The following is a 249,412-nucleotide window of genomic DNA, read 5'->3' as shown; positions in this document are numbered from 1 at the left end:
GTGTATTTTCTATGACTCCGAAGCGGAACATCAGCTACGGAGTACAGCTCCAAATGTGAGGTGACACGAATGCATGTCAACGTCAAGCGATTGAGTAACTCGGCGAAGTTTCGAATTTCAGTGAAATCAATGGTCCGAACGGATTCGATGGCCGAGCTGCAAATTGCTCGGCCACCACCTCGTTCATTACGAATCGGAAATGACCTGTAGACGCCGCATTTAATGAATCTCCTGCGTCAGAGAGCTCTCAATTTTCGTGACACTTTCAATTAATTTCAGCTGTTATCGGTGGTTTGCCTCCACCGGAAAAAGAAGTCTCGTTTTTTCGTGATTTTTTGAAAAATATTCTGCGGAGGGTCCAAATTGCCTGTCACGATACTGAACCTCGTCTCGTTATGAGTCTGCAATAAATATCGCATCCCGCGGTCTCTTTCGTTGAGTTTCTCATTCGCAGACTCACAAAAAATCGTACCAATAATGTTTAATGCAAAAATGAAGTGCAGCGAGCACAAACTGACACGTGTACCGTAATCCTATGACTTACGATACCATGTCGTATAACGTTTTATGTTTTTTTTATGCGAACCCTGCGCGCGCGCACACACACACACACACGCACACGCACACTCAAACAGGAAAGCCACTTAAACTAAGCCACTCTTTTGCATATTCACTTTTCAGTAAGCTGCATGAACATCACTATGCTCGTGATGGGAGGATGCAAGGACGCTTTCCATAACGTTGTAACGATTAATCCTAGCGAACGGAGGGTGCAACTCATCCGCAAAATTGAATCGCTACTTTCGAAGATAGAATATAGGCCGGCGGCATCAGCCAGTCACTGATCAACCTGATGTAAAACTTGGGTCGACGGAAGAGTCAGAGAGCGAGAGAGAGAGAGAGGGAGAGAGAACTGTGGATTTCCAAACAACTGCTTTCCCGAAGGGCAGCCCTTTAAGGGTGAAAACACATCGAGCCTTGTACGTTACACCGCTGGCTGATCGTGACCTAAATTTTTCATCACAAGTATCACAAATAGAAAACGAGCAGAAATTTTTGGGACAAAAAGTGAGACTTGAACTCAAAAAAAAAGAGAAACAATAACATTTCCTGCAATTAATTTGCGGAGAGCGACTTATTTATTATTTATTAGAATAAAGCCAATGCTAGAGAACACAGTCTACGAAAGTTCTATTGAAAATAAATACTTCAATTTTCCACTTCATTAATGTCGAGAGGAACGACAATGTATCGAGAAAAAAGAGAGATAAAATGTGTGCCTTATGGTCTGAGTGCTTCGACGTCCTAGCAAGCAATTGACGCTCCTTCAGCTCCGAGAATCTAGTGAACGAAATAAAGGATGAAAGAAAATACATCACCGTAAGGAATCGAGATTCAATTACTAGTTGATAATGCAACATCCTTTCAGCTAAAATAGAACTTGCCACCCAATCGTTTACCACGTGAATCAAAAAATTCGACAGAATACACCAACAAATTTTCGAGCAACGTTCAATATGTCAGCAACATATATGGTGCACCGACGTATCCACAAAAGCATCGATCGAAAAATGACTATTCAAAAAATTTCAAAATTTATCGATGCAACGGAAAAAAACACTCATGAGTCGTTAACGTGGCAAATATCCCTGGAAATTATCATCCCGCAGCGCCCTGCAGAAGGTGCGATAAAAGCCTTCCTCATTATTCATACTTTTTCTAGACATTTCCGAAGAAAAATCTCCTGCACCGCACAAGCCTCAGAAACATTGAAATGAAAATAAAACGCCTGCATAATTTTTATGTGAAACTTTATTAACAAACACTTCTCCTCCCTGGCCCACCTCCTCGGCAAAAATATCAAAGACACATAGCCAGGTAAAAAGACAAGAGGACGAGAAGAGGGGGCAGGGCGTTAGAGAGCGAGAAGCATTTTGTAATGCAGGCGAGAGCCGACCAACCGTAGTATTAAAAGTGACTAACGTGGTTACCAGCTCACTTCGCCAGCCTTAATGACCCTTTTCTCAACGATAAGTAAATGCCACGAACGAAAAGAGCACTGAAGAATAACCGTAGCTGCTTTTCCTCTGGAGCTGTTCTTCCTTTACGAAAATACCGGATGAAAAAGACACTAGAGAAAAGCCCGAGGAGATGTTCTATATACGTATATATTGTGTTAGGTCTCGTTATGGCGTTCTTGGACTGTATTTTCAGTGTCTGCAAAGTTTCTGTCTCAACTTCCTGGCTGCTTCGGGGCAAGGTAACCATCAGCGGTGGACCGTGCCGAAGAGGCTCTAATCAATGGAGCGAATTCATTTAATCTCGTATCTTATTATTATTATTATTATTACTATTATTATTATTATTTTATCGTAGCTCTTATCCCGAGCTATAAGCGAGTGTTTATCCTTGTTTGGAAAGGATTGATAAGCCAGAAGCAGGCACGGGGAAATTCCGAATCAACTTAGAGTCGAGTTTTGCTGATTTTTTATCAAATTTTTCCAACTTCCATGTCGCATGGTACGCACTCGAACTTCTCTACTCCCGTAAAACCCGGTCTGTCGATCTTTTCCTAAACCTATTATTGCAGCAGCTTAAAATAAGCAGATCACCCGAGATACCGACAAAAAGAATGTCGCCGTACCCTCGATAAATACGAATCAATACGAGCGAGCGTATCTTTATTGTCGAACGAAGGGCTCTGCACAACAACAACCAGGTCGGTAAGTTCGGGCTTATCGACTTTCAAAAGTGGCGCTTCTGAACGGAAAATTGCGAGTATAGGGAAACCCGCAACTATAACCGCACATCCTTATCAATCGAGGAGCGAGGATATATCGCTCGTTCCCGCGAGCGCATATACATAGAGCGCGTGGGAATAGCGACCAATAAGAGCAACGGGGGTATCCCGTTCATGACGAAAACATCACTCGATATTTCGATCCTGGAACGCATTGTGCGAGTTTTTACCTCAAAAAGTCTTCACTCTAAATTCTCTCATCCCCCCCCCCCCCACTCGTTATCGAACGAGGCACAACTATTTTTCGACCTCTCCTAATTCATTCGCCATAACTCAAATCCTAATTTAATCAAAAACCTAAATTAGCCACACTCGATGATACAAATATGAGAGAATTCGTCAAATACGCGACGTCGAGAGCTCTCGAACCGTGAAACGCTTTCGTTGACGCAACAATAACACACTGTTCGAATTCCAACCCCCCCCCCCCCCCCCCTCCCCTCCCTCTCCTCTCCCATTCATTATTGTCTCGCATCTCGACGATTTTTTCCGCTTCCATTGTGAGGCCATTGCGCGCCTCATTACAGAAAAAAAACCTTCACGATATTTTTTGCTCTGCGGTTTTTATGATCCGTTCGAGCTAACGATTGTTCGGTAATTTTCGTATACCAAAATAAAACGGAGCTTTTCACGGCTATATATCTGATGACTGATACTTTTAAAGCTCCATTTTTATACCGCATGAAAAGGTATGACCAACCACCCTTTCGGATTATCCCGGTTGTCATCAAATATTCGTTCTCACAATCATTTCCTCTGGCCCTTGAGAGCCCATTTTCAGGGCTTTCTCGCGCAACGTTGCAATTCATTTGAAACCCGGGAAGCTACATTTACGGACGCGAATGAAACTTAATTATTATAATTATTATTACTACCATCGTTCCAGCCCCTCCAAGCGCTACTATCATTAGCATCGTTACAGTGATTAGATAACTGAGAAAATTCAGTCTAACGACGTAAAAAATAATGAAAATTTTTACGAGGAAGCTTGAAAGATTAAGACAATGACGATAAATTCGGAGATCGTGCGCGCTTTCGCACAGTTACAAAATAGTTATTAGCAAAGCCGAGCATTAAGAAAACCGGACGGAGCGAGGTGAGAAAGTTTTACGGTGAGAGTATCGAAGCGGCGTCTCGTTGGCGTAATTAATCGGTGACCTCGTCCTGAATTCGTGATACCTGTAAACCACGGTATTAACGGCTTCGGTATTAACGACGAAATATTATCGTGATTACACTCCGAAGGAAAAAGAGTCACGAGCTAGACATCGTTCGTTATCCGCATTAATATGAAAGTGTCGTACTCGTCCGAAAGCAAAATCTCGTCGTGTGCGTCATCGAACGACTCTAATCGTTGGATTACGTCGTACTTTAATGCAGAGTTTCGAAAAATTATTTTCCCTACACGCGAAACTAAACTCGCTAGAAAATTTCAATTTGTATTCTTTACGTAAAGCGAATTTAGATTAACCACGAGAATTTTCGTATAAATGTTTCAGTATCAGATCCCCCGGAATATATTCCGGTTTCTCTGTAAAATATAGTCCGGACAAAAACGCTCGAAAGCAAACTAGTTCCTAGCACACGCGCTCGGGGGAAATAAACTGTTCATCTTCTCGAGTTCGCTCGGTCGATTGCGGTTTTTGTCATCTAACGTAATATTTTGACCGAGTTTCCGTACCGCGAAATCGCATCCGATTATCGTACAGTACAAATTTGTAGCTCTACTGACGCATTCGAGTAAACACATGTATGATGATACTAACCCCCGTACTGGGAGTATTGGAATAGGAAAATTTTGAGCGTCGCTCTGGCAAAGAGTAAGAGAAAGAGTGAAACGTCGCTTAATAGCCCTCCGCGCCGCCTCACATTGTTTCATTCGATTGCAAGGAGGGCTTTGGAGCAGAGCCAAAATAAAGCGCGCTGGCTCTTGCTGGTAATCAATTCTTGGGAGAATTCAAAACTTCGCGGTTGCGGGGCGTGGAGAGAGGAGGGGGGTGGATGGAGGACGATTGTGGGGAAGAGAGAAAATTTCTAGTACGAGATAAAATCTTCGGTTTGGAGATTTGCCAGATTTTTGGTTCTCCCCTAATATCGTTAATTCGTCCGGCAAATACTAACGCCGATCATTTTTCTCGGGTTTATTTGTACGACAAAGTTTGCCAAATTGTTGATTGTTTCCGTCGTGAATTTCATGAGCAATGAAGAGCGCCAAATGTGTGCCGCGCATCAAAGATCATTTAATGTGACGCTCAGACACGAAAAAAATCGCTGAAAAAATAATGGACTGTTTTTTTAGATATCGAATGGCTCAAACGATTTGCAAGTAAAATGAAGTGAACTATCGAAACATCGGTATACGAGTCGAAATCTCTTTATCTCCGAATAAAAATACTTTCTTCCGTCTGGATGTACAAAAGGTGGATATCGCTATCACGAATTTTTATAGCACTCCACAAGTTTTTACGGCTTGCGGCGTTTCTCGGTTCCATTTCATTTCAATCGTGTGCCATCTGGAATACACACAGCTTATGCTTCAAAACACCATTATCGTTATTCGTGCTTAAAATAATAAAAATAGAAGAGAGAGAGAGAGAGAGAGAGAGAGAGAAAAAACGAAAACGATGACGCATATTTCCCCTCCCACGTTTTATAAAACGCTATAAAAGACAACGAAATTTCAATAGAAACTCAACAATCGTAGAACCAACTGATGCAGTCTTTTCCCCTTCGATCTATTGCGTTTGCACTTTTTTCGTCCATTTACCAAAGTCTGTATCTCCCTCCACTAAAACCCCCACTGAAACGCGAGCTTAAAACCAGCGCCATTCTTCGAATACCTAACAGAACCCTCCAGCTCGATTTCTATTCGTGCATGTGTCGAGGCATCCTAAAATTCTGTAGTTTCTAAAGTTTCGGTAACAGCATCCAAAGGATTCTCGAAGGAAGGGAAATTCTTGCTCGACTTGTAATAAAAGTTTTTTCTGATTTATATTCTTCGCGCGGGTTTCCTCAAACCTCAAAAATTCTGTTTTATACTCGTAATTGCCTCCCATCGGACTAATGAAAAACCAACAACACAAATTTTCTGTGGTTGGAAAAATCCATTCGATTTTCTTCTCCGATATGTAATCGCGCACGAACAAACTTTTCATTCTCTGCCGATGACAGCATATAAATAAGTAAGAGAAATGCAACGTCCCATAAAATAGAGGAAGAGAGGAAAAGGGAAAACTGATCGAAGAATATATCACATTTTGAAAAAAGCCTCCTGCCATAACGATTACAATAAAATATCAATGGAAAAAACCGTCATGTCCTCGATACAAAGATATAAATCTGCAGAACAAAAAAAATAGAGATTTTTAGATAGTAATACTGGCAAAATGTACACAAAAAACGGGAAGTGTATTAACCTGAATTCAGAGTCAGCAAATCGGGTTTAAAATGTGTGCTACACGGCGTGTCTATCGTTAAATATCTTTTTCCTACCATCAGCTTTTCTCAGCTTCGAGTAAAAAGGGGCATTTTAAGCTCTCGTCATCGCGACACTTGTTCTCCTTTTGTTTAACATAATGGGATAAGCCCCCTCGAAGCGCATCTCCGTTAAAGGGGATCTTCGCTCTGGTATTACATAAATAGTGAGAAAAACGCCGTTGATTGATGCGCTCGTTGAATGTGACGAGGATTTCATTAGGTATGCATAATAGAGGCTGCTCGTAAGCGCTGTGTCGTAGAAACTGAGAGTTCCCTTCATTCTAATTGGGAGAGGCTATAAAAAAAAGCTACAGAAGGCTTGCCAGAAAAACTCTCAGGAGAGGCTCTCCACGCAGCATTAATGGAATGATATTTTTTCGCCTCGCCTTCCGCAGCGCGAAATCTTTTTCATTCTCAAACGTCTGAGCCAGTGGTTGAATCAACGCTGATGTTGGACGCGCCTAACTGATGACATCAGACTAAATTTGAAGGGAACAAAACTTGAGGATTCATAAACGTGTCCAAATGTAATAAATAATCGTTTAGAGGAATTTATATGTTTGTCTATTAATTAATTACACGATGGCGTGGTGTTTCTGGACAGAAAAGCCGTGATTACAGCTTGCGAAATGTCGCACACTTCGATTTTCATTAGCTGACACACGTCGTACGTGTCTTCCGTGATTAATCATCGCGGCTTCCTCCACCTCTGAAATGTCAGAAAATGTATAAAGGACGTTTTTTCTCGTCTCATGACAATTCAACTAACCTGGTGATAGAATTAAACACCTTCTTTTTCGGCAGAGGAAAAATGACAATTCTCCACACCTTCGAGACTGCGACGCGCTCATAATAACAAAATCCTGCTCCTCCGGTCTGTGTACGTTTCGACAAAGTTTCACGGGACCCTGGGGAAACTCAGGTTGTTAACATGGACCTGAGGATGTTCGTGGCAAGATAAATACATACTCCTGTCCACAGACACGCGCACACACGCGAAGAATGAAGATGGATTGTCCTAACATACACCCTAATCACTGCGTAACAAGTCCCTCCATACTACTCTACGCCGCAGAATAAAACGTGCCTTTTTAAAACGTCTGAACACGAATGAATCGTCACTTTCAAAATACGTGACGATACTGCGATTTTATATTCGAAACCACTGAAAAATTCATCATTGCAAGTACACGTTACAGAAACAACAACAATTTGACCAGTGATTTTTTGTTTTAATCAGTCGCTGAAATTGAAATAATAAATTAAAATGAATAAATGAGAGAAACATTGAGATTGATACTTCAAATTTGAATCGCTGGAAAATAATCCAGAGTTACTATCATCGTGCAAACACACGGCCGTGGTTTCCGAACAAATAGGCAACATGAGCCCGCTTCGCATCCTTCATTCAAAATTAAATTCAGCTTTTTTCGACCATTTAATTAATTTCGCAGGTTATTTCGTTTTACAAACAAGCACCCACCATAAATATGAAGTATCACAGGTATTTTGGATTCCGGTTTGTGGATTACGAATATCCAAATATCCACACACGCCTCTGAAAAATGCGAGGGCAAAATTTTCATAAAACTCATATCTCCATAGTACGAAATCGAATTACCGCACACGTCAGTTTCTGCAGTTTTCCGAGGGATCCGCGCACTTCCACGCTCTGACAGAATACTCGTTGCTCGTTGGTGCTCGGGTGTACAACGACGTGTAACAGTACCGTCGGTATGTCTATGTTGAATGTTGTTTGATTAAAAGTTTTTATGCATGTGGATATGGCCGATGATTTCTAACTTTTATAAGCGAGTCTGACGTGGCTGGAAGTGGAGTGCTTTTCTCACTGACGCGCACTCGAATCCTTTCTTTCCTTCTTATCCTTCTTCTATCGAATCTCATAAATTGTTTCGAATTGGAGCAAAAAATATCTGTCAAACCTCGAAAAACGACGTTTATTATTCTGGGGCTACAAATTTGTTTAGTGAATCCGAAATCATGGAAGTCTCCGCAATCTCAATTCCAATGATTTCTTTCGAGCGCATAATCGATTCATCAATTCTAAGATATATTCGATTTCGTGAGACTGCGTTCCGCGGGACGAAACCTCGACTATTACCCGGCTTTCGTTTCATCCCATTTCGCTGGCCCTGAAGCAGATTCTGTTTTCGTATTACCAAGAATGCACCTTAGTCATCATTGCTTATACCCCTCCCAGCTCGATCCTGGGCACGGTCGATACGACGTTCAATATATACGCGAAGAAGAAGGATGCAGAAAACTCTACAATCTTCAAAAGTTCGCTAAACCCAGTGTATTTTTCATATCGATGCTGACGTGTATACGAAGACGAGAACACGCCGGAGCGAGGGGATGCAAGGGCCGAAGGAGACTGGGGGAATGAGTTTTCGTTTGGGATTTAAAAGTTGGCTTTGTCGGAGAAGCGGACGCCCTGGAACAAATGGAGTGCATCAGCTGTGCTCGGTACGTGTGTTCGTCTCGTCGTCAAATTGGTCCAAGCGCGGATGCATCGAATATTTCTTGTTCGCGACTTGCATCCAGATGAGAATACCTCGACACCGCAGTTATGTGTGGCATGAGTCGTGTCGCCGGTACAAGCCACACAACACGAGGCCGCGTATATATCAACACGGAGAAATCGATCTTCTCGTTGTGCCAAAGAGTTTTCATCGTCTGTACTAAGTGGATCCTCCACAGCTTCAGAAGCAATAATTTTAGTGCGAGTGTTCGCGTCTGTCGAGCTTCGCGTACAGATTCATCGGTTTAAAAAACATTTTAGCGACGGTTCGTGGTCAGATTCGAAATTTTTTCTCCCGCTGATTTCCAATTTCCCTGAGTGTGAGTGAAGCGACCCACGAAACGAGTACTTACGTAGAAAGGAGTCGCGACAATTTTGTCGTAAAATGGTGCAACGAGTGCAGTACAAGCTTTCATGAAAACGACGCGCTTTAATGATTGTCACGATCAGACCGTTGGCACATGAAATATTTAAGTTACGTGATGAAATTTAGTTTTTATTTCGATTTTATTTGCATCAGTAGATCGCGGCTCCAGCCGCACGGCGAGAGCTTCGAAGCAAATTTTTCCGTTTATCGGTTGTACGTGATGTAAATATAAGAGAATTGAATGTCCGATATGTCGAAGATGGGTATGGCTCGCAACGAGGAACACGGAGACGCTGTGTATAAAAGAGAGTCCTTTCACAGCTCAGGACTCTCGTGAACCACGCGAAAACGCGCATGTACAAGTACACTCTTCGGTTCTCCGTTGAGTGGAGCCAGCCCCGGCTTACTGCAATATCCACTCGATACTTTACGTTACGAAGAAAAAAAGTACATTAAGCGAGTGAGCTTCGCCGCATGGCGTCGAGATACAAAAACGTATATATCGATTCAGTCGCTTCGATTTACATTTTATCTCACGTCTCTCAGGTCCGTACGAAGTCTCCCGCCATCCCCAAGCCCGCGCGGGGCGTCGCTTGAGCGAGAAAAACTTTCGAATCATTTTCTCATGGTTATACGTGATCAACATATTTTCTCTTCGTGGGAGCAATATCAACTGGCTTTTCTTTCGTTCTGTAAACTTCTCCGTTTCCAGTGCTGACAAAAATATTCTATTCATAGCATATTCGGGGGCCAATAAATAATTGAAAAATGCAAAAAACACGCTTCGTTTCCAATAGAAACCTCTGGCATGCGAAAAAGTTTGACGACAAAAGAGATAACAGTACGAATAGTCCTGTCCATATTTCGTAATTGTTCGATTTAATGAAATATTGAAAAACTCTCTTAAAATAAGATCGAAAAAAACTAATTTCAAGCGACGCTAACTTTTTAATAAATATTTAGGACGGTACACAAAAGTCAATCAATATTGCATCAAAAGTCTCGAAACGTGATCAATCTATTCCTTTGAAATTCATCGACGCAAACTATTTCATCACGAGATTGGATTCTCTCTGCTGCTGTGTATTTTCCCTGTACGCGAGGAACCCTCCCGTCGCGTCTTCTCTCACTTCCCTATTTCACGACGTGACAGTTAATTCGTTGTAGTCATACACCGGAAACTCAAAGACATCACTAACGGTCAATCGTTTTTTCCCTATTTCCATTTTTTCAATCCGAAATTCGAAGGAAAATGGATTGTCAGTTCGATTAAAAGTTCCCGGATATTCTGTTGCTCCGGCAAATATTGAACAATCGGAGTTAATGAATTACCGGGACTAATTTGGTTCGTGGAAACTCGAGTATCTAGAAAAACCCATGAAATTAAAAGTCCTTCGTTCTTTATGGGCCTTCGCTGTTTAATTTTGTTCAGTCGAAAACAGCGGATTGGAAGAAGCGTTTTAACGAAAGGAGAACATTCATGGAATTATGAAAAATAAATGACAACATTTCTCATTTGTAGAGTCTTAATTTTCAAGTGCAGAGGAACAAGGATCTCGTTTATAGTCCACTTGAAACTGAGTCGAGAGTGAGGACCTGTATCTTGAATTTACAATCAAATAATGAATGAGGAACAGAAGCGGAAGCGGAATACGACTCAGGCGCAGAGTCGTACATTATTACGACACCGTTTGGCCTGTTGAAGAAGATACGAGAAGATGTAAAACTGTAATCTGACGGGGTGTTGTGATGATAAACTGAGAAAACATTGCCTCAGGATGAACTGAAATCTCTCATTCTCTCGGGTGTTTTCTCCTTCCACCTTCAGCACTAATAACAATATTCGTTTTGGACTAAACCAATTTCCGATTACTACTGAAAATCATCTTATCGGAGAATTTCATTGAGACCTGAACGAGTCGAAGATGGAAGAGAATTGGCGAAAATCCAACAAGAAGTTCGTGCACAACTGGAGAATCCCTTCGTCCCAGGCTCCGGGAGCGATAACTCATACGTAATTTCGTATCAATTAGCATGTCATGTATATACATTGATACGAATGTAGATTTATGTATATTTATAGATGAAGCTGGTGTGCACAAGAGTTTACAAACTTTGATTTAGTGGCTCGTCTTAGAGGGACAAGTTTCTGGCCAATTTACGTATCCAAGTGTACAACAGAAAACAGAAGAGGGACTGTGAAGGCGGTATGAAATTACAACCACTTTCATCTTTCTATGTGTAGAAGCAGGAGCCTTAAGACTCGGAAAGATTAATGTTGTCGAAGAGAGTTAAACACGTTCACAGGTCTTGGCTTAACGTCAAGTGGAGAGAAAATATATCTTTGATATACACACACATACACACACACACACACACACACACACAAATTGGCCTGATTCTAACTCGGTAAAACGGTAAAGCCAGCAGAAGTTTTTCTCCTCGAATTTACAGGTAAGCCTGGATAAACAGAATTAAATCTGAGTTTGATGAAAGTTCGAATAATTTGTCTAATTAGCATTTTCATATGGCGAAGTTGAATAACGTGTTCAAAACCGAAGTTTATTCATTCACAATAAAATCTCAGTATTCGTCTATGGCATAAAAAAATAGAATAATCAATGGCTTAGAACGAAGATAAAGAAATGGACAATGCATGTACGTAAATACAAATAAAAGTATACGCTTTAAAATCGCATGGGAAAGTCGACAGGGTAGAAGGATTATGTGCCTCCAGGGACGAAACGAAGGTTTCGCATCAGTTGTGGAATTCAGAGCTGAGTGCTCCTTACGGTGTTCCAAAGTTTTTCGAAGGATTGTGGAAGCCAACGTTGAGTCGACTCTTATCCTCGTTTCTATAGGATTCCAGAAAACTTGACACTGTGTCTCCCTCTATCAGGACTTTTTCCTGCTTTTCTTATATTTTCAAGACCAGCCACGACCGGAAGGTTATTTTGTTGGGTAAAAAAAGCTCGGTATCCAATTATATAAATGTACTTCCCTCAAGAAGTGCATTAACCTAATCTTCGCTCACTATCGGAGAAAGTCGAGAGATTTGAAATTGGAACAAGCTTGAGAGACGTCGAGTGAAGCTCGCCCCACGCAGCTTTCTGTTTTAAAAACAAGCTTCGATTCTGCCTCATGCTTTTTCTCTGGTGAACGTCATTGTCAAATCAGGTTGACAATTCTGGGGTGAATTAAGCGAGAGAGCTCGATAGTGCTTCGAAAAGCGTAATGATCGTGTCACCTTTTTGTAAGTAAACGTTTTCGCGCGACGATTTTTTGTCGCTTCATCCCACATTCATCGGCTCTCGAATCTTTCATTCCTCGTATTCGAGTCGCGTGTTGTCTCAAGTTTTACGCGTCGTCTGACCTGCCCGCGACTGTACCACCGTTACGCAGGCCTCGTTTGTATTATTCATCAGGATCTTTCCCGCCAAATGTATACCAGACGCAGTTGAACGTGTCGTTTCCGAGGCGTTAAACTTATGTCGCCGGAGGCACATAAAAGTCGTGAGAATTTTCGTCGTGCCCGCGAAACAGGGCTAAAAACGACGAATTCTCTGGTGACTGCACGTTTATGGTAAACTTCCCTACCCGCCAAGGTAAGTTTTGTGTAAGCCCCGAACTCTTTGTCCCTGCTGTCTGGTCCTCGTATCGGAGCGAATCTCATTTCTTTCCTCCAATCTTATTTATATTTTATATCGTTGAATTCTTTTCGGTCATCTCGACGTCTGCCGTGGAGTCCCATCTGTGAAAAAAGCCGAAAAAATAAACACGAGAGTTCAACAAACCTGTCGAAAAAATTCTTCTTCGTTCTTTATCTCAAAGATCATTCGATGTTTTACAAAAAATTAAGAAATTCTTCAATGCGATTCCTGCATTTTCCATTTAAACAAACGTTTGTACGAAGATCGCTTTTCATCAAACTCGATCGATCTTTTTTCTATCTCTATCAACAGAACATTCGCAGCTCAAAACAATAAAACGAGGCAATGCTGCAAGCAATTTCAAAACTTCCGGACCCACGATCCACGTCAAATTTCATCATAACTCTCGGACAAACATTTAAGAAGAAAAGTTTTATCGTGCTAAGATGCAGAAAAATGTTTCTAGACGAAAGAATTTTTCGTCAAACGTGTATTATAGTACAGCGTAGGAAATGAAATCTTACTTTATAGCCGGTGAGTAAACACCTAACAACGAGACCCCATATATCTCTATGTGGATACACATAAGGGGGGAGGGGGGGGGGGGGCGATTCATGGAAATGTGAAGAAAAATATCTTTCGCATCAACTTTTCTCGCGTAATGACATTCTCAGTTTTACTCTCGACGTATGCCCTCAGTTTCGTTCCTTGCTGCAGGCAATATTTAATGTAAAGCATTTCAAGCTGAATTCTTGGGAGCGCCATTTCGACTCGGGGGTACTGTACTTCATTCTTTTTCAGCGTTTCTCGTGCAGTCATATAAAACGTCACTCGGGACTATGCACACTTCATGAATCCAAGGAATCTCAATAAACTGTTTTCATTTCGTCTCTATTTGGGATTAATTTCATGTTTATTTGTTTACGTTTCACGTACCCGATAAAGGGGGGTAGAAATTAAAAATTTTTTCTTTCGTGCATAAGAGGGGCGATCGATCGACGGTATTCGATTGTACATCAAACAATGAACGAAAGCAACGAGCGGTGTGTTGATCGTTCCCTCTTTCGCAGCGAATCTGCTATGCCAATAATTGCATGCACTTTCGTTTCCGCACTCTTGCTCGTTGAAAAACGATTATTCCCAGCATTGTTAATCTTCAACGGTATAATAAAGGGATGAAATAACGTTTGTACGTTTTTCCTTATTGGCTTTTTCAATGAAAGAGCCCCGGCGCAGCAGTTTCGAATGTCCTGAAAACGAATGAGATAAATAAACGGGCATTGTGAAGCATGCTGGGAATTAAATTCCGTAAAACTCCTCTTCAATGTGTTCTAATTGGTAGAAACAGGGCGAAAAAGTTCGACCGGAAGAGGAGGAGATCGAGGCGGAAGGAAAAGAGTTCGATAGTGTGGGTGCTATTTCTCGGTCCCCGCGAAAAATTCAGGAACAAAATATCCCAACTCCGGGGAGTGGAACATTCGTGATCTCACATATTTGTCGACCCACGCAATCTTTTCCATTCCGAGCATGAAATCGGGGAGCATTCTGCTGTATTAAAAGTAACGTATACGCAAAAAAAAATCTTCCGAAGGGGACTGAAATGTCGCATATGAATTCTCCGATGGTTAAACAAATGTTGAACAAAAAATTATCGCCCACGCGGACACTGGCGAGTCATTCCACCAAAGATCCCGTGCGCCACACCTGAGCCGCGCATTCAAACCGAAATTAACGCCAGGCTAAGCTTGCGAGATAATTTCGAGGGTGGGATTTGTCGAATATGTGGATTCAACGTCGTCGAATAGGACGTTAATCGAGCGCCACAAATTCTGACACGAAACGACGAACGACTGGTGCCGATTCGGTGACAACCTACGAAACGAATCTTTTTCATTTTATCCGGTTTCGATGACATCCTTATTCGCTAATTCCGGAGGACGAACGTTCGAAATTCATTCGAATTTCATACGCATTTGAGCGAATAAAATGAAGCAGCGTTACGTCTGACGGTGACAAGGAGAAAATTGGTCAATTTCGTCATACACCAGCAACATGACGATCATGTAATCGCCATTTTTCCAACGCTATACAGTGATCAGAGACCAGACGAAGAATACACACACAGCGTTTAATCGAGTGTAACTTTCCGGATATATAAGCGTTTATTGAAACAGCCTCTCGTGTAGGAAAACGTGAAGGGGCTGTGAAAGAGAAAGCAGCGGAGACAGAGAGAATAGAGGCGTCGATTTTATCGCAATATAACGAGCATCCTACCGTAAATATCAGCTTGTTTCGCGGTTCAGTTGCAAATTCAGTCGATACGGGGTGCCCAGCACATCAAATCAGCCCGGCCTTGATTCTTGCAAATATTATTTCTTGCGTTACATCGTTACAGGACGCAAAATCCACATTTTCAAAGTTACGAAAATCTCCATTAATCACAGTCCAAAAAATCGTTATTTGAGTGAGCGCGCGTTCCTGATGGACGAATCAACGCAAAAAGTATAAAAACGGTGTCGATATTTCCCATCACAATAACACGCGGGTACTTTTTATTTTCGTTTTCTTTTCGATAAAAACACTTTTTTCCCTTAGCCCCCATAAGCGATGCTCTCCGATGTTTAGTACCCTCGATGCCTATATATTCGTTCTTCCCGTCTTTTCCATTTCGTTGGAAGCATAAAGTTTAGTAAGTGTGAAATCCGCCACCGCGTGCGTACAGACGCGCACTCGTAGCATCAACAACGTGTATATACGCAAAGGGCCGTAATCGCACTTTTTTCGTGCGACGATGCCGAAAGCGAAACAAAAGAAAATAAGAGGATAAAATAGAAAAAAAAGAAAGGCGATGTCTGTTATGGATCGGGCGAACGAAGGGTTTCAACCCAAAATACCGACCGAGCCACGAGAGGGTTGAGCACACATTTACACGGGTTCCTCCATCCGAAATAAAACTTCAGCCGAACGTATGTTTCATCGTGAACCTTGAATCATCAACCACGAGGGACTGAAGTTGAAAAAGGTACGAAGAAAATTGTGCGTTGACGCGGAGCATAAAAAATAAAAATTCGTCATCCTACGAGGCTCAGCCATCCGGTTTCACTTCTCTTCGTAAATTACACTTTGAGCGATTAACGTGGAGAAAATGTTACTTGCTACACGAAAACTGTTATATTCGAGAGACTCATTTTTACAGTGAAATCTCTTCGTACGAGATATTTTATTGTAAAAGCACTGATTATGTTGCGTAAAAGATATTCCGGAGCTGCGAAGCAACCGGACAATGAGAGAAATCGTGGTAGCTCCGAATGCTCCGAGTTCGTATAAAATCACCCGTATCAATGGGTGTTCGTAGGTGAGGAAAGGAATGGGGCGAAGGTAACTATTATTCGTTCGCGTGTATACGCCCCAGCCAAGTCTACTGTAGCTGGGGAAGTGCTTGTCAAAAGAGATAAACAGCCTCGTATATTTCGCATACGACGCGGTGTTCACCAACCCGAGTATAACAGAGTACGTAACTCTTAAGGGTGCGAGAACCGAGAACGAGATAAAAAGCGAAAATGTGAGAGAGTAGGTGTGCGAGGGAGAGTGAGGGAGGGTGTAAGCGCGAGCTCAGAGCGAGGGCGACTTCGTGGTTTTATATTCGAAAGGGTTCATTCACTGTGGTTGTAACTGGGCGGTAGTGCGCGCCCGAGTGTTGCACAGGTCTTTGATTCAGCCGAAAAATCGAGAAATAGGAAAATCATGGCTGCTTCGTAAAAATCGGAGTGATAAATCGTCTCGATATAAATCCTGCTGGAAAAAACGGACTGATGCACTTTCTGTCGTCTTTGCCTCCTCGTCAATAACAATTTTTGCATGCGGAGTTGCCGATAGTAGAGTTTCGTCGGAGATGAAAATTTGCAGCTATCGCGGTACGCGCACTTTAAGATTTAATGTCATTGATAAACGACGCCGAACTTCGAGACGAGGAATGATGACCCAGGCATAAAGAGGAGCGATCGAAATAGATTGAGAGCTCGAGTTTGGAGGTCCATTCGATCTCTGAACGAGATTGCACCTTTTGACAAAGGTGAGAATATACAAAGAAGGACAGGGGATCGGTGATCGGAGCCGGAACAACGCAACGTAATATTCCAATATCGAGACTACAGTGCCGCAACACAGTGTTGCCTGGTAGTAGCTTTTAATATATAAAATGAGCAGGGTACGAGCGATCGATAATCATTTTCGAAATTGACTCCTCGGTGTGCACCGGGTTACCGTAATCACAGTCTCACCCCCGACCCCCTCCGCGTTCATCCCCGTGCGCTCCTCCCTCACTTATTCCCCGAGCCTCTCTCGCTTCGATCTTGCATTCTCTCTTGACGTCGAACATACTGAGTCAGCCACGATCAGCGTCTTGCGGTTAGGGTGAGATGTAATCCGGGTGTAGGTTCCTCGATTATACGTGTGGAGCAGAGTCCTATCGCCTTGTTGCGTGGCTTTTGTGTTTCCTCGTAAACCGATCAATCCATGATCTTGTATTGAGGATTGGCATGTGTCCTTTCATTTTAAGGGGTCTACCCTAATTAGACGGACAAAAAGACGACTGTTTTCACCAATTTGTTTTGGCGGTATAAATAATAAATATGGATATAAAAAGTGTTAGGTCTAAAAAATACACAAAACATTTTTTTTTTTTTTATATTTATTTTATTCACTTTTCGTACAGAAAAATGGAGGAGAAGACAAGTCCAAAAAAAAGATGAGTGTGCACTGTTGATAAAATCTCTGGAATGGATGATCGGAGAAAAAAATAAAAATGCTTTTAGATTCAATATTTTGATTTGATTTTTTCAATAATGACTGAATGGCGGCGATTTTTCCAAAAACTACGAAAAGCACGTTTTTTTCATCGTTTTTTGCAAAAAGAAAATAGCTCCACTCAAAATTTCAAAATTCGTATGATATGCGCTATAGCTACAGTCACGAAGAGCATGTGGGAAAATTTTGGTAACGATCCGTTGAATAGTCTTGGAGATTTTATCAACAAGCCGTCTAGAAACGTAATTTTGAGAAAAACGCGTTTTTAAACAGTGGCAGGTACGCGGTACCTCACTGGGCGGTGCATATTAGTGCGCTCGCAGACAGCCAAGTAAACGTCGTTCAAAAGTACACTCAGACTGCTCAGATCTAAATAAAATTTTACTATGATGCTTTTAAATACGTTTACTTTCGAAAAATACAATAAAAAAATCGATTTTTTGAAAATTCCAATTAGGGTAGACCCCTTAATCATATTGATTGAGTTTAAATGACAATCAGATATTTCCTTCGATCAAAATTCATGCTAGACAATCGCTTGTGCGATATAGAAATCGTTACAATGTGCAGCTGCGTAAGAAATAATGTAATTTTATGTAACATAATTCAATACCACAGTTATTGAAATATTGGATAAGAAGAAGTAACGTTTTTCACACATCGACAGCCATTATTCCAACCATAAATTCCAATTCAATTTTCTCGGCCGGTTTTCTTTTTCTTCGATTCTTTGCGACTGTTTTGGCATGAGAAAAACAGTAAGAAACGCGCAGGGGTTAAATGTTTGGGCGAGGTATGAAGAATCACCCGGATTCGTGATTCAATATAGGGCACGTAGCATGTGGAGTGAAAAGTCACGGATGACCATTCGAGGAGTACGTTTTTCGCTTTTCAACGCTCACGCTCCGTCCTGTGCTTTCTCTCTGGCTGCTTCTCCTTCGCACCAATTGAATAGCGGACAGAACCCTCGTAACCGAAAACTTAAGATAGAAGACGATTCTTTTAAGGTGGGTCAAGACGGGTCCGAGACTTTTCAACACGTAATTTTCAATTGGCTGCTTCTTGAGGGCAAAAGCTTCTGGCACCTTTTCTCTCTGCCCTTTTTTTATCGTGTGTACGAGGAATACATTTTTATTAGGAAATTCTTCACGAATATCGTAATTCAATCGAAATTTTTAATGTTACGTTTTTTACGGTCCACGAGTTTACGTTCATCGATTGTATTGATATAAAAAAAAAAAACATGAAATACTCGTGAGGTTTCAATTTTCATGCCAACAGGCCAGTGACTCATCATACTAACTACACGAAGAAAACGAGGCCAAAAATTCTGTAGAGGAAAGTACTAGGAATATAGTATCTCGGGGACAGTATATACGTACTGGATTGCAGCCTTAATTCGAAGAGTAGTAATAACAATTGTTCCATCAACCAGAGTAAAAAGACCAATACTCGTACCTTTTATTCAAAATATTCAAGAGTCTTTTTCTCTATAAGCATAGTAAATAGTATACTACAAGGCCAGAAAGTTTAACGCACAGTTCAGGGCTATCAAAATTCTGCCCGTGTGGTGTATACTATTTTTCTTCATAGCCGGTCGAAAGTACGTTTCTTCCGAAATACGCATCTATCGATAGAAGATGTTTTGATGCCTGCCCCGACAATTGCTGCACGAGCGAAGCGAGTGCTGCTGGTCGGGGGGGCAGGCATAAAAAAAACGAGATATTAGCAAAGATAATTAATATGAATATTTGCATTCCTATGAACCTGAAAATAGATCATTATTCCGAACGACTATATTCATTTCATCAGTCTGGTCACTTTATTTTGGCTTTCACATTGATTTTATCTGGAAGGATAAACGTATGTTATTCGTTCGGATTTGTACTGTTTTGATAATAGTGCTTGGAAATAATATGGCATTTCCATAACATATTTCCGAATGAATAACATAACCTTATTCGTACGATTTGCGGATGACTAAACACAACCTTTCAAAAACACGTAAGCAATATCGGTTCGAACGTCAAACGTCAAAAGTAAAAAAAATGATTTCGCAATCACTTCAAATGCTTACATTGTAAAGTATGCTCAGGGAACCCTGAAAAAAAACACTACATGTATGGTAAAATATCACACTCGTATTCGGTGTATATTCGCGTATTTATCATAGAATTTACTAAGCTGGCAGTAAAAATTTGTGATTTACGATGCATTTCCACTTATCAGTAAGTGCTAGTCTGACATGATGAATAACACTCGAAAACAAAACGAAATATAGTTCTCACGTGCATCACTTTTTGCTATCCGCAAAAGCTGTTTAGAATTCAAGGGACGAAAAATTGGAAAATCCAAAAAATACTATGCTGTTTGTAATTGATGCCTAAATACTTTGAAAATTCTTGAAAAATAATATATTCCTCATTATACTAAAACGAATTCGTTTTCTCCGTGCAGGAATTAATGGTTTCGAGTGCTCAGAAATGCTCGCGTTTTTCGGATTCCATAGTAATGGCAGCTGCACATTTTTTATGATCGATAAGTTTTTGGGGCCGAATAAAATGAGCCGGCAACTTGTCACATAACTGTGTGGAACATTTTTGATCTTCCATTAATTGACAATTTGTTTTTCTCACTTCCCAGCTTTCCCCCTGCTATCACCCCTATACCCGAACACGGTTACCTATTCATCTTTCATGAGCGACCGCCAAACTGACGTTTATCGCCTGTCCCTCGTCCCCCCTGGCTGCTACTCGACCCCAAGGTGGATAATACATTACACATTCTTGGAACCGCGTGTCTGACACTTCAGGTGTTTGCCGCTGTTCGAAGCTCGCCTACATTTTGTTTCAGCCTGAGAAAAGGCTCGTTTATTTGAGCCCAAATAAAAAATTTTTCGTTTCGACTCAACGGATGATTTCAGTAAGAGTTTCTACGACTAGAAGTCAATAAACGTTGAGTTTACGGAATCGTGTCGATTAGACATTCCTGCATAGAGATTTTTTCCATAAAGTAGTCAGACTATTAAGCCCCGGATTAGAGCGCTTACAAGGAAAAACTTTGCAAACATTTACAGAAGATTTAAAGCCGCAATCATTTCAACGAGCATACCCGAATTAACTTCGCAGAAATTAACGACTGTTTAAAAATTAGGATGAGCCCGTCAGTGGCCTGAGTGATGCAAATCGCGCTGTAACAACGTTAACCAGAAAATCTGATCAGGAGCTGGGTGTGTCAGTGCGCAATACGCAATGAGCGTATTCAAAACGCCAATTCAAAAGCTCCCTCGAAATTCAGAGTTCTCTGAATTCAACGAATAATGAAAAATTCATTACGAATTACTTGCTTGTCGGTGATGCTGTAATTTCAACATAAAGTGGCGATAAATTCAACGCTCCGCACGCAGACATTCAATAACAGTTTTTCCGCAAAATATTTTCTACTTTACGATTTGTCAAGATTATTCCGATAAACCGTTTGAATATATCGTACGGAAAAGGGACAATAAAAAACCAATCAACATCCGAAGAGGTGCAATGACTCGGGCTCGGCAATGGAGTTTTTAAATGTACTCTGCTCCTTGCGAGCGACTCCGCATACAGAGAGGAAAGAAATCCAGGATATTGCATGCTGCACAAAGCTCTCGAATTCTGGGGACTCCGAAGCTCTCAGTCATCTTTTGAACGCCATAACATTCGCCGATGCAAATATTTGTCGAGTCTTCAACCAAAGTGGACCGTTGGTGAAAACCGTGGTCGGAAACGTATACACGCGCGCATCGACCTCGCAACCGCAGCGACGATTTCACCAGTTGATGACTGCTGATGTATGTGCGGATCCTTATACCAGTACGAAGCGCGTTTGTGTGCAGTCACGCCAACAGCTACGACGGAGGCAAATCTTTCCAGCGATCAACGTCTCTCCATCGTGGTTCAACGTATCGCACAAACGTATGTATTACAGAGTGTGGAATCCTGACTGCATCGTAGTCGGGATTCAAAACTTTGTGAACCAATTTCGACCTCGGTCGGGATGCAATTTTTTTTTTCACGACCAAATCGATTTCACCAAAGTACCGATTGATTCATCAGCTTATCCGATTGTCGCGAGAGGTTTTTCAAGAGCAAATTACCGGAATTCAGAATGGCCTTTTGAAGAATATTTCAACGTTTTTGGACGCAAATTTTCATTGTGAATTTCAACTGGGCAAATTGTTGCAGACGATGCTCCACGAGATGAAAAGCCACAGCACAGAGCTAGAGAGGGAAACGATAGCGGCTTTTAACATCCATAGATCCCACGTTCCTGTGTGCACTTGCGAGCCCTTTTGATCCTGACCCACCGAAATCGATGGCTGAATAGTGTGCATGCTCTGTATTTACTACACACGAAGCGCATTCACGATGTATGAATGCATACAAGAGTCTATCTTCGTCATGACGCAGCACACGCCAGCTTAACATTTAGTAAGGGTCCAGGGTTAGGGATTGCTTCGTTAGGGTCTATGTACTAAATGTCTAACCAAGCACCAGACGTTCGCTCGCTGTCTTCCAGGCTTGAGTAAATATGCAAAGTACACGTCGTGTTCAATGTGAAATGGAATTATTCGGAAGCTCGGAAATTTCTGATAAGCTCTTGAACTAAAGTACAAAATGGAACATTCAAATGGGATATTAAAAGTAGCAAAAAAAGCCATGAAAAATGTGAAACAACTCCGGCGGAACACAAACCAACGCGCTCCGTAGGTAATAAAATGAATTGTTAATGAAACCTGAGTATGTGCTTTCCCATCAAAAGCTTCGTGTTTTTCGGGACGCACGTGCTCGCGGTTTTTTCGCTCTCATCGTACATTTGGATCAACAAAATGGAGTATAATGGTCAGCCTCCAGCGGGCTTTCGTATTTGATTCGTATGTGGATTTCTCTGATCAAATGGGACTGAGTGAGAACGAATTTTTTGCCGTACTTAGAGGGGACAATGAATATTAACGACCTTCGCTTGTTGCCAAAGAAATATTCCACAAGCCCGGCTTTAAGGCTAGCCTGAGGTAACGCCTTTAGAAAAGCACTTTTTCATGATCAGAACATACGTCGATTGCATTTGGTATATTAAGAAGACGATGGTCAAGTAAAAATGACCCGCCCCGAGCATTAACAAAAGCGAGCCAAGGCAAGCGTCACAGTCCTGGATGGTTAACAAGGCCAAGAAACGTCGTGCACGTCCACACGAGCCTGAAAAAAGCCTGCTTCCATTCCCTTTATTTGCTGTCGACTTCTTTGGCTTGATTTAAAAAGCCCAATTGACCCCGAGAATAAGAAATAAGAAGCAGGGAAAGATACACGGAACTTCGTCCACGTAGCAGAGGGAACTGGACGCTACAATCGTACACAGGCACACACGCACAGTCGCACCCGAGCACGCACGGACGCTCACGAATGTGTAGATCCTTTCAAGATTCACCCGGAAGAACGTCTCACACGTCGGTCTCAGCGACGTGACTTGTTAAAGGGGGAAATAACTCTACTTACTAGACCCGTTACTGATATAACCAACATGGAAGATCGAGTGGGAATAGCAACGGAAAGAAGACCCTAAAATCAGGAATTACCTGATGAGAAAAAAGTATCCTCTGTACCAAAAATGGCCGCTGGCAAGAAAACCATGGAAATAACTTCTCAGTTCAGAGTACAAAAACTCGATTTTGTGTTTTACAAACCACAAGGCTCGGTTAAACTCCCGAATAATGGAAACTCGATAAGTGAGAAGAAAACTTCTACGTAGAACAATCACGCTCGGGGAGTCTGCCCGAAACGAATAATTGATTAATCCAAACGTGAGGAAAGTTTGACGGCGTGGATGAAGCTCCGCAAATGGACCAAATTGGCAGTGGCTTCGGATTTGCACAGGCAGTTTAAATACGATACACCAGACCAAAATGGGTCTGTACGCAGTGAAACATGCCGCAGAGAGAGGGCTGGATAGACGAGGAGTTACGACATCGAGAGGCTGAAAGGTACAGAGGGCTGGTAAAGAGACGTGGAAATTGCGAGAGAGGCTTGTCGATGCGAGGCGATTGTGCTGTCTCCGCGTTTAGCCCTTCCCGCCCTTCCTTCCAGGCTGCGAGGCACGTGCGCATGGAGTAGGTATCGTTGATGTGGCAAAAGTACCCACGTACTTGAGCGGGCATCGCGATGTTCGTAGGCACTGAAAGGGACCGGTACACTCTGGACGTGGGTACTTGGTGGTATCGACGGTACAGAGAAAATCCATGGAAATGCTCGAGTCTCCGTATCGTCTGGTTAGAGTGTGCGATGGACGCGTATTTGGATACACGCCGGGTGCTCTTTTCCTGTGTAATTTCATAGACGAAGGAAAAGCGTGTGTCTCGGCGTGCTGCGAAGTACAGTTTGCATAGTCTCCGTTCATACAGGAACCTGCGAACCCCCAGGGGGGCTCGCAGGGCACACGTGACTCAACTCCGGAAGGTGGGGTTAAAGGGAAGTTGGGACGCGAGCGTGAGTTGGCTCGGTGGGCCATAAAACTAGTTGGACCAAGGGTTCCACCGACTCGACGACTCCCCATAACACATTTTCGCTCTCTCTTACTTATTCTCTGCTCTCCTCCCAGGAGCCTCTTTTTCACGCACCGGGGGTAAACCTCCCTCACTCCGATACTCCCGTTCTCTCTTCCCCTCAAAACTCCTCGTTCCTTTTTCTCTCTTCCTCTTCATCCTGCAACTCGCGCCGTGCGTGTACGGTCTCGGTGTGTGTGCGTGGCCGTATTTTGTCAGCAGCTCTCTTTCGCGCGTTCGCTTGTGCATGTGTTGGTATCCCTGTTCTCGTTTTCTGTCTGCGTAAGGTTGTGCTTCTCTCGGCTGGCCAAAGCGTTTTCGTAAAGCCACCGGGATACGCCTGCGCACAGTTGGATATGAGCGAGGTTTCACCTCAGTTCTCTGCGATACACCGTGAAACGCGCGACCCGTCGTGCTTTCATATTTCACTCTATCAATCGGTCGATCACACGCTTACTCTCTTTCTCTTCCCTCGATATATGCGGCATCACACACTGACAGCTCATCTTGTTTTACCTCAGTTCACTTTATGTGTGCGCGTAGACACATCAAATTACACTTATTACCATGTACGTTCGAGCACCTTTGTAATCGTACTTTTTTCCATTCGCCCTCGCATTCGTTCAACTCTTTATTTTTATTTTCCCGCTGAAAATTGGAAGATCGCGAGCACGCGTCACCGACAGTGAACTCGGTCAACGGTGAAAACATCTCATGAAGAAATAACGCAACTCCGACGGACGCATCGCGACGCAACAAAGGCACTTGTGCGAATCCACGCTGCCGGAAGCACATTAACTCGTGTTTCGCGTGCTCTCAGCTTTGAACTATACCAATGCGCGATTCTCGACAGCTACCGGCGTCTCGCTAAAATCATACGTGAATAGATGCCAAGATCGTCGGATAAGTTTGAGGCAAATGATAAAATCAATCGTAGCTTCGTTCGAGTGCAGATAAACTTGATGAACTGTATCGTCGACCAATTTGACGTGAATTGCTCTTTCGTTCGTCTCGATTTATCGCCCCACTGTTTCAGTTATTGACATCGAATAATGCCCTCGTAAATCTTCGTTCGTCCGAGCTTCAAATCACATAATAGCAATCGTTATCGCGAAAAAACTGTGAACACTTCGCGACGTCGATTATTTTATTTAGCCACAAACTTGGTTAAAGTTTTATTCCATTTTAATTTAACTACGAAAACCATGCTGAAATCCACGTGATAAAAACGAGTGGCGGAGTAACCGCGATCAACGAGTAAAAACGAGTGAGCTGCTGATCTTCCTTGGCGGGATCAACGAGCGAGGAGGTCACGTTTTTGTCGTTCAGTTTTTCTCTCCGTGGGCACGAGTCACGTCGAAAATAAAGAGGAACATTTTCTCCGAATTCATCTGGTATAGAATACGAAGGGTTTTTACGAGCGCGATACAAGACAGAAGAGGGTATAATGTCAAACGGAAGAATGGAGGATTGAATCCTCGAGAGAAGAACGTCTCGGCAGCGAGAGGGGCACTTCACGTGCTTATCTCCAAAACAGGTTGGTTTTAAATCCATTGCCTCTTTTCTATCAAAAGCAAATCCCTATTTTATTCAAATATTGAATATACGCTAAATGTGAGACTCTTGATAAACTTTATCATCTGTATACACATTCATGTTGTTTGGCATGCGTCAATGATTTAGAAAAAATGGAATTCGACGCAAGGCTTCAGTACGAATGTCAGTGCAATTTGGATCGGTGAAGCAGCACTAAATAACCATCGAATAGTATCGTCGATTTCGCCAATTACAGAATGAATCATTGCTGATTATAATTTGATAGAGAAGCACCGCATTCACCAACCAACGCTCCGCGAATACGCCTCGAAATGTACGAGTGCATTACTATTATTTATTAGTTTACTCCTACCGTATCTGGCTCGCCATATAATTGCATATATTTGTATATCGATGTATATAAATTTGCATACATATGGCGGTGACGCACTCGCAGCTAGGGGCAAGGAGACTAGCACCCCTTGGGGACGAATTCCCCTTGAACATGTTGGTCGGATCATGCCCGCCAACTCGACGACAACTTCCCTCCTTCTCATCCTTCCTGCTTGTTTTTTTTTTTTTTCTTTTTTTTTCACACTTTCACGACTACGATGAATAACCGTTTTCGTATGAAAGTGAACATTCGAATGAATATGTAAATTTACACAGGCAAGAGTACATCAATAAATTTCAATAAAAGTGAATAACTCGAGTTCCGCTTTCAGGAAAAAAAAACATTCTGTCTTTATGGTCGTTGACGGGGCACGATGACAAAAGAAATATTTCAGCGTGTCTTACTTCTTTTATTTCAACAGACGGGAGAGAAGAAACGCTCTCTTGTGTCTCGAGAAATTTAATAGAATGAGTTTTGGGAGCAGGAAATCTCGGGAACAGCTCGTATCAGCAGCAAGGCAAATGTGCTAAAAACTTATGAAGAAACTACTCGCCCTCGTCTGGAAGAATTTACTGCTGGGAAAAAGGGAAAGAAAGTCTATTGAATATTGGAACTTGGGCGACATCGAATTCTTGAGATTTTATCAAACTCGTTGAAAATTTGAACAATTTTTAGATGAAAGTTTCTATCTCGTGGCAAAGAATTTCATACCGTTACCGCGAAATTCCAATGTTTTTATTTCGCGTTTGTATATCAAGCCTCATGAAAGCGTGATAAAATTTTCTCCTCCCTATGAACGTTTTCAGACAGAAAGAGTAGAAATAGGAAAACTTGGCCGCTCATTTCCACGCTCCACCCCGCATCAGTTCAATATTCAGCGTCAACTCCCGCTGAGAATGAACCCTGTAATTACGGCGATCGCGTGTACACACGGAAGTGCCTCGATCCTAACTCTATCAAGGGAAACTTGAAGTCTAACAAGCAACAGATTTAGTAACCGGTATATTCGAGCATGAAAAACGTTATAGGTCTGTAACAGTTAAGCTCACTTACTTTTGTACATGCGGGTCGGGAGTAGTGCGAGGGGGAAGAGGCGGAAGGAGCACGAGGCAAGAAAACATTGTCTATATCCTCTTTCTTTATGCGAGTTCACGTTCAACGTTTTCGCGACGACGTCGTTAAGATGCTTTCCATTTATTTTGCTTCCCTTGACGAGGGAGGTACTTTCGTAAAGGGATTGCACCCCAGCAGCTCACGAGCAATATCACGTCACACGACGAGCGCGAGAGATTGGTAGACGTACGGAGAGAAGGAGAGTGTCGGCGGGGGGGCGAAAGCCTGAAAAAAGCTCGTAACGAATCCGAACCGGTACGCGCTTCCAGATAATTGAAAGAGAATAGACTCAACTGATGTAAAGATGAAATAAAAGTGCCGAGCCACCCACGAATTCATTATCCCGAGCGTAAATCATGAACTTGTCACAGAACTACCGTAAAAAATGAATAATTGAAAAAAGATAATTTGTCTCGCGGCGTCTTCTCTTTATTTTCTTTTATTGCCCCAATTGTAGTCCTCGACCCACATATCTTCGTATTCCAAAGGCACAATGGGCGTCATCTGCTGATGGTATATGCGAGATTCTCGAGTTACACTGATTATATAGATACGTAGTTTGATTATACGTCCGTCTGTACATAGAGATACACTAACACGCGTACGTTTGCATGTACACAGAGGCACTTCTAACGTTTCCCATCTGCAATCCGCACCGACGCTGCCAGCAGATGTCATCGAATTTGCTCGTCCTCGCTAATCCGATGACTTGCCTACGGATTTTACGTGCGTCGAGTACCAACATGTGTCAATAAACAAACTATTGGAGGCCGAAATGCATTAAGTCGAATTGTAAATGATCGTGTCGAAGGCACGATATGCCACGCTATCTCGAGCCAGGATCGTGTACCAGCGTGCACGTACTTCTGACGTCACACTGGCACATCTACATCCCTCTGGCTCGCAGCAAAAAAGAGGCCATTCTACCAGCGCCCTGGTCCGCTGCGTCCTCTTGATTGCAAACATTGAAATTTGCTTGCGTACGTTTCGAGACTGGGGCGCACAAAGCTGCTCGCAAATAGTGCACATCAAGTCGGAGACGACGCTTCGCGAGCGACGCTCCCGACTGCGAAAACCCACCTAGTTTATATACCTTCGTCCATTTATGGTTGGAAGTATACGAGAGAAAGGAAGGACAGAGCGGAAGAGAGAGAGAGAGAAGAAAGATTGGAAGCAAACCGCACAAGCTGATAGAGTACGAAATAGTGTAGCCACAGTGGGCGCATTCTGGTTAATGGTTTTCGTCGCTTCGTTCCGAGTCGAGAGAGCTGATCACTCAAGCGGTAGATTCTTACGCCGCAACACCACTTTATTCGCGGCAACGGGCGCGATGACAGCAGGTTTTTTGTCATCTTCTTTTCTCAATATCGTGTTACATTGGAATCTTTGAACTGTCAAGTTTACGGGATGATACAATCGATATTCGTCCTTTCGACACTCTCGTATCTATCGATCTTACATTTATTGAACTCCCGTAAACGATTGAGATGTTATTTGTTGCTCCATGCTTTCAATATTGAAGGCCCTGCATGTACATGCAAATTTTCCAAAAGGTCCAACAAAAGAGGCTCCGCGCTTTTTGCTTCCACCCTTCCCTCCTCTCTCTCTCTCGTTCTCTCCGGCCTCTTTCGCTCCTCCGTGTGATCTATACACCTATTTCCATCACTCGCCAAAGCCAGACACTTTTTGTTTCGGGCAGAGGGTGCCCCAAACCCTACCGCACTAAACGCAATCTGCTCTCGACCCTGTCGTTCTGCTTCTCGCTTTTTCTCCACTCGCCTCTCAACGCTAATGTACCCTGACAAAAGTATTGCAGGCCAAATGCGAGTATTGTTTTTCACCAAATCCAAATGTAAATATCACGGTCACAGCAACGTGCATCACAGCTATAGTATTTTCATCTGCTGGTTTATGAATATAGAATATTTTATAGACATTCCAGACACATCACTCGAATGAAAAATGTATACGAAAAAAATCCATCGATAAGCAATACCATCCATCCTCAGAGAAATTGAAGTGAAATTGCTCTCTTGAAGTTCGCTCATAATGCATCTTGATAAATCGTCGGTGTGCTCGGTAAACGCCAATATCGATTCATCATTGTCTCAAGCCTTTTCGTACTGCGACGCGGGAGAAAAAGATTGCGAAGCTTTTCCCTTCGACGTCATTAAAATAAGAAGAGATTTTAGTTTTATAATTCTTGTTGAAACGTCAGCATTTCTTGCTTATCACACAACACTTTATTCGCGAAAAGATTTCTCACGTCAATTTTAAGGGAATCAATGTTCATAGCCAACACTTTTAATAAAGTTTCTTCGTAGCCACTTTCTGCACCGCGATATGAAAGCGAAAAAATACGACGTACTTTGCGAACTATTTATCTCTATTTCAGAAGCCACGTTATCGTTAAGCTCTAATTATCCTCGGAGGTAATGTCTTCGGGGGTTATCCCGCAACGCACGCAACTGTTTTACTACTAAAAAGGAGTTTAAATATGTTCAATAAAATGCTGGCCGACAAGCGAGAAGCTTTTTTTCGTGCGTTACAACGAACACGCGTTCGCTACTCGTTGACGTTTTTATATCGTAGAAATTCGTTTTGAATAAATCTTTATTTTATCGTCAACAAAAACGCGTAAATTGATGTTCCATGAATCGTTGATGGCGTGAAAAGCGACAAAAAATAAAGGCTCTTTGCTTCTTTTTTTCAAGCAGTATTATCCTCGAACCCAAACCACCCCTCCGACTACCGTTCCGGACCCCTCGAACGCTGATATCCTCCACTGCGTTATTCAACCTCGCATACGCTCGAAGGACAAGTGAAAGTTGTCCGGGTACAGTCAGACGCTGCGAGAAAGTGTTGAACACGTGAGACTCGGATCGAATGATCCGGAGCTTAGACGTTGATTTCATAATGTAGGTTCATAATATAGCCCTCGGGTGGAAGGGAAACGTAGCATGAAAAAGCCTAATTGGCAGGTATCGATATCGATCCAATAAAGACGAAACTCCATTAAAACTTTTCCCATGATCAAAACATTACACGCCATAAAAAGCAATATGTTGATTTAACGAAACTCCTGTATCAGCGAATTTATTTTTCTTTCTACAAACATCGAATTTCATATTTTCGTTGGAAAATTAAATGAATAATGTATACAGAGAAAAAATAAATGGTTGAATCTCGAAAATAAAGTTGATTCAATGTCACTCTGACGATGCCATTTTCCTGGTCTTGTGATGGAGAGCTGCCCTCGAGATATCTGATAAAAAAAAATTATCAGAACCGGCTCAAATCATTTTCCAAATGAGCCCATCAATTTTATCGTGAAAACTTATGCCCGAAAATGCCGATTAATAAGGGAATGGCTTGGTGGCTTGTACAATTCGCTATTTATTTTAGCCGAGCCTATAAATTGAGGTTCGGAAAACAATTATTTAGAGATCACTTAATGGGTTGTTGGATGGGGCGAATAGTAGTAAAGAGAGATGAGGGAAAAGGCTCATATTTATCCGGGGCACAGTTCTCATACATGATATATGCATTGACCTACATTTTTACTGCGTTGGGCCTTCATTTCGGGAGGCTCGTCATACCCGCCGGAATACGAATAGAAAAGGTATAAAAAGGACAAAAGCACAATGTTTATGGTACAATGGAGTAGATTTTTGATTTTGAAATAAGCACACGAAAGACAGTTAACAAGAAAAATATGGAATATAACAAGTGAGGCCATCCGTAAGTCGCATCCGGAATACGTTTGTGCTCCGGTGTATATGCACCTCGGGAAAGCTTTATCATGCTTTTCCAAAGCTTCGTTTGTGCACCGGACGCGCAGCAGATGGAAAACTCTTACACAAGTAACCGCACCGTGTACCATGAGATTGAAAGCGATACGTCTCGTGGCCCCTGGTGCCTTTTGCGTGTTTGGACCATTGTAAGCCCCAAGGGTACCTCAATGGTTTTATGCGGCGACTCGACTCTGCCGGATCCCGTTATAGTTTACAGCACAATAATTCTAATATTGGTCAGATTTACTGATAAATTAGTTCGCTAAACCCATCAAAGCGAAAGTTAGAAAATTTAGTTTGGTAATAAGTAGATGAAAAAAAAATTTGTGAAAAAAATGTCAAATAAATGACAACTTTAGCTTGTAATTTTGGAAGCAGTGATACAAGTATAATTCGTACGTGTTCCGCTCACACTAAGAACATGAAAGAACGAGATTTTCTCGACATTTGCCTGATTGAGATGAGAAAAGTTTCGACAACGAAAAATGGCAAAAATGAGGCAGCGCTTTTGGACGCCGATCAGTCGAGTGTCGAAAAAAACCCGTTTGTTGTTGAAATTCATGGTCGTCACTCTCGCACTCTCATGGTCGTCCAGTCGCCATGACGCACCGCTTTGATATTCGGCGAAGAAGTTGGAGCACGTGATTTCTCTCGGCTGAGGAGTCATGATTCACGAGGTAGGAGGCATCGCGGATTCCGAGGCAGACACTCAAACAAAACTCGATGATAAATTACTAGGAGCACAATGAAATAGCGATTCCAAGGGGAGAGGATAAAAAATTATGGGAATGTGAGAGAAAAAAAACTCCATTAGCTGAGGTAGTTTTAATTAAATCTTTTTGAGTACACGTGAAGAAAATGAGTCAGAAAATGCCGTAGCCGATTACGAAGAAACATGTACAGCGCGCAAATTCTGACGGGGTTCGCGTGAAACCGCACTTACGCCACGTTCGTGGCCCAGAATACTCGTCCACTGGCCTTTTCAGCAGTATTTTACAAGCACACACGCGTGTAGTCAAAGCATGGTCCTGCACATGTGAACCTTTCAAACTATTTTTTTGTTTTTCCACGTTTTTTTTTAACCGTATGAGGAAATGAGAGAAAGGCACGAACGAGCCCGGGGTGTGGTACTCCGCAAAACGGGCATTGAGCAACCGCATTAAAAACCTTCAAACTACATTCAACCCCATAGAGGGCGTGCAGATTTCTCTTCCCTTTTTTCTCTATAAAAACATCCCTCGCGTTCGTATCTCGTCTTTATTTTGCATACAGCACTAGAGCCACGACCTACTTCCATTTGCACTTGTGTGCCCGTGCGATCGTACGAGAAATTCACAAATTCCTTTTTGTGATGCTACTTTAGTCTTTGCAAACTTTTCATGTTAAACCTTACATACAAGATAATGTGGGCGAAAGCCCTACGCGTATAATATCCTCTCTCTGTTAGCATGGGAGATTTCTCGGAGATTCCTTTAATCATGATGACGAAACTTGCCAACCCTATTCAACAAGGCGTTTATAATGAATCTGTTCGTTTGCATGTATCTCGCTGCTCCGACGTTGAATTTTCTTGGTTTAGCTGACGATTTAAGAAAACATTTAACGGAACGAGGGGGCCTCTGATTAAATTCTTGCTGTCTACGTCAGGCTCGTCATACCGAGAAGGCCGTTGATTTCTAAATGCACACTTTATCCACGTGAATGAATTCGTACGTACGAGATGTTTTGTTAATGGAAATCCTCTTCGTGAAATGGTTAGCTCGTGACTTTTTCGCAATCTCCGACGTCAAAGAAGGAAGTTTGGGTTTGCGGTATATTAAACGGAAAAACGGAAATCAGTCGAGCGGTGCGGTCCAAGTTGGATGGAATCGTGATAGCTGGCGAGGGTGCAGACGCGGTGCAACGTTCAATTGATTTATCAAAGTCGTGCAGAACATGCAAACATTTCTGCACTAATAACCTCAGAAAGGATCGAATCATCTCGTTTTATTTGGACAACTACGAGGGTGAGTCGCTTCTGCGTACCAAATTCAACTGTCAAAAGTGTGATTTACGATTAATTTGTCGCGCGTGAAGTTCGACGAACAAGAGGGAATTTACGCGGGGAGATATCGGCGGCGGTTGATTAAGTATTTCGCGAGAATTATATACTCTGTAGATTTGAAACGTAGCGAAGTTATTCAGAAAGTTATTTATCGGTAGATTTGCTCTCCATGAGAGTTGTTCCGAGGAAGCTTTTTCCTGCTCGGCTTGTCCCTCTGGAGAATTGTGGCGAAGAGAGTTGTAAACATGCCACGTGAACAAGCATGCTCGAGGCTTTTTTCCCTCCTCTCGTTCTCAACGGGACTTAACCGTCTCTTTTTCTCTCTTTCCTTTTGTCTCGGTAAATAACGAACATTCCGCTTTTCCTAGCCATCTTCTTACGGGCAATATTCGCATGCTGACGTAATAACTATCTGCTCACGCTAGCTCACGAAAGTGGAAATGCTTCGGGGGAAGTAAGTTTTCTTGTCATGTACTACGTAACCTAATATTCAACATAAAGCAGCGAGCTCCGCTATCAGCGAGATACGCACGACGGTTTGAAAGAGACACTCCGTGGAAAAGGAAATGCGCAGCACTGAGTTTAGCTCCGAGCTTAGTTTCAAATAAAAATTAAAGTTGAAAGACACAGCGAAAGCGAGTGTTATTCAGCCCTCAAAAAACGGAGTACGAACGTAGAGAAAGAGAGAGGAAAAATACATTAAAAAAGTACTTCACGTGAGAGGTGGCTTCGCACTCGCGTCGACCATTCTCTCATTTCGAGTCGTTGAAACAGAAAGACGTAAAATCGTATAAAAGTATCGTATTCGCTCGCAAAATGCTTTACCACACTGTCGCTGACGTTCCAGTTGAATGCTCCGCTTGATTCGATCCGCTTTTACGCTAAGAAGAACAAAGTGAATTGGATAAGATTGATGGGGGAAAAGATACACGAGATAACGCGTTATTCGAGGGTGACAAATTTGAGCGTGTCTTATGAAAACCCAAATTGCGAACACAATATGCCCATTCAAATTTATTCTCCTTCATCGAGAAGCTGTGAAAGGGATAAACGAAGGAAGGTAACCGTCACAGAAAATGTTTGCATGTATGATTTCCGTGTGTATTCATAGGTACAGAAAAGCACCATTGAGCGTTTAATATGATGATAAAATTCGGAGACTCCAAGATATTTAGTCGAAGCGACTTCGCTGTTATCCTACATCAGAGTCTTTTTTAGGAAATGAGGAAAAACGAATGAAGTAATTCGAAATAGAAGAGCGAATATTATTATGTAGAAAGCGGCCTGCGAACTTTTTTTTCTCTTTTGTATTCCTGAGAGATCTAACTCGATTTCATCCCTCTGTGTGTTGTCCTCGCTCCTCGAGGCTCCGAATTTAGCTATCGCGTTTCAGCGTCGTCATCAATAAGCGGAGGAACGCGCGTGATCCCGAAGATTCAAGAGGCCGAGAATGATGGCAAAGGAGCGCGCGCTGGATATTCTCCAAGGTTCATGGACAAGTCGAGGTCGCGTAGGGGCAAATCGGAAATTTATAAATCCCAGGTCTCTCACGATTTTTCGTTCCCACGTTATCTTCCACTTTTTTTCTCTTTCTGGGAACCGAGTCGCGCTTCCTTTCCTCGAACCGAGCTTGGCCGGCCGAGCGGCCGCGGCGTTTTTCGTTACTTTCCGAGCGATCTAAGATTATGATAAACTCGTTTTCGGTGGTACAGTTCCCTGCTCCTTACAACGAAAGTCATTTCGCCTTCCAGCGTCGGTGAAAACGGTTTGTGTTCCGTTCCATCCGGAACGGCGAACTCCGATTTTTATCGGAGCACCGAGGAATTTTTTTTTACAAGGCCACCTGCGAAGCTCTTGTACCGTCGTTCAGGATAATGAAAACACTTGTTCCGAGAGCTATGCGCTGAGCAATTTTACCATGCATCGTGTTTCTCCTTTCGACCTTTTCCCCCCAATTGCTTTTTTTTCTCCAAATAACGAGTAACAAGCTGGTTCGTGAAACTAGAGATTTTTTTCGCGCATGTAACCATTTATAAAATATTCATTGAATCTGGAGTACAACAGTGAGAGTTATCTCAAGTCGCTGCAAACTAGTAAACCATGAATAATATTCAGCCCCCGTCGACGGGAAAATAAAAGTGGCTGACTCGGCAAAATGAGACTGTGGATAAAAAGGGCTCAACGACGCTGCGGCTCGTCGTGAAAACTTCGCCGTTTCATCTCGCAGCTTTCGCATACGTACGAGACACTCTGCTAATTGTTTCACGCTCCGATGCACTCCGGACAAGAAACGTTATTAATCATGGATTCTTTTACGTACACTCGACACATGAGCTATACCTACGATATCCGGCCAATTATAATTCAGTTTCAAATGAAAAGGATTCGCATCGGTGGACAGATGACCATGTTACTTGGAGTAGCGAAGCTGATGAACAAACGCAAAAACGCGAACAGAAAAACGCAAAACAATCACTTTCCGGCTCATCTGTTGTTCACCAAAAACCGAGTCCGGTTTGCCGGTCAATTGTAACAAAAAAAATCAATTCTCACAGCCGCGACACCTCCGTAAACGCGGAGTATTCTTTGGCCATAAATCATTGCCTGGAATTCGTAACAGTGCAGAAAAAGATGGATTTAGCAGTGAAGGCATTTAACGAAATAAAAGGGGGTTTGTACAAAGAGCAACAATAACGAGTCACGCACTCGATATATCTTGGGGCACAGTGTGCTCCACGCTATTTTCGCGTTGTAATAGATACATGACTCGAGGCTTTCTCTACTGAATATTTGTGCTGGATCAAAATGTGATGAGGACAACTCCGATTCCGGGATATCGATATTTCCTTGCTTCCAATTTCCTTGTATTTCGCGTTTCGATTACTTTTTTTGTGTAAACAACTGCTGGAACGAGCTCGCATACTCGTATTGTTCTCGCAGGGTGTGAGTGATGAATGATTTTTCGATGAGAAACGAGTGTACATCTGGATTTTACTGAATCCTCTCCGATCGATGATATTTCATTTCTACCACGCGCACAGAGTCAGTCAAATATTCATACGCGGAGTGTGCAAAAGTATCGGATCAACACTCGACTGATATTTTGGGTGAAACATTGGCTGTTGGAATGTCACATGATCAATCGAGCACACGAACAGGATCGCCGGGAAAGTTCACGCTACCTTACGTCACAACAATCCAAGTTTTGTGTCACGCGCTCTTCCGTAAATGTGTTTTTCTATCCAGCTCCCATAAATGTCGGTACTCCTAAGTTTTATCTTTTCTGAGAGTTTTCATCGTAATGGAAATCCACGTTCGCACAGTTACGATCACTCTCGGAAGTTTAAAGCGTGTCTCTCGACTTGCCATTTGTATAAAAATTCAACGGAATTCTTCCCTGATTAGGGACCATTTCAAGAGATTTTTCGCACGGGATAATCAGGACTGCCAACTTCAGTTTTTAAAAAAACGTAAAATGTAAAAGCCCAGTGCTGTGCTCTCATCGAACTGTACTGTCTTATCGGTTAGTTATTACTAAACATGGAAAATACGTGCTCGTATGACCCACGAAAACAGGAGAAACAGTTTGAGCCAAAATGCAAGAGACGAGGTTCGTAGAACATTAAATTTTTTACGAATAAAGTTTGACGAAACTTTTTCGCTCTAAAGTCGTTGGGCTCTAAGAGCCGCTCAAGAAAATATCTTGCAACGCCTTACGGTCAAAAACTAGATTCGCTCAGAGTGTGCACTGGGTGTAGACTGAGCTACTCAAAGTAGAAAAGTGTCATCACTCATTTTTTATAGAGAATTTCATGCCTTTTAAAACTGATCTCATACACTATTGTTTGTTATCTAACCCATTTAGCAGCACCCGCTGTATTAACCCACTTTAATAATTGTCAGGATCACAGATGGAAATCTGATCGCGGAACGGTACCGGAATTCGACTCGGAACTCGGTCAGGTATTCGAGTTTGTAGCGTTAAGTATCCAGCCTGGGTCGGTCAACATACGATATAGCGAAGAGAAAATATTTACCCTTGAATCAAAGAATTCATGCTTCGTTATTGATCGAGCGACAAACCATGAAATATTCGTTCGAACAACATTTTTATCTTCGGAAAATAGGCAAATAGTTGGTGGGAAATGATAAAATAATGGAAACTGTGTTGCTAATAACGATGCAAAATCGATCAAATATTGAATTTCGAGAAAAGTGTTCCACGTCTGATAATGGCACGCAAAATAGTGATATATTAGACGACTGAAAATGGATTTAAAACGATAATTTATACACAAAATTTCATTATTTACGCTCCAAATATTTCGTTGTCGTTCGTCCTCCTCCGCAACTTGTCAAAACCGAGTTTGAGTGATCCCATTTATTGTAAAGGTCCATGTCTCAGAGCAGACAAACTAACTACACGCAGAGTTGAAATGATTCAGAGTCCAACAAGAAACGTGAGCTACCTTCGACGCCATAGAAAATCCTGCTCCGTGGAAATTTGAGAGGCTACTAACCTTTAGACAAGAGGACTAAATATCATTGAGATTTCGCTTCCCTTTCATACAGGCCATAGAAATAGCTTCGAGCAGATCCTCCGACACGGAGATATTTGCCAAGTTGTGTGTAATACACGAATTTAATATCCTTTTGAATTTCCGGATTATCAAAATTTCTCCCCTTCGCTTTTCACGCTCCCTCTCTCTTTGCTTCTGTCCCTTTTCAGTGGGCGAACAGCTCGGAGAGGACGAACATAATGGGACATAACATAACTGCATAACCGAAGAATAAAGCTCACCAACGGATATGCGACCTCGTTCTCGTTCACTTTGCCAGAGCAGCCCCGGAGACTCTTGCCATTGGTATCATCGGCCACAGAGTATAGCAAAGCGATTTTTCGAGTTCATTGAAAATTCGAGCGAGGCAGGTTTTCGCTTTGGAAACGAGAGAAAGGATTTTCTCCAAACCTTCAGTTTTTCAGTGCACGTGCTTCATTTCTTTATCATCCGAGCGTCGAGCGCGCACGCTTATAACGAAAAACCTTCGACGTGAAACGGTCGGTTTGACATCCGTAAATCGGATTTCACTACAGAGGAAACTTTTATCTATTCACGTAGTTCCGATCCGGTCAACCGAACTTGACGCGCGTTCTCTTGAAACCTTATATCTTTCCATTCGAAAGCTGATCTAAGCATAAAGTATTTTGTTATTCCAAAGATAATTCTTAGAGCGGTCAGTATATAGAAAAATAGATTGAGCAAATTCTGTCGCTGCGCTCAAAAATCATAGTTTATATAACGATAAGAAATCAGCGTTAATTTACCAATAAAAATCCTGATTCAATGAACTCGGTTAAGGTGATTCCCGAAATTATTCTCTCGAGGTGAAAAGAAAAAATTATGCGAAGCGAACGGGCTCGGTGAATATTCGTGACGATATGCGGAATCACGCTCGACCTGCTGGAGAACATTTTTTTCTCTCAAGGCGTTCGGAAAGGATTCTCTGTGAAGGTAAGAAAAGAATCTTCCAGGAGTATGGAGGAGAGGTTGAACAAGAAGAAAAAAAGAGTTAATCGTGAGATCACGTAGAAGACTCGGGGCAAGAGAACATTTGAAAAGCGATCGTGTTTTTTCAGGGTAAATTGAGCCAAGTTTTTGTTCGCGCAGGTGAAATATTTATCCTGCCACTTTTCGGGAGAATTGTCGAGAGCAAACATTAATTACAGAAGCGTAATATTCTCTCGTTTTTTTTCCATCTCGACTCCCGTCAACCTTTGGTCGTTCATTCTCAGAGTAATCTTGGACAAAGGTAAATACGTCTCGACGTGTAGAAATGCACTCGTTATTCAAATCACGCGCTCTTCGTTCTCTCAATGAGAGTAGCAGGGCTCTGTGTATCGCAAGTTCCGCTTTAATGCTCGAGTTCGAGGGCGCGGCTAGTGAAAAAGCGTAACCGTTTGAAGTTCTCTCGCGACATACGTGCCAGAGTTTCGTCTTGCACGTTCCCTCTTTTTGGTGAATTTCTCGCAATTGAATTTCGCATCGGAGGGTTATACTCGTAACGAAAAGTGCTGCGTCATGTTCGCAAGTAAATGGCTTTTCGAACACACCCTTATCCAAACCCATACGTGACGGTATGTGCGACAAGCTCCTCGCTGCGAGAAACCGCCTCTATTATTCTCCCATTTTCACTTATATTCGTTATTTCAAGACGTTTCATTCGGATGCGTGTCTCGTTTCATGGTACAAACGATTCTCGCGAGCGAGCTTGCGCCCGAACACCAACACGATCCGCGAAGATGACACACCCGTGCAAAAAGTATATCGTGAGCGAACCGCCCTGCAGACGACTAACCTTCCTATAAATCTCGCTGCGAATCCACGGGCAAAAAGAAGCACGGGAATGAGTGCGAGGGATAGAACATGTACCGAGAACTAAACTCACGAAAGTTTCAACTGCGAGAAGACATGCCACATGCCCGACTCTGAGCCCCGCCGTTGTCCCAGTTCTCGATGTCCCTACACGTCACGACATACATGCGATTGCCACTTACAGTCTGTACGTATCTTGTCAAATTAATTTGAGTTGTTTATTCGAACATAAATGTTCGTTACTGAGCTTGTAGGCGAGTCAGTTGAAAGCATTTCCTGAAGCTTTCATTATCGCTCGTCTCTATCGTTACGTGCTATTTCAAAGATCTCGGAAACCCAAGCATTATCGGGGAGAACCAACAATCCCCGATCGCCAAAGTGCTTTAAGGGACTCCCGCTTCAAAAAGTCCAACACTCCCCCTTAAGAAAACAAAAAAAAACGTTTCTGCAGCTATGGAAGTTCACGAATAGTCTCAGATTAACAGAACACTCGAGTGCGACCTTCGAAAACGTAGTTTTCACGATCCAAGAGATCGCCCCGCTTGGATATCGTTCCCACAAGCATCGATTATTGTTTCCCGAACCAGCCATTCTATTTTTTTTGTTGTTGTATTTTTTGGACGTATGTTTACTTTAGAGTTACGGTGATTTTGCCAGAAGACCGCAGCGACCCTTTTTTTATTCCATTTCATCCCTCTCCCTTCGATATAGTAGTAGCTACCGGTTCATTAGTCTCAAGGGAATGTCCGGTTACCAATCCGTCCGTTTTTCTATTGGTCAATGGTTCCCTGGTGTAGGAAAACGTTCCGACCCGTATTATGATATACACGTATATAATCCTCATCGCTTTTTCATCGAAACTTTTCATGCATGGCCTTTTTTGACCCCTCGTCTATACAGTTCTTTGTTATGCTCGGAAAAATCGATTCTTGTGTATATGGAGGTGCGTGGTTACAAAATAACGTTTAGCAGTACAGAAAAAATATTTACGAGTCGTAAATATAGGATTCTGGGAAAAATCTCCGTGAACGCGAATTTAGAAAAAAACATTCACTTTTTTTCAAACTATTTTCATTATTTTCGGCTTATGTGCGGTAAAGATGAGAAAAAAAATACAAAAACGCATTGACAAATCAGACACAATGGCTTTCGGTACTCAGCTCGAGAAAGCTCCTTGCCAAAAGTATTTCCGATTCGTGAAACGCTCTCATCCTCTTCGCTGATTTATTAAAATCCGTTATTCACGTTAGTACAATAGCGTACATAATGCGGAGAATGAAAATGAATCTAGGACGATATAAGTCCCTGTGAAAAGCGAAAGAAAAAAAGCGCGGAGGGAATTCCGATGGGGGGAAGAGACACGAAAAAAAAATATGAAAAATTATGCTGCATGATATAATGCATCAGGGAAATATGCTGAGAATACTTAAGCAAACAATTCATGGGCAGAAATACGGTCAACTTGCCATATATACCCGCATAATGGTGGACCGACTTGAGCCTCTTATGCAGTATCGTTTTTATTTGCAAACATGTATCAAGCGAGGAGTCTGTTCGTTGGCAGATAAGAAATGAAACGGGAAGAGGAGATGGAATAAAGTTTGACCGCGAAATAAATCCCGCGAGGAATCAGCGACTTCAGTCGTTGACGAATTAATAGACTCGATTCTCCAAGGGATACTGAAAAAAAAGAAGCGTGTGAGAGGCGCGAGCAGGAGGGGGGGGGGGGTGATGACGAAAATAAAAAGAATAAATCGGAGGTCGAGTGCGAATGCCAAAGTATATTTACGGTAATGACGGTCAAGTTTATCCACAGCCAGTTCCCTTGAGGTACATTCGGGCTCTGAGGAATTGGTAAACTGTTACACCTCGTATGTATATTCTCCGTGGCATATTGGAGGATCAGAGAAAAGATCCACGGCTTAGGAGATCAAGAAAGCAAAGAACTTGGATTTTTCGAGACTAATTTTCGGAAAAACGCTTCCAAGGGAGACTTTCCGTCAGAATTTCTTTTTGTCGAATCCATTTCACTCTTCGAGGCCTAATTCAACGTGTGCAATCGCAGTCGGTTTTTAAAAATAGTCGCCGCACTCCAATTTTATAAACAGGAAAAAGCCACCGAAATGACATTGACAGCAGTTTGTCGTAGCGATTTTTAATGTTCATTTGGGAGTGAAGCTCGGATATGAGCACCAAAACCTCAGGAAACGACGTCCAGTTCACCGATCGATACGCGCCTCCGAGCGAGACCGGCTAAGCGGTCACTCATCCAAGTAACGAACGCAAGTAATTCTGCTTAACGTGAGAGACCACGGAACCACCCCCGCCCACCTTCCCCTATTTTAATATTGTAATGGACATCGTTAATTCAAATCGAAAAGACTTTGACTTCACTTGTGTATAGCACAATTATCAATTCATGGATTTATTAGTCAGCTAGAAATTCAACTGGAATATTTCCCGTTGGGAAACGCTACTTTTATTAGTCCCGCTTTCGTATCTGCTTTTTCCCTTCATTAAGGTATCCTCTCAGCACGTCACGAGTGGCCACGCAACGTCACTGTTAATGACTTTGGTTTTTCAGTCGAGTCTGCGAATACGAGAAGTTTAAACGATACGACGAAACCTTTGCGAGGTCCTGTGCGAACGGGGCAGCCGCAACGTGACATACTGACGAAGTAATGAGAGAACGCATTGTGGAAAGCCTCATAAGAAAAAAGACAAAGGGGGAGGATGAAGGAGAGAGGAACCGTACTTTTTAACTGCTCTTAAATCAACGAGCCACGACGTTTAAATATGCTCGAGGTTGAAACGCAAGATGCGAAATGTGTCGCTGCATCGAAGCGTGGAAGATAAAGAAACAAGTAATTTATGTATTTCCGATACAAAATCCCACGTCGGTTTGATGCACGCTGCAGGTAACACCGGGTGCAGAAGCAGCGGAGTGCAGGCCGTATTGAAAGCAAAAACCTTTTAATCTAACAAGAGCTCGAGCTGTATATCCAGCTGGTTAACGATCCTCGCGTTTACTGACATTTACTCTCTACGCTTTTATAAAAGATCTGTGGTTGGCATAAGCACAAGAATTTGAGATATAAAATGAACAAAATGGTAAAAGCCAGTCCTTCTTCATTAATTCGAGATATAAATGTTCTGCAAAATGGTGCCAATCCATTGTGAAACTGAATGAAAATATTCTCTTCGCTCCCGCGCTCAACAATCTCGAATTCGAATAACTCCGCCGCAGACTAAAAGCTCTTATTTACAAGCCAATTATATATAAACGAGTGAAGCAGTTTGATGTAAATATATGCTCTTCGTTGAATCTTGCTTTTTCTTCTTTCGCAAAATCTCCCCTCGAGTATCTGTCACATTCATTGAAGCAAATTGAACAGCGATAAGCGACACAAGACAACGAAGTTGTAATAGGTGAGTTAAAGCGCCGTAACTAAATAACAATAAGACGGCACGCTGACACAAGCCGTGCATTCGCCCATGGCACAAAGGATTACATACACGTTCTATACTTGCAACTTATATACACCCTGCTGTTATCGTGTGCCTTCTCCACGTGCCTGTTGCTTCACTATCTCGGTTATTCTCTGATATGCGCGTCTATCCGTGCACAGTACAGTTATACCGAACAGCGACAATCAACGCGATGCGAGCGGTGCGCAGTACCGAGTTGTTAGATTAAACCGGCAGTGACGTCATTCCCGTGCATGAAGCGTTGTTCTGTACCACTATAATGGAGTTAACCGGCCAGCACTATTTTATTGCTAATAGACTTTTCTAGAACGTTTGTGAGATTGCTTTCTAGTTATCATCGGAGTGAAAAAATCACTGCGAACAATTACGCTGATGACTGGCAGGACGAAAGTTCCACGTCAAATTGTTTGGAGTTTTTTTTAACGAAATTTCTCATCTTACAGTTACGATAGTATAGAAAATAAAACTTTGAGCTGAACGTACGTGGGGTGAGAATTCTGACGTGCTGATTCGTCAGAAAGTGTTTGGGTTTATTAAAATTGCATGTTTTTATGCGAAATTTCCTGGTCGGGCGAATTTGTTTTTTACCCTTGATTTCGATGCTCGCAGAAAACGTTCGAATAACTCGAAAGAGGATTTTAATATCTTCAGTAGAATTCCACGTTAAGGCAGATGGGACTCGACTAATGTACCGCAGAAGCCGCAACGTATCGCTCCGGTGTAACGTCCTATATTCCTTGATGTTCATTACAGCGTACTCGCCAGGAGTGACGACAAAGCTGAGAACGCGTCGAGTGATATGTTGGCTTCGAAGAGCGTTGACAGGGAGCCCCCTTATAACTTCCATCGTCGCACCACAATGAGGGTTGACTGAGCAGAGAATTGTTGAATTTAACAGTGAGCTGAACCGACGTCGTGAGACCTTGGGTGTTCGTCGATGTGTAGGTGACGTACGTAGATTAACGCAGGTCGAGCTCAACGGCCGGGATGGCTAATTGTTAGAGAAAGTTTGACTCGTCACCCGCAGCCCGAACGAGGTTTCTCGCTTTGTCGAAGAGTTCATTGTCCAAATACTGGGGCAAAAGGATCTCGCCAGGCACGCTGTGACGACTAGGTAAAGCCCGGAAAGAACTAAAGCAGTTGCATCGAGGCTCGAACCTATCGAACTCTTCATTCGATGTCCAAACGTCCCTTTGGTCAGGAAATTGTTGCATTTAAAATGAAACCTTCGTAGAAAGCTGCCGCTCTTCTTCTCGTTGATTAATATCCTCAATGTGGACGGAATTTATGTCGCGCGTATATAAATTTACGTTGAGCTCAGGCCAGTTTCAATGCACCAGTAGATTTACGCTCACCTGTCAGTGTTATAGGATGCTCGTTAGATCTCGTCGCATTAGAGAACGCTCGTGGACAAAATCCATCCGAGAGAACGTCGTTTGTCACCGATACATAGAGTTTCTGCGATCATATATTATATTTATATTATGCACACAAGGCGACGTATGTACTCAGACATGGAGGGCATGTACGCGGGCGTACAATCTGCAGGTCGATACACATAGAGGGGATAGGGAATGGCCGAGGTAACTGGAACTTCCATGTGATCCGAACGTACGATGAACAGTCCGGAAATGAAAAAGATCGCGTTACTTATTGGATTTTACCGACGAAATATTATTCGCAATGGTTTTTTGTTCTTTAGGAAAATGAGTCTTCTCGCGCATATTCCGTTGTGTTGAAATACACGCCAACGTCACCGAAATCTTCCTCGCGGATGATGTCCGCGAGAAGAGCGACGCCGATAAAGCTGGACGCGCAAAAGCACATCGCTTATTCCGAGCGCACTGTGAATCCGATACCGAGAGTTGGGGTCACGGTGTTTGTACGCGTACGCGATCACTCTCGCACAGCGATCGGTCTGAGCGTACGGAGGGCGCGACTGAACGAACGAACCATTCTAAACTGGAAAGGAGACAGAATAAGGCGAAGGAGGAGTGAGAATAAAGCGAAAGAGAAAAAGGGAGGGAAAGAGCTTTGTTCGATCATCAAAGCCCATGGATCGAGTGAAGTGCAGTGTTATTACTATGCCACAATAGCTGTTGAAACGCTTCAAGCAGCAAGAGCATTTTGAAAAATGAGAGAATAACGACGACGTTATATATAGACATGGGGATATTGAAATAAGCCGACACAGCCGCACTCGAGAGGCGCGCCTCGATACCGCCGTGGATCAAGAGGATATGAAACTCTCTTCCGTCGATCGATTTCATCGGTATTAACCATAACTTTGTGCTGACCGTTGTGGCATTTTGTTTATCGCGTGTGAACTATAGGAAACTGGGTAAAGGGACGACGGGATACAAGGGAACGGAGAAATAAATTCAGCGCTTCGCTCACCACGTTCAATATTCTCGTACGATCTAAATCACAAACGCGTTTGCCGGGTAAGATGTGCTTTTCAAAATTAATGACGCCGACTACTTTTCAGACAATTTATTCTCTCCTGTCTACAACTCCGCACGCTCACACGTCACCAGTCCTATGAAAGCTCGAGGGAGCTACCCCGTACGATGGTTCCAATGGGCTCGCAACGTCTAGTGAAGACACCCTACGAACGGGAAGACTCCACGGAAATTTGATCCGCACTGTGCACATATTAGCTCGACGTTCCTGCGGTTAACTGACAAGCGACCGGAATGCAATAGATATTGGCCTGCTGGTATATGTACAGCCATAATAATTTGTGCCGTATCAAAGGCCAAGGTTATTCGAATTATGCAAGCCAAATAAACGTAAGATATGCGAGCAGCTGCAAGGCTTGATGAAGAAACGCGAGCACGTTCAAAACATGCGACACTCTTCAGATTGTTTTGGTAATCAAAAAATGAGAATGATCGGTAGGATTGAACTTCGATTTGCGGAATAAATGAGATTTTTTGAAAATATTGAAAATTAACGTAGCTCCGTACTCATGCGTACGAACCAAAAGTTTCAGCCGCGGCGTACAATGAAATCCAATGCTTATACGGGGCTGCTGGCTACACGGTTTTGTCAAAGCTTGTACACTCTGCCTGTCCTACACAATCACGTTTCATGCACGAATAGGGCTTGTAGAGAGCGGCGCTGTAATCGTGGCGACAAGGCCATTCTCCAGTATTACTATAGCATGGGGCGTCAAAATGTCAGTGTTTTCGGAAATCTTATTTATTCGTCACGAAAGAAGTTGAAAAGTGTTCAAATGGCGAATTCAATCGAGAAAGGTGGTCGAACATTTGAGAGAAAAGCTTTCATATTGTTTTGCATTACGTCTATCGGTTAATATTAATTCCACAATAGTACTGAGTACACGACTGGTTTTACTTTTTAAAGTCGCAAGATATCCGTTCAGCATCGGTGATAAAAAATGTAAAGAAAGTGCTATCCAGTGGCGTGTTGAGTATAGACATCGCGTACGCGAATTGACCCATTTTTAATCGCGCGAATATCTCGAAAACTGGATGGTCAATCGATTGGAAATTTTGACAGTCAGTTCACGAAGGCTATCTTTACACCCATTTCATTTAAATTTCAGCCAATTGTTAAGATTTCAACAAAAGTACAGAACTACCTTAACGAAAAATATTTAATCGCAGTGCACACAGAAGATACCTGCCGATTTGTGATATCCATCAAACGTGTGGAAGCGAGGAGAGTGCCAGAGAAAGGGGTGGCCGGTTGACGCGATAGGGCAGTCGAAGGCGATTGATATAGGAATCCTGCAGACATGCGATAGCGGTCAATGTCGTAGAGCGAGATCTCTATGCGAGCTCACCTCTAACCTTATAAACCTGAACTTTTCGTTCAACGCAACCGCGCGGTCTCAATTTCAACTTCATTCCTATACATCTCGAGGGCTTTCCAAGGATTCTAATGCATTATTCAATTTTGCCGATAATGACGTTCCGTTCGCGAGCCTTATAAGCGAGCATGTATTTGGCACCGAACCACCATTCCCTTTATCTTCCGCGCGGCGCCTCTTCGTTGGGTATTAGAAGGGCGCAGTAGCCTTGCACGTTGACAGGTACATACAATCGTGTGTCGAGGCCTTTTCTTTGGGAGCAGTAAACACAGCTATTTCCGCGCCCTCGCCAACCTTCACGCCTGTGATGGCAATCACTGCGATATCGAATTTCCAATCTCGACTTGTGTCTCGCTCCATAGTCAATCGATTGAACGCGATCATTCGCGTTGGTATAGCCCTATAGAGAAGACCCATCCGTTTTATATACGGAATATAATATGCTGCTGATTCCTCTCAAGGCTGGCTCCATATTCCTGCTTCATGGTAGATGCGATTTTTTATTCATTTTTCGCTTACTGATCACTTTTTGATTTCCTGTCATTTTCTCCATGCGCGGCAATCACGATGTTTTCTTGAGTGTGGCCTAAAATCATACAAAATATCGTCTTGGACTGCTGTGACGTAGTCGGCGCAAACAGATTTTCGCTATGATTTTACGTCGCACAAAAGACGAAGCGGTCCTGGCACACCGTACATTTTGCTGGATCTACAAAACATCGGGATTCTCGAATACTTCAATCTTTCATCTCCAATCACATTTTATTTATTCACGTGGATAGCCCGAATCGCTGCCAAATCATGATCGGCTCCTTTTCCAAGAAATCAGCTGTGCAACTCCGACCTCGTCCCATGCGCCTTTATCGACTCCAGATTTATCGACGATCTCGCGTCGCAACGGCTTATGAAGCCCGGAGGGACATTTCAACTAAACGATCTATACATACATAGGAGGCAGGCAACGAGGGTAGCTTTGAACGAAAAGGGCTGAATGGAATATCGAATAGGATTCAGTAAGACGTTTCCCACCCCGGAACCAGCGGGTCCTTTTTTGCGGTCAACTGTCCTTTGCGTGAGATCAACGCTTCCTTGAAATAACTGATTGTGAGCTTCAGCAACGAGGCACTTTCGAATAAACATTTTTATGAGTTCCCTGCATTGTCACACTTTTAAATGCTGTTCCATTTTTCCAGTGGCTACTGTTCATAATGTTCGATGTGCCAGTGCCAACGACTCCTTCCTCGCATCGCGCATATACGCGGCGTATGAAAACGAGAATCGGAGCATTGGCGAGCACGTGAAATACTGGAGTCTGACGATCTAGCTAAAACGACAAAGAAATATGGGATTGAAACAAACATCGAGGAGAAAAAAAGCCATAGACCCTTTCCCAGTCCTCGCAAAACCCCTTAGAAAACTCAAGCTACGAGCTGCTGTTCCTAAAACCTTACGTCTGCGCTTTATTTCTCTCCTTCAGTTAGCCGCACGTATGCTATACATGCCTGAGATATTTTTCCATTTAACGTTTTCTCTCACGGCCCCCGTACGGTCGACGAAACAATACTTTATTTTTTCGCGCGCGCTTCGCTGAGTCTACCCTCCCGCCGTTGTAACTTCTCGAATGCTGAAATGGACGCGGTTATTTCTAAGGTTAGCGTGCACGTTTGTGTATAATATTATGATTCCCATTTTCGGCATTTTCACCAGCACCAGAAATGAATTGATATTTCTGTTCGCGAATCAACTGCGTCACCACCCCCTGGAATTTTCTCTTAAATTTTAATTTTCAAAGGGGAATCAAGGGAAATTATATCAACGACACTTCCAATCCAATCTTCCAAGTATGACGGATCGTATTGCACGTGTCCGTACGAGAGACACATACGAAATAGGAAGAGTCCCGTTCGGCTATTTTCCACGTTTGACGTAGCCACGTGGATTAAAGTGATCGGTCATTTGCACCCTACGCACCGTATACTTCAATCCGTCATGAAAAAGCTTTGGCATCTTATCATCTGTTACTTTTCCTCCTCATTTGTATGTATAACATCGACTCCTCTCAAAAAGTTATAAGATAGACTCCTTTGAAAGAGCAATCAAATAGCGTCACATCGCACTGAACAATCATGACGCAAACCTCACGAAAAAGTGGATTGAGAATTGACAAAAAGTTGTTGATTAAATTGGACTCCATGCTGGTGTACACCATCGAGTACAAAAGTCTTTATTATGTTCTGTGAATATTTGAATAACATCGAATGTTGGTTGAAAAAAACAATCGATTGAAAAATATAACGGTTTGACAATACAGTTTATGTACACGAATGGAACAATAGTGAAGAATCAACATGAAAAACTCCGGTTAAAAATGTACTGAAAAAGGCTCAAAAGAATTTTTTCTGTCAACCTGATTTTTAATCTGATTTCTCGGGATCTACTTTCGAATTGAGCCTTATTCATGCTGATTTCTCATCACTCATCTGGTTCTATACTGAATTCAGATGATAAAATTGCTCTTAGCTCTTTAATACTTGCATTGGTTTATTATTTTGGGCAGCAGTTTTTAAAAAATAGGTGTATAATTCAGAGGATGTTGTTCCCAAGAATACTCGCCAAGCAACGTAAGCAATAGCAGTTGGTATCTGCCGGTAGTAATTTTCTGGAACGTTGAAAAAAATGATGAGCATATTAGTAAAAAATAGACAACGAACGGACGCTCGTGTCAAGGAAATTTGCTAGTTATCATTATGAGAAAATTATTATTTTATTACAACAAAATAATAAAATATGGCAAGATGAAAACATGATTTTTTTCGAATGATATAAAATTTTCGAACAAGCTCTCACCTTCAGATCATCAGCCAAATGACTTTTAAAGATGTCATGATAAGTTGATTTAATATTACCAAGGTCAACTTCGGACCTCCCGATAACGATTCGGTTAATCGTGCCGAAATAAGGTTCCTTCTTAGTAATTGCTTTATTCAATTTTTTTGCGAAGTATACGTGCGGGTCCCGGATGAATTCCACTTTTGAAAACATTTATTAAATTCGTTGCTGAAGTCTTATGGACTAACGGATAAGTGTCCCAAAATCTGTTATTGTGAAATACTCACTTGTGTTTCTGTATACATGGTATAGTCCAATTGATTTTGCCCTCAGTGCAGCTTTCATTGTCCGATTCGTCAAGGTGAAAAATTCACGATCGATTGCTCGTACTTCATCATTACTCATTGTCAACAAGATGGAATTTAATGCTGTCAAATTAACTTTTTTGGAGCCTTCTAAAATCGTTACCTGTCAAGGTAAAATGAGTTTTGAAATTCATGGAACTATCGTGTGGCAGATTCACTGAATACCGTTATTGATTGATGGAATCGTGGCCAATTTATGATCAAATTCACTCAAATTAAATGATTCAATTTCAAATTCAATTATCGGTTCGCAATTTTCCAAAGTTTATAGTGATATTCTGATAGCATGTGAATGATCCGGAAATGAATTATGAATTATTCGACTCACCAATCTTTCGGCGGTTTTGCATGGTTCTTCTATGTTTACGACAGAACCTCCACTCGTCGCATCCTTAACACGAATATTGAAGAGAAATTTTAAATGTCAGGAGTCTGAGGAACTTATTTATTTTTACATAAAAGTATGTAGAAACTCGATACTTACATTGCAAAGAGTGTGCACAATTGCCCTCACATATTCAGAAGTATTAAATTTTTTGAAATCATCCAAAAATTCTACGTCATAATCTGTAATTTGATGACGAAAAAAAAAGTAATATTTCACCTCGATTACACTCATACTTGATTGTTCCAAACGTTAACAACAGAAATTACATTTAGGTTCATATCACTATTAGAAAAATTAGTAAGCTTTTGATTTTATAATTCCAGCATGGAAACTCACTGAATTTATACTCTTCGAGAGTCTCATTGCGATCATGTTTGTTCAAGGAGAGTAGAACTTCAATAATCATATTGGCGTTCTCGTCGCTACAACCTCTTTCCAATTCGGATGAATAAATTCTCTTTGCTGGCCCAAATAACAGTACGTCAACTCCAAAGTTACCGCGCTTCCAAGCCGACACAACCGAATTATATGCATTATCGTTGTACCAATATTCTATTTCGGTTAATATCTCTTCACGCTGACTTCCTGTTCGGTTTCCCATAACCAACATAAATGTCCTTAGGAAACGATCGAGATCATTATGCTCTAATTCTTCATATAGTAAATTAGCATCGTCGGTGAGATCGAGTTTTTCAGGAACAATGATAGTTGAACGGAGAGGTATCTGAACAAAGACAATCAATTGCAAAACGATTGACGCATCATGCACTAATTCATGGTCCATCAAAGAAATCTTCTCACCATCTTTACGTTCCGAGCAGTCTTGTCATTGCTTGGAGTTGTCTCGGCAACACTTGGATTTGCTTCACCAGGGTTTAAAGTTGTCTTGGCATCACTCAGAGTTGCTTTTCCATCGCTTGAAGTTATCTCAGCATTGCTCGAAGCTGCTCCACCGCCGCTCGAAATTTCCGGATTATCCTTCGGAATTATCTGGTCGGCATTATGCCCTGCCTCTTTTATTATTTGATAATCAGTGGCCGGTAAGGACACATTTCCAAGAAGAACCATGGTAGGACGGGATAGTGGCTAGATACAAACAATCATTCATAATACGATTAACTCGTATTTATTTCGTGCTTCTTTAAGGAAGTTGTCTCGCTAGAGCGTTGTTCTGTATTTTGTTTCCAATCCAAAGAGCATATTTGGGACACGACTGTTTGGACAGCCGCTTATAACTTTGGATAGTTCCATCATTCCGGTTTCACGATCATTCCATTCAAAATTCATTTGTACGTGCGTCTCTTTTCGAGAGCATAAAAAAAATCGACATTCCCTAGCCTGAGCTTGAAATTTCACTATAATTGTTTTTTTTTCGTAACAATATTGAAATCTTCATCATTAAAAATCTTGATATCAAAGATTTACTAATAATGAGGGATTACCGTTGGATACTCACATCTGATGAGCTGGGCTTATCAGTGGTTGGAAGTGCTAAAAAAATTGTTTTTATACAAAGTTTAAATTCTGACTGATATTTTTCGTTTTTATTTTTTTGCTGATTCGTTCAATTTTTTTTTTTTAACGCTCACCACTGACTGTGAAAAGTAGTCCGAACATCAATGACCATCGAATTATTGGCGAGGCCATTTTCGCTCTTTTGAACGTTTTTATAATTTGAGGAAAAGCTAGCGAAACTATAAATCAGTAGACGGCCCAGCTATCAATATAGTACTTGTCACGGGTCTCTTGGTACGACTCTACCTTTTTATACCCTGAGTGTAAGTTCACCGTGCGCGTTTTATTTGCCGAGTTGAGACATGATGTGTACATTCATTGACGTCTATCGGAAAGCAAACTCGAGTGTAAATTTATTGAAAAGTTGGGACAATGACACCCGATGTCTGGCCAATTGAGGCTATAGGCCGGGAAAATATGAACTTCTCCCGTCGAGCCGAGACCGATCGATATTCAGCGTACTGCGCGAGAAATGTTGTAAATCAGGGTTCGAATTGCTCTTTGAAGCGAGTAGAAATTTGTAGGAAATATCAAAGATTGAGATTTAATATGATTCGAGCTAGAATTAAAAAAAAAAAAAAAAAAAAAAAAAACAGCGAATAAAACCTGCAAGTTGGAAAAAATTAATGAGAATTCTTCAGTTCCCTTCAGTTAATTTTTCTGTACAATCATCATGCATCGCTTCATCAAAATTCACTCGCAAATTATGCAAAAATTTATATGAAGAAACGAACAAAGGTAGTCCTCATCAGTGCTATTCGTAATGACTAAAAGCGATTATGAAATGTCAAACGAAGGTAGGAAAATTGATGTATCGTAATTGATATCGTATAATGAAATTAAATTAATGTATGTAAAATAATTTCACAAGTAAAAAACATCGTTATCTTGCCAGCGCGATGAAAGCACACGTGGCTCCAAAGCTCTCTAAGGCCCGTAGCTCTAAAGCATAATTAGAAGTTAAGCGTATACGATAGCCGAGCAAATATTTGCTAACTCAATAAAAATGAAAAGCTAATATAAGCCCAAGTTAATAAAACGGGATCGAATGACGTCAGTAACACAAGTACACGTGATAATAAAAACCGGGCCCGCATATCTTCCAATTCGACAAAAATACTCTTGTTTGTGAAGAAATACCACTTGAATTTCTGACCAATTGAACGGTGAAAATTACCTTAAAAAACCATTTAATCATCGAAAAAGAAATCTGCTTAAAAAATACTCGTGCTCCCGACTGCAAAAGTGCCCACTAAAACAATTAAAAAAACTAAATAAAAGGAAGTAGAATGGAAAACAACAGGGCCAAATTAACTCATCTTTTGTGATCCCTCCAGTCCCTTGGTCTTGGATTCTGATTCCTGAATGATGAAGATGATATATGCGAACAGTAGGTATCGTTGCAATGACGAATCGAGTTCCGGAGAACGATGCAACGAACCCGAAGTCACCACACAAGTTCGTTTTTTACCTTCCAATGAAATGACTCGATTCGAAAAATAGCTTTTTATCAACTTGAAAACGAGCACAACAATTTCAGAAAACAAAGTACGTTACCGTATTAGCATTCGACCGAAATTAAGTAAACGCCATTTTACAAATGTTCAAGCAGCCTATGATTATAGTAACATTTTTGTGTAAAAACACATCAAATTTCCCATAAAAAAATAGTCCAATTTATGAAAGACATCGTAATCCACACAGACGTGATAAGCGTGGTTTGAAACTTCCTCGAAGCTGTTTCGAGGCTGAACGATTTAAATCCAACATTGAAGCAGCCAATAAAATTTTATGGATCTGCACAAATTTTTATATGTGAAAGTTCTTCGGGCTAACCTCATTTCGTCCAACATCTTCTTCTCATAAAAAATTTGGCTCCTTCGCAAATTTTAATCTCGCTATTTCCTTGCAATTCGTAAAACCTTCTGCATTATTCTGACGTATGTAGAAAGGTGAGATTGGGGGCATGTGGTTCGTGGAATTCGGCGGTGAATGATTGATGGAACGGTAGAGGCAAAGCATCAAGTGGCTTAAAGTTGCCTCTCGTAGCTGACTCCACACCAATTCCGATTTTCAACGGAATTAATTAAATAGCTAAATATTCTTCGACGAGAAAGCAAACGATTAAGAAAACGACTGCTAGCAATATAAAAGCCAGAGTTGCGAAAAGCCGGCTTTTCGCAACTCTTTCAAATCACTCTCGCAGACGAATCGTTTGCGAGCGAAGAATTTAAATATCGTGTTTACTTGTATACAATTGATTGGAAGTTCACATGTCTCAGTGCATTTGACGACTTCTCAAGTTTTCATTCATCTAATGACTTCTTGAAGTCTCTACTCGATCGATCTCGACTAATTTACCATTTGATTATCAACTTTCTGTATAAACTTAAAAAAAATGAAAAATTTTCAATAGTGAGGGTTGAAAACTAAAAAAAACGTGAATCCTCACCATCGCTCAAAGAACTGTAATTTATCAAAGAGCCGAGACAATTTTTGAAAACTCTTCGAAACGGTACTTTTTGCTGTAAAGATTCTGCTAGCAACCTGCTGCTCGTCTCTACCGTTCTAAATAACATTTGCCGGTCGACTACCGACAAACAGCCCTCGGCCCTTGGAAAGTTCGAACCGAGGAAAAGCGCAACACCAAACAAATTCAACCCTATCAACTCACCCTTCCAAATAGTACTCTCTGTATTAACGCTTCGAGTTTTCAGTGGCCTCTTTTCTTTCATTGGTTGAAAATGAGATATGCATATGCAGTTTTGATAATTTCTTCTTAGGAAAAATGTACAAAACCTACTCAGGGAGCTGTAATAGGAGTTTCTCAGAAGCACCTTAAGTATGATGTTTCGCGAAAAGAATTTTTAAGTGCGTTTTATGCAGAAGGTACTCGGTGAAAGTAGTACCGTAATGCACACGGGGAGAGTAGAAAATGTTTATTCATGAATGATGGCCATATTTGATAGGATTCTGAATGATAATTCGAGCTTCATAATTAAAAATTTCTGTCGAAATTATGCAGTTTCTCTCAGTTTATTAGTACCGAGAGAAACTAAAATAAAATGAAGATCACAGTTTTTTTCGATAAGATTAACTGTGAAAGCTCCAAATATTCGGCATTCACGATGGACTTTGTCAAAAATGGATCACGATCGATCGAGGTGTGGCATTGGAATGAATGGGAAGTCTCATGAAACCAGGTTTTAAGACGCAAAATTTCCTACGATTGGGTCGTCGGCAGCGTTTTCTATCTTTTTTCATGTAGCACCGAGAATAATATCTTAAAAAGGGCGTAGGAACGCCCACTTTCATAAACCAATGTAATTAAAATGAATAACGCATTAAAAGAGGGTCCGATAATAAAACCAGGATTAAATATTTCCGAAGCCCGAACCAATGATTAATCGTAGCCTGCGTATTCAATGGACATTTCAATGGACTCATCTCGAGAATTTTGTATTCTCCCTTCACGCGGGGGTGGAAGTCGAAAACATGATTAACAATTTTTCCGTACGCTCCTTTACTCTAGTCACCTTCCATCACTTTCGGTACACGATTCAAAGCAGCGTGTACAACTAAAAGATTATTAAATATTCCGATGATAAGAAAATCAACAGGAATATCGTATTCAATAGAGCTCCTATAAGAAAGCAATTTTCTCACTCTCATATCTGCGAACGGGTAGAACAATATTTTCTTATTACTTTTATGAATAAGACGACGTTTGGCGCCAGGGACGCTGCCCAAGAAGATTGCAAGGCAGTGTACACCCCGGCGAATTTTTCATTTACCCTCTCGTACTGTTGCCGCGCGTTCGAGTCTTCTCCATTCCAAGAAAATGTATCGTTTTCGTATCTCGAAGCTTCGAGCTTGACGTTTAATCGGTTGAAAGTGGCGCACGCAACCTACTCGACTCCCACATATCGTTCAGTTGCTTTGCACCCTCGTGCCTCGATCTCCCCCCAAGGCTCCGTACCATCTTCGTCCCCCTCTCTCATAAGCTTATTCTATCTCTTTCTCCATTTATTTCTTTGTCTCCACCCTTCGATGCCTGTCTACCTGTCTCTTCTTGACACATATCTTACGGACCCCTCCTCGGGGGTGAAATTCTCGCGCCTGTTCGTTTACTTTCAAACTATTTATTCACGCGGCCGCAGCACTCCCGAGCTCGGATCGTACGTCTTGTCGGTAGAGATGAGCTTGCGAGTAACCCTCGAAATCCTCGAGCCTCATTCTTGTACCATTCACTTACACCAGAAACCTCTTTATCTTTCCACCACTCGACTTTATCCACTGCGTATATGCCATAGATGTGCTACACCCTCGGAGAATATAGCATTCCAGCCCTAGCCTTGATATACTTAAGAAATAAGACAGACTTGGAATGGCGTCGTTGTCCTTTCGCAGCATCCTCCAGAATTCTCGCGCTCGTTTTCAAAACGCTTTTTTATACTCGTCAACTCATTCGAAACCCTCACAATCCCTGCCGGTCGTTGTTTTCTAGATTATCGTATTTTCGTGGTCAATTTAGAGAACCTATCGAAGCCAAAAGCGTCTTTCGAAAGAGCTATTCTTCCAGAGGCTGCGAATGAGCATTGACGATGTTGCAGAAACTCTCGCTGCCTCTGGGAAAAGATCTTGGACACTTGTTGAATTCTGAGCCGTATTTCCATCGGAAACAGCTAAAAATATGTGCTTCGAACGATGAATCAGCTCGAAGCCTTCGTTGATAAAGGTCGATGGACCTAAAAGGGTTCAAAGGATTATAAAATGTTTGAATATTGAATCATTCGGGCCAAGACTTTGTAATTTTCAACAAGAAGTTTTCTTTATTTATTTTATAATAAACGAGTAGGTATTTGTGCATTTGTGACCTGACTATTTCTTTATTTGGGACTATTGAATGTTTCGACTCTTTGATACAATTTATTCAGGACGCCGTATTTCGACGTGGACAGTAGAGTAAAATCACTAGAGTTAACATCACAATGCGACGGCATTTTAATCAAATATAGTTGCCAGTAAATGGAATTCCGCACCAGACGAGAGAAAATAAACAAAAAAAAGGAATGCGGACGTAATGAAAGTATAAATGTATGTACGTCGTAAAATTTCAAAAATAATGAATACATATATTTTGACAACGATGCAATCTTTCAATAAACTTCTGAAATCGCTCCAAAACTGGTTCTTTCTCGATCGCGATGTCAAAAAATGATATTTAGTTACTCTTTTTTTTATTTACGGGAACAAATTACGGCGTACGATTCTACAGATTTGGCTAGTTTGACGATCAGTCCGGGCGGGGCGAGCACTGATTTTGCGGGCAATAAATTCAGATATCGAGAGAGAGAGAGGTTCCCCTTCTCTTTACACACACTCCCTCTCAAAACTCGGCATCGATCGAACATATCGATAAACGAATTCGATCTTTACAACTTTTAGAACGATTTTCATTTTTCTGATGTAATTTTGACATGTAAGAGCAGCACTCGGATACAGGAAGCCATTGTATCGAAAGTGGTTCCTCAACACATACCCGACGTTTAATTACATTAATATCGGAATATTCTGGATGAGCGACATAATAGAATTCTCCTCCTAAAGTGAAAGTCATTTAATTACAACCGTACCGTAGACAGCTGATTTCTACGAGTTGGAATAGAAAATTGAGTTTCATCAATCTATTATGTTTGTGACAAGCCTCGAAACTTATAGTAATTTGGTTTACCTCACGTTTTTTTTTTCATCTTTTTCAATTCCGAAGTGAACGACGAGACTCTTTCCTCTTTGGCCCTTCCAATATCACAAAAATCCAATATTTCACTCCCTTCGGCAATAGTTATTTGTTTCAAGATCGAATCCACAGATTCGAGCTCCCCTTTCGTGTAGTATGAAATTCGACGACGATCCTCTCATTATTCCCTGATAGAAAAAACTCTCTCACGTTAGCAAATTGCAAAACTCCGTACGCGCATAATTGAGAAATTTACTCATCCAGAAAATACGATATTCCGGTCAACCACAGCAAAATTTAGAATTCGACGAAATTCGATCAAATTCTTTAAGTTAGTCTTGAGATGGTGAAAGTTTACTCTATAAAAGTTTCAATGTAATGAGAGAAGACAGCAGGAATAACGATTATTGTAGCCATTCATCCAACTTTATTAAGTGCGATTTGCATTTTTAAACTGTTCCAGTTATTCCTGAAACGGTGATCGAAGTCGTTCCACAATATCAATTCGTGGATGAGCTATGAGAGTACAGAACGACGATTCGCAACGAAGATGCTCCAGATAGGATCACCGCACGAGATTTTTGATACGAGGAGCGTTTGGAAAAACGATGACGCCGTTCCGCCATGAGATCGGAGATGAAAGGGTTTGAATCGAACTGGGTACGTCAATTATTCGTTCTAACATTTGATCATTGTCACAGGAATAAATTGCTCTTCTGCCGGTGTCATTAGGACTCGTGTCATGCTGCAGTTATTCTTCGCGTCTAATCGTAAAATCCAGTAAAACTTAAATCAAAATAAGATTACATTCCTCTTGGCCTACATCAATCAACGATTTTCCACCTGGAAAATTGAACTTTCTTAAGAAACTTTAGGAAAGATGATGTACATGTCCACAGATATAACTTTCTAAATCTCGCTCGAGCCAAGTTCTCAACTCTAGAAAATTTCCGACCTATCTTTCACTTACGTTTCCCACCGGTTGTTCGATTAATCGTAGGAAATTCAACAGGATGAGAGAATAATTGAAGAAACGAAAGCGCTCCTTCAACGGCTCGTTTCAATTGGGGAAACTTTTATACTTTTCTCGTTCCAAGCCGTCCTTTCCCTTAAATTCTATTTAGTGATGCCATATATATTGACGGTAGCAACAAATAAGGACGGTAGATAAAGAAAATGGATAAATTGTTGACCAGCTTCTCTCGACCTGTACGAGGGACTCGAAATATTCAGAGTCCTTTCCTAATATCTTCTTTGTTCCCCGTCTCAAGCATTGATACAAAAGATGAAATTTGGATTTTAATAATAGAAAGGATGAGAAATTTTCATAAGAACTTTGCCACCACGAAAAAGTGGCGTAAAAGTTTGTCGAGAGAATTCTGTTATAACGTGCGAATGGTCAATCAAAATTTCAGTCAAGTTCGCATCATTACGCTCCAGACATTGCGAAGGAAACGACTGACGTTAGAAGAAAATGTCCAATCACAGAGAAGAAAGCAAAAAACACCGGCAGAAGGTGATGTAGAAAAAAGTTGTGGAAATTACCAAGTTTCTTGCCAGATGCTTCTTACATCCGGTGCTACAAATGCCTCAGGGCTGTTACCCTCGCGATTGCGACTTTTCTTACATCCGCTCTATCTCCTATTCGCTTCCGGTTCTCCCAACGAGATTCGACACGGTTTCGAGCTTCCAGTCAGCAGGAGGAAACCTTCGCCGTTGTCAGATTAGCCCTCTGGGTTCTCCGATGAGTGCCTTCTTTTCTTCCTTTTTCTTGACCCCTCCACCGCCGCCTCTTTCTCTTGTGTGGAAGAAACTTTTCTTCCTTTCTGCCCCAGTTCGCATGCATGTAGCGAGGATGATAAGTATATCATCAATGGAAATGGAGATAACGGTGCGGTGCAGTTATTCAGGTGCACCGCGAAACTTTGCTGCAAGGCACTTTGGTAATGGCACGATCCTATAATTAGGAATCTTTATGACGATTGCATTACAAATTTTCTGAATTCATGAACCAAAAATCCGACTGAATGCTCTGAAAAATCGCGTTCAGTCGATTTTATACACAAAATGCTTGAGTGCGGGCTTTGACCCGTAGACATGACACTAGTGCAAATTTGCACCCACGAAAATTTCAAGTGTCTAGAACTTCAAAATTCTTCAGTTTGGCCATATTTCTGTAATAAAACTTGATTTTTCAATTTTTTAAATTATTTTAATCGATTACTAAGGAATTGTTACCCCCAAAAAGTTTCGTGGCAAGATTAATTCCATACATTCATGGATGAAATAAAAAGTTTTGACAAGTCGAAGTGCAGTTGCATCATTCACCAATGAACTGTCATTACAACGTAGAACAATTTTGTTTTTTTTCAACTCGTTTCATGCTCGCTGGACCGAAAGTGATGGGCGGTGAGCGATTATGGTGGATATGGGGAATGGCCGGAAGAGGAACGGTGCCGAATACGAGTCTTCTCGTGGACTCGGATGGGGATGGCGTCGTAGGCGTCGGCGACGGTCCTTGGAATATGACAGAGCAAGAGTCGTTCAATGGAACGTCCGGTAATAGCACCAGTGGAAACTTCAGCTCGTGGCCATCGGACGACAATTTTTTTGCGGCTAATCACGATCTCATTGTCGCCATCGTCACTGCGAGTATTCTCAGTCTTGTGATACTCTTTACAATCGTAGGTAAGCTCTGATGATAAAAATCAATGTTTTTACAAATTTGTTGGATGCACACTCAAAACCCTTGCAATAATTCGTCGAGGCCGTTTCATTGATATTAATTTTAAAAAACAGCTGCCCCTGACAGTTTTCCATAGGGAACTATGGAAAGTGATTCCTCGACAGAAAAAACGGCATGAAATAATCTTACAAAAATTCACTTCCCACGTCTCATCTCAAACGCCGCATTATCCTCGAAAGAGGTCATTTCGAGTATCATTTACCCCGGTACCGTGATGTTCGTGTACCCGGAATAAAAAAACGTGTCGTGTATCTTTTCATCGATGAAAGAAGCCCGGACAGAAAAAGCGTCGAAAAAAGTGACAAGCACAAGCATATTCCCTTATCACTGTACCGTCAGTTCCTTCCATTTCAATTTATCTTTTGCCAATTCACCCTACGGACATCTGCCTTCGACACGTATCCAACGTCACAGTCAACCTATTCGAACCACGAGGATCGCCTTTTCGAATATAACCATTTCCCTCCTGCGTTACCTTCGAGAGCCTCTTAAACGCAATTTTATGCTGATACCTCACTTTATCCGAAACATGTGAGAAGACATATAGAGGGCGACGTTCGAACGCGGATGATATTGGAAAACTGGTGAAGATTGGCATTTGTGACGTTTCACACTTCTGATCCTTCGAGCTCCGTACACCGCGGTGGTAATCTTTGTTCGTCCTGGTGTCTGCACCCTGGGGAATATATTCACGAGTCATCGCTGAGATTCGTGTGCGTGAGCCAAGTGCGAATGAGGCGAAGGAGGATATTCGTAGAGCAAGCATTTGCAGAATCGTTTTTAACGGAAACACCAATTTTAAACGAGACGCGCGATGCCGTGTCGACATCCAAGTGCGTCCTTAACACCATCGCGCACTCTTTAATATGTACGATTTCCAGCGACCCTACAAATTCAAAATTGAATGATCGTTGCGACGTCTGAGCTTAGAAGAAACAATGCTTTATACAGGTTTTGTTTTTTGCCAATTTGATGAAGAGCCAGTAGGAATCCTCTCGAGGGAGACAAGAATTCTGCGCCTTTGACTCGACCATGGACAAAGTTTGTAGGTATACAGCTCTCGTTGTCCGTGCGTGCTTGCAGAAGTAAAAAAGTCATGATCGATACCGCTGGAGAAAGAAAGTCCCCAAACAGTCGTCATCATGAGCCGTCTCATTCAACTTGTATCACTTTTTCCTGAGTTCCGGTGCAAGTGGGGCGACGTACAAGCGTTTTTCTCCTCCCATCAACCCTCTTAACCAGCCCCAAGCATCGAAAAATTCCCGCTTCTTGCGTTGAGCAAACTTTACCGAGGGAAAACTTTTACGCTTCTTGCTCGTTGTTGCCGAGTTCCGGTAAGAATTTTTGCCCCCCGCATGCATTCGCCTTTAGTGCAAACTATTTTCAACAAAGACGAGTAATTTCTTGTTGTTCTTCACCGAGCTACGGGGTTTCAGTGAAAAGGAAAATAGAACGATGACGAGAAAGGTCGAGACGCAGAAATGTGGAAGGGATCAATTTTCTACGTATTGTTCGCCAAACGCTGTGCCTAACTCTTGATCATGCTCTGGAACGGTATCCGTTCTCGAAACACGCCGCCTCATCGGAAATTCGTATCACATTTAAATTCACAACGGCTTATGAATCCTTTGACGTACGCGCAATGCCTCTTCCAAAATGTTTCACTCCTGGACGCTCGATCATCGAATTTCTTCTCGAATCTTTCGAAATTTTAACTGTGCGTGGTGTAAATTTCAAATCATTCGAAATTGTGTTAGAAAAAATAAGAAAAAAAAAGCTTCGCGTGTTCTAAGAGGACAGGACTGTCTCGGAAACTTTTTGTTTCAATACTCGGCATCGAGTCACTAATGGGCCCCTCGATGAAATTTTAAATTGAATGTCTACATAGGAAGAAGCTTATCGTTGTCTGCGTCGTTAATTCTTTCAAGGATATTTTAAATATTCGATCATCAAAAGCAGCGAACAGCTAAAGTTGCCTCGTAAAAGCTTCGACCTCCGGAGCAGTTAGGAATGCTAAAACCGAAAAAATTCAGGAAGAACAAACTTTGATTGGCAAATTGAGCGATGAGGTCACAAGTGTCAGATCCGGTGCGAAGTATCATTTGATATTGTTCATGATCAAAGTAAAATCGGGATTCTTCCACGTTCGTCCGAGCTGTGCATCGGAAATTTTGTCCCCTAGCAAAGAAATAAAAGCTGACGTGCCATTCGATAGAGGAAAAATAAACATCGACGTATTCGTAAAAAGGTGAGCTTCCAAATCGAAACACTCGAGTCATACGGTTACGGTGCTCCACGCGAAATAGTTATTCCGGATCATCGATTCTCTGCAGTAAACATTAAGGATCATTTCGACAAAAAAAAACAAGAGCGCTCTTCCGAATTCGTCTCACTATCAAACTTTCATTCCAATCGACAGTCAGACGGAAAATTCGAGTCGTTCATAGTCGAACGAACCTGTAAAATTTATCCTTAATGTATTCGTGCGAAATACTTCAAAAAATCGAAAATATGACGGAGCTGAGGGAGGAAAATCTTCGGATAAGAAAGCGAAGAAGAAAGAATCACTGGAGCATGTATATTATTTGCATTTTCAATGTCGTAGCACTCCAGCGAAACGACTGTGGGCGGATTTATTTTCAGATGCGAGAGTTTCACGTCGATAAATAATGCATCACCGATTGTTTGAAATATTATATCAGTCGCGCGATGCGCATCTCAATTACGCGGTGATTGAATTACCATCTGCTCATTCTACTCGATACAACGAACCGTTCATCGGCGATTTTGTACGTTGAAGGAAAAATATATGTTTCGATATCATTTCTCCCTAAGGCGGTGCATAAACAAATGTAGAATTCCATTGATGTGTCGCACATCGGAATCAAAGCACGTACGCATTTGCATTGACGGGACTGAATGGGTCAACGCGTGCAAATATTACGAATACCATGAAAAATCAATGAAACGAATGTCCCAAACGAACCATTGTGGACAGACTTAAGTACAGATTTTTCACACGCTTGGAGTGGACGAAATAACGTGATTTTATTGATTTTTTTTTCCGCGACAAGAAAATAAATGTTTATTGAAAAATTGTGAACGAGATTCATTGGTACATCTGTTCATGTGCTTGTACAATTGCTTTTGTCAAAAAATTTCTCAAAATGGCGCAACTCCGGCTGTTTTTCTGTAGCACCTTTTTTTGAGCATCAGTTCCGGTGGACATGATGACTAAAAAACTATTAATCCGATCTATACCAAATTTGTACCACTTATTTAATATAAAAATAGCTTGGGCCTGAACGAAGGACTTGTAAAAATTTTGATTTAAAAAAAATGGCGACAGTTTTAACAAACAATTCATTTTTTGAGGTACTAAATTTTCGGTTTTTTATAAATGTATAAATTTGGCATGGATCGGATTAATAGTTTTTTTAGAATATTCTTTATTTTTAATTATTTTTAGATTATTCTTCAGACATTGTACTTGAAGAATATCTAATAAAAAAAAAATTCGATTTTTCCACCCATCACAAGATAAGGCTTTAAGCCCAAATCCCTTGCAACGAGGTTATCGATTGCACAAGCGCAACGAAAATGGGGCGTTTCGCACGCTGTGCGAAAGGATGATTCGACTGCGTTTTCAAAGTTGTGAGTTAATGACTTTTGTACAGTCTCGAGCCATTACGTAGATTGAACGCCGATTACTGTCGCGAGATGACTCAACTTGCAATCCGTTTGGGACGGTTCACGAAATTCAATACAGTAAATTTCGTGGTCAGCATAGTTTGGACGAGGTCCAAGCGCTCCTGCAAACTTCACCGTATCTTTATGGAATTGAGATAGTTGAGGTTTTCTGTAACCCACGGAAAGGAAACGTCTTGTTCGCCACGATCTCCCTCCTCTTCCTCTTTTGCTACGTGCTTGAGAATCTTTCGCCTACCGCAAGCATCGCGATGGCGAATTCCTGATATACATGAAACATTCTAAATGTACTTGAATCGAGATTTAGCCATGACTTTACATGACATTTTAATGGAAAATTAGCTCTATACGATGAACTGAGATCGATAAAGGAGTGAAGAAAAAAGATTCAAGCAACAAATTACTTTCAACAAAGTGAGCAAAATATCAGAGAATAGAAACCGAGAGCCGAAATGCCGGTTTTTCGGTTTCTCATTTTCAAATTGGAACAATCCCCGCAATGATATGGGAAGTGGAAGTCAGAAATAGAACGATGAATGGTATAAATGTGGAGTTCCACTTTGTGTTTTAAGGTCGTCGCCCTAATAAGATTCATATTTCCGGTTCTTCATTTCCTTACCTTCATTTCATTCTCCATACCAAAAGGATATTTGGAAAGATTTATTTCATGAATAACCTGGAAGATTTTCTTCCCCATATCAGAGAACTCCTTCTATCGTAGAAAGACGGAAGAAAGCTTCACAAAAGTAAAAAATCAAAGATGAGTCGAAGTTTATATTCATAGCAGCAACAAAACCAGGGATGGATCTCGAGCGTATTTCTGCGTTGCACGCTCGTATACTTTTCACCTTCATTCTTCCGCGATTTTCAATCTTTTTCATTACTTTCCCGTGGTACGAGCTTTACGTTCTATTCCGTATATTTTTTTCAAGGTTTTCTCGTCCTCGGTTTCTTTTCAATATGACTTCATTGTTGACGTATTCTCGGGGTCTGGTGCACCCAACGGGATGGAGCATCGCCCAACGGAAACTGGTTTTTGTCCCTGTCGTTGGAATTTCTTCATTTTTTCCATCTCTCGAATATCCATAGTCATTGAGATGTATCGGAATTTCTGAGGTTTCCGCAAGCAGAGGCAATCGATATTTCGCCGAGCTAGCCACAGTTTCGTTTGATCAGTTCGACCATCCCGCAGAATTAATCACGTACTCATCATATTCTCAATACCAATAGATCGATATTGGAGATTCAGAATTTTAAAATGCTACCTATGCTAGTTGATAATGGAACCGAACACTAATGGCGCATCAAAATTAAGGGGGTTTGGACCGCGTTAATTTCGCCATAATCCTGTTTTAGCATTGATTGATTTACAGAGGCCTTATCTGCCTGCTGCAGTACCGTCCACTTTCCCTCCTTCTCTTTCGCTTCGTTTCTCTCTCCCATTTGCGTACAGGACACACTTTAAACTGACGTTTAACGCGTGAGATTATACACTCCAAATGGCGATAATTAGCCTCTTGTTCTCCGCCACTATCGACGATTCGTGGAGAGTCGCAATTGAAAATTCGAAACTCCAGAATCAAAATTAGCATATATTCCCAAGCGTGCGCGAGTCGATTGTAACGAATGAGATTCTTCAACGGTGGACGTAAACCCGAGCAAATTCTACACCACCGACGCTTCGATTCCTCAGATAAGATAATATTTCCGCAACGTTTTACGGCTCTATAGCCCGAACCAGCGGTGGAAGATTCTGTACAGAAGAGTTCCGCTTCCCCATGGACATGGATATACTACCGCGCACGTTCGTATAATCGCACGGGACGTGTCGAGGATTATATCTATATCGGGTTATCTATCAAGTAGCACAAAAGATTCGATCCTAGTATAATATGATGGAAAGATCAGAAAGCGGCATTCGCAGTTAGCAATGCTCGAATCTTCTAATGCATATATGTGTACATACGTATCTTATGTACGATATAACGCTCGAGCGAAAATAGATGAGACCGATAGATAGTTTATAATGTAGAGGATCGGAAAGATGTGTCAGCGAAATCGAAGAAAGTCTGCTTGAAAGAAGGAGAAAGCAATAGTTCCCTGTGGAATAACCAATAGCTGTCCTATTTCTTGGGCGAACGAGAGTGGAAATGGAATCCATGGTGAAAGATTCGTTCTGACGACATTTCCGACACTTCTTTCCTGATCCCTAGCTAGAAACTTTCTTTGACTCTGGTACATACGGGTACATAGCAGAGACACTCCGGTGTGAGCCGGTAACGCAAAATTGCCGAGAGGTGGAGTACGAGACGAACCCTTTCTCGTCAATTTCCTTCTTCATACTTTTCTTTCGTCGAGTAAGTAGCGAGTGTACGTAACTCTAGCTATACTTGTATGCAGAAGAAAATTGAATCACCCTTTCTCTAACGTCGGTAAGACCGTTTTTTCTTTTGCTTCTTCTTCTTCTTCTTCTTCTTCCTTTTATCACTTTTGATAACGGACGTGCTGTATACTCCGAACGCGCGCGGCGTTCCCACCCTCGGACAGAGCTGAGCGATAATTAATCCGGAAGGTTCCATAAAAAAGCTGATGAGCCGGTTAGTGCGAGCAATAGTTCCCGCCGCAATGAACTTGATGAAAAACTTTACCGGGGTATTGGCTATCAGACAACGTCAGGACGTTATTTAACCGGTTTAACGCCTTCGGTAACGTCGGTTCCGTCTTTATGCTCCTTGCTCATTAATATATTCATAACTCCCTCGCTCATGCTTATACATACAATGTATAAATTGCTTGTTGTATTTATAATCTCAGGAGAATTTTGCAAATGGCCACTCCGCGTCATATCCTGTAACGTTGCAAAGTTTTCTTGCGGTTGCCAGTGAAAATTCTTCGCTTCAATCAACACTATCTTTGCCCTTAGTAAGCAGACGTTTTTATATGATATTTTGTTGATCCCATTGCCACGGTGTTCGATGTAAAGTGCATGGATTTAGACGAGACTGACGGCTCCCCGTTCCGTACTAGGCTCTTCAACACTCGCGCCATTTTCACGTGCTAAAAAACGTGTTGAAACTGTTAAGAGACGAACGGAACAGGAGCCCAAGTTTTTCCGGACTTTGGCTCCCATTTACGTCGTCGCATAAGACGACACGAGCAGCTCCTCTCGCGAGACCAACGAATAAAACAGGCGAGAGATGGGCCAGAGCCGTTTTATCAGCCCGGGTCCATCAATTATAAAGTTCGGATTAAACGGTCTGCGGGAGAGCTTGTCTTCCAAATTGCAATGCGACGTGCGCGCTTTCTTCCTTTTCGTAGCTCCGTTTCGCTCATTCTCATCACAGACTTTACTACTTTTCGTAAGTATTTTATCACCAAATACAATAATCCTGTTTTCTCTCGTCCCTCGGATCCTCGTTGGGATGAGACACGTTACCGGCTGCAAGGTTCAAAACAATCACAGAATCTCTCGGATAACGTCAAATTTTCCGGCACTTTTCTCATTCTTCACTCTAAACCGCGAATAATGCAATTTTTTCGCTTCATTGCGAAAAATCCTTGGTTTTTTTATACCGATGATTTTTCCTGTCAAACAATCCTTAGTATTAAATTAATTGAGATGTTTGTGAGAATCTGAAAACTGTTTTTGATCTCTGAGAGGCTCTTTAGCTAAGTCGTTATTCAAAGCAGAGAATTAAACAACGAGATTAAATGAAATCGAAGTTTTCAGGAAACTCTGCTAATGCGGTAATTCATAGAAGGGAAATACGTCGTCTCAAAATTTCTGAAGCAAAACAGGAACTTCATCATATTTCCGATTTGATTTCGTAGCACATATTATAATTGAATATGAAGGGGATTATCTAGCGGATTATCGGAATCCTCTAAAATCCTCGAGCCCTGTGAACAACCAGAAAACTTTGAAAATTCGAATTAATGGAATTCCCGTGGCTCGTAAACGAATTTGTTTAATGAATTTTCGGGGGTCAAAATACGTTACTATCTCGCGATAAATTTGCTTCTTAAATGAGCCCTGATCTTTTTCGCTTTCATTCTCCAAACGCACAAGCACAATGAACGAAAATATGACGAACTGTAGATAAAGTTTTATGTATGATTTTGCGGTGGAGTCGCGATGTTTCCCGTCATTCCAAATTCAATAAAACTTCGTGCTTTAAATATTCATGCACAGGACTGCGAACGAAGAATAAAGCACGAGGATTTATCGACGCGCCGTTAACACGCAGCGATTCGTTTTTTTCTCCATCATGTTCTTTCACTCACCGCTCTATCACGTTCAGCAAGCAGTTCTTGAAACAAGATTAAAAACGTGTATATTCCACGAATGTGGCAAACGCCCTTCGACGATAACAAATTACCATAGAATGTGAGGTCTTCGAAAGTGCTTGAATTCTTTATAAATCATAAACAACAATTATTCGAATCGTGGCTAGATCTTCTCCCTTCGCGTTGAATATAACGTACCGCTAAAATTCCATGATATCAAACAAAATACCGAAATTCGTGCGACCCAAATTCTACTCGAAGCACGTATCCGCTCCGAGATTTCTCGTACATGAATTTTTCTCATAGCGGAATAAAATTTATCAATTTTCGAACAGTGACGCGGCAAGAGCGCAAAAAAAAAACCCCTCGAAGTTGAACGAGAATGTGGCAAACGTCAAGGCTTTTTTGTTGAAGAAACTAAATATTTTGCTACCTGAAAAACGTAATTGAATCGCGACATTAATTTCTCAGTCCAATTACAAAAAGTGTAATGATTATCCGCAACGAATTTTAGTCCGTATTGGGAATAATATAAAATGACAGAGAGATCTGGCGCACTCGCGCGTTCAAAAGGTAAGCCGCGATCTCGACTAACAGATACGTTTTTACAATTTCCCGACGTATTGCCGCGGATGAATGGCGGCACGCCACATTACTGAATGTCGGTTTTATGTAGACCTGTGTCGGCAGAATCGGCTATAGCTCACAGCGTGAAAGCTCGATGTTTGAAAGCTCCGATTTAAGAGCTAATCGATTTTTAAATGTATACAGATATAGAGGAGAATACATATCTATACGCGCGTAAAAGCTCTCGTGAAACGCGCGTTAATGGTACAACGAACCGAGTGTTATGGCAAACTAGAAGAGCTTTTTCCTTCGGGTTTCCCAGCAGCTTTAGTATTCTTGGTCGAATGAAAAATAACGATATTCGTGAAAATAAATTGTGCAATTGGATACGAAATGGGTGAGAAAAATTTGAACGGAAAGGGAGGAAATTTGGAAGGAGCTTCGTCGGAATTTTGAGACGTTCCTCCGCCGTATTCGAACATTCGCGAAAGCATTTCAGCGCCTTCGCTTTTATCTGTTACACGGATAAATAAAAAGGAGTGTTTAACCATTCGCTGCTCAGCTTTGAGCAATTACGCGCGGTCCTTTTGCTGTCTACCGCTGCGGCAAAGTGGTTACATGAGCAAACTGAAACGATGCTCGACTCTGTAACTCGCGCGCCCGCCCGCGCTTCTCGCAGTCTACCGCATGAAATTACGAGAATGCACGCTCAATGGAATCACCTCACTTCGAGCAAATACAGTACACACATCCATGGAGATACTCGTTGGATAATTAGCGAGACAAGGCGGTGGATCGTATGAGCCGGGGATGATACACAGAGCCAGCAAACTTTTCGGACCCCGGTCGTGTCACTCGCTCGTACGCCTTACATGTGCTCGTACTACTTGACAAGAAGCGTAACGAATAGTGTACTCGAAAAGTTCCATGCTCGAGGAGACTGCCAGCTACGAGAATTATCGTGGCGTGTGCTTCAAAGTTGCAAGCAACTTCGAACTTCTCGTTGGTACGAAGCAGCATTCATTTTTGTTGCTGTTTCTAAATTTTTTTTTATCATTTGAAACAACGAAAATGGGTCGCTTGGCGGTTTGACGATATTTTTTCGACATTCCATTATTTTCGTGATCGCGCGTTCCTTGAAGTGAAAAAATTGTAAATTAATGGAGAAAACGATTTTTTTTCAGCAGTTCCAGGACCAAAGCTTCGATACGGAACAGCTGCATAATTAATGAAAATTCCCAAGCGCAAGGCCATTCAGGTGTAACATTGATCAGCCTTCGTCATTCAGTATTTCTCTTCGTTCGAAATTACCACGTCGCTCAACCACATTACCAAGAATATCGCAATTTCGTATGTTATTGTGTAATCATCAACGCTCCGGTGCCAGGGACAATTGTATTGCTCAAAACCAAAATTACAGAGAGATCTTACGCTCCATATTTCCCTAGGTAGACATCATGTAGACGCGACTCTGCATGCAAATCAGTCAGGCAAAAAAATACCTTTGTTAGCAGGAATGCAATTAGACTTGAATGTCCTTTGAGCCGGGGCAACGTTTTTATTTGTGTTTTTTGTTTCTCTCTGAGCAATAAAAAAAAAAGTATTTTTACGAGTTTCTCAATGATTCGATAAGTACTTAAAAGTATTAAAATTCTCCATCGAATTCAACTGTGCATGTGCCATCGAAGAATCCAGCATTATTTTTACAATTTTTTCTCATTCAACAAATTGAAAAGTCCCGAATTTCGAGCAATTCTGAGAGTAAATATAATTTGTATTTTTCATTCAATTGAATTTACGATCAAACTGATTTCTACAAACCAATAGAACCATTTAAATCGGTGACAAGTGATCGAGAAATGGTCAACCTGAAAGTTGGTGGCAACCCTCAGCAAGTGGTGTCTGCCATAAAAAGGTGCATTTCTATGACCCGCTATTTCCAATAAACCGAAACTTGCTACTGTTGCTGGTAACTGAATAAACTTCATAGTTCCTGTGATGGCTCATTATGAGGCAAAATACAACCACCGTAGCTTCCAGTAACCCGGAGAACATTGGTGCTCGAACGAGAAGAGTTGCCATTGAACATTTAATTTCACTGGCTGACGAGAATGTTTTGGATTCATCATCAATTAGGATGATCAATGAAAACAGTTGGATTCAACGCTGAATACATAATTTAAGTGATCACTGCAATGCTATAACACATTATTTGCAATGCTGTAATTCTGTAACATGCAGCATTAGTGATAACGTTAATACGAATATCTGTTCGTAATGTGAATATATAATATTGGAAGGAGCCACGTACGAGATAGAACACGTGGAGAATCATCAGGATCTCGTGTTCATTATGCACACACAGTCTGTACACGGATATATAGACTCAGCTGAAATCACAGAGTATACAGGGTGTACTGCACACCAACGTCCATACGTAACCCTCCGGTGAATCTAAGATATTACGGAATACTAATTTAAGCACGTATTATGCAGATTATTTGGCCGACACGGTCCGCTAATGTTGGAGCAAACTGTGCTGGAAGTGATCATGAAAAATTCACGGAGTTAACAGCGTGGTGTGATAATTGTTCGCAGCGAAACGCGCTTCAATATTAAGTGGGCAGTTATTTTAAACGAGTTTTCAAAAGCTGATTAACTGGGAAAGATGAAGTTTTTTCTTGCCTGCTCCGCACATTCGAATGTGGTCAACCGGCAGGAATAAAGCTTTTATACTGGAATGCAATTTAAGCAAATCTTGTGCGAGTGTCCAATCCGATTCGAGAAGCCTCATGGATCTTTTAATCCTCAATGATGTGTGACTCGTGTGAATCTGAATGGTCGAATAGTGATCCTGTAACGAAATAGTTTAATCGATCGCACAATGTTTCGAGGCCGCGGGATAAGCTCGATGTGCCAGGTCTTAAGCTGGACGAAGACGAGATCGTACGGTTCGTAAAGTATACAAATTTACCATTAAACAGGGCAACTCGAATACTCAATCTATCATTTGGAAAGCAGGATCGTGGCGATTCGAGTATACTTGAAATTTGGTACTCATCCGATACAATAAATATTCTGCGGCAATAATGCGGGAGCGTCCAGCAACTATAACATTCGATCCATCATTTTGAAATGTTACTGGCCAAATTCCGATCGAGTGAAATTTTCTCGTTCGCATCTCGACTACGGTAGAAACACAGTATATCGATATTTGGAGTTTGCATTTGATTAATGAGGATGTGGGTAAGGGCAGGGAGAGGAGTGAGGTGAAACGATATTATTCCACGCGTCATCCACGCCAGGTATTTAATTGAAAAGTTCCAATCATGAAAGTGCTCTTAGCGATTATCGTGCGAGAGAGAAAAAAATGAGGAGAGCTTTCGAGATAATTCGAGTCTGCGGGCTTGATGCTCGCGTGGAAAAACCGACTGCAAAATTATCGCAATTATTCATAAATGAAAAATAGCTCGACTCCGTAGTGATTTCCTGTTTATTTAATCTCATCGAAATAATACATTTCCAATCCGTATCAAGAACTTGCTCTCACCTCGCCCATTATTCCTACCAGATTCTTCCATTACCCACCACCGCCTCTCATTCGAACGAATTTGAGATCGATACTTCTTTCCGGATAGGATAATCCTTGGCACTGTACGATGGCACGTACGGAAACGAATTTGCTGAGTCAGAGGCATCGAAGATCGTGCGGGGATGGTGAGCGGCGGGGTGGTGACGTGAAATAGTCGTTTCGCTATGCCCAACATCTCGTTGCTTTTGATAAATAGGTAGAACCAGAGCCCTATTTCTTCTTTCTCTCTTCATTTTCCAATTGTCCACAGTGTTCGACCTCTTTCCACTTTTCGCTTGGATTCCTTCATCCTCCGCAGGACCAATTTACGGTTTACGTATCAGTATAACCACTTGAAAATTCGAGATTATATACATCTGGATTACGAATGCTGGATCACAAATCATAATTAAATTCATATCATCCAGTAAGCTTTTCTGCTATTTATATTTCTCTCATTTGCTCGCTCGAGTGTATCTCTCGCGCATCAGGGATATATCGCTGAAATAATCATTTGTTTGCTCGCTCCAATTTGCCCACATACGAATGAAAACGTATCCATTCATGAAAGTTTATTTCAGAAACAGGCTTCTCTCTTTCGCGAGCACTTTCCCATGCACCGAAATCAAATTACGTTACGCTTTTTCGTTTTCCCCCAAGTACATATCTTGATTATACCCAGCACAGATTGCGAATTCCAATGTGCTGGGGGGGCTATTCGAGGAGAAAATTTGCGGGTGGAACAAGAAATGAATCCATAGCTGTAAGCGATATTGGAATACAAGCCAGTGTTACATTAGTCTATTACATAGACATAGGTAGAGCCAGGGATGTAGAGACAAACCAGTATGCTTAATGGTTAGATGCGCGTTTCAGAAATCAGAGCCAACGAGTTTCAAGTTTGAATCGCTCGAGGGTAAACAAGCTTCTGCACCTGAGAGGCACACCATCGCAATACACCGTGCGCGCACGAAATTCAGTATTCTCATTCTCTGGTTTCGCTCGTTTTTCTTTCATCACGATAACTCAACAAAAAGTAATTTTGCGACTGGAGGGGCAGGGGGAAAGGGAGGGCGGGAGAGAGTCAGTTCATTTGATTAAGCTACTATGTTTCACCGGAACGCATGTAGATATGGCTGATGTAGAGAAGAGCCGGAGCCCTCAGAACTCTGTTTAAAGCTCGCAGCTATGTACAATTACGTACATGCATTCACTCGCGTTTGTGTGTGCACCGGTACATACCACAAGGATGGATCCTCGTATACGTACATTCGGGAAAAAGTGGGGAGGGGGGCAACATGCGCCGATCTTGTAATAGGGAAACCAAGAACCCTTGTTCGTTGTTATCTAGTCGTTGCAACGTTGCACGTAATCTTCCTTCGTACTAGCTTTCTCAAGCTTGCTCGACTCCTTCGCCGCTCTTATGGCGTAAGTTTGCCCCAATTTGGAGCCCTCCGTACGACGATAGCGGATCCGTGTTCCGCTTGGAACCGTCGAGCTATACGCAGTCCTCCAAATAATTGTGACCTTTGTATAAACCGTGGATTAGCTGTGCCGGGTTATAAGGGACGTACCGAGTGCGCATTTAAGTTTCGGCAAATCCAATGATTGCTGCGGGAGCAACCGATCAGCAGACACGGAGGAAGTGCCAGAGCAAAACTTGGACGGATTAAATTAGGTTCAATTAGGGCTGCGAATGAGCGTATAATTGCTACAAATCGATAATCTCCCTCAACTCGCATAAACCCTCTCATTCTGGGCCGATATGAGCCCAATATAAGGGGATCAAGGAACTTGAGCGACAACGACAACTAATCGGGGATATCACCGTGCTTATAACTCACGAAGAAACTTCGATCGGCGAGGGTACGCATTGTGCTCTGCTGTAACGAACACAGAATCCGATGGACCAGGGTCATCCTCGTTCAGGCACGATTACATTTTTATAGGCGGATCCGTCAAATCTCTAGAGGGGCGAACGAGCGCAATAACGACTGATGGCCAGACACCTCTTTCGTCAACAAATTAATCCCTCTCCCGTTATCTCGGTTCGTTTCTTTCCATTCGACACAAAATCAATGCACACACAGAGCCAGATACCAAGCTCTCTGTTCGCTGGAACTCTAGCGCGAATAAAAGGCATGACGTCATCGCCAACCAACGAAATAATTATATAGAAAGTGGAGCGAGGGGCAATTGCGAGGAAAAGCCACAGAAAGTCCGAGGTTTTCACCGAGCAGAGTCTTAACGAGACACTATTATCTCCGGGCGGAACGTAATCTTTAAGAAATTGAGGAAAAGAGAAAATATAAACTGAGCGCAGATATCGCGTGGCTGCATTTAATCGGGCTCGAGGATCAATCGATTCTCAAACTTTGAGAAGCCTTCGATCGCAGAATACTCTGTGATAAGAGGGCGCATGGAATAACTTTGAGAAATATATTTCAAAAGATTGCGAGTCTATGCTGCCAATTAGCGGAGTTTTAATGATCAAGCGAGAAGCGCAAAATTACGTGAACGTCACCGCAAACGCGTTGATTATTTTTCACTCCGACCGAATGCTGCAATACGTTATACGCTCAGGACCGAAACTTTGGATGGAATAAATGAAGGAAGACGGTTGTAGGGATTGCACATTTAAAGCCAATACGTACGTAGACTGGAACACGTCAAGTTTTCCTAACGAACGATATAGTCGAAGCTGCTTGTAAGCTCGGTAGAGCGGGGTGAGCAGGGGCGAGTCAAAGTTAGCCAAAAGTCTTGCGATAGTCTCGCTCGTTGCTCATGGAAAGGGTTTACGTTGAATACTCCGCACCAACGCCAGCCCCCGGACCGCAAGTTTACCAAGGTACACTAGCTCCGGGGCCATTGCAGTGGCGCTTCCAGCTGGATGAAGGATTGGCAACGATTCAAGCCACGGCCCCCGCCCTTTGCTCCTTTCCTTGAAGAGTCACGATGTTTTATACAGTTTACAAGAGCGTATAGCAAACAAGAGATACTACTGAGCGAACACGGCCTTCTCCAGAATAACGGTGAGTTAACCTCCCGGCTTGAATCGCAGGATCTTCTTCATTCACCGGTTTTCCTTTCACCGAGACTTCTGCACTCGACACACAATACCTCCAATTTTCTCGGTAAACTCGCTATCGCACCCCCGTTTCAAAAACGTTTTACAATGCATTTGCGGTGTTTCGAAGCTGCTTCGGCGACCGCCGGTTCAATGAAATCTGTCCTAGCGTGACTCGCTCAATCTATAGAAATCAGGCGACAGATTTTCGCTACGTTGGATCTTCAAAAATCTTGATAAACTCCGTTTTACTGATATTGGGAGAAAAAATTCTTTACGCAGCTTGTTCTCATCGGTGCGGCGATCATTATCTTCCTCTGTCTCATCGATTACTGCTCTATCGTCGTTCTACACGGATAGCTCTTTGTAAAAGACATCCAAGTTTAGGGTAGCTTCGTTAGTAATAAAACGCTGCTATGGGCGGCTGGGCCATTCAAAGTAGTTTTCAGCTATCGTCACGAGGACGACTCGTTGATGCCTGTTTCAAAAGCTTTGTGTCGAGGCAATAAATGAGACATGGGTACTGCTTATCCCTTAAGACGGGAGGCTTTAATGTGGTGGAAATAAGCTTCCCTCGGAAGGTGGGTCTCTCAGTTTTGTTGCTATACTTTTTTTCATTCGCTTCGAACCCCCCGCGCAAATGCCTGTACAGTAAGTTCACGTGGTTGCGGGCTTTTAGTTCCAACATGAGATAAAAGCCATCGGGCCTCGTATACCGAGCGAGTAGGATAACTCAGTTTCATCATTTCCGCCAGCTTTTCCACAACCGACGAAGGGCGTTTTCAAACGTTGTCTTTTGCTTTCTTCTCTCTCTCTCTCTCTCTCTCTTTTGTATTTTGTTTCATTCCATTCCAACGATGGGGCCACGAATTGTCCAAATTCCTCACGATGAAGCCGCAACGAAATCAATGGTTTCTAGCAAAATGGAAAGAAAAAACGTGCTCTCCCCGTGGGACTTAATCCGCCAGGCTTTTGAAGCTACCTCCGCACTTCCACGAGGAACGCGGCAATGTAAACTTTTTGTTTCGAGAAAACTCGTTATCGAGAAGTGATGAAGTCGAGACTAGTTGCTGAAGTGAGAGAGGACGCTCCAACTATTTCCCGTACATACTACCAGAGATAAAAGAATAAATCGAAGAGAAAAAACGACTGTTAAGGGAGCGAAGAGCTTGCTCGACTCTTGGGCGTGTCATCGATTCCCTCATCTTCGAAAATTGACTCCGAGTCTCTGGAGGCTCCCCACCCCTTATGACTCGCGTTACCAAGGCTTGTTCTCGCTGACGGCTGCTGCACATTAATTCAAATAAAAATTCAAATAATTTTTCACAATCTCGTGTCATATCGAAGGCAATTTCATTTGTGCATGACGGAACGAGCGCGATGTTTTCATAGAGCAATATAAAAGTTCGGGCGCGAGTGCATCTCGTCCCAAGGATTCCACACGCTTTAACCTCCGCGGTGATCTTTCGCTCTGCTCTAAACTTTGGCCCGGGTTTGGTGAGTTCGAAGCAAAAAACGTAGCTACACCGAGCAAATTTCGATATTCCTGGTGTACCAGAGGACATGACTCCATATTTATATCCACAGGGACGATCCATAAATTTGCGCGCAGTTAGCGCATTCACGCGAAAACGAATAGTCCATATATATTTTCTCGCTCTGACAAATCCTGATGCATGTTTGCCGATTTATCTTATTTACAACGATTTTCCAACGAGCGAAGAGCTTATCGGAAAGGTGGCGTATCGATCGCTCATGTTTTATTCTGGAAAGTGGATTCGTTTCCGTATCATGAATTCCTACAGGGCATTAAGCTCCGTTGATTTTTACGTTCGAAATATAATTCAATATTAAACGAAGTAGCTGAAAAACGTTGAAATATTGTTCCTGCTAATTTTGACCTGAAATATTGCTGGTGAGGAGACTGGGATTGCAAAGGAGTGTGAGAGAAGCTCACCGATGTTGATCCAGTGGAATGTTTCGAAATTCAGAATGGACAGGCGAGCTCGGAGTAGCGCAGATTATGCAGTCTCTGTTTCTTAAATACGTTACCGCCTCTACGAGTCTATCGACTTGGGCGTTTCCGAACCTTTCAGGGCTCAATCGCTCCACGTTAAGAATTTGCATCGAGCTTGCGCTCGCCGATGTACCAGAATTTCTGGGAAAACGAGAAATTATTATTTTGTCTTGCGAGCCTTTTGATAACGTTCTTCAGTTAACCACAACGATTAGATGTTATCGAACTTGTGATATTGCTAAAGAGGGCATTACTGGAAGGCAGTTTTTTTAAGGTGCTCGGCCAAATGGAAATTCACAGGGCTCCCAATACCACAAGCTCTTCAGTTTAAAGCTCTCCCAGACTTTCACAAATTCGGGGCACTTCCAATTTAATCGTCGCGGTACATCTCATCCGAAGACATGTCCAGCGTCCCAATTTTCGTCATGATATATTATATTCCGGAGAGAATTCAATGAGGTCGTTTGGAGAATGCAGCTGCATCGCCGCAAGCGATTTCCTTTATTTCCTCCACGCTTTCACGCTCACGCGCCGATCCGTTTCCTCTAATTCCTCTGTATATATAGCTCGGTAGTTTAATTAAACGCTCTCATTTATTCTTCAGGACAATTTTCTCCCCATTTTCGTTGGGGCAGATTATCTCCAGCGGAGGTGTGGACTGTCTGTTGCGTGTAGCCTCGTTTTTGTCGACATCTCGTGAAGCTCCTCGAAATCGAATGTCGGTTTATGTGTAATTAAGGTTAAATGGATTTTGACGAAAACTCCGTCGCATTCCCATCGTCTTTCATCGCAAGTGCAATCGTTTTTAAAGATTTTTTATGAGGAGCCATTCCGATTGAATGCCAGAAAATTACTCGCCGCTCCTTTGAACCTGACTGAAACCCTCCTCAAGATTCACGCACGAAGCAGCATTTCAATTATAGCCACTGAAAATTGGTTATAAGATGGGGAAAATAAGGGCCGCGACGTAGGGAGCGAGCCACGAAAAGAAAAAAAATACCGGATCTGGATCGCTCCAGTATTTATAGAACGAAAAGTGCTTAAACGGATGTTGAAAATATAAACGCTGGCCTAATTAGCAGCCCAATAAGTTAACTGGATCGATGTAGGGACACTTTGCCAATAACTAAGAGGGTTGAAACTGCAATAAATGGAAATTCGTGACACATGCGAAGATAGTTTAATAATACGCTGTGATATTGCTCAGTATTTAAATCCAAAGAGGACACGTAAAATTTCTGGACTTCTCACGATCCACCGTAACGTTGCGATTCACGAATAGGGTGCAAGCACCCGAGCAATGCGCTGCAACTTTCTCGCTGAAACACGAGCTGTCATTTCGAGGGAATAGGGTGGAAAAAAAGCAGAGAATAAATGCAAAAAAAGAGAGGAAGGATGGGAAGGGGGAGGGAAAGAGAGAGAAGCAAAAACAGTCTGATCCTTCTACACAGAACGTGAGGCAGGTGAGTGACAGGATAATCCTCGAAAACACGAGTCCTCTTTGCAATGCTTTTACGGAAATTCACCTCTCTTTACGAACGTCACGACCGCTTCTCTCACTCTTCAACGAAAAGAAGCTTTTCATGGCTATATAATGTATGTATTTATTTATGTTTTGTATGTATTTATGCGAGTGTAATATCATGCGGTATTTGAAGGTATAAAGCAAGATTTTCCATGCATACTACCCCGCCGCCCACTGACGGGTACTTATTATATTTTCTATAAACATGCACATTCTAAACGCCCCGCTCGAAATTCCAGCAGCCAGCACCTTTGCATTCAAAGCTATTCCATCGCAGAGATCCAAAGAGAAGGCAATGGCTGTACGTGAAAGTATTTCAAGCCCAGACATAAACTCGATCTCACGAAGTCCCAGTTCACCTTTAAATCAGCCAATATTCCAACCGAATCCCCGAACAACGTCGAGCCAAATCCAGACCCTTTCGGGTTACAAAAAGTCGTAAAACGCTGCCAGTGGACAGGAATAATAACGTATTTGCAGATTCAGTGAACCACCGTCCAGCAGCACCGAGCACCGTCTCAAGCTTCCTGTGCGCTAGATTTTATTCGGGAAACTACGAGAAAATAATAAATGTCCAGCAGTCTCACCTGCGAAACATAGATAATGCGTAACCTCCCAGTAATCCTCTGCAGTGCTGCAGGAGATGCGGCCCCAAGGACCACGCCACGAAGCTCCCCTGAGACAGAAAGCACACGCGCAGTGATATACCGTTAAGCACTCGTTTGCATCAGCTTGGGGAGGAATGCTTTTGCGCAAAAGGATCGTGCCGGCCGCTAAAACTCGATGCGTTCGTGACTTGCTCCTGAGAGGATTAGTTTCATTGCACTAATTTCAGTGGACTTCCATTAGGAGTGCTGCACAACTTCATCATCGAAGGATCAACGCTCGGTGATAGCGGTCGAAGGCGAGTGAAATCTTCAAGCGGCGTACAGAGCTCCTGCCAATTGCACTTTGCTCCTGGCAAGTAAATACGCTCAGGTATTACGTCGAGAAAGTCTGTATGGGTACGATGGATTGATGATTATTAATGCGCCTTATTAATGCAGACAAAAAGGCATCAACTGCGAGCCTGAAGACTCGGAGTTACGACAAGCGCGCCGTTTCCGCTGCAAGCCAATTTGTACGGCCCGGAGATAGAGAGCATTTCTGACATGTTCAGAGAACTACGAAGGAATTATTAGCAGTTATATGTAAAACATGAAGGTACATCTGTGCATGCATGAGGAGAGGGCTTCGGGCGGGAGATATTGCAGGGTGCATACTTGTTTCAATAAATCTAAAGTTAGTTATAGCTTCTCATTATTCAAAGGATCTCTCGAGAGCGAAGCGATTATTGTGCACAAAACTCATGAATGCGCGCTCACTTAGCATTATGTAATTTTCTTTAGCCAGAGGTAGATCGTCAACGGTTGAAAGGCTCAGAAAGCACGAGCACCGTTATTGCTCAACAGTTTCCAACTCGATTGCCATAATAACGTCAAACGTTGCTAATAACCAGGTAATTATTTCGCTCCTGAAGCACACGAACGTTCTAACATGAGTTTAGAGAGATTAGGAGGGGAAATGCTTTTCCTAACGACCTTCTGACTGCGAAAAATGTTTTTGTCGTTAAGTAAAATCGAAGATTCGTCCGAGAAAATAATCCAACGAAATACACATTACGATTGTAAAAAAGTGTGGTAAAGATGCTCCAAGAGACGTTTGAATTTGATATACGAGTGTGGACGAACGGGATAAAGTATCGATCGTAAAGTCCACGAGGGAGCAGGAAAGATGACGAAGACAAGCCGAAGTTTATATGGGCCAGCAAAGATTAGCTTGTTCGACTGGATGCAGCGCGCCCGCAAGTATCGCAGTGGCATAAAAATTCTTCGTAAATTACCACCGTTACGGAGGACTATTTCACATTTTTATTCGTGAATGAACAATGATCCGATGCGAGTTTATGCTTTTGCGAGAGCGGAAGCTATACTTATGGGGGCTCACGGTCGCGGTGGTTTTTCAAGTAAAATAGCACTACGGCAGCAGCTGTCGCTGTCGTAGAAAATGTGCCCCGCCGGGATCTGGGAAACGCTTGACAAATCTTAGTGCTTGCGCCCGTAGGTAATCATTTTTTTTACTTCTCGTTTAATGTTTGTCTACGTGTTCCGGTTAAATTTTATGCATCCTAAGCTATAGCATTCCCGTGGCCTATTATAGCAGAGATGTTATGCGATGACGTAGGTAGTGGAAGCTCTGAGTGGGGGACGGTTTATACGACTAAGTACGCAAGGAGCCCTTGATTACAACCTTTTGTGTGTGAGCACAAATTAATATGAATAAATCCGGATTTCGATTCGAAGCGAGCAAGCCATTGTTTCACGTTGAGCACGCAGCCTGGTCTCTGGGCGTTGACCGGCTTCTCGCGTACTTTTCTTCGCGTGTGTACGCAACCCGTCACCGAACGGCATAGTGGCCACTATCGAGCACCGTTTTATACGCTCTAATTTATATGTTGATATAACGTGCCAACACCGCACACGACGTCTTGCTTCATCGAGTTTATTAACGCTACCGTTTCACTCACAATTATACTCCCTCGCGCTCGACAAATGGAAAATTCATTGGTGTTACGTTCGCTCTGAAAGTGCCAGCACCATTATTCACGATGGGAGCACACGATACGCGAGCTCTCTCACCTCGTTCCACGCTTTTCCTTCTATTCCAGCGCGCGTGGTCGTGAAAGCAATTTTTTTCATACAAATTTTTCGCATTTCACGCGAACGTCTATTTGGAGAGAAAAATTCGATAGGAAAAATCGTTTTATTTCAATATGACGAGAGCTTTCGCAATAAACACGATTTACGATGGCTCGTTTTTTCAAAGTATTATATCCAGATACTCATATTCATGAATGAATCGTTTCAAAAGATGCGATTCAATCTCATATTCCATCTTATTGCTAGCAAAGACAAATATAAATGAATTACAATAATGCAAGATTCGAGATTAATAACGTCAAAGAATATTGAAATTAGAAGTTTTTCTGCTCTGTCACAGCATCTGACAGTCTTCATTCGATGGAAATAAAAAATGATTAAACTCAATTTGCTAGGAGCGAGAGCGGCACAGGGCGAAGGCAAAAGAAAGAGGCGAAAGTTAAACTCGTTTGTGAGGAGAGAAAAAGCGGCATTTTTCTTTGCGAATCAAGAGTTGTGCTATACGGGATATGCAGATTTGCGGAGGAACCGTGAAAGCTCGAAAAAGAGCTGGGAAAAAAAACGTTGACTTTTTGCATCAAGACTATATCTCATGAAATATCGTCGGTATAATGGTTTTTCCGGTATTCTTATCGTTTGTTATGCGGGTGGCTCTCGTATCAATGAAAGGGATAGGACGCGAACGCGAAAGAAAAAGATAGAGAAAAAAGGCGAGGCAGCAGCATCTAGAGAGAATGAAAATTGCTGCGCATGAAAGGAAAAATGGCAAAGAATCTAGCGGAAACAAGAGCCTTTTTTTTGTGTTTCGCATCGTTGAGACGCTTTCCGCGTTTTATGTGCAACAGTGCCCACGTTTATATGCATAATGTACTTACGTTTCATTTTATTTTATATTTTTTTCCACCCATTCCGCCTCTTTCCTATTTCCAACATTTATTATTCCCTTCGATACAGCGAATATCCAACAATGAGGGCCGAACGTTTGCGAGAACTAGGAGAAACCTCGTGACTCGATTTCGGCAAATTATTCTTCCATCAACGGAGACCATGCTCAAAACTGTAATTCCATGCAATCATGTGCATATTCAAATAAATATTAACATACCAAATAACAGCTTTTCGGTCATATCGACCCGACGATGAAATAATGAGGAAGCTAAGCCGCCACATTGCGTTCACTCGAAACAGTCGACGTACGGTCCCGACGGTTCATCATAACTCTGACGGACGCCTGTAAAAAATGAAACATTTGAAAACGCTGCGTCGCTGTAACCGGAGGGATGCGTCCAATTTGAAAAAATACTGACACTCCTCCGAGCTTTATGCAGAAATGTCTGAATTGACTAACAACGTGAAAAAGCCAGGAATTAAATGTCCTTTATAACGTCAAGTAATCGAGCAAAAAAAATAGCGTGTGCAAGGAAATGAATATAAAAAAGCTTCTTTCGAAACAGCATATTTCACGAGTACGAAATTACATATTCATGCATAAAAATAACACTCTGATAAACGAAAAATAATCAAAAGCATGCATTTAATTAGGGGAAGCATTATTTCACGGCGCGTCAAAAAACGTCAAATAAAACATGAGCCCGGAATAATCCCCTTTTTCATTTCAAAGCCCACACATCCTCGCTCACCCGATCCATTAAAATTTTATAGTTGAATTTTAAAAAATGTATAATTACGGAGATTGATATGAAATTTACGAAGTTTAAGAGTCTTCTGCAACTGCTAGTACACGGTCTGGAAAACGTCGCCCAACGTCCTCTAAATTTTATATTCACAGTCATAATCATATTATAATAATACGCTGATAAATCTTTAAAGATGAGAGAAACAAAACCCTGAGGACACATTGCTGTTAAGAAAATTATTTTGTTCTTTGGTTTCATTCGACTTTTTCGTTGGTCGAGCATGGTTTTCGTCTCGATTCGTCGCTGTTCATTGTTCCTAGTTGAGCTGGTTTCCTTTTTCGATATTACCATTTGGCAATCAAGATTTTCTCTAGTTCTGCAACACATCATTTTGTCACATCTTCGTCAAGGCATTTGATGGTTGGAAAAAAAATGATTTCTTCAGATCTAACGAAGTTTGAGAATCATTGATGAATCCTAAATTCCGTTATGATTTGAACTCATTCATTCCTATCGCGAAAGTATATTTACTATCGAATATAAACTTATGGATTATGGAAAAAGTTGACAGCAGTGTTCTCGAAAATTGATTTTCAATTAGTTGGCACGGAGGTGGCGGTCTTTTGATTAAAACTCGAGGTCGAGCCGAGTTACAATGCCACAATCCCGCGGACGAGTATTCAATTTGGACAGGAGAAAACGATGCGGTGGAAAGTTTTAAATTACCATAACTTTGGAAGCTTCGTGGCAACGAGCCGAGAATTTTTTTGGATGTTCCACTTCGGACCTCAATATAGCAGTGAATAGAGCATTTAAATGACTTTGAAAGTCGACTGGATCCCAAGTGCAGTCGTGAACGGAGTGATCACTGCAAAGTAATTTGTTTCAATTCCGTTTCGAAGTTGAAGTTTAGTCACTAAGTTCATTATTAATTGGCAAGTATTGACGGAGCCACGTTTTCTCTCTTCCTGTTTCGAATACCGAGAACTAAATGGGTTTATGCTTTCTGCCCGGTGCAGACAAAACTACGGGGACGCGGAAGTACAAGAGCTCGTGCTGCACAGTGATGCCTCTCAGTGCCTCCCGAACGCTTTAATTCTTCACATTTTTTCCCATCCTATATCCGCCGCTCTCGTCTCATCTCGTTTTTATTTCGTCCCGATTTTTTCATTCCTTTTGCCTTAACGATCGCTCTTTTGTTCGACTCTCTTTCGCCGTTTTTTTCCTCCTTGCTCTTTCCTATCAGTTAGTACGTGCGAATAGGATTTTCAGTTAGTGCTTTTAATTTGATTCGATTCAAATTGAATGCCGAATTTCTATTGAATGATTTTCCCTGCCTACACGCTCATACAGCACTTAAAAACTACGTTATTCGATACGCGCTTTCGTAGGGAGATATTAAAATGGTTTTAATTAGAATAGCGATTGGGAAATGGCGAGAATATCACGGTCGGAGCAATTGGCTCGGCTAAATTGCTAGCCATTTTTATCGAGCTAACAAAAGGTCTGGAATTTCTTCACTATCGATAAACTACGATTCTAGGTGAGAAATGGATTCAACGGAGAACATTATAATTACAAGGGAAAATCGAACGAGCAGAGATAATTAGATTTGATTGAAAAAATGGGGGAAAAAGATAAGAAAACCATTCACAAAAATCAAGTTCAGTGTTAATCCAGTCTCCCGTCTAGCTTTTAACGAAAGACTGTCGTAAGAATTCCTCGCACCTGAGAACACGGGAACTCGGTTTTAATGACGTGTTACGTTGAGCACTATCTGCGGCAGCACGCACTCGTCCCAAAAAAGTCTCGCCTCTGATATTTGAAACTTGATTCCAGTGAGAAAACTCCGAGAGTAAAGCGCCCTCGTATAAATATCCCGAGTACTGATATACTGAAGCAAGATTTTAATGACAGTGTCAAGTAGTGCATCTGTTTCAAAAAGCCACGAGCATTCCGCTGTATCATATCTTAGAAAATAAAATTACCCAAGAAAAAGGAAGAAATGTAGGAGCGCCAATTATTTTCGCCCAAAATATTTCTCTAAGAATTAATAAGGAATTCAGTGAATCTAAATCTAATTGAAATACTCGAAGCTTCGAGAGTCGATCGTAAAAACGCAGAAGAAAGATTTATCCTTATAAATTGAATCCTAATATACATCTACTTGAAAAGATCGCGAGAACGAAGGGTAGTACAAATTGAAAAAATGTGGGACAATGTATTAGGGAGACATTACCATCGATTCGTCATTTATTCGTTCTCCACCAAGCCCGATTAGTCGATGTCAGATGAAGCGGATAAAAGCCAGAAGTATCGCTAGAATTGAAAAGGAGCGCAATATCAAACAAGCTTTATATATCATTATCGGCACATTCATTTCTCACTTTCTTACCCCTCCACCTTAAAATACGAGTATTCTCCGCAGGCCTGGATACCTGCTTCGCTGGTAACAGAGGAAAGATCTTTTCTATGGGAGCACGGAGACACGCAGACGCAGAAATATCTCGACACAAGGCTTTTAGGCAGCGATCTATAGTCTTCGAAATGAATATAAATGGTCTTGCGAAAACTCGAAGGAAAACTAAATGGTAGTCGTCGAGAGGCTTTCCCCATATATCCAGCTTTTATTCAATCCGCACGTATTTCCACGGCTGACAGATAAAAGGGCCCGATTTCCGTCACTCTTTGCCTTCGCTCGGTTCGATCGAGCCCTTTACTTCGCTAATAATCAACGAACGTATGAAAAAATACGGCATTTCGCTTCACTCCGAGTCGACCCTCATCGACGTGTTTTTTTTCTGTACCTCGGTCAAGTTGATCCGCGATCATTAATCGGCTGCTGGCCACATGACGTTGATCCTCGAAAGCGTTCGTCTGATTCGCTGTGTGCTACGGAGCGGACTGCGATCGAGCATCCCCGTGACTAATCTGATCCTCGTCTGCGAATGGGATCTTGAGTGCTCGACGAATTTGAATTTCCTCTCAAATCTCACCGAATTCATTTGTAAAGGCCGAATTAACTGAGCTGATAGTTATCGCGATAAGAAATGTCATTGGGAGATGAAGAGACGACACTTTTTCTTTCTACACGAGTAATGAAAGTTTTTGATCCGGGAGGTCTGCTGAAATTATTCGAAGGCGACGATTATACTGGTCCGAAAGAGCGCAGAGGGCGCGTCAACTTTCTGAGAACGATTGTACCTCACTTTTGTTCTTTCCGGTACAAAGGAATTCAAGTTTTATTGTGAATATTTGTAATGTCAATTCGCAATTGTGACATTCCAAGACAGAACAACTCTGAAGACATAATTCAACTTGAAATCCAAGCCAGGAAATGTGCTACGTGGAGTGTCATAGCTCGGGAAAGAAAACTGCGAAAAAGTGATGACGAGAGTGCAATTTCGCAGGTTACTCGAGAACTTTATCTAAAGGAGAGGATGTGAGAGGATTCATCGTCTGAAATTGACAATAACGATTCAAGAAAACGGTGAAACTGATGCAAGATAAGGAAGTCAGAAAATTGAGGGTTGGGAAGGTGCGAAAATACCTGTCGCGGTACTATCTTTGGATAGTCGAGAGTTATCCGAAATACGAGGAAGAAGGGAAGGAGCGGACAATCCTTCCGTACCGTTCGGGAGGTTTGAGGGTTCTCTTTTGTTGTCGCACAAGAGGAAGTCACGCACCGCTATATCCGGATAGTGCGAATAATATACAAGGGTCATACATGGACGTACGTATTTAAATGTACGTGAATAAACACGAAGAGAGGACAAAAGTGTGGCTGTGCAGACTCGACTGCAAACAAAGTGTCGTTACGGCGGCAACATATTGTCCTCCTCGGTGGTTTATGATGTTTCATGAAGCTTGCGAAATTCTGGCTTCTCGTGTTACTACAATGCGGAGTAAAAACGTGAAAGCACACGATTGCAGGAACACATGGATCTAAATTTAAAAGCAGGAGAATCCTCGCTGCCCTCTGGCACAAAAGCCTTCCTCTACGTACGTGAGTAAGCGGCCTCGATCCAACGACTTTGTATTTTCACTCTTGCGAAAATCTCTTTCAACGTGAACCTCCACCGCTCCGTTAAAAGCATGCTCGTTATATGTCTCACCCTCGAAAGTAAGACTTACGTTTCACTTCGACAGTATATAAATGTCATTGGGACTGCTACCGCGGCGTCTATGGAGCGAGCCACATTATTAGGCTCACTTTACCCCATAAACATTTAGCCATTATACAAATTCACTTTTAACAATCCAACTCCACTTGTGTCTGCTAAGATTTTTGAAGCTTCGTCGAAAAATAACGAGGGAAGATAAAAGCCTCTTTAGTCTTATTTTCCCATACGATTATTCTGTTCGCAGGCAATGTATTCGTCATAGCGGCTATATTACTAGAAAGAAACCTGCAGAGCGTCGCGAATTATCTCATCCTCTCATTGGCCGTTGCGGATTTACTGGTTGCCCTACTGGTAATGCCTCTTGGTAAGTAATTACAATTTGACATCGTTTGATACAGGCATCGATGAACAGAAGCAAAAATCTCGCGTAGCGTGATAAGCTGAAAACGAGGGGAGAGCTGCTCCTGTGAACTGGCAAGTTTTTCATTATACATGGAAAATGGAAGAGCCAAGACGCACAGAAAACGTGTATAACAAGCGCGCCCTCGAGCCCAGAAAACTGAGCTTCGTGCCAAAATTCGTGAAGTGACTTTCGGGTGGGCATCAAAGTAGACGAGCCCTCGAGATCCCTAGAAAGTACCGGGTGTATATAGAGCAACGTAACATTCGTTTATACATGTACCTATGACGAGATAATAATCTTGAATTGAAGATAACTCAGGGCTGCATTCTCTACAGCCGTATATAGACGAATTGTAAAGTGGAATTGACGAGATCTCCCTCGACTGTACGGTTGGGTGTAAGATTACCACGGCATGATAAGTTTCCCGGATTCACTAACTTCGGAGCAACTACCCTGCGCTGAGAATCTCAAAAGCATCTCTTGACGTGTCACCTCTCGAAAAGTTCACGATACGTGCAACGCATTTGAATAAGTCGTCTTAACAAGTTTCTTGGTTGTCCTAAGGACACGAGGAGTCTGCACGGTAGAAAATCAAGTCAATGATATTCGGTGGGATTGAGAGGGGGGAAGCAATCGCAGTGGAGTTCATTTTACATAATTTCGCAAGGGGTAAAACACAAATTCTCTTGAAATCCTCCGGTGAAGTGATTTTTCTTCGCCCAGGGGCACTTGGCTGATAAAATTGAAATGACGAAGGCAAAAAACGAACAGTCTTTTTGTTAGTGTGTAATTTTTGACAGGAGCCGTGTACGAGGTGTCCCATGAGTGGGCTCTCGGTCCGAAACTCTGCGACATGTGGACGAGCAGTGACGTACTCTGCTGCACAGCCTCGATATTACATCTGGTTGCTATCGCTCTGGACAGGTGAGTCACTACAAACATTTCCCTTCCAATGTTCTGCTTCAAAAATCAATGGATTCGAATGTTAAATCGTGTGAAGTTGAATTTTCCAATCCCACGTATCAAGTTTTGTGATAAACTTTTGTGCAACGAGGCCCAAATTGTTCAAATCGTAAAAAGAAAGGATAAATCTCCCGTCGATATCTTCAACGAGGAACATCTGACGTTAATGCTGGACTCTCCGTTCGCATGCTGAACACCTTCTCGAACGCAAACACTCCGGAAAAAGAGCCTCGTGGCTGATTCGAATGAAATAGTCCTCGGCGCACATGCACGTCTTTTTCCATGCAGAAGTTTTACGGAGCAAAGGAAAGAGTGTGCTTTTAAAAGTTCACAAGCAGCTTTCAGTACTAATGATGATTTGTATGTACGATATGTGGGCGTTTGCAAAGCAGCGAGGTCCACAGTGCCACGACCGAAAATATTTCACGAAAATGTCATAGAGCCAGCACTTTAAAGTGTACGCTCACGTGTTCACTGTCTCAGTAACTCAAACTGAACTCGTTTTTCACTGCTGCTTTTTTCCTCGTCTCTACACATTCGTACAGGGTGACTCGATAGCTCAGCGAGCTTGATTTCAAGATTACATCGCGATTCAAAACCCCCACCGTCCACGGTCGATCTCACAAAGCAGAAATGCGTATCAGCAACTTTGTGGCGCATAAAGATTCCTGGAAAACAGTAATTTGCTCGACTTTTTGTGTAAAAATTGGTTTCTGAGAATCACGCGTGCTTTTCAAAGGCTTCCGGGCTTCTTGGCCCATGAGGATTCAGGATCCAGGGCTCGACCAACGTAGATCCGAGAGCGTTGTGAATGGCTTTTTTATGGAGAGTTTTACGCTCTGCAAGATGGCTCGTTTACGTTATTGCTCTACCTCTGGTCGCTTCGACAATGCACACTCGATGGAAGTGCACTCCTTAATCAAGTTTAATAATTAATAGCTCGTCAGGAGAAAATCTCATGAAAGAACGATATCCGCAAGACCAGTGTGAGTTTCGCTCGTAAACTCAAGTGCAAAAGTGTGGATATCCGCAGAAGGCCACCCTGTATATTAGTTCAGCTTTGTATGAAACCTGCGAACATGCTCGGGTCGTCAAACGCTTCGAAATGAGCGAAAACCTTTTCGGGACTTTTGTCTGGTACCGTGAAAAGGCCTCATAAGATATGGACCAGCGCGGTTGTTGGTTGTACTTTCATCCACGCCGGACAACATTTCTTCCTTCTTTCCTTTTTTTTCTAGCTGCACAGAATATTCGTTTGCTTGCTCTCTCGATTTCCCTTTCATAAATCACCAGCTCGGAGTCGCGAGCACTCTTCGGCCTTCACTTTTTCTCTAATTTGTCGGATCGTTTGGAATTGAGCTTTTCCCAATCCCGAGATTAAAGTGGTACGAATTTTTTACCATAGAAGAGGAATTGCAGAGTACAGAACATTTGTTAAAACGAGCATGAAATAAAACAGAGAACGCGGTGATTTAACGCCCTTGAAATAAAATATATCCATGAGGTTTAAAACTGTTTGAATGGTGTGCATGAATTTCTACAGTTGTAATCAATACGGAATTCAATTTTTCACGTAATTATACGGGAAAGAAAACCCATTAGGATTATTCAAGCTGAAAAGATTTCAGTAATTCGATAAAAAGAGGGCCCCGGTTATCCGTGGGTACGGCTGGGGAGTATCTTTTCACTTCTGATTCACGCGGAGTAGAGAAATCACCGGAAATATATTTAACATCGAACGCGCGTGCACGCTGTGAAATAAGATTGCGAATACGAGACGTTCGTGAAGAAAGAGAGCGCGAAAAACAAGCCTTTCAGACGAATTGAATCTGATATCTCTCGTGAATTACTCGCGGATGTGCTCGCCAATTTATAAATGACCGAATGCGGCCAAGAGAATTCTCGAATGTGGAGCGTGATACACGGCAAAACAAAATTTAATGTCGCTGAGACTCAAAAAGGAGAAAGATTTTACAGAGTAGCTCGAAAAAAATGGCTTAAAAGAAGCAAGAAACGACATCACGACTCGCGTCGTGATCCAGCTTCTCCAATGTCAATCAAATCTTTTTCACTCCATCGATGCACGCAGATATGGCATGAGTGATGAGAAACTTCCGTGCTACAAAAATACGATTGTTGATTCAGTTTTGTCTGTAACTGGCCGGCCACTTAAAATTCGAGTCGCTAATGCATCACGCTCGAAAATAAATTGACCCTCGCATTAGGAGTATTAAAAAATGATTGAAACGAATTGAGAATTCCTCTCGCGATTGAGAAGTCGCTGGAGTGTTATCAGCCCGGTGTTATTTACAGTGGACCGCGTAACACAATTTTCTCCAGGGCGAAAGTGGACTTGAACTTCAATCCTCTTAAAACCCGTTACCGTTGGAGCACACTGCGAGCAACTTTTGCCTCTCGTCCCAGCAGATTGTAACCAGAGGATTTTTGGGAACCCTAACCTTCCGTTAACTCCAGTCCCCTTGAGGTTGGCTCAGCTAACCCTCTCGCGTCGACCATAAATCTAACCGGTGGTGCGCGATCACTTTTCGACCCTCAAAGACCCTCGCAACGAGAATACACGAATGGCTTCCATTAATGATTGGTGAGAATATCGTTACTTCGAGAATGAGAAGCAAATAGAAATTCGCATATTCGTATGGATATCTAAGGAAACGTTGAAATGATTCAAAACGATCTCCAAATCTTAAAATATTCCTTTCACGAGCCCGAATATTCCACAAATAACTGATTTTAAATAGCAGTAAAGTAAAAATTTCAGGTCAGGTTATCGAAAATTTGATGAAGAATTAAAACTTCAAAAAGGGTATAAAATTTATACGCAGAAGCTTGTGCGGAGATTCCATCATCACTACATTTCTATTCAATGTACTATAAATAATTCTAAATTCCCGACACAAACTGTCTCACAGATGGAAAATATGTAATGAATCCATAGCGACGATAAAAATAAAGGGTCACCGAATTCCTTAAAATAAATATTAACGATAACAGTTGGAAAAATGGCAGAAGCAGAAGAGCTTTTCCTACATAAACGCGACGTCTCAGAGGTTATGATTCAGTCGAAATTTCGAGTGCCCCAATTTGTGTCACCAAAAAATACGCTCATGCGAAATCAATACCTTAATTTTAATGAATTGCCAAAAAAGAAAGTGGAAAAAACGAAGCCAGCTGTTCGGATCTGTTGGAGAGAGTTTGAGTTACCCATTGAAAGGAAACGGAAGCGGGCAATCCATCGAGAGATGAAACTCGTCGATATGATAAGAATTTAAACGGTTTCGACGGAGCGCTCGTGCTTGGCGAATCCGAAGGGACGTTACTCCCTGAGCATAGAAGTTTACGCGTTAAATTTAAATCTCTTATACACGAGCACTCCGACGTCCGTGGACACGTGAAAAGTGGATTACGTGTTCGAGACTCTGTAACGAGCTGGTTAATGGACTGGACTTGACTCGGGCGGAAAGCATTTCGCGTATGGCGCGGAACAATCGCGAGGTGCCCGTATATACTTTGGGGAGATTGCATCGGGCATTAATATTGAGTCTCTTGGCCGGGCTGTTTATCGCGCGGCGGGGTGAGTTTAAAGTGACTTTGTAAGAGCGTACGGTGTCCGAGATCAGGCTAAAACCGATGTTACGATTAATTTAACGATCATAGAGGATCAAGATCGTTGCGAATTATGTGAGAGATAGGAAGAGCTTTGCGCCAGTTTCATTAGCTTCGTTGTGCGCCGTTAAGTTTTTCAATCCTCAAGTTTTCCTTATCATAAGCATTAAACATGTTCCCCATTCGGTAGGACAGCGCGTTCAACTATTCTTCATTATTTATAGAGGCGAGAAGAAAATAAAATAATGACTTTTGCCGAGCGAGCGAGCGCGTCGCGATTGGTACTCGTCCCTGGCGTATTGTGAGAGCTGTCGTCCCAGCGAGATGGAAAATTCAACGTTTCGAGAAACTAATTACAGAAGGACGAGCGAATGTGAAAGAGCCTCGGAGCCAGCAATGTATACCAACATGTCAAGAGCCGGTAACCGGAAAACTTTTTCCTACAGAAAATATATTCGAGAAGCGTGAAAAGCGAGTACTCAAAAGCCAGCCAAGGAAGAGCAAGGTGAGAGCAAACGACGGCGAGGGAGTAGTGCTGCCTTAGCTAATTAGTGCAAGTTATCTCCGAGTATATTCATAACGGTGAACGAACAAGACTCGACTTCCTGAGGTCAAAACTAAGACTCGCAAATATGATGAAGAGAAAAAATGTGTATTGCGAGGGGAGCAATTAGACGTTGGACGCCCTGACAAGTGGAATCATTAAAAACACCCTCCCCACTCGAGTCGGCTAAATGGACAGGTTTGGAGTTTCGACTTCCGTAGCCATGTTTTCTCCCATTTCACAGCATTTACATGCTCTTTGCAATTAAACTGTACAAGAACCCTCGGGAAGAGAGACTTCTTACAGCGATGTCATCTTTTCGTGCTACTTCCCAACGATTTACGGCTGTTGCAGAATTTCCTTGCCTCTGTAATATTGAGTGTGATGAAAAATTCATTTTTATTCTAGCACCGCTTCCGATCTTTTCGTCGAGAAGCCCCTTTCCCTCAGTGTCAACACGGTGCAAGAAATTCTTTCGTTGCTGTGAGAAAAATCGTCGATCGCAAGTGAAAGCTCATCGACGCATCTCGCCTGGACCTTTCGTAGGCAAAAAATCTAAAATATTGCCAACACGAATGAGATGCATCGGCGTATTGCATGCGTGTGTTTATAACACTGTAAATTGATCGCTCATTGTGAACTGCCACTCAATATTCTATCATGCGCACCATTACTCCTGCTGCCGTTGTCTTCCCCGCCTCAACTGTGTCTGTATCTACGATCCCTTATTCGATTAACTGAGCTTTCAAAGTCCAAGTACTGAACGAGCTAAATCGTGTGAGAGATTGCTGCTTTGAACCTGGCAGCCCTTCGTCAAGTGGTATTAAAGTACGCGAAGATCGATAGCTGAGAATTCACTTTACAGATAAAGCATAAATTTGTGATGTAAACACGAGTGAAGCAAGAAATATTGAGTCGTTTTCATATCCGGTCTCTCAGGGGTGAAGGAATTCCAATTTTACTTTATAGAAATAACTTGACTCGAGTTTTCCGCAACTGCGAGATGCACCGTAGCAGATCAAAGTAGATTTTGGGGTGGAAAACTTATTCTTCATTTAGTCGAGAATTTTTCTTGTACCATTGTTAAGAAAAAGGGTGGAAAACATAGCTAGCTTTATAATGAATTCATAAAGGTTCTGGCAAGAAAAGTTGGATTTCTGCGTTGCCTTGTGCATAACCGCGAGGGCGCAAAAAATACTCTTAAGGACGAAACTTTAACTCACGATCTGCACTTCAGTGGTGTCTTTTTTATTTTCACCTCGAACGCTCTCGTTCTCCCTCTTTCTTCTCTGTGGTACAGTGTTAAAGTTGGTTGCATAATCAACATAAATGTCTTGAGAGCCGAGAGTCTTGAGCACACTGAGGCTTCGTTTAAACTACCCGAGGGGCTTCACTGCTCGCTTCGAACTCCAAATTGTGCCCTGTACAAAGTTACTCCGGTGAAAAGAATTTTTATCGAACAATATGGACACGGCAATTCCACAATCTTCCCTCGACTGATCCAATAATCGATAGGACTTCGACACACATTTTCTATTTATTTAGACCCAAAAGTCTACCATCAAATCATTATCTCATCGAAATCAGCACAATAGTTTTCTTGGAATTGCGAGTGTTGTTCAGCAGTCGATGGAAGCTGGATTTATTGAGTAATTTTACAACAATCAGGAGAAAAACTTTGCTCAGAGCCGGTGCCCGAGTCCCAGCAAATCGTGACTGAAAAAACGTTTTTTCCTGCTCTATTATCGGCTCCTTTATATAGTCCGATGCGACGAAAGTGATCTCGTCAAGGTCATTTGATCATGTAATCCAAAAGAGGATTAACCGACTCTAAAAAATGGACCATTTATCAACCCAATCACGTTTAATTAATTGCTCGAGCGCCAGACTGATTCGTAGAGCTTGTTCATTATAAGCTTGTTAATCATGCGAAATCTGTGTTGCACCGCGAGTATACTCGGGTACATGCAATCTATTCGCGTTATACTCTTGATTACCCAAGATTAGAATTATAGTCCTCTCGTATCTGGAAGCGCTGAATTCCCCAAACAAACGTTTTGAATTAGCAGTGAATTACGACGTGACATGGCTCTCGGTACGATTCTGTGCTTACAGAGTACGACGGGTACAAATACGCGTAATTTCTGATGGTCTCGACGGGCGAGCCCGCCTATCTCGGTGTACTTCGAGTTCTCATTTACAAGGGTCCGAAGCTGTGGAACTTTTTCTTTACACGTACTATCAGACGCCAAACATAAGGGCGTAACTGACAAAAGTTGCTTAAATTATGACTGGTTGCATGCTTTTTCCTCCTGGTTGAGTCACCGTCTCGACCAGGCCACAAGAAGACCTCGCGCTATCTCTTCTCTCACCACTATAACCCCGCAGTTATATTGTCCCATATAACTTGGAGTTTCATTATTTCGAGTCTCAGGAAATGCCCAAGGACATCCATATGGATTACCTTCATAAAATATCATCCATTACCGTATGCATTTCCGCGATTCTGTCTCCCCGACAATGAATATCCCGGGGAAGGCTCAGACGGTGTAAGGACGAACCGAGAATAAATATTGGATCGCAGTAATCGGGTTGCGGGTGAGTTCCATTGAGGAGGAATGAGGAAAATATGAAACAGCCTCCGCAGACCGTTCGGTAGGATTTCTTTGAAATATTTATAAAATCTTGTGTTCCCAGCCATTTTCTTGTGAATCAGAATAAGATGATAACGTTCTGGAGAAAAGCTACTAAAGTTGGGACGAAAATACACGATTGGAACGATTCCACCGTTTTGGAATGGCGATTTCTTCGATTTATTCTTTCGAATATTTGTGCAGTATAAATACGGATGTGCTTTCGCAGACGCAATAGAGCTTCTCGTGATACGTGGATATAAATCGTTTGTCCGATCGACCATGATACACGAGCCTAATCAATCGAACGCAGCTTTTCCTATTTCAGGCAAAACCCAGCGGGATCACTGCCAAGATAAAGTGACACAAAAACAGAAAAGGAGATATAAAAGAGAGAGAGAGAGAGAAAGCAATAAATTTCGAGACTGTATCTATGTAGGTGGTGAATGATGGAGTGTTTTGAACGAATAGCAGCAGCGCTGCGAGCCATTTTCGATCGATATGAAATGCACCCATCGACGCGTTTGTAGATAATAGCGCTCACCCACCAATGTTTTTATTGCTGTTTATTATAAATGGAAAGCAAAATTGATTGCACGTAGGGCACCATGTTTCAGTATTTTTATCACACTTGTACGAAAAAAAAACAAACTCGAGTGAGACTTTTCTAGAAAATACGCTAAAAAACCTTGCGTCAAAAAATTTAAACCACTCGATGACTCGTACAAAAAAACGACTGGCGCTTATTGACAATTGCAGACTCAACGAATCTGTAAATCCGAACCCTCTGACCTGGAACATCTCCAAGTCCCTTGCATCATCACAAAGGGGTGAAGAAACAGCGATTTCGAACATCATTTCGTAATATACTCTCGCACACGTTTTCCTGATCACACGTTCCCTTTATAAATTCATTCCAATCGTACATAGAATCGAGGGATGATACGAAAATGGATCGTCAACGTAATATTCGCCCAATCAATTCGTTCGTCCGTTTGTCAATGCACGAGTTTTCGAGCACTTTTTATAGATTCTCCTTCGATTCTCCTTCTTTCATCCCCAGTCAAATTTCTCTGCACTTGCATCGAGGATTAATTGCTTTCTCTAATGAATGAGAGCCGGAAACAGATGCAGGGCGGCTCTGTCCGTACACGTTGATGAGAACAGACCGTGCACCAACATCTTAAAAGCTTCATATAAATGTATTTATGTATACGAATGTGAATCCAAGTTTGTATAGTCAAATGGAGGAAGTGCATACTCTTCGCTACGCTAGAATTTGTTTGACACTGATATCTTCGCGTAATACTAGCGGACTAAGCACACACGCGACTTAACATCGCACAGAGGAATTTGCCTTGAAGCCCGACTCCCTCCCTTTCCCTCCGTCTCTCAATTTCTCTCCGTCTTTCTCTTTCGCTTTTCTCATATACCATTCGATCTCCTGTGACCCGTGAGAGCTTGGAAGCGGAACTTTGGAGATGGAAAGCGGTTGAAGGGATATATTGCCGCTGGCACTCAAACATGAGAGATGCGGTTCGACGCTCCCGAGATAATTCGATGAACCTCAAAAAGGTCAAACTGCCCTGTACCCCGAGCCTCTCGCGTTAATAATTTTCCTCGAGCGTGCAACGTGTAAACTGTTATTCCCACGAGCTTCTCACGACCCCTAAAATCTTGCACTCGATTATTCTATTGACAACAGAACCCCGGAACATAATTCCGAAAGAAAATGAGGTTAAAGCGATATGATTGAGTAACGAAGGTGATTCAAATTTTCTGGAATGTTCAAACGAGATCGAGCATCATTGTGGAGCGGTAACGAGTCGATTTCTGGAGTTATTACGAGCCTGAAAGCTCCGAAAAAATCGAAATTAAGTTCATGCACGAAACGGTTTTCTTAAGGAAGTCTTGAAATTTATACAGAGTTTCAACTATACGTAAAAAATTGTTTTACTTTCCATATAACGAATGAACGCTTCTTACGAAGCTTATGAAAAAGTACGCAATATAACAATGAAATATGTAATGAATGTCTGGGAAAAAATTCGAGACGATTGTCTTACTAGTAAAAGATTGAACGCAATTGATAAAACGAGCACTCGTAACCTCACATGGGCTTATTTCAGCATTTTGTTTCTTCTTGGCTTGGCCCATTGACACTTTCTTCTTGATCCATTTCCCTTTGCGCTATCTAAAGCGACTTTTAACATAAAAACTATAGTATTTTAGTCAGGGACGAATGAAATTTCGGGTTCAGTCAGTGATGGATCCCCGTTCAATTAATGGCTCGTCATTTAATTCGCCAAAAACTAGGTTGAAAAAATGTATTTAAAATTTTGAATCAATAACTCCGACATTAATTTGGAGTGATAATATCTTTAATTAAGAAGTAAAAAATCGACTCAATTTAGACACCCATAAAATACGATCCTATACGAGCATGATCTACCTTAAAGCTCTTAATACCTTCGAAAAATCCTCGTTCAGTGGGACGAACAAATCGCTCGTTAATTGACAGCAATATGCTTCCGTTCGAATTTCCCAATGAAAACAAAAACTGATCCAAGCTCCGACGATTTACATTGCTGATGCAACACGTCCGCTCTACGAAAATAGTAACACAGCGGAGAATAAATTACGCTCAATATAACGTTGCTCTCTGTGCATAGTCGAGGCGCCTGCACTCATACATCGTGTGAAGTAAACAAAATTGACGGGGGAGGCGAGTGTTTTACCAACTCCCATAAACCCAAACGCCCCGCTATACTGCAATGTACATACGTTTACGTATTCATCAAGGTGCAATGATACTTCCGTACGGTCCAATATGTACGCGACTCTATTGCCCACATGTCGTCTTCCCATCATATGCATTCAAACATCGTTCAAAACTCCGCTCACATCATGCATCACGCTGTAAATGTTAGAATGTTGAAATAGGAAACTACATATTTTGGTAATCATATTATATATTGCACAATGTGCACATGCCCGTCTTGTTTATTGATCGTACCAGTGCGAGCATACAGCGTCCGGTATTTCCGTTCATTAAACCACCTTAAGAGAGCACAAAGCTCTGAACAAACCACAGCTATTTTATATGACCGACCACCTCGTTTCCCACGCTCTCATTTGCTGTGTCAACACTGCGGTTACGAGGTTTAAAAATTAAAAAAAAAAAAAAAAAAGAATGAAAAATTTTTTGTGCTCTTTTGTTAAAGAATTTCTGTTTGGTTTTCAAACGAAATTTCAAACTGTTTTTTTCAAAATAAAACATTTTTTTATTAGATATTCTTCAAGTGCAATGTCTGAAGAATATTCTCACCGAATTTCATAAAGATCGGAGCGTCAGATTCGTAGCTATGGGTATTTCAACCGACCGCTCGCTTGAATCTTCGAACGCGATTATCTCAGAATCGTCTTTCTTGAAAAATACCTTTGCGATGGTCACAATTAATAAAAAAACTATTAACCCGATCCGTACCAAATTTATACCACTTATTTATTATAATAATAGCTAGGGCCTGAACTTTTGATAATTTGTACATTCCACCGACGCGGAATTGTGTTTGGCCGTTGAAAGATGAAACAAGAAAGTGGCGGAAAGTGGAGAGACGTTGTTTCGAAGTGAAGCGAAGAGACACATCGAAGGGGTGGAGCTCAGAATCGGTCGTGGAAAACTAAAACTGCTCTAGAAACTTTCGAGAGCCAAATCAAATTTTATGTACGTTCAAAGAAAAGAGTCTACACGAAATGTACATTTGTATGTATACATGGGGCACAAACGAATCGTAGGTACAGTGGGAAAAGAGAATGTTACGGATACGCAATCGAATCTCAAGCATCAAAGCAAAGAATGGCCCGTGAAGCAGCAGTGATCACGGAAGAAATCGAAGGAGTAGCAAACGAAGTGAGCGAATGATCGGCCAAAAAGAGGATAAAAGGAAATTCGATGAGCTGCGGTTCAACCACCCTTGCGTATAGACATACCGAACCGCCTGTACGATCAGTTACTAGCGATCGAGAACTCTGATGGCCAACGAATTCGCAAGAATTCCTCCGAAACCTTTCTTCTTCGCAGTCCATGCAATTTGCAACATTTTCTTGTTCCTATCAGCCGATTCGAATCTTTAGCATTAATTGGAGAGAATTCCGATAGCTCAATTACGAACGACGAATATCTTTTCCATACTGTGCTCACTAGGCATTTGCTTCATCTATTCGGAATGGGTCGAGATAAATAATGGCTAATTTCTTCAACGTTTTGAACGTCGCCGTAGCGATTGTATCGATCGACTAATGCCCATTCCGAAACGGGCTCGTTGATCATTCCGATAATTTTTCTGTCTGCTCGTGATTAACTTTCGATCATTTGTGACGAAGCATCGGAATGAAGCGTGACGAGAAAATTATCTGGTCGACAGTTCCAATTGCTTGTATCCTGGCAGCCTCAAATGATTTCGCCCAAACCGATTTCAGCCTGCTCGGGTGCCAATCGCATGGACTCGAATTTCCGGCGTTACGAGATTGACAAAGCAAAATTGACGGTTGAGTCTGTCGGAAAATAGCCTCGCATTCCCTTACACTCGGTAAATAAACCGTTGGACAAATTTTCTCTGTATCAGAGGCTCTGCGGAGCCTCCCATCCGGTCTGACCGGGCAACGGAGTCTGTTCAGAACGAGTTGAAAGCATAAACGAAAGGGACGAAAACATATTGCGTGTCCAAATGAAGTGGAATGTCTTGCAGGAAATGAAAAACTCATTATAAAACTTGAAAGACTTTTACTTTTCAAAATGCTGGAATATTCATAGATTCGACGTCGCGAGGCTACTTCCGAATAAATTATTCTGGATTGATTAATCGAAAGTGCTCAATTCCACCGTCATGTCGAGTGTCGTTCGAAAAAAATATTTTTTCACCTTCCATTCAAAAAAGGAAATTCCAAAAAAGCTTGATGATGCGCAGACTCATGATCCAAATGACGAGAAAGATGTTTTATAGCTAAACTCGTGGTGTTTCCAAGGCAGTGGGGAGACCCAATTCATCAAGCGATCTCGCGGTATAAGACGGAGAACAGTTACCGCCGCAGGCAACGTCGAAAAAAGAGGATTGAGTGTACTCGCACGACAAGAAGATTTCGTCTCATTTGAATACCAGCTCTGACTATCTCGTTAGCTATTCAAATGACTCAGCTTTACATTCCCAAAGATGTTGGAACCGTTTGAGATATTTAATGATAGCTGCGACTCGGTCGATGGGCCTCCGAATATTCCGCAGTTTCTCACATTCTTTAACTTTTCCCATAGGAACAGTGTTTGACGAAGGACCTTCGCAAGCCCGTTTTACCGACCTCCAACTACAAGTGAAAACGTAAATTTTCAGGTATTGGGCAGTCACCAACGTCGACTACATTCACCAGAGAACGGCTCGTAGGATAGGCGTGATGATCTTCATCGTTTGGATGCTCGCAGTTTTCATCTGCATCGCGCCTCTTTTAGGCTGGAAAGACGTTGACTGGGAGAACAGAGTGGTGCACGAAAAAGTCTGTCTCGTGAGTCAAGACATCAGCTATCAGGTACCACGCCTTCGCCACTTTGGAAGCTTTCCGAGGCGCGCAAATGGTGCAGGGGAGAGTTGCTCGGTGAAGCCCGAAGAATGGCTGAAGCTTGGAACACTTTAGATTCTTAAAGAGTCTTATGGAGCAGCATGGAAGAGAGTGGCAGCGTGGCGTCGCTGGAAAAACGAACACCGAGCACTCCGTATTGCGCTGTGTCGCTTTTGCTGCTTATCGGAAAGCTTCCACTTTGTTTTTCCCTTATTTCGTCGACGTTGCACCAATTATTCAGCCCCACTTTAATTTAAAAAATTCTTTTTTCTGTATACTTTCATATTTTTTCATCCTACGGAAATCCATTCAACGCCAAATCCTCGTTAAAAGGGCATAACATAATTGAATTTCATATAGTACCAACGGTTAAATACGTTTTCGCGTTTTTCGTCCACGAGAAATTCTCATTATCGCAGTTATAACGAGCTACCGTTTTTTCCCTTCCCAATACATAATCAAAATACGAATGAATACATGCACAGCGACTGGCTCATTGTCGTTTTCTCGTTACACATCGCGCGACCACCGCTTCAACGCTGCATAAAAGAAGAGTAAAAAACAAAAAATCAGCAGAAATCTCCGTTACATCCACGACGCTATATGCTTTTAATACAATGTTTATTTTTACACGTCCTCGTGCATGCATGCGAAACGGGAAAGAATGCTGGAGCACCCTGCGCCTCGGGATGTGCTTTTCTCTTGAAATTTTTATTGCGAATAAAAAAGAGACCGCGGAAAAGATAAATGATGGATAAACCTGCACGGGGCATTTCATAATACGTGACCAGCTTCTCCGATTAAATATTTCATGATTAAATTCCATTTTTATACCGAAAATAAATATACTTTCATTGAGAAAGAACTCAAGTTTTTTGCAATTCAAAAAATGGTAGTACACGTTCCGGGGGGTCGGAAAAATCTCAATAATTCTTGGCGAATCCCCAGAACGTGGAGTTGTAATAAAAATGAAACTTGTATGCCGCTCAACCGTTCGAAAAGCACCTCGAACTCGGAGATCTCAAAACACACGTAAAAACTTCATTACTTTGAAAGTCCTCGAAATCTTGTTACATCGGGAGTAGTTGACAGTCGAGTGGAAAGATTGAAAAGAAATCAGGGAATCGAGACGAGTAGTCAAAAGTGGCTGAGGTTCGTGTCAAATGTCCCGTACACGGACTGTTGAGCTGTGACGGAAATTAGTCGCCCTGCGAAAAGTTTTGTCCCGCGGGCGCGGGGCTGCGAAAAACACGGAGCGAAGAGTGATGAGCGCTCGGGTTGGCGCTGCGGGAGCTTGGGAATGTAAACTCAGAACAGAATGTATATTTATATGGGAAATAAATATACATCTAGGTACAGGGGGACATACATTCCTGGTGAAATATTGAGAGTACGCGGAATGTCTAGTCTCGTAAAAGTGAGATAAAGGAGACTGGGGCAAAGATAAAGAGAAAGAGAGGGAGAGCAACGTTCATCCGAAGCAGGAAGCATCGGACGAGTCTGCTCATTTGCGTTCTTTAAATGACCCATGTGAGAAGATACTCTTGCCTCGTAAACAAAAGAGACTAATGATGAAATATTGCACAGGAGAGCACGAGCTTTCCACCGATGAAAAGCGAGTGAACAGCAGTTCTAGAACCCAATAACAAAAGCCATTCGCTCATCTACAGCAGTGACTATTCTCACGTAGCTAATGAAAGCAGCTTTCGAACGAGGGGAAAACAACAGCGAGCCGATAATATTTCAATTGTATACTTTACAGATATTCGCCACAGTGATGTCATTTTATCTTCCGCTGCTAGTGATCCTCATTCTTTACTGGAGGATCTTCCAAACTGCCCGTAAACGCATCCGGAGAAGAGGCGGACAACAAATCAATGCGCAAGGTAAATATTTCACTGTTTTTTTTTTTTTCTTTTTTTTTTTTTCACGTCACGCATACAGATCAATTCCTAAAATTCTTGGCCGAGAATCGAAGCAGAGTTTATATCCGAAGCTTTCGCTCATCTTTCGAAATGATGGAATCACTCGGAATTACTGCAATAATCGAAAATACGAGCAAACGCGAACGTTCATGGAAGATCGTACTGCGGAGCACTGAAAACCAAACATGATAACGGAAAAACATTATTTTTAGCTCGCAATACGCATGCAAATTGAAGACAAATTAATACGCGTCTTTGTAAAGGTCGAATGAAAATATCGTGGACTTTACTATACTCGATATCCTTCTCGTTCTCATCAGGCACTACAAAGACAATGGGCGGTCCTCCAAGACCAATAGGAAGCAGTCATGCAGTCGGAGGAGCTTTAGCTCAAGCTCAAGTTTCCGGTGGGATAGCAGCTGCTGTGGTGGCTGTTATAGGGCGACCTCTTCCCACGATATCCGGTGAGTAAAGGAGGAAAAATATTCTACTGGAATGAAAGCTAGACGATGAGGGAAGAAAAGATCGGATGAGAGAGTATCAAAAGGAGTTGAAGGAGGAAAAAGCGTCGCGGACCCCGAAAATATGAAGAAGGCTTGAATAATAATCTTTGGCTAAAAGTTTCGTTGAGAATTATCCATACTTGTGGATATAGGTGGAGAAAAAAAGGATTTTTCGAAAGTTGACGAAAGGTATAATTATGAAAAATTTGGCTGACGGATTTTCAAAGAATTCTCACGCAGTTTGTCGAGAGTTTTTTTACGTGCTTTTGATTAATGGGAAAAAAAGCAAAACTTGACTTTACAGCGAACAGGGAGTGAAAAAATGAAGAAAAACCAGTCTCTCGTCACTGTTCGTGAAGAATTTTTGTTTTACTTTTAGATGAGAGCGTATCGTTGAAGGAAAAAAGTAAATTTTTCGAACAAAACTGCTGCGCGGGAAGCACAATCGCTTTTTAAATGAGCAAAAAGTTGTTTCAAGATATGCACAAGCTCAATTTCATCGTACGAAACAGACTCAATGGCGCGTGCACCGCGAGCACAAAAATGAAATCTCTGATTCGAGTTTTTGATTCCTTCTACATCGCTCGTTCTTTTGTATTATTTGCTGCTTCCATGCTCTTTTTCATGCATACCAAATTTTCATGCATACGAAGCTGCCCACTTTTATTTCATCCAGTAACAGAGAGCATCGAGAGCCAGCGATAATAAACGATCCTTCGGAAGTGTATACATATATTGGGCCGAGCCGTGTAGAACGGGTCACCCCGAACAGAAGGGAGAGTCCGCGTACGAAGCTCCAAATCGAGAATCCGGTAGATCTCGAAATAAACTTCACTGCAAAAAATTGCGAAGCGTCTTCGGTTGGTAATCTCGGCGGAAGATGAACCGTAAATTAAACATTTTCCTCTTCTTGAAATTCTTTTTCACGCTTCACCGCTTTACGAAAGATTTATTTAAAAAATCTTAAAAAATGGAAAAAAAATTTCGAAAATACGAAAAAGATTGTAATTGTTGGAAAAACTGTTTTTTTTTTTTTTTTTTTTTCTCGTTCTTCGATTTGAACGTTGTCCCTCGTGGATATATTTGGTCGAGGTAGAGCAAACGATGAACTTATCCACGGAATACGATTCCGGTGGGAAAAAAGTCTCTCGCGTGTTTTCGGCTACATGTAAATAAAACATTTAAAATTGCATGCGCATCGCAAAGCGATTCGATACCCGAGGGATTAAGTACAGATCGAATAAACTATTTCCGGATACACTCTGTCTAAAAGTAATTTTTATTTTTTCCCCGCGTAACAAGCTCAGCGTTCGTTTTGATATTCTTCAAAAATGAGCGGAGCTCGACAAATTGCAGGGGACTGAAATCCAATAAAAATCGAGCAGTACGAACGAAAACAATTCCGTCGTTTTTTCATGAAGTAAAAATATGAATTGCTGAAACGTTTTTTAAAAGAAAAAAAAAGTAGTGAAATAGGAAACGCGAGGGAATTGAGAACAGACAAATGTTTCTGCGCTCGCGCGAAACGAGATCTCGATACTTGACTCCGCTTTAATACCATTTTAATTGCGAAAGTTATGTGTACTTCATTTTTCTACGTACTTATTTGACTCTCATTATATGAAGCAGTACTCGAGCGCTGTTTACGCTCGTGCTATTGTTGCATTGTTACAAATCCCCGTAACTTGACTTATTTGAAGAACTGACTTATTTTAAAGAAACAACGACACAATTCACGACGGTGAGTTCGCCAAACACCTCGCCAGAGAAAACGTCCTATCACAATGGTTTAGATCCCGACCCGCCGACCCTGGAGGCATCGCCGAAGCCCGTTGCATCGAGAAGAAAAAAAATCCCGGCCGAATCGAAGAAAGAAAGAAAAGCGGCTAAAACGTTGGCCATTATCACAGGAGCGTTCGTCCTCTGTTGGGCGCCATTTTTCGTCATTGCCATCCTGCTGCCGGTGTGTGAACGTTACGCCTCGTGCTCCGTCAACGAGTACGTCATAGCGTTCTTCCAGTGGCTCGGGTATGTTGATTACTTTTCGTTTTCCAGCCCTCGCAATATGTTTCTCTCCTTCCCAGCGACGTTTAATCACTACTCGCCCGTTCGCGATAAATTCTTTATTTCCCAGCAGCGGTTAAAATTACTGTCGAACATATCAATTTTCCTCTCGCTTCCCATTTTCCTGAATATTCCGGCGTATCTCCGCAGCCCCGACGGGACCCGCTTTTTTCCCTCTCAATCTCACATTTTCCATATGATTTTTCGGGCAACCAGCCAAACTCGACCAACAGTTTCTCCCTCCACACCCGACCCTCGCTTTTTTACGATACTCCCGTGCATGCTTTCCCTACACACGTCAATTCGCATGTTCCCATCAACCAAATACTAACGAGAGATGAAAAAATGAAATAGACAAAAAAAACAGGAACAACATATTCGAAATACACACTTTATTGCGATTGAGGGAAAAAAGTGTTGGCAGCTATCAACGACGCGTTTCGTTTCATTTTTGACGTAGGTGCTGCGAACCAAATGCAGAATTCAATGCACGCAATTACAGCCTCGCATAAACGCACTTTAGTCCCCCGCTAAGTGCGCTGACGAAACTGTCAAAATTTTCCGTACACCCGTGAGCCGATGAATCAATCTTTTTGACAGAAATTCGTCGTGGAATTTACTCAGAGGGCGTCACACGAGCAACTTTCTAGGGAAGAATTTTGACAAATTTGTTCAAACATTTTCATCGAGATTTTACACAACCCCGAAAAAGAACGAAAAGAATACCGAGACTCATCAGATTGGTAGATTCATTTGGATTCATGCTTTTCGAATTGTGGACAAAAAGTCAACGAAATGCTCAAATATCTCGAATTAAATACGATTTTTTACAGATCCAATGCTCAAAGTCGAAATCTCTTTGGCAAACTATTCAACAAAGTCTATTGATATTTTGTAGACAAAACATTTTTCGTGTTCATCGAAAATGATTTTTTTTCTTGATATATGAATGAACAATTGACAATTGGACCATTCACTGGTTTCTTGTACAACGAACAGAGAATCTTTAACGTGACAGAATAACAACCGTCCCCTTTACCGACTCCACTCAAAAACAACGCTACTCTCGAATTTTCAAAATCAATACAATGCAAAAATTAATCAAAATTCTTATGAAAACCTGAAAATGAGCATTATTATTATAACTATCCCAAAAGCAAACTTTATACGAAGCAAGAGTATTTTTTCGTCGTTTCAATGCACAATTAACCGGACGAATCGCACTTTAGAACATAGAATAAAAAATTTTTTGTAGACTCGTGTTACACATGAGTAGATGCAGAATTGTGATGAATTTCGTAGTAAAGAGAGGATCGTTATTATTCTGCCTCGAATGTAAGTCCATCGGATGAGTGAAATGGGATCGATGTAACGATTAATTGAAGCATTGCGATGCTTCTAAGAGGCATTAAGCGTGCGGGAGAAGGAGGATAGTGGTGAGCCTTGGGAATTAGATGTCACAAAGTCGATAGCACGATTGGTCCCTTCGTTCCCCTCTTGAGATATGTATACAATTGGATCCATAGCACGTTTCAGCTTCACGAGCGTAACCAATAGACTGGAGATAGAAGAGGGGGAGGTGTTAGGCCGAGTAATTTGCTTGCGGAGCGGTTCGTTCCATCTCGTAACTTGAGCCGCAAGGACGAGATAAAGAGGGGCGGTGCGGCGAGCGGGGGTCGAGCTTTCGGGTTGGACGCTCCAATTAATTATCGATTTTCTCGATCTCTATATTGTCGTGGGTACGCATAATTCCGATTGTCATTAATCATTCGAGCCGCGAGGACCGGAGTAAGTCGTGGAATTCGATTTTCTGCGATTTCTCAATCGAGAGCAGTTAATCAGGCAGCACCGTGTATGTGGACGCGATCTGCGGCGTAGCTCGCCAACGTTTGTGCTACATTTTACGAGCATAATTAAGCTCGTTCGAAAATTCCTCTCGTACAAGCGATTTTAATTGCCCTTAAATGAGCCCTCGTTGGTTTCCACGGGGAATAATCGCGCCACGGAATTACACAAAATCTACAGAAATATTTTTTATGTTACCACCAGATTTTTCTCGTCGTACATCGACCAATCAATCGATTTCCTGGCTTAACGATAAACGGAATTCCCAACCGGATTTCACTGTCGAAATTGAGGCAACTCGGGGCTTGAACTCGCACGAAAAATATACAATCCTAACAAGATTTGAATTTTCTTGACGAATAAGAGAAACGATCGTGTTTTTCAGGTACTTCAATTCGACCCTAAATCCGGCAATCTACACCGTATTTTCGCCGGAGTTCCGGAACGCCTTCAAGAAATTACTGTGCAGGAGACGAAGGACAGTTGCACGAAGGATGGCAGGTCGTCATTACATGTAGGAATGGGTTTAAGGGTGAAGAGGTTTTCATCTCACTTCCAGCAGCAGAAGCGTCACACCACAACCGCTGTAGAGCTCGATCAGCATTGCGGTACAACTTCAACCATAAAAAATAATATGTACGTGTATGTATATGAAGAAAAAGTGAGTCGAAATGGCCGGAGGGAAAGAGATTTTCTGGGTGCGCTGAAATGTTTTTTTCTCCCGTCACGAAATACGCCACGTTTTTTTAATCAATTCGAAATGTTTTCTCGGGTGAATATCGTGCCCCGCACCTGGCCCTCGTACCGGTTTTTTTTCATAAATATACACTCACATATTCTTGTACATGCTACCGCTCAAACCCGAAGAACGTAACAACCCAATTTCACCGGTGAAAACAAGTTTTAACAAATTACCATTCCAAAATGAAGGTTCTACGGCCGGGACTCAAGTCCGCAAAGTCAATTAGTTCAATTTTTCATCAACCGAACAGTTTCCGCTTGAAACTTATTCTCGCTCGGTGCAAACAATATTGCAGCATACCAGTCCCGTTATTAAGCCCTCCCCCACCTCGAGGGAACGTGCACATATGAAAATGAAACTATCGAACGAAAAACTGGTAACTTGCTGAGAAAATGATTTAATAAAGAACTTTTTGTGGGCTTGGATATAAAAAAAATAGTCTCTTTTCTCAAATGGGTCGCGACGGGAACTCTGCGAGAGAACTCATTCGAGTGCGTTCTCTATAGCTAAAGACTATTCGTTGTCTGGTAAAAAGCATGGAATGTCACACCGTTAAATCGATTCGTCAATTCAAGTGATTTTTCTTTAAATTCACAAAAAAAATGTGGAAAATCAAGTTGAAAAGAAACTTGCGCGTGAGCGACAACGGGTTTCAACGTTGCTCGGGCTTCGGTAGCACAAATACACGTACAACGAAATGTGCTAAAATCACGTGTCTCTCGTCGCAACCAAATGTCCTTCGACATCTGGTGGAACGATGAATCTCTCGGTATCACGATCCGATATATTTTCAACCTTATCTATCACGTACTCGTTTCCGGTTCTCGTTTTCTCAGCCAACTACCGAGATTCAGTCTCGCGAAATATATCCTCAATTTCTATTCCGATATTCCCATCTGTCGTCGTAGAAATGGAATGAAAAAGACACACGATCGGGAGGTATATACGTATAGAGAAAATTTCGTCACAAATTTATAAAGTCAAGCCCCGTGGATTTATGAAATCGAAAAATTCAAGATTTTCGACTGCACCACCGCCATTTCCTGTGCGTTAGATCGATCTTCAATATTTCGTGCTCGTGTGATTTTCAAGAGATTTCATATCCCATGACCCGCTTCGATATATCCCGCTGTATTTTATTAGCACTGACGTACCGCGACGAAATATGGACCGTTCGAGTTTGATAAAGTGTCTTGCACAGCCAAAAAGTGGAGATGCGCGAATGTCGTTAAACTTCCTCGTTATTCTTGCGGTGTACGATATATCGAGAAACTCGAGTGCACGGACAAGTTTTTCGGTGATGATTCGTTGGGAGGATTCGACACGAGGATCACGAGATTTTAATACAATTCTGTAAACGTATACGAAAGTTAGGTATGAAACGCTGCTGTTAAAACGTCACGTCAAAAGGCCCTTTTCACCCTTCCAACGAGCGTTTCGCGATGCTGTTACCAAAGTCATTTTAATTTAACTCGAGCCACACTTCATACGGCATAAAGCAAACGTAAATGATTCGGTCGGGGTTCGGTATCCCGGCGATTTGCCAAATTACTTCGACCTCGTCCGACAATTATCGGAGTTAGAAGTATGCAAGAGTAATATATTCCGGAGCACGACGCTGTTACGTCGGGGAGAGAAACCTCGTGCCGGACACGAGAATGATCGATGTTTTACGGCGAAACTTTCGGGGACGAAGCACATTTATCGATAATAATATTGCTAATGAAAGAATCTCACGAATGCATCCGCTGACGACGATGAATTATTTCGAAGCTCGTACTAACTCTCCTTCGTAGTATCGCTCTCCAGCATTCGCTTTGATATCTAAACCGATTAATAAATATCTCATTACGTTGATTTGGACTAATGAATTTTGCGACGTTATTTCATCCAAATAATCATGCAAGTTTTGCAAGTGCAATCAAGGAGAGAAATAAATTGGGTATTCGCTATCATTCGACCGGTTCGAACGTTCCCGTATAGTCACGTTTTTCACATAACTACATCGCTCGTTATCGGAGCTCTGACTAATTGCAGCGATCACTGCAATGCCCAAGTGGAACGAGCGATGTTTGTCGCAGAACTGAATTTAAAAAATTAAAGTTATCAAATAATCTGTAATCCTGAGGATCGCTCCGTCTCTCGATTCCCTCGTTGATATTTTTATTGAAATTCTTCGGAATTCGTGATTTTCCAAAATGACTAAACAGGTTCGAATCTATGGTGGAGAGTCCTCAACGACGAGCACGAAAATCGCATAAAAGTAACAAAATATCAGGACGAAGTTTGTTTCTCAATCTCCCTTCATGCGTTTCCATTCGATCCGGACACTTCGTCAAAGGAATTCCGCGCTCATTTTTTCGTCAAGTAAATCCCCGTGACTCGCCTTCGTTACGATTGTGGAAAAGTGGACCAAACCGAGTTTATTTTCATGCTTAACCAATCACCTTTCTCATGTCGTTGAACGCCTGAAAAATTAATCGTCCTAGCAAGCGAGGAAAAGGAACGAGAATAATATCGAAATGACAACGTGAATGAGCTACGATTGATATATCCTCAGGATTAAAAGAGAGAACACACGACTGAAGTAAACAACTCCAAAAAAGTAAAACGTGTAGACGAGTTCTTGTAAATAATATTAAGTCGGATCTATCACGTAGGAGAGACGTTATAATAATTTTTCTAATCTTCTATTAACATTAACTTTCGCTAACGAATCTTGTACATATGTCTGTATAATTGCACCGATGAATATTAAGAGGAAATGATAATATGAAAATAGGCATCTGCGTCTTTGCGATACAAAGACTGTTACGATCGAACTGAGACAATTTACAATGCTTTTACTCTCAAGCCCGGTCGTTCAACGAAACGAAGTTATTTTCTACTTCTCCGCTGGCGAAGAATGTGCTCACGCAAGAGAATGAGAAATTTCCGGTTTTTGGTCAGAATTTTATTCGGTAAATCATGAAAAAACGGTTGATCCGGAAAAGCGATGGGAAATCGATGGAGTTTAACATGGAAATTTTGCGTTTTGTAACCAAACATTGTTCCGTGACATCGATTTGTCGAAGACGAAAACTTTCAATTTTCCAAAGTGTGCGTGCGTGTCAAATGGGAAAGTCACTGCCTTTTCATTCGTCAGTATTGAACCGTGGAGCGCGAGCTTACATATTCGAGTGCGAGATGTAACGTGGGATTTCGAATCGAAGCCCCTTCCCGAGTGTCGAATTACACGTTCGATGCTCTTGACACTTTTCATACGTCAAATTTCGCGTGCATTTCGAGCGCGTCTATTTGCAATATTTCGAATGAGGACCGAACAATTTTACGAGTTTATGCGTTCAATATTTGAAGGGTTTCGGTGATGGAAGCGCGAAATATAATATTAATCGCTTTATTTTCGTATTCACTTTTTCGTCGATGTTTTTTCATGTGAGCTCAGAAACGCTGATCGATATAAAATTGAACTGGATCGAAATGTTCTCGAGCTCCGGAAATCGGAAAAAATCTGAATAAAAATAAACTCAACGAGCACAGATTTTGAGTTGTAATCATTCGAAAATTTTATCAACTATTCAGCCTAAAATATCTTCGACGAATTATAAAACGATTTTTCATTTTTATCGGATTGCTTGAAATTAACGAAAAACTGTGAAATTCATAATGAAAAATGGCGTGTCCTGAGAGTGATTCGTCGAAATATTTTTGACGAAGTTATCTCAAGTAGATAAACGATGACGACATCGAGGTCGAGTGAATTTTTATCGAATCGAAGGGAAATAAACAAAGAAGCAAAGGTCGTGATTCGGGGGGTGATAATATTGAGAAATGGAGCGGAAGAGCACAAGCGAGTGTGCCCTCCGCCAACTCGATTTACAGATTTTTCTTTTGTTTTTCGGATGAAAAAGAATAAATGAAATATTTCCAAGCTGCTGCTCTGCTGTTTACATGTCCGAGAAAACGAATAAAGCAAGCTATTGACGCGTGAAGAAAAATGGTTACCTCTCTGGCGATCGGTTGCTTCGGGTCTGAGGCTTCAAAAGTCTGAGAGAGAAACCGGCAGAAATGGGGCAGCCTGTAAATCTGCCAGAGCGAAAGAACCTCGTGCGTATACAAACGGAGTTGAAAATTTCCACGGAAAAATCGAATCTGCTTTCCAATCGATTGAAATTCGACGATGGTCACCGGGCTTGAGAGTGGACGCGAAAGTTGTCGGTATTAAGCTAATTTATATTGGATTAAAGATCGAGAAAATAAAACAAAAAGCAGCTCGTTGACGCACAGATAGGTGAGCAGATGATCCATTCATTTGGATCAATGTTGCCCTTAAATAAAGTTTCAAGCATTATTTACCCAGAAACCCCATCTCGATAAAAAGTGCTAAAGGCGTAGTGAAAAAGCTCCGGAGCTTTAGTACTTCTGATTTTCAGTGAGCTCGAAGCCGCTGTAAGCACTTCAAATTCTAAAGGAAAGTCCCCACGAGCGGTGATTCGGAGGCTCGTAATAATGTAAATAGACAAAATCTTTGACGAAACGAATATCGAAAAACTTATATTTTGAGGATAAACTGCTCGTGTGAGCGTTGCTACAAATGTACATCTTTTTCGGACGTTTACCGCTCTCCGAAGCTCCGCTCTGAGGGGCTGGCAAAGAGCACACTCGAGTCGAGCAAGACTGGATTATATCTGTATAAATATGCGTACAAGGAGACTGATCCGATTCTCCGTCGCTATAACTCACGTAGAAACATTGAGTCAACAATCCTTTTAAGGTTGTTGTGTGGTCTAGCCCTATGCTTACATGCACGGAACCGATGAAATATTAGCAACCGTTTGTCGTCAAATTATCGTCGTATTTGATGTAATTTTTCGAGAAAAAAATCCACGTCAGTTCAAAAGAATATGCATTTTTGACAAATGAGTTTATGGCATTATTTTCGGTAGATAATTTATTAGAGATTAATTATTGCAAGACGAATGATAATATGCTTGGGTTGGTGGCAGTCTCGCACCAAGTATTTGTTTCTCAACCGCATGAATACATTTCCGAAGCCTTGTATTTTGGAAAAATTCGCGATTATAATTCAAGGTATGAAAAATGTTGGAAACATTCCCATAAACGTAATGTGAGCACGCAAAATGCTCCAACTTTTCGATTCTTTTCGATTTTGAGATTTGACAGGTCGATTAGCAAAAGGTTCGCAAGGTGAAAGTTCGCAAAAATCTTCATCTCGATGACATCGTTTCGTCCTGACCCCGCAACGACCTTAAATCATTCCGGAGGAGCGAACAAAATAAAGAGAAAAATAACGATAATTAATAAGCATGAAAATCAATAGGAATTGAATGTTTAATCAACCAATTGTGAAGGATTAACGATAATTAGAAATTGGAAAAATCATTTGTGCCGCTGAATCATGAAGCGATGTGCGCTCGCTGATGGGCTCGGATCTCCGCCCTGTAAAATCTCTCCAGCGTTGTGCAGCCGCGGAGTACAAACGAAAGTCTCACGCGCCCCTTGAAATTCGAGGGCTGCTCGGGAACGAATCAAGCACGTTGGTGCGTCTCGGTTAACGAGAGTGTAAATATGTACAATGAAACATTTTCTATTAGAATAATAACGATGTTAGAGGAAAAAATGTATACGGAATGGGAGCGAGTTTTATCGCGGTATTTGGAGAGTGCTTTTTGCCAGGAGAAAAATGAAGTCAATGTGATTCGTGTGTAAGGCGTTTAAGAATAGTCGATGTTGATTATTTGCATCGTTCTCGCTGGTATTTCTCGTTAAACACCATCGCGATCGATCATTCTTAATCGTTCACCTTACACCTCTATATATGTTATGAGTATTACGATATCGATTCTATGAAAAGATAAATACAGGTTGAAACCGATACACTTGTATCGCGAATACTAATGAAATGGAGAAGCTGCTTGTACAAATTAATTAAGATCGAGGAACAATCAATGAAATATGCTCGATAATGATCGAGAGAATGCGAATGTAGAATAATATATTCTAATATGTGTCTAAAAAGAAAAATCGAAGATATATAATTATTTGGCTGTTTATAATCTTTATGTGTAAAGAACAAATTTCCCTAAATCTAAGGACCAAACGGTAGGAGCGTAGTTCATTCTTACATGATCGTACGATTAAAGGAGCAGCTACTAAATAAAGGAAATCAATTATATTCGAGGGGTCAGTGATATTCCAAGATTTTCACAGATTGCGAGACAGAGAGAGAGACTCCTCGTGTCACGTTGCTGATGATGCATGAAATATTACGGACGAAGGAGAAAAAAACGTGCGGGTGAAAAGTTGGTGGAATATCCGCGGAGACACGTGCTGCTGCGCAAACGTTGACGAAAAGCCCGCGCAATGTGGTCAAATTACGATTAATGCGTACGAAGCCTTTCCGACAAAAAAAAGAGTATGCGACTGAGACGTATCGATATGACTAACTTTCCCTCTGTGTTATTTAACAATATTCGTGTATTATAACGATTACGAGTTTCTCGGTTATGTAGGAAACACGCATTGAGTGAGAATTGAAAATGATAAAATGAGCTAAATGAATACGAGGGTGAGAGGCTCATTGAAAAACGAATTTTCGATAATAAAGTATCAATAAATTTTCAAATATCGATGGCAATAAATAACAACGTTATTCTCAAATCTTTATTATGTTTATTCTGACTCTCGTGCGTCGTTACTTCCCATATTTACACTCTCATCGGCCCTATGGGAATACAAGAATACAAATGTCCTCGCATTCATTCAAATGCACGATCATAAAACTTTTCAGTCCCTCAGAATGGCGAATAAAGTAAATCGATTATGAGGAAACGACGATTTAATTCCAATTTGTCCGACGACTCGTAGATGTTCTTCGTGACTAAACTCCATTTTCGAGTCGCCTCCAATAAATGTGAGATTTAAAGTTTTTTCATAGTGACACACAAGATTATTGCTTGGACGATGAGATCGAAGATAAATATTGGCAAAGTGAGTAATTCTCAATTCGAAGGAGCGCGAGAGATCGATAAATTCTGCAGATCGAGTATAGCTCCCACGGGACGAGTGTGTTTTTGAAAATTTTTATCTGCCAAGAAGCCAAGACGGTTTCGGAGCTTCCCGAACTAGGGCGCCAGTCGAAAAGAGTCGTGAAAACACGAGGCAAGCGGAAACGATCTCAATCGGACAATTATTCTCGTGTAAGCTCAGGCGTGTAATCAACGTGACGCACAATCACTTTTATCTCGATTATTGGGAACGAGTGTGCCGTCAAAGAACGACCGCGGAAAGTAAGAAGTTGCACTGCGAATAAAAAACTAAATCAATCAAAATATGAAAATTAATTGGACTAAAGTCAGCTCAATTGCCTTGAAATTGTATCGTTTAGTCGTCTTATTGCGCTAGGAAAATTCACTTGAGACTAAAATTTGTTGAAACACACGTTCCTTTCGAATGTAGATAAATAAAATATTATTTTCGACCGCGTCATTGAATTTTTAGAGGCGTTTTTGAGCGCAGAGTTTAGCGCAGAGTTTGAGCGCAGAATTTTCGTTCCCGTTCGCTAAAAATATTTATACCGATGTACTACGACAGTCTCCGAAGCTCTCGATCGAACGATCGTCGTTGCAACTGATCCCAATGAACGCAACGACCACGATTCGTTGCGCGAGAGCTTCACCGCCGCTGCGAATCAGTTGTTTTTCGTTCGAACAGCGCTTATATTTTTGAGTTAACGCGCTTCGATGTACATGCTGCATTGTGAAATAAAGACTCATCTGGATAAACGGAGACTCATTTTTTCGCCTCCTCTTTCATTCGCTAAGCATCGTGCAAATGGTCCTCGTTATTATTTCAGCCGTTTTAAGACTCCCGCTAAGTAGTTGGATACAAAAATATTCCGGGGGAAGCGGCTCTCCCACGAGCATTTTTCGAACCTCGGCGTCGCCTCTCCAAAGACTTTTAGAGCGAAAGAAAAATGATATTGTTGAGAGCAAGAGGGACGCAGTTTTGTCGGAGAGCTTCAGAGGATCGAGAAGCTTTTCCCGGATTACTTATATATAACGAGTGACGTCACGTGGGCAAAGATATGAAAGGCTAAAAACTCGGAGGACACTCGAGCGCTACAGTAAAAAAAGCTTTTATACTCAAACTGTTTTCTTCTTATTACTCGCAGGTTTCGACAAACGAGCTCGATTCGTGCTTTCCAATGAATTTCTAAACGAATTTTTACAGGATTTTTCGTCGATAAAGAAAATACGTTTTTTCTCAATTATTTCCAACTGTTGAAGTCCACTGAAATTTCATTTCGAGTTTGACAGTAATATAAATTAATTGATAAAAATTAATTTTGATTTATTTAAAAATCTAACGCGGAGGCAACAAACAGAGAAACGTTTGTTTCGAATGACTCTCGTACCTCAATTTTCGAACGTATACAAAATAACATATTCATTGAATGCGAGTGGAATTGAGAGAGCCGGACAGAATATCGCGTTTGAACAAAGTTTTTCGTGCCTGCATAGGTCGCGAACTTTGATCTTTATAAACTCTTTGAAGCCCCTTCCTCTGTCTCATCGAATAGTTTGACCCGTAAAATCTGAACGAATTCACAGAGAGGAATCCGTGTAAATAATTCAACGATCTAAAATTATTGTCGTTGACAAATGATAATTATTTTGGAAGTTAGCAAACAAAAGTCATGCGCCAGGCTTTAACCTCAAAAAGGACGAAAAATACGCGGACGTTGACCTTTTAATGTTGGATGGATACAGTTAGACAATGCTGGACGCCTGGCAGGTGAATTAAAAGTATTTAAAAAATGATAGCGTCCATCGGAACAATAAGCTTAAAATAATTTCATGCTCGGTTAAACTCTTCAAATTCAAATCGCTGAGTGTTGAAAAATCAAGGTATTTAACCCGCTTACGGCACACTTCATTTTTGTATCCACTCCAAGCACACTGGTGCCAAATCGGCACCGCGCACTTTCAAAATCTTATAACTCATGACAGATTCGGTCAAATTAATTCAAATTAACGCCAAATTGCAGGGAATTTAATCGCAAATATGGTAGGCACATTGTTTTTGATGTTTATTATTTTTATATTATAGAAATTTTTAAAAAACTAAACAAATTTCTTCGAAAAAAACTAGTTTTGTTTTTCGCGTGCCATTTTTCAACTAATCATGATAATTTCAAAATTCTTGATCGTAGTTATTCTGTATGAAGTAAAGTAAAAGCCTGTTAGGGTCATTGAGAGAAAAAAAGGATTTTAGTATTTTTTAAGGGAGGTCGAAAGTGCGTGATTTTTCGACTTAGAAATAAACGACTCTCGTGCGTTTTCACGCAAAAATCATTGTTTTTAGTAAATTTTAATCACCAAATCGATTCGTTACAGTCTCTTATTCTATTCTAATCGTCGCCAATAGCACAAGAGGTACAAATACCTGCACGGTGTTCATCGCATATTCGACGCATACATTTTCCGCATCGCGTACGCGTTTTTCCGGTTTTTTCATTGGAGCAAAGGGCACACCTGCCTTGACTTTCGTCTCGGAAGAGATTTGGGACATCTGTCGTAGGTATATCTATTTTCAAAACTTTCGAGATAATGTTTTTGACGGAAATTCGAAGGGTAGGCGAATTTAATCGCATTTGCGCATGTGGCGTAATCAAAGCGTACGCTAAATTTTTGAGGAACTTTGAACGGCTGAGTTTTTCATTGCTCACTTTTAAATTGTACAAAATTTGTGCATTGATCGTCGCCTGATTAATCATGTTAAAAAAAAATTTTAACGGCCACCTGCGAGTTCTGCGCGCTACGTTAAACGTATGACAGTGTTGGTCAAAAGTGTCGATTCCTCCTTTGTGAGCGTTGTAGTACATTATCATCTCGGGTTTTCCTGTCGTTCGATTAATCGAAGCATCGTGATGAATCGACGATAATACGAGTACAATTTTGTTCGCTTTCGGCGTGTAAGCAACCAAAGTTAAAGTTGGTGTGTAAACAAATTTCGACGTACCAACATTACCAGAAGTTTTCATTTGTATAGGAATCTCGGTCCTGTTTTTTTGAATAGTTCCTACCGCTCGCAACTGATATTTTTCGCGCAACATTTCGAAAAGAGGAACCGAAGTGAACCACCTATCCATCGTTATATGCCGCCAAGTACCTGGAATCGAAGTACAATCGAGTAGTTTTCGAACGAAATAAGTTGGAACTGAATCACCGCGTTCAGGGGTAACTTTCCCTACGTAAGGAATGGCTGAAATCATGTAAGAAGTTTGAGCGTCATTACACATGAGCACTTTGAGGCCGTATTTATCCGGTTTACTTTTCATGTAAATTCTAAAACAACATCTGCCCCTGAAACCGATGAGTTGCTCGTCAATCGTAATATCGGTTGACGGTTCATATGAATCGGTACAATTTTTTATGAACATGTCCCAAATCTCACGTATTGGAGCTAATTTATCACGAGCCCGTCGCTCTTCCCTCGTAGATTTGTCATCGAATCGCACCATGTAATTCAAAAATTGAAATCTGTGCTCAGAAAATGCCGCGCGACAGAAACCTGACCCATGATGCTCAGAAAATATATCATCCAAGCTCAGTTTGTTTTGATGAAAAACCGCACCAAAAATCAGTACACCGATGTACGCGTTAATTTCATCGCTTGTCGTGTGCGAGTGATAAGATTGAACGACTAGATTATCTTTTCTAAGACGCGCGACTTCCCGATCAATTTCTTCGTTTGTATGTAGTACAATTATATCGATAATCTCTTTTGAAAATAAAATCTGAAAAGCATCTAACGGTGAGTCAATTTCGAGAGCAGCGTTGGCTGGGGACGGTTCGAACGTCTGATGAGCGCTGGAACGCCTACCGTGCCGGACAGGTACAATTTCTGACCATTTTATTCCGCACTTCGCAGGTATACTTTTTCGGGGCCGACCACGTTTGCGTATCCGCTCAGCTGCTTCGGAGACACGCTTTCTCTTTGTTGCTCTCTCACTCTCCTTCTCTAGATCGGAATCCGACTCTTGCTCATTGTTTCCTTCATCTTCATTTTCCTCGTCATCTGACTGCTCGCTATCTCTGTCTCCAGTATCTGAAGGTACAAATACCTCATCGTCAGAATCCACGTTTTCACGGAGATCATCGTCGGATTCAGAAAACGTCTGAACAACCGCTCGAATGGAGCGAAGATTGTACTTCCGACCTTCCGCAGCCATCCTAAAAAATTAAAGTTGAATGAATTTCAATAAAAAGAAATTAAATACAAATTCAAATATTATATTTTGTTGATTGTATTATCTAATATGTATTTTGTTTGTAAAACATAATCATACAATCGATTGTCTCGTGCTTTGAAGCGTCGGCGCGCGCGATCTTAATTTTTCATTAATAATATGAAAAAAAAATTTTTATATTACAAATTGTGCTCAAAACATACTCACTTGCATAGAAAATATCCCTTGGAGTTGAACAAAATGCCTACACAAATTTCACTCAGACACCGAATGCGCAACGCTCAACGGCACACTGGTGCCAGATAGGCACTACGGCAAGTTTGACGTGCGCTCAAACCGGCTGCTTACAAGCCACTGACGCGGCATAGGTACAGGCATTTAGGGGACCCTTCGGTAGAGTTTGTCGAACAAAAGAAATCTCCCGAAAGCGAAAGGTCTAGAAGTTACCGTTAAGTAAAGAAAACGCCGGTGCCAATTTGGCACCAGTGTGCCGTAAGCGGGTTAAATATCAGTCAGATATTAAATATCGATACGTGATCGTTCAATCGTGAGATAAAATTCATCAAGTGTCGTTTGTATGTACGTATACGTGGAGCGAGAGGAGCAAAAGATGCACTTTAGAGATGTTATGCCTCTCTCCCCTGTAGAGTCGCGAGCAAAAGTTTTCAGCGAAACTGAATGGATCGACAACGGTTCTATACAACGGTGAACACGCCAGCATTAAAATAATAAATGATAAACTTTTATAAATAAGTCACTCAAAACCATGAAACGTACGTACGTTCAATTGTTTTTCGATGGCGAAAATTTGAACCAATCAGCATGAAGCGATCATCATCGGCTTGGAATTAAAGTTTGGCCACTTCGGTGGGTGCGATCATATCCCAATATACTTTTGTGGTTGAAACATTTCTGCAAGATACGGTTCAACGCATATATTTTCGGCAAATACTTTCTGACACGACTGTACGAGAGGAGCACAATGCGAGGAGTCGCAGCCGAACAGTCACGCCCGAGCCCGAGCGCCCGACCTAGCATAAACACGAGCCCGACCCCCCACTACCATGACCACTTCAACGCTGGTATTAGCTGATGTAGCATCGTAGTATACCCTTCTCTAACCTCACTCGCACCAGTCCAAGATGGATGCTGCTCATCTTCATTCGGCTTGGACTCGGTGAAAAAGATATAAAACAATAATCAACGCGGATGCGTAGTCTAAAACGTATATTCAGTGAAGTATACGCGTTCGATCGTATGATTCTGTTACGTAAAATTTTTACCCATTGTTGTCATAAATCTTTTCAAATGAAAATGTACTCGAAAAAAATCGTGATTTTTATTCTCAAAGCTGTGGAAAATGTCTCATAAAATTACATTACGTTAAATGTCGGAAAATAAGAAATATAATGGACGTCGTCGATGACGCCGAAGGACCTCTCGACCCTCGTATACAGGTTTGTTTGTTTTATCTCGTTGATTCAGTTACTACCTTTTCGGTTCCCACTGCATCGTCTCCTAGAGACTGACAACCAGTAGGTTATGAGCGTAAACCAACTACATTGTGTTATGGTGACACCTGATACAGCCTTGCACCGTGTCCCACTTTGTTTACGAAATCATTTTACTTGTGCATATTTATTCACTTATTTCATTGTTAATGTAAAAAAATGACACATTCGTACAACAAAGACATCGATTATTCTGTTCGAACATGTAATGAATCGAACGTTTATTTATTTATAATTAAAAAATTTCAGAAAAGTTCTATTTTCATTGATGAATCATTATGGAATATAATCAATTGTTCCGCTAGATTTTAGCTTTGTTATTTGCACGTTTTGGTTCAAACGTGTAGTGAGTCACATGCTAGAAGAATCACTGATTTATGTAATCACCTGTCAAATATGATAGTGTAAACTCAAGCACCCAAACAGTTTGTATTCTTCTCTCATGAACAGACACTGCTCATATTACAAACGAATATTCTCTGTTTTAGATTGAGCTGGAAAATTTGAACACCGCTACTGACAATATAAATAAACTTGAGATAGAATTAGATGTAAGTTACAACATTTATTTCTCAAATCGATGATAACAGTAACGCAACGTGCAAACTGAAAATGTACATTTTTTTAGGCTCAAGACCTCTTCTTGACCTGAAAGAAGTTTTTGAATGTAATCTTGCGTCTTCAATTTATTCAAATGTCAAAAATACTACTTCACACATACAGTGAAAAACAGAGTTTCTTCATGTTCAAATTCAGACAAATTGTATGATTCAATATGTAAAAAAATGATCAATTTATATGATTAATTTTGCAGAAAGTTTTTAATAATCGTTCCATGGAAAGAACTTCAAATGCGACAAATAACATTGGATTTTTTATTGTGATTCAATGCTTTTTTCCCAACTAGACCATGAGAAGTGTGACATTAAACGCCTTTTATTATCTAGGAAGCTCGTACTGCATTAGAACAACTGTGGTCCGAGTCGACACGACGCTCGAAAGACATTTCTAACAAATTAGGTGCAAGTTGCATCGACAGAGCAAGATGTTATTACAAAGCGAGGGAAGTTGCACGGCAAGCACAGGTTTGTGATTTTGAATCATTTATTTTAGACCAATTCAAGGGTCTTTGTTCCCAGAATGTTATTAACATCAATGATTATTATATTCACTGTTATAACGATTAAAACAAAATTTCATCCGATTCACCCATTTTCAATGTAATTTGTTCAGCATACTTCATCCAATCGGCATCGGAGATTATTGCGCAAAGATAACAATAAGAAGTAGACAGTGTTAAATAATCGTATTATTTTTTGTAGGTTCAATGTCAATATCAGGCTCAATTATTTCAAAGAGCAAGCGAGATTCATGCAGCAGCGAAAGAAACCGTGGCCCTTGCAGAAGCGAGATTCCTGGCCCATCAACATGAATGGAATTTTGATCAAGCTTGGCAGGATATGCTAAATCATGCTACGATCAAGGTTTTTAGAAATATCTTTTTTTTTTATTATTTTCTTTACCGTATGCGCCCTTGTAATATAAACGTGGAATTGAACTTACTTTCACTATTTGAAAAAACAGGTGATGGACGCAGAAAATCAAAAAGCCGAGTGTGGTCGTGAACATCATCGAAGAACCGCTTTATTCCACGATGCTGATATGAAGGTTCAACAGCTGGAAGAAAAGTATCGACGATCTATAATTAAGGCTGAACCTTATTTCGAGATGAAAGCTCAATACGATCAAATGTTGGCAACACAAAAGGAATGTGTGAAACGTCTTGAGAAAGCTGTTAAAGAAGCTAAGCGTTCGTACTCCGCGAGTTTTCGAGCTCTCGAAGACATTAGCAATCAAATTCATCAGCAGCGACGAGATTATGGTAAAGCAATTTTTTTTCAAATTTCTAATCTGTAATGATACAAAATAACTTTGATTCCACTAAAACTAAAATTTAATTCAATAATATTCAAATGTTTTGGACCCTCTACGAACGATTTCAATTCTTTTTTACTCAGATATGGTAGCAAACGGACCAAGAGAACCAGGTGTTGGTGCCGAGCTCGTAAGTCCCGAGGATAGTTTAAATTATGAAACTGAATTGAATAAGGTATCCATAAGCAGAGTCAATTCCCTGGCAAGCTCTAGTGACCCCGATGCCGAAGACAGAAACAAAGACTTTGATGTAAGTTACCAGAAAACTTTATATTTTTTTCCTTTTAATTTACATTCTTCACGTATCGTTCCTATTGTTCCACATTATTTATCTTTTGGTAGACATTGTAATTTTGTTTAGTTAGCTCTGGTTTATCGTTGATAGAATAATTATTCAATTTTCTACAAAACACAGAGCAATTGGTGACATTCGATATTTTTCTTGTGGACCGATTTACGAATCGCTCAAAAGTTTTAGCATCTCGAATATTATCAACGATAAAAAATAAAATTGCTGACAATCTATTTAAAATATTTGTCGAACAACTTTCGACGTTCAAGAGCAAATCAATTTGTTGCTATTGATTGAACAAACGTTAAATAATTCAAATTTCCCTCCAGGACATTCGCGATCTTCAGCAACGAGTCGATCAGTTAGGAGGTCGTTCGATCGATGGTAGTGAGTCGTTTTCAAGCCAATGGGAATTAGAGCTGCAAGCGAGTATGGAGAAGTTGAACAGTTTGTCGATGAAAAATTCGCAATGGAACGTGAGCAGTGCAGGAAAGGACGAAAGCGACAGTGCACAAGATCGTTGTAACGTCAGAGAAAAAGAACTTTCGGACCACCGTGTACGTCATACAGAACAAGTCGAACCGAAATCATTGAAAAACGATCAAAATGAACAGAAAAAACTGCCAATCGATTTTCAAATACTACGAAAATTAACATCAAACTCAACGATTACAAGTTCGAGCGGTGACGTTCGTCAATCACTCACGCAGAGCCCGATAAATTCAATTTTAAACAGATCGAAAATGGCGATAAGAAACGGTATTTCAAAGTCCCTTAGCAACAGTTCAGTGAATATGAGTTTTGGATTCGCAAGATCGAGAATAGAAAATCAAACCTGTGACACAAAAAAACCACCTAAAGACGGAATAACAAACGAAAAATGTGAAAGTCGAATTCCCACGAATGGAACAACGGAAGAAAAAGATTCGCAGTTCAGCGAAACTTCAAAAAATGTTCGAATCGAAGAGGAGAAAAATCTCGGAGTTCTGCGCCATTCAGAAGAGTTCCGAGAGTCAGAGTTGCCAAAATCGAGCAAAAGTGTGGAATGCGATGATCCGAAAAATCGGAAACTCACCAACGACAAGTTGGAGGCGAAAAAGTTAACCCAATTTACCTCGCACAGCGTTGATTCAACTCCCGTTAGATCGAAGCCTCCCCTCTCTCGAACCACCGCAAGATCGCTGGATCACGATAACGAAGATCTCGTTAAATGTCCGAATTTCAAAAAAATTCCAGCTGCTAAAACCTCGAGCGTAAGAGAATTACCGCTGCTTTCGCTCTTCGAAAAAACCGCCAAATCTCCGATGTCAAAAGACAAAAGTTGTAGCATGATTAATCTTGCGGAAAAGCACAATTTGAAGACTCTCCTCGATAATCCGGATTTACGGAGCATACAAACCGTTAGTGTAGAACGATTGGCCAGTGCGAGAAACAATTTAATAAACGAGCATTCTGAAGCTTCTAAAGCAGCCAGAAAATGAGAGATTTAGGAACGAATGATATTGTTCGAAAAGAAACCGAGATAAAGTTGAAATAACACGCGTTAAACTTGTGATAAATTTTTATCTAACGAATTTCAATAATCCATTACAACTGTTTTTCTTTTGAAGGGTTTACCGTAGACCGAGTGGTACGAGGATTAAAAGATTATTTACGTGAAAAGACAGACTGGAAAAAGTATTAAGCCTCGTAAACGAATAACGTGCAGTGTTGATAACGAGAAGATCAAAATTTTGTACTTTTTCTAAGCGCAGCTATATTATTCACGTTGTATTGTGTTCGCATAACTTATTTCACAAACTTTAAACGACTCAGCATTATAACAAAGAAGCAAATTTGAAAAGGATAATATACGAGCCCACGTTCCTTTTCGTTTCCACTATTTTGCGTCATATTTTTCAACGAAATGAAAATTAAAGTCTTTCGTGAATTTTGACATGTCGAGTAACCCCGTTGATACGAACAAAAAATGCAGTATCGATAACTTCCATCCGAAGTTGACAACGTGCATTTTCTCAGCTGACACTGGACGTCGTTCGGAGCAGATGAACTCAAGCGAGATGAAAAAAAATTGTTTCACCCGCTCTATCTGTTGGGATAAGAAAATTTTTAGCATCGCTCAACTCATTAGAATCAGCAGATCCGTTGGTCTTGCAAGAATTAGCGAAAATGGGTCGGAATTTTATTTAAATTTTGATCTTTCCAAGGGTGCCGAAAATGTTCACATGTCGAAGGCGATTTTCTGAAACTTCTCATCTGCGCGATTCGACTTCCGAATCATCGAAATCTATTTTACGATCGAAATTGAATTAGTACAATTGTTTTGCTAGAAATTCAGAAGCTCTAGTTACTAATTTGCAGTGTCAATAGGCACAGGAGACTCTCTATTATTCATCGATAAGCAAGAGAAAAAAAAAACTGCTTCAATTGAATCGCAATCGTCGCAACGAATTTGAGTGATTGACACTCGATCGAATAACCGCTCAAATTTCTACAGCTCATTATCGATTTTGTTCCCCTTCAACCGAACGTTCGCAATTGAAAAAATAATAGAATAAATTTTTAAATATCTGTAGCATGGAAAAGTGTAAAACGAACATGTTTGTCCGTTGGGAATGGTCGGTATACGAATGTAATCGAAGAAATCGTGAGAATTTCAATTTTTTCGAAAACCACTTTCACAGGCAGTTTCATAGGGCAAAAAGGTTCGAAACTGGCCAATCGCGTCGTATTCTGTAGGAAGATCGTGTGAATATCCAGACGATGTCACCCGATGCGAAAACTCAACGAAAGACTACTACAAAATCTGTAAATGTATAGGAAAGAAAAAAAACCAAAAGCGAAGTGGAAACAGCTTTGTAATTTGTGTACACCCAAACCGTGTCGCATTATATTTCGAGCGTTCTCTCATTTGTTCAAAAGTATAACTCGACGTACATTATTCCTATGAAAAGTTGATATTACTATGTAAACTCATAGATCGTAGATAAATCATAATAATGATGATAATATTTGTAAATAACGTTAGAAACTTTAAATCTTCTAAAAAGATGAATTCATCTAGCCTTATTTACACACATTCTAAAAGTAAGTTGCGTATTTACATGTGTACACATAAAAATGTAATTTTTTATGTATACAGATGTACGTACATGATCCGTATATATAGGAATGGCCGTACAAAAAACTATTTCATATTCGGTGAATCGTTCCATTTGTTATATAAATATTTCTAATGGTCTCTCGCAACGTGCGAGTCATTTCACACGACTTTCCCGTCATTTTAACGCTTCAGACTTCTTTTTTATTCCATCGCATAACACAGTGAATCGAAAAGAATACTCCGCATACATTTTTCTCTTTCAGTTTTTCATGACTTTTTTTTGTGATCTACGAAACAGTGGCGAATAAAGGAAGATGAAGAACGAAAATAGTGAAAATGAACAATTCGATTATTTCATCTTCCTCTTTATTTATATTTTATTATTTATTCAAATTAGTTTTGAAAATCATTTGAAAGTTTGTAAGACGAACTCATTTCACAGACTCTTCAACAGAAATGACAGTTTTTATTGGCATGCAGGCTCGAAATTGAAATAAAATTATGTATGAAAAAAATTTGGCAATTATCGTTCGATCGTTAGTCGGGATTGAAGTTTTTCGAATAAAATGCCTTTTCCCTCGCTTCCAAAGTCTCCTTAAATTTCACGTTGTGAAAAAAAAAATTGTTTATTTAACAAATTTCATTGTTTATCAATCGAGGGCTGAAAACAACTTTAGTGAAGTAAAAAACAAACTAATTTGCAGAAATTCGCTATCTTTTGTGTGATTTTTTTACTCTCTAGCAAAAAAGAATGTTTAACGTGGGAAATTCCTATGGTCGGAGATAACTTTTGCAAAAATTTCGATAGGATATTTTTCAGGCATGGGAGCGAGACGTGACCGGAATTTATCATACCGCTTTTGATCATCTCAGTTGTATCGTCTGAACGTGACGGTGAAACCACGAGATTGTAACAACCGCTGTATGGCTGACCACAGGGATTTCGATCTTTTTTCCTATTTCTTCTTCCTTCTTGCCTTTTTTTAAAGTAAAAATCGTTCAAAGGTTCAGAAAGTATGAAAAATCGAAAAAACCATAAAATACTAAGAAAATCACTTTTCATTGATATTTTTTGCAAATGAACTGTTGGAATTTACAGAAATTGGTTTGAAATTAATACTTCCTAAATGACGATTGTGTTTTCCGTTTGTTATAATAAACAGAAAAAAAGGGGGGTCGTGAAATAATCCAAGAGGCACGATAAAATATTGTCGATAAAATATGGCCAATCTCCTCGTTAAGTTGCACCAACAGTTTTTAAACTGAAAGATGTCCAGTCTTGGAGTCCGTAAGGCAAGAGAAGCTTGTATTTTGTACGGTTGAATGGGATTATGCGGGCACTCAAAGCCTTTTATGTTTATCTCGTAAATTTCAACCTACTCTACGTGCATATTCAGAGCCCTCCGATTCATAAAACTACTCGATATACAGCCCGTGAATCCCGGAGAAAAGATGTTCCGCGAACCTTTGATTTTAACGACGAAATGTTATAACCACGCAGATTGAACGTCTGGTTCCATTCATTTTTCATCTACTTTATTTTAGTAAATCCATGGAGACAGAAACTGATTGGGGGGAAAAGATGATCTGGAAGGTCAAAAATTGTTTTTACTTTCGACTCTCAAATACCCCCTTTCAGATTCTGGAGAGAATCTCCAGCACCTTTCAATTCTTTGTTTTGCCATCTGGGAGGGAAAATGCGGGGGTAACTGTCCCGTTTTCAAACTGAATTTGCTGTTTGCGTTTCTGGAGAGGGAACTATTTGACTGCAGTCAAGGGCATATAATAAGCAGCTTTCGTGGGTAAACACAGTACGAAGCTGCTCGAGAGAGGAACGACGATAGAAGTGCACGATTTTCTTCATTCCCTCCTCACTGCTCATCTTTCCATTGGCCATTTGTGTGGATAATTCGGAATGAAAGAAATGGTAAAATAAAAATTTTGACAAATGGTGATAAATAACGATAATTTATCCTAATGTATATCGACGAAAAAACAAATCTAAAAATCATTTAAGCCATGAATCTTGTCGGAGCTTTGGGAAGAAAGATTTTTCATAAATAGAATGAGTAGAAGAATTTATAGTGTAATGAATTTTCAAATTGTTCTAGATTCACAAAGTAATCACAGTTTTGTGGATTTTGGATTCCTCCAGTGGGCGATTCATTAATTTCGAAAATTTACCGACGCTCGAATACCCGAAAAACAGCGAAATCGATGTTTTTAACCACGTCAAGGGGCGCAGATTATTCGAAGATGATACGAAAGAAAATTGGAGGCTCGAGGCCCCCCGTGAGTCAGAAGCCGAGTGGTCCACGTACAGCGTTCGTGAGCCAAACGTACTTAACGTCCATTATTTTTAACGGTCAATAACTCGCTTCTATCCCTTGCCAAATAAGTTGAAAGGTTCCAAAAACATTTGATTCTTCGTCAAAATCAACGTGCTCAATAATTACGTTTATTCCTCAGGGTTTCGGTTCCTTTTCATTCGGATTCGACAACGTTTTCGACTCGGCTGGCAACGAACATTTCAGATCGGAGGAGCGATTCGAAAACGGTACCGTTATTGGCGGTTATGGCTACACTGATAAAGTCAACGATCGAATAATTCGCGTCTCCTACATCGCTGATCAACGAGGTTACAGGTTGGTCATCCTTCTTTTCGTCCTCGCCAAAATCATTGTCGTCTCGTTACGTTCACCACTGCCAACGACGTTTGCTTTCAGAGCGAGGACTCAAATTTCACCACTTTAAGGACTCTGACAATAAGCCTCCTGGAATACCCGTACATTTATACACGGTATCAAATATCTCAAAAATGAGCTCGGTGATCGTAGTCAAATGAAAAAAGCAATGTCGATTTTGTGCAACGGTAAATTCGTTCGATGTTGTCATGAATTGTTGTTTCAACGTCCAATTATACCTGCAACGATTTCTGAATAAATTTCAGGAAAATTACATGAAAAAATTGACTGTAAAGAAAAATTTGCTTACCGACTGTAAAGTTGTCCACTTGTCGAGTGACTTGATCAGATTGGTCTAACTTTACAACAAACGATTAGTCCAAGATTCCCTTTCAGTGGTTCCTCAGTGATTGCACTTCGTTTGACTTCGGGGCGCAGCTAAGGCTTTCCGTTCCAGCAGAGAAATCGTCATCCCGGCCGTTGTCGATGTCCCATCGATATTATTTCGGGACCATTTCTTTTGTTTTCTCTCCCTTCGAACCGTCAAAATGTCTAATCTTAACTGGCACCACACATTTCCGTAATAACATATCAGATCGACCTCTCGCGTGTCTTGTTAACTTTCTCGGTTGAATCAATTTCCGGAAAATTCAAGCGGAACAAATTTGTCGCGGTTAAATAATCGATAAACGCGTTTGATACACAATCGTATTCGTTCAGAGCTCAAAAATTCACGCATCGATGAATTAGTGCGAGACACACACGCGCACACCTGGAAGCCAGCCCACAGTCACACGCAGAAAGCCGGAAGTCAAGGAAGCGAGAGAATCAAGAATATGCGAACGATTTAAATTTTTCGTGACATGAGCACGCCTCCATCCCCCGATTATCCGGAAGTGCGCCAAAAACAAGACGTCACCTACGCAATTTCGGGAATAACGCGAGAGACAACGAACCTTTCGAAAATCCAATTACAACATGGACCGAGCCTCTAAAAGCGACGAGGATACTTTTAGGAATCAGCACAACGAACTCGTGAGTACCGAAAAAAACTTTAGGGTCGCTTCATTCCTTTTTCAGAAGCTAATAACATGCCCTCTGACCCGATAAACATCGTGAACCCATTCGAAAAACTCGAAAGAAGGTTATTATTGCCTCTCCGTCTGTCAATGGCAAACTGAGCGTTTCGTTACACCATTTTCCTCAAATTTCAACTTCACCACAAGGTTGCTCGCTTCAGTAAAATTTCTCCAACCTTGACACTCTTGCTCATAAAGTGTGCCTGGGCTGCGTATTCGCGAAATGAGAAAAATGTAAAACCACCCTGCTCGAGTTAGCAAATGGTGAAAGTTTTTCAGAAACTGACAACTCGTCGGTTTGCCGATGAATCCTTCGTACGAAAAACTTTTTACAGGTTTTTTTTATCGTTTCAACAATATTTGTTTATTGTTGCTTTAAAAATAACTTCAAGGCTGAATGGAATTTTGTTAGACAAAATTAGACGAATTGTCAGACTAATATGAGGAGTGCCAACAACAACTTCGTATAAAAATTCATTCTAAAAACTCGAAGGATTCGGATTTCCGTATAATGAGAGGCGCTTTGCGACAATCCGGGGACGAGCGAGATCCGCAAGAGAGACAAAGTTTACGTGCGCGTAAAAACGATTACGAGGATGACGAAGACGACGAGATCGGTGATCACAATGATATTCTCGCACAAGATGATGGTCCACGGTATCCAAGTTCGCAAGGCGCGGTATGTGCCGTTTGCAATCTGAGCGTAACGGGAGTTACTGGCTCCGGTAACGACAGTCACGATTTTGAGCAACCTCGCTCCTGTGATCAAGGCCATTTACTCTGCCGACGTTGCGTTCAACGATTTGCAATTCGATCAGGTAATACCATCAACTCCATCCTGCTCATAACAAGAACAGCGAAATTATTTTTTGTACATTTATGGCTTCACCGAATTTAAACTATAAAATACTTTACCAAAATTCATCGAGTAATCTTATCCCGTTGGCTGTGCCTGTAACTTTCTTGCAATTTTATCAATCTTGTGTGAAAGTCCAAAGATTTATTGCATGATTTTATGACTTTTTAAAGATACGGGCTGTGTCCTTTGTCGTACGGAATCTCAGCACTCGAATTCGACGGATTCCCATGACAGTAGTTCGAGTTTGAATCGTGGTCAAAATCGTGCGTCGAAAAACATGCACGATTTCGAGACGGAACGTTCGATGAAAACTTGCGGAAATGATTTCCCCGGGATCCCATGGGCCCGAGCACATTCGGAAGCGCCGGTTGTCGGAACGAGAATGAGTGGTCAGCGGAACGGAGTTAAAAGAATAGATTCTTGTTATTCCGAGTGGGAAACGAAAATCGAACGAACGGAAGTTCGCGAGAAGATTCGTCATCCGAACGAATCGAGGCATCATCAGCAACGCAGTTATTGCAGCATTATAGGCGGCAGAGAGACTATTTTGGATGCGACGCCATCGGAAACTCGAGTCAACGGGCAACTCGTCACCGAATGCTCAAGAAGACCGATTCGATGCCCGAGACTCGATTGCGCCGTTAACGTGGCATTCTCGGCTCTGACTCACCACTTTCTTTTCGACCATCCGGAAGTCCCAATTCTCAGCGTTGAACCTGGTGCCAAAAGCACTCTGATCGTTAGTTTTGCGGCGTTGTCCTGCGACTCCAGTCGATGTCTTGCCCTCCTTTTGGTTTCTGGAAAACTCTCGTAAGTTTTTTATTTATTTGTACAACTTTAAAAAAACGTCAAAGCAGGCGCATGAGTAAAAGAATCAACAAAGAAAAAAAACGTCAAAAGGATGTTTATAGAAATAAAAACTGTGTGTTTTACGCGCGATTTCTGATGAAAACAAAAGGGGACCAGCTTCGAGGCTTTTCAACGGGAGCCAAATTCATCCGAAGTATCAAAATCGTTTGCCACTCCCGGTACTGGCTGCACGATTACATTGTGCGAGTCGTTATACCGATTCGAAGGAAGTTCCAACGAGTGGCGAAGGTCGAAGCGGTGGTGACGTCATAATAGCGTGGGTAGCCGGTTTGGACATCGGAAACGTGACTGCGGGAACTTTACGATGCAGCATACAAGTAAGTCCGTAAAAGCCTCATTTTTCATCAGCGAATAACCAAAGAAATCGATGATGACCCAACGAAATATCGACTAAGATACTCTTTTTTGGCAATTAAAAATAATAATGTGATGACAAAAGGCAGTGGACAACGTGGAGAACGAATCGGTGCGATCGCTGACGTACACAGGGCCTGTTAACTCGTTGAGGACAGCTCAACGTCCCCGGGAAGTATTTCTCGCGGGTGACTGCGTCATACTTCACGAAGGTCTCATCAATCACATTACGTCGGATTGCACCAGGCTGAACGTCAACGTCATTGTTCACTGATCAAATCTCAATAATTCTCTTCGCGTTGACTGCGTTGTTGACGCTGCGTTATCAAGGACGACGAGGAAGCCCCGTTCAATACCACCGACAGCTTGCAACACCGGAAATTTCAAAAGAAATACAAAAAATACAACAACGAGTTTAAAAAGCAAAAGATTTGTTTGTCTCAGTGCAACGACCGTCGATCTACCCGGTTTCTCGACTCAATCACCGTTTTCTCGCTTCTTTTAGTACATGCATATGCGTAAATACATATCAATATGTGCATATATGCATATACATATTTATATATTAACACAGAAGGTCTGTATTGATAGAAAATAAGTATAAAAATTAAGAGTACAAAAAATGCTTAAAATTCAAAGAATAATCATAAGCTGGTCATCGCTGGAGGACGGGCGTAAGCTTTTGGTATAAAACCGTATTTTCTCGTCTTGGGCGCATACGCCCACAGCCAACCATCTACCGTTTGATTGCCAAGATCAGCGTAAATCCAGTCTGCTCGTCTAACCGATAAATCGTCCGGCGCCTGCGCCTTATAATCGTATAGTACTACGAGCTCCGTTCCCGTTGTTTCGTCTCTCAATTCTCGCAAATCCTTCTGTTGCAATTGCTCGCTTCCCGTTACATTCCCGTTTCCTACTGCAATTAAGAAACTTCAATATTATCAGAAGCTATGTCAGGGGCTCACTCTCAGATTTCAAAAATTAACAATTCTGTCTCAAGTCCCGCATCAGCGTATGAGAAATTATAATGAACATCATTGATTATTCATTGGAACACTCTAAAATCGCGAACAATTATGAAACCGGGAACTTTCGGTTTCGTATCGTTGGAAGGCAGCGGGAGAAATTTTTGTTTATCAATTATCATTTCAAGATGCGGAAATGTGCCAATTTTTCGAAATGAAATCTGAAAATATTCACAAGCACTAAAAATTTATCAAGTTTACGAAGCATAAAGTTTATTACAGCATAAAAATCAATCAAATTTGCACCCAACAATCGAGTTAAAAAGTATAAAAAACGATAGGAAATATTTATCAAGTATGAATATACTTGATAAATATACGCCTGGTTTAAGGATTGTGTAATTCTATAAAATATACCTAAATTATGTTGATCGTTGGCAGCCGTCGTCGTCGTCGTTGTGGTTGTCACTGTTGTGGCGTACGAGTGAAGCACATGGCCGGGATAAACGAAGCCCGATGGCACAAAACCCTCATTTCCATCACAATGTCGAAGCACCCAAAACCAATCGGGGTCGTCACGATTGAGTACTGTCACGAATTCACCTCTTTCAACACTCACGTCGTTTTCGTCTCTCGCCACAAACGTATACAGCACTATGTATCGTCCCGCCGAAGGATCCTATTTCGGATATAACAATATAGCACAAAATTAAAAAGAATTTGCAGAAGTTAGGATTTTTCGACTTTCATAAGGAGTTTAAAATTTCTGTTTTCACCTTAAAAAATGGATGAACATCCGGTTGTGAAGGTATCGTTTGAATCGAATTCTGCGATTGCGTTATATTAGAACGATTTACGTTAATATCAGCAGTTGTTACGTTACGGGCGTAACTCTCACAATCAGAGGCAGAGCCTGTGTCAGTGTGCTGTGATTCCATCGCTTGAGATCGCGTCGTACTCGCTATATCACCTTCGTTATCACTCGATCTCGGCAGTTTCTTCTTCACATTGTTCATCAGAGCAGCTAACGTTGATTCTGCCAATTGGGAGGTGTAGGGTGCACAATAGGAATGGGGCACAAAACCCTCCATCCTTGTGTCTGCTGCTATTACGTAAACCCAGTCATTTTCTCTGTACAGTACATTTACAACCTGTAACAAATTTTCATTGTACTTTACGATATGGAGTACTCGAAGACAAGTTTCTATTTGACAAAGTGAACTAATCATTACAGAATCGTCATCTTTCAAATAAGTTTCATTTCATTATTAGCAAAAACATGAATAGAACTTTAACTAACTTTTTGTCAGTAAATTCTACTTGAGACAATCATTGAAGATTGTGTTGTGAGAGAGATTGAAATAATTTTATTGTTTTGCAGTGATGAGAACTTTCATATCGTTAACAATTTATTTACTTGCTTCAAATATTTGGATTATTTTACCATATATTTCTGTTTTATTGTTAAAAGTCTGCTTAAAATTTACGAAACTTTTAAAGAGCATATATTTTTTAAGAATATCGAATCCTGAAGAAACGTTTTTCACCTGTCCTCTTTTGACCAGAAGCTCGTCGTCCACGCAAGGCGTAAAATCATGGACTATAACCATTTTGCTGTCCGGAGAGAGACCATTTTCTTTCTCGATGCCGACTCTGACGAGAGTTTCTATACTGGCACTTCCTGTTATTCTTCCAGGCGGTAAAGGCACTCTGCTTCCTGGACCAACACCTCCGCTCCCACTCAAACCCGTTCCATCCTTCTCAAGGGTAAAATTGTGAGAACCCGCTAGAATAACGTTTTTTTATTATTTTTTCGAAGTTATATTCAGTGTGCAAAACAGACGCGAAATATTTATAAACTGTTGGACGTTCGATTGAGAAAAAATTAATAATTAAATATTGTACAAGAAAATAATCGACACGAAAATGAAGTCACTTTCCAAAAAAAAATTATTTTTTTCAATTCATACAACAATGTCAATATTTTTATCTGCGACGAAAATCGAAGTACCAAACAATATGACACAGCCGAGCGTAATTAGCATTGAAATCTCTGCACAAGCAGTGCGTGTGGATCACTTTAATTTTTGAATAACTTAAAATAAACACAATTGAGCGATGAACAAAACATTTGTCGAACTGTGCAATATCAACAACAATTTTATTCACTTCGAACGCAACCGACGATCCTCGTTTGTTTACAGCATTGTCGCTAATAGAGAACAGAGAAAAAATTGAAGCATGTATGACAACAAAAATTCGCAATTGTCACATACTTATTTCTGAAAAATCGCAGGAAGTTTATAGTGTTTTTCTTATTTTGTTGTTTTTTTTTCACACGGAAAACCATGAACACAATCTGTTGATGGATCTTGCGACGAAAAAAAACAAAGCAGACTCACGTTTTTTTTTCTTCCCACGACGTATACGAACCGGGCACAGAAAAGCCATTTTCCGTAGTCGGAGGTATTGTCCTCGATAACGTGCACAAATTTACATCTCAAATTGACGATGAAAAAAACAGATTGAAAGAAAAGAAACAAGGAGGATGAGAAGGAAAAAAGGTAGTATGGCTATCGTAAAGAATCCATTGGGCCGTCTGCCGAGTCTCGCAAAAGAAACGGGAGCATTGAGGGAGGGAGAGAGAAAGAGAGACGGAAGAACGTCGCGAACGTTTTTCAGGGTGTTGTATCGTTCAGACTCATTGAAACGCGAACCAAACGCGACGATTTCTCGTTCAAATTTTTTGTCTTTATATTTTGTTTGCCTAAAAACTACGGAGATTTATTCGACGAAGTTGTAAATCGTAGATCGCGACTTTGTATGTATTATAAAAGAATAAAGAACAACCGAATAAATTTTCCAAGAGCTTAACCAGGTGACGAGGCGCGCTCACGGGAGCTCTTCTCCCGACTCTGTGTCCACACTGTACAGGTCACAGACCACATGTACAGGTTGGTGCAGGTTGGCCTGACAGGCCGCCCCGCCGTAACCCAGGCCTTTTCGCTCTGTCCTTGTCCAAGGAGCATTTTAACATTTGAAAACTCGTACTTTAGTCATTGACCTGACGGGTAGACGGCGCTGAAACGTCCCAAGAGAGAAAAAGATAAAGAAAAGGATAGAATATTTCAGGCAAACGAGCCACGATCGGATCAACTTTTTAGACCAAATTCCACATATGAACGAGAAATTGAATGTTTCTTCAAAAAGATGAAATCTTTTTATGGTAATTCTTGCTTGGATAATCCTCAATTGCAAATAAATTTCATAAAACTTCATGAAAATTTGTGAGCTCTGCTGATACCGCGAGAGGAAAAATATTTTCGAATATCATGCAATTACCTCCGAAAAAGCTATACCAACTATATCCTTTTATTTAAAATTGACGCTCAAATATTTTTTCTATGCCCTCGAAAAGTTGAACGGTTCAAAAAAATACTTTCGCTCAGTTTTTTTCGTGTTACCCGTTCGCCTATATGCACCCGTTGTATGTGCCACGAAATTTGATTTTATCATACGCATGGAACCACTGAAATCCATGAACTTTAATTATACTTTTGAAAGTGGTCAGGATAATTCTGAAATTAATACAGAACCCGCAAAAAATCAAAACCGTCGCATTTCAAAGAAATATGCCAATTGGAAATTTCATATTTCGGAAATATATTCGTACACATAAACGCCACGGGGTGACTCGGCGAACTTCTGAACTTGAAACTTTTTAATCGAAATCTTTTTGCGTGTAGCGAATAAACCAACAATTTCTAAAATCAGGTTAGCATATCCAGCCTGAAGATGATGTAATGACCTTGCACTTTGTGTTCCTGGCACTCTTACTTCGTAGACAATAAATTTAACTAATTGTTAAACGCGATATCATCGTTCCCTTCGCGTCAGATCTACGCCTATATATGCTAATCATAATTTCTGTGTCGTGTTCGAAGTATGTTTTTTGCATCGCGCGACTCACCGAAATATTAACAAACAGTTATGGGCTCACAAAAAAAGTAAAATATCGTCGACCGAAACTGAAAGACGACAAAATCAAAAACTTCGATCGCCAGTCGGTTCGATTTGGGTTGTATGAGACAATTTTAGGTTATATTTCTCCTTTTAACGAATTGCTTTGATGCTCACTCGGCTAAAAAAATGTCTCCTCTGAAAATCCGTGGCTACATGCATTTATCCGAGTCGATCTAAAGAAAATGGCTGACCGAGTAGAGACCAAAATTTTAAACAAATCCGGGCAATCCTTTCGAAGAGAGCTTCTTCGCCATTTTTTTTCATTCCCTCGTCTTTCTTGTATTCCAGTACGTCTCACACGTTCACGTATAAACGTACAACAAAAATCAGACGTCACAAATATTTGTATTTTTTATTTATAAATTACATTACCGTTTTGTATCATTATTATAATTAATATTAATTTTTATTCTTTTTACTATTCGAAATACATTTCAAGACTCGGCAGTCACACACGATCCTCAGGGCGGGGGGTTGGTATAACTTGTGTCTATTGACCTCAGATTGTATTTTCAAACAGAGTAGTACGCCAGATACATGTTGTTTTTAAATATATTCATATATGTTAGTATATTCATATGCGTAAATACACATGAATATATATTCTTGTACATGATTTGTTCTTCAATATTTATCCTAAGTAAATATATAATAACTGAGTGTGTATGAAAAACGTAGACTATTACATTGTTTATCTTAGGTGGGATTCTTATAATATCAGTAAGGTTACAATGCAAATCTTATGGGGCTTGAGTTACATTGAACGTAATGATTGAATTGTCTTATCATTTTGTTTTTCGTTGGTTCGGTGTATATATATGGTAATATATATAGTAAACTTGGGGAGGGGGAAGAGGAGTGGGGGGGGGTCTGGTAATAATAATAATGGCATCGAAGTTTGCATTGTTGGAAGGCGTCGAGAAATATTGTTTCAGTTGAATTCACCGAACAATTCGATATTTTCGTAAAATTTTTGAGGTTAGAAATTGATGTTGGGGTTAAATGTTAGTGAATAAAGTTTGGGTACTAAGAAACCGATGAATTTCGTAGTGTATTCGAACGATGCAAACTTCAAAATCGTCGATAAATTGAAATTGCTTTGAAATCCTATCGTGCATTCCCTTTCTCTTGGTACGTTTGAGAAACGAGTGTCCGTGTGTGGGCGAATGATCGAAAAAAAGAGCGAGTTCAAGAGGCTTTTGTTGCTCTTTAATTTCGTCCTAAGAGGAACTTCCATTGGGAAGTTTTCGCTCGGGGAGGAAGACACATTTTAAGATTTTCTTATTTTTTATTATTTTCAACGGTGAAGACGTGGCGGCTGAAAAAAAGCGGTACTAATCGAGGCAAAAATCAATATTGACGTATATTCATATTCGCGTTATTACAAACGTACGCAAGGTGTTGTACGAAATGGCGAAATGCCCGGTCACGCTGTCTCGAGATTACTAATTATCTAGCAGCACGAAGAACCAACGATTCTCCTGCAAAAGTGTCTGCGGAAACGGGGGAGGGGCAACCACCAGAGATTTTCGAAGCAATCTTTCACCGAAAGGCTTGTATGTGTGTAAGGTGTTTTTTTTTTTTTTTCTTTTTCATTTCGAATACACAAATCATGAGAAAAAAGAAAATAATTGACGTGTCTACTCGAGACTATACAATGCAGTGTGAACATGTACGATACACGATTCGTTTCTCATCTTTTCTTCGTATTTGTTTTTATTATTATTTTTTAATTTAATAATAATGAAATACATGTGTATAAATATATTTTCATTTATATTTATACACACAAATGTATTTATCATGAATAATAATTATGACTAATTGTATTATATCGTCTATACATATAGAGTAGTACGGTTTGACTTGATAAAGAGAAAGTAATTTATTATGGTTGTTTTTTTAATATCCTTCATTTTCATTTTTTTTCTATGAATAGGTTTCTCGAGGGGCCGGTCGTCTGCTAAGGTAAATTGCGGTGCGTCTGTAGAAACCGGGCATCGAATACGCCGGGTTAACTAAGTTTTTATAGTCATTTGAGACTTAACCGATGTACCGGTGGCTGCTGAAGCGAAAGTAAAGAAAAAACGGACGTCGACGTATTCTTTTATTTGTTTAACCGATAAAAAGGATGACGTTATGGCGCGAACGAGCGAAAGGGTACCGAGGACGTTGGTGTGATCGTTATTGCTATTATTCGCGGAGTCCTTTCAATGCGCGGATGATTTCGTCAATAAATTTCTATGCTCGTGCGATTATTCCGAAATGTGTGGGGACGTTCGCAGGACGTATCGGGTGCATAGACAGGTTCACACTTGGGATGAAGAAGCAGCCGAAAATCTTATCGAGATCGTCCAATATCTCACAAATATATAGGGTTTCAAGTGTTTCAATCTTTCGCGTGTTTATCGATTAGAAAATTTTCTAATAGTTTCGCCAAGAACGTTTTATCGACGAAGAATTTAACAATTTTTATAATTTATAAAAACTTTCAAAATTGTGATGAATGAAGGAACGATCATTCAAATGTAAATCAACAAATATTTTCAATGTTCTTGTTTCGGAGCTCAAATTTTCACTACCCTTCGCCTTTAATATTTAACCGAATTTTAGTTATTCATGCAACAGCAGCAACAGCTCTCTCCGTTTGTTTATCGCGAACTGTCGATACAATATTTCTCGTTTGAGCATCAAAGGAATTAGCGCCTTTCAGACGGTGATTGTGTACACATCCAATACGTCGGTAAAGACACGCACACGCGCACACACACACACGCACGCACACAGAGCGTGAGAATGATTTTTCAATGCCCCTAAATACACGATTCGTAATGAGCGTAACGCTCGTACCCGGTGGTAACCGCCTAGTGTAACAACATAGCACCTAAGTAGGGTTTGTTTTGTACTTTTTTCCAATAATTCGCGCGATAATAGTAATTATTACTATTACGAAGATACGCCTATGACGAGAGACAATGTATTTACATGATACGATAATTTTTTCAAATGTGTGTGTTTTTAATGTTTTACCATTTTCTTTTTCCCCCCCCTCCCCACGATTACGATAATGTCGATAGAAAGCAATCTAAAAAACGGGTGACTTGAATATTTTATTCGTGATTTTTCATCGACTTGAAATATTATCTACTTTGACAGATCAAACGTACGACCATAAAAAACGATTTTTTTTCTTTCGTCTGCTGTTGTTCTTGTTGTTCTTGTTATTGCGTAATTATGCATATTTAATATACACAAAAACGCTTACGCATTTAATAATAAAGTCATGTTAATAGACATCGGCGTGGTAAGGTTTTCGCTTTTTTCATCGTTCCTTTTCTTTTTTTCTTTTCATTTTCGTTTTTATGCCTTCTTTCTCACGTTAAACCTATTACTCGTTTTCGTTTCTTTTTTTTAATCTTCTTCTCCTTCGTATAATACAATATCTACAGATTCGGTCACAAACAAAACCGTCGATAAAGTTTACTTACAATGAGAACGCAAAAATTAACTGTGTTACAACTTTAAAGGCTCTTCATATATCACATAACCAAGACAGTTTTATTCATTTTTTTCATCTTCTTCTTCTTCTTCATTTCACCGAGTTTTTGTTTGTTCCTTCTTTTTTTATTTCATTTAGAATTGTTTATATATTTAAATTTAATTATATTTTTATATATATCGTTACCGTTTGTTTGTTTGTTTGTTTTTTCTCTCTAGTGTACTAAAAAAAAATTCAGTGCACGCTTATCTCGCGAAAATAGATGAGCGTCGCAATAATTGCTGAGCAGTTTTGTTTTCATCGTTTCACATTATCCTTATATTGGAAATATATGTGTGAAAAGCACTCCGGTCCAAATCGAATTACGATTTATCTCACTGTGTCTAACATTGTGGTTGTTCATTTGCACATTTTCCATACCCATTTTAATGCACATATGAAAAAAGTGCATTTTTAATAAGATTTTTTTGTTTTGTTTTTTTTTTTTTTAAATCGAAGTACGATTTTTCAAGATGAAATTTGAAATTTCATGAAATTTGCTTGTAATGTTATGCTTATATGTCCCCAGTGAGAAATGTTATTCCACGAGAATTTTCGCACTTGGCGATTTGACAAAAATGTGGATAACAATGTCAGCCATTTTTGTGACCTTGGGAATATCGATTTTTTGGTATGATTCAATCAGAAAATTATTTACGGCATAATTTCTTGAAAATATTGTGATTCATGGCGTCCGAATGTTGAGTGCAGTTTTCCCGAATTTTATTTAATCGTTAAATACTAAAATTCTCGTCGAATGATCATTTTGCCGGGAATAAATATTTTGCGAGTGAAACATTCTTAAGATTGTAAAGCTGCGTTCAGGCTGGTAAAAAGTTGTGGCGAATTCAAAGGTTTAGTGAAAATTTTTACGCTTGTGCGTGTACATTTTCGTGCTGACCGTTCAATTCGCCACGATTTTTCACCGATCTGAAGACACGCCTTAAAAACCTTTTCATCATACACAAAATTATATGCATTTCTGTGTATTTTATAAAACTTCAACAGTTTCATTATTCTTCAAGTGATCGATTACTTCGCATGTTCGCACGTGAGATTCAGACGCAGCTCAGATTGGAGTGGAATACTTCGTGCACATATACAGGATTTTCCAACTTAAATGGTCGACAACATAAACTCAAGTTCCGCAGTGAAATTCGAGTTAAAAAGTTGGGCGTTTTCTGATCGTACCTTACCGATGATTTGTTATTCATGATTTAACGAATCGCTTCATATTTACAGCGAATACCGTTTAAACAACGAGGGTGGAGCAAAAATTGATGAATTTTTGGACTTTTTCGGGCAGCAAATTTCTCACAAGTATCAGATTTTTGCGCAAGAGTATGGATCAGTCAACTTACCTCACTTGGAATTTTCGAAATGGAAATTCTTTGACACCGTTTGAAAGGCTCTGTCAACCTACGCAGGGCAATGGCAAAAATGGGCTGACAGAGCCTTTTTTTCATCGTTCAAACTGTCTCAAAGAATTACGATTTCGAAATTTACAGCTACCTCTCTCGTACTCAGAGTTGCGATATACCGACTGATCCATCCTCTTTATGGGATTCTCACGACGAAATAAATGACGACGGAAAAAATGAAAAGATTAGTCAAATTCAATGAAGCTAATTGATAAGATCATCGGATGCAGTGACTTTTCGACTCGGAATTCGATGCTGAGTTTAAATTTATATAATTGACAATTTACCCTGGGATATCCTGCGTAATATATAAATATATATATGCGTTCATATATATATTATTCTAATTATTACTAACCGAAGCTAACGAAGGTTCGATTTCCTTATTAACGATTTGCAACGTCGAATCGGTTTCCTCATTCATTTCCGTACTATCAGCGGCACTTGGATTCGCAACGTTATTTCTTTCGTAATGAAGATCGATCGTTTGAATCTTTTGTAAATCCAATTGAGCTCGTAACCTAGCGATTTCGCGTAAATTCGCCCGATGACGATCCCTCAAGCGTTGATTCTCGTGGGAAATTGTCCGTACGAGGGTCAGAACGTCCTGAGGGATGTCGAGAGCGAGAAGACGTTCTTCTAATTCGGCAGTTGCTGCTACTGAGACGTTTATCGACTCGGAATCACTGTCGTGGGAGGTGCCAACCTCCGCCGGTGGAGGTTCCATCGTGACGGTCGACGACGTCACCGCGGCGCTGCTCTCTTCTTCCTCCTCCTCCTCCACTTCCGGATGTTCCGCTTTCGGAGATCCTTCTTCCTGCTCCTCGTCGCGGTCCTCGACGGCCCGATGCTTTACAGGATCGAGACGATCCTCGGGACTCTCGTCGTTTTGACTGTGTTCACCCGCCGTCGTACACACGTGCAGAGGCGTGTAAACGTCAGTCATTGTCTCCGGTCCCGGTGTCGGGGGCTTTTCTAACTTTACGCTTATCCCGAGCGTATCCACCTTCTCCAATCCAGGACTCGCGCAGTTATTGCTTCGACGTCGCTCGTGGTGATTCAAGCGACGAGGATGCACGCTCGATGAACCCGAGGGTGGTGGCGGTACACCACCGCCCGGCAAACTCGGTGCTCCGATCGGCGCTAATGCTACATTCGGCTGGAAATGCGGCTCGAACCTTTCGCACTCTGACATCGGTACGACCCGCTCCGGATGCTGCAGAACCGGTGGACCTCGACTCAGGTAAGCAGGCACCAATGGCGAACTATTTTTTTTTTTCGTGGAACGTAAGATGACGATTTATTCGGTGATTATATGTGGAGAAGTTAGGGCGGGGCCGAAAGTATGAGAGAAAATGAAAAAATTAAGATTAAGTGAACTTGCAATGTAAATTGTTCTGGGTTTGTCGTGATTTTCTGAATATTTTGAATTTTCAAAAATAATCTCTGAGGCGCGGGTTCGTGTCTGTTTAATTGGAATAATTAAAAGTATAAAACGATTTTTACAGTAAATTCGTAAAAAAACTTTTTTGCGAATAAAAATATAGTGAATGGATTTCTTCAAGTTTTTCCACCCAGTGAACAATTTTTGTTTTTTCAGTATCGTCGAAATTTTCGAAGAATTTTTTATCGTTTATTTGGTTATTTCCAGGATAAATTTTTCCATACTTTTTCGTGATTTGTGGACAATTACACTCTCTACTGGATTGTTAGGTTCGCGTTTTCATGATGGAAAAAAATATACGAATGATTGAATAAATTTTCTAGGAATTTGCGAGAACTCTAATTCCAATAGTTTTCTATTTTCGGGTATTAATCACCTGTCCCTGTGTTTGCACGAAGCTGCCGAATTCCACGGCCTGAAAGCTGATGCTCCTCTCGTGGCAAGCTCGAAAACGGCCCATTGCATTTGCAAATATGGATCACTCGCGTTTCCTGCAGGTGAGACAGGATGATACATTCCCATACCATTTCCATTGTACACTCCCGTGCATTCCTCACGTCCGATTTCCTTTTTCGATCTTTTTGCCAATTTCTCAGTCTCGTGTCGAAGCTGAAATGACAAAAGTTACAGGCTGTGAATTAATATTCCCTAAATGGTGATAAAAAAATAAATAAATCATGCAACGTCATTTATTTTGGGAAAGATTTGTATGAGAAATATTTTGGTATAATCAATATGAGGCCAAGACAGATTATTCTCGTACGTTCGAACCGAACTCTCAGCTTATCAGTAATTTATGTTAAGATACGCTCGTTCAACACTCTCAATGACGAGGATCGATTTTTCGTCTTCTTTTTTTGTTCAATTATCTCTTTCGATTAATCTGTGTCAGGCCAGATTACGGATTAGGGATGCGAATATAATTTCAATATACTGTGGTTAATCGATATCTGTTGATTCATCCAATTATTCACATATGGACGAGAGCAATTAACACTAAAAAATTATTTTGAAGAAAAAGAATGTTTATAGAGCCACTGAATGAAAATTTGTTGTTATGCTGATAAAATTCGACGGTTAAATCGATTGGAATCGGCCATGAGCTAATTTATTATGAAGAATTATGAAAATATTCTCACCTCTGCTTTTCTCTTAAAGCTCGGAACAGGATATCGTTCCTTGAGATTACGAAAGAGTGCAAGAATTTTGTTGTAGTGTTGTTGATCACGAGAGAGCAAGAGATAGGATCGCCAATTAGTGGAATCGAATCCCCAATGACAGGTGCGATTTTCGAGAGGTCGATGAGCGTGTCGCACGAATCGTTGGGGTGAAAACTGGCATCCGCACTCAAGGCACTCTATGCATGGTGAATCTTCGGAGGTGAAGATGTCCGCATCAAAAATGCCTTTGCACTTGCCGAAGCATTCGTGGTAGACTTTGAATCTGCCTATCGATTCTTCCAGGCATTCTTTTTTGTTCCTGGCCTTTTCCTCAGCAATGAGATCATCGTCGGTGTCCTGCAGCATTCGGGTGCTTTCTCTGAGAGACTCGGTTCTTCTTAAGAGAGCACTGACGAGACGCTCCGCATCGGTTTGAGTGATGAGACCGCAGGAAGGGGCATTTCGAGGCAGAATACCAGAAAGTTTGAGCTCTTCGAGCTGATCGTGGTTGCAGCGAGAGCAATAGATTTGCAGCTCGTCGCATACTTGATTGATCTGTTGTAAGGAAAAATCCTGTAGGACCGTATTGAGGATTTGGGGCAAGCAGAGTCTTCTCTCTCCACCAACAACGAAACAAGATATTCTCTCGTTTTCCAGTATAGTTTCGCATCGTTCCGAGCAGCTTTGATCTGGCGCTGTCAAAATTGGAATTTGAAATTCCAATTGACGTTTGTCGCTGCATACGAGACTCTTCAGTTTTTCAGGCTGCGGATCGTCGTCTGAGTCAATGGGAGAGCGTTGTTCCTTTCTGGAAACAACGGCTGGAGGTTCTACGAGGGCAATGTCCTCGACAAGAATTTTTTTGCTGTCCTTGACAGTCAGTTCGACGCAACTGTCAAGGGCACAGTTGGGCGAACGAGCGGCAGCCGCTGCTGCAAGGGATGGGAAGTGAAAGGGTGATTGTTCCTGGCGCAAGGCTTTGCAGTCCATACCCAGTAGGGCGGAGCTTGGTCCTTGAAGACTTTTAACAGCGGACAGCTGATAAGTCTTTAAGACAGTCTTTAACTGAGGACTGTAAGATTGTGTATTGGTACTGACGGGTAGGAGCGTCTCCATTATTGGGTTTTCAAAGCTGTGTCACAGCGCTTCGAACACACACTCGATGTTAATTATTCCTATAAACTTTTTCTTTTCCTGTGTTAACCTTCACCGGCAACAGATCAAAACTTAAATTTTCAACGAAACAGGAACAACAACGGTAACAGTAACAAACAAGGCAATGTTTTTTTTGTCTTTTTTACGCACAAGACAAGAAAAAAAAGAGCTCCACTCTTACGTAGCCGCGGATCGAAGAATCTCACGTGGGGGGCACATTTTAATACGAAGTTAACTCGCGAGATATATCAATTGTGTCTATCAAAAGTTTAGCACTTGCTTGGAAGGTTCGCTTACGAGGACTGCGAGAAAAACGCGATTCTCCGTGATTTTCATCGACACTAGTCGCACAATCGACGTATCCACTGAAATACTCGTTACGCCAGCAAATAAAACCGAGATAAACCCGGTCCATCTCTTCGGATGACCTACGGTTGCTTCTTATTCCCTCGTCCACACACTGTTTCTTTTATTTTTATTTCTTTATTTATTTGTTCTTTCTTTCTATCGCGGCACTCTCAGAACACCCGTTTAACCCTCGTATCGTGTATATGTATATAAACTGTGTGTATATATGTACATATACATGAATGTACTTTTATATATGTATATATAAAACCGCGAAATCTTCAACGAGAAGTGCACGCGAGAGAGAGAGACAGCACGCTAGCGCGCCCCGTTTCTCTCTCTCTAACTTGGTCGTTTCTCCGGTGATATTCCCGACGACGGCGTCGACGTCGGGAAAAACGACGACGACGACGACGGCGACGAAAACGACGACCGCGACCGCGACGACGTTGATGAAAACACCAAGGCGCTCACGCCGTTATCCATGATCCGTCGCACCACGCACTCTCTTCGAGTTTCGTTTTTTTTTGCTTCGCTTCCTTTTTTCTCTTCTTTCTTCTTTCTATGTCACGATAATTCGCGGACTCTCTCGTAGCCACACATATATAGGAAGGATCAGAATAACAGTCGAACGGACACACGCAAGCGCGTATAAACGAGTTCGCCAGCGAGAGAAAGACAGACGCACACTGGATGATGCACGCACAGTTTTGAGGAGATGTTGAACAAAAAGAGAGAAAAAAAATTCGCCAGACAACACGAATCTTTAGCGTGGAACAGAGGTGAAAAAAGTTGAACAGTTGGTGAAAAAAAAGATACCACGAGTAGTGAAAAAAAACGTTCTGGAAGGAGAAACAAAAAATTGAAATTGCTGAGATTCTGAAGCGTCAAACGTGTTTTTTTTTATAGTCCGTGGCGATCTTTTACAGGGTTTATGGATTGAGCTGGTCTTCACGGGCTTATGGTTATGGGGATACACCGTGGCACCACTGAGCAACGAGTAGTATACTACAATACATATATATACCTATATGTATATATAGAACTACAACCTCGAGAGTACAGGTTCGGTCACTGGTATGGGTCGGTGGCCTGGTCGCTGGGCCTCGGGCCTTTCTTGCGACCTGCGAAACAACACATGTCCGTACCGTAAAAATCCACTCCGCAACGATCTTTTACTATACGCGCGCACAGGCACAAAATGATAACGAAGAAAAACCTATGTAGAAAAAAAAAAACTGAGAAAAAGACGAAGCACAAATCCCGGAGAGTTGATCCTCTCGGAGAATAAACGAATTCAAAAGCTGCCGAGTTCACAGACACGAAAAAACGTACAGCAGTCAGTTTCGATCCCGGTTTTATCTTATCGGGAATTTTGAAATGAAAGTTCTGTTTCGTTTTTTTGCATTTCGGGATATGTATCGCAATTTTTTTCTGCGTTTTCTGTTGTATCCAAAGAACAGAAACACAAAGAGATACACACACTTTTTTTATAACCACGACACTCGACTGACTCTTTTCCCCCGTGGATACACTCTTTCTCGCACAGCGTTTACAACTCCGCGGGCCTTTTGACAGATATCTTCTCGGGCAATCCTCGGGGTCGCGCAGACATTCGTGGAGGGGAAGGGAAGGGAGGCTCTCTTTAGGGAGGGGGTGGGGAGCGATTTTACATTGCACGAAGCGTCGCGCAATGGCGTATCGATCGTCCACGCAACGAGCACACTGAACCATTCGCGGGAGTACGCATAATTTTTGCGTACTTTCGTCGTTTTCAACCTCTTCTTTTATCTTCTTTATCTCCCTCTCCCTCTCCTTCGGTCTTCTCCTTTTCGCCTTTTTTCACCAGAGAATACGGGAGCCACAAGAGTGCCGAGTGAACCGTCGTCCACCCAAGAGAACCCCTTGACGAACGGGTATACAACACAATAATGCTCTACACGTAGAGAGCGCAGCTCCGATAAGTGTGCCCGTGTGTGTGCTTGCCGAGTTCGCACGCACATACACACGCACGCACGCGCGAACCACGCTACTCGTTCGCTCTCGCTCCTCCGAGCTCGCTCGTACACACACGCACACACACCCATCCACGTACGCGCTCTCGCGGGAAGATCGCGCGGCTTTTTTCTCGCTCGGACACTCGCCCGAGCTGCACCTCGCTCCGTCTTTCGCTATTTTATTCAATGTGTGTCTGTGCGTGTGTGTGCACGATTATACTCCACTTTGTATGCCGCAGTATATGTGGCGCGCGCTCGTGTCACTCCTGTCGGCTCTTCTATGTTTTATACATTCTTATGTATTACATGCACGTGGTATATATCCATATATATCAGGCTCTCCGTAAACGCCTTATTGACAGAAGGACGCATCGACAAAAGTCGTTAGAACGTGGCGCGCACTGGCGGGGAATGATCGCACGATGTCCGCGGATTACACAGAGCGGTGAGAGAAAGAGATCCGAACTGCGAGATTCCGGGCGTACGTCCCACACACGTTTCGTCAACGCAGCACACCCTTCCCTTTGTTGGGCCTGTCTATATAGATGACTAGATTTTCAATCGATTTCAAACTTCAGAGCGGTTCTTCACGATAATTTTTTATTCTTTTTCGAAATTTTTATTCATTTTGCCATTTCATCACTACTTTTCGAAATTTTATACATAAATCTTTAGAAGCATTCCCCGTGTCGTTTCGCAACGCGTCAAGGTTCATTAGAAATTAGTACTGTAAAACAAGTTCCAGTCCGCATATTTCAAAGCCGCTGATTTTACGCCCGTTCTGTTGCAAGCATTTGATGTGGAGATACACAGAGAGATAAATGTAAAAAATATATAAGTGTGGTAGAGAGTCGAGCCCTCGAGAGAGTTTGCATGTGTACGCGCGTGCGTCGCGCGACCGCGCACACAACCGGGCATTCGTGTCGCTCGTTCGCCTCCTCCACCTTTCGTCCTCTCCTCTTCGCCGCGGTCGTCGCGTCGCGACTCGACCGGCCTACGAGAGAAGGAGAAAAGTGCTGGCGCGAACGGGCGTGAGAGAGAGAGAGAGAGAGAGAATAATCTGCGCGCACACACACACACACACAACTTTACAGATTTATGAATACTGTACATATATAGATCGGCGTAACTTGTACTTCTAGACGATGCGAGTGCTAGAGATAATGTATATGATAAAAGAGAAAAAAAATTGGAAAACCCATACGACGCGTGGTTCGATATTCAAATAACGAAGATGGACCAATCGACGTGATTTTAGCACAGTGTATATATAACCGAACATGAAAATATAACCTGAAAAACGAGCACGTTCAGAAAAACAATCACATTTTGAAGTGAAATCGCGAAGGCGAATGAAAACAAAGAACCATTTGGACGATCACAAGTGCAAGAAAATCGGGAAAGATCATTTTCAGCAAACCGTAATATTGCAATAAACTACTGAATTGAGACGAAAAGAGACATCTTGGTTATCGTTAGAGACAGTAGACAACGAGAGACCCGTTCTTTCGTTACTCAGCATAAGTACATATAGCGAGTGGATAGAAAAATCAATGTCTAAGAATCGCAAAAGCTCATTCAACCTGGGCTCTCGTGTTCAAAATAAGACGATATAAGTCCTTCTGTTATTAAGTCTCGAAGAGGAAAACAGGAAGGGCACGGTTGTATCCGAGTGTGCGCCGTCGACGACTCTCGTGGTAAAAGAGGAATCTCCGTGTAAACTCTGCCTATCTGTCTCTCAGGTTTCTCCCACCGCTCGCGTTTGCGGCCATGCTTCTGAGCTTGGCGACCTCTCGCCCCCTCCCTTTTCCCTTGGCGTTCAGTTCAGCGCGTTGTGTTGTATCCGCGCCCCTCCCGCACCGGCGCGTCTGCTAAACTCGCTCGCTAACTCGCCCCCCCGCCCCGCTCGCCTAACACTTTGGTGTTTTCGCGACGTGTACACGCTCGATACACAGCCTCGGTGTGGTTATCTCTCGATGTGTTCGCGAGAGACTTGTACAGACGCTAGCCGGGAGCGGCAGCATCATCAGCTACGACGCGACGGAGTCGCATGGCGCGCCAGATGTCAGCGAGGGGTGGCTGGCTCGCGAGCGTGTGCGTCGCGCTCACCCTCCCTCTCCCTTTCTCCCTCCCGCTCGCGCTTCGCTGTCGGTCGGCTGAGCGTCTAGTCATGTGACCTTCCCGTCAAAATAGCCTGCGTACAGTCGAGAACCGCGACGCGCACTCCCACATACTTTCCCACTAATACTTGGCCAATGTAACGCGAGAGCGAGAAAGAAAATATACAGCCATGAGTAGATATATAATATATGAATTTATATACTCCCGTCATAACTATACATATGTATATAGAAAGAAAAGCAGAGAAAAAGATGCCGATTAAATACGACGAAGAGAGAAATACGACTCGGCCTGAACTAGTTTTGACTCAGAAATTTCCAGGACGAACGCGTTCGGTTTTTCTACAGTGCCTTTTTTCCGGAACGGGTCCGTTGGTCCCGAGACTCGAGCACTTCGGATATCCGAGTGCAGGAAAACCTGGTTTTGCGTCGTACGTTTTCGGTACGAACTAGTCTTGCCGGGATGATTTTCAGAACAAACTGGTTTAGCCTACCTATGATTGTCTAGATAAATCGAGGAGCGATTGATTCGTCGTTACCCGGGTTAGGCCCCTTGTACATAAAAGTTTGCAGATCGAGAGGAATCTCGTGTGGAGAGTTGCGCCCTCGTCATCGCACAGCCGACTCGCCTCCCGTCCGACGACTCGACTCTCGCGCGACACCGAGCAGCGACGACGACTCTGTGCACGAGAAGCGCGGCGCGAGCGTATAGATTCGTATTTTCAATCGGCCATCGGGTGGACGCCCGTATCCTCCCTTTCCCTTCTTTCGCACTCCTCTCCCCCCCCCCCCCCCCCCCGACGCCTCGCCAGTCGCCTATTCTTTACTTTTCGCTTTTCACAACTTACCGAGATCGCGCTCACTTCTCGTATGCTTCGTTTGCAGCAGCACACTCCCAACAAACCCGACATCGGACGCGTATTGGACGTGTATACTCTCATTTGTGTTGCTTGAACCCACGAATTCTTCGTATTTCTACGAAACATGCGATTCTACACGAGTACCAATGACCTACGGAATTTTCCCGCTGGCTACCGTTCTCGATCTCCTCTCCTACAAACGACCCAACATGTCACCAGAATATTACGATTTTATACCCTACAGATGTTGTACACGTACTTTTTCACGTTGCATGAGTTTCGATCTGTACGAGAGCGCACGTCGCACCAGCAGTTCCGTAAACAGCTGGGAATCGAACTTTTACCGTTTCCTATTAAATTTTATATTTCACATTGTGTCCGTATGGGATGAAATAATTCGTGAACGATTGCTTCTCAAATCGAAGGGTCCTTTTGGTACATTTTCATCAACCGCGTCTTTCATTTACGACTTCGAGACCGTCCGAAACTGTCAACTGCGGGCAACGTTTTATCATTTCTTTTTATTTCGTTTTCATTATGCAAGGCTATGAGTTTAATAACTTTCTGGTTATTTTATTGTGTGTGTGTGCTTATGGCCTGTGAAAGATTTACAGTTTTGATTCAATTTTCAAATGTCCGTTTCTCGACGGTTCGCTTCAACTGCTGTTTTTCGTTCGCTCCTCTGCACTCCTTTTGCATTATGATAATCTCGTTGCCACATCAATTACTTTGGGTTGCATTGGGAAAATGTGGGAAAGCTTGAAATAACAATTATGAGGCTGAGAATAGTGCGAACGAAGAAGAGAAAACGAGGAGAAATCACGCTTGAATATTTCAACTGCGAAGCTGTCAGTTTCTGAAGAGGATTTCAAAAAATCGATTCCTAACCTCACTTTTTTCGATAACACGGTACCTGTGATTGTTTATCAAAATGAAATATTAGAGAGCGCACTCGGAATTTCATTAAGTGAGGTTAAACTGACGTTGAATTTACCTCAAAAGCATTGGACCCGAAAACACGAACAGTAGGAACAAAATATCCGAAATAAAAAAGTATGAGGTTTCTTATCGAGGACATAAATAAAATGGAATCGGAACTAATTTTCATACGTCGCCGATTTTTCAACTGTTTCTAAAGAGGAACAAAAAATTTTTCCACGAACATATAACACCGCACAATTGGCACGAAAATGAACAAACGTGACTCGTCGTGTGTTTTGTCACTTTTAATATCACAAGAGCAGAACGATCGCGTTCGAATTTCATTTCATGATCGAATTGCAATCGTCGACAAACTCGAGCCATTATCTCCGATTCGGCGATACACGCTACCCGATGTATATATATTCATAGAACTCGATTGTTTTATATTTTTTATTTAATATCACGATACAGCACCCACGTGTATTCCGAAGCCTTGAGTTTCGAGTTTCCAGCACCTGGCACTAAATATTAAACTTATTAACTCGCCGGTGTCAAAACTCGATGAATAATTACATTTGTACATGTTTTTACGATACTTTTCACACCTGTATACTTGTACAGCGTGTCACGCTCGAATATTCTTTCTCCGTTTCTCATCGTTCGTTGTACGGACGACTTTTTCAGCGATGAAAATAGGTACGGAAAAAAACGGTTTTACATAACAGAGAACACTTCACTCGCGATTATGATTATTGAGCATTGACCCCTAAAATATTTTTAGGTGTCATTTTTTGTGCCCGATGTTTTCTTCAGCATAAAACGCGTTCCTCCTATGCGAAAATTAGTTCGATCGTACACCGTAACCTTGATTTCCGCAACGACGAAGGGACTCGTGAAGTCGCATCTCATGAAACTTTGATTAAAGTGACTTTGGAAAACGAAAAAATACTGAATAAATGTGAACAAACTGTTCTACAGTTTTGTTCTGTTCCAAGATTATCGAGTGTTACGCGGGTACGTGAATTTTTATACTGGACGAGTTACGATGACTATGAAAAAACAGCTTCGCAAACGTTTCCTAACCTCACGCGCCATAACTCACAACTGTCGAGTCTTTAGTGCCAGAATATTTTTGTGATTTTTATCATTCATTCGTGTACGTTAAATTAACAACCTTCACGGTAATTCTGATTGAGAATCGCTTAAATTTTTTTGTGGAACAAAAGGTTTTCGGCAACAAAGCCTTTTTACAATTCTTTGTCAGATTCAAAGTGTCGAGATATATACTGGGAAAGCCGAATCGACTAAAACGCCGCCCGTTGTCAAGATGGCGGTCAAGACAACTCTCGAGCGCCCGAAAACTCGGTTTCATTCGTATTGACAAGGAAAGATCTTTCTTACGACGATTGGACTGGACTAGTTGAAATTAACGAAATGTGTTGCGTTCATCGATCTTTTGCATAGTTGAGGTTTACTTTATTATTCGACGCAATCGTTTGATGCGTTCGCATATTGATCACATAAACTAACCTCAAAATGTCGACGATTAAACCGTTCGACATTCCGATAAAAAGTTATTTCCAGCGTAGAGTGGTCTTTTCATGCCTGAGTAGAGAATTCGAATGGATTTCCTTCGTAAAGAGTACCGCGGTATAACTAATATGATTTCTTGATTGTTTATTCCGTGGCTTTTGATCCGTGGATTTGACCGTTCCAGCAACGCGAATGATTTGGACGAAACGAATAATTTCGTGCTCTCAATATTCGTCTACGCGTCTCTCTAAACAAATAGCCAAAAATAGGACATCCTCGAGGAAATTTCCAGAGTTTGTTATTGAGAAAGATTGTGATTGCTGTACGCGGTTGGATGTTTTAATAAAACCGTAAAATTCGCTAGAGTCGTCATTATCAGGAGCTAATTATTTCCATCGATTCCCCCCACTCGTGAAAGGTCAAAAGTTTAGGAAAATAGAGGGGCTCGGCGCTGCTGTTGCTACGGCAAAAAAGAGAAGCACAATCGCCTCTGTGACAAAAAACGGAATGTTTATTCTGCGCTCCGCTGGAACAAGAGGCGCGTACGAACGCTTCGAGAGGCTTATCCAGTGTGTCGCGAATGCTGGCGAAAGGGGCGAGAGAAAATGGGGAACGTATAGATGCGCGATACCATGTATAAATATATATTCGAACAATGCAGGGTGTATGAAACTTGGCGAATGCGCGCGCTCGTACTTCACGAAGAGACGACAAGAATCCGAAATATATGCATATAAAAACAGCCGATAAATATGGGAGCTTGGAATTCGGGTTTGTTTATGGTGTCGCAAATCATCGAATCAGAATTAAAAGTGAAGGAAAAATAGAGGAGTAGAATTCCCGAGTGACATTTCTGACCCTTGAATTTTTTGTCGTAAGATAAAAGCAGACACTCCCGCGCTGCATATTTTGCAGCAGAACTTAAATTTCATACAAAGGGGCTGTGCTATAATTAAATCGTATCGTTTACCGCTATCGCTGTATTTCATTCATTTTTTCTTTCCGTGCTTACGCTTATCGTATTTGTATTCCCGAGTGAATCGGTTGCCACGGTATTTCGTAGCAAAATATGAAAATCAATCGAGGTCGTTTTGACCGCTGAACAAAAAGTCGATTTGTTTCGTGCCGAGCGTATTATCTTAACGGTTATTTCGTTTTTTCTTTCTGAATAATCCGTCAAGTTGTAAATAACGAAGAGTAACGCTCCGTACGATTATGGCGAAGAGCAAGTGTAGGTTGACCTTTACCGAATTTTGACATTCTTGGAACGTTGATCGAACCGCGATTTAACCTCCATTTTTACGTGGAGAGTGCTCGGAGTCTCCGCACACGATTCAGAAGCTTATATTTGAAAAGAAATGAGAAAAAATAAACAATAGATGACGACGACGACGACGGCGACAAAGAGTCGAGGAAAAATGGAAGAAAAAATAATAGTCTTGTACGCGGGAACGGGTAAAGCGCAAAAATACACTGCGTGTAGTGCGAAATGTATTTTGAACTTTGCGTCTCATGTCAGTGCGTAGTCGCAGTCGCACATGATCAATGACCTTACATCGAGTAACGTCACAACAAGCACATTGTCACGTACACTTTTGTTTATGCATTTTTGCGATACCAAAGCTCGTCTGTGTTGACCAAGCACGTCTGAGCAACTGTTCTAACCTAACTTCCGCGAGTTTGTTCATAAAATGTCTAGAATCACGCCGCTTCGCTCGTCGTCGCAGCGCTTCTGCTTTTACGCGTTTATCTTTGCACAAATACAGATATGCACACATATTTACATGTTTACGCACGTATTGTGACGAGGAAAACGGTGTGTTTGTATCAATATGTAAATATAGTACGGTATGCGATGCAAAAGAAAATATGTATATCTTGATCCGCGGTGGAGTTTTGCATTTACGTTACGTGTCGCAATTACAGAGTCGGCAAACACTGAATATTTGCATATTCACAACGCACAGAGCACAATAACTGATTACAGTCGATAAAATGCTACTGGACAACACATTTATGTCACTCTTGTGGATGTATTTTATATAAATATATGTATATATTAAGAATCGGAATGTTTCTGCCTACAGATATGTGATCATTCTTCGTTTTGTTTAGAAATCGTCTCGACCGAGACGACGCAGCGATGAAACAATAAAACTTTTCATTAGCTCTGACACATTACGCATAACCTCAAATATTTTTCTTCCCGTTTTTGTTTAGGCTTTCGACTGCACCATCCACAGCTAAGATAATTAGAAGTAATTTTTTTTTTCGAATTTTTTCTATAAGCCTTGAATTTATTTTCGCAACAAAATTCACACTGTTCACTGTTCATTTATTTGCGCATAAATAAAAAAATTCGAAGAACGCATCGAAGTGAAAATCGTGGAGTATTTTCATTTTGAATTTTTTTTATTTGTCAAACATATTCGGGGAAACATGAGTTTTCATTGAAGAAATGGCACGAACAAAAGTACCCGAATTCTCGTCAGGCTCGATTCAAACTAGTTTTTATGTCGACGTGACTGGAGATCGATTTCGCTTTAATGAAAAAAAGTTAATGGAACGACCCTATTAGGCATCGATTATTCGAGCAACTGCGGTTAAAGGTGGAGTCGAGAATTTCAATCGATTCACAACTGAACTCTTTTGTGATTTTGCGTGTATTTTATGACTTTGATTTTCTAGATCGTTTCTATTCTGGTAAAAGATAAATGCTGAATCCAATGTGTTTGAGTCTAAATGTACGGCAGGCTCGCGAATGCTTTGTCAAAGTGTTGATTTATTAATATTAGAATAATAACGGAGTTTCGTGGGACGTGATCGTGATATAAACGGTCATCAATGTTAATGATCTGATCAAGTGAATCCTGTACTGTAGCCTACTACCGTAACATATTTCACTTTAATACCACGCATTCCGAGCAATATCATGCATTTAGTTGATTGAAGGGTTAATAACGTAGAAAGAGAATGAGAGAAAGAGAGGAAAAAAGTGAGAACACTTAAAAGATCGCTGAAATACCGTTCGTAAACAATTATACACGCATGGGCAATTCAACGTGGAATTTGCCTCTCATCAGTGACTTACCGTATTTATCAATCAACTTCCATCGACGAGTTGTGTATATTCGAAAATTTTTCGAAAAAATCGCTTTTTCGGTATGTCGACCAAACAGTAGTAGAGCGTTTTTGAGAGCTCTGAAAGTGAAGTGTAACTGCAAAAATTGATGGTCACGCTCGGGAAGATGGTGGGAAATAAAGGAAATAGGTTATACACGTGAAGCGAAAAACTCAATCGAATTTTAAGAACGCGGAACTTCCGAGCAGAACTCGAGACAAATTTATTGTTTTCTGAATAATAGGATGAGGGAAAACAGGAGAAATCGTGGAAAAATAAGTACACGTATTCAAATATCGAAAATAATTACACAAATTTTCATCGCGTCGATGCGACAGACTATTTTTTATTACACGATAAACATGGAAAACTACGAACCGTCAATTAAGACGGGAACAAAATTTGAGAACTAAAATGTTTTTTTTCTCTCTCATTTCGTTTGAATCCAACGCTGCAGACTTCAGCGTCATATTCTATCGTTCGATCGGGGGTTAAACTTTCAATATACTGAACCGCACTTATCGGATTATGCGTTCGATTTCCAGTATTATCGTCGTATGATCTGATCAGACAGCGATCGCAGCGACAGCGGCATTCCCAAAATGGCCACGGAATTGTCGTCCTTATACGAATCCAGGCGGCGCTCGCGAATATATGAACCGATAAAGCCCATAATTCGGCGACAGGATGTAGAGTCCGAAATACCTCGTAATTATTGGTGGGAACGTGTCTTGTGCTACGGTGTAATTATAGAAAAACTAACCACATGATTTTTCATAATTTGATGAGGCTCTGTGCAAAATCACAGTGTAATTAATTGAACAACAATTAATCTCGAAATGACTTATGATTTCGGTTTAATCACTCGAATTTTTCGGAAGCCGTAATCGATGGTGGACTCGCAACTTTTTTTAGCAAATATGAATTTCACTGTAAATTCCCAATCGATGTTTGAAACGGGAGTAAAAATCCTTGATTCATCTCAAAAGCTACCGAAATTTATTGTTCCCAAAATTTCTTCGAATGCGTCATTAGTCGAACGAAAAAAATTCTCAACTGTGTTACTTTCGCTTACCTGCTGAAGTCGAATGATTATCTCGTCTTTGAGCGTAGGCCAAAACTGAAAATGCATTTTATCGACAAGTGTGGGAACGCGTATCGAAATTAATAATTCAAGCGGAATGGCCCATACGTATTTAGGATGTATAATGTACGAGGCTTACGCGTGTGCATCGTTGACGAACAAAGAGCTCTGCAGCGCGACGAGGCCGCGCGCGTCAGGAGAGAGAAAGAAAGAGAAGGGAAAAGAACTCTTCGGAATAGTGCGTATACAGCTTGAACACGGACAATAGTGTCGATTATTCGCGACCATGTAATCAGTGGGTTGCCACGGATAATTTCGCCGGGAGTTGCACTTATCGCGAATGAGGGAAAAAGAAAAAAGAGGGGTCGAGAGAAAGAGAAACAGGGAGTGGGGGGTGGGGGAGAAGAGCTACGCTCGAGTACGTTCTATACTCGCACGAGTATATTTCTCTTCGATAGTATCTGTGTACCATATTTTGTATATCCGTAGCAACCTTATTCGTTCGACGTTTGTTTTTTTATCTCTGTTATATATGGATGGGCAGAACTTCGTATTGGTTACGATACCCCCGTGTACGCCGATCTTCGATAACTGTACCGACGCGTGTGAGATTTTTCGTGCTTGTTTTGATCGCCTTCCATATTTTGTTACGCGCGTATATTCGGAAGCTGAAAACAATAGTCACTATAGAGGCTCCCTCGCGTTGAATCGACCAATTTTTGAACTCGAGTTCTCGGCTCAATTTCGGGCCGAAAAGTGTAAACTGCGTGAGCACCGCTCTCGGCGAGTCCTTTGTTCATTGAAGTGACAGGTTGTTTGTTTTCATCGTGGTGTAAATATGGCTGCAGGTCGATCAGAAAGACACGGGAACGAATTTTAGAGCATTAAATTTCCTATAAAAAATGTTCCCGGAAGCACTTTTGCATCTTCAGTTATTCAGCCACGAGAGAGTGGGTCGAAAAAATACTTCAACGGCGTTCCTCTGACGCGCGACCCTCGGAGCAGCGGCGAGTTTTCGAACCGCTCTTATAGGACGAAGCTGCTATTTTATGATCGACGAAACGGATTCTTGCATTTTTACTCTATTCCCAGCTCTTTTTACACTATGCGCGATATACGAGCACGTATTTTTCAACTTTTGTTTTTAATAACCTAAAAGTTGAAAAAAGTTGGACTTTTCCACTTCGAGTTTGACGCGGCTCGCCGCGTCGTTAACGCTGCAAAATATGATGGCCGCCATTTTGTCCATTTACGAAGCATTTGGGCAGTATTAATAATAAAGGTCGCAACGTAACGTAATCATTTTTATAAGAGTTTCGTAAAACTTTTTATATCTCGATCACAGTTGACGGCATCTTTTGTTATTCCAGCGATCTTTTGTTTACACCTACAGATGTGATAACTCTTCGTCCTGTTTATAAACATTCCCAGCGAGAGCAGGACAGCGATTCCATTGAAATGTATCTTTCGTGTTTTTATTTACTTTCGATTCGTTTTTCTATTTCGTTTAAGGACTACGACCATAAGCTATCATTTTTTCTGTCAGAAATTTCATTTTTACTCCTGCAACGATTACGAATTTTTCATAACAAATCACAGATTCATCGAGAAAAAAAAATCGAGGAAAAATAGTGGTGTGACGATAAAAAAACATTTTATCGACCACCAACGAGTTGATCTTTTATCCTCAATTATAATGGAGAGTTAAACGTTTGTCCGATAGCATATCTCCAGCTGATTTTGTAAATTGAATGGTCTTATGATTGATATCGCGAGGAAAACTTCATCCGAACGAAAACAATTGACATGCCACGAAGTGTTTTTGTCTCTCATTCTTTCGAGAGTAGTATTTCATCATATTAGTTTTCATCAACACAACTTTAGACCCGGAAGCCTTATTCCCATCAGGAATGCGACTAACCCTAAGAAAATTGAGTTAGTGTGAGAATTTCGTATTCTCGGTGATCCTTTCCATGAAATTTCAATGAAAGAACGATGCAAGCGAGACCGAATTTTCGATTAATTGGGCTTTGCATATAGAGCCACTAAGCCCTGGAGCATCGTTCTCTCGCGGTGACAAAACTAATTAAGGTGAGTGATAGAATCCTAATGTATGCTAATTTGATTCGATCTGCGTGACGTCACATCGGAAAAGTGGAATTCTGAGGTTAGAAGTCTCGCTCGCGGAACGAAGTATTTGCGCAAATTATTAATATGTAAATGGAATTTCTGACGCTTTATTCGATCGCCACCTTTAATAACGACGAATTTCCTGCGAACGTTATTTTCATATTCAATCACTGTTTATACAAGCCTCAAATGTTGCCTTCATTAAATTGAATACTTCGACGCGATTGTGCGAGAAAAAAAGAAGAAAATTGAGGTTATGATTCGCGTCAGTATCATCGTATCGTATTATTAGTTTAATCGCTTTTCCCAGTTTTATAACCAAACGAGCCAAAGTGTAAGTACATTAAACCGTCCATATTCTGCGCATGAATACTCGTACATGCGTTAACTTCAGTGATATACAGCACATATATATAACTAGGGTTCGTTGATACGACGCGTTGAAAATTGACGAGAAAATGCGCGCTGCGTACAAGCGCTGCATCCTGTGTGCATGTGAACGCGCTAGTGTACCCTATTCAATGATCATTATAATGCGTGTTTGCCTCTCTTGATGAAGACCGCGCGTGTAACGAGAACTATACGCGCACGCGTGAGGCTAGTCCGTTTTCATGCATTCTCAATCTCATAAAACAGATATTTTGATCGAAAATTTTTTTTTGCGTTGAGGTTATGAAGCTAACGAGAAACCTTTCTCGTTTTCTCCCTCTTTCGTCTTAAGCTATTTCAAGAGCCAGCTATTATTGATTTTTCATATTGCTCGAGTTCGATTTAATTATTTTAACGAAGTTTTCAATGATAATTTCGAATGTTTACATATTAATGAAAAGCGACACGAGTATCGAGAAGGTAAATATGGAAACAAATCGCAGTCGTGTAGCGTCCATCTGCACTTTTCGCACTTTGGTAGATGGTTTCAAATATATAAGTGACTCGTTGGATATTTGCACGTTGCAAAGGGGAGGGGATTGAACACGAAATTGGTTCGGAATTCCGCCGCTCGCTCGCTTTGACTGTGGAGTTTTTTACCCCTCGATCAAAAAATGACAATGTGATTGTTACCAATTGCGAAAAAAAGAACTTTTTCTTTTAACTTCAATTCGAGTGGCCATAGATTTGAATTTTCTCGATGTCAACGACCCGTGCAGTCGAAATAAAAGATTCAAAAATAATATTTCTATCATTGCACTTCTTCAAAATTATGATTGACATTACATCGTTTGTAAGGCGAAACCAAAAAATCGATTTTACTTAGCCAACGAACAAATTGAGGAGTTCGTTTTTTCAGAGGATTTTTTATTCCTTCTGTACCTAAAAAAAAACACGTTTCTTTTGTTTTTCCGTATGCTCATAACCGCGATCCGGATGTACATTTAGGTTATTTCCTCTCTAGTGATTGGCATTGGGATGTACGGTATCGGAGGAAATTTATAAAAATTACTCAACACAGATATTTCCGTATATTTTTTCAATTCTTTATGACACGTAATGCTTATATATTCGAAAAATATTATTCGCACTTACGCGCTTTGCCTGACTGCTTTACGGATACGCGACGCTTTTATATATTGCGTTCTATACAAAAACATGGTTACGTTCGTATGCACGCAACACAACATAGGCGGATCCTCATAATTGTGCCAAAAAATGACAGCCACACATATTTTTATCTGATGAATCTATATTTGCATATTACGGTTGTAACGCCAGTAATTCATGAAACGCCGCAGTAGATCAATATTATTTCGACGATTGGGGGGGGGGGGGGGGGTACATTTTCACGGTTTTATATGTGCGACTGCAACGTTATGCAGATATAACGATAATTTTAGCATTCGCGCCCGTGGGGCACTACAGAGAAGAAGAAGCAGCGTCGTGGTCGCGAGGGAGATATATCTCGTGCGTATCTGATATATTTCAAAACACAGTGATACGTAGATAAGAGAATATTTCGTGAGAGAGTAGATCGTTTGGTTGGTAAATGCGAGGGCGTTTGGAAAATTATCGAGTGAGTGGCGCCGCATAGGCGGAGGTTTTGGCAACTCGGGCTCTCGAAGTGTCAAACGGCGCGATCTGTAGTGAGCATCGTGAAGCGTGTAGCCGGTGAGTCATAGCGTGGTACCCACGGTTGGCGGCGCTGTCGGCGATCTCGAATCAAAGATGGCGAAAGCAAAGTGACAACGCGTCTGTCGTTGAAGTGTTTCGCGACTATTTTTTTTTATTATTTAAGTATATTATATTTTTATGACGTTTTAATTTGTCATTGACGTAGATATTGGAGTCGTTGTTGGATCGTTAGCATTATTATTTCAACTACATTCCCAAGGATAAAGAAATAATCGCGAGACCGGAGGGCAAGGGAGACTACGAAAGAGAGAACGTCGGGGTGTATACAGGGTCTCCAAGGATCAGGCCCGATTTCTATGTATATATGTTTTTTTCGGCCCAACTATCACCGAGGATCACAAACGAGTGTCACATTGTTTTACGAACACGTACATACACACACAAACAAACGGTGAGTCAGGCTTGTCTCTCTCGGAGACTTCGTGGTATTATTATTCTTCTTATATAGATACATTACGCACGTTAAAACGAGGTTAATTGGTATTAAAGAGGGGACAATTAAGGAACCTCTCCTCTCTCACTCTTTTGCTCTAACTCTCGCTGTTCTCGCCCCGGCAAAAACAGAGCTATTGTAAATTTTTTCCTTCTCACTCTCTTCGAAACCAACACTTTCCGACGTGGTCCGGTTCGGTTTGGAATGTTCATTCATTTATTATTTTCTCCGCTTTTCGAACGTTTCCCGAAGGTTTACGTTCACGAGTAGTGACACAAGCCAACCGACTGTCATATGCACGAGAGCTCCGTGCACTTTTTAACGCCGCGACGAATTTTCTGCCGCACTCTCCTCGCCGCTCCTCTCGTCGTTTGGTCTTTCGCGCTTTTATAACTTTATTGTACCGTGTATACGCCTGTGAAATAACTATTTCAATCGTCGTTGCATATAACTTTAGTCGTTCGTGTTTAGTTGAGGCGAGAAACTCGCTCGGCGAAGGCGGGGACTGCGACACGAGCGACGTAACTGATAGACGACCCGAGCCACACGTACGTTTCAAATACGGCGTGGTTTTTTGTTTTTTTTTCTCTCTTTTCTTTCTCCGTTTCCCTCCTTTTTTTCTCGACCCGTCAATTCGTCAAGTTCCTCGCAATTGGCCATAACTCGAGTTGGTTTCTTTAACCCCGCGCCAACGCATTTTTTGCCCGGATTCAGTGCTGCCGAAGCAGCGAACAATTTGTCGCGCGTATTTAAACGGGTTCCAAAATTTTTCGCTCGCACGTTACCGGAAGTGGCGAGCTCGAACCGGTAGATTAGCACGAACGCTTACGTATTGTGTTTCCAATCTCGATTACACACTAGCGATCGGTTACACCAACCAACGCGAGAGAGGCATACACAAACACTTTGTGATGTGTCTTTGAAGATTTTTTTTTTACTTTTTTTTTTTTCGAGGCTCCGTGATTTCAAACTCTTTGTAGTCCACGACGCACACTATGACCACGGATACTCAGTTCGTTCTGCTCCTCAGAAAGACCAGGAGAAGCGAACTTTTTCTTTTCAATCCTAATATCTTTCTCGATATGTCACTTCGCAAAGTTTTTCGGGGTGAGTAAAATTGACGAACGATAACTTTTATAAAGCCTCTGAACATTTCTCCTGTCAATCTCCATCGACCAACCTGCCATTTTTTAACCCTCTGACGTTTCGATGTCTCACGCCGAAATTCTCGTCCCCGTTTTTCTTTCTTATTTCTAACTTTCTTCGGCTTGTTTATATCGCGGTAGGCTGCTGCAGCTCTGTCTTTCGCACGGAAATATCAGACCCGGACTTTCACCAGGAATAGCTTGTTCCATATTATTCTTGTTGAGCCTCACGTCTATATATGAAAATGGCTGTAAACGTGTTTACGGGCACTTGATAATTGATCGAGGAGTCTAACGCGTCACAAAGGGCTTGCTAAACTTTCATTATTTGTATTCGACTGCGAGGTCAAACCAGGACGGAACGATGTTGACGTTCGTACCGCTCGGACGCGGAGTGGCATTTTTTTTAGTGTTTTTCTTCTCGATTGTTTTGGTTATGGAACTCACGAAAATATGCCCAATATTTATGGAATTTTTTTGACCAACTCACCGCGATTGAATTCGTTGAGGAAAAACGTTGCTCGGTTAAAATAAATTTTGGGATGGCGAACTAAGGAATAATTCGCTTTTCACTGTTATGAATTAATTCACTGTAATGAATATTAAGGCGAAAAACTGAAAATTAGAGAAACCACTGAAACGCAGCATTCGAACATTCTCGTTGTGGGGCGACGATATTTTTTGCCAGTTTCCCTTCCCACCAGACATCTTGGCACGTGAATAAGAGAGGCGTCTCGGAGTCCCGCGAAAAATACTAGTTATCTGTTTGAGCCGTGACGTCACGAGAGTTCCACGAATCAAAGGATGGTTGAATCATTATCGGAAATGGCATCAATTTTAGAGGATAATTGAAATATTTCAATTCTTTTATTTCTTCGTCAGTCGAATGACCAATTTTCATAAATTTTCGTTACCCCGTACACACGATTTCGTGCTTCGAGCGAATATTTTATTTCAATCACTTCTCATTGTGCCTTGCTCCGAGTGATCTCCGAGTTGAGAGCTGCCCAAGCAGACGATTTTTCCCGGTTTCTGCGGGGAAACCCTTGAACGAGTCGAAATCCAACTTTTCTCGTCACCAAAGATTTTAGAAAACTTGCTCATTTGCTGAGATCGAAATTAATTACACAATTCTCATTCCCACCGAACAACCTGCCTACTGAACAAACTTCAAAGGAATTCTATCCAAACAGAAAAAAAATTGTACATTCGAAATGGAATGTTTAGAATTTTCCACCATGAAGTGGGGTGAATTTTTTCCGAAATTTCTTCAAGTCTCGCTCGAAATCTGATTGAAAATCTCCGTTAAATACCTTCCAAATGTGTGCCTCGTGTCCTTAAAATTTTAAGTCTGAGAAGCATTAAGATGATGGATCAGTCGGTAATCGCACCTCGAATTTTTGAAATTGAAACTCTTTGACATCGTTCGTCCGATTAAAATAATAAAAATGTCATCGTACGCAGCACGATCGCAAAAATCCGATGACATTTTTATTTTTTCGATGAGACGAACGATGTGGAAAAATTTCCTTTTCAAAATTTGCAGCTATCTCTCTCGCACTCACGGTTGTGATTACCGACTGATCCATCATCTTAATTATTGAGAGAAACGAGTGACAGTTGATGCTGGTTGGAAAATTGGAGTTGTTCAGATTTCCCATTTTCCCCTGGTTCGTCTGAACACGTACAAACGTTCGGAAAAAAGTTTCGTGTTATATAACAATCGACAGCGTTGAAACTAATCGGTGCATCGGAAAAGATATTTTTTCCTTTTTTTTTTCGATAAAATATCGATACCAGGAACAGTTGAATCGAGTTTTAACCTTCTCGTTGTTTTGTTACAGGCAAGGGGCTGAGAGCGTCCAAAACAAGAATGCCCACGCAGACAGCGGAAAGCGATGACATACGCGTGAAAATCGTATATAATGGGTAATGATATATAATTTGTTTTTATTATCGTTCGAGTTTTCTGAAACGCACATATTGTGTGTGGCCGATGAGGGAAACCACGTGCGATCGCGAAAAATCAATCCGCCCCCCTCGTTGTGGCGGCACACGTGCCGCGAATCGCGATATCATGGCTTGCTAACCAGCCGCCAAGTTTTCATCGTGTGCATATGTCTGTAGGAGAACGTACACGAGCCATTTCACGCCAAAAGTCTCGGGCCGAGTCTCGTCGTTGGGCGGTTCTTTCTCCAACCGTTGGAAGCGTCTTGAGAGCTCTTCCGACGTCCATTTTTTATTGGAAATTTGTGGAATTGTTTTTTTGAAACTCTTCGGAATGATAATTCATTTGGAAAGGACGATGAGGAAGAAAAGTTCTTCGTTTTTGGTCAGACACTCCAAGGAAGACTTTTTCTTCAACAAAAATGTCTCAGTCCTCAAAAAATATTTGATGGATTTCAACGATCTCTTGATTTTGGTCGTAATATATTTTCTGTTCAAGGTATCCGGATTAGGATTATGATTCGTTCTATAACCGAGCATACCCAGATATTCGTGACCGTTGAGACTCGCCGTCGATGCTAAAACGGAGTGAAAATAGGACAGCGGATAACTCGAGATTCAACATTTATAAAAATTATTCGTGCGAGCACAAACTGAGAGGGAGTTGATGAAATTTCGAGTGGAATATAACTGGAAATAACTGCCATCCGAAATTCACTGGATTCTCACTCCAGTGCGGAGTTCTATTTCAATATTTGGAGGGTAGTTTCTGGTTGAAAATCAAAACCTTGAGAATTAATTCGATCGTGTTCTGCCTGTGAGAGAACGGAGGACAATTCGACACGGAAGATCTCGTTGGTGTACAAACTGCACGACGTGTAACCGAAGCAGAGCTACAAACATTGTGGTTTTTTTTCTTTTCTGTTTTATATATATATATCTCGTACCAATATCGTCGATGTCGGTCGCTGCAATTGCAAAAGTTTTTGCCGCAGAATGAGAAAAAAAACGTGGAAGAAAAAAAAAGTTGTACACGCCGAGTGCGAGACGACTTTTTCCAGTGTACACAATGTGTGGCAACCTTGACAATCCACCAGTTCTAGTCTTCGTCTGTACAATCGATTTCATCATAACAAGCCGCGAGGAGACCGGCTTTATTCTTGGTCGATACGAAAGGCGATTCAAGATTCTCCTTCAATTGATCGTTCCTCGGTGTTTCTATCGAAGCTTATTTATTTTGCGCGCAATACAAAACGCCTCCTCGCCTTCGTTGCTCCTCGCGAATATGCATCGCGATTTACTATCGTGTTTGCAACCAATAGCTCCCCCCGGTGAATCATCAGTTTGATTGACAAATTCACAATCGCCTCTGTTGACATTATTGATTCTTCGGAGTATTCACGTCCTTTCGAGACTGTTGCGGTTTCCTTGAACCAATGCTTCTGCATTTTATTCTTTCATACCGGGTGTCCGGATCACGAGCTCCTCCCCCCTTTCGACACTCAACTCCATTCTTCTCTAAGGTTCTCCGACGTTCACATCGGAATTTTGTTTCCACTTGTTTATTTCGAGCGAGAATTTCCGAGCGTATTCTTCCTCGAACGGATCATTCGAAATTCCTCGTGCCGAGAACGCTCAAGAGTACAATCTTCAAAGGCACTCGTGAATAACTGGCAAATTTATTAGAATTCAACCGCTTTCCCAGAGACTTTCAGCCGAAATTTTCGGGTTGGCACCACTTTGAGGAACATTTGGCAAAGCTCGTTGCGCAGAGTATTGAGAGATTGATCGGATAAAATTGAAAAATGAAAGAATTCAGTAGGACTTTTCATATTTTATGACAATTATTAAGCTTCGATGATGAATTAAATGGATTTTTGTAATGCAATCTAGAGAGGTGCAGATCACGTACATCACGGCCGGTATTTCGGTCGATACGCTACGGGAAGAGATGCGTACGATTTGTGGCTTCGGCACAGCTGGACCGGGATCGGGACCGGATCAGTTCACGATGAAGTGGATCGACGACGAGGGTGATCCGTGCAGAATAGCATCGCAGCACGAACTCGACGAGGCGTTACGCTTGTACGAGCTCGAAAAGGACACGGAAATAACGATACACGGTCAGTGGCTCAAAAGCACTTCACTCGTGAGGGCCTTAAAATTCGTATCAACAGATATACATTCGCCTCGAAAGCTTCGGTACCAGCTGCACACAATCAATAATTTAAACATAAGTTCAGAACCGTATTTCCGGGCGGGAATTTTTGTGGCACTTTCGTCGGATATCCTCCTCGTGAGTTATCAAGGGTCGTGTACACCCGCAGAAGTTGAGACAGGCGAGTTTATTGAATTTTTTCTGACAGAATAATTGCAGAAAAATGTTTTTTTTTTTTTTTTTTTCGACGAAAATCTGCGATTCGAAGAATCGTTACATTTTATTCAGTCGAAGAATCGAACCTCTGCAACTGGATAAAATGAGGCCATTTCTAGAATTTCCATATGCACTCAAAGCAAATGGGAAATCTTAAATTCTCTAGTTCGTCGCGAACGTTCCAATTATTTATTGTTGGGATAAAATAATGAATAAGAAAATTTTTTAAATCACAAAATGGAATCGAGTGCTCCCTGCCCACACGAATCTCAAGATAAACTTTGAAAAACGCAAATCTTGAAAAATCCATTTGTTTGACCCTTTCAGGAGTGCGACCCGGGAGCTAACTCCTGGCGCGGATGCAGTAAAAACTGGTAGAGATAGAGCGAATATGCACACTGCCGATTTTGTAAAGCATAAAATACTCTCGAAAAAAGTCAATTTTCAATCTCCCGTTGCTCGCTCCTGGAAGCGGATTGCAGACGGCTTCGAAAAACCCTCCTTTCGTGTGTTATTCCGCAAAAAATTTGCTCGGTTTTCGAACCGTTCTCCGAGCCAACCCATTACAGATGAAAAACTGAGGAATTTTGATGGGAAATTTTACGCTTCGAAACATTGCTCTTATGCGTTGATGCTTTATCTCGAATCGTTTCGACGGAAGCGTCACAAGGATTTTTCAATAATTGAGGATTTACGTACACCTCGTGAGGTCAAAAATCATAAAAAATTCTCCGAAATCTCGTTTGCGTCGTACAAGTACGAGGAAAGTTTTCGTGTCTTGTAAATCGTTGCTCTCATCCCACCAATAAATAATCGATTGATTCAATGGTACAGAAGATTCTTGCAAAATTGTCAAGTTTTGTCAAACTTTCGTGTTGCTGTTCAAGTGAAAATCTCATTGAACAGACGTTTTTTTTCGCATTTCTGGGAAAAAATTTTCTCCCTTTTTTTGGGTTGAGCACAGATTTTTAAAGCTAAAAGTTCAAAATTTCATTGTCAACAGTTTGATTATTCAAATACAGAGAAAATATGTAAAAATAGTTGTTCTGTCAGGCACATTTATCCAGACTGAAAAGCTATTGGAATTGATTGATTTCTTGATGGGACAAAGAGAAAGAAATTCTATCGGATGAAGCGAAACTCTGCAATTCGAATCCGAGCTTGAAACCTGAGTTCTCATTATTCAATGGAGTTTGATGAAAGAGTGGCGAGAGGAAGAGGGAATTCGACGGAGAGGGATGAGCTTTTCGATGCTTTCCGAGGCCATGAGTTCGAAATATTGATCTGCGAGTCTCTGTGAGTCTTGACAAACGTCATATTATTTGTACGTTGTCATGTAGGCCGTCGAATTAGAAAGCAGAAAAGATCTCGAGCGTTCGCTCTCCTCGGGTGACCCGTATCCGTTGTATAATGGCTATCCCTCTTGCATCCCCTTTTTTCTTCGTTTCTATTTCGCTGAAACTGCAAAATTGAAGCGTGACTCCAATAATACGATTTATACCTGGCTCGTTAAAGGTCGCTCGTTAAACATTCGAGCACCACTCGTGCTGTTTTTGGCTTCCCTCTGCCAATTAGACAAACTTTGTACATTTCTGGAATCGATGTGTCTCGGGACGTTGGCTTTTAGGTTTGTTTTTTTGGCATTTGAAAAAGTGAATTCTTGCTGGATTACGTCGGCTCGGAGGCAGGAATTTCTCCAATTAAATGCGATTTGTGTGCACGTGGATTTATAAATAAATCCTCTTTATTCACTCTAATCGTTCTTATTATTTTTAGTTGAAATATCCGTTTGTGAGTGAATGCAAAGTTCCGAATTCGAGGAAAATCGATTCTCGTATTTCAGTCCTAACGAAGCTTCCACGCTAGCGTGGTTCTTATGAAATTCCTGTGTGTTTTTTTGCCGAAATTAATTGGGGGGGGGGGGGGAGGGCACGTTGACGTGAGTTTAATGGAGCTTTGACAAAGCATTTTTCTTCGTCAAGAAGAACGTCTGTCGCAACATTTTCGTTTAACGAAAGTTCTGATTTTTCACGTGCGAAGAATCCTGGGGGAGATTATTTTTTCGTCTAATGGAAATAAAAGGCTTGTTGACAGTAATAACTGACCGATAAATGTCGAGGGTCAAAGGTCGTTCCCGCGAGTGCAAGAGATCTCGTGCACCGAGATTGCCACGAGTGAATCGATTTAACGTCACGAACGATGGGCAAACTGGAATTGTATGCCATGAGATACAAAACGTCACGTGTGACATTGCACTCCAAGAATATTTCTTATCTCCCGACTTCACGGAAATTGAATATTTCAATAAAAATACCTAAATAACCTGTTATTATTTCAACTAACAATAATAATCCCTATTTACAGTGATATCAATCTTTCTTCTCACGCTTTATATGACGACTGTGCAAATGGACGAAAGTATATGTAGAATTCGAATCAAGGTGGAGGACTCCATTCGACTGAATTATAATCCTTTTTCTATTCTTTTCAACAGAATTACTTCATTCGCTCTCCGCGGCTCTTATTCCGTCTAAAACGATCAAGACCTTCCTTCCAACCTTGATATTTAATTAATCTTTCAAAAGTTCCATTCGTTATCTGCAATTTTTCCTTTTAAACCATCCCCTTTTTCGTCCAACGTAAAATTACTTGGTGGCCTTTGCTCGTGTACGAGAGACCGAGTTGACGTGGTCCGGTGCCCTACCAACCTTTGCAAAGTTCATAAAAACAACATAAAAGATTTTTCGTGTCGTTTAATAACGGCGATAATGATTGTTATATTGACGTTCGAATCTTATTTTCTGGAGTTTTTTCATCCTCCAATTACTTTTACTGAAACGATGACAGAATTTTGTTCGTTGCAAAAGATCCTGTACGAGTGGCAAAGATTCGTAATTCTTTCCTATTTTCGTGACATCACTCGTTTTCACTTTGAAAGTGAAAAACCAGGTCGATTCAGCAGGCGACTAAAGTTTAACAAAATTTCTTCCAACTGAAAGAAATACAGATATTCTCTGAGCGACAGACGCGCAAATCGCTGCTCGGCTGAGCAGTCACCCATCCAAGTGCCGTCTCCGTCGATCGCAGTCTGATTCGGGAAATGGCGAAGGCAGATCGAGCCCGAGGAAGATTCGTTCGTCATAAAAAATGGCAACGACAGAAAAGCCCGTTTATTGTAAAGTACGAGCGAAGTAGACGCAACGGTTGTGACAATCGATGAAACTACTGGATTCACTGAGGTAGTCCGCTTTGTCCCGATCTTCCGTGTACACTTCTACATAGACAGGAATTTAAACACAGACCACGAATCGTTCAACTCTGCCAAGGATGAAAATGAGGAGGAGAATCAATTTGCAACTTTCGTCTATTTTTAGTGAAATCCAAACGAATGAATACGAACAAAGTCAGTCGTGCGAACGCGACAACTAATTACGCTCCATTACCGCACGATCGTATTACGCGAGTCTCTCTTTCTCATTCGTCTCATCTATATACATTTACGGAGACGATTCTGGGAGGCTGAAGCTTTCACAAAACGAGTCGAACTCTGAAAACCGCTTAAGAACTTTGAAAATTCCATTTTCCTTGGTGCCTGTTCTCTTTTACGTTTCCCTTGTTGAAGAATTCATCTCGTTAATTCTTTATCCTCTTTTCGAAGCTCGAAGCCGAATATTTTTCAGTCCACACTCTCTCTTTCTCGTTGGAGGCTCTTTCCCTCGATGATATTCCGTCTCAATGTTTCAAAAGTCGATTTAGTCTCACTTTTTAAGGGCTTTTCTTGCCACGAAATGCGGTGTCGTGAGATGGAGCGCTTCAGGCGAGATCGGTGAATCGTGCCAGGGAAAAATAGAGAGAAGGGGTGAGGAGACCGAGGGATGGATGAGAGAGACATAGATTCATTGAAAACCGGAAATTTGCAGTTTCCGATCTCCATCCGGTAGGCGAGGTCGTCACAAATTTATTCCATCGAGTGTAACGTTATATACGAGAGCGAGTATGCTTTTTCGCTCAATCTGACGCCAGAGCGCCGCGTAACCAGGTCGCTATTTTCCCGCGTCTTTCTTGCGGATGAGAAATACGAAAAAAAAAGGAAGAAAAAACAAAAAAAAAGAAAAAAGGACAATAAAAAATGAAGGAAAAATATAGTAAGGCTGCTTTTGAAAGGGAGAAAAAGGAATAGGCCTCTCTAGAAAGAAAACTGCACAACAACTCTTACGGTTCGATGATCCGCTGTTGCTCGTGCTTCGAGTTTTCGAAGACAAGGCGAGTCTAAGAGACCGGGATCGGGGGCTTTCATCGTTGGGATCTTTTGTACACGAATTTGCCCAGTCAAGATAATCTATCCTCGGTAAACTTTGCAGAAGGTGCAATTTCACTGAAACAATGAAGCTCGAGGGCTTTACTGATAACAGAAGGAAAATAGTCAAACGGGGAGGAAGGGCAGAGGGGAATAAAAATCTTTGGACGTCCGTTTATGAATTTTTAACGAGATGTTGAACAAGATGCAAGAGAGCTTCGAGTCGTTTGACGTCGGCACATCCTTCATAGAAAACACCAAAAGAATTTCGCTCTTTTTCTTTCTTCGATTCGCGAGATTCGTGACATTGAGAAGAAATGCTTCTTCGATAAGAAAAAAATGACGCAGCAAAAGAAAGAGGCTACGAGAACGCGAATTACTTTGCAACAGTGCACACTCGGACTGGGCTGCTCGAGTTCATCGAGTGCCAATCACGATCCCTTCTCCACTTCCGGTTTCGTTTCAGTCCACCGGAACGGTTCATTCAAGCACATCATTATTCATGCTCGCATTAGTACACAGTCACAGAGTCTTTCTTTCCTTCTGTCTATCCGTCCCTCTCGCTCGTTGCAGAGCTTTGCTATTTCAAGAGGTTCGTCTATGGAGTTACTCGAGTTTATGAACTCTGAATAATCGAGAGTCCCTCTTTTTATTTTTCCCTTTTCATCTTGTCTCTCCTCGCCCCGAGCGCTATTTTCCAAGGGACATTCTTACGCTTCGATAATCGATCGATCGACTTTCTTCCCTTGTGCATTCTTATATTTCTAAGCTAATATCAGACAATCACCTTTCAATATTTTCTTCCACTTTTTCTTCCTCCTCCGGATAGCATATTTTCAATACTATTTTTACGAGCGACGCTGCATTGTGCTCTTTGATCTTCTATTTTCTGCACAGAAGAGAATATTTAACACAAGCGTCGAAAAAGCTTGAAAGGAATCTCGGTACTTTCATTTTCCGGATTGTTTTCCCCCTAAATAATTCTCATTTCAGGTGGCTGCGAAATTCCTCCGAACGTCACAAACAACGGAAACATTCTTGATCGGTTTATTTAATGTCTAGCTAGTATGAATTATTGCCAAGCGATGCTTCCACAGAAACAACAAGCTCCCAATGAGTTTTCAACGATTTTAATCCTCGTCTCATCTCAGTAGGAATGTTTCATACGAGTTAGTCAATACACTCGCCGTCACAGGAGCTTCCGAGTCTTGTAAACGCCACGAATAACGACAGCTTCGGAGAAGAAACGAGTTTCACGCCTACGACGTCCTCCAGATACGTACGGGGAGCCGACGAGAAGGTGGTCGAGGCACACGAGACGTGCAGAAAGAGAGGAAAGAGGAGAGAAAAATAATAATTGAGATGCTCGAAAGAACATCGTTGTGGGAATGACGAGAGATCAAAGTGCAGAGAAAAACAGCACAGCGAAGGAAGAAAAAGCGTACAGAGCGCGTCAGTTATGAGATCGGAGAGTAGGAAAACGCGTGGAATGAAGAGCTGGAGCAGTCGTTCGGTTGTTCTCCTTGAATACGCTCGTCTCCGTGTTCGCTCGCTATTTTGTTTTTCTTTTTTCATTCCCGGTGTCATCTCGTCCCATCGCGGGCTCGTAGCGCGCAGTGTCCCTTTCTACTTTTCTAACGTTTATTCGCACTCGTGATTTTTCTCTCGAGGTTTCGTGGGCGGAAAAGCCAACGGTGTGAGCGAAGTCTCCCGTTTCATCCAAGACGTCATCAGCCCGAGCCAAAAGATACTTTCCCGTCTATCTCTTTCCCAACGTTCTTCTTCCTCCTCCTCCTCCTTCTGCCCTCTTCGTCTCTTTGATCCTTAAGATTCACTCTTTCTCTCGTGCCTTCCGGATCTCCGACGACGAACGGAAATCTTGGCTTTCCCGATACGCGCTACAACGACGTTTACTTTATGCTTTACTTCCTCTCGCATCCACCAACTTTCGAATATTATATTTTCCGCCTCCTTACTTTTTCTCCTTCTTTTATCCTTTTTTTCGTACAACCATCCAAACTTTCTCACGTATCACCTCGTGCGCTGTACGTAAGGCGTAAACGCTCAATGCTCGTGCTGCATTTCGCAGTCAATAGGGCATCGCTGCTGCTCCAGCTTCCTTTATGATCCACAACGGGAAGATATTCAAACGACGATAAAGATCTTTCAGCTATTTACTGTCCTCGTGTATTTGTTCATCTGCCAGTCTCGTTCGAGTCTACTTTGCACGAGTGAGTATGCGATCACAAGTCAAAAAGCAGAGATGTTCAAGCCAGAATGAAGCTCGCAGTGAAAAAATGTCGAGAGTAACGAATGCTTTGATTAAAAATATTAATGCGCCACTAACGAGAGGATTCCTCAGCTTTGAAACGGTGCCCAATTCATTTGAATAACGGTAGGAGATGAAATGAAGTTTGGATAACCGTGAAAACGATTCCCCAAAGGAAACCATATCGGTTTGACAATACCTTGGGCGGGCTCGTGCGCATTCGAGTCGAATTGTTTTTAATAATTTCCGTCTCGTTCTCCGGGGCCCAGCAGCCAGACGACAAAATGTTGCATCATTTCTCGGCGTAGGCTGCGCGCTCCGTAGATTCCCACTTGCCTGCTTCCTCCCTAAAGTGGCTCGCACTTGTCTCCACCCCGAAACGCTCTCGGAACGTGTAATTAACGTAGTCAGATGGTTTGCCTTTGAGGCGGAGGCGCGGAGGGGCCGAGGCGGTTGTCGTGGCTTGAGGGAAACTTGGCCGACCAGCGGTACGAGGAGACGCGGCGCGGGGCGAGCATATAAGGGAGAGTTGACTACGGTCCTACACGAGACTCGGGCTAAACGGGCGAGATTGTAAACTCAATTGTACACTCGATCTATACGTAATATCATTTTCCCGTCTAGTCGCGAGACTCCTCTCTTCACTCTTTGTGCACCAAAACACGTGGGATTCGTCGAACTCGACGCGGCACGTTTAAATTATCATTAGATATTTGTCTTTCTCGTACGGAGACCTCTCAGGATTAAAAGTAAAAATTGCGCCGGACGAGAGTTTGATACTCGTCGTAAAATACTGCAAATTTTCATGCTCTGTATTCGGAGAGAAACATTCGAGTGAAACCGTACCCCCGTTCGAGAGAACAGTGACGAATATAATCCTGCTGACGTAGAGTTAATGCAAATATTATAAATCGCGATGTTTTTCGACGTTGATAGCACGCCTGTAATCATCATACAATGGCCCTCTACCCTGACACTCTTCCCCATCCAGATGTCCCGCAACATTTATAAATGATCCAAATTCCCAAACAATTGAAGCGGTACAGTGTTGTTCGATGTGCAACAGATACGCGCGAAACGAATGCGGAAGCTCCGCCGCAAATGCGAGATTTTTCTTCTCTCAATCCGAAGTGTTATTTTCATCGCTGCATTTATTAGCGCGCACTCACCCAAAATACCTTTATACTGGAAATTTCGATCATGAATATACCCGTTTGACTAGATGCGAGCGCATAAATACATAACAGATCGAATGAATAACTGATTCGAGACTCGAGCTGCTCAAAGGACGTATGGCTGGAGATGTCTTTTGCCCAAAGTACAGTAGAACCTCGGAGGAGCTAAAGTTTCCTCCCTGGCCGTCGAGAGGATCCTTGAAATTCGGCAGTTTTTAATTACCGTTACGATTTTAGTAGACAATTTGCCCTCGGAGTATCGCGCTGTTTTTCAAATGAACAGAAAATCCACAAACGAGGCGTAATACTGCTGAAAATAGGGCAATTCCCAGGTAGAAATGAGCTTCTTTCGGATACACTTTGCCTTTTTTTTATAGCTATCGAAGAGGAGCGATACTCATGAATCTTCGCTGTCGAGTCGTTCAAGAATAGAGAAACCATGAATAGAGCATTGGAGCGAAAAATCTCCGTAGTTTATGTATATTTTTATTGTTTCGTATGCCGACGAAATCGATAGCCGTGATTGGACAATTTTGTGAGGAGAGCTCTCGTGCCGATTTATCGTGCACGAGTTTATCCTGAATATGTAAAAAGCATGAAAAATTCAATTATCCACAAAAATGAGCGACGGCTGTGACGGAACGTTGATAAACCATGACGAGTGTAATAATGGATTAAAGGCAGTGGTGCTGGATTCGAAGGTAAATAACTGCCAAGTGTGTAACTCCGGAAGAAGTGAATAGTCGATATCCATAATAGAGGATGCTGATGTAACAGAGGTTGGAAGATGTTGCAGTTCACGGATGACGGGAGGGAGGGTTGAGGGGAGAGGGAGCGGGTGAGGGAGGGAGGGAGGGAGGGGGGGAGCCTCAAGAATGAGATGGGAAAAGGGAGGCAGAGCGATGTATACATCCTCCTCGTCACGTCTTGGATCGCCGAGTATTTTTCCACGCCCCGGGGAAGGAAGCTGAACGGGAGCGGCCAAGAAGCGCGCGCTGTGACCTCCTTCCCAATTTCATGCGGTTGGGTCTGCCGAGGAGAAAATGCGGTGGTTGGAAACGACAGAGAATAGGGAATAGATAGATGGGACGAGAGGAGGAGGAGAAGGAGAAGAGGGAAGGGAGCGCGGGGGTGGAAGAGCACGAGGCCAAGGATTGAAGACGTTCCGGGAGGATTTTGGCTGCCGGAGCTCTCCAAAGTGTCCTCTTCGAATCCTCCTTATTTGCTGAATCCGCTGAGAGTTAGTCATAGGATGGTTTGCGAGGATGCTTCGGTACTTTCGACCTTATGACAGGGACTCTTGACGAAGGAAGATGTAATGAGAGTAGCGGAGAGAGCGGGCTCGACACAAGCTCGGAAAATCCACTCGCTATTGTCGGCTAATTCATGCGTCTTTTGTCGAAAAACGGGAGAATGGTGAAGAGGGTTAGGGCCAGCTCTCGGTGGCATTCCCTCGAAAGGTGGCCTGGTGGTGCTGCTGCATCCACACAGATAGCCCAGATTCGTGAAGGAACCGTGCCAAAATACCTGGCCCGGCCCCACCCCACGAGCTAGCCTCGGCTCTGCCGTCGACGTTTGCCACAATGGAGCGCGAGAGCGACAGTGTGAAAGTTGTATAGAAGATGAAGAGAAGAAAAAGGGCGCGGAATGGCGAGAAGGAGGCTGGGGAATGTGGGAGCATGGGCTCTTCTCTTGGTAGCAGCAGCAGCAGCACCAGCAGCAGCACGTATAACGCGTGTAGCATGCCCACATTCGAACACATCTCGGTATAGATATCCCCCTGTCAAACGATACCGAATATTTATATGTGAAAGCCCACACGGAGGACACATCGGTGTGGAGCCTCGTACACGTATGTGTGTCGACTGCGAAGACGAAGCCGAGGATCCGGGAGTGTGTACGTAAACGGATATCATACGTACACATTGGGCAGAATACGCAGGATGGGAATTCGCGTTTGCGCGTTAACCGGTGGCGGTTGTTCGCGCCGGGCGGCGGCTACGACGACGTCGTCGGCGATGTCGACGATGATGGTGGTGGTGGTGGTGGTGGTTGTTGGTGGTAGTGGTGGTGATGGTGGAGGCATCAGCGGCACCAGCAGAGTATAACATTTTCTGGCCGCAGTCGATATCCTAGCACGGACCGTAACGCGTCAGTATCCCCGCGTTGTAGCCTGGGAGGTGATAAAAAGCGGGATACGGTTGTACACTTGGAGACGTATAGATACGCATTGGGATAAATATCCACGACGGATAAGAAGAATAGGGGCGAAAGCGTATCCGTCGAAGGTGAAGGATCACGACGAGTGCGTTGGGATCGAGACTCGGTGGCGGGAAAAACGTAGCAGTCATTGAGGAGTAATCGTATTCCTCGGAGGTTCATTGACTTGGCAAAAGTAAGGGAAAGGAGAAACGAGGCCAGCGGATAAACCGTTCGAGTATCATCGTTTTTTAGGATATCCAACGGGCCCGAGAAGATAAAGGTTTGCATTTTGTTAAACGGAGAATCGCGAGTTCTCTGGGTTTGTGCGGGCTGTTTAACACGCGAGGGAAAAGCGTGGCAGAAGGGGGAAGAAGGATCGTTCGAATAAGCGAAGAAAGGAAGATTAATAGAGAGACAGAGTGAGAGAGAGAGAGAGAGAGAGGAAAAAGAGGGAGTACCCCGAGGAGTACACCCTGGCGGTGACCTGCACCAGGTGAAGTAGAAGCTGCTAGTGCTGCTGGTGGTGCGTTCGGAAGGGTGTTCTCTCTCCCTCTTTTGCGAGATCGATCGCGACCCGGCCCGACCACTCTCGCCGGCACACGGGGTGTACCTTTCCGACGTAGAGCCGGAGCGAGAGAGAGAGGGCGAGAGAAAGAATCGGAGGAAGGGGCAAAAGGACAGATAGAAAGCAAAGAAGAAAGAGTAAAACCAAGGACACGGAAGTTGAGAGGAGACGCAGCGAGCACCGAGACCAGCAGCTGGAAACCTCCGAGGAGTAGCCACACGTACGGGTGCAGCAGTGGGAGGAGAAAAGGGTGAAGCGCTCGTGTCACAATCTCCAGTAGGTACCAGGCCGTCGAGAGCCGCCAAAAGTTTATCAGCATCACTGCCATCGGGCATCATCGCACCCTTTTTTTTTCTCTCTCTCTCTCCCTCGCTCCCCGCAAGATTTTCTATAAATTCCCAATTAGCAGGCCCTGCCTCTCGGTCTCTCCGTCTTCTCCCCTGCCTCGTTTTTCGTCCTCGATTTTTGAGGCGTTCTAACGTCGAAACGTGGGTGCGACCAGGCAGGCAGGCAGGCGAGGCACTCCGTACACACATCGAATTGATCCAGGTGAAATGGCGTGGGGCTATTGGAGCGCGACTTCCGTCGGTGACAGGGGTCGTTCACCGAGACGTGACAAGGACAAGCAGACTCTTCAGCAGCAAACCCAGCAGCAACAGCAACAACAATTGCACGAGACCCCCGGCGTCGATGCCCCCTTGCAGAGCTGCTCCGGCGTGCAGCAACTGCAGCAAGTATCCGTCGAGCTTGGCAACGTCCAGACCGGCGAAGAACATCAAAGTCTTTCCTCACAGCTACCCGGTGCGAGCGCACCCTACTCGTACACCGTGGCAGCTGCGGCCGCCGCCGCTGCCGCCGCGGCTGGACGACGTACCCCGGCCAATATTGACATTGGCGGTGGCACGTCCTCCAGCTCCGGTATAATGCACGTTCTCCCGAGGGACCTCCATCAGCGACCCGGTACCAGCAATTATCCTTCGTCACCCGGTGGCAGCGACTCCGCGGAGTACGAACAGCCGACCATCGCCCTGCACAGTGCATACGTCCAGCAGCACGACGACGATTCGCCCTTGGACATCGACGGCATCCTCGTACCACCCCCACCGGCACCAGCTCAATCCGCATCTTTGCGCGCCTCGACCAGAATCAAAATGTTCCGCGGCGACGAACACGACGGGGACATTACCGATCCTGAGTTCGAGGACGACGTCGCCGTTGCTGAACTCATATACGCCTCCAATAGAAACGCTGCTGCGGCGGCTGCCGCAGCCGGATTGCCGTCCGGTGGCTGTCGTCTGCACGGACCATGCGGTCAAATCCCTGATACGACTGCCTCCATCTCTTCTCTCATCAGTGAAACTTATCCGGCTGGTTCACTCGCTACTTATTCCTCTCAGGGATGGCTCAACGACATCACTTGGGGTACGTCGTAAAAACACTATCCCTCCGTACTCGCCTCTTGCACTTTTCTCTCCATTCTTTAATCCCGCTTCCCTCGGTATCGCTCCAACTCTTTCCCTTATTTTATACACTTTTGCTTTACTGCCGTATTAAATATCCGACCGAGCTTCAACTGCCGGAAGGTAACGAGTCCAGCATCTGTCGCGTGTGCCATCCGACAGAACGGGACGCCGCAGTATCGACTGGAAACGTTATCCTGTTTCTGTTTTCTACAATATTTTTAGTTTCGGCATAAGAATCGGAGTTTTACTGGCTTCGATTCGACCGGAGTTGAACCCACCCCCTGAAAAATCCATTCCCTGGAAAGCCATTCGCTCAGGTTCTTGGGCTCGCTGAAATCCGTGGTTGAGCGAACCTTTTTTGGCAGAAATAGCCTTGCTCAAAGCTGCAAAATGACTCTGAACGAGTCTCTGAACCGGCGAGCACGACCAAACACTGTAAAAAAAGGAGAAAAAACATCGACTCCAAAAAACTTGGATTACATAAAAAAGTAAGTTTTCCGGAGCATTTGCATGCGTGCCTCGATCCAAGAAAGAAATGAAAAAATAAAATAAAATAAAAGCGAAGGACCTTGCAAGCGGAGCGAGCTCACTGGCGTATTTCTTGCCACGAGCACAGATTGCGAATCAGCCCCCGAGAAAGTCCTTGATGCGAAAAACCTTTGCTGTCACCGATGTGCCACTATATTTAGATGTTTCAGCTGAAAGGGTAGAGTGAAACGCGCGACATTGTTGTAGTACATTTGTGATCGGAGGGAGCGATAAGGCGTAGCAGATGACAGACCTGATATCGGAGTCGCGATAGCGCGTTGGGAATAATCACGATCTTCTCGTCTTCTCCAAACGTGTGTACGTTCCGTAAAAGCCAGCGAATAACGATAATATTCTTGTTGATAGTTAAAGAAAGAAAGAAAGAAAGAAAGAAAGAAAGAAAGAAAGAAAGAAAGAAAGAAAGAAAGAAAGAAAGAAAGAATTCGGTGATTCGGAGGCGCATAAAGGCAAGTGAATTCCTCGCCGGCGCATCAACACTTTGAATTTCCGAATGGATCGCTCGTTGTCACTCCGAATATGGAGAAAGAGGTGGTAGCTTTGATGGGGCTTTTCCTCTACTCAATAGACTCGAGGGTACATAAGCACGAAGGAGACGCGTTATCGCCATGTGTCACTAAGCGCCCTCTAACAGGGGGCAATTAATCACAACATTATGATTGCGGTGATTAATTGGCTCTAACGCGATCCCTCAACTGTGTGTACACACGCAGCTAGAAAATTTCATTCACCAGGCAGCAGCAAGCGCGCTGGTGCGCGACTCAAAGGAAAGCGTACTGAGCGCTCTCCCACAAACTGTTTTGTAATACCTCCGATGGAAATGAACTTGGCTAAATTTGTTTGAACTATCCCAACTGCCTCACACATACTCTCGACACTTCATTTATTTTTGTCACCCTTTGATCGTTCGAGATGCTCATTAAACGCACAGCTGGGCAAGAGCCGCAATTAGTCAAATTGAGATTTCATGCGTACAGCTCCTTTCTTCGTCGCTTCCATTCGGTCACCATTAATTTCACTCGAATTTCAATTTTATTTGAACAAAGGACTTTGTAGTCTTTTTGAAACATTAACATTATTCGTTACGAATTCAATCGATGGGTTGGAGCTGTGAGCGCGCCAATTTTGACGTATCAACTTGATCGAAATATTTAAATGGCTCTGTTCGCGTTGAAGGAGTTTAAATGAAGCTTTTTGGATGGAAAGGTACGCGTGGAGAAGCGATTGAAAATTGATGAACTTTCTTTGTGTTCGGTGACTTGGGTATTTTGAAATTTGTAATTAAAACTTGAAAACCCAACGAACCGAGTTTACGCGTATTCGCCGAAGTGCTTTGAGGAGCCAAATATTTATCGATGATTTACGAATGGCTGTGTGCCACCCTCGAGCGATAAAATCGATGGGGCGTTTTGTCGGATGAAATATTCGCAGTAAAAGCCATGCTTTTGTTACAGTCGCGTTTGCACGAGAATCGCGCGCGAGTGCCACCAGCAGCGAGCGCTCAAGAAAAGGTCAAGTGGGACTTAATTAGTCAGGCACAAGAGAGAAAATGTTGATCCTACACTTGGGGGCGTTAAGGGCGAAAAAGCTGCGGGGCCGAGCGGGGGACACACGAGAGAAGCAACAACATGGAAACAAACGTGCTGCAAGTGAGAGGAGACCGGACGATTTAGACGTGCACGTTTTATCGATTAATTCGAGCCTCGATGAACCACAATCGTTTGCAGAATCGTCCGAGTCTATCGAGCATAAATCCACGTAGACAATGGGAAGCCTATTGAAAAGAAGAGCGACTAAAAAATCTGGACCTTTCAAACTAAGCAAATATAGAACTAAACAATAAAAAATAAATACAGAAAAAAAATGAAAGCAGTAAAACAAGAGAGTAAAACGAGGCTTGACTCGAAACCAGGACACTCGTGTACGAAAATAGACTCTATTCTGAAGCGTAATGAACTAATTAATCGATTTTTCGATGAGGTGGGCACAGAGAATTTCTGCAAATAACGCGATATAACGTGCTCGATCGAAGTGCTATTGTTTCCATGGAGAGGAAGAACGTCGAGGAGGAGGAATAGGCAGGTTCAACCACCATAACGTTTCAATTTAATTTTTTGACGTATCCCCTGCACTTCTCAAAGGTAAACTCTCTCTCTCTGTTCGAACTCACGAATTTAGATCGCCGCAGTTGGTTTCGCGTTGATTATGAGAATTTATCAAGACCATAATATCCGTAGGCTTCGTGCCATCAGGCCCCCGATATCAAATATCGATTTTCTAATATTGCACGGAGTTGAGTAATATCGTGACTTCGATAAAGGGTTCAACGTTTACATACACATCCACCTGGAAATTCATATTACGTTTATCGCTCCGTTCTAATATTCGACGACTCTTTCTCTCGCTCTCTCTCTCTCTCTCTCTCTCTCTCTCTCTCTCTCGCCCTCGACGCCAACTGCAATTTTCGCCACATACGCGGCTTCCAGATTTCTGCTTCCTCGTCGTCCGGGAAGCACAGTCTTCTCGAAATTCCAATTTATTCTCTCGCCATTTTAATGCCCTTCGTATATTTCTTGATCTGGCAAAGATAAATACTCGTTTTCAACCAGTCCAATTTCACATGCGACAATATTTTTATTCGTTTTTCAGTCAGACTGAAATATAAAAGTCGATACTTTTGGCGTCATAACTGTCATTCGCGAGCGCGCGCGCGCTCTACGAAAGCAATAAATCGCTTAAAGTGGCAATTTGCATCTGTAAAATGCTGCTCTAGTGGCTTAAATCATTTCATTTCAATACGCGAGAGCACAAGAGCACAACGAAATTACCTGGATATAATGAAAAAAAAAAAAAAAAAAAAAACGAAGCAGAAAAAAAACGAAAACGTAACCAAAGGAACAAAAATCTCGAGCGTACTTCACGTTCTGCGTATATATTCCAATGTACAGGAGCTCGCGAATAAGAATTTTCCTAGATGAAACGGAAACGTGCCCATTGAGAGCTATGAATAATAAACATTTTAACTTGAAGCAAGGGACAAAGACACTACTTTCATCCCAAGACCGTCTGTACCTCCAAATGAGTTTTCTTTTTCTGTTGCATTACATTTTTTTTTTCTTCATGTTTTATTGTTTTTTTCCCCTCCCGTCTCTTTGCTTTTTCTTATTTTATTTCGAGGACATAAGATTATAAACGTGCACGAGAGTTTCACGGATCGTTATACAGTTTAAATCTAGATAAATCGAGGCCTCGAGAGAGAGAGAGAGAGGTCCCTCTTTAGTGAGGTTCGTGTTGTGCTCAAAGAGCCATTAGTTTTCTTTAATCCGAGATTCGCGAACCCGCAACGTCATTTATATGTTATTAAGGTGGGAATTAAAAAAAAATCTCGGTAGGCCATGTAATTGTGTTTTAGCCTGACGAAGCCGAGTCTTGGGGAGCAAAAAATACGCCGGATATGCTTTTTCCATGGGGATACACCGGGCGGAATTAGACGTTGAATAATTTCTGGAAGGTAATACAAAAACGAGGGGATACTCGATTTTATGGGAGTTTGCAAATGCGCGTGAATCGACGCATCGGAAGCCTCGCTAATTAAAGTAGTTCGGCCGTTCTATGACTAGCCAAGTTAGCAACTAATTTACGTTGATTGAATCCAAGTCTGAAAATAAAATATGATGAGAGATCAAATTTATACTCCAATTTGACTAGTTGATGATTGAGTACGAGATTTTAAACACACGTAAACCCTGGGAACATTTTTATTGTGCGAAAGAAAGCTTGTGTCGGTGCAAAGCCACCGAGAAAAAAGAATGGCCAATTCGTACAAAAAGCGAAGCTACTAGGTGAATAAATGCACGTGAGTCAGTCTCAAAAATAAATTTAGTGAAATTCCCGCAATTCGACATGTCAAAAACTAAAGTTTTTTCACGTTTTCTTTCTTAAAAGCCCCGTAAGGTAATGTTTTTTTTTTTTTTTTTTATTAGAAACTGTGATGATTTTTCTTCACGATATAAACTTTTCCGAAGCACCGTAAAACTTTTTCACAATTAATGTTATTGCGAGTTTTCTTTATAAGGTACCGTGTTAAAGACGCAAAATTGTAAATGAAATAATTCAAGATTTTGCATCGTAAGAGGCCCCGGAACCGTGCTTGTCGTTATCAGGGGACCTTGAACTTTTTCGTTTATCGCAAAAAAAGTGGACCTTCATTGGACTTCGTGGGAAGGCCGAACTACTTTGAAATTCCTTATAATTAATTTGAGTGCAGCAAAGTATGCGTAAAATATTGTGAGAATATTGACCGTCTTGAGCATTCTCAATAAAATTAATCGAATCTCTACCGAGCCAGTGAATTATTTCATCATATATTTCAAACTTACTGCTGAAAAGCGCGTTTTACATCGCGCCGTCCCCAGCGTTTTTGTTCTTAGCGTTTTAAACACTCGGCCAGAGCCTTAAAGCAGTGGCAACTTATCAACGGATTAGGCGTTAATAGCTTCGTGGAATCTAAGCTCTCTTTAGTTTCCACTCGCAATCGATGTGTATCGCCAGCAGCATCGCCCCTCCCGTTGTCCTCCATCCCAATTTTGCATGGCACACAATTAAAACATTTATTCCAGTGAATATCTCATTGTTTAGCGATAAAATAGGGAATTCGATCGAGTCGAAAAGGTGAAACGTGAATGGAACTGGAGTGTGGTTGGAGCGAGTTCAAAATGTACGAGGTCGATGAAATAGGGTTGCTGGAACGAAGAGAGAAAAATCGTTTTTTTCCACAGCGTCATTTTTTTCATCCCTCGACAGTTTTCATGCCGCAAATAATTCTGCTCACTGTGAAAAGAGAATTAGAATCCGTTGGGTCCGACGAGTGAAAACGTCGACAGCGACGAGGGCGTTTTGAAAATGTTAAAAAAGCTCGATTCCGATGATTAGTACTACCTCGAACAATGCTATCGCATAACGAATTGAGATCCCTACCCAGGCCGAGTAAACGATAAGGGCAAAGCTGCAAAACGGACGTTTAATTCCTCGCTCCGCTGCTCCTACGACTGCGATGGAATTCGCTCGAAATAACAAGTTAATAATTCCGTGTTAGTTGATTAATGCCTAGGCTTAGCTCGAGGCCGCCAATATTGGTGCAGAGTTGTCTGTCGAAGGCAGCGTTACAAGGGTGAGGGTCCATTAAATTCTATTCCCATAGACAGAGAACAGAGAGACAAAGAGAGAGAGAGAGAGAGAGAGAGAGAGAATTGCAGCGTCGTAAACGCATCGAGTCCTTGGTTCTGTTCCATTGCACGGTTCGAATGAACGCCCAGAGCAACGGCGAGTGTGTCTATACACACGTAAATATGAATACAAACATTAAATACGGAGATACACATGCACGTAGGCGGGTGGGATGAAAATGGCTGAAACCCAGGCCTCGAAGTTCGCCCAATATGTATATGAGCGTAACGTTAAAATACAGACATACGAGAGAGTAGTTGAGTATACGAGGGGAATGAGCAGCGCGAGATGCTCGACAGGATGCACAGCCGAACGCGACGGGCCGGCACATACAGCCTTCGGCAATATATGCGCGTAAAGTTTAGCGAGCGAGGAAGAGAGCGAGAGAGAGCGAGAAGGAAACTGAAGCCCCGAATGCAGGTCGACCAGAAAGCATTGTTCGTATCTCTGTCATGTTTCTCACTCTCGCGTGTGTTCGTTCGCGTTGACGATAGATGCCGGATTAGGTCGTCGTTTTCGCTCGTTCTCGCCATGTCGCGCTTACGACTAGCAAACGTAGACACACGGAGATTCATGCGCGAGGGAGGAATATCCATGCACTAAGGCGTGTGGACGGGCTAACGCACGTGTACGTTTCCTCCAAATATCGCAGTGACAAACGCTCACTTTTGCCTCCTTTTTCCTGGATAGCGCTCCTCCGCGCCTCGTCCTCTCGAAACCGGAAGTTCTCGTCGGACGAGCGTGTGACGTGCGTTTGTATTGATTTCTGACGAACAAAAGGTCGTAACCCGGACGATTTAACGCCTAACGTCCGCACCCTCGAGTCCATTCATTTCTTAGCTCTTCCTCCAGCCTCCCCGCAGCACAAATGCCCTGTGTACGACTGCAGCTTTCCACCCCGCGCTGGCACGTCGCGTCGTTATTGCTGCAGAAATCCGGAAGAGCGGAGATACCCCGGAGGGAAAAGCTTCAGAGTTTATTCTACCGGAATCCACGCTAAAACTTTCCTCTCTCAATGCGCACTCGTGTTCGCAGCTCTGTATTCACTCTCCCGGCTCCCCAACACCGATATCCGATTATATACAAAATGTTTGACATTTCCTCCGAAATTTCGCGTCTCGCGTGAATTATAGTTCAATGATTGATAGCCCTCTCTCGCGTCCTCGTAGGGCTGCAGATAATGAGGGTCACTGAGCAATTACGCGCGTTGGCCAATATTCAAAATTCCCTAATGCCTTTCGGCAACCTGAATAATACGGAGCCTCCTGCTTTTCATCCAGTTTTAGTTATTTCCCTCGCCAAATTATCAGCCTCGAATAATTCATCGGTGGAACATCGATAATGGATCCATCCCGCGTCGCGAGCACTCCATTTTTCGGTCCATCCAATCTGTGAGCATTCAACAAACGGAGCGTGCTAAACGCACGTGCAAACGCAAGCGCTAACTAAATTCCAGATTAGCCACAGAAAATTCATTCTTTAGAAAAATAATCTAGTTTTTCCTGCTCGTCGGAGTGCTTCCGAATGAGCAATTTCGTAGCGCGCGTTTCATTACACTCCATTCACGGAACCGCCTTTTCAATTCGCGCTAAAATTTTCTACGTTTCAAAATCTACTTGAATATTGTGCTAACGGTGTGAGAGCAACATTTTTCCCTTGTTTCTGCATTTTCCCTCTCCCAAACCCACCCCTTTTCGCTTCCTTCTCGCTACGCGAATAAAAACTCTGCATTCTCATTTAGGACGAAATAATACTCGGGCTTGAATGCCCTCCGCATTTCTGCGGCGGAATGTGTGTTGCGCGGCGTTTGGAGAAGAGAGAAGTGACAGAGTTTTGAATAATATATCGATTTAATGTTTGGCACGAACTGAATAATACCCCATGGATATTTATATGTATATCCGAACGAATCCTCCGTTTGTGCGAACTGGAATAATCGAGTGTGAGGTAAGAGATGTAAAAGAGGGGAAACTTTCGGAGCAAACATTGCAGTCCTAGTGTTATCTTAGTGAGTCGACGGGAGAGCAACCAACCGCGCGGTAGCCTGGAAGCGCGTTGTGGAGGAGTCTCGACTTCTCTCGCTCTCTCTCTCTCTCTCTCGTGCCAGCTTAATTACTCTCGCAAATTGAAAACACTCAACTTCTCCCAGCCATCTATATTCACGTTAAGTATATGTACAAGTGGGGAAAGAGGGGCGGGGGAGAGGGAGAGAAGAATTTGTGAGTGGGTGGAGGGCTGGTGGATGGTTCAAAGCTCGTCAATATTAACTCGCTCTCTCTCCCTCCCTCTTTCTCTGATTAGACTAACGAACATCCTAAATGACGTACGAACCATCGTCGATTTGTAGTTAAACTATACACGTTATATTTGCTCGAATATATGTCAGTGAAGTTTCGGTAGACGAGACCGATCATAAACTACTTTGAAACGAGGTAAAATCGTGGGTAAAAAGATAAATTGAAAAGGATCAACGTTCGGGGGAAATTGGAAAGCTCCGCGAGGCTTTTGTCCTCGCGCTTCAATCCCCGAAATGAAAAGGAAATCATTGCAACAACCATAGAAACAATTCACCTGTTTTTGACACGAAGCCACTAATCCCCATTCACGAATACGTTTCCCTCAACTTTGAACCTTCGGGTTTTTCGGTTTGTAGAATTCCTCGAGCACACTGCGATGAAAACGAGGAAAAAACAGTTCCGCGAAACAGAGCTATCTCAATCGGCTTGCAAACACGATGAAATTTTCGACTCCGGTAATTCACTGCCGGTATGGCTCAGCGGGCAAAAAAATCTATAGATTGTGTCAATTACGCATACGTGTTTACGTACACGTGGAAGTACGCTCGCATTCGATGTAATATCCTTCGGATATTACACACATATGTCTGCTCGGTACAAACAAGAAATGAGCGCTCTCCGAAGCTCCGGGTACTCTCGTTTTTACCGCGGGGATGATGGATACAACGTTGCATGGGATCCTCCCCAAACGTGTGCGTTCCTCGACTCTCAGGCAGCCCCGCACACTGATGCAGCTGTACACACGACCGCGTGTATGGATTTTTTTGGTTCCTCTTCTCGAATCGTGCTTTATCTTTCCGCTCGGAGCAACAAAATTATACTTAGTCTCTTGCTGGTGGCACGAATCAGGGCGAAGGGATGATCCCCAGACTTGTCGTATCTATGGGATCGCGCTGTATACCGCTTTATTCGCCACAGTTACACGTATGAATCGTATTATAGTCAATAAAGACGTGACCGATGGCCGTTTGAAAACTTATGAAATTTCGCTGGCCATTCGTAACTTTGTTTTTTTAAGGGGGGTCCTGCTCTTTGGAAAGTCGAAAAAATCTAGTTTTTTCGCGGTAATGTTTTTAGGATAGACGCGGAAATAACTGAGCATAGCGAACTTTTCGGTATAGTTTTAAGGAAGTTGAGGCATTAGAATGAAAATGATGTTACCGCTTTTAAACCGATTGCATCTTATAAAGTGAAGTGTAAAAAAAAATCAGTTAAATTTTCAGACAGTTTAGGAGCGTCGTTGCTGAGAAAAATCAATAACAATTTGGGCCAAATAACATGTAATCTTATGGAAGTCGGGACACATTCAGTGATATCTCCGTTAAAAATGATGCTAAAAATATGAAATTTTTTGGGCAACATGAGCAAGGCTTGCCGAATAATGCCAATTTTTTTCAGATTTATTAGGAGATTTGCTGAGATTATATTAATAATAATCTGTTTTCCGTGCAGTTTTTTGAGGCTAGGATCGTCACTGTTCGTGTTTTCGACTGAGCTTTCACCAGTTTTTCGTCTTTTTTTCCCCAACTTTTCTTTAAAGTGTATGCAACATTGCCAAACTGTAAACTGGCCTAACTTTTGAAAGGTACAGGTCATCACTTTTGGGTAAAAAAAATGACTGTACAGCCTCAACTTCCTTAAAAATATTTTAAAAGTACAAATATATTTTTTAATGTCAGAAGTACTAATTCGCACATGGTTTATACACGTACAGTCTGATACAATGAGGAGATCGTAATTATTGTCTGAAACGAAAATACCAATTTTTTTCCATTTCCTATACAAACCCGAAAAATTGCGAAATTCTATATTTTTAGCGAGTTTGAAAAAAATGCTTATAAAGAAGAAGAATTCAACATGTTGTAAATATAGAATTTTTTCGGGTTCTTATAGGTTCGTATGGAAGGGAAATATACGAAAATGGAAAACAACTTGGAATTTTTGTTGCAGACAATAATAACGATCTCCACACTGTACGCAGCTGAGAAATCTCGACAATTAGACTTTGCACTTAAACCAACGTTTATCTGAAAAACGATTTTTTGACTTTCTAAAGCAGGACTCAATTATCCTATTCCGAAGCTTTGAAAAATGATGGATCTTCCGGGCCTGAGTTTTGTCGCCCGCCCTTTTTAGCCGGAGGTTTGCATCGGTTTAGAGGCCGCTGATTGCGAATTAGAACGATAAATTTGAAGGGGAGTTGTAATTTCCAGTCGGCAATGTTGGCTATTTGAATTTTGTCCAGAAATTTGTGTTTCGTCAGTTTTTTTTTTTTTCAACCGCAGTTGTAAATCGGGGAGCGCAGAAAAAAAGTGGACCGTGTAGTGAAATTCGGAGACCCGGGGTCACATTGCCGACACGATTTCCATTGCAGATTAGCAGAAAGTGCATTTTCTTCGTCGCGGAAAATGAATTTTGAGCACTCGCTTGTACTCGGTACCCTCACTAAATTGATAAACAACGAATGTACATATTTTTGGTTGACTCATGAGCGTCCCTCGGACCATGAACAACCACCTAAAAATCCGGAATCCAAGCTCTACCGGTAGACGAATAAACAACCGAAAATAAAAGAGACCAAGAGCTCGGAGATAAAACTCTGAAAGCTGTCACTGTTATTCAATAAAGAGTGAAGCACCCCATAAAAATCCCATAAAAAAGTATACGAGGATGAGCGCTCTAATTGTCCTGAAGAATCTCATATCTGAGGCTTCTTTCCCCCTCAGTAATCTCGATCCTCTGCGTACGGTCACATTGAGGAATTGTGGGTATTTAAGAAATTATCGAGAAAATCGTAGGAGCGGAAAGCTATCGAGGAATTCTCCAGTTCATCACTGTCCGAGCGGACAAAATTCTTCACTGTGTTCGTACAAGTGCTTGTTTTTTTTCGTTTTTCTTACACACTGAGAATATACATTCGAACATGAACCGATGTTCGCTGCACCGAGATAAGAAATGTCTACACTGAACTAAATCCCACTCGGTTGGACGAAAGTGTAGTGAATTCAGCTACGTTTTTTTCAAATACAAGTTATCCAGCTCATTGAATTAAAAACGACAAAAATCGACGATATTTTCGTCCAACTCAATGGGATTTTGTTCCACGAATACGATTTTTAATTAGTGCTGCGAACATCGGTACAATTTTGAATGAAACTCGATATTTCGAAGAGCAATAAAAAAATAGGACGGTCACGCGCGTCGTGCTGAAAACTGATAACGCTACTCATCAGATTCGATGCTTTCGATAGAATCGTTGATTCCACCATGGAAGGTAAATACGTTTATTCAGGGTTCGCCGAGTTTTCAAACGACGATTTGGCCACAGAAATGAACTAATTCATTTGTTTATCTTGACGATTTATGCTGAGTCGATCCGATGATTGAGATTAAAACAAATGTTTGTTGAGGTGACTAAACAGTGTGCGCGAGCAAATACACAATAGCGGTTATTCGAACAAAATTATTTGGTTTCGGTGGTGAGATGTTGAGTCATCGACGAGATATTTTCATCATTTAATCGAATAAATCAATAGACTTTGGATCGAAAAATGGTTGGATTTACCGAACCCTTGTCCGACAAATGGAGATTCGCTCGAGCGAAGAGACATTTTTATCTCATTTGCAAGTTGCGCATTGTTGGTTTGACGTTTATCGGGAACATTGGAGCTAAATTTACTCGATATTCTTCGTTGCGCGTGAATAGCAAAGCTCTCGGATTTAGTTTGGAGCTTCGTTCAAACACACACGTTCGACTTTCGCTCCCCGCCCGTTGCTTGCTGCTCCCCCTTTTTTTCGATAGCAAGGATAATGATAATTCATCGGTTTATTGATGTATGTCGTGCACGTGGCGCTTATCATAATTCGGAGCGACGGATAAAACCGCTTCCGAACGAAATCGCATCGTTCGAAGAAGAAAGCCCTTTTAAACCACATGTTCAAACGATTTGAACGAATATTCAGAGGCTCCCTGCGAGAACCGAAGGGGGCCCATATTTTTTCACTCGAGATCGACCGTTCTCGATAATCTTTTTATCGTATTTTTCGATTCGAAGCGACTACCGCAATAACTCGAATCCTTAAAAACGTACAGATTCGTTCCAAGAATCAAGAGGGGACTCGCCTGTGACATATTTTTTGGGACGTCATTTTATCCGGTTCTTTCCAGTTTAGTATCCGAGTCGCAATAAAAAGCCCCGAAAACATTGGAAATGGCGTTATCGTTTCGAGCCTCACTCCCCGTTACATTTGCGCCGAAATTCATCGCGCGACTTTTCACTTTTTATCTCGCAAAGTACAGTTTTTTTTACCTCGCGAGATTAATGTTTTAATGTTCCACGTAAAGAGTCGTTTTGAACCAAGTTCCAAGTGTCGAAAGGCAAGTGTCTCGTCTGCAGGGGGATCCGTGAAACGAGACTGCAGCTCGGAACATCGTCGTGGGATTATTTCGACAGTTTGTCTTGCGTCTCTCACACGAATAATGGAGCGAGGAGAGAAAAGTTGCGGCTCGTTCGTACATCGAGCGCGCCGTACTCTCTCGCATCGTTTCCGGAGCGTAGATAAGTCGATAAACTGATAAAAACGGATCTGAGCGTGGTCTGGGGGGGGTTCTCGACTCGAGAGAAGAGGGGCTTGGTAGGTGTGCAGGTCGCTCACACACGCGACACTGCCGCGGGGAATGACACGTCGAGGCACACACTCGCACACGCAGGCGAACGTGCATATTCTAATACTCGTCATCGCGATGATCGGCGTAGGGGAAAAAGGGAGAGAAAGAGTGGAAAAAATCGTTGTATCGCGGTTGTCGGAGTAGTGATGAAAAAGATAGACGAGCGAACGGACAAAATGTACTCTGTCGCACGCGAGCGGAGCTCTTATAAAACCCTCGCGTAGTTTTTTGTTTTTCTTCGAAAGTGCACACACTCGACATTTTGTTCTGCTCCGTTCCCTGCGGATCGGAGGAGTTGGATGGGGTGTCGGGAAGAAATATTCGCGCGCGGTTCCGTCGGGGTGCTGTCGGGGGGATCGATCGAGGGGACGAGAGTTTTACATTTTTCTGTCATTTAATTCATTTATCTCCTGCCCGGAGCTTGTATTATTAGTTTTAACACGATCGCGGTTTACCGATCGCGTGTCCGGGAATGTGACGTTAAGATTTTTCTGGGCTTTGAGAGAGGACGGGGCGCGGGGCCGACGTCGAGGTGTAACGAGCATGACAATTTTTTTATCGAGTGGACTCGTCACTCACTCGCTACACGCGACCGAGAAGGAGGAAAAAACAGACGAAAATTCGCGTAGTTTATTTTGATCGAAGTGTTCTCACGGCTGTAGAACTCGCGCAGTGTCGCAGCGCCAGCCCCAGCTTTTTTCATGTTTTTCCTCCTGTCAAACTCGTGTTTTTATAAGTGAGTGCGGAAGACGAAAGCCACCTGAGCCCCTCCAATTTCGAAGATGATCTTTGCCAATGGTGTTTTTATCGGATGTCATTGCGATGGCGCTCGCGTACTCTTATCCGATGATCTATCACAGCCTTCTGACAGTAAACTCCAACAATCGCCAAGGTCTCTGGCGTGTCAGGTATTCCTAATAATATTTTCCATCCGCCTCTCCTCCCCGAGCAGATCGAAGCAATTTACGGAAATTCGTGCGACGCTTCCTCCCATCGCGTTATCCGGGCGTCGAGTCCGTGTAGGTTGAGCTCTTTTTCTTTTCTCTCATTTAAATATATCTGCAGCAGCAGCAGCAGCAACAACGCTTCGGCTACGAAAATGAGCGAAAACGTGAACTCATTTCGCCGTTTCTTCTTTCATTTTTCTATTCTCTCGTTCCTTTTTACTCCATTTGGAAAGCGTATTGAAGCCGTACGAGAGGCAAAAAGAACGAGGTATAGCACACACGTGTATTAAACGCGCGAAGAGCCTTCTGTGATGTTCTGCCAAAGATTAAAGGGCGTAGGATAGTGAACGAGCCTGCGGCCTTAAATCTGTGGTTTGTTCATGCCCACACACTCACATGCACGGACTGTTTGCAATGAAATGAAAAAAATATCCGTACATAGGCTGTGTTTATAAAGCGAATGTATTTTTATGCTGACGCGTACATTTCGCTCTTTCTTATTGCTGACGAAATACTTTTTCATAACTCTAGTAGGATGCTGATCCATTTCAATCTATCGCTACTTCCAAATGTCTCGCGCGTCTCTATTAGCGCTAAAAGGTCCGAGCATTTTTACCCAATTTCTTTTTCTCTCTCCGACGAATTACTTTCCGCAACTTCTGATGGAATATTTTCTTGAGCATGCAGTTTATGCAGCTGCATATTTTCTCGTCTCGTATTCTCCCTCGAAGTATCGAGTTACGGCGGCTCTCGATTTATGATCAAACTTTACTCTTCTCCGTTTACGTGTGGAATGCGGAAAATTAATCGCGATGCGGAGGCAGGAGAACCAAACAACGTTGTTCATCAAAGTTTCCTTCTCACGGCGATTTTTCAGACTTCTTTTTCTTCTTCCATCATCTCTCGAGATTCACGCAATTCTCGACAAAATCTTTTCACTTTTTCCAACAAAATTGACACCTTTTTAACCGGCCCGTGAAATTCCCTGCTGCTCTTCTACCCGCACCCCGATTTCCCTTCGCATCCTCCCGCCACAGCTGTGTCGGGCTTTGTCAATTTCTCAAATAAGAAAATTGCACATCGAAAGCTTTAAAGTAAACGTTAAGTGCCGAGGGATCGTGCGCAAATTGGCTATCGCCTGACGTTACGATGAGATTGTTGAAAACGTGTTACATCCCAACTTTCTCGATTAAAACCTCATCTATTATGAGAAGTTTCCAGCAAAGGCTAACGAATTCACTTTTTTCAAAGTTCCTAAGTACTTGCTTCACTTTGCGTGGTACGTATTGGCATATTATATCGAAGATAGTGTGTCCGGACTAAACACGAAAACGTTGAAGAATTTAGGCCGACAATTTTCCGATCGATCGAGCCTTTCGCGTTGTCTGGAAGCTCGAAAATTCCTCACGCTTCAGCAGCACGCTATTCCCGACCATAATTTTCCATCTTGAATGAATAGTAAATTTCCTCGGACCATAACGTTGCGCTCCTGATTTTATCACTGATAAATACGTTTTTTCAAATCTCGATCTCCTTCAACAAGAAACAGTGGTTCGAAGAGTTTTTTTCATTGATTAGAAAGCGATTCGGTTTATTGAACTTGGCTGTACGGGAGAATGTTTTTGAGGGCGAATCGACCGAATCCTTGAAGTCAAATGGTTTGGCCCGGCCAATTCGTGGCTCTTATTTGCTTTCGCATACTTTTCAGTCTCTTCAGCGAAATATCCTCTCGAATCTCAACGATTGAATCGACTGGTCGTTAATCGATGGGACGGATGAATGAGCAAGAATTCCGTTGCACTATTTCACATTCGTTTGGTTGCCCCGAAATTTGCTTGTTCCCCGAATAACTTGTTCCGAGATTCGCAACTGAAGAACTGAAAAAAATCTTTTCTCCGTGGGAAATATTTGAAAACAATATGAAAAAGATATTTTAAAGTTTATTTGTGAAGAGTTTGCTTAAAAAGTAGTGCACTTACGAACGTTACGGTGTAACGATGTTACAGCACTTTGTTTTTGAAAGTAAGATCCTAATGCGTTGGCTGAAGTGAAGGTAAATAACGCAATTACGACGCAGAGTCGACTTAATATGGGTTAACACAAATGAAAAAGAGGCCCCTGGCGAGTCTTCGATGTCTGGTTTTTTTGTTATTTTTTTTTTTTTTTAATCGAATATGTACAGTAAACGTATTCGTTTACAGAGAAAAAGCTTTCTGGGGTATTAAAAAAAGAGTAAAAGTTGTTTCTCTCGAAGGTCTGAGGCTTTAAAGAGGTATGGAGAAGTAAAAGAGAAAATTCTATTGGCGAGCTCGAGGGTCGAGAGAGGAGGAACTGTTGGAACACGAAACGATGAAAATTCGTACGAAAGAACGTTGGCGAAGAACGGTTTATACACCGAGTACTGAACATGGCCCAGCTCTCATCTTTCTCTCTCTCTCTCTCTCTCTCTCTCTCTCCCGCGCTCTCTTGCTTTTTATCCTCGAGAAGCAGTGCACACAGTGGCAATAAGCTATAGGAGTTGCGGAAAAGAGATTGCGACAAAACTTTGCGCTTGCCACTTTTATCCCCTGCCCTTCTTCTCCGGGGGAGAGAGCTTTTGATACTCTCTCGTTCTGTTACCACGAAATTCAGAACTCGCTGCCGCGTTGGACTGCGGTAACAAACTTGGCTGCAATCTTGCTGACATGTCTGCTTTCCTCTTGGCCCTTTTTCGACTCTCACAAGACTGAAGAAACCTCGAAATATGAGGACAAAGAGAGTAGAGGAGTGAGAGTGGAAAGCATTTCAGGCGAGTTCAATTGGCTTAATTATAATGTGTCGCTTCTGTCGTTCGACACGCGAGGACCCACTTTCGAGAAATTTATTTCCTTGTCATTTCCGTGCGGTCGATATGCACCGGAGATAAAAAACCTTGGAAAGCATCGAGAAAAAAGAAAAGCATTTCGATCGAGGCACAAAACGATTCCTGCCTCGTTTCGCGCACGGGCATAAACGAAAAGTCGTTTATGCCCGAGCGAATTATCATTCCCGATAAACTTCACGGACTCCGGACCACTTTACCCGTCCAAAGTACATTTAGCTCGAGCCAATTCTAATCGTTTTCGTTGGGTGTTGAACAAAATTGGACACACTGCTTGTTCGTCGTGGAGGGGCGAGGAGATGGGGGTCAGCGAGGATATTCATTAGTCACGTACATCGTAGCGAATTACCGTCGAGGGACGAGCTATCGAAATCGAGACGAGGCGAGCGGATGGCAGAAAACAGGCAGTAAAAATGGGGGAAAAAAAGGAAAATAAATAAAAGAGAGAAAACGGTGTACACACGAAACTGGAACTCGGTGTAAAAGGCCCGAAATGGTCCGAGCCTCGATCGTTGCAACATCGAATTGATGCGAGTGATTCCCTCCTCTCACGTGTGGAGCTTGTACGTGAGAGGAGGGAGCAGCTTGCTGGTGCAACGATGGTGTAACGTTAAATCCAGCGAAGTAGGACATACGGGGAGGCCTTGTATGTGTACCTATTCACTTTGGGTCACACGGCCAGTTGGCGTACTATAGTTTGCATGCAGATACTCCACCTACCATTTCCACGTAAAACCAGCCCCTCTTGGCCACCCCCGACTCAAATATACAAGCTTGAAAGGAGTGGATACGTGTGTGTGTGTACGTGTAGAAAACTTGGTACTTGAAGGGCGTATCTGCCACGTTCCTCGGGGCTCGGAACTCAGGCCGGTCCGTCCTTATAGGTTTTTTGAAATTCACGATTCACCCTCGCGTCTGTACACCTGGACACGCTCGTCCATGTATAACAAGATGCGCAAGTCGTGCCACGATCCCTCGGGGTTCTTAATCATTGATATTTACCCTTTCGTGTGGCCAGCGCCATGGCGAATACAGCGTTGCGGCGAAAATTGCCACCTCTGGGATCTTGGCTGAGAGAAGGAGGGCGAGAGAGGGAGGGAGGGAGGGAGGGATTGAAAGTTAGCCGAGAATATACACGAATCTCGTGTGTGTCTAATTATAATTAGAACTGCCTGTGTTCGCTCACTCCAAATAGCACATCTAACCGTGTACTCGTTACCGTTGACTGTTTCAGTTTTTCCAAATGTACCGCCAGCACCAGGAATGCCATGCCAGGGCGAAGATAGTGAGTATCGTCATGCCACTGTTGTTCTTACATTTTCTCACGTTTTCGAATCATTCTCATCGCTCCTACTCTCACGATGTTCGCCTACGTTGAGCTTTAATTTTCTTTCAAGTTTTTATGTTTCATTTATGCTTTGCGCACATGCAGCCAAGCGAATGAATAATGTAGCTTGTTCGGAGAGAAAGAGAGAGTGAGAGAGAGAAAGAGAAAAAAAACAAAACAGTATTTTCGAGTGAGAAAAACAAGCGTAGAACCGTCGAATATTATTGTTTGGCCGGTACGTCCTTAATTCGATATTTCGTAATTGCCAGTCGCAAAAGTGCGAGGACTGCATAAATTTGACGATGAATAATAACGCCCGTACATACTCTACTACCGTACCCCGGGACACCTCTCCAATTCAAACAGTCACAAATTGCTAATTGTATTTATCATTGAGATTCAGTTTATTCCTGAATCTCTCTTCTCTCGTATTACTCGACATGTTGACATTTTTTCTCCCGTTTCACCGGCCGAATACGAAAAGAATTCATACGTATATTTATAGAGGCCAGACCGTGACTGGGAACAACGAAATACGTGCTGCTGCTGTTCGATTCTTACGACAGCACGCGAATACACAAATATGGCTGTTACACTATGGACGTGCCCAAACGTGCCGGTAGTTTCCTCAAATTTTTAACGTGCGGTATTGCGACTGTCGGACATTATGATTTTTTACAATGTGGGTTTGATATCCTATTTTCCTCACTTTATTATCTCCCAGTGCATTTATTCGTCGTTGACGTTATAACACGAGAAATATGTGAGGCAAACGAGCGTTTCTTAATCCCTTGGGGCGTCAAGTTTCGAACAACGAGAAAGCGCAATATGATTGTTGTTTCCTTTCTCATTTTTTCAATATTATTCTATATTTGTCGTTTGATTTTCGAACAAAAAAGGGAACATCTACAGACGCGGAGCTCGACGATGGAGGAAATTGTACAGGGTGAATGGTCACATATTTCAAGCCAAACGTTTCAATCGAGTGAGTAATTTATCATTTTTTATTTTCATTTATCAAACAGCCGAATTTGAAAAAAAAAAAAAAATAACATTTAATAAACCTGAGTCGTTCTCCGGAACTGACCTGAATGGATATAAAAATATTTTGACCTTGAAATAATTCCATTCGTGAAGGCAGCTCCTGATTCTCAATTGTGTGTTTTTTCGTTTAGCGAGCATTTTGCGCGTTCTGTCAAGATCGAATATGGGGCCTGGGACGACAAGGATTCAAGTGCATTCAGTGTAAACTTCTCGTTCACAAAAAATGTCACAAAGTCGTACGAAAACCGTGTCTGAGCATCCAACAGCAGCAACAAACACAGTCCGGTGAACAACAAACGGCCGACAGAAATGGCGATCAACCACCGCCCGATTCGCCACAGTCGAGTCCTCCGGCGCATTTGGAAGATGAGGCCGCAGAATCCCTGGCAGCGGAGGAACATCCGCGCCATCGTAAGCTTTTCCTTCTTATGCTACTCTATTATGATACACTTTTTTTCATGGAAAATACTGTCCTCGATTCCTCGGAGACTTTTCATTTTACTACTTTTGTGTTGAAGATATGTTTTGTACTCGTATTCTTATCGAAAAGTTCTATTCGACTGGGATTTCACTATTTAGCTATTCGAAAAAACGTGAAAAAAGTAGCTACATTGAGGATCGTATTGAAATCGATTTTTTCTAACGATTCGGTAGTTCGAAAACGGCACTTAACTTTTCGACAGTGCAGTAGTCAATAGGTCCTCGCATTCAACACGCCTTAATTTCTATCTTTTTCACATTCGAACTCTTTTTTGTATTTTTTCTTCTTTCCTTTTGAGCAATTATTGATTGAAAATGTAGGTTAATTAAAGAAATGATAATTTGCCATTTTTATTTATTATCTCGAGAAAAGTGATTGTTCGATTATAAATATTTGCAATGAACATAGTGCCTTCTTAAGAAATGAATTTGGTGAGCTAATTATCTTACTAGACCCCTAATGATTGCTCGTTAGCACAAATAATTAAAAGCTCAAATTTACAGGCCCGTCGAGCGAGGATGGCGAAGAGTTGGCACTGGATATGATTGCCGGTGCTGATGGCAACAGCGGGATGCTGAGACAGTATTCGTTGAGTGACTTCGAGCTAATTAGGGTTATCGGACGTGGTTCGTACGCGAAGGTGCTAATGGTCGAGTTAAAGCGTACCAAGAGAATTTACGCTATGAAAGTAATAAAGAAGGCTCTCGTTACCGACGATGAGGACATCGATTGGGTACAAACGGAAAAGCACGTTTTCGAGACCGCCTCCAATCATCCTTTCCTCGTTGGATTACATTCGTGCTTCCAGACCCCTTCTCGTCTATTTTTCGTAATCGAGTTTGTACGCGGTGGCGATCTTATGTTCCACATGCAGAGGAAACATCGTCTTGAGGAGGATCACGCGAGATTTTATGCTGCCGAGATAAGCCTTGCATTAAACTTCTTACATCAAAAAGGTGAGGAAGCAGTGTAGATTAACATGTTACGCCAACCAAATATATTTCACCCTCGACCTTTCACAATCGCAGTATTCTCAATCAAATTCCTAAAAAAAATGTTTACGGATTAATGACAACTGGACTTGACGTCAGATCGGATTTAACGTTTTTGGACTTTTGTATTTTCTTTTTTCTTTTAGATTTAACGTCATTATGAATCAGCGAAAAGTTATTCACTGACCCGTACTTCACGCTCACACACGATTGAAATTTTAAAAAATACAAAGATAGAACGAAAACACTTTCTAGTTGATTCCACAGGAAGAAATCTCTGTTTGAAAAATTTATATTCACATTTAATGAGTTCACGGAAGGATTCGTGCAATAGACGCATTTTCATATGGAACACATTTCTCAACCGTGAATTCACGTTCATCAGAAAATATTTCTTTTTTACAATTCCGATTTTTAACAATTTTAGCTAATGAGTTTTTCTTTAATTTAACAGGAATTATATATCGGGATTTGAAATTGGACAATGTACTGCTCGATCACGAGGGTCACGTAAAATTGACTGATTACGGTATGTGCAAAGAGGGTGTACGTGAGGGTGACACGACAGCAACATTTTGCGGTACACCGAACTACATAGCACCCGAAATATTGCGGGGCGAGGACTATGGATTTTCCGTTGACTGGTGGGCGCTCGGAGTTTTGCTCTACGAAATGTTGGCTGGACGAAGTCCTTTTGATATTGCGGGTGCATCGGAAAATCCTGATCAAAATACCGAGGATTACCTGTTCCAAGTTATTCTTCAAAAGACAATTCGTATACCACGATCATTGTCCGTAAAAGCGGCTTCCGTCCTCAAGGGCTTCCTTTCCAAAAACCCTCTCGAGAGACTCGGATGCAGTCGCGGATCTTCAGCTTTCCTTGATATTGTTAGCCATCCATTCTTTAAGGCCATCGATTGGGATATGGTGAGCTTTTTTTACCTTTTGTTTATTTTTATTTCCAACGATGAGTTAACCTTTTACGAGACTCGAAGCCAGATACCTTTTATATTCGAGCGATTTATTTCTCCAACTTATCTCGGCTTGAAATGTCAAAATACATTTTTATCACTTATCAGAAAAAAACTGACAGCTTCGGATCTTTATATCAGAATAGATAAAGGTAGCAAGATAATAAAATATGAAAAGAGCTTCGACATCTCGGCCATCCGGTTCCAGTGTTAAATTTGAAGGCTCGAGCATCGCAAATCAAATTTGAGATAACTGATTCTTTGATGAATGATATTAGTTATCATTCGTTTACTCCTTAATTTCGAAGTTCTGGATACCCAGACAAAAAACTCTAGTTTTTGGGCTTAAAAAAAAAAACGATTGAAAAGAGGAAAACTTAAGGTGCTGGCGTTTCGAAGGTCGTCCTCTTTCTTCTTCTCAACAGCTTCGTCGAGAAACTTGTAATCGAATTATCGGTCACTCGCAATAAGTACAACACGTGTAGTTGGAGAAATTTCGGAAGCTTATGCGCTTTAAAATTACAGCTGGAGCAGAAGCAGGTCACACCGCCGTATAAGCCGCGCTTGGAGTCTGATCGGGATTTGGCAAACTTCCCACCCGAATTCACGGATGAGCCCATTCATCTGACTCCCGACGATCCGTAAGTCACCAAATAATGTTTTCCCTCCGTCTAACAGTCATCGGTCTGATCCACACCCAGCGTTAATCGATTTAAGGATGTACCGGCTAGCCTACGCTCTAAATCTTGAGAATATCAAATTCTCTTTCTCAGTTAACTCAATACTGAGCTTAAACAATACTAATGCCAGTATTTTTTTTGTATATTTGAACCATGGGAAAGAATGGATGTTGCCAATGTTCATTTCGAAACATCATTTTACATTTCATACATCGAAATCGCCGATTATTAAGCTCGCTCAAATTCATCAGCTTGATTTCACATCATTAGAACGTAGTTTCAGCTTTTAAATGCTGCTGGCTAGTAAAGGATACATCATTACTGAATCTTCTTAACGCAAATCATTTAATTAGTACATCGAAATAATTGTTTTTGAAAAATTGCTGTTTATACGCAGAAACAAAAAAAACGATCAACTTATTTGAAAGCATGTTTTAAAGTTAATGCTTGTCTCAATTGATACGGAACAAAATATATTGGGTAACGTAGGAACATTTTTTGGCTTACGAGCGAACGCTTGTGTGTTCGGAAAATATGTTCCAAAAGTTGATAAATAAATTGAGTCTGCAAAATATGGGGAGAAAAGAATTTTCAGTTATCAACGGAAACTTGCAGATTTCCGAGATGAAATTTGACAGTTCTTCTCTTCCTGCTCTTCTCTTTTTTTACAATGCCGATCGAAATGTGTATAAATGTGTATTGCTCGAATTTTGCAGAAGAGTAATCGACAAAATCGACCAAAGTGAGTTCGAGGGTTTCGAGTACGTGAATCCTTTGTTAATGTCTCTGGAGGATTGCGTGTGACAAGAGCCGCTGTTTCTTGTACAACAGCAACAGCAAGAAGAATATCAACGAAGACAGCAGTGTTACATTTACGAGCTACAGGACAAACTTGCGATGTTAAGATTCGATCAGTTTCACAATATAAGCTCAATCGGCCATAGTCAGCACAACAATATTTTCCATGTGAGCAGATTTTCGGAGGTAAATGAGAACGACAATAATTATAACGACTATCGACTGTCACCACCGTTCCCTTTTCATTATGGGAGTAGAAACGTCGATTCGCGTTCTCTCAGTATAACTGACGTTACTTACGATACTGGAAACAACAACAACCACCAAAATAATAACACTACTGTTTATAATTCCGATGATAACGACTATGATGACGTTGAGGAAGAGACTCCTCGCAGGAGGCTCCTCAAACAGATGTTCTGCCTTCCGTTAAATTAAGCTAAGCCATTTCGTCGCCTGGCCCGCCTGCTTCGACTAATTCCAACTCGTTTTTTTTTCTCCATTTTCTCGTAAAAATGCAGGTGATTTGAGGCCCATCTAATTATATTCTTATTTGCTTCTTCGTGTCTCTTTTTTTTTTATTTTTAGTATTCATTCTCCCAACACTTTATGAAGTGTGTACCAAGTAATAGAAAGAAATATTTAATTTATTATTAAAAGAAATATTACCACGATCATACACATAACGTTTCTTTCATTCCTGTGGCTTTCATTCGCGCGGTTTTCTACCGTATATCATGTGTGTCATCGACCCTGATTACTTCATTATCTAATAGCATATGACAAGGTGAATAGGTACCTGACTGCTCGAACTTTATCCTTCATCCAAATTATCATTCCATCAAAACCTCGCCGCCTTCCCTCTTTTTCGCTGTTACATATTTCGTGGCATAACGAAGCTTTAGACCCAAACATATTTTGCACATTCATTCATAGTTTTAACGACCCTTCAATTAGAATTTCGGTAATCAGTCTGTTTCGCATGTTTTTTCGTCAATTTTTCCAACGTTACTGTTACAATTATCTGTACAACGATCCAGAATTTCCACAAATCGAATCAATGGACAACAAAGCTTCAGAAATTTCACTTCTTACAATCGATTTCTCAGAAAAAATTCAAAATGAAGAGCGCTTTAAAGAAATCCATGGATATTCCGTTTAAATGAATAAATTTGTCGTACGTGCCGATTATAGTTGCATTTGTTGTACTGAAAATCAATTGTCTTGACGCTTCAAAGACGGTTAAACTTTTGAAGGCTTGTACGGAATCATAAAAACATTGAAATTCTAATCGATTGAATCTTTTGCCTGGGAATGTATTGTAAAAATCACGTTTAATGCGAACACAGTTCAGAATAGTATGTGAAACTTAATAAATCTAATAAATAATGAAACAAAAAGGAGGAAAATTTCAATTATGCTGCACGGAAACATGATAGTATATTACTCAGAGAATTATTCCAAACTATATACTACAAACCGAATAATAAAACAAGATAAAGAGAAATAAAATCAATGATATTACGAACGAATGTACGAAGATCGAAAATCCGATAAATATTTCCTCCTAATTTACTATACATCTAAAACATTTACTCACTTCGATTTGTTTTCTCTCATCAACTCTCATTCACGTAACAGTATTTAGGCTTGTATAGAATCGGAGCCCTTTTTTACGTATATACTTTGTTATTGGACATCAAGAATCATGTATTACAATAAAAAAAAAAAAATTGTATTATTTCTACCGAAGGAGAGGAAGAAAAAACGTTGTATGTCTTTGATTAGAAACGAAATAATCCACTGAAATGTATTTCGATTGTACGTTTCATGATGATGGAAATTACTAAGTTGTGAGTATGCGGGTGTACTTGTGTTACGAATGAAGTATGAATTCGAGACTGTAGTTATATTGTAATATAATGCAAAAAAAAAGAACACGTATAGTTGATATTACGATGAATTTAAAATAATTGAAGAATAAAACAAGAAGTTATAGTATAATAAATGAAATGTGACCCGCATTATTGCGAGATAAGAGTTTATATGATTGACGACAACAAAAATAAGACGAAGAGTTTTCAGCGCTGGCGTTAATAGGTGATCGTTTATAGAGCGTATTCGATTATTGAGCCTTGTACACCCATTTAAATAGTAATAACGACGTCTTGAAAATCGCCAATTTTTGGCCATCCTACCAAAGCTTCCGACTTGAAAAAGAAAAAGAAACATTAATATTAACAGTAACATGGTTATCCATCAGTCCAGTGCTATACAGATAGAGTATGCTACGTGCAAACAAAAAAATGTTATTCCCAAATACATTATCATTAGCTGTTCCCGTACAGACATATATGAGAATTTATTTTCACCGTTTATCAATGAATTTCTTTTTTTACCGAATTTTTTTTATTCTATTTTTTTCGATTTACCCAAATAATTTTCACACTTTTGTAGGAAATGACATAAAAATTCATTGCTGAGATATTTTTTTGTGTCTTAACTATTTGAATTGGATACTTCTCGAGTTTCTTGGATCCGGTGCAGCAAGTGAAGCGAGAGCCTGCGGTCGATAGGGATTAGTCATTTTTTTAATTAGTTATATACCGCGGTGAAATTGAGACGAAATGTTTGAAAGATTTGTAGGAAAACGAATCCTACAATACGAGTATCAGATATCTCGAATGGAATCACCATTTTGTAACTATCATTTGATATTTCCTTCAAATTTTATCGTTAAAGTCATAAGAGTTTGGGCAGAACTTGGTGAGCGACATGAGGAGTGTCCGAAACTTGATTTATTCGATGAAACGCTACAATGAGTTGCACCGCGGTTTTGCTCTCGAAATTAATCGTATTTACGCGAATCCTATGAGTAAATTGACAATTACACAACGAGAGTGAATGCTCCTTCCTGTTAAGAGCATGCAAACGGTCGATATGGCACGAAAACTTTTTGGATAAAGTATGAATACAGATTAACATCAGCGACGAGTAATATTTGCGATAAATTGTGTTATTCTTTCACACGTTTGTATCAGAAACTTTAAACGTTTAAAAAACTTTTCACGTGATTTAAACGATTATTCCTGTCGGTAAATAAAAGTTCAACATTTTCATACGATTGATCCGATGAAACGTAATTGGTCGAGCCGAGCAAGGGGAAAAAAATCAATTTCTTGTCTCACACTCATGAAATAATGGTACCATAGGAATAAATGATTGCAAGAAAAAAAAAGTTGAATCAACTCAATAATTATGAAATGCGAAGACAAGCAAGAGCGAGTAAAAAAGATCGAGACGGAGGAAAAAACGCTTACTAGGATTTGTCGCATAGTTGAATTATGAATTAGATTTATTAATATATATTCCGAAAAGGCCTCGTTATTACCGATTTACGATTATGTACTTGGAATTGTATGGAAACGTTACTATATGCATCACCGTTAGTAGTATTTTTATAAAGTCTAACAAAAAAAATTCTGTTTCGAATTGGGAATTTATTGATCGATTATATAAAATCGCGTGAATATTCGTTGATATTCACGAATTCACAGTGATCACATTATATACGTTATAACGTTATTACTACATGACTAAAGAGAATATTGGGGAAAAAATATTGACACAAAAACGTTAATGGAAAGGAAGAAATAATGAAAAAGATGAAACGATACGAAAAATACATACAGAATAAAATGCATTTGTTCCTCAAAGCAGTCGAAACGAGTTGGTGAAGAAAATAAAAATATGATAAAACAACTGCGATGAAGTAAAGAATTAGTTACATACAATCTGTAAATAAAAATATACCGTTTAAGAAGTCATAGAAGAGTTATGAAGAAAATAATAAAATAAAGGAAACGAACAAATATGATCGCCTCGAAAGGCGATGCATGTTGAAGAAAATATTTGTCGTAGGATATATTTTAAAACGTAAAAAAAGTATTAAAGATGTCGGAAACATTGAGTGACTCAAAAAGCTATGAGAATAATAATAATAAAAAAAAGAAAGAAAGAAAAAAACGAATAGGCTCAACAATTTATAATAATGATATTATACGAATATATATAAATATATTATATATATATATATACCTTATACATGTATGTAAATACGGAGTGAAAAAAAAGTAAGGCCAATTCCGCGTATTAACAAGCAACATTCTAAAACAAACAATGAAAAAAAAAAGAAGTTTAAAGAAAACAAATGTCATTAACGAGTGATGAACGTTTTACTCGCAATGGCCTGATATTTCATAAAGGAATTTTAATATCTATATACCGCCCTAAAAATATCTACTTTAATACATATACCGATGAGAAAAGTATGTCGAGATCGAGAGTGATCGAAGAATTTAGTAATTGAGCGTTGTACATCGATTAAATTTGAATATTTCGAAGCACTTATCCGATATGCGATTGCGTGGATGGATTTACGCTCTCTCTTATTTACGAACATTAAATTATGAAAAGAGAGAAGAAAAAAAATACTATGAAATCGAGGACACATTGATCTATGTAGTCAAACAGATTTTCTTTACTACCAATTCAATTGAAATGATTCTCGAACGTGTCGAAATCGATCGAGCGGTCGAGATCAGTTTGGGCGAAATAACCCTCGTTTTTGCAATCCTTCATTGATCGTATGAGTCGAGATTTTTAACGTTCGTTTATTTCGTACAATTTATTCAGTCAATGCTTTTTATCCCTTTCTCTCTCTCTCTCTCTCTTTTTGTATATGATTTACATTTATTCACGATTTATCAAACGATGTATTATTTTATATAACATGCCTCAGAAATGCATATTTACGTTACAGAGAAAAATAAACAATTTAGCATAAAGATGATATAAGTTGTGTCTTCATGTGGGAACGTGCATCACTGTTTCTTTATTCAGCCATCTTTTTCGTTATTTCTAATATAGGAATTGTTAGCTTCCTGTTGACGAGTTACTCGATATTTCTTTCAATATGTGAATGGAAAATGATTTTGGTGCTGATAGGAAAGATCCTGCGAGCGTATCAACGGCGAAGCGAAAGACGTTAGGAAAAAGTGCTGGGAATCGAGTGCACGGCATCGTTTGAAATCTCCTGACCCCGATACCGACGGCAACCGATTTCGATTCTTCATTCGACATAGTAGAATTTTCGCTCAGCTTAAATTCACGTTCGTTGCATGATGAAAGAGCACGAAATTTTTTCATTTATCGACTGAGTTGCGTCAGGAATTCAAATTACCCACAGCTTCGATTTAATTTTATTTCGCTTTTGCGCCTCGAGTTTCCGCTCCAAATATTTGCTGGTAAAGCTAAAAGCGTCGGTCGTTACCAAGCGAGTTTGTGTGTCGGCGTTCCAACTACTTGAAATACGAAAAGAGTAAATTCAAAGTTGACCGAACGAAAGGATCATCCTTCGCTGCGGAGTTACTGCAGCACTTCGTTACCATCAGTATTCGAGTGTCTTTCGAATGGTTGAAACAGCTGTTGAGCCCCGCGAACCTGAAGGGTGTCTCCTCTGCAGAAAGGGGATGCTCCGCCTATAAATCAACTCTCCAGCACATCGGGAGGTGGTAGAGACAGGCCGACGCCATGTTAACACACATGAACAAACCTTTCTCATCTTGACTGATAAACGGCTTAAGCATCGAGAGCAACAAGCGAATACACTGTTTTAGAAGCTCACTGTATTTGTACAGAATCGTCCGGATTTGGATTAACTGTTTCTCCGGGGTTTTCACATGACGATCGATCATTTTATCGATCAATGAGTTTTTGTACATGGAATCGATTGTTAACAATAATCATTTATAAGATTGTTTTTTATTATTGTTGATGGAAATTTTTTTAAGTATGCACTAATATTCGCTCTTCTTTTTTAAATTCCTTTTTTCCTTATTTAAATTCATTAAATTTGAGTAAAGATTTTTTTAATTAGGCTTGCAACGATATTCAATTTTTTTTTCGACAGTTCGTCGAACTTCAACACTCTTAACAACGTATTTTTATTTTTGTAGGTTTTCCAAGTCAAAAAAGATGAGAATTTTAAGTTTTTTGTGCTTTAAACCAAAAATCAAATAATAAAATTCTATTATTTTATTTATAATGAAATTTAATTGAATGTTTCGCGATTCAAATTGTGTGTTCAGCCTCCTTACTCATTGAGACGAAAAAACATTGAAAATGTTTCTTCACTTTAGTCCGCTTATCAAAGTTCAACAAAATATTTTCATAGAATCACGACAAATGACTTTTGACAGAGAATTCGTTTTTTCCGTTGACGTCATGTTTCGATGGGAAAAAAACCTGTTCTACTGGATTTCAGCATTTTTTCCACACACTTCGAGTCTCCTAGACGAAAACTGGAAAGGATGTTATGAAAAAAAATTCATAAGCGTGCGAAGACGTTTTCAGGATCGAAAATAAGAATTTCCGTCTCGTCCGAACAACTTGCTCGCAGATTCCTTACGAACACCGTTTTGGTGTATCTCGGAGTTTAAACGAGCGTAAACTTGCGTCCTCAATTTATTGTAACTGTCTCACTTTGGTATTTCAAGAGGGTTTAATCACGTGGTTTTACCTTGTTGTTCTCCTTTTGTCATACATCAAAAGATCGAGCTACTTACTCAGCTATTTGTCGCAACTAAGGAGGAATCAAACGTTGAACTAATGATCGAGGACTCTTGTCTCGGCGAGAGCCCCGGGACTAATCAGCAGGAGCATTAATCTTCCTCGACGATATATACGGCGGAGGACCCAATTTTCTTTCGGCCGGATAGCGACGACGTTGATTGGATTCCCCGTCAATCTCACGAGTATCACTTGATCACATCGTTCCATCGTTTTGCACCTACCCTCACTTTTTCCTCGATCTTCTTTTTTTTTTTTTTCATCGTCTATTTTCTAAGCCAAACATGTACGAGATTTGTACGTTCAAAAGGATCGTGGTTAGAAGATGCTGCTGGAAATTGTGGGAACGAAGACAAGTCGCGAGGTTTGAACGACCTCGTTGAACTTTTGCGGTAATTAATATCGATATTTTTTGTTGAATGATTTTGTAACGCGTTTCATTGTTTCGCTTTGTCTCGTACATTTTTATCTCGAATACTGTAGATCGATTAATTTATTGAGGCTTTTCTGGTCACAAAAAAAGGAACTGAGCGGTTTTGAATGCTCAATTTGTTTCGAACGTGATAAATATGCCGTTTGAAGTATTTCATTCGAGCTCGAAACAAAATCTGTAAAGTCCTGCGAGGTACAATTAGCGCGTCTCGCTTTGATCTTCCTTCGAAGAGTTCGAAATTTCGGTTACAGGAATAATAAATGGAGCACAGGTAGCGGGAGCGCTTCTCGAGGAGTGCGAGGATCCGTTCTATAAGCTCACCACAGGAAATCATTTTTCAAAGATTTTTCGGAGTGATCGATCGTTCGACATGCTCTATCGTCCAAATTCCATTCTACCGCCGAACACGAGTCCTGCCCGATTCGTCCTCGGGCCTCGTACCAAATAATCTCAGGACACTTGTCAATTATACTTCTTGTTTTATACGTGTCGATTATTCTCTCGAATACTGGGCCGACCGATTAAAAAAGTGACGAAAAAAATGTGCAATATTCCGTTCAGAAAATCACGAAAAAATGAGAAATCATAAAACTATTTCGCAAAGGTTTTGAAGCTCGCTGACCACGAATCACACCTAAACATACAAAATTGAGTAAACGTCGTCAGTCGACACTCTTACTGGCCGAGATTTCGTCTCACAATAACTTGGAAAAAAAGTAGTTAAATGATTGGAAAACGGTAAAAAAATGTGCCCCGCAAAGTTGCTCGGAGGGTCGAACATTCGCTTTTTGTTGTTGTTTCTCTGTCAAATTCCCCGATTGTAGGATCACAGAGGCCGAAGCTCCCCGAGCCGCGTCAATGCATCCATCGTGGTCATCGTTGAATATAAACTAGCTCAAGGATTGGAATAATTACAAGAAACAAACGTTTGTCAAGGCGGTTGTGAGCCATCAGCATGAGTTGAGGTGCCACGCGGTTCATGGGCTAGTAATACAGCAATAATTGAAACAAATCTCGTTAGATATTTATACGGTTTTTGACACGATTCACGATATAATGTTGTCAAAGAATGGTAGAATAGGACAAGAAGTTGTCATGTATGAAAAAGAACGACGGTTCGATGCTGTTGGTGGCGGTTATCCAGCAGGGTAGGAATAAGGAGCGATCATCCCCCGTTGTCGCGAGCTCTTTCTCCCTCGAAGCCAAAAGCCGTTTATCATCCTGCACCGCGTACTTCCTTTCTCCGTAACGTCGCTTCGTGCGAGAGAGAGAGAAGGATGAAGAGAGAAAGAGAGACGCTGAACGGGGGATAGATAATAGGCGAAGAAAGAGTATTTCTCTCTCGTCTCGCGTTCCTGCAGAGTTAAAACCTCAGCATGACTATGTGCTGTGCTGAAACGATGAACGAGGAAAGCACATAGCTCCGGTTTCTGATAGACGTGTCACTTATGCATAGCACACGAATCAATAGCTCGCGACCCCAGCCCCCTGCTCGCTCTTCTAGTTCCAACGCAATCTATATAAACTCTTGTTCGTCTTCCCGCTTTCGATCATCACTCATATATTTCACGCTGTGGATAGTTTTGTTGTTCAGTCTTTCGACATTTCATCTATTGTTTAATTATTTTCGTAACTTCTAAGGATCGGGATTCAATCGAAACTATGGAGGCTCATGAAAATTGGCAAAGTTCTGTTGGAGACGAACGAGAAAAGAGATTCTAACGCTGCAGTTGAATTCAACATTGCCAATAAGAATTTTCGATGTTTTTAGGATTTTTAAGGTAGACGATGCCCGATGTATCGTGTTTCGTGGGTGTCTAAATTCCATCGATTTTTACTCCCTAATGAAAGATATATAATCACTTTAAATTAATGTCAGAGTTATTAATTCGAAATTGTAAACTGAAAAAATTAATTTTTTCAATTTAGTTTTTGGCGAATTAAATGACAAGCCGTTAATTAAACGGGAATCCATCACTGACCGAACCCGAAATTTCATTCGTCCCTGGCGAAAATACTATAGTTTTTTATGTGAAAAATCGCATTAGAGAGGGCAAAAAGAAAATACAATGAGAAATGGATCAAGAAAAAAGTGTTAATAAAAAGACGGAAGGCTATAACAGGAATGGCATGAGCCAAGAAGAAACAAAAAGCCGAAATGAGCAAATGTGAGGTTCTACGAGTGCTCATTACCAATTTCGTTTAATCTTTAACGCAATGTATCTTTATTTCTAGTAAGACAATCGTCTCGAATTTGTCCCAAAATCGTTATCGTCTACGTTTTTCATAAACTTCGTTAGAGGTTCATTCGTTATATGGAAAGGTAAACGATTTTTGACGTGTATTTTTTTCATATTTAATCACGTTTATATCAATAACCAATAAGACGAAGCCTTTGATTTGAAATGCGTGTCAGTCCACCAGCCATTGAAACTCTGCAAATTTCGAGACTTTCTCAAGAAAATCGTTTCGTGCACGATCTACCTTAAAAGTGATTTTTTTAAATTTATAAATAAAAATTAATTTTGTTATCGAAATCTTTGCACCGTTATTACTTCGGAATAATCATACTATAAAAATTGGATTCATGGATATTTTAATTAACGAAAATGGAACGAGGGTGCGCCTCCACGATATTGGAGTTATGGAGGAGTGCCCCCATGACTCTCCATTATTAGCCGATCGAAAAGTCGGAATCTGTCGTGTCGCGTGGCAACTGATCATGCAATATCGAGTTGAAATCGAAGAACAAGCGCACGAGTTTACGTGTCGTCTCGTGTGATTCAGAGTGTTTTTGTTTTTTTTATTTTTTTTATTTTTTTTTTTAGTAGAGAAATTCATAGGACTATGTACATCGATGAGTCCCGTTGGCTCGCGGTTTCGTGTGTACGTACGCAGTGTGTGCAGACGGTGGCTTCGATCTGAGGGGGACGCGGGACGAGGACACTCGTACCTCGGTCCAACCCCGAAGAGATTTATGGAGCGTGCCAAATCGGTGTATAAACTCTGACCTCTTGATCGTCGTAATACGCGAGGAAAAGGTTGTACGTACAGGCTACTATTCGTGCGATCGAGCATAATAATACCGTTAAAACGTTATTGCGTGCTCTATGAGACAGAAAAACGCGAGGAGACATCGTCGCTTTGACAAGAGTCTTAAAAATAGATGAAGAAAAAAATAAAATGAAAATAAAAAAATAAATAAAACGAAGCGAAACAAGAGGAGCGAAGGAGAGTGCGTCGAGTTTTGAACTTTCACGAAGGATATTAAATAAGGCCGCAATATTTCGTCGAATTAAAGCATAAGAAATAGTAGGAGATATAATTTTTCATATGGGAGTCCAGCAGCGTTCGTATCATCAATTATAATCACTCTCTCGCTTTGCAAACTTAAACGTATAGGTACATGAACGCGAATTTCATTGGTGTGTGAATCTATTTGTGATTCGCCCGCGCCTATATACATTCGTGTATAAATTGAAGGCGATAGGTGCGTGATAGCTTTTTGCGAGAATTTCTGTAAGCGTATTTGACTCGTTAGAGTTTGCAGTACGAAAGGCATCATCGTTCGAGGTTGCGTCAACGCGTTGCGGGGATTGCGCCTTTTTCATTGTTGCCCCTTCGGTGCATGTGTTGTCGAATGGTACAGAGCGAGCTTCCAACACTCGCACAAAGTGCTGGTGGCCTAGCCGCTTGTACAACGAGAGAAGCAAGTTTTGCCGCTCTCGCGCCCGTGTTTCCTTCATCTATCACGCGAACCATGACAAACCGAGGCTCAAAAGCGACCGCCGGACAACAGCGGCTCTCTCGCTCGCCGTCTTCATCTTTTTCTCCCTCAGCTCTCTCGCTCTCCTCGCGTCTTTCACCTTCACCCGAGCGAGCTCCGCTCGTATACCTTCTCGAGGAGCACTCCGCGTAGCCACACGGCGAGCATTGCGCACCCAAGCCTTTACCTGTAAAGCCACCACGGAGAGAAGAGACCCCGACCGGCACCTCGATCAACCAACTACATTTGTTAACGTTTAAGCGTTAACAACATTTCTCCAATCCGGCCCCCTAGTCCCCGTAACACTCTCCCAATGACCTCGAAACGCGAACCGGCCACAACGCCACCATTCTTCCTCTCCATCATATCCTTTCCTATACCTCGAGCTCGCTCAATCACCGCCCGGCACGGGGAGGCCAAGAAACAGGGAGAAACCGAGCGAGAGATGGCCAAAACGAATGGAGAACAGCCTTAACGAAGAGCCTCTATCTTTCCTCCACTCTCTAATTAGCTTTACCGACAGCCCCTGGTCCGAAGCTTTCGTCGCACCTGTGCGAACCCTCATCGAGCTTCGTTTTTTCTATCATGCCAAAAGATTTGCTTCTTCTTCGAGCGACTCTCGAGTAGATTGTCCGGAGACACGGCTTTTGTCGTTACCAAACGATCGTGTGTCTTGGATCATTGAACGAGAGTGAGCGACTCCGGAAGCTAAGTTTCAAGCCAGGAAAATGTTAATTGAGCGACAAAATTCAGCGTTGCTTAACGTCAAGGTCAGTTCGCAGCAGGCTAAGAGTTCGTAAGTAAGGCGAGAGAATATCTTTTGTCAGTGAGGCGTCATGGGAGACAGAGGAGAGATAGGAAGCGTGGCGTGAAGTAGTCGTCCCTCGACGATGGCGAGATTTATTGTTGAGCCCGTGCGAGCGCCCCGGGATATAAAGACCCTGGAGGGTGACTAACCCTTGACTCCTTTTCTCTGGACGATCGGACTTGGTTGGAGGAGAAAATTCTGTGCTACTCCTTCATCCAGCGGGGCCGAGAGTCGGGGGAAGATGCGGCACATCGGTAACATAAAATATTGCAAAGTTTTTGAAATATCAATAAATTCAGCTCGCTATCGGGGGGAGCTCGACAAAATATGCTCAAATATGTGAAGATAATTAAAGAACGCTTATGGAGTCGAATTTTTTAGGGGCTAATGACTCGTAACTGAATGACGGTTCGTCAAGTACAAGAACCGCGACGAAATGTAGAGTATCTACGTATATAGATGGAGGTTATGCAGAGACGCATTAGGAGTTTGTGTAGTTGAATTCGAGGGGTGAAACGTCGAACGCGCGATCCGCTGGCTTCTGTTTCAGGGTGTACGGGATATCGTCTCGTGTTACGTGTCGCGCGGAGGGTTGCGTAGGAGTTTCGGGGGAGGTTTGTGCGTGGATATCGTCAGTAGAAGCGCAGATGCAACGATAGCAACAGTTCGGACTGTGCGGTCGAAGGCACGAAGGCCACATATGAGGTCGAAGCGTGCATGTGCGTCGTATGGGCCTGACTCACGGGCATCATGCTCGTTCGTTTCTCTCTCTCTCTCTCTTCCTCGTTCTCTTTCGCTCTTTCTCTCTCGCAACTCATCCATCATTGTCACAAATTCTTCACCCGATGCAAGCCGCAGTACGCGCGGTATCGCCGCCGGCACCTCGCTCCGTCTCGTGTTGTACGTAACGATGAATTTGGCCCACCGCGCGATCCCCGCGCCCTCACTCGTCACCGGAGTGTACGAGAGAACCGACGTTCTGTCCTTCCGATGCCTGCTTTTGTCGTCACGAGGTTCGCGATACATAACCAAAGGGGAAGTTTATATTTCATGTTTCACCAACTCCGCTTCTCTTTTCCCGCATCAAACTGCTTCTGAATTTTCGTTCTTTGTCTTTATTTGCACCTCTGTTCGTAGCCGAAGACTATCTTCGCATTCGATGTGTTTTACAAGCATTGTCCCGGGCGAAAAATTTCTTAATTCGGGACTGAGAAATAAAAATTATTGATTCAATACCAATTGATGTTATTGGAAGAGTTTTCTTCACTCAACTGCAATGTTTTCGGAGAGAATGATACTGCAATTTGATCTAAAAATATTTCATTCGTTTAATCATGTTCAACCATGTGATGATCGTTTTCATTGGCACCCCGTAATGCCACATTTCGTTGATCCAACAACTTTCTTTTTCTCAGTAAGGATAATACTAACGATTTACCAAACTCTTGAAAATATTTGGGAAATGATGGAAAATTTTCTGCACACTTTTAGATTCTCGTTGACTCACTAAACATGAGAATTCTTTAAAAAAATGATCTGTGGCTGAGAACTCGAGTCTAGAACCACATGAATGAGGAGTTCGAATCACTTTCTCTCACGGTTTTTCACCATCGTTCATCCTAAATACAATCAAACGAACGACGAATAGTTTCTGAAAGAAAAATATATTTATAAACATATTAAAAGAAAAGACAAACTTGTTTCGAGTTTCTCTAATAATTTTGTATTTGACAAGAGCCTGTCTCTTACGTGTGTGTGTGTGTGTGTCTATGTGTCCCATGTGTGTGTTATGTTAGTGTTTTTCGATGAGGACAGTCATGTGTGAACGAGTGTGTCAGTCAACAAATATACACGTGCGATGAGATTTTAGTCGTCTTAATGTTTTTAAGATTCTCCAAGCCACTTATCGCTCGCCTATGACGTGCTTACGTTTTTTTTACATACAGTATCTTGGATGAACAAACATATTATTTATCTGCAATACGATTAACCGCTCAGCGTACTCGTGTACACGAAATATTTACGTATATATGTACAAGGAACCTTCATTACAGTGTGTATGTATGTATAAACAGTACGACGGTTCGCAGCGTCTACGTGTGCCACTCGACGATTCAATATTGTTGTCCGTGTGTATTTCAATTCAATAATCCCGTGTAACTCGTATGGCGAAGAGACGCGGAAAATCATTTGACAACGATGACAAACGAAATGTGTAGAAAATTGATAGAATTCGTTTGAGGAGGGCACGAGTCGCAACATATAACACGTCAATATTAAATCGGCTGTCGCATTCATTTCATTTCTATCTTAAAATCTATTTCCCTCCATTTTATATAATCCGAGTAATAATAATATACAACCGTTGTATCGTTGAAGAAGATGCAGCACAGTCCGACGATACAAAGTCACTTTGTCCTATCTCGTTCGATGAACCATCACCACTGTTCATCAATCCTCTGAACACTTCACAGTCGCCCTTTAATCAACAAAATCTTATAAGTGTACATTTACGTTAAAGTATGTTTAGATTGCACTTTAATTTTTCCCGTTTAAACTCAACCAAAGTTCGGCGACAAAGTTGAAAGTTGAAGAGCGTTCGGCAGGCTGACGAATTATGACGAATGTTCGCGTCCGGTGACTCGGGCCTGAGCTCGCGAGTTGTGCCATCAGTAGAGTTCGTTGAGCAGGTATTGTTCCTCGTTCCAATCGATCAGTCCGTTGCACTCGGTGTCAGGCTGTACTCAACTGAGCTGATAATACTCAGGGGCAAAGTCGTTTGCGAGATTGCTGAGGAAGTTGAATTCCGAGGAGCTGTTGCTGTTGTCGGCAGAGGCTTGGTGGGCTGAAGCGTTGTGAGACTGTTGATGGGGGTCGGTGTAGTAATTGGCGAAATTCGTGTAAGTCTCGGTATTCGTTTCGGCCTGACCGGTGCTATCCGGAGGTGTAATGACGGCTGCTGTCGCAGCGGCTATTGCGGTGGCTGTTGTAGTCATTCCGGGTGCCGGAAAGGGATCGGGAGATGAGACATAGGCCGTTGGAATGCTCGAAGCTTCGCCACCTTGATGAACATGCAGTTGTGAAGTTTGATCGTAGTAATGATTCGTGTGACACTTGCCGGTTGTTCTGTAGTCACCGGAATTCGTGTGTAAAGAAGCCTGATGCGAAACGTAGCTCTCGCTTCCGTGATGCTGCTGCGTTTGTTGATGCGGCTGCTGCATTTCGTTGTAATAGTGCTGCTGCTGCTGTTGTCCAGGCTGCAACGAGACCGCGGTGTGCCCGTGCTGAGCTACGAGATTGTCACCGGTCGCGTGATACGTGCCACTCCCTGGATATCCGTAACCACCGCTCGACATGTAGCCATCCGTGGCAGCTCCATCGGTTTGTGGATTCGAGGAATAACTCTGCTGCTGCTGCTGCTGCTGCTGATGCTGTCCTGTGCTCGGGTAGGGAATGCTAGAACTCTGCTGCATATTTCTAGCGTGATATGAAGCGTGATAGGACACCGGATTAGATCCTCCTTGGGATTGATATCCGTTGTACTCCGTATTGGGGTATTGGGTCTGTTGCTGGTGAAATTGCATCGAGTTGGCATTGTAAACGGGCCTTGCCGAGGACGAACTCGCCGTTCTAGCGTGATGAGAAACCCTCGAAGGCACCGCCTGACTCTGTCTGTTGTACAGCGGGTGCATCTCGTTGCTGTACGCTATTCGTTGCTGATAACCGGCGATGTCTCTCGAGCAGTACGCATTCTGGGACTGATTGTGTTGCTGATTCGCGGCCGCGACATTTTGCCTGGTGTTCATTGGGAGCCCGTTCCTATAATCGAGATTCGTGGTTCCTTGATGATACACGTTCTGCTGCTGTTGGTTAAAGTGAGGCTGAGCAGTGGAGGGAATATTTCTGGCAGAGTGGGATGGCATCGCCGGGGGGTTGGCAACCTGCGGATGGATCATCGCACCAGTCATCGCACCGGGTACCGAACTCGTCGAGGACGGCGAACTTCTCGGTCTCTGCATGTAGCCAACGTGGCCAGGGGGCTGAATGCCGAGCGGACTACCCTGTTGCAACTGGACCGACACCGGGGTTCCTGGTGTCGAGGACGGAGTTAAGCTGCGCGAAGATGCTTGGCCCGGCAGAGCTGGGGTGCTGACCGTTGAATCTGGCATCGCCAGAAGCACACCGTTGCTCGTAACGGCACACAGTTCTTTGTTGCTCGAGGGAGGCGACTTCTTACTCACGGTTATCTGGTGCTTCGGCGGATTTGGACTTTTGTGTCCGGCTTCGATCTTCACTCTTACCTCATTGGCGACGCCAATTTTTTTGCAATTTATACTCGGCGAGGTAACTTCACTGCCGTCCTGAGACCTTGAATCCTCGTCGGCAATCATTTTTTCGAATGAACTCGAGACACTGTTCGTACTACCGACGCTACTCGCGCCATTGCTATTCGTGCTGAATCCCACGCTGCTATTGTTGTTGTTGTTGTTGTTGTTGTTGTTCGTTGCCGATGGCGTGTTGTTATTGTTGTTGCTGCTGCTCCCGGTGCGACCAGCACCAAGATCGGTTATCTCACCCAGAGAGCTACCCACGTCCCCAACTCCCGAAATATCACAGTTGTGGCAGCTCTTCTTCTCATCCTCGTCCATCGACAGCAGCTTGTCACTCTTGCTCTTCTCAACACCGTCGGAGGACGTGCCATCTTTTTCGTCACCATCCTCCTTCGAGAGCGTTTGTCTCTTGTGCTTCATACGACGATTTTGAAACCACACTTTCACCTGCAAACAAATCATTGTATATTGCATTTTGTCCGAGTCGATCTCAACCCCGAGCGAAGATACTTTGCGATCCAATGTGCTATGCCGGTTAAATTACTTGCTATTTGTCTCGTAACAACCGATCTATCATACTCGCGCGTTGCATTTACAAACGTCCAAGAAAAGAAAAAAAACATTGACGCGGTCGTAGTGTACGTAATCTTCCCAGAGCCCTACCTGCCTTTCCGTCAGATCCAACGAGGCTGCTATCTCTATTCTTCGAGGTCGACAAAGATATTTGTTGAAGTGAAACTCCTTCTCCAGTTCCAACAGTTGCGTATTCGTGTAGGCAGTTCGCAATCGTCTCGGTAAGCCATTTTCTGTAATGCAACATTGCCAAGTGTTTACAATCATATCAAGATATCATCTCAGTCTTTTTGCCATTTCAAAGCTCTTTCTATTGAATTTTTTTATAAAGACGAGCCTTGGACTCGACGCCTTGGACTAAATTTATTTAGCTAAAGAACGTCGAAAGCTGTAACACCAACTAAAATATACGAATCGCTCTATCCGACATATTTTCCAGTGTCCCCAGGCGAAATCGCCCAACATTCAGAACTTCCGCTCGGTTGGACATTCGGTAATTAACCGAGCCACGGGCGCAGGCGGCTCCTGTGCACGATCCCGGCGACGTTTTACACTCGCACGCCGATATTTTTTTTGCACGTTCTCATCTACGCGTCTTTCTTACCGCTGCGTTTTCCCTCGAGTAAAGAGAGAGTTTCAGGCTTCCGAGCCGGAGATGCTAAACTACCCCATGGCGCGCGAGCGGATGTAAGGGTGGCCGCGTCGCCCTGGGCTATGTGCATGCCTTTGCTAGCGGCTCGAAGTGAGATAGCAGCAAAAAAGAAGAGAAAAAAGAGAAACAGAAGAGCAGGGGGCGGGGGAGGCTCGAAGAAAAACGTCGAAGGGTGGCCCGTCGCGACAAAGGGCACGAACGAAACTCGCCACACTCAACGGTTAGTGGCGCAGTATGGCGAGGTTAAAGTATCGCGTGATTGACGCGGACCTCATCAGCATTTTCGTCTCTTCGACGATTGGCTGGACGGAGCTGTCAATCAAATATGATCCACGCCTATTCCGGCAGCCCTTTGCTTTTCACCCCTCTACATATACGCGCGCGTGTACATGCCGTGCTCCATCTATACTTTAATATCCGCTGCTCAAGAGAGCCTTGGGGCTGGAAGTGAAGGAGGGAATTCCATTTTACCTCCGTGGGATATAACATTATTGATTTTATGGTAAATTTGATTATTCAATTATTTAAAGGCCGTTCAATCATTCAATTTATGATAATCTCGATCGATAAAGTTGAAGTGTCTCTCGCGGACACGAGCGGAAACATTGACTCGGCCGGAAATTCTTTCGAGTCTCAATTTAAGTAGAGTGGATCCGAGTCGCAGAGAGCGAGGGAGGACGGCTTCAGAGAAAGAGAGACAAAACGCAACGCGTCATGTCGCCGGGCGAGATGACGAACTGTCAGCCACGGACATGGAACGACGAACGCGGAGTGACGGGATCGCGTGTGCAAAGTGAAATAGATAACGAGCTTAAAAATAGACCTCGATGTTCTTCACCTCTTCTCGCCCGTAACGCTTGAGAGAAACCCTCCTCGAGGTACGTACACGTACACTCCTGCGCAAACATCTGTACAACATAGTCTTTTCTCTACTGTTAAGTACACGAATTTCAAGAGACCTTCTCTGTAAAAATCTTTCGTCACTTAGGAGCGGACCAAGTTGAATTTAATTACCGCGTTTCGAGAAAATGTCTCAGGCTTTCTCGTATAATTGGATCCTTCTTTTTTCAATTCACACTTCAGTGTGCAAGTGGAAGAAAAAAATGTTTTATTTTCTTCAGGTTTAAACTTGAATGTTTGGAACGATCCGGAGCCTTTTTTCAGACGCTATCCACGGAAAAGTGACGTGAGTTTTGCTCGAAGTATACGAGCTGATAAATTCTGCTGCAGCTCGGCCCGGAAAGCTCGGAAATAACAATTGACCGCAAAGGGTAGGCGGACGGACTTCCAAAAGTGTATCGGCGTGACAGATGTCCGTATTATTATTATTTCGAGCAGGTCGTCAGTCATCGAGTGAGGCAGTTGTGGGGACTGAGAAGAGGCTTCTTCGGAGCACTGGTTGAGCCAGGGGCCGACGGCCGTCGCTCCGCGTATAAATGCGCGTGGACCGAGTCTTTCTTCTCCGTTGTTCAGTAGGCGAATCAAAAATCTTTCGGCGTGGCCTTTTTCGCGACACGACGATTGACGGGATTATGACTCGTGGCTGTTTTCATAACGAAATTCTCGTTCGCCCGTTTCTCTTGTGCGCGTACTTTTTGACGCCTCTGAACTTCACTAGCTCCGCAGAAAATGCCTTCGCTGTACTAGAAACCGGCAAGGGCAGCGCGGAAGAATGTGAACTTGCTGCCAAGAAGTACGAGGGGACGAGAAAATCATTAATTTTATGCGAATACACGAGCCATCGATCACGTTTCATTTTTCAACTAATTGATCACTCTCGCACGAAATTAATAACCATTTTGGAGTTCGGTGTTCCAGTGGAGTCGCGACAAATGGCCGAATGTTCTTAGTCCCGAAGCCCGGCTGACGTCATCGATGGAAATCCACCTTTTCGTGAATGAAATGACCCTTCCTGAGAATTTGATCTACGCTGCCAATGTTGACGCACTGAAAATCCGATCGCTTTCATTTGACCAGCGCAAACACGACTCGTTGACAAATCTTTTCCGAGAATTCGCAATCATTTCAACGTGTATCGTCGTGCCGCGTTAATAGCGAGCTGACACGAGATCGCTCAACTTTCTACCTTCTCTTCTGTTTGATAAATACAATCCAAACTGTTATTTCCATGGGTACGAGATACCATACTCAAAGCTGAAGCGAAAATGACTTTCTTCTTACTCATCGTCTCGTTTTTTATTATTTTTCTCAGCGATGCTCTCGCGATCGAGGTGAAAGAGCAGAGGAGAGTATGAAAAGAAGGTCGGGGAAAGGAGGCCGAAGCATCGCAGCACAGTCGCCTCGTCTAAAAGAGCACTATGACGGACGTGAAATAGCGTGTGCGGGGAGAAGTTCATTGCGGACAAAAAGCAAAAGAAGCAATAAAAGTGAACTCGCATCGCAAAAATAAATCCACACGCGAACCTGCAAGGTGCTCCGATGCTTCTCTCGTTGTCTTTTGCTAATTTTTTTCGAGCCTCGTCTGGGAGCCTCGACTCGTCTCCGGGGCAAGGATACTCTCGAAAAGCTTCTCAGACCTCAGGACTGGAGGCGTGTTCGGAGCTATAGACAGGTGGGTAGGGTCGCATGATGGCTGCGTCTCTCCAGTGTAATTTGTCTTTTGTTTTTCCCCCCACAGTTGAACTATGCCCGACTACGCTGCGTCGAACTCTTGTTCACCGGGGGACGAGGCAGGAGCGTGTATTAGTGAGAAAAGTTGGACGCGATCGGGGGAACAAAGGGCGGAAAAGGAGGTCGCCGGCGTACACCGGACACGGCGCTAATAGTGAAGACCAGAAAGTATAACTAGTGTCGGCAGAAAACAGGAAAAAAAAACAATGAGAAAGAGATAAAGGTGGTTGAGAAAATCGGCTAGGGTATGCGAGCCCATGAAAAATGAGTGACAAGAGAGTTCGAAATAAATGCCGAGGGGGTGCAGTTTTACGTATTATTTCTTCGGCATCAACGTTCTGCGAAGAAACCACTATTTCTGCGTTACAATTCTCGTTGTACACTCGCATGTGGTGTGTGTTCTGTGAGAGGAAAATTGCTGGTTGTGCGGAGATCATTAGCGAGAGCATCAGAAAGAGAGATCGTGTTTGTGAGATAATATTTACACTACAAGTTTATCGGTCTTGAACTGATAACTTAATGAGTATTAGCAGCAATGAGCGATGTTCACGTGCTATAGTAATATCGTTAATAAAGATTGATCCAGTCGAGTGTTGTGCAGCAAAAAATTCACGCCATGGGAATAAGCTGCTCGAATTATATTACGAAGAATAATTATTCGCCGATTGTGAGAATATTTGGGAAAAGGAATCGCCGCGTTATTGGGTAATTTGGGATGTTTATGGAGGAGTTATTTCATCAACGAGGCGATGTGTAACCGCACGAGCTACTGAATATCGTCGTAAACTGTGCTTATTACAAATTTATGTGCAAGCAAAAGGGTCACGGGAATTCGATGCTGAGTACCACGAAACTGCGTTCTCCGGAATACATGTATACATAAATGGCACAGGAAAACCTCTGTGCAGCGATGTTTCGCTGTTTTGTAGCCCTCTCCCGAGTTACGAGTATTCTTACCCTGAGAGGGCGAAGTCGGGGTGGATTCGAGCTACGATCAATTAACTGTATTAACTGTAACGTTTTAGAGGAGAGTGCAGGACAAGAAATTCATTGACCAAACCCAGGCTTTTTCATCACAGAATCTGAGCTCCAAATCGCACGAACGTTCACGTAAATAAAGTGACAATCCGAAGCGAGGGTTCTAACAATTATTTGCATGGGTTTGGATCCGTGACGAGAAGCTTGAGAGAAAAATCACTGCATCGTGGTACAGCTTACATCGTTCGAATGAATCTCCAAAATAACTTCAATTAAAATTCAAAGCCCCGAATGGCCTCGCGGTGCTCTTGGACCCTTTCCCATATACTGTGGCAAAGTCTCGATGAGAAGAGCGAAAGAACTGATGGATAAAGGGCAAGGACCGAGAGCACGAAGCTCGCCCTTTGTATGTAGAGCCAAGAAAGCGTCTTCCGCCTTTAAACGAGATAATCCAGAGAAAGAGAGAAGCTCTCTCGTCGATTTTATGCAAAACTTGCCGATCTCGCTCGAGGACGAAGCGGGGCAGCGTGTCTCGATGTTATTACTGGGCGTATATAGCCAAACGTTCATCTCACGATCACGTCCCCAGCCAGTATCTTCGTTCTCTCCTCCTCTTTTCAACCTTCTGCTCTCACACGTACACATACACACACACACACACACACACGCATACCTTCCTCCACTTTTTTATTCAGTCATTCCTTTATTTTTATTATTTTCAACCACAACCACCTTCTTCAACCCTCGCTCTTCATCATCTTTATTTTTCACGAGTACCCCGAGCACGTATAGATACACGTTCGCCTCGCGATGTGCAAGAGACTCTCCGTTGTCAGTGTTACTCGGTGTGGGCACTGCCAAGCTTGATACATTAGCATAAAGTTTTACATAGCTATCTCTCGTGTAGTACTTTCGTAATAATAACGTGCGAGCTCGTGCATACAAGTCGAAGGCAAAAAAGGAAGCATCAGAAATAGAAACAAGATAAGCGAGTAGAATAATCTCCAGCAACAAAAAAGGCAACGCGCAGCAGTTAAAAATTCGTACACCAGATTCAATCGTGGCAGCTCTTTAAGGTAGATCATGCCCGTAGAATCGTATTTTATGGGTGTCTAAATTGGCTCGATTTTTATTTCCCAATTTAAGATATTATCACTCTAAATTAATGTCAGTTATTTATTCGAAATTGTAAATAAATTTTTCCAACTTATCCGTCACTGACCGAACCCCAAATTTCATTCGTCCCTGGCGAAAATACTATAGTTTTTTTTGTAAAAAAACGCATTAGAGAGCACGAAGGGAAAGCACAATGGGAAATGGATCAAGAAAAAAGTGTTAATAAAAAGACGGAAGGCCATGACATCAGGAATGGCATGAGCCAAGAAGAAACAAAATGCCGAAATGAGCGAATGTGAGGTTACACTCATTACCAATTTCGTTCAATCTTTAACGCAATATATCTTTATTACTAGTCAGACAATCGTCTCGAATTTTTTCCCAAACCTTCGTTATATACTTCAATGTTATCGTGTACTTTTTCATAAACTTCGTAAGAAGCCTTCATTCGTTATATGGAAAGGTAAACGATTTTTCACGCATAGTCCCTATACCCCTGTGCATTTTTCTTCATATTTAAACACACGTTTATCTAAATAACCAATAAGACGAACGCTTTAAAATTTGATATGCGCGTCAGTCGACTACCCATTGAAACTCTGTGTAACTTGAAGTTGTAACCACACGAATGGAATTCTTTCCACGTGAATATACGTTTTATTCGCACCATCAACGAAGTAGAAAGAAAGTTGAAACTATTCCTAATTATAGCACCTTACGCCTACAGGTATTAAATAAAACGTCATGGCAACGTCTAAAATATCGTACTTTTGCATGTAGCAAGCGTTAAATAATCTCTAAAGAGAAATAACACACTCGCGGCTGATAAATAGTAAATGCATAATTATACGCTATGTATATTACGCGAGTATGTGTTTATTTCGTAGAAAACGAGGGAACCGGTTGTGACGCGGAGGTTCTCCCCTGGCTCAAAATAAAAATGATGAATATGTTAAATTTCCATAATAATCGTATAGGCCAATATAAAGCGCGAGCTCGCGTGCGCATTAACCGCATGTGTTGTTTCGAGGCAGCAGTACGTGGCAGTTCTGCAATTTTTAGAGTCGCGTTAATCATAGTTTTGCAAGGTAAAATAATCGTTTTGTTGGGTGTTACGGTGAGAAGGTGAGAGAAATGTATAGATCGGAGGAGAAGCAACGGTGCTGTAGAGTATACGAAGAGAAGGAAAAGTTGGTGCAGGTTGCAACGTCGGGAGGCTTGTTAAATATCGCTAGGCCAAACATTTACGAGCACAAAAGTGTGTTTGTTTGTGTGCGTGTGTGTGTGTGTGAAGTAAAACACAAGAGAGAAGATTGAACTCGCTGGTGAAGCAGCGGCGGCCATATTGGAACGCCACGCAATCCCCGAGCTCACCCGTTGCTCGCGGCGTTTTGCTAACCCGTGATTATGGTCGCTGCCCGATGTGGCATGCTGCTCCAAACCCGGTTATACTTTTACGTGTTATGCGAGCCTATAAGTCCAGAAGGGAAATTGGACGGACGAACGGGATACGCTTCGTGGCTCGCGAGGGCGAAGCCGCAGGTACCCTCACTCGTCGCGCATATACATATTCCTGCATAAATACAAACATACACGCTCCTGCTCGGTATACCTGTACGAGGTACTCGGAGCCAGCCAGCATGCAGAGGCGTTACCGGTGCAACCTGCAATCATCAGGGTGGAGCGAAAATCGCCGATGGTTCGCGCGCTTCGACGCGACCCCTTCTCGCCGCTCTATATACACTCAAGGGGCGAACCATGCGCCTGAGCAACTCCGGAGAACTCCTCTCAACCGTATATAACTCGCACGCTTAATTTACTATGCACGCCTACGCGCAGGAAAAATAATCGATTTTACTAAAACTATTTATTTTTCAACTCTTTAACGTGAAATATATCGACGAGGCTTCGGCCCGAACGCTCGAGCCAGGCGCTTGAAAATATTCGCTGCAGACATTCGTTCGCAAAAGACCTCGACTCGCCGCTTGTCGGTACGGATTTTATCATCTTTTCAGAATTTCGCGTCGATAAAGTCTTTCTATGAAAAAATGAGATTCGATCTTTTTTTCTACCCGCAATAATTGCCGAAATACCCTTTTCTAAAAACATCTGCGCTACTTCTCTTTGAGCCTGTTCCATTGTGATTTTCTATTAAAGACATATCTCTGTTCTGGATACTCGATAACACGGTCCCGGGTAGGTCTACTCTGCGTGCTACAACCGCTTAAGGTATGCACGAACATTGCCGCAATCACGCAATTCTATATACCGAGAAAACGATCTCTCTTACCAGCTCACGAAGTGAGCTTATATTCCATCGACGTTTCGTGTTACCGGATCGTATCCAAATGTTTTTGCTGGGGGGGTTCGTACCACGGCAATCAGACGGGATAATATCACCTTTCATTTTTGTCATTATGCCTATACGTAGAGCGTACAAAAAACACCGCTCGCGATTAATATTCACGGATATATAACTCCTGTCGAAAAACCACTTTTGATTTTTGTATCGAATTATACGTCGAGCATTCCCTGATACGTGTCGATGTGGCATGCTCAATGGGGGAGTGAAAAAGTCCGAAGGATCTTTTCGAGAATGGAGATTAATCGGGAGTGATCACTTTGATTAGCTCCCTGAAGGATCAGGGTCAGCGTGTTGAAAAAAAATGTGATTTTTTTGTGAAATTTTTGCGTAATTATTTTTCATTACCGCTATTAGAGAAATGGGTTACGTTTCGAAGAATTATTTCGTTTGGAGGATGACTACGTTTGGATGTAAATGTGTACCGGGGGTTTTATTCGTACACAGGAAAGCGCAATTTTATACTCCTTCGAGCTCGAGATTCGCCACACACTTTTTTTCCGTCCTCGCGTTCTACCCTTGGTTTTAAAAACGCGGAGGAACTTTGGCGAAACTAATTTTCTGATAATTTGCGTTCGGAAGTCGCGGAAACCGTGCTCTCCTCTCGCTCGAGGATGGATCTCATCCCTCGACAATTTTCTCGTCGGGGGTGGAATCCTCCGTTCGTTGTTTTTCTCTCGATCTTTTTTCTCTTCTCTTTGTGAATCTCGGTCTCTATGAATTCGAGGGAATCTTTGGTTCCGCGGGCTCACGATTCGTCCTCCGGGTCCGCGTCGTCGTTCACCGCGCTCTACAAAGACCCTCCCTATAACCGTAGCTTTTTTCAACCCTCTTCCTTGCCCCGCTGCATCACGAGCAGTCTCACCAGTTTGCCAAGCGGCGAATTTCTCCGCGACGAATCCGGATAAAAAACTTTATTTTAATCTTTACAAATTTTAAATCCTCCGCGGGCTTTCCGCGCGCGCTCTCTACTACATCGCGCGTTACGAGGAGCGACGCTAAAGCGAAGGAGAAAGAAGAGCTCTCGAGAGTTAGAACAGCTTTCCCTCGGTCCGCAACCCCTAAATCTCGTATCTCCTCCCTCGCGTATCCTCCCCTGCGTACGCTCGATTTCCCATGCCACTGAGAACTCTCGTAATACTTTCTTTCTCAAGCGGGACGTACAGCTTGCGACAAAACTTCTTTCTCCGGACGACGTACAAAAATAAAAATAATCAGATTCTCCAGTAAAACTGTGAAAGATGAAATTCTCATTTCATACTCGTACAAGTTCTTCCTCCTTTTTTTCACAAATTCATTATTCAGCTTGTACATTGCAAAAGTAAAATAGCGCTCGAACGATTTCGTCGAATACAGAAATAATGCCGAGTCGTCATTTCCATCGTTCGTACCGATGATCTTCAGCGTTGATAAATCATCAGAGACGACGATAAGTCGAAAAAATTTACAAATACCATATGACGAAGCCGGATGACTACGGAAACGTGGAGTCGTGCTCGGTGTGGAGCCGCAGACGCGAGTATCATTATCCTGTCTGCCCACACTTCCTGTTTCTTTCAGCCTCAAGGTCATTGAGACGCGTACAGGGCAATTAAACCTGCGAGAGTCAAGGCCTCGAGCGTCGCCAGTGCATAGAAACAGGTCCGATAAAAATGGCGAGGGAAAAACCGAGCTGGACTCGCCGCAGGACAAAAGCGGAAGTGAATATTGTTCAAGCTTCCATATCTGGTCGCATGTATAAAATTTGTCGATGTGCAGAGGTACAAAAGAGGAAACGACTGCGAAAATTCGGACGTATTGACGAGACGAATGATTAACGAGGCAGATAAGAGTGGGTCACTTACAGTTCCAACGAGAAAAGTGTGCTCTCTCGTGCGTCGCGAAGTAATTAGTAATCTTTTGGATCATCCGTCAGCGAGAGCTAATTGAGCTCTGCGGCGAGCGTCGTCGTCATTCCGACGTGAGTTTCGTGAATAATGTAACTGCGTTTGCGTAGGAGCGATGTCACGAAATGTTGCTGGGTAGTTTGAAATTTTCCAGAGTTCAATTATTGTCTGGACTGGAATTTGAAGAAACGAAAATCAACATTTACGTCGCATACAATAAATAATAAAAATCACGGCTGATGGTCAGTGGGAAAAGGCTTTCTGGCAACGTGAGAAGCCGAGAAAGCATTTGTGCGAGCACTTGCGTGCGCTCAAACCGCTTTTATATGTTTTGCAATTAATCACAATCCGTCACAACTCTCCCGATCGACTTTCAGCGATTTCCGACCTCGAACGAGTATTATACACACCGATTTCTAACAGTTGATTGTTAATTGGTACACGCGAGAAGCGTGTAAGCGCATATCGCTGCAATCAGAAATGACGTCCCAATAGAAATTTTTGTAACTCGAAGATTTATAGACCCTCCGGAAAATATAGTCTTCGATCATATCCTGACGTGAATGACCGCTGAGCTAATTCCTCCTTGACTCTCGCACATACATTTTTATCATTGCGGCGAAAGTTTCTGCGTATGTGTACATTAGGTAATTGATCATTCGAGGATCATTCAAGGATCATTCATCGATCACAATAATCAGTTTTATTCTAATGATATATTTTTATCCCTGCAGCGTATAAAAAAACTACCAATATTCAATGAAACTGCGAAAGTTCGTTTTGAAAAACGACGTAAATACCAATGACGCGGATTTTCTTAAGGGGGGGTAACATCAATACGGTGGAAAAAGGCCCAATTTTAAGAATCTTTTTAGACGCTACAGATAATACAAATTTATTTGATTGATTGTGTTTATTGAATTTTTGAAACTCAAATATCAATAATTAACTCGATGGATTCAGAGGCACTTCGGAAAAAAGTTGTCCACCGGTGAACAGCATAATCTAAATCCACTCGACCGATTCTTTTGAAATTTGGCATACTGACATAATCGACCAAGTATTTACGAGAGATTTTACCCAATTTTTCATAACCAATCATTTTACACAAAAAATTAAAAAAATTTAAAAAAATCCTCGCTGTACCGTGATGTCAGAATCAATCAAATAAATTTGTATTATCTGTAGAGTGTCTAAAAAAATTTTAAGAATTTTAAGGGGAGTCTCCATTAACTGATCATTTTTATATAAATTAAGCGAATCCTTCACTGTGTGAAATGTCCAATCATTTCGCGTATCATATGATCGTCGATCTTTCAACGTGTCTGTTCACCAATGTGCCAAACAAAAGTGTCATCCGTTAATACGCACGTTTTTTTTTCGTCAGACCACAAATAAATGTTCGGCTTAAAAAAATCAATATTTCATGGACCTCTCCGAGTACAGATACGGTAATGAAAATACATATTCAAAAATCGCAATGAAAAGTTCTCGATTATGGAAGGGTCTCGAGAAAAAAACAATAATTCAAAGCTTAACGAGATAAAGAAAGGGGTTACTTTCCTGGTAAGGGTCGAAAAGATAAAACGTGTGGAATTCTTCCGGCCGAGGCGAAGGGTACGTATACGCGTGTCCCTGCGTGCGAAAAGGATACGTGCTGCGGGGTACGGAAGAAAAGGGAAATTCGTACACTCGTTGAGGCAGGCGCCATGTGTATAATAATGTTGAAGAATGTTAAACGAGAAAAGGGATCGAGGAGCTGGGTCGCATACATTAGTTGTTAACAATGCTATAAAGGACACTCGCTCGCTCCTTTCGTATCTGCTCGAGAGGTGCTTGTGTGCCACACGGTGCGGTACCCGCCACGCCGCACGGTTCAAGAAGAACCTCGAGAGGACTTTTTCGCGTACAACCCCATATATAGTCCAACATTTCACCCCGTTTCGCGCCCCGAGAGATTTACGACTCTTCTTCGTTCCTTGCTCACGATTCTTATGTAACGTTTACCTTGCTGAGAGCCGAGGCAAATCGCAAACCTCGAACTGGTTTCTCGCTTACGATTTTTCTTTTCACCAATTGGTTTCTACTGTTCAAACACTTTGAAGAAGTTACGCTTTTATTGTCGTCCATATATTCGAGTGTGCAAAGTGAAAGTTTATGTTTTAAACTTGATTTCTGAGTGTTCTTAAGAGGCGGTGGGTGGCAATTTTTCATATCACAAAGTATTTTTTGGCTCGTATAAAAAAAAAAAAACTGTATTTGAAAATTATTTCTTCACTAATTTTTGTAGGAGTATCATGGTGTATTTCCGGTTATGTTCAATCGAAATATCGAAACGGAATCGATGCAGCGTTTGAAATCATTTCGAAATGAAGCACTTTAACTAAAATGTATTTCCGAAATCGGATTCGGAGACGTCGAATCTGAAAAAACCATTTCTTCTCGTATGCTGAGTGCTTTCGAGCTTTTGTCATTGATCAAATCGGCAAACCTTCGACTGCAAAAAGAGCTTAAAAGTTCAAAAATATACGATTCCAATATCAGTAGAAACATTATTGAAACGTAAGTATCAAAATATTTTGTGCGATTTTTCAAATAAATTATTGAATAGAGGTTTGAAAGTGTTTCCATAACTCCTTAATAATCCTTACGTTCACCAAGTGTGTAGACGCTTGACCAAAACCTCAAGCAGGAGCAGCTCGCAGTAAGCAACCCCAGCTAACCGGCAATAACTTATCACCCCTTGAGAGAGAAGCCCAGAGAGCGAAAGAGAGGAAAGTCTCTCGTGAGAGTGCACCCTCTGGACCCTTGTGATAATTGTTTAAAGCGACCACTGGCCACGGCGACTGTCCTTAGTGCCCTTTCGTCCCAATTCACTCGACGAGCATTCCCAGAGCCGTTTGTTTCAACGGGGGGTCTTTCGCGTACCTAACTCGACGCAGGCACACACATGTGAGTAAATCTACAACCGCAGAATGTGCACCAGCGAGAGTTCCACAGTTGGGTGACTTACGCTTTGTACGCTAGTCGTGGTCGGACCTAATTGCGATCTAATCGCAAGCGGCTCAAGCAACTTTGTCTTCGAGGGAATACACTCATTAAAAAATTCTTAATATTTTCAAAACAGGTGCGATCGTGAAATAATAAATGCGGGACTCTACCAGAGAATTACTGAAAAACTTGAAGCATCAAAAACTGAGTTCAAAAACCGTAGTACGGAATAATAGCTTTGGAGACCATAATTTCCATTGAGCATAGGAGCCAGTGTGCGAATCAAAACGACAACGATTCTTCTTTTCCATAGTGCAAGGAGAAATGATACTTGTAAATTAGAAGTTGGAAAAGCGACGATCCTGGAATGAAAACGAGGACATTGGTGTCCTCCGTTCTTCGCTGCGAAATGTTTGCCCCCCCCCCCCCCCCCTCCTCCCCCCTCTCATTTCTCTTCTTTTCTGCCCTCCGCACCTTCCTTCTCGAGTCTCTTCCATTTCCTCAGATCTCTCTGCCCCACACATATAACCACAATGGATAAGGTTTTTGGACTGCCTCCAGAAAATATAGGCGAAAGGATCTCTCGCTCTCTTTCTCCCTCCCGGTCGTTTCAGTAGCGTTGTATAGCGCGTCGGTGAAGTGGAAGAAGAAGAAGAAGGAGATGCAGAGACGAGCTTGAATATGCGCTCTGCCGGTGGACCAAAACGAACGAGAGGACTCTCCTGCGAGCGCTCGCGTTATAGCACACGACGACGACGACGATAGGGAGCAAATAATAGGGAAATGATTCGCTCCTTGTTAGATAAAGAGCCGAGGACGGGAGCGAATGCTGCAAAACGGTTGCAGGGGAGGGAGATTGCACAACGACGATGCTCCAGGATGAGGGGGAGGAAACGCTGGGGCGATGAAGCCTGTGCGAGCGGGAACGAGAGAGAGAAAAAACGAGAGAAAAGAAATATTGCTCGACGCCGATGAAAGGAATCGCGTTATATACGAGGGAACGAGGAAGCCTTCGGTTGTAACCGCTTCATCGACCGTGGCGTGCTATATACCTTAATAATATCTATCTAGATTGATATTTCAGTTCATTTGGTAGTTTTCGCGGCCGCGCATGAAATATTATATGAGCGCATAACTCGACGAAAAACAGCGTCATTGGACGTTCGGACGACGTTCGCTTCACTGGATTAATTGGGCACGTGAAAGTTGGCAGATAGAATTGAAAAATGCAAATTTGACCGCAATTGCATTCGCATATGTCGGTGAACAGTGAAATTTCAAAATTCAGCAACATTACATTTACCGTGATCCAATGTAAATGTAAATATAATTAATCCAAGCGTATTTCCTTTGCATAGTGAGCTGGGAATTCGCACGAGTCTGGAGGAATTCTCGCGAGAGTCTCATGTGTTCCCGTGTAATGAAAGCAGCGCGGAACCGGAGTCAAAGATCTGCGGCACCAGAGCGGAGCTTGCGAGAGTGAAGGGTGCGTCGGTGGTGGACAGAACCCTTTCGTTCGTTCCAGCTCTTCCAAAGGGTTACTCACACACATACACGCCAAAGACTCGGAATGAAGTTGGCGTACGTGTGCGCCTCGCTCGAGTCACCGTGGAGCGCGCTCCTATATGCATGAACCGGGAGAGTGTATACGGGCTTGAAGCAGTGGTGAGAGTCCGGTAGCGATCATCAATCAGGAAGCCAGTCAGCCGTCGGTTGGTCGGTCGACCGTAGTTCGCGGACACGTCCAGCCTGCGAGAAAGCCGCGTTCACCGTTGTACGGATCTTTCCGACTCGCGTGTATTTATATCGAAATCTCGTGGCAAAAAGGGCTTAACTCGCCTGATTTCGCGGGTCAAATAGGCTCTTGTTTACTGCCCTTCCGTTTGCCAGTTGCCGACGTATATTTGTATCAGGAAACATTATCTTTCTCGCTCTTTCTGTGCTTGAGCATGTCAGAGTTCACGAGATTCGCGAGTCACGCTTGACCTGGTCTCTCTTCTGTGCTTTCTCGACGATCGATCTCTTGTTCGGCTCCACCAAAGAGTCACGCCTATGTGTGTATATTTATTGAATATTAATGTGTATACACTGAGCTATCGCAGAGCCCGGAAGTTCCGTCGGTATAGTTACAATAATGATAATTAAAACTCTTGATACGAACTTTTCGTTTGGAGAACAAGGCCGTTGGACTCGGCACTGCTACGCAGCGCTCCGATGATTTTCCAAATTCTCTCTCGTGAATATTTCACAATCAATGATGGGGAGAAAAAAGCTTGTCTGTGCTTTCTATTAAAAGCTGGACTTCGGACTTGGAGGCTGTGCGTTGTGCTCGACATTCTGGGCTGGGCGAGGCTCGATAATTGAGCAACTGGAATATTTTCACCCTCGCATCCAGAAAGAAAGGAGTTCACGAGACCAAAACGCGCCATTTATACTCTCTGTACTCCTGCTCGGTTCTTCAAAGATTCTCGCAGCCTTGAATATTTAAATCGTGGCAGTTTGACCTTGCATGGCTTTTTATCGGTGGCTTCGAGTTTTATAAACACCGACGAATAAGCTCTTTTGCATGCTCTTACGTACGGATTTCATAGAGCTCGTCCTCTCCATGGGAGAAATCTCCTACCAACGCGGAAAAGTGCTTGGTCGACGTATACATGTATTCGTTACTTTGGTTCTTCAGCACGGGGCTAATTACCCGCGGCCAAACCCGGCGCCGAAATCCCTCGCACTCTCGCTTTTAGTCACAACGACGACAACCCCGACGTCTCGTGGCCTGCTCGAGTTTTCATTCCCTTTAGCTTCGCTGTCAAAGTGTCGTGGGCTAAGAAAAATCATTCGAAAGCAATATTTCAGCATAAAACCCGAAAACTAACGTATTTTTCGAGCTCATTTTACCAGGGTCGATGGGAACCGATGATTTTTAATCCTACGAATAAATTTAACGGAGCATCGAGGTCAAGGGCTTGTTTTTTGCTAGAGAAAAAATCACTGCGGGCGAATGAAGAAAGATTTTGTTTTCATTGAATCATAAAAAGAGCCACAATGAGGGATTACTTTGCTTAAACCACAATAAACGAAATTAGAGCTGTCCCGAATCATTGGTTAATCAAGATTTATGGTATTCTGAAAATCCGACGGTGCAAGAACGTAACGAGCGTACGCGTAACCGAAAAAACTAGTTCTACTTCTCCAAAGCACGATTCGGTAGTTCAAAACGGTGTCAATGTCTCGCCCGGAGACATCAAGAATCACAGGAGGATTCCCCATGAAAAGAAATATCCATGCGGATAGTGGAGGGCTGTTTCAAAAGATTTCTCACACGTACTCGAGAGCAAGGAAGTGAGGGAGTGAGAGAGCGAGGGAGAATAGAAGATAAAGCGGGCTCGAGCTTCGGTCCGATTGTATTCCGCGGCTCACTCTTTGATCGCTCCGATGACTGGTCAGTTTGCATCACAAAGCTAAACAGAGGCTGATATATAAACACATACGTACACGCGCAGAAGCACAAGAGCTACATACAGAAAGGGGGTAATTCATATACGCTTTTCTTTGCGCGGCTTTACTCGTACACGAATCTTTTTTTTCCCCTCAACATCTTGTGAGGCCCATTACGCTCGAGTCTGTGCGAACTGGCACGAAAAATAAAAAGGGAACAAACGTGGAATCGAAACGGCATGCATACATGAAAAGACGTTCTTGCGAAGCACTTTGGAATTGTAGTGAAAGACAGTCCCATAGGATGTCGTGATAACGTGGAAAAAGAAACCGGCAGAGGGAGAACTAAATCAGATTCTTCAATATGTTTAAATACCGTTGAGTTTAGTAAAGTAAAAAATGAACTCTGACATTTCTGGATAGTTTTTTGTTTTTTCATTTTGCCCAACGGGTAGCCACGATCACTCACACGAGCTCGGGTCTTTGTGTAACAGCGTAGGGATTTTGGTATTTTTGTTTTATTTTGTCGCATCGAGCCTCGGGGTGTGGAACGGCGAGGGAGCATCGCGTCCGGAAGAGAGTCACCCTCTCGGTATTTTCGCTATATACGCGTCCGCATATACAGCCGAGTTCTCCAGGAGTTGCGGGTAAAAATAATGCATTAGAAATTCAGATGACCATGGTTCTCGGGCGTTTGGGTCGCTGGAGATGGGCAGAGTCTGCCGCGCGACGAAGGATATAGAAACAGTGCGCGGGGGAGCTCCGCTGACTCGCTCTCCGCGTCCGGTCGTCTCGTTTCATACGCGATTTATCAAATAAAAGGCGGCAGTACACTCAAATATCCGCTCCTCGCGACTTTCGGTGGAAGCGACGGTTCATTTTTAATGTTAAGGAAGACACAGGGTTGAGGCACATCGTTCGTTGCCTGACTTTTCTCTCTCAACTCGTCTCGAGCGAGTCAGTTTTATAGAAAAATGCAAACTTTTGGTACGAGTGGACAGACGTTAAAGGCATTTTACTTTGAGCGTTCTCTATTCTTTGAAAATGGTGGTTTTTTGTTTCTATTGGACACGAAATTCTCCACTGAATCCAAGTCCTAAGTTTCCAGGCACAACTGACTTCGAGGGAGGACAGCGACGCTGCGAATCATTTTCAAACTCGTTCAACAAAGGGTTGATCCATCCTTATGGAAGAATAACTTGAATAAATATCGACTGTTATCAATCAGAGTGAAGAATCTCGTACTGGTAGCACGAAAAATCTATGTTAATAATATTCATAAATAATATGATTGTGACTGGTTGCCGAAAAGGGCAAGTGTTTCTCGCAACCTGTCCGAGTTCATCCATCATTTTCCTTTCTCTGATTTTCTCTCTTCGTTTCGCTGCCTCCTTCTGCCTCTCTCTCTCTCTCTCTCTCTCTGTAGCATACCTTTCGTTCTTTCATCATCTCGTTTCCTTGCTGTGCCATTCTCGTTCTGCCCTCCGCTCGCTCGATTTTTTTTCCCCCAGCCCTTTCTATCTCTCATCGTTTCACGCCTGCATCTCTTGCTCCGCGCGTTTTCCTTTCTCGTTCGTTCTACTCATCGTTCACTCTCCACCCGCTCGGCGCAGTCGTTTAAACGGTTTATAAACAGTCTCGCAGAGACTCGAACGATTCATTAACCACAATGTACTACAGTTCGAGTGCTTCACTCTTTCATCCTCCAGTGGCTGCTGCTGCTCCTCTTTGCTCCACTATTACCAATCCTATCGCTGCTCGGCTCTTAACACTAATCCACGTCCTACCTGACATCACTCTTTTCCTCGCACACTTTCTTTCCCGTGTACAAAACAAGGCCCTCTAATTCCCGAGCACCTTCAAGAGCTTCCGCCTCTCGTTCTCGTCGCAAAAAACTCTGCATTTGAAAAATGATGCAGCAGATAATTTCATTGGGATTGGGAATCGAGAAACGATCTTAGGATGTTGCTTGAATTGTCTGGGAAACCGGACTTACTGCGGCGGAACGGTAAAATTCACGCTCCCAGTGGAAAGCTGCATATGGATCGTGCATTAGTTGGTAGACAATTAATAATTAAAATAATTGATGTAGCGTGGCGCGATGGTCTGAAACCGCGAAGCAGCAGCTCCCGATGTGCTCCGTTATGGGATTAAATCGCGTGAATTTTCACATCACCGAGATGAAGAAATAGCGAGAGACCGGATACGCTCGCCTCGGCTAATTTTCTACTCGCAGATGGTAAAATACACATTAGCAAATGCTCTACCGAGTCTCAGCTTCCTGTCACCTATCTGTAAACGTTTTTTTTCTACCGCAGCTGTCACGAGCACTGAGACTTCCGGGTTCGCTTCTCTTTTCTCAACGCTTCATTCTTCCGTATCGTTCCTCAAGACAATGACAGAACGAATTAATTATCAGTGCCTAAATCTTGACCGATGAGAGCTCCTGTCAATCTTTTCGAGTTTTGTAGCGTATTTTTTTCAGACTTTTTGTTTCTCTCTCCATAGCTTCGACAATTATAAAGTTTCTGCGCCCCGTTGGTACTCGGAGGCAAAATTTTTCGCCACTTTTTCATGTGTTTGTATCCACGTGGGAGAGAGTGTAAATCTTTCGTTTGAATTGGAGTTGGAATACGGCCAAAATCTCGTTTGTAACTCGGTGACAAGCGACGCGCGACAGAAAGCCAAGAGTACGGTGTATATTGTTCCAGCCTCTTACAAAGTTGGGAGAAACGAATGTAGACGAAGAGCCGTGACACAATTGTGGTCTCGGCGCGCATATTTTTATCTCGACTGTTTTTTTCGCTATTTGCCGAAACAAATGCAGAGTATTCGAATATTTTGTTCACTATTCGGATAGAAAATGTTGAAAATTTTCACGCGTGAATGAGTGGAACGACGCTTGCAACTCTGAGAAAGGCCAAAATCAGTTTTTCAAGATTTCATAAAAATGACAACAGAGCGCGAAAATTTGGCACGAGAATTGAGCAATAGCTCGACACCGCGGACAATTATTTCGACTGTGATTGATGCCAACATTGACGATCTGCCAGGTCGTGAAGTTTTCGAAATAAAACAATGAGAAGCATGAAGCTTTTATTTTAACTTGATCAGGAAAAAAATAAGCTTCGAGCAAGAATAGAGAAAAACGTAAAAACCACGATTCTTTTTACACTCCATTTTTTTATCTCGCTAGAGACAAATAGATCGATACGTGTCGGGATAATTATACTACACGAGCGTCGCAAAAAATGTGAAGGAAAAAGCGACAGAGTTTTTGGGTGAGCGATCCCTGCAGGGTGTCTCGCAGGACGAAACGTACCAACTCCTGCGAGGGTTGTTCCGAACGATAGAATAAGAGAGAGGAGGAGGCGAGAGGGAGAAAGAGAAGAGCAAGCCCCTCGCTTAGCCGACGAAGCTTTTATAGCGGCCCATTTGGCGCGACAACGAGCGTGGAAAGTTCTTTTAGTACGGGGCCACAGATTTAGTTCAAAAATATGTGTACGGTTATGGGGCGCGGGGGTTTCCGGATTATCAATTTGTTGCATCGTGTTTATTATTTTCCCCTCGTTTCTTCATTTCGTGAATAAATGCATAGTGCGTTTGGAACACCGACACAGAGAGACTTTGAATATCCTCGCGATTCGAAACGCCCGTGGCCGCGGACGTGACTTCCTCGTCTTCGGGTGTATATAATCGCGATGCATGTTACGAGGCTCTGTATGCGCACGGATACATTGGGCGCGGACCAAATTCGAGCAGATGTTTATGCTGGATCCGCGCCGGATAACTTACACGATGATACAACTTTAGCGAGAACGCGATAGAGAATGTCGGAGTGACAACAACGGATCACACTCGTGTGATTTATTTCAAGATCATTTTATTCCCCTGCACAATTTATATGACAACACGCGCACCTCCAGTATTTTTACTCCAATGATATTTAAAACGAGCTTTTCAGTTTCAATTCTCTTCAGCGTTGTATCTTTTAAATGGTGCAGTAAAAAATAAAAAATACGGATCAGCAGTAGCCAGTAATATTTTTTTCCATGCTCGCTCTGCGGTGTCTCTAACCCTCTTGTCATTCGCCATTTCGTTCTCTATCGAGAGCGGAGAATCGAAGCCATTTGGATTTTCTCCCGCGGGAGTTATCTCTAATTCAGCCTGGATTTACCCACCGATGAATCTTTAAATTACATGCTCCCTTCCTCGCCGTTAAATCTCTTCAATGTTTCTTTTTTCTTCTTCTTTTCTTTCTCAAGCGTCCTCGGCGCACGCAATGGCGTTGTAACTCGTCCGAGCTTCTCGAACACTCGATCTTGCATATCGGGAACTGCCGCGCGACCTGGCCTGCTCTCTCGAGTCAAAAAAACTGCGCTTCTCTATCCCGCTTTCGAATCAGTCTCAGCGAGTCCTGTTCGCCTCTGGAATCATCGAATTGATATCGGAATCGAATTTATTGAGAATTCTGAGAAAAGCGAGCTCGAGTCAAGCGCAGCAAGGTATCAAGAGGATGATGAAGTAAACGCCGAGGTGTTACGATCGAGACAAGAGGACGAGATGCTCGAGTTTATGTTGCCTCGTGTGTCTGTGTCGCGACCAACTTCTCAGCGAGCTATACATAGAGATATCATAAGCCATCGTCACAACGGCTTCTCGAGGGACTCTCTCGCAACGGATTAATTGACACATCGGTGGTTGGAGCAGGAAGAGCTGCTCGGTGAGAAAGCAAGAGTGCGGTGCACTTGGGAACCCAATGAGCGTATCTTCACTTTGTTCTCAGGCTTCTGAGGGATTGCTCTCTATCCGTCTCTCTCACTCCTCAACGCCTTCACCGTTGACTGATGAGCCCCATCCCGAACGAAGGCGTCGGGAAAACACTCCATGAAAACGTCGGTCAGTTCATTCTTTCTAGACATTTTTTTCCCCGAGACTCAAGGCTCACTGACGATTCTGACGTCGCTATGGAGACCAGTTTAATTTATGAATGAAGCTGCTGAAAAATTTTGTGAAATCTCATTGACTGGTGGTGAATTTACTATTTTTTAAGTCATTGGATTGTGAGATATTTGAATTTAGCTTGTTCTGCTTTTTCCAACATTCTTTTAAGTAGGAAAGAGCCGATGAAACGTAATCAGAATGGTTTGAGCTCACAGTGGTTCATCGAACTGTATAAATTCTATGGACAATCGTCGAATTTGGAACTTGGGCTCTATTGGTATTCATACGAGCTGTTTGAAAGTTTGGACAGTTCGTGGAAAAGTTGACGATCCGCAGTTTCATTGCTACTCAGCTAATTCATTTTCTACGTCGCGCAAATATTGCCTGGAAGAGCGAAGAACTCTCGATCCGCGTCACATGGCAGTGCTCGAAAACACACGCGCACACTTGAAACGACGAGAGAGACGAGTCACCGATGTAACGGATTGGGATTTAATACGAGTGGTTCGGTGACACCCGGACGTTGGCAGTGTACGCGAAGACAGCCGCGTTTTAGGGTTAAACATACGGTCAAAGAGTGTGGAATGGAGTGAGTACGATGGATTATGGATGAATATCTTGGCTCAAGAGTTAGTCAAAAACAGTGGGAGAAGAGTGGCTTCATTACTTGTCAGGAAGCGATCAGGACTACCCACTCGGCCGCAGAAGGTTCTTCCTGCGTCGACCTCTGTCCTCTTTCCTCACAGCATGCGTAGAAAAGTTTGCGATGATCCGAGAGGAGCGATACTTCGAGAGTGCGACGAAGAAAAATATTATTTTTGCAAAATTTGTCAACCGTCGGACAAGCCTCTGAGTCTCCGATGAAACTTTGTACCACGAGTAACCGCAAGATTTCCAACGAGCTAAAATCTAAGTAAGCGACGTTGCGAAATCGGCATGGTAAAAGTGCTGAGCGTTCTCTGGCTCGCGGGTCCAGGAAAGCTCGCACGGGACACCCGGAGTACAAGAGGGCGAGGTTGAGTTATGACCGTCCCGACGAGAGCGTTATCCCACAGCCCCGACGCTCAATTTACAGATGATTCCGCGTGTTACCGCCGGCCAACGGCCGGTTAACCTCGCCGTTGTGGACACTCGATCTTCCCAACGGGTTCGCTCACTCTCCTCCGTCCGGCATACCAGCACATAGAGAGCTTATAGAGCGCAGGAGAGGAGAGTGTTTGCGAAGCGAGGCGTGCGTTCCGACGCCGTTAAATCGCGGCGTAGTGTCTCCACCTCATACCCTTCCTTCTCTCCATATCTCCTCTCCGTACTTTCGTCCTCTTGCCAACCCCGGTTGTCCATAAACCGAGTATCTCGCACCCTCGCTGGACGGGATGGAGTCGTATAGCGGCTAGCCGCACACAGCCAAGACCCCACTGGCTTCCTATACAAAACCTATTCTCAGATTTATCGTTCTTCGATGGTTTCTACAATGGGCCAACAAGTTGGCGGAAAACGAGCTCCCAATGCCGAATTTTCACGTCATTATTTCTTCCCCACTGCAATATGCTCCGGGCGTCGACGCGAGAGTTGTTTTTACAACGGGCTTACAAGTTATTGTGGCTTTTGAATATAGAAGAGAAGCAAACGTGACTGAAAGGGTGGACAATGATTCGTTACGAAAAACTTTCTTGTGACATCGTTCTGCGGTAAAAGTGACCACGTGTGGGCCATCGCTCACGCACGCTCATTCATCGATTTCCACGGTAGTCCCAAATAGTGCAGTTTATGGTCATCGATGAATGAGTTATTTGTGTCTAACCGCACATGCGAAAAACACAGAGCCACCGCACGGAATTGTGGCGCTCGAGCTTTCGGAGTCGAGCCGACTCGGTCGGTTAATCGTTCGCAAAATGTGTTTACAAAGTGTCGAAGATCGACGGGAAGACGTCGACGGGAACTCGTGAAGAGTGCGTACCAGATGCGGGCTGGAAATCGTATTAGCTTTTCAAGGGGTTGAAGAGGGAGTGGCAACCGAGTGTCATTAGCCGTCGGAATTTAGTTCTCGCAGGACCCCCCCGCGGAGTAAATCGCGGTTCACGAACTGCTTTATTTATACCGAAAGGCATGTGCCACAATCTCTAATGTACCAAATAGTTGGCTTGTCCTATTGGCATCATGCTGTGACACAACAATGTAAAAAGGCTCGTGTCTTTGGTGCGCGAAGCAAAGACGACAAATATTGACATACTCTGCATGGAGAATTTACTGTTCTCGTTCGTCTTATCGGTTTACCTTGTTGGTTGCTTTTCCTCGTTGTTTTCTTCTCCTTCATCCAAGGATACTCCGGGACATTGACACCGGATGGATCCGCAACTGCGTGCGGATCCATCATCGTATGATAGCCAGGGTGATGAGTACCCGGACTCATGGGTCCACCAGCTCCCGGTGAATGTTGGAGCGGACCGTCGCCCGCGAGCTGAGGCAACGCCGTCATGAACTCGGCCATCGAGGGCTGGCTATTGATAAAGCCGGTTTCGGCGGGGCCGCAGCTCGGGTCCATCGTTGGATGAGACCCGTGCTGTGGCAGGCCGGCTCCGGTACCAGCCCCCGCGGCGACCGAGGCCAGCCAGAAGCCGCCACCGACTCCGGTTGCACCGGAGCACCCGTCGTTCGCCAGGACGGGTGTCGTCGGCCTCGTTTTATCAGGCTGCTCGTCCTCCTCGCACTCAACGAAGCAGCCTAACTCTGCCAACCTCAAACCCACCGTAGCCTGATGCACTTGAAGACGATTATCACTTTCCCCTTGAGCGTCCCTCGATTGTTGTTTATTTCGCATCAGAACCCTCCAAACTGTTTCCCTCGAGAAGGAGTCTCTTCTTCGAATCGTGATCGCGCATGTATGCAATTATTATACGTTTACAGTTAAAATTGAGAGTAAATTTGAATCTTGATTTATCATCACTTTTATCGACGCGCACTTGATGATCCTACTTGTGCACTCACTTGTCATCACAAAAATCATTAAATCATCATCAACTTGTCACACTTAAATTTACGGCGTCCAATAGAATCCTCGAAAGCGTGAGAACACGAATGAACCAACGGAACTTGGAATAAAATCGTTATCACGAAATAGCACTGATAAAGTAACGATTGTTATCGTTACAGTTAAAATTCAGTCGCCGGATACACAAGATACGATGATTATTTTGGAAGGATGGTGATGTGCGCGCGCGATTCCGGGGGCAGGCACTGTCACTCCGATCGGCCGGAACCCGGCGAGTGGCGTACGCGAAGTGAAGGAGGACACCGGCGGTAGAGGATGGAGGAGGAGGAAAAGAAAGGAAGTCGGAGGTAGAGGAGGCGTATTGTGGAGGTGGGAACTGAATGAGACTTGGCTCTAGACTGGAGCACTAGACGAAGAAGTAACTGGTTCGAGAGGAACCATGAAGAAAGGGATAGAAACGGAGATTCCGAGAAAGAAAGTCACCATGAGAACGGTAGAACTGATGGAAAGGAAAGAAAATTTCGGAGGCCGTTACGTGAGACGAAGCATCGACGATGCAGTGGGTTTCCGGTTCGTAAAGGTGCAGGCACGATACTGCCTAAGAGGATTAGAAGAAGGCGAGGCACGCGTGGCTCGAAGAATGGAAAAGGACGGAGCTGTCAGATTTTCAGTGGTGGTGGTGGTGGTGGCAGCAGTCGTGGTGGGCAATGACGAAGTAGAGGGAGTCAAATGAAAAATATATGCAAGAACTGTTCTCCACGATGTGAGATTCCACCAGCTCCCTACTCCGCTTATGTCTTATTGCTTTTTACGCCGGTTCATCTTCTTCTATTCCCGTCCTCCCCCTTCTACGTTAGCGATGTTTTGTACGTTCTTTATCCAGTTTTATCTCACTCTTCGTTTTATCCTTCCGGATTGACGTACATGCGCGCGGATACAAGTGGTACAAAGTTTTCGTGTTACTGGTATTGTGGAGGGCACCGCACCGCGCGTGTCCCTCCCGAGTAGTTTTTCTCCGCAGCTCTTTCTCTACTTCCTGTTCTTCTTGTGCCCGATCCGGACGTGCCGGGGCCGCAACGACGACTCTCTCTCTTTCTCTCGCTCCCTTTCTCTTTCTGCCTCTTCTCTATTCTCGAAGCGCGGTTTTCTCGATCACGTGATCCCCGTCGCTGTGCACCGACCAATCGGAGCTCGGTATCCCGGGTACGCGGAGGAGCAACCCTCTCTTCGAGCTTCGGGGGCGGTCGCTTCGTTCACGAAACTCACTCAAGGACTCCCGCTGCAACTCTCTTCCCTTCTTTCACCTTCTTGTTTTTCCTCCGAATATCTCACTCCGGTGGAGCCGCACAGGTGCGCCAAATTCTTGGACTATCTTACCCTAAAAATGGATCCACTCGTTGGGACTACTTTCACGATATGATTTTGGAGTCTTCAGGCTCCTCGGCTTCCTCGGCGTATATCAACGGCTCTTATTTCAGAAGCTTCCTCGACGCTCGGCCTCGATCCGGACGGCTCGAGTGCGGGCGGGCGACTCTCGTACCCGGTGGCGAACACGCTGGGCCGACTCGAGGAAGGGCGGCGGCACAAGCCTCGACAGCCCGTGGGCGGGACGCGCGACCGCGCACTTCCCTCGCGTTCTCGCTCTCCGAAACTCGTCTATGCTTCCAACTATATGTATACGCTTTCTCGCTCGGAGGTTATCGCGGTGGGGAAGTCTAGTGTCACGTGCTCTCCGACCACGCGGTTTTCTCGGTGATTCCCCATTTCTAAATCCAGCCTTCTTCGTCATTTCATTCGACTCACCATAATTTACGATTGAACTGAGCTTATTGAAATTCGTGTTATTTTTTTCTCCACAATGAACTAGAAAATTGTACAAATTTGATTTTCACAAGTCACATATTTGAGTGCATAATGATCGAAAAAAATGGCGGTGCATGGTGATTCTCACGAGGCTTCAATCTTGAATGAATTTGCATGAAACGAACCGTTACTCAAATTTGGAGCCTTTCATCACCGAATTTGATTCGCGTATTCATGTGTTGCGCGCGTATGAAGATGAGTGTAGAGAGGAAAGTGTAACTTTAAATTGTCAGGATCAATTGCAACCGTGACGGGAACCATGCACACTGCAAAACTGTAGGCTGCAGGCTACACGCTGGGACGGAGCGAAGCGCCGGCTGGTGTCATCCGGAGAGCGGCGCAGGGCAGTTTTGATGACAGATTACCCTGATCCGCTTTGTGGAGGAGCTCTCATTTCGACAGGCCGTTTGATCGAAAAGTTCACCGGCCGTTCGTCCGTGACAAGGGTGAAGAAAAAAAAATTTGTCCCAGTACCCCGATCACCCGGTCACCGATTCATTTTACGGAAGACAGAAACGATCGGTTTCGTCTAAACGTGACGTATAATACTCCGGAAGCCTTGCCTAGTTTATTAAATTCCCTCACAGCAGAGGAGCTGATGTGAAAATATCGATTTTTCGATTCAACAATCCGCTTGAAGAGTCGTTCAGGATATTTAGAATACAAATAATCGTTAGAGAAATTTGAGGAAACAATAACGATCGATCCAGTGTAAAAATGATCGACACGAAGCAGCGAATGTAAACCCTACGCAGCCAAGCTGTACGTAAAAGTATCACTTTCTCCGGAGATTTGTCATTTCTTCACAGGCTTTTTTTAGCACGCTACACATTGCTGGCACGTCATAAACAAATGACAGGTCGTATGGCCCGAGTCAGTTTCTTCCCGGGTTGCGGTGAAATATTTGATTTCCGAGTGGATTCGAGCGAAATTTCGGGAGAGGAAAAGCGAGAAGAATACAGAGAGTTGCTCGCAGCCTATGCGAAGCTTGAGAGAGCAGGGAAGGGAGCCGGGAGCGCGGTGCTATCATCCCACCCCCAAAATATACTCTCGCGAGAGGAGGCGCAACCGGCAAAACGAGGAAGAGTGAGCGAGAGAGAGAGAAAGAAAAAGAGAGTCGCACAGCACCCGCCACATCTGCCGCCAGATTTAACTATACATTACAGACACACGATATGTCAAAGTCCTATACTTCATATCGACTGTGCCATTTATTAAAAGTTTCATCGCACGCTCTCTCCGTGTTACGAGAGGAACTCTACGTCGCGTACACACGCAGGACTATATATATTATGTGCTTTATATATGTATTCGCCTTCTCTAAGCTTTTCGTTTCCGAATCTCGCTGTAGATACGAAACGCGATTTGCTTGGATTTTTCTTTCTTACGATTTCACGATTTCGCGAAGAAAACGCTTCGGAAAACACATGCGAAGGCGAAAGACTTTTCGAATCGTCTCGCAACGTGTGCGAGTACGATTTTCACAATAGTCATAACAATAATAACAAATAATGCTAACAATATTTTCCGGCTTTATAGCATCCGCAGGCTTCAATAGGGTCAGCACTCTGTCACGAGCCTAAATTGACGTCACTGTATTTTTCCTTTTATACCAACAATGAGAGCCCACCATCAAGACAGCGATATTCAATGAGGGGCTCTTCGCCCAATGTTTAGATTCTTCTTAAAGATTGCACGATTAAGAGCGGTGAAAAAGATACGAAAAGCATATTATCGGGAAGAGGATGGTTGAATGTGCGCTCGGCCAAAGAATCTTCCGGTTGAGCCCCTTTTTTGTGACGACAGCGTGTATACCTAACAATCCGGCATTTTTATCTTCCTCTACGGATTCTATGCCTATACAGGGAGCAGCAGACTTCTTCTTCTCCTTCTTCTTTCCTCCGTCTGCCACCGATTGCGAAATGAAGTTTTATATTAAGCTCCGAGTTTTCTGTCTCGCGCTCCCTCGTTTCTCTCGTTTCCTGACTAGTCTTATATACCCCCTCGCCGTTTGTACTCCGCCTTTTTCGATTCCAGCCTCTCTTTGAGCACCCACGACAGAAGCTCCGAGCAGCTTACGCTCTCGCTCTTCATCCCTTCGCCTAGACCTCTCACCCTGTATATTTACGTACCAATAGATCGTTATGTCGACTTTTGCATATATATTGACATTGCTCGATCTCTGTCTGTCGTTCTGAGAACCGGAACATTCGATATTTCATTGTGCGGTTAAGTCTTTTATCCCCGTCAAATATCATCAGTTTTTTGACGAATCGTCATTCTGGATCATCAAAATTTTAACTATCGAGAGAGCTCTGAATGACGCTGTGAACACTTCTAAACATAACGTCCAGGGAAATGGATGTAAATAAAAAATTTTGTTTCTATCGATTATCGATTTTGTTCGAAATACTCTTCGGTTGGAGCTTCATATTGAATATAGAAACGAATGGCGATTTCAATGAATTTTTAAGAAACTACTGAAATAATCAATATAATTGTTTTTTAATGGCTTTCTACGACTCGAGTGCTTTTAACCAATAGCAAACGTTCATTGACAATTCATAGATGACCTACAACAATCGGTTAGGAGAAAAACGTGTTTCGTGAATGTCTCGAATCCCTTTAAAAACTGTGTCTGTCGTCGCCATTTTATCGGGTGCTGCTTAAAACGTCATCGAAACTCTCTCTCTTTCTTTTTATTCTCTCTCGAGTTATTCGCATTGCGAGAGGCTTCCACGTTAGCTGTCAATCACCGGAATACCCGAAACGTTCACCCTGGTGCGCTCAATTCCAGAGGGGTCTTTTGTCCCCTGCCGTTGCGTCTTGCGAGGCATGCACGATACTCGATACTCGATTCCGCATAGTCGAACATTTTTACGCCTTCGGAACAACCGAAGATGGAAATTCTTCCATTTTCAACGGGAATTCGTGTGCCGTAGCGAATCCATTTCATATTTTCATGAATGTCGAGCAGTAAGTTGAACCCACCAAACGGAAGCCGAGTTCCTAGCAGTTTTTTTTTTATAACTACCGATTAAGGCTTCCCGAGAGATATGAGCACGAATTTTGCAAATGTGCAACCAGAAACGTCGTGAGGAAAAATGTGTAACGTCGGCGCACAAAAATATCCACCACGCTTCCAGTTATCCTCGACCTCCATGTGCAAGGGGCAGGGTTAAATATGAAACGAGCAACTTTTTACGACGATATATAACATTTGTGTATACATCTGTGCAGGTAGATTTTTCTACAAAGGGTTTATACGATAGAGAAGTCATGTTCTTTGTGTGCGAGCGAGAGATAGGCACAGGGGTAGTCTGATGTTTTAATTAAGCATTCACTGTGGATGATATCGCACGCTTCTTTATACTTCATAGCAACCAGATGTTGCTGTGCTGAGGATCTCGGTGGTGTCTTACCTCCGCAGCCACATACACAGACCCAGTAAGACGTCTGAAAGTCGAGGGAACCTGAGGAGGGCTAATCCCACGAAGACAAAACGAGCAACGTGTGTATATACGATGCCAGAGAGGTAACACACACAGAGAAAGACAGGAGCCACAAGAAATGTAACAGTAGAAGATGGCGAAGGAGTCACAGGCAGCAGAAGCAAGGCTACGTTTAATTATGCATGTTTAATTTGCTCATATCCGACTCACACCCTCCTCCAATCTTAAATCTAACTTCTCACACCACAAGGACAGGAAATTCATCGAAATTTACATGGTAATCTCGTTAATTCCGTTTTCTGGATACACAGGAAGAAACACATCTCACCGTTCAGTTCCACGGACGGCTTTCATCGGAGCAAGCTTTTTTGTTCCGCTTGACGTAAGAACAAGAAAAGGTGAGTGGTTGGAGGACTGGCTAGATAAATATGGATCAGTTCCTGTCGCACCTTCAGCCGCAAAATGAGAGAGAACAAATAATCCTCCTCGTCGCCCACTCGAAGATATCTTCTGAAC

The 249,412-nt window shown here is 42.1% G+C and overlaps 9 protein-coding genes across 15 annotated transcripts; 5 read left to right on the top strand and 4 right to left on the bottom strand.

The window, feature by feature from the left end:
• Nucleotides 1-24,610: 24,610 nt before the first annotated feature.
• Nucleotides 24,611-116,241, top strand: LOC122408107 (5-hydroxytryptamine receptor-like). Of its 2 annotated transcripts, none has more exons than XM_043414707.1 (10): nucleotides 24,611-25,750; nucleotides 58,096-58,292; nucleotides 60,033-60,320; nucleotides 87,825-87,944; nucleotides 88,787-88,907; nucleotides 101,135-101,327; nucleotides 103,120-103,243; nucleotides 103,603-103,746; nucleotides 105,504-105,813; nucleotides 108,080-116,241. In XM_043414707.1, exons 3-10 carry the CDS (start codon nucleotides 60,035-60,037, stop codon nucleotides 108,210-108,212), a joined length of 1,431 nt encoding a protein of 476 aa, XP_043270642.1. In that variant the 5' UTR covers nucleotides 24,611-25,750; nucleotides 58,096-58,292; nucleotides 60,033-60,034; the 3' UTR covers nucleotides 108,213-116,241. The 2 variants fall into 2 exon arrangements, with proteins under 2 accessions (XP_043270642.1, XP_043270641.1); XM_043414706.1 differs by having other exon boundaries at nucleotides 88,784-88,907.
• On the bottom strand, nucleotides 48,987-120,716 carry LOC122408105 (annexin A13-like). Of its 3 annotated transcripts, XM_043414702.1 has the most exons (10): nucleotides 120,493-120,716; nucleotides 82,925-83,050; nucleotides 79,708-79,796; nucleotides 51,179-51,463; nucleotides 50,714-51,101; nucleotides 50,474-50,556; nucleotides 50,318-50,380; nucleotides 49,912-50,092; nucleotides 49,643-49,824; nucleotides 48,987-49,454 (listed from the first exon to the last, which is right to left on the bottom strand). In XM_043414702.1, the coding sequence occupies exons 2-10, from the start codon at nucleotides 82,944-82,946 to the stop codon at nucleotides 49,359-49,361; spliced, it is 1,389 nt and encodes a 462-aa protein (XP_043270637.1). In that variant the 5' UTR covers nucleotides 82,947-83,050; nucleotides 120,493-120,716; the 3' UTR covers nucleotides 48,987-49,358. The 3 variants fall into 3 exon arrangements, with proteins under 3 accessions (XP_043270637.1, XP_043270639.1, XP_043270636.1); XM_043414704.1 differs by lacking the exon at nucleotides 79,708-79,796; XM_043414701.1 differs by lacking the exons at nucleotides 48,987-49,454; nucleotides 49,643-49,824; nucleotides 49,912-50,092; ... (4 more) ...; nucleotides 79,708-79,796; nucleotides 82,925-83,050 and adding exons at nucleotides 117,814-119,694; nucleotides 119,919-120,147 and having other exon boundaries at nucleotides 120,493-120,690.
• Nucleotides 120,717-120,810: 94 nt separating this feature from the next.
• Nucleotides 120,811-126,880, top strand: pcs (parcas). The gene is made up of 7 exons (XM_043414700.1): nucleotides 120,811-121,168; nucleotides 121,711-121,773; nucleotides 122,170-122,307; nucleotides 122,545-122,706; nucleotides 122,807-123,104; nucleotides 123,241-123,407; nucleotides 123,779-126,880. Exons 1-7 carry the CDS (start codon nucleotides 121,121-121,123, stop codon nucleotides 124,928-124,930), a joined length of 2,028 nt encoding a protein of 675 aa, XP_043270635.1. The 5' UTR covers nucleotides 120,811-121,120; the 3' UTR covers nucleotides 124,931-126,880.
• Nucleotides 126,291-136,327, bottom strand: Dlish (Dachs ligand with SH3s). Its single transcript, XM_043414714.1, has 7 exons — nucleotides 135,766-136,327; nucleotides 134,911-135,149; nucleotides 134,140-134,514; nucleotides 133,781-134,042; nucleotides 131,231-133,314; nucleotides 129,547-131,153; nucleotides 126,291-129,475 (listed from the first exon to the last, which is right to left on the bottom strand). The coding sequence occupies exons 1-5, from the start codon at nucleotides 135,812-135,814 to the stop codon at nucleotides 133,043-133,045; spliced, it is 1,197 nt and encodes a 398-aa protein (XP_043270649.1). The 5' UTR covers nucleotides 135,815-136,327; the 3' UTR covers nucleotides 126,291-129,475; nucleotides 129,547-131,153; nucleotides 131,231-133,042.
• On the top strand, nucleotides 128,341-129,417 carry LOC122408112 (uncharacterized). Of its 2 annotated transcripts, XM_043414718.1 has the most exons (4): nucleotides 128,341-128,479; nucleotides 128,664-128,891; nucleotides 129,022-129,197; nucleotides 129,279-129,417. In XM_043414718.1, exons 1-4 carry the CDS (start codon nucleotides 128,468-128,470, stop codon nucleotides 129,304-129,306), a joined length of 444 nt encoding a protein of 147 aa, XP_043270653.1. In that variant the 5' UTR covers nucleotides 128,341-128,467; the 3' UTR covers nucleotides 129,307-129,417. The 2 variants fall into 2 exon arrangements, with proteins under 2 accessions (XP_043270653.1, XP_043270652.1); XM_043414717.1 differs by having other exon boundaries at nucleotides 129,022-129,306.
• On the top strand, nucleotides 130,183-132,683 carry LOC122408106 (uncharacterized). The gene is made up of 5 exons (XM_043414705.1): nucleotides 130,183-130,271; nucleotides 130,809-131,133; nucleotides 131,345-131,984; nucleotides 132,133-132,361; nucleotides 132,484-132,683. Exons 1-5 carry the CDS (start codon nucleotides 130,215-130,217, stop codon nucleotides 132,670-132,672), a joined length of 1,440 nt encoding a protein of 479 aa, XP_043270640.1. The 5' UTR covers nucleotides 130,183-130,214; the 3' UTR covers nucleotides 132,673-132,683.
• Nucleotides 136,328-137,719: 1,392 nt separating the features above from the next.
• On the bottom strand, nucleotides 137,720-148,516 carry Snoo (Sno oncogene). The gene is made up of 3 exons (XM_043414699.1): nucleotides 144,929-148,516; nucleotides 144,166-144,398; nucleotides 137,720-143,610 (listed from the first exon to the last, which is right to left on the bottom strand). Exons 1-3 carry the CDS (start codon nucleotides 146,063-146,065, stop codon nucleotides 142,689-142,691), a joined length of 2,292 nt encoding a protein of 763 aa, XP_043270634.1. The 5' UTR covers nucleotides 146,066-148,516; the 3' UTR covers nucleotides 137,720-142,688.
• A 14,840-nt stretch (nucleotides 148,517-163,356) lies between these two features.
• aPKC (protein kinase C iota type) lies at nucleotides 163,357-203,212 on the top strand. Of its 3 annotated transcripts, XM_043413606.1 has the most exons (10): nucleotides 163,357-163,888; nucleotides 165,771-165,855; nucleotides 167,767-167,996; nucleotides 197,998-198,048; nucleotides 198,990-199,075; nucleotides 199,266-199,545; nucleotides 200,119-200,571; nucleotides 201,062-201,534; nucleotides 202,104-202,219; nucleotides 202,975-203,212. In XM_043413606.1, exons 1-10 carry the CDS (start codon nucleotides 163,777-163,779, stop codon nucleotides 203,060-203,062), a joined length of 1,974 nt encoding a protein of 657 aa, XP_043269541.1. In that variant the 5' UTR covers nucleotides 163,357-163,776; the 3' UTR covers nucleotides 203,063-203,212. The 3 variants fall into 3 exon arrangements, with proteins under 3 accessions (XP_043269541.1, XP_043269539.1, XP_043269540.1); XM_043413604.1 differs by lacking the exons at nucleotides 163,357-163,888; nucleotides 165,771-165,855; nucleotides 167,767-167,996 and adding exons at nucleotides 178,076-178,470; nucleotides 179,258-180,177; XM_043413605.1 differs by lacking the exons at nucleotides 163,357-163,888; nucleotides 165,771-165,855; nucleotides 167,767-167,996 and adding exons at nucleotides 178,077-178,470; nucleotides 179,305-180,177.
• A 13,181-nt stretch (nucleotides 203,213-216,393) lies between these two features.
• pb (proboscipedia) lies at nucleotides 216,394-244,790 on the bottom strand. The gene is made up of 3 exons (XM_043414297.1): nucleotides 242,867-244,790; nucleotides 219,688-219,830; nucleotides 216,394-219,471 (listed from the first exon to the last, which is right to left on the bottom strand). The coding sequence occupies exons 1-3, from the start codon at nucleotides 243,408-243,410 to the stop codon at nucleotides 217,438-217,440; spliced, it is 2,721 nt and encodes a 906-aa protein (XP_043270232.1). The 5' UTR covers nucleotides 243,411-244,790; the 3' UTR covers nucleotides 216,394-217,437.
• Between the last annotated feature and the right edge of the window lie 4,622 nt (nucleotides 244,791-249,412).

Source organism: Venturia canescens, chromosome 3 (assembly GCF_019457755.1).
Source record: "Venturia canescens isolate UGA chromosome 3, ASM1945775v1, whole genome shotgun sequence".
Lineage (NCBI taxonomy): Eukaryota > Metazoa > Arthropoda > Insecta > Hymenoptera > Ichneumonidae > Venturia > Venturia canescens.
This window is presented reverse-complemented; position numbering and strand designations above follow the sequence as displayed.

What these genes read in the sequence shown, in the direction of transcription:
- LOC122408107 (XM_043414706.1), top strand. Translation starts at nt 60,035, where the DNA reads ATGGGCGGTGAGCGATTATGGTGGATATGGGGAATGGCCGGAAGAGGA. An exon ending in CCTACTGGTAATGCCTCTTG is followed by an intron (nt 87,945 to 88,783) that starts GTAAGTAATTAC and finishes AATTTTTGACAG; the next exon opens with GAGCCGTGTACGAGGTGTCC. An exon ending in ACAACAAATCAATGCGCAAG is followed by an intron (nt 103,244 to 103,602) that starts GTAAATATTTCA and finishes CGTTCTCATCAG; the next exon opens with GCACTACAAAGACAATGGGC.
- LOC122408105 (XM_043414701.1), bottom strand. Translation starts at nt 119,693, where the DNA reads ATGGCTGCGGAAGGTCGGAAGTACAATCTTCGCTCCATTCGAGCGGTT.
- pcs (XM_043414700.1), top strand. Translation starts at nt 121,121, where the DNA reads ATGGACGTCGTCGATGACGCCGAAGGACCTCTCGACCCTCGTATACAG. An exon ending in AAGTTGCACGGCAAGCACAG is followed by an intron (nt 122,308 to 122,544) that starts GTTTGTGATTTT and finishes TATTTTTTGTAG; the next exon opens with GTTCAATGTCAATATCAGGC. An exon ending in ACAGAAACAAAGACTTTGAT is followed by an intron (nt 123,408 to 123,778) that starts GTAAGTTACCAG and finishes ATTTCCCTCCAG; the next exon opens with GACATTCGCGATCTTCAGCA.
- LOC122408112 (XM_043414717.1), top strand. An exon ending in ACAGCGTTCGTGAGCCAAAC is followed by an intron (nt 128,892 to 129,021) that starts GTACTTAACGTC and finishes TTTATTCCTCAG; the next exon opens with GGTTTCGGTTCCTTTTCATT.
- LOC122408106 (XM_043414705.1), top strand. Translation starts at nt 130,215, where the DNA reads ATGGACCGAGCCTCTAAAAGCGACGAGGATACTTTTAGGAATCAGCAC. An exon ending in TTGGTTTCTGGAAAACTCTC is followed by an intron (nt 131,985 to 132,132) that starts GTAAGTTTTTTA and finishes TGAAAACAAAAG; the next exon opens with GGGACCAGCTTCGAGGCTTT. An exon ending in CTTTACGATGCAGCATACAA is followed by an intron (nt 132,362 to 132,483) that starts GTAAGTCCGTAA and finishes TGATGACAAAAG; the next exon opens with GCAGTGGACAACGTGGAGAA.
- Dlish (XM_043414714.1), bottom strand. Translation starts at nt 135,814, where the DNA reads ATGGCTTTTCTGTGCCCGGTTCGTATACGTCGTGGGAAGAAAAAAAAA. An exon ending in TTCTGGTCAAAAGAGGACAG is followed by an intron (nt 134,515 to 134,910) that starts GTGAAAAACGTT and finishes AATTTGTTACAG; the next exon opens with GTTGTAAATGTACTGTACAG. An exon ending in CAACGATCAACATAATTTAG is followed by an intron (nt 133,315 to 133,780) that starts GTATATTTTATA and finishes TCTTAATTGCAG; the next exon opens with TAGGAAACGGGAATGTAACG.
- Snoo (XM_043414699.1), bottom strand. Translation starts at nt 146,065, where the DNA reads ATGGAGACGCTCCTACCCGTCAGTACCAATACACAATCTTACAGTCCT. An exon ending in GCTTTAAGAGAAAAGCAGAG is followed by an intron (nt 144,399 to 144,928) that starts GTGAGAATATTT and finishes TTGTCATTTCAG; the next exon opens with CTTCGACACGAGACTGAGAA. An exon ending in TCGTGCAAACACAGGGACAG is followed by an intron (nt 143,611 to 144,165) that starts GTGATTAATACC and finishes AAAAAAAAATAG; the next exon opens with TTCGCCATTGGTGCCTGCTT.
- aPKC (XM_043413604.1), top strand. Translation starts at nt 179,310, where the DNA reads ATGGCGTGGGGCTATTGGAGCGCGACTTCCGTCGGTGACAGGGGTCGT. An exon ending in GCTCAACGACATCACTTGGG is followed by an intron (nt 180,178 to 197,997) that starts GTACGTCGTAAA and finishes TGACTGTTTCAG; the next exon opens with TTTTTCCAAATGTACCGCCA. An exon ending in GCCATGCCAGGGCGAAGATA is followed by an intron (nt 198,049 to 198,989) that starts GTGAGTATCGTC and finishes CGAACAAAAAAG; the next exon opens with GGAACATCTACAGACGCGGA.
- pb (XM_043414297.1), bottom strand. Translation starts at nt 243,410, where the DNA reads ATGCGAAATAAACAACAATCGAGGGACGCTCAAGGGGAAAGTGATAAT. An exon ending in GAGGAAAAGCAACCAACAAG is followed by an intron (nt 219,831 to 242,866) that starts GTAAACCGATAA and finishes GTTGCATTACAG; the next exon opens with AAAATGGCTTACCGAGACGA. An exon ending in TGGATCTGACGGAAAGGCAG is followed by an intron (nt 219,472 to 219,687) that starts GTAGGGCTCTGG and finishes ATTTGTTTGCAG; the next exon opens with GTGAAAGTGTGGTTTCAAAA.